Source organism: Pleurodeles waltl, chromosome 6 (genome assembly GCF_031143425.1).
Source record: "Pleurodeles waltl isolate 20211129_DDA chromosome 6, aPleWal1.hap1.20221129, whole genome shotgun sequence".
In the NCBI taxonomy this organism is placed as follows: Eukaryota; Metazoa; Chordata; class Amphibia; order Caudata; family Salamandridae; genus Pleurodeles; species Pleurodeles waltl.
The window spans coordinates 1,601,941,131-1,602,176,240 of NC_090445.1; the positions used below are offsets into that span (position 1 = coordinate 1,601,941,131).

The window sequence follows — 235,110 nt, forward strand, 5'->3', positions numbered from 1 at the left end:
TGTGTCTGTACAGACCTTAATCCATTTCACTCTGTTCTGTGATTTTTATGCACCCTTTAGGCCTTGGTTTTTACTCCCCTTGTTGAGGGAAAGGGGTTTTGTGCAGTATCGCCCAGCCTTTTTGTGGATGTGCATGGTCTCTGATGTGTTGGTGTGTCGGGGGGGGGGTAGGATCCTTTTTAAAGGGAGCCATAACCTGGTGGAATAGTGTAAATCTCTTTTAATCGTGTTTATAAGTTTTTGATCTCAACTGAAATTTTGTCTGGGAAATGATATCTTGAATGTAATTTTTAAGTTTCTAAAATTAGTTGTGTATGGTCTTTGATGTGCTAAACCTGGCGGAATAGTGTAAATCCCTTTTAATTTTATTTATAAGTTTTTATTGGGAAGAGAAGCTTATTTATTGAAATTTTGTCTGGAAAATGAAATCTTGAATGTATTTTTTACATTTTTTAAATTAGAGATTTTTTTAAATTGTTGTGATTGTTATGTGATATATATGTATCTGTTTTTTTTGGTTGAAATTTATAAACCGAATAAACCGTTTGATTGATTGATATAGATGCAGAGTTGAATGGCAAAGAGGATGAAGGTGTAGGCGGAGAATGACATAGGAAGAAAAGGATGGGTGGATGATGAATAAGTAACGAAGAGGATGAACGGAGAAAAGAATGGATGGGCACTCAGAAGGATGGAGAACAGAATAAATGGAAAGAATGTAAGAAAAGTGGATGAGAGAATGGTTTAGGGACAGACTTGTTGAAAAACAAGGAAGGGTGAACGAAGTAAGGGGAAGGAAAAAGGAAAAAGTGATGGCGTGGATGGATAAGGATAAACAAAATGGTGGACAGATGGATGATGGAAGAAAAAATGCAGAAAGAAGGATGAAGAGATTGAACAGACCGATGGGTGGAAAAAGTTTAGAGTGGTGGACATAAAGAAGTAAAGCAAAACGGAAGAGAGGAAGAGTGGAGAGAAGGAAAAGACTGAAAGAAGGATGGTGAGAATTATCGAAAGAACTTTCGGAATTCCCTCGAGGAGAGAAATATCCAAGTGACTGCAGTGCTCACTTGTTTCACGCAATGCCATTTGAGACACGACTCAAAGTGTGGGTTTTTGTTTTCTTCTGGCTACGCTCTAGTACACCGTGGTGAGTAATCACATTAGGTGGGTATATTAGCCTGATAAACGGCACACGTCAGGTTTAGCGTTAGGCCTTCTCATTTAGCATACTTGGCTGAGCGTAAGCAGATCTGCGAGTAAGTAACAGTGGTCTAAAGGTCGGGCGTATACCCTAGCCTTTACCCTTTACAATTCTCCTCAGAACTGTAATAAATATAATATTAAGGCAGCGCAGGACACGCCGAGCACCCTGAACAGATAATTTCAACGACGTTCGTACTGGCCGTGAGGTGCGGCGAGGTACCCCGGACAGGCCGCGGAGACGGGAAAGGGGCGGTGACGCGTGCCGGGGCGCGTGACCGCTTCGTGCTGCCCGACGGAGGCCAGGCCCCGCCTAGGCCCTGTTTCTGCTTCCACCTTAGTCAGCCGTTCTTTACTCTCTGTAAGAAGTATCCGTGTGCTGTCCGGCGTTTAGAGTCTGCCTTTCCTCTCAGCGGTGTCTCCCCGGTTACCGTTCGCACTCCTTCGCGCGGACCATGGCCTCTCTGGAGCAGGTCCGCCGCCGGCTGGAGGAGGCCGGGCAGCCGCAGCTGCTCCGCTTCTGGCCGGAGCTGGGTCCCGGGGAGCGAGCGGCGCTGCTCAAGGAGCTGTCCGCGCTGGATCCGCGGGAGCTGCGAGAGCACTGCCGGGGCGCAGCCGAGGCGGGGGCCCGCGGGGATGGAGGCGATCAGGGTCAGCGGAAGATGGGGCCCCTGCCTCCAGAGCTCCTGGGCAGCGTCCGCCGCAGCGACCCCGAGTCTCTGGCGAGCTGGGAGCAGGAAGGTGAGTGCGGTGCTTCCGAGAGAGGGGTACTGTGTGTGCTCTCCAAAAGTACTCTTGGCCACGATACCTGTCATGCTGCCAGACCACGCAAAGTCTGTGCCGCGCTCTACCTCTTCAGGGGCGAGTATTGCCACTCTTCCCCAGACGAATCGGAGTCCCTCGTGGAGAGTTTGTACTATGCCTTGTGTGTAAGAAGCAGTAATATTTCATTGTTTTCGTATATGAATCAGTCCACTTGTAGAGTGCGACTTGTCACTCGTGGGGGTTTCCAGGCGCTGGCAGGCTCCAGGGTCGACAGAAATGTCACTTAAAAGCGGTTTCTAGCAATTGCAATTAGCAGATGATGGTAACTAATTTCCCCAAGGAAAGACGAAAGGTTGAGTTTGAATTAAACTGCTAGATTTGCCGAGATTGGAAAACGTTCAGTACGTAAGGAGCTCTGCATTTGTCAGCAGCGAGCCTTCAGCTCATGAGGTATCCTACCCGGCATCAAACACCAAGGATCTAGTGCAGGGGTCTTCAAACTGGGGGGCGGGCCCCCAAAGGGGGGCCTCAAGTGATCCCAGGGGGGGCCCCAAGCTCTGGCCAAAAGAAACATTACACAGATAACAGTGTTATGTTTTAAGCAAAAACATGTTTAAAAAGGTGACAGTACTTAACTGCAATGTTTAAATACATCTAGACATATTTAAACATTGCCATCTTTATAAAATATTAGTGAAAAATTCTGAGGGGGGCTCAATGATTTTTATTTTTCAACTAGGGGGGTGCGGCATTAAAAAGTTTGGAGACCACTGATCTAGTGTGTTTAGAGATTACCTTGAGTTTGCGTAGGTCATTTTTGACCACATTTTTCAGGAGCTGAATTTACAATATGTTTTTTCGCGGAAAGTATAGCCACTTATATTTGGTTTGCATCCATACTTCAAAAGGTTGTAGTAGCTTTCTTTTGAGGACTGCCCTGTCCCTCTCTCCGGTGCCCTGTCACGGTAGTACTATGTGGTTTACGTTATCACTCTTGATCCGTGAATCTGAGTAGGCGGCCCAAGCTTTCACAGTACGGGATATCTCCTAGTTGAAGAAAAAAACTGTAATTTTTCAGCGTACTTTACAGTCGTGTGTGCTTCTGAAATAATTTAGTTTATAGGATGGAATACCATTTGAACTGCCCAGGATCAAAACAAGGATTTGGCAACGAGTAATTAGTGGTTGAAGTACATTAAAAAACATCAGTCAATACGTTATAATCATGGTTAAACACTTAACCATGCCTCCATGTGCTGCATGGTTAAACACTTATATAAGGTCCCAAAGGCGAGACCTATTGGTCATGGCAATGCTTATTTGTATACTTTCCCAAACAAGGCACCCAGACTCCAAAACCTCTGAGCAACAGCAAAGAATTGACTTACACGATGTATGCACACAACTGTGTACATGACTTGGGCCTTATGTATCTCTCAGCCCATATGAACAAAACACACTCAATGCTTTCTGGTCCTGCTTTTTACTCCAATTTGAAATTGAGAATTATAAGAAGAAATGGAAGAAGCACTCAGGAGACCATTATACGCCTAAGAGAGAGTGGGCGCCATCCTAGAACTGAGTGAGGGTGTGCGTTAGCAGCTAACTCATGATTGCTCCCCAATGAACAAAAACTCGTAGTTTTGTAACCTATGGCATGAGGGAGGTAAATGTAGGTGATCAAAGGTGAAGGTGTATATCATTGCACAAAATAGAAAGAATTCCTTCTTAAAATACACATAGTTGCCGTTGTCTTAGTTACAAAAAAAAAATATACAGTGAATGTCGTGGAGCAATGCTGAACTGCCGCATTCTGTTACTATATGCAGTTTAATTGATGCTGCTCAACGCCTTGCCAACTGATCAAGCATATTTGTGTTTTGATCTTTGGCACAGGCGGTGGCTCTGCAACCGCCCACTAGCCCATTCAACGATGGCTGATTTCCATCTACTGTTTATCAAGGCGTATTCATTCTTATTTTCAGATGTTAGCATTTCATGAAGCATGGCGCCCAGCCGCGAGGAGAAAGGATTATGGCTAGGATGAAAGTCAAAACCGAAACCAGACGGAAGGTGGGGCCATCACACGTTATAACAGGAGGAAGCGTGACATGCCGTGATGGCCAACAAAAATGTTCTCTTACCGAAAGCTTCCTTGGCGGGAACTTAGCACACTGAGGAGGGACATTTAGCACAATGCATCAATAAAAGTGAAGCATTTAAGACGAGCACAACAAAGTACGAATGGCAAGAGTGGGCCTCGTTAAAGCCCATATACTGAACCCCAGCATGGCTCATCCTAAAAAGTATGGGAACTGTGATACTGTGTGCGAAAGGAGTGGGGTTTGTGAGGGTAGGGGCAATGGCAAAGCTTGGCTAAAAAACCCCAAAATATTCTGTAACTTCTTTCGTTTTTCCACCTTCAGTGAACCACATATAAAATAAGAAGCCGCTTAAGTGAACAAGCATTGAGCTTTTGCCTTCATGAGATTTATTAGTTTTACTCATGTTTTTTAGCTATGTTGCAAATGGTTAAAAGTAATGCCACAGCCACTGTTATCCGCTTTTTTTATTTTCAGGCATTCTGCACTGAAGCTAACACTGCTGTATATTATGGCTAAAAACATTGACAAAGCCAATAGATCTCACATCGGCGACACCTATTGACTTTGCCAATGCTTGGTATGGAATGCCATGTGGTAAGTTATTAGTATTTATATAGTGTTTTTGTGCTGTTGAATGGAGAACACCCTTGCTTAGGTGTTACTGTTTCCCGATTTAGAACCATACAAAAACGGACAAAATGTGCCATATAAATGCACCGAATGTAACATAAATTATAGGTAGACGGAAAAGTCCATTAGGTTACACCTTTTATTACAGTAATGCTTTAGGCCACGGGTTACTTTGGGTGCAGTGATTACGAAAGAATAAAAAAACACTCCTGACTTCTTGTTTAGTAGTAAAAAATAGCAATATTTGGTGTTCAATGGGTTTCCTAGAGCTTTTGGTCCCTGTGCCACAGCACCTGCTGCATCCCTCAAATCGTGGCCGTCTAGTGCATGCCATGTAACTGCACTTGTGACTGCTTGTTTAGTGGTAACATAAAGCAATAATCTGTGGTCAGTGGGTTTCCTAAAGCTTTTGGCCCCTGTACCACTCCACCTGCTGCACCATTCAAATCGTGGCCCCTACTGCCTTCAAGGTTGTGACCGCTTGCCTAGTTGTAACACATAGCAATAATCAGTGTTCAATGGGTTTCCTTGACCTTTTGGCCCCTGTGACATAGCCTCTAATGTCTGCAAGGTAGCTGCACTTGTGACCGCTTGTTCAGTAGTAACATACAGCAATAATCAGTGCTCAGTGGGTTCCCTAGAGCTTTTGGCCCATGTGCCACTGCACCATCAAAATCATGGCCTTGGTGCCTGCAAGGTAACTGCTCTTGTGATTGCTTGTTTAGTGGTAACCTCTAGCAATAATCAGTGCTCGGTAGGTTTTCTAGAGCTTTTGGCCTGTGTGATATTGCACCTGCTGCACCATCCAAATCACGGCCTTATTTCCTGCAGGGTAACTGCACTTGTGACCACTTGCCTAATGGTAAAATATAGCAATAATCAGTGTTCAGTAGGTTTCCTAGGACTTTTGGCCCCTGTGCCACTGCACCACCCAAATCATGACCCCGGTGCCTGCTAGGTAACATGAGGAAACTGTTTATAGCTAGTCATGTATGTGTTCTGAAAAAAAAGCACAGTTGCAGACAAATACATGATTATTTTTTGGTAAACATAAACAAGTGCCTTTAAACTTATCCAAGTCTCCAAAACAAGTTGTCACAGATGGCATAAATAAAACATATGCTTTACACATCAAAGTGAAAACCAGGCATTGTTACATTGTGTCTGGATCTTTTCCTTGAAAAGATCTTATCCTGTGCTTGACAGTGAATGGGCTATAAACAGTGTAAAATGCCCAAGATCACCATGTGTCAAGCTGACGCTGAGAGTGAAATGCTGTTTTGTACTTTATTCCTAAAAAAGGCAGTTTTACAAATTAAATGGACTCTAAGAAGAATTTTACAAAAAACGTGCAAATGTTTTGTGTTGATGACAAAAAAGATACTTTTTGAGATGGCTAAGTCTAAAATTAAAAATTAAAAAAGGGGCACAAGCAGGCTCCATGAAGACAGGCTGCATTCCTCTTTCCTATAAAGGCTGTCACTTTGAAGTCAGCAGAAAGCAAAACAAATCAACCAGGCTCCCACAAAAACACAGGCTGACATTTGACCTCAGTCTTTGAATGCCTGGCAAACATGACAGATAAGAACAAGATTTAAAGGCCTGTTGACAGAAAAGGAGTTTGTGGAAGTGTTCAGTGAACATGGCTTTCTCATAGGGAGGGCCAAACTGAACCTGGAGAACAGCTAGCAAACAGGAAGGAAGAAAGTGTGTTTTACAAACCACAAAGCCAGTGGCAACTGACAGGCACAATGTATTCCTAGGACAACTTTCAAAAAGTCCTCAAGATGTCTTTAGCAAGCCAGATTCCTCTGCTGTCTAGTAGGCTGCAACCTAAAAATAAATGCAACTTAAGTTAGTCAGTGAGAAATCCACTATCTTGCATTATGAAACCTCTATTAGGTAATGCATTGCAGAGGCCTGTGTCTAACCAGAGAGCCACAGAATTGAATCCTGATTGGTGCTGTGGAGAATAGTGACTTGTTTGTGTTTAGTGGTATGAGGTCCCTGTCTGTTGCAGAAAGCACTGTGAATGTGTAAATCGTCATTTTAAACTTTCATTACACACAGTATGAGATAGGCTGCTACAAAATGAGCAAAAAGCTCAAGATAAAAAGTGCTTAAAAAATATAGATTTTTAGTAATAGCCAGACTGTACATAGTGCATTTTCTTTTTTATAAATGTGCTTTAGAAGCGCACACTTCACAGCTCAGCTGGTAACTCTCTTGCAACACCTCTCTAAAAAAATAAATCTGTGCAGGGGTGTAGCTTCGGGGGGGACGGGGTGTCAAACCCCCATACAAAATGTTTTTTTTTTTATAGTAAATAGTTTGGTACAAAGCCTTTCAGTCGGTTATGATGGAGTGTCAGATTTCTTCTGGGATTTAAACTCTCTCTCTCTCTGTCTCTATTTCCGTGTTTTGAGGGCCTTACAAAATATTGATTAGTTTGAAAAATGTTGTATTTTGAGTGCCCCGAACAAGTCACCCTCCTTTCTCTTTCCCCTACCCCACCCCCAACTCCATGGCCTGCTTTTCATGTAATGTGTTTTAACAAGAAATCCCAGCCAGATTTTTGGGAAATCTGAAGCTCTCCCCGCCCTCACCTCTTCCCCCTTCTCCAAATCTTATTGAACAAGGGACGTCTCTGAATCTATGTCATAAGGAAACTTCAAGTGATTCGATCAATTAAACACAATACTGCTTCCAAGCACTCTTCACAGTTGCTGATGAACAACGCATATATATTTATAATTCTTTCAGGCAAGTATGTACCCTGACAAAAAGTTTTTTTGGGCTGTCTGCCCCTCCCTCATATGCACAGGAGACACCGGTCATGTCCTCCTCAGCCCAGTAGCATGCACAATAACACACAGAGCTCATCATAAGAGTTTTTACTTATCAGCGTACAACATGTAACTAACTCTCAATATCCCAATAAGCGTTGAGACCACATCCTGATGCCTCCAGATCAATTACATAATTTCTTTCATAAATCTGCCCCTAGTCACATGGTCCTAACAGGTTCAGTTCTAAGACACTATGGCGGTCATTCTGACTTTGGCGGGCGGCGGAGGCCGCCCGCCAAAGTCCCGCCGTCAGAATACCGCTGCGCGGTCAAAAGACCGCCGCGGTAATTCTGAGTTTCCCGCTGGGCTGGCGGGCGACCGCCAGAAGGCCGCCCGCCAGCCCAGCGGGAAACCCCCTTCCATGAGGATGCCGGCTCCGAATGGAGCCGGCGGAGTGGAAGGGGTGCGACGGGTGCAGTTGCACCTGTCGTGATTTTCAGTGTCTGCTTGGCAGACACTGAAAATCTTGGTGGGGCCCTGTTAGGGGGCCCCTGCAGTGCCCATGCCATTGGCATGGGCACTGCAGGGGCCCCCAGGGGCCCCACGACACCCGTTACCGCCAGCCAGGTTCTGGCGGTCAAAACCGCCAGAACCAGGCTGGCGGTAAGGGGGTCGGAATCCCCATGGCGGCGCTGCCTACAGCGCCGCCATGGAGGATTCCCCAGGGCGGCGGGAAACCGGCGGGACACCGCCGGTTTCCCGTTTCTGACCGCGGCTGTACCGCCGCGGTCAGAATGCCCAAGGATGCACCGCCAGCCTGTTGGCGGTGCATCCGCGGTCCCCGGCCCTGGCGGTAGTCTACCGCCAGGGTCGGGATGACCCCCTATATGTTCCCCTTTCTCAAATAAAAAGACATAGGCCCTCATTATGACCCTGGCGGTGTTGCACCGCCAGGGCCAACGGGGGCGGGAGCACCGCCGACAGGCCGGCGGTGCTCCCTTGGGCATTCTGACCGCGGCGCTTTGGCCGCGGTCAGAAATGGAAAACCGGCGGTCTCCCGCCGGTTTTCCGTTGCCCATTTGAATCCCCCATGGCGGCGCAGCTCGCTGCGCCGCCATGGGGGATTCTGACACCCCCTACCGCCATCCTGTTCCTGGCGGTTCGCCCGCCAGGAACAGGATGGCGGTATGGGGTGTCGCGGGGCCCCTGCAGTGCCCATGCCAATGGCATGGGCACTGCAGGGGCCCCTGTAAGAGGGCCCCGCTAGTATTTCACTATCTGCATAGCAGACAGTGAAATACGCGACGGGTTCAGTAGCACCCGTCGCACCTTCCCACTCCGCCGGCTCGATTACGAGCCGGCTTCATGGTGGGAAGGTCGTTTTCCCCTGGGCTGGCGGGCGGCCTTTCGGCGGCCGCCCGTCAGCCCGGGGGAAAAGTCAAAATACCCGCTGCGGTCTTGCGACCGCGGTACGGTATTTTGACGGCGGGACTTTGGCGGGCGGCCTCCGCCGCCCGCCAAGGTCCGAATGAGGGCCATAAACACAAAAGATATGAACAAATAACAGCATCACGTTTCTTCGATCAGCCGTCTAGGTCAGTGGTTCCCAACCTTTTGACACATGAAGACCCCCACTGAATCATTAGTGGAAGCCAGGGACCCCCGAGCAATTTGTATGAAATTTAAATTTCAAACATTAAAACAGCACTTGCCAAAAATTACACAGACAAGTACACACCAAACAAATACTCCAATTACTAAAGATATGATTATTTTATATTGAAAAAATATGAAAACCGAGAACAGTTTTAAAGGGAAAGGTTGGCACTGCATTCCGGTGACTAATTTTTCAATGTTTTATTTTTATTTTAGGAAAGCTAAATCCTCAGGTCAGATTCAACATTTCCCAAGCGATGTTTGTGTTTATTTGTTAGGTACATAAGATCTGAGAAAGCTTTTTCACATAAATATGTGGTGAGACAAGGAAGTAAAACCATAAGGGCCTCTTATCTCTCCATAGCCTCTCTGTCACATGTCATTCATTTGATTTACAACACCTCTCATCCCATTGTAAGGTGTTGGGGCACTTTGCAGGGGAGTACAAGGTATAGGATTCACATGTCATCCACACTGGTAAACATTTTGTGAGAGTGCTTGGTCTGGAGAAGCACAAACTCAGGTTTCAGAACATAAAACAGGGCTTAGCGTTGACTTTAATTAGAATGTATTTCTAGCAAGCAAACCTCTTTTAGCAGCATAAGGAAAATGAAAGACTGGGGAAAAACATAACTTTCTAATTTGTGCCATGCAGTTTGCATGCACCTCTTTCATGGCAGTTCATAGCTTGACTGTGCTATAGAGTACGATTGGAGCTTATGAACTGCACAGTAACAAAAGAATCTCTGTGACAAAATCAGTAACCCACTGTGCTATGCACATAAAATACTGTTGTTTGCATGATACACATTCTTTGCAGCAGGCATATTAACCATCTGCACTACCCTGGATGAGTCAACGCTGGCACTAGACAAAACTCCCATCTCTCTCCAGCAGGTACATTAATCACCATAGTTATCCTGACGCTTTTATTTTTGCCCGAAACATGTTGGATGTATAAGAAACTAAGGAACTTTGCAGTGCTTTAACAACTGTTGCACAAAGGAAGTGATAAATATAAAAACACACACGTTTCTGTCAGAGGCCCCAGCTGGAGAAGTGCCTTCCTTCCGACTCCAGGCCTGCGACCCCCCTGGGAATGTGTCACGGACCCCTGGGGGGCAGCGGACCACAACTTGGGAACCGCTGGTCTAGGAGCCTAATGTTTGATCACAGTCTTCAGGTGAGGGGGGTTTTCTCAGAATCTAGGGACTTATGGTCGAATCAAATCAAATCAAATCAAATCATTAGCATTTATAAAGCGCGCTACTCACCCGTGCGGGTCTCAAGGCGCTAGGGACAAAGGGGGTGGTTATCGCTGCTCGAACAGCCAGGTCTTTAGGAGTCTCCGGAAAGCGGAGTGGTCCTGGGTGGTCCTGAGGCTGGTGGGGAGGGAGTTCCAGGTCTTGGCCGCCAGGAAGGAGAAAGATCTCCCACCCGCCGTGGAGCGTCGGATGCGAGGGACGGCGGCGAGTGCGAGGCCAGAGGAGCGGAGGGGGCGGGTGGGGACGTAGAAGTTGAGCCGTCTGTTGAGGTATTCCGGTCCCTTGTCGTGGAGGACTTTGTGTGCGTGGGTGAGAAGTCGGAAGGTGATCCTTTTGCTGACTGGGAGCCAATGCAGGTGTCTCAGGTGTGCGGAGATGTGGCTGTTGCGGGGTACGTCGAGGATGAGGCGGGCTGAGGCGTTTTGAATGCGTTGCAGGCGATTTTGGAGTTTGGCGGTGGTCCCAGCGTAGAGGGTGTTGCCGTAGTCCAGGCGGCTCGTGACGAGGGCGTGGGTCACGGTTTTTCTGGTGTCGGCGGGGATCCAGCGGAAGAGACAAATGCCTGAAGTGGGACGAGTCCCATGTGATGGATTTACATTGTCATATGTCCCTTTCATGTCACAACCTTTTAAAGGTTAAACATCAAATCTAGGATCTTGCTTTCACTTTTCTTTGACGAGAACCATATCACCTTCATCTAACGTGACTTATCAAGTTTGACGACGTCGATCGATATACATCTTCATCTGATGCTTCTGAGCAGAGTCAGTAGCGTGAACCACATCATCATGTACAGTTTGCTCAGGGATCCACTGTGGTAGTTTGGTTCTCATGGCTCTCCCGAACATCAGAGAGGCAAGACTCTCACCTGTACTGGAATGAGGGGTTGACCAATAAGCACAGAGGGCTTGGCATAATGCCTGATTCGGATCAAGTCCCTCTATCGATGCACTTTGAATCACTCTTTTCAGAGTTCCCATAAATTGTTCCACGACAAGGTTTGCTTGAAGCCACATAGATGTGCTTTTCTGATGTTTGACGTTAAGACGAAGAAACTCCTTTCTGTTGAATGGTGGGCCATTGTCCTACTTGAGTGTCGGATATGCCCCACGCTGCACAGATGTTATCTAGCCGCTCAATGACTCTGTCATGGGTTGTGGATGACAGCCTTCTACCAGAGAAAACTGGGAATGTTCATCAATGATCAGCATAAGGTGATGCCCTTCGATCAGAGAAATCAACAGCAGTTCTTTCTTACACATGCGTAGGGAGATCTGACATTGTCAGGGGGATGCTGGGTCACCTTGGGAGACAGTCATTTGCATAAATGACACTCTTTTAGTTCCCTCTCCACTCTCTTGTCCAAACAAGGGAACCCCACACAATCCCTCAATGCCCTCTTCGTGGCCACAGTGGCCTTCATGGGCGAGTTCAATAACCTGCTGCTCCCTCAAACTCGCAGGTGTGACAATCCTGGATGCTCTTAGCACAATCCTTTCTTTAGTGACATATATATATGTCTCCCTCTCCCTCTCGGTGCATATCCACAGAGATGCTCGCTGCACCGCCACTGTCCTCCTTCAGCACTACCACGATGGGCGACACCAATGGTGTGGAACCAGTAGACCCCTCAATAATTTCATGTGTCAGCAAAGCTTCTGGCTCCTTCTTGACTGGTTCGTGTAGGTGTTATCCTGCGCTGTTCCTGTGCAGCAGGCCTGACGTCTGCATTCATGTGAAGTTGCACCTTCATTGTTTTGAGCTTTCCTAGACAATGAAACCGTGACGGGAATTGACTCAAAATGTCCAGTTGTGTATTTAGGTTGTAGTTGATGGATATCAGCCCCATGTCTACAGCAGTTGTAAAGCTAAGGAGGCATGTACTAGATGGGGTACCTTGAAGAACGTGAATTGGGACCTGCACAAACGTCCTCCTACACCATTGGATCACTTTGAATGATCATTGACTCCGCAGTGATTTAGAAGCAGCCTTTGTACTTGACGATTTGAGGCGTGGTAAAGGCGATAGACTGTGCAACTGTTCAACTAACATGATGTTGATCCATGCACCCCTGTCGTTTTACAAAAGTTACTTGGCAATCCTTGACTTTGTTTGATTTTGGGGCAATGTCCGTATGAGTTCTTTTGCTTTCTCAGCTCACTTGATTCTGCCCTTTTTTCGTCTTCCGTGAAACCAGCAAGGCCCACTTGTGCATGTTTTATCTATAATCATCACACATTCACCCTCTTCACTGTTGCTCAACGGTGACGTCAAGGAACTCTTGCAGGATGAACTTGATGGCGATCGACTTCATTTAGATTCGACCTGTCACGGTTGAGGTTGTTTTTTGCCTTTGTGGGTTTGCTGAGACTGCTTCAGAAACATTCTGGCGTCCATCTTTTCCAACTGCTGTGATACACCTGTTTTTTTCTTTATTTTACAAGCAGTCATAAAATGGTTCTCCTTTCCGCACCCTTCCCACGTTTATTGATGGCTGGACATTTTCTTTCTTGTATGGAAATGAAAATCTACATCTGAAACAGTCTTTCTTTTTCTGTTGATGTCAACTTACAGGTATCTGCTCACCATTGGTGCCTGCTCCTCATGACTAATGCCGATTCACCTTTTTCTGTTCCTGCTTTCATATCGACAGCTTGGTGATCCGCTCATTCCTCAACTCTAACAGCCATTAATAGCTTTTCTAGACTGAGCGTCTCTTGCAGCATGTGTCTTCTGAACATGTCTGACCAACAACCATCAGTGACTCTGAGGCGCATGGCTTTCTCATCATTAAATTCACGTTTGCAATGTTTGATGAGTATATCAAGTCTTTCAATAGACTTATCCATCATTTCACCAACTCGTTGTCTTGCTTGATTGAAAATGTATCTTTCATAGTCAACATTTAACATTGGTTTGATCTTGGCTTCTAAAGCTTCTTTCAATTGACAGTAAGACATTGTGTCAGTCTGTGAGACTTTCTTTATCACTTCTTTCACTCCATCACCAGCAAGATTCTTTAAGTATTTAATCATTTTCTCATCACTGACTTCTTCCAGCGCATTTATGAAATCATTGAAAGTCTTGTTTCACAGGGTCCAACTGGCAGCAATATTCTTTTTAAAACATTTTTTTTTTGGTAGTATCGAGTGGTGGCGGAGGTTTCAGGAAAGCAGCTGCCGTGTACTTCACCTTTCTTTCTTCTGGCATTTTGAAAATGTGCTGTTCGGGCAGCGTTTAGTGTGCACCTGAATCTGTGCCTTCTGTAAGTACCGGCTCCGTACCTGAGCTTGGGTTGCTGGACAAACTCCGTGGCTGTGTTTCAGCTTCTTCACTTTTGATGCTGAGTGCATTTTCTGTTTCTTGCATCCTCTGGTCTTTGCTTTCATCTTTTTGTTTCATTCAAGCCATTTCTTCATACGATTTCAGCAGCTTTCTTTTTCGGGCCCACCTCGTGACTTTGATAACGGTGGATTGTGTGTTCGAGCCGTCTTACTGGATGTGAGATTTAGGATGTAGTGGATGCTACTTTCTACTTTGCACATATTGTTTTCTTCAGCAGGTCTCAACCGGTGTGTCTGATGCTACAGTTGTGACCTTGTCTTACTGGTGAGTGTATATTTATTTCTCGTACCTGGTTGTCGCTGCCTTCTCTGTTGCACCTGGTTGTTACTGCCTTTTAGCGTTTACTTTGTATACTTTGCATGACTGATGGCTTGGTGTTGTGGCGCAGCACCCTTTTTTTTCTTTCTTTAGCCTTGCCAGAAATGCCTTTGTGGGCTTTTTCATCAGTGCTCCCTTGTTGGGCCTCCAACATCTCCACGAGGCCTGGTAAAGGCTGGAGTGGCACTTGCACTCCACATGTGCCAGCTGCGGCAGTCTTCTTTATTTCGGGTTGGGCACATGTGGCACGCACAAGCAGTTTGCTATTTCTTTCAAACTCTCAGGGAGAACACTTCTGTTTCTTCGTGGCACGTATCCCCTACTTGTCGCCAGTTGTTGCATCCTCCTCTGCCCACTACTAGCATGCACACGACACACGGACCTCGTCTTAAGTGTCTTTACTCGTCAGAGTACAACATGTAACAAACTCTCCAAATCCTAGTAACTGTTAAGACCTCACACTGACACCTCCCAGATCGCTTATGTAATTTCCTTCATAAGTCCGTCCCTAGTGATGGGGTCCTAACACAATCAGTTCTAAGACACTACAATACCCAGTCCGACACTTCAGCTGAAGCATTTCAACTCTTGGAATTAACTGTCCTGGGACCATTGTGTTTTCACAGAAAGTGGGGGAACTGCTTTACTTAGATTAAAAAAAAAAGAAAGTATGGGTACATCTAGCCCCTCAAATCCAGCTCACTTTGACCACTGGAGCTAATAGAAATACAGCTTTCAGTGAGGAGACTTTTAGAGGAAAATAGGTTTTATTGTTGCTTGGCATACATCAGTTTCCCCCATGTAGTGAAGCAGAGTTTGGCATTTCTCCTTTATGAAAAGCCCAGTGGAAATGCACATTGAAGGTCTCTTGATTTTTTTGAATGCTAGAAGCTGTTAGTGTAGGACATGCAGATAGACTCCTGCCATACAGATTTCCCCCCCCCCCCCACCAATTTATTAGTGGTGCTGTATCGACTTTACTAAACCATTTGATCCATTTGTCTACCGGGGCTGCTCAGTGAGTTCTTTGTCATGACACTGAGCACCAGGCTGACCCACCTAATTTTTAGTTCGAGCATGAGTGTTCAACCTTGTGTATACTTTTAGTATATTTCTTATGGCTTAAAGTGATTTCATTTGTTCTTTGCAGTGTCCTTTAAAAATTATTTCTCACTAGTGGTTAGTTCTGCCTTTTTCTCCCTCTGCTTTGGTGTCGGAGCAATGACCAACTACGGTATTATTCCACTTTGGTTTCTTTATCTGTTGCTGTGTCTGACTATTTTTGTTATTTCTTTGGTGCTCCACTTTCACTGTGAGTGTTTTAGGCTGGTAGCTGCCTGCGTTTTGTTGCAGCATTCCGTTCCTCCCATCTTCTCCCATGTCGCTGACATTTTTTGGGGCTTTATTCCAGTGCTGTCCTCGTTTACGTCTGGCTCCTAAAATAAGCTTAATTTACAAAAGAAACACCCAGTCGTTTACCTCGCTGCTCACTAAAGCCACAATATGCCCTTTCTGGTAGAACATAGCTAAACCTAGAAGCAATGATGTGAAACTTACCTTGCCTCGCATCCCATCTTGAGTCTGTCTCTCTCTCTGTCTCTCTCCAGGTCCTCTTCCTGCCAGCACTCGCAGCGCATTGCTTATCTCCTTTATTAGGGCTATAAATCTTCGCAGGCTGCTCTGCTGTTTGAAATGGGAGGCAAGAATGCTTTCAAGACTTTTCATTCTGTTAAAATAAAAAGGAAATACTTTTCCAGTCTTATTTTCCAATTTCAGTTCAGACATTTACAGTGGTAGTGCAGTCATCTTCTCGTCTCTCCTCAAGGGCTTGTGATTTCTGATGGCAGTAGCCGTCAGTGACCACCAAAACATGGCAGGAAAAGACAAAATTATGAGACAGGGTTGGCCAATTTATGTGGAAAGAAAAGTCCATTTCTGAATTTACTTGTGTCCTTTTCTGAGTTTTGTGGGCAAATGATATTTTGAATGGGTCATTGGGCTCCATAGCTTAATCTTTTTCACACTGGATGCATTGGGTGTACCAGTTTCTGTGGGTGTATTCACCACCTTGAAATTTAGACCCACAGGTTATTCACAAGCTGCAAACCTAGTATATACCTTAAAGGGACCACTATGGGCGCTAGCCCATTTCCCACGCACTCTTGTTTTTATGAGTTTGACTTCACTGAAGTTTCTACAAAACTTGGGAACCAGAGATGCGCGAGTGACCTTGGGTAAACATTATGAGTCAAAACAGTGGTCCCATGACACACAAATTTAACAGTGTTGCCAACCTGATGGTTATTTATGAAATACAAGAAAATATTTTGTTGTTGTTGATAAAACAGTGTGCAGCGGTGCAGTGAGTGAGAGTGAAACAAACATGCTCGGTTCTCTCTCAACAGTGATATACAGACCTGACAGTGGTAATGAGAAAGGCATATTTAAAAAACAAGAATAGAACGTTCTCAGTCACTAAACAATGTAAAATAGGGCCCACAAGTGAAGTTGACGTTTAAATCCCTTAGAAAATAACAGGATCGTCATCAGGACTCATCTAGATAAAATTGAGCCCAAGGTTCCTGCCGAGGTGGAAAGAGAATAGGAATAGGGAGAACATAGCACACAGAAAAATATGTGGAAAATATATACCGTTTAAGGTACAAGAAGTATGCAAAATCCTCAAGTACAAAAGGGCCTTCAGAGGTGCTGTGAAAGAAAGAGAAATTGCGAAGACAATGTGAACATCTTGTGAAAGAATCCGGCATGGTAGTATGCCAACAATATTAGTGACAAGGCTTACTCCAGTTTCCATCCACGCTCTTTATGTGATTCACTCCTGTATAGGCTTTTCTTGAGAATTAGACACAATTACAACTGTAGAGCATTTCTTTAGGGAGGCAGGTATCCTTTCTTATAGATTATCTCATGGATTTCCAAAACACTTGGTGAAACGTTCTTTGAAATGCGCTTGGTACTGCCCTCAAGATACTTTACTGACACCTGAAATCTGAAATCAGACCTTCAAAAATTTAGTGTGTGTTACAACTTTGGTGCATCTAATTATGTTTCAAGCTGCATTAAGAAACAATGTAAAGTATTGGCGGCAGAGGATCTTTCGTTAAAACCTCCCATTTTTTCTCTTAATAGAGGGAAGATTCTTAAAGATCACCAGTGTTGGGAAGCCATTGCACCTGACAAAGTACCAGTTACATTAACTGAACACTGGGGAATTCCACCCTTATTTGGTCACTTCAAATGCGGCCAGTGGGGTGTATTCCCCTTCTGCATTGAATTCAAGTCTATCACATACAGAAACACCAAAGTCTCATTAAAATAATTTTCTAATTGCAATACTTGTAATGTGACATACAGTATAATCTGCCCATGCTATAAACTTTGAATAGGGCAGGTCACACAGAAGATAAGAATCTGCATATGTCGACACCACAGCAGGATCTGCTGCAAGGTCACTACCGCCCCCTCGGTGAAACATTTAATCGAGCAAGGCCATTCTGAGAATGATTTAAGGTGCCAAGTCATCAGCGTCCCCAAATCCCCTCCAAGAGGTGACAACTTGGAATATCTACTTAGTAAGGAGGGGCTAAGATGGAATCTGAAATGTACAATACAAGAATTGGTCTGAGCTGACGAGGACTGGACGATTTTGGTGTAGATATTTTGTTATATTGGAATTTGTGAAAGGAACTGAAACAACTATGGTAGCTACCCTACGCGCACTTGTTCTTGTTATAAGAAATTTTCTGCAATGGATGTATGTCCATGCTTATTTCTGTGGTTGGGTCGCCTCTGTAATCCTTAGCCCTAATTGCTGTTCTGGTTCTTACGTGCCTTCTCACTCATCTTTTGTACTCTTTACTCTTTCTCTCAACGTTAATGCCCTCAATCCTTTTTTTATCTTCATTGATGGTTCTCAACACAACTGCCTCTTTTCAAGCAAGATTATAGTGCCCAGGGACCGAGCGAGTCTCCACTTCTAGTCTCCCTTCGTTTTGGTTTTTATTATTTTTAATTTAATTTTTGTTTTAAATTTTTTCATTTTTGTTCACTTTTCTGTTTGATCCCTATATGTATTGGCTAGTGGCCATTTCAACATGGCTGCTCTGGCAAGTCTTATTTGTCCCCCACCATTGTTCATCCTCCTATACTTGCTCCTCTTGACCATCACCCTATTCCAGTCCTATTTCTTGCTCCACGCGCAGAGCGGTCTAGCACTCCTTCTGTTGCCAGGATGCCAGGACACTGCTGCCGGTGTGCCTCGCACAGTCTGTGGACTTTTTTTTATCAGTTTGATCCTCCCTTCAGCTCCACGCACAGAGCAGAAGAGCGGCTGCAAACTCATTGCATGCAAGGACGCTGCTGGTCCAAATCCTGTCAGCTGCCTGATATTGTGCAGGTGCTGGACACCAGTTTTGGAGCACTTTCCTCTTTTGCCGGGCAGCCTCTGTCCAGTCCCATATAGCAGGTGTACATTTAGAATCCATGGAATATTGTCCCGCCAGGTACCTCTTTTTTTTTGACAATAGCAGTTTCTGGCCCAAATTAGGAGCATGGTCTACTTACTAAGGTTCATCTCCCCATCTCCTGCCCCCTTTTTTTACTTCTAGGTAATATGCCCTGGGAATCATTTATTTGCCAGTCTCCCTGAGGTAAATCTCAGTCACTGCTAATGTTGGCACTCTACCGTGCTGGATACTTGCATGAGAGATTCAGGTTCTCTTTGCAGTTTTTCTTTCTCCCGCAGTGCCTCTAAAGGCACATCTGTGCTGTGAGTACTTTGCATACTTTTTGTACCTTATACTGTATATCTTTTCCACATTTTTTTCTGTGTGTTCTCTTCTCACTATTCCTATTCTGTTCCTAATGTCTTTCCATCTCTGCTGGAATCTTGGTCTCAGTTGTATCTAGGAGAGTCCTGATGAAGATCCTGCTGTTTTGTATGGGATTGAAACATCAACTTCACTCCTGGATCTTTTTCTGTATTGTTCATGAGGCCATCCTATTCTTGGTTTTTAGATGCGCACATTTGATTACCATTGTCAGATATGTTTATCACTGTTGAGAGAGCACCAAGCATGTTTGTTTCACCAACACCCGCTGGGCTGCTTCACATTGTTTTCAAAAATATATTTTCGTGTTTGTTGTATTGAATAAATAACCGTCTGGTTGGCAGCATTGTTAAATTTATATTTCAGGGGGCCACTATTTGACTCTTAATACTCAACTTCACTGAAGCAGTTTGAGCAGTAACTGGTCACTTTTTGAAATGTCTTGTGTTTCCCTGTTAGTCCCCCTAACTTGTACTTTAACTTTAGACCAGCCTAATTCAAAATTTCTCTGCATGGAAATCACTGTTCACTTCTGCGTGGCTAGGACATTTTTTGCTATGCTATATGCTTCTTAATTGCCGCCATCCACCCTTGATGTTTTGCAGTCTGACCCAGAAGAGGACGACAGTGTGAAGAACGCATAGGAAGAGGATGCGCTATCTATCGAGCCTGCTTCGTGACGTCCTTAGCAAGCCTTGGTCCTCAGGTTTAGCCTTGCAGGATGGCTACATTGGTGTGCTGACTGGAACAGACAGGGGCTGCATTGTCGAGCAGATGTGCCGCCACAGAGCCAGGTGGCGGTGAGGGCAGCAAGGACGTCGGTGGCTCTGGACACTCCTTGGCCTTCCCAGGACCCCTCCCGCCCAGGCCAAGTAGGAGCACGCCTGAGGCTGGGAGGGCAGGTGCTTGGTGCCTTGGCCCTTGCGTGCCAAGTGGGATCTACGTTCCCTGGCAGCTGACGGACCAGTGAACCTGCAGAGTGCAAGTCAGGCTAATGGGGGCTAACTGGAGGGTACCGGGGGTGCTGTACTGCGTGATTCGAGGGATTCCGGCGAGCAGCAGGCCACCTGCAAGCGCATCAGGCAATCATGCCTCAGTTCCATCCTCTGACCATGCTTTTAATTCAGCTCTTAACCTACCCCAGGCTGCACCGTTTACAAATCAGGAAGGCGAAGCCCAGTCGTCACCCGCTGCCTCCCTTTATGTGTATTTGGCTCTTGCACTTTGGCCCTCTTCTCCCTCCTTCTCATCCTTATAATACCATCCTGATAGCTTGGTTGGACTGGACTGCTGGGTCAGCCACTGGAAAACTACTGGGCAGAAGGCTACACAGGCTTTCAGGTCTTAGGCGGTGCAGAGGCTATTGGAGAACCTGACACCAGGGGAGGCAGTGGTAAGCGGCGGAAACAGCCACACTAGGTTACAGTGCGGCTTGCAGCTCCTGCAAATCTCTGGTAGACAGCCTTGCTAGCCAAAATTCAGATGCCAACGTCACCAGGCAGGAGGCTTAATAAACTGAGACGAGAAAAGAAACCTGCAGCATCATAAGAAGCATGGTGTCTGGGCACACAGGCCTCAGGAGCTGCCATTGGAGGAAACTAAAATAAAGGGAATTTTACTGCACATTCATAGAATTGTTACATGAATAAGTTGCAACTGCAACTCAATCTCAGCATCCTGCAGCAGAAGCGGCAGCAGAGAACGACATCCTCCTTCCTGTCAGAGCAACCCCTCAGGGCCTACCCAATTACAGTAAACAGGAAAAATGCAAGTAGTCCCATAATTGGTCACAATGAGGTCCGACACCGAAAGGGGACCGGTCCCCATAAGCTCTTCCAAAAAAAACATTCCCGTCATCACCTCAAAACTTCCAGTGTAGTAAAGTCCAGCTTTGGAGAAGAACCCTGGCCATTGTTGAACTAGAAACAGTGGCACAATATAATGGAGCCTCTGTATCAGCTGAGGGAGTCAAGCTAAGGGTAACAGCTCGCAGTTTCCAGCCACAAATTTACTCAAAATTGACCTTTTTGAAAGATGCTGGGTTAGCTGAGGGGATAGCAAGATTACCATCACCACTAAAACCTGAAGTTATCGATCACTCTGTGGAGGGGGACTCATGACCAGAACCCCCAGCTGTCATCCTCGCCTCCTCAGTGATCATAGAAATCATAGACTAGTGAGGTGCAAACAGAGGTTAATAGAATACGTAGCAAAGGAACAACGGAAGGAAACACAGAGGAAATGGCTAGTGAGGACCTTGAGAGTCCCCCGAGTCTAAGCTCCACTACCCATCTTGCGGATGAGGCAGGAAAAGCTCTTGCCAGGACTCACCCAGCCTCCTACCCCCACCACATCTTGTGAAGCAAAAACAGTGCCTCCTTGGAGGCAGGCAACTCATTTGTCTCCCATTGACAATCCATTGGGCATTGCAGAAAGAAAAACGTGTTAAGCAAGTGAGAGGAGGCCCACACTCCTGGACGCCAAAAGGCTCCAAGCATACCAGTCCCCTGGAAGTCAGCACTAGCCCCGAATTCTGTGACCATCAATACAAGGAAGAGCCTCGGGACAAACTACTATATCTCATACCTTGCCACTCAGGAATTTGAGGAGTTAGTAGCTTCCTATGCACAGAGCTCACCCCTAGACAGCAGCATATCAAATCCTGAAAGTGATCTTAGGCTGGAGAAAGTATAGCAGACCATAAAAGGTACACAGTCGGGTCCCTCTTGACCCTGCTTGTTTGCTTCTGACAAAGCTTTCTTGCGTCAGCTGGTGATCTGTGCCATAAAGGACAGGTGCAACCAGGATCAGGTAACTACTGTAATATCTAATAGGCCACAGACTCTCTTTTTAACCAAGCATGCGTCAATAAGGAACCCTGAGCCAAATCTGAAAACCACCTCACCACTGACAGAGACAGTGCACAAATCAGTCATAAAAAGAGAAGGAAAGACACCACCACTCACTTCAGGGCAGACTCAACAACACGAGCAGTTCAAGACCCGCAAAGCGAAATCATCCTAGAATATCAACTTATCCACAAGATATTCTAGCAATCACACCACTGGATGCTCATCAAGAGGCAGCGGAAGTGGGATGGAGGGTCTAACCGTGGCGAGGTAGTCAACAACGATGTGATGGAGCCTCTTATGGGTGCCAAGGCTATGGCAATGGGAAGCCTGACACCCCTGGCTGAACTCCCGAGCCTAGGGGCAGGGGAGGCCTTCTCATCAAAAACAGAAGACCAACAACTGGGTGGTGCCACCCGAGGAACCAATTTAGCGACAAAGGGGCAACCAACTACAGATCAGCCAGTGGATACATTGCCAGCCATGCAGATCCCTGGTCTATCAGACCTTTCAAGTAGCAAGCTAAACAACATAGAATTTCCCTCATTTAACGCCCATCAACGTTACAGATCAAAAGATGGCCTTCAAATTCTGCCCGACAATCAATCAGACAGAAACACTATATTGTTCCTACCTGGATATAAATCACAAGGGAGTTGTGATCTCCTAAACAGGGGGGAATATATTACGCCTATTAGCATCAGTCAATGGCTTGGAGAATCTAAGGTCATCTGACCTTGTCTTTAGTTGAATTTGTACAATCTGGAAGTTCACAGGAGAACGAGGCGACAAAGCCCACAGGGGCGACAACGGAGATTTATTAATTTTATTATGACATTTGTAGAGCCCATTGTGACCAGAATAATATCCTGGCGCCAAGCTTTCACCGAAAGACCTACAGGCGCAGCATTATAAGACATGACTACTTAGGAAAGAGCCAAGTCTTAAGTCCTTTTTTAAATGTCAGAAAGTCAGCAGACGATCTAAGGAAGATCAGAAGTTTATTCCAAATTCCAGCTGCCTTGACCAGAAAGGTCCGCCCGCCTTGTCTCGCTCTCTTAAATTTAGTCACCTGGACCCAATTGGCCTAGGATGAGCAACGATTTCTTCTCTGACTGTATCTGTTTAGGTCCTTTCGCAAAGAGGCATGAAACACAATGCAGGGGCATTTAAACTCAATTCTTTGTTTAAGCAGGAGCCAATGTAACTCCTTCAGTGCTGTGGAGGCTGAAGCCCTTCTTGGTCGGTTCAGTACCAATTTCGCAGCCATAACATGAACAGGCGGTGTAGAAAATAGTCTGAGTATCTAACAGTAGAGCATTGCAATAGTCCAACCGGCAGAGAATGATGGTGGGTACCACCGGTTCTCTTACCGAGGAAGGGAGCAAGGGAAGGATCTTTCTTAGACCTCTTAAAAGCGAACAGCAGGTACCTTCAGTTTTGTTTGTATGGCTCTCCAGGCTGAGCTTACTGTCAAACAAAACCCTCAGATTCTGCACTGCATCTACCGGCGCAACCTTGCCATCTGAAGGAAAAAGACAAAACTCTGGGTGAGGCCCTGCTGGTCCTTTATTGCCCACACAGCACAGCAGCTCAGTCTTATCCTCATTAAATTGAAGATAACTAGAGTTATGCCACTGCCTAACTTCTCGCATACATTCCTGAAAGGAAACCACCTCTTGGTCCCCTGCCAGTGACAGAATTAGTTGAGTGTCATCAACATAATTGACTAATTTCAAGTTCTAAGACTTGATCAAAGCAATTAGAGGGGCCATATAAATGTTAATGGCACACCTTGTTTCACATTCCTGAAATCGGAGCAAAAAGGGGGAAGTGCCACTGCCTGATAACCATCAGGAACCATTGTAGAACTAATCCTTCTATTCTCACACCTGCCAACCTGCGGGTAGTGTGGCAGACCGTGTGAAAAGCGGCTTAGAGATCTAACTTAATGATCACCACCGAATGCCTCTCATCTATCTTCATTCTGCGCTCGTCCATAGCTGTAATCAAGGCTGTCTCCATTACATGGCCCGGCTGGAACCCATATTGTTCCTCAACCAATCGTTTGCTTCTAAGTACTGAGAGAGTACTTTGCTCACAAATCTTTCCACAATTTTCGCAAGATAGGGTTGTAGAGATATTGGCCTGTAGTTGACCAGAAGGTGGTGGGAGCTAAACCCTCCTGCAACGATTGGCTGCAAATTTGCCACAGTTTTGGAAAGAGCCCCTCTGCCTGCTCCTTCCAGACTTAACGAGGCAGTGGGTCTAAAGAGGAGCCATTGAAAATGGTTAGGGCCAATGCGTGGAAAACATCTTAGCCAGCAAAATACTAAATGAACGGGCGCTGGTGGGATAACATTGACACCTTATTAAAAACCTGGTTACTCTCTACCCCTACTAGCCTCGCACTAGCTCAGGAAAGGTGCTCAACACTCCAAGACTACTTAATCAGTTCTCAAAGTTGACCAGTGCATATCTCCACCAGGAACAGCTATATTGGGGACTCAATTAGGGTGTGGTTCACAAATGGAGGAAGCACCAGGCCAGATCTGTAGGTGGCTCCCGATCACAATAAATTGTGTAAACAGCACCCTCTGACAAAGCTCACTGCGAGAGAACCGAGTTGGAGATGATAATGTGTATTTACACCTCAAAGATAGGGCAAAGCCCTCAAAACTACTGACCAGTGAAATTATAAGGCTTCTAGAAGAAGAACAAACCTCAACATTTTGTAGTATCAGGAGACCGCAATTTACATCTTGGAACCCTAACGGATAAAAACCTCGTAGTCGCCCAATCTTCACAATGGGACATTTCACGGCAGGGGAACAATAGAACGGGTAAACCAAATAAAACTGGCAAGCAAATCTTGAGAGATTTACAGCATCTCAACTTTCGGGCATTAAAGGGCCAGTTCTAGGTGGACTAGGCGCCAGGAGCAACGTTTCACTCAAAGACGGCCAGCTCGGCCCTTCACTTTTATGTTCATCATAAAATCTCTTCATATCATCTGGGTGAGAGGGATAACAGCAGTTGCCTCCCACAAGAAGTTACGTTCATCAATGAAATCATGAATTGATGAAGTATGAACTTATGGTATGCACAGCTACTCATCCGAGTGTCCCGGCGCAAATAGCCAAAGGTCAGGAGATTAGACAACCATCATACAAACCTGGTTAAAAAGCCATGTTTTCAGCTGTTTCTTAAAGGCTGACTGATTGGAGATGGCGCACAATTCTACTGGGAGCTTGTTCCAGGCATTGGCTCCTAGAAAAGCAACAGATCTACCTCCCGTTCTGGTCTTCTGCACTCTAGAGTTCAGTGCCAATAGTTTATTGGCAGATCTCAGATTTCGGGTAGGAGAATGGAAATTGAACCTGGCTCTAAGGTATAGGGTTCATGGCTGCTCCTGCATCCTTCTGTCATCTGGCTGAGACACCAAATTCAATATACATTTTGAACAACAAAAGGATCAAAGACTCTCCCTCATCTATAGACAATCTTCTTGAATCAGCAAAGGGCCTGCTACAACAGCAGCAAGAGAAATTTATGAACCCTCTAGCCGTATGGGAGGCTTTCACAAAGGAGCTCGGTGACATTTGCTATTTTAACAAACATAAGAAAAACAACTCGTGGAACTAGGCACCAGGGCTACACCCCCTCACCGTCGCCCCCCCCCCCCTCCTCCTCCAACAAGATCCCACCCACCAGGGAGAGCAACTGAAGTTGCTCAAGAAGACTATAAACAAAACCTTGCGAGATCTTTCATGGAGCCTATGTGACATAAATCTTCAAAAATCACTGAGATATAACAAAATGGTGCTCAAAGGCTAAATTAAACCATACAAAGGCAACAATAGCATGCGGTTTTGGTGCACGGTACAGGCTCCAGCGCCCCCCTACCAACGAATCGGCTCCCATTTTACAGAGGAAGCTTGGGCTAAATTTTAGTTTGAGCACTTCAACCAGTATTGGGAGGAGCAGCCCCCGTAAGTGCCATGAGAGAAAATCCACCAGATTGCATCAACACCAAGGACACAAAGGCAGGAGGTTAACCAGCTTATGTCCTAAAGCTCCTGTGGCAGGTCACCATGGGGGGGAAAAAAACAAACTCAAACTATTGAACTAGCATGTCTAGTGGCCTGGGTTACAGAAGAGTGTACATTAAATGTTTCTCCAATTGCGTGCAGGCCAAGGTGGATCATCAACATCCTGCATGTCTATTGCAGTCTCTTTGGACACCATCAAGACCTCTGAATATCATTTCACTGGACTTTATAGTTCAACTCTCACCATTGGAAGACCATAGAGTGGTATTAGTTGTTGTAGACGATACTAATCTAGAATATTTACAAAACTAGTAAATTTTGATGCTGGAGTAAATTTACCCACAGCAAATCGTTTGACATCCAGATTTCTTCAGAATATCTTCTGATTGCATGGTTTACCCAGTACTATCATCACAAACAGCGGAAAGAACTTTCCCAACTGGAAACTATTAATCATCATTCCACCACTTATCAGACAAAGCTGGATGACTATAGTGAACGACATTCTTTCTGTTGAACAGTACATGTGATGTTCCTTATGAATCACCAGGAACAGTTCCTTCCTTCCTTGGGTGGAATTTTCTTATAACAATTTCCTACACTCCTCTTCAGCCATTTTTTCTGAATGGAAAGGTACCTTCTGTCCACAACTTGCTTTAATCTATAGCCAAGGTGTGCAAGCATAGACTATTGTGCATTTGGCATGAGCTAAAGCCTTCTATGTGAAGATGTTTACCACCACAGCCCAGCTCCTATTTAAAAACCGGTAGTCTAGCGTGGTCATCTGCTCATCTCTCCAGTTCTGGCTTCAATCCTAAGTTCACCACCTAGTTTGTGGGTGAGAGCAAGGGCTGTACAGTTAGATCTACAGAGGGATAGAAGAGTTATGATTTATTCCACATATCTTGTAGCTAACCAGCTCCTGTCTTACTGCAACCTCTTGTAGTGAAATGGTCTGCTGAGTTTGAGGTGAAGGTGTCGTAGTTTGGACTCTTGCTCTGAGCAAGACTGCTGGTCTCAGGATGACAGTACTTTCGTTTGTAGGTGACTAAGTCTCTTCCTACAACTAGTTGTAACTGTTGTCCAAACCTTACCGGCTTACTAGCAGTACCTCACCATAAACACAATAGTCAAAGGTGATTTGTAGCAGTCGCTTACGCATGGACTCAAAGTACAATATCTCAGGGTTGTCGTGGTTAAACGGAAATTACCCTTTTCTCACAGATTTATTATGTCTCATACAAACAAAGGCAATAACACAGATGCAGTAAAGTTATAATAGTTTTTATTCAACATAACTGCAATTTGTGATAAGTTGCATGAACTGCAATGATTAGGATAATGAATATACCAAGCAACAGTATTGTGAAGAGGAGAGTCATTGTTATAAAGACCCCCACCATTATGCAATATATGAAAGAAGTATATGTATATGTAAAAGATGGCACAAGCCCTAATACCTCAAGGAGAGCTGGGTTCGTTAAACCTAATCTGCCAAAGCCGTGTCCATGAGAGGAGCCCCCAACCCTCGTTACCTTGGAATGAGGTCTCTATTTCAGACTCCGCAGGGACACGAAGGCTGGGTCAGTGTCAAGATGACTGCAGCATCGGTATCAGCGATGGTGGCGATGCCCTCTGGTCGGAATCCCTCTGATTATCTGTCTAGAAGTGTGTTGTATTTATACAGATCTACAAGGTCCCCCGACATAAGTGTTATTCATAACAATAGATAACAGGCATGCTTGGGACCGCAATTAATATCAACAATCCCTCGAAAGTATAGAGAGGGAAAATCCCTAAGTGTGAATGCCTACTGTATGTTTGTCTTTCGTGCTTGATCTTGACGCCTTGGCGCAGTGACACCGATAATAGAACCCATAACAAGTGGCCTAACTATAAACAAGGCCGCCATTTTAAAGGAAATAAATAATTAAATGGACTAAGACAGAGCAAGCTAAGTAGGTTAAAAGTCACTGGGTGACGGGGGCACGAGTTTACAAGCCGACGGCTAAGCTAACTCTTGTTATCCGGTTAAAACAAACTAGGATTCACTACACCCTCCCCATTGCCGTAACAGGTATGATGAAGGTAAAGAAACCCAATCGCTAAAAAGCTGCTACTGAACTAAAAGCCAAAAAAACCTTAATGACAAAAAAAATAAATGCTGTGTGTTTAAAATACGTTCAGAAAACATTCAGAGATGTTAATATCAACCATGACAAGTATAGCAAACTTTTAGTATAATCGCTACTTCTTAGAACCGGGAACTGGCAAGCAAATTCATCAAATTATGTGCTATATGCAGGATCTTGAAGAATGGCATCGAAGTCACCATTCAAGGATCTCAAAAATGAGTCAACATCGTCTGAAGTGAAATTGAGAGCTGGACGGACAAACGGATCCACAGAGCAGAAGTGAGCCATGGTCATCGGTGTATCGACACTCGCTGCAGTGTCCTCATCCATGTTAGATCGTATAACAGAAGGCTCATAGGTGGCCTCGCGGAGCAACCGCAGTCTCAAGGGGCATGACCGTGTATGAACCCTCATCGGGGACATCAGCAGTTCGTGGTCCACAGGAGATGTCGGCGCAATAGCAAGACAGACCATAGGCAGATGTTCAAAGAGACACCATATGCAGAGGAACACTGGTTGTACGCACCACAGTAGAGGCCGGAATGACAATGACCAGTCAAATTCCAGTTCCACCAGCAAAGGTGTACCGAAGATCCGAACCATGCGTTCACGGCACAGCAGTGTTGACGGGAGCGGCTCCATTGCTCTGTGTCGCTGGAAAAAAACAACCACTGCGAATCAGAAAAAATAGCAGTAGTAGTCTGCCAATTAAAGCCAAAATAATTGGAAAGCCACCAAACACACTGGAAAAGAGAGAATGGATGGCTGATGGGATGACTCCGAAGACAGTCTGGAAGATGGACACAAAACCAGACCCGACAGCCTTAAAAAAATGAACAATCCCAGTTGTGCTTGAAGCATTGAATATTCTGGACACCAACTCTCCAAAGTGTTTGGGGAAATCGGTATTTAAAAGGGATTGTATCTCGGCTGATGATCTCGCAACCTGGAGAGCATACGTCTCTTTTGCGGATGTCAAGGCGACCTGTTTTTGAAACAATAGCGCCTTCAGTCTACTCAACTTGTCATAGTTCACATTAATAGTATCAATGTGGGGCCACATTTCAAATACTTGTATCTCTCGTGTGGGGGGAAACAAAACATGGCCACAACACGTAACGACCTTCGTGACTGAGATTGCATAGGCAATTCCAGGTCGCAAGCTGTCATCGCTCAGAAAAACATAACTCCCATTAGAAAGTACTTGAAACACTGAACGAATCAAGGGGACGGGAGTACCCTTCAGAAGACAGGCCAAATTCGCGACCCCCGCATTGCAAAGACCGTGAAGAGACACTTGTTTGCATATCATCGAATGACGAACAGTAGTCTCACATTCACTTCCGCTAAGAAAGACCTCCTGTTCGCCGTTCAGACATCGATACTCAAAGGGCAACTCCCACTCTTCCTTAATAAAGCTATCTCGTCCCACTGCAAGATGTTTAAGGCAGCTTGAGAAACGAAATGTTGAAAACGGTAAATTAATAATGCTGTGTAAGAGCCAGATAGTTGAAGGACTCTCTGCTACCGTGAAGGGCAACTTATCTAATTTTTCAACTTTGAAGCAAGGTGAAACGAGCCTCCCTTTTAGCCATTGTCTCGTGTTCCCTGGAAAAATTAAAAGCAGCGAATAGTTCACTCCCATTAATGTATTTCCATGGAATGTGGCCACTTCTCAGCGTCTGCAATGCCCAACTCAGCTGCATGATGGAACGCAGCTGTGTTTGCCCATGATATAACCGAGACAAATCAGTCTGAGTGATATCAATAGCAGATGACACTATATTCGACAGGGAATAAATCCTGTTGGATAGCGTGTTCATGCCATTGTCGACAACAGCCAATGTTTTTTCCAAATTCTCTCTATCAAGTTGCCGTAAACGTGCCGCAGCCTCAATTTGAGAACGTTTCCAAATTTCATTATACATGGCATATAAAAACCGTTTCGAGCGTTGTTTTCTAGGACCTAATAGGAAATCTTGTAGGTCTATACTGTCAGAAAGAGTATTCAGGTGGTGGTTCACCGCTGTTAAGGTGTTCGTTTGTACCCATTGCTGGCACAGCTTACCCACACTGTATGTTGTAATTATACCAGTATGCTGACCTGACAAAAAGCGAGGGTCTGGCCTATGAATGGAAAAAACCCCTGAAGAGTTCAAAAAACACCTTTGACACTCATCAGTGTCGGTGGGCCATACCAACCATCCCCCGGGACGGGAAAGTGAAGAATTATAGGCACCAGCCTTAACCAATGCATCTAGCCTTTCCTCAGAAACATTTAAAAAGTGTTGCCAATCCATAAATTTTGTCCGTGTAGGAATACTGGGAGTGTTTAGATCCTTAATTTTTGCTAATCCTAGACATGATGTCTGCTCAACAGTGTCATTCAAAAAAATCATTTGCACAGGAATTAAGCAAGCTCGAAACAAAGCCTCTTTACGCTGTATCTGCCAATCCTGCGTCCCCCATACACTCTTCAAATCGATAGTGTTCTTCCAATAGTCATAACCCTCAATTGAAAGTCGGGAAACAAAGGGATCTGAATAAATCAGTTTCGTATCTGTTAGCAATATTTTTCTAATGTGTGTCGTGGGTAATTTAAAATAATAAGATTCAGCTTTCTTTGTATCATGCCCAGAAAAGTATGTGAATTTGTCACTGTAATACTTTGGACTCCCCACCCGTGGTGTTGAACAATGTTCCCATTGTGTGTAGTTAAAGAGAGGCCTATATCTAGTTGCACGGTGCAGGTAGTGATGTCCCCAATTATTATAGCAGAACATTTCACCATAATTCATTGTAAAATCATATACATCATCACTTCCAAAAGCGGAGTAGTCCTTCATTTCAGTTAGCATGGAATCAACTGTTTGGACATTCCAACCATCAGAGACAACATTAGGTGTAATACCATCAGACATAGAAATTTTGAACACGTATGGTATTTGAATTACCTCTGTAGGCCCGTATATATCGAACGGAACTTTGTCCCAAACAATACCATCAGAAATTGGAATAGCTGTAATATTGACAGGGGACAAATCACGTCGGACCTTATGTGATGAATGATGTGGTGTTAAAAGTACATCAAAAGGCTCCACTGAGAAGAGATCAGCAATATAGTGACCATTAATTAGTAAAAAGAAAACAGTCACAAAACCAATCCATAAAAACAATGCAACAAATGTCAAACAGAACCAGAGATAGTTCCATGGATATATCAAATAGTTCTTTTTAAGCCATCGATAGAACTTGCTACCTCTGTAAAGTTTGTCAGTCTCAGTTGAGGATGAATCGGAAGAAAAATCATCAATGCCCACAAAATAGCCAGAGGAAGTCTCCGCAAACACAGGACTCATCGAATTCACATCCACTGTTCGTGGAGGTTCATGATAGATGGCGTTACCAGTCGTGGGAGTGTTCGTGTAAAATACAGCCAAATCCTGTAACGGTGTGTTCTCCGAAATTGTTACTGGAACCAACAAAAGTTCATTTTCCGCCCTCCCCATGGTCGAGGAAGTCTCTGGAACAGCAGCTGACATAGTTGCATAGTCAGTAGTAGCGATGGTCATCCTACTATGTAGAGGGATGTCCTGTTGGGTAGTGAGAGGGGATCGGGAACTACCCAAGGGACCTCCTGGTCTACTGTGAAGAATCTGCCACATGGTGTAATTTGATGTCGTCAATGGAGATGAATCTGTTTGATTTAGAACCAGACAACGGCGGAAGGATGACAGTCCTGGTGCCTTTTATCCCCAAGACCGGTACAGGTGCTCTGTATGCTGGACCAAACTCTTTTTTCACAGCGATCTTCTCACGAACCAGATCCCCAACGTTAGGAATCCAGCCAGTCGAAGTTTTCGCCAAGTCCCTTATTCCCAAGGTGGCAGCACTTGCAGAAGATTTATCATCACGGAATTGTTGAAGCTCCTGTAAAACAGCGAGACATTCTTTTATGTCAAACAGTGTTTCTGCTGCCACCATACCAGGGGCATCAAGATCGGGAACATACATAGTTGTCCCAAAGAGAACCTCATATGGAGACTTTCCCCCCAAGGACCGTCTTGGCAGATTATTCAGTGCTCTCTGGACCCCATATAGGTGATGTAACCAACTGCGGCCTGAACCTAATACTCGAGCTGTTAAGGACTGCTTTAGATCACGATTCCGCCTCTCCACGACCGAATTTCCCTCGGGATGGTATGGTGAGGAGTAATGGAGTTCAACACCCATCGTCCTCATGGTGTCCCTGAAAGCCTTAGAGGCAAATGCAGGGACCTGGTCCGAATGGAATGCTGCAACCGCATATGTACCGATAAAGATTAGCAAATCTTTTATAACAGTCCGGGCGTCAGCCGACCGCTGTGGCCATACCCACAGGAATCTAGAACAGGAATCTACAGCCACTAAAATGTATTTGTATGCACCATCAGGTTGCAAAGGACCACAATGGTACAGGTACACACAATGGAGTGGTTTGTCTGACACTAAGAGAGATGTCTGCGGAGGGCGTCTGATATTCGAGCCCTTAATCTGCTGACAAATGTCACACCAAAGGACATACTGTTTAGTCCGTCTGCATAGACCAGGCCACCAGTACCGTTGTTGTAGAATGGTGATAGTGGCCTGTATACCAGCATGTGCAGAAGCGACACCCTCATGTGCAGCTGTAATTAGTTCCAATCTTTGGTCTTCATTTGGGATCACTCGATCACCAACATCAGGAATTGTTGCAAAAGCAACATTCTGTGCACTGATATGATAGGTATAGTTCGTAGGGTATCCTTTCGGAAGTGTCCTGCCTGCAGCCGAGGCTTTAACGGCAATCAGTATTTCATTATCCCACCTCGTCCGAGAACGAGTCACTGCAGCCACAGAAGCCGTAGCTACTGATGCTTTGGCTGCTTCGTCAGCCAATGTATTACCGGCAACATGTATTCCTACACGTTGGTGCCCTAATGTATGAGCTACATGGACACATGGCAGCTTATCCTTAAGATCAGCCACCCTTCCCCACAACATTTTGTGTTTAATGGTGTTCCCTTTAGAATCTCTAAACCCGTTCAGTTTCCAATGATTAAGGTATTCATTGTATGACTGGACGCAGTAATACGAATCACAGACAATCAAAGTCTGTGTTCCTGGCTCTGAATGTTCGAGCGCTAGAAGAAGAGCCTTAAGCTCGGCCAACTGGGCTGTGCAGTCCCCTAAGGTCTGAGAGTAGGTATTATGAGGATGGAAAACTCCGTCTTCCATTACCCCGCACACGGCTGCGCAAGCTGCCGAGTATTGATGTTTAGTACCCACAGCCGGTTGTGCCGATCCGTCAGTATAAATGATTGTATCATAACTGTCTATTGGCAATATGTGTAAGGGAGCGGGGTACTCCTGTTCATACTGGAGAAATTCCTGTGTCTGAAGTCTTGGGTCAAACACATAATCAACATCAGTGGCGGTCAGAGACGTTGCCCACTGAATCCAGCGTGGATGCAATGCCTTAGCGTTTGGAACGCTTGCTTTAGTGACAGCCTCTAAGGCCGGAACCGGGGAGACAACAACAATGCGTTTCCCCTGGGCAAGCGGTCTCTCCTTTATGACGGCCATCTGAACTGCCGTCAGAATTTTTTCAGTAGGAGCAAAACGTTTCTCTGCATTGGAGTACAAATGTGATTTGTATGCTATTGGCACTGTGTCATCCTCATTAAAGGTGACATAGGTAAATCCTAGGGCACCAGCTATTATTCTGATGACCAAATTCGTTTTATTGTCCCGTGTGTACAAGTGTCTAGCTTCCAGCATGTCTCGTATGTCCCTTAGGATGTGTGTGTGTTCAATTGTCCATCGTCTGCTAGAATAATTGGGCTGAATTAAGTCATATAGTGGCTTGACGCGTTCAGCATAATCAGGAATGTATGTTCTGCCAAAATTAAAGAAACCCAGTAATGACTGCAATTTCTTTAGCGTGTTCGGAGGCTGTAGCTGAGCACACTTTTCTAGGAAGTGCGGGGCCAGGCTCTTCCCCTCGTTTGATAGCTCATATCCCAGGAACAATACACTAAGAAAGGCAATTCTGCTTTTCTTAAAATTATATTTATATCCGTAGGCAGCAAATCCCAGAATTATCCGATCGACCCTTGCAAGATGAATGTCAAGGGTGTCATCAGTGAGATAGATATCATCCACATAGGATAATACCTCGGAATCAAGCTCGTGCAAGATTGATGTGACACGGGCCGAAAACAGTCCTGGGCTGTTTTATAACCTTGGGGTAAACGACAAAAGCGTTTCTGAGAACCAAAGGAAAATGCACTTAGGTCTCTACTTTCATGTGCTAAATTCTGGCAGAAAAATCCATTAGAGATATCCAATGTAGTTTTGTATTTTTTACACACTATATTATTAATCAGAGCTGTGCTGTGTGAATTTTTTATAGCAGAAGTGCGTGCATGACTATTCAATTGCCTATAATCAACCACTATTCTATATGAATGATCAGGTTTCGCAACGGGAAATAGCGGATTATTCATTGCCGATGTACAGGGCTCAATTACTCCCTGATATTCAAGTTGTGACAGTATCTCCGTCACTGGAGCTTTTGCTTCATGTTTAACAGGGTATTGTGGCTGCGGGTGTGGTGTAGACCGAACGGGAATAACATGACAAGGAGAGTCCTTGTCCCATCCTACATGATTACGGTATAATGCAGGTGCCTGCGCTAAAGCCCATTCAGCAGCATAGGCTTGTTTGTCTGCCTCCGGAACAAGATCGGAGAAAGAAGGCAAAATGACATCTTCCCCATGTGGGAGCTTGCGGACATGTTCAGGTGGCCAGTCTCTCTCGGCCAACAGGATATCACTAGTAAGTTCATCCCAGAATATTACACTAATAATGCGTTCCACGTCTCCCTCTATCTGAAGTGTTAAATCATAAACCCGATCGGGTGGGAGAACGCGGCCATCCGCCGTCTCAACTGCAATGTAATCGCTAGTTGCTGTCGCATCCAGATGATCTTTCAGACTCTGGCGACATATCGTGACCTCTGCCGCGTTGTCCAACAGAGTCACTGCCCACCTCTTGTTCCTCAACAGTGTTCTCAATACTATTGGCATTTTTAGCGGTCAGTGCTGCCACCTTCTTCTTTTTAAATTGTGGCTTTTGCTGAGTAGTCTTTTCTTCTTTTTTAATGATAGACTGCGGCGAGTCTTTTTTTTCTTTCACGTATTCCGGACGTCTATCTTGACGGCCCCCTCTCTCGCTACGTCTATCTGGTGCGTCCTGAAAGGAACGAGAAGGACGTGAATCAGTATATCTGTCTGGAGTTCTAATGTTATCCCTATTTCTGAGATTATACCTCCTTTCGGAGTACTCCGGATGTGGAGAATCAGCTCTTTTATTTCTCCTATCTTTGAAATCTTTTTGTTTGTCCCAGCGCTTTTTAGAGCCCTCTTGTGCTTGCTTTGTACCTTCCTTGTGGGTGGTACTCGGTATGTCCAATTTTTTAGGTTTGGCTCCCAGCCCATCCCGTCCTATACTAGTATAGGTATCAGATATTATTCTTGGCAGCTGTCTCTCTTGTTCCACATTTGTAGTTTCCCGGAGACGCTGGTGTATTGCCAGTGCCACTGCTTCCCCTTTAATATTACTTAGTATTATCGAGGAGACAGCATCAAAGTTACGCATCAATTTCATCCCCAGATCCAGGGCCGGTGAGGCCCCATGTTCATTTTGTATTTGTTTTAACACTTCCGGTAAATTGGCAAGTGTAGGGGTACCATGTGTGGTAGTATAAACGGCAGCGAAGACTGTACCCCAAGTGGCACATTCATCCACCGAGGGAACCATCCCAAACGGCAAGCACATAGTGAGCAATCTATGTTTGTCCTGTGGCCCCGTATGGGGGAACACAGCTTCCAGCTGATTTGTTTTCTGGGCAATCCAGAACGGTATTTTCTCCCGTTCCGTGGGCACTTTACCCATAATGGTATGCACTGTTTGTGGATTAATCCTGGGAGCCAATTGATATCCACCAGCTACTGGCAGTGCTGGAAGCGCTGGGGTAGTATTCAATGTTCGCATCACGAACTGAACCAACCGTCTATAAAATGCCACTAATTCATTATATAATATTCGTAAATCTGCGAGTGGCAGATTCTGTATGCTTGGGTGAGGTGTATATGTGGCAAACATAGGCCATGTAGGTCCCTCATTACTTAAAGGACCTAGCCTCACCCGTCTTAGTACATGTGGTAGGGCGCCTTCAAACCAGTTCTGGTGTTCTTGATATGTGAGCGATATTTCATGATACTGGTATGCTTCGTATCTTACGGGTACGTCCGCAATGTCATATGTGTGAAATGTGTGCGTCCGTTGGTCAGCCTCAGGAAAGGCAACCCAACAGTAAAATGTTTCTGTTTGGTAGGCTTCACTTGCTTCTACAATCAGAGTAACTTCCCCGCCCTCTTCCGTAAGGCCATGCGCTATTAAATGTTGTGTAAGTGCATTTCTAGCATTTGCAGGAATGTCTATGGTATTGGCCATATTTGTTGTTAGAGAAACGGAACACCAAAATAGGGGAAGTTTATTCCTTTTGTGAGTTCGAGCTCGAACAACCTACAGCCTAATCAGGTATTACCTTTTTGGCTGAGGAGGATTCTCCCAAAGACCACGGACGTCTCCGTATAATGGTACTGAGGGTACCTGTTGTCTGTGAGACAGTGATAGTCCGGGTAACCGTAAATTAGTGCCGAAACACCATCGTTGGTGGCGCCATGTCGTAGTTTGGACTCTTGCTCTGAGCAAGACTGCTGGTCTCAGGATGACAGTACTTTCGTTTGTAGGTGACTAAGTCTCTTCCTACAACTAGTTGTAACTGTTGTCCAAACCTTACCGGCTTACTAGCAGTACCTCACCATAAACACAATAGTCAAAGGTGATTTGTAGCAGTCGCTTACGCATGGACTCAAAGTACAATATCTCAGGGTTGTCGTGGTTAAACGGAAATTACCCTTTTCTCACAGATTTATTATGTCTCATACAAACAAAGGCAATAACACAGATGCAGTAAAGTTATAATAGTTTTTATTCAACATAACTGCAATTTGTGATAAGTTGCATGAACTGCAATGATTAGGATAATGAATATACCAAGCAACAGTATTGTGAAGAGGAGAGTCATTTTTATAAAGACCCCCACCATTATGCAATATATGAAAGAAGTATATGTATATGTAAAAGATGGCACAAGCCCTAATACCTCAAGGAGAGCTGGGTTCGTTAAACCTAATCTGCCAAAGCCGTGTCCATGAGAGGAGCCCCCAACCCTCGTTACCTTGGAATGAGGTCTCTATTTCAGACTCCGCAGGGACACGAAGACTGGGTCAGTGTCAAGATGACTGCAGCATCGGTATCAGCGATGGTGGCGATGCCCTCTGGTCGGAATCCCTCTGATTATCTGTCTAAAAGTGTGTTGTATTTATACAGATCTACAAGGTCCCCCGACATAAGTGTTATTCATAACAATAGATAACAGGCATGCTTGGGACCGCAATTAATATCAACAATCCCTCGAAAGTATAGAGAGGGAAAATCCCTAAGTGTGAATGCCTACTGTATGTTTGTCTTTCGTGCTTGATCTTGACGCCTTGGCGCAGTGACACCGATAATAGAACCCATAACAAGTGGCCTAACTATAAACAAGGCCGCCATTTTAAAGGAAATAAATAATTAAATGGACTAAGACAGAGCAAGCTAAGTAGGTTAAAAGTCACTGGGTGACGGGGGCACGAGTTTACAAGCCGACGGCTAAGCTAACTCCTGTTATCCCGTTAAAACAAACTAGGATTCACTACAAAGGCAATCTTAGATTCTCATGTGAAAAGGGGTCAACGACAGTTCTTGGTAGCCTGGAAAGGTTATGGTGTTTCTGGTCACTCCTAGTACCCAGCTTATGAGGTTTATTCCCCTTTCCTGTTGGTAAGTTACATCATAATAAGCCTTACGGAGTAGCGTACAAGGGTTCTGAAAGTGAGGGTTCTGTCAAGAATAACATGTAGACGCAGGGACACCCATCTGGTGGCAAGTTGATGAGGGATTCCTGGAAGGGAGAGGGCTGTTCCTTCTTGAAGCCTTATCAAACTCCCTGATATATGCACGGCTGAAGCTATGTGGCAGGTCTTGAGCTCCCAGACAAGGCCCCAAATTCTTCTTCCAAATATGACTTCCTGGAGTGCACAGTATGACAGAATGTATTGACAACCTTTTAAGCGTTTTACACAGCAATCATGACCTGGGGTCCCAGAGCAGCAGGTAGCTGTACCTTGGTTTTGCGCTTCATAGAATCTTGACCTGGCGCAACCCTGGGATATATTAGTAGAATACCAGCCCATAGATCCACTAGTATTGACATTTCTCTAAAGATGATCCTGAAGAAGGTGGACAGATGGTTTTTTCATTCGAACAAAACGTGCATTGAATGATTTTCAGTGAACGTCTAGTCCGCAACACACCAACAGTTGAAATTGGAGATCTCTTTTCCCGTTGCATTCTGTAGTGTATGTGATGAGTTGGCTGGGTTCAGGAAGTATAGTGTATGTGAAGATATGAATGCTTGAGTATAAATGCAGGTGCGAGTGGAAATGTCATATTGGAAAGGGGGTGGCAAAAGTACATATGTGTAATGTAATTATATATGTTTAGTTATAAGAAAATGTGTAAACCGTGAATTTATTTTGGTTGCTTTAAGAAAAAAGCAGGAATGTAATGTATAGAATTAATAATTGTATAAAGAAGCAAAATATTATGAAATATGTGGATTATGCTAAAGTGAAAAAATGACAAATCAATATAAATGTAAATATTGAAAGACTACTACTTCTGGCCTGACTGTTTTGAGCCGTTTTCAGGCCAGATGTGAAGAAAGCCAGGTGAAGTGGGATTTTGCATGTTTATTCATAGTTCATCTCCCCCTTATCCTAGGCCTTAAAGTACATACATGGGGGGGGGTACCTTTTTTCTGTGAAGCGAGGAACTGTTGAAATGGTAATTATGTTAGATATGACTTTTTTCCAATGTTTGATGTTCCTTCCTTTCATAGAGGTTGATTGGTAGTCTTGATGTGCATGTACTTTGAGCCTGCCTTCTTCCAGTGAACAGTGGGACAGTGAGCTCTGGTGTACTGTCTGCTTCCAGTGTAGTTTAACTTTATTGTAAAACCCTGATGGTTTAATAGGAACTTAAAGAGCACATTTATCAAATTGTGGCAGAGTACTGTTTCGAGTATAATATATTTGCCGTTTATGAACTAAAGGAATCCATCAAGAGGAGAGGGGATTATTTGCATTGCAAGATATGTACAGTGTTCTAGGAACCAAGGTTGTTTTGTAAAGCAAATTTCACTAGTGTTTAAAAAAATAACTGAAAGCTAAAAATGTATATCCTCAAAGAAAGATGTATTTTCATCCTACTTTCTCTGATCCTTCCTTGACACAAGATTTATTTCAAAACAAGTTTTCACAGTTTCTGAAGTTAGAGAAGAGGAGAACTGCAGCCATGGGAGGATATAGTTTCACTTGCCAAATTTAATCCACGTTGAAGAAGGGTCTTGTTCCCCATTTCTCGACTGGCAAAGCCCATCATTCTGTTTCTAGTGGAAAACCAACAAATGGGAATGCTCAGAACCTGTCTGCCTTGGTCTCTACCTGGGCCTCGCCATTTGGAACTGGGTGTGGTAATATCCACATGTGAAAATTGGGAATATTTTAATGTCTCCTGGACCACTTTTACTTCCATCTGCCATTTCACCCTTTTGTGCTCTAGCTTTCTATCTCCTGTTTTCTTTTTTTCATGTCTCTTCAAATCTTCACTATCAACCATGTGGCCCTTTTCGGCAGGTACCAAGCAACTGTTGCCCACCAAAGTTAGAAGTCACCATTTAGACTCTCGAAGACAACAAATTTACGAACCCACTTTAATGAGGAATGTAATTAAAATATGAAAACCTGAGGTGAATATCCCTGTTTTGTTTATAATTACACCAAAGTATAGTACGCTACTAGTAACAATGTGTGGCTCCTGCTTTTAAGCAAGGTCACCTTCACCTGTAACCTGCTTGAGTGATTCTGTGTAAGCAGAGACTGATTAGGTTATGGTCAAAAGCTTCGAACTGAGTTGCTTTAAAGCCTTGTTTTAGGTAAACCTCCATTTGCCTTCCTCTTATTTCATTGCTAATGCTAATTTGTCATCTTGATAACTTTTTTATTCAAGAGTTTGACATTCTGATGACCTTAGCACACTGTAAAATTAAAGGCATGTTTATAGTGCAAGTTTTATGTTCTTGGCTACATTTACTGCCTTTTTATTATTTTGCCCATTTGTTTTTTTAATTTAGTAGTGTTTGGGTTTCTTCTTCTGACATTAAATACATGCATTGTTTTCAGAAGGATAGCTTTATAATTTATTTAGTTCAAACTGTCGAGTTGAACTTGTTCATTTAAATATTAAATTATGGTTCTAAACAAAATTACAAATTAAACAAGTAAAAAGCAAAATGACTGACGTTAGTTTATATTTGCACTGAAGAGATTTCAAGCTTCGGTTTTCCTTCCTGGTTTTGTTGTTCTAGATTATAGACCTTGTCAGACCTTTAAATGCAGTAAAAGCCTAACATATCAACTGATTACATTTGGTATTGCCCTTGCGTGCAGTATAACACTTTAAAAACAAACATGAGACGTGTACATATAACGATCTCCAGCACAGTTTTCAAGGTATACTTCCTTGTAGGAGCTTCATCTGTCGTAGAACAATTGATACCTGCAATAACTCTAAACTCGTCGCTTGATACTGTCCTTATGCGGAGATGATCAAAGTCTTAAGCAGGGTTCTGTTAATGTGTAAGTGAATAATCACAGGATTAGGAATATGGCTGTGAACCTTGGTGTTCTGCAGTGACTTGAGCTCTGTAAAGGCTCGTTTCCTTGAACTTCCTTCCTCATGGCCCAGACTTGCTGACTCAGTGTCTTTTTTTGAGTTGACAGCCGTGTCACTCCTTTCTATAATCATACGCCATGGAATTATAGCAGACTTGTATAGTAAGATCAGGTGGAAAGTTAGACAGGAAGCAAGGGGAGCTTTTTCCATCAGAGTGAAGCTGTGAATCAAAGTACATTGTCATAAGGAAGAATATGATTTGGACAATACATCCCGATATGGTAAAGGAATAGACAGTGGAGTAGATCCCTGCAGTAAATAATTATTCATCTTTGCTAGTCTGCACTTGTGCTGTACTCTTGAACATTATTTCCCTTAACGGATATTGAATACGTCCATAGCTGATGAGTGAGTCAAACATTTTGTCCTCATAACATCTCCATGAAGTGTCTTTCCTAGTCGCCCGACGCCCGGGACATCTTGTTTGGGGTCAAGGGCAACAAGTTTTTATGTTTACTTTGTCCTTGGGACAAGTAGGCCCAACCCTCTGCAGCACTAACCCTTTGGCTGCCTGTTTATAGAGAGTGGAACTCTCTGCAGTTGAGGTAATGTGTTTCCAAAAGATAATGCTGTTCGAACTTGTATTTATGGTTCATTATTTGAAATCCTTCATTATTAGGGTGAGTGCTGTAAATAAATTTTTTAAGGTCACACTTCACTACTGACGTTGGTTCCAGTTCAAAAAAAAAAACGTGTGTACACATGTTTGAAAAGTTTAGGCTATGCGACTATGTATAATGCTCCCAGAATGCTTTCTGATTAGATGCAAATGAAGTGTCATTTAGTAAAATATGTTGGTGCATGCTAGTATTTCCCAAAAATATTTCTAATGGAAAATCAGTGTAACGATTTTCAACACGATTATGGGAAGCATGAAAATAAACAAACACTGACAAAGCCAACTGATCTGACATATTTTTATAAGTCTTTTAGTTTCATCAATGCGTGTCTTGTTTTGACATGGCTTTTGTAACACTTTATTGTTGTGGGAGCTATCAGGCCCTCAACACTGTAACAAACACTGGCAAAAAAACAAAAACATTTTTGAACTCTAAAAGCACACGTTGCCACCAGTGGCATAACAAAGGCCCCGCAGCCGCCCTCCTGGGGGCCCCTTCAGCACAGCACCTGGCCTGAGTGAGTCTGGAGAGGGGGCTCCTCCATGTTCTTTGCAAAGGGGCACCCTCCAGTTTCGTTACGTCACTGATTGCCACTGTAGTTCCTGACACTGAACAAAACTACTTTGTGTGCCAATATGCTCCTTGTGGAAGAGCAGAATGCGATCGCTCACAGTAAAGCCAGCCGAAAGAGAGAGAAATAGAAGATCAATAAAAAAAAAATGTTTTGTTAACACCAGACCTAATTAGGGACCAACACCCACATGTAGGTAGCTTTTTGCATGTCGCAAACAGCGACTTTCGCTGTTTGCGGCGTGCAAAAAGCACATTGCGATGCACAAACTCAGTTTTGCGATTCGGTAACCTGGTTACCGAATCGCAAAACAGGTTTGCGACTCGCAATTAGGAAGGGGTGTTCCCTTCCTAATTGTGACTCGCAGTGCAATGTAGGATTGTTTTGTGACCGCGGGCGCAAACCAATCGCAGTTTGCACCCATTTCAAATGGGTGCTAACACTTTCGCTAAAGGGAAGGGGTCCCCATAGGACCCCTTCCCCATTGTGAATGTCACTGTAAAAAAAAATTCAGAGCAGGCATTGGTCCTGCGGAACACTGCCTGCTCTGAAAAAATGAAACGAAAACGTTTCATTTTTCGTTTTTGTAATGCATCTCGTTTTCCTTTAAGGAAAACGGACTGCATTACAAAAAAAAACAAAAAAAACTGCTTTATTAAAAAGCAGTCACAGACATGGTGGTCTGCTGTCTCCAGCAGGCCACCATCCCTGTGAGGGCCGCCATTCGCAAGGGGGTCGCAAATTGCAACCTACCTCATGATTATTCATGAGGTGGGCATTTGCGAAGCCCTTGCGAATCACAGATGGTGTCAGGGACACCATCCTACATTCGGATTTGCGACTCGCAATTGCGAGTCTCTCTGACTCGCAATTTGCGGGTCGCAAATCTGAACCTACTGACATGTGGCCCCAAATTCTTAAAGAAAGTCACAAAAGTGCACCCATGGTATATGTCGTAACCCTATAAAATATTTGTGAACTGTATTTTAGCATGGGTAAATACGATGTGTAGATTTGCTCATGTGAAAATCTATTGAGCATTTGCAAGTTCATTTTCCCTCCAGCCACTTTCTTCCCAACCCTGGAAGAAGTTCTAATTCTGCCATTGTCAGGAGTAAATGTCCAACCTTTCTTATTATGGGAAAATATTAGAGAGAAGCTGGTGAAAATCTTTAAAACATACAGGTTAGTAGGTTTGCAGACTCAAAGGCATTCCAGCCCTGGAACTATTGCTTACTGCTTCCTCCAGCCCCAGTATGCAGATCTGCAGAAAGGTGGAAAAATAAGGAAATTGCTACAGTAGGGATTGAAACTGCAAGTATTCAAGCCATACTAAGGTAGTAGCCCTGGCATAATCAGAGACGCTATTATCAGAGCTCTTACATAATGAGATTGCTGCCATAATTTGTCGCCACACTACATGGCACCAAAGGGACAAGTAGATCTTTTAAAAGGACAAGTAGATTTGAGAAGCAACCTGTCCCCTGGACAAGTAGATATTTTAATAAATTCCACACCCCTGGGTTACAAACATGAGAATTTAAAGATCTTGTGCTGTAGGAATTTTCTCACTGTACAAGTAGTCATCGTTTGTGTTTTTTTTTGTTTTTTGTATTTTATACCCTTGGTGCCCTGGACAAACTGGTCTCAGCCACTGTTGCCATGTGCCGAGGACGAGATCAGCTCGTCCTGCACCCAGCCCACGGGGGGATAGGAGGGGTGGGATGCTAGCTTTTTTTTTTTAACAGATGGGGAGCGACCCCTTAGGCAAGGGTTGCTCCCCTGGGGAGGGCAAATTTATTTTAGGCTATTTCTGCCTCCCTTGGGGGCAGATAGGCCTATTTCTATTAGGCCAATCTGCCCCAAGGGGGGTCAGAAACCACTTAGGCACCAGGGATAGGTGTGTGTGTGTTTTTTTTTGGGGGGTGCAGTCCCTTGGTCAAGGGGGCAGAAAGCCTACTAGATGCCAGGAAACTGGAAAAAAGAATAGTGAGGTGGTGGCTACCAACCAGCATGGGCATGGTTATGCCCGCACCCCAACTGAAGGGGTTAACAGTCTTTCAGCTCTCCCCCCACACACTATAACACCCACAGCAAGCAAGGGGACATTTGATTATTTCAGGTTTTGGTTTTACATTTGGGCCATGAGAGCTTGTCTAACTCTCAATCGTCCCACTTGGAATGGTGAGGGCTGCACTTTTTGGACTTTGGTACGCTGCCATGTAGAAAAATCTATGAGACCTAGCCACATCTGATAACTAGACATCTGGGTGAGGCCAGCGTGGTGTGCTTCACATGCACCCCGCACCATGTTCCTACCCACAGTGCCCTGCAAACCTCCAACTTTGCTTGAAATCACACATTTTCCCCATATTTTTGTGATGGAACCTTCCGGTATCTGCAGGAATCCACAAAATTCCTACCACCCAGCATTGTTGCATCTATACTGATAAACATTCTGCCTCACTTGTCAGCCTAAAAACTTTTTTTTTTTTTTCTTCAAACTGCCCTTTTTGGTCCCGCTTTGGTTCCCCCCCATAATTTCGACATGTTTTTGGCTCTTCCCTGTCACAGGCACTTGGCCCACCTACTCAAGCGAGGTATCATTTTTATCAGGAGGCTGAGGGAAAGGTTGGGTGGTAGGAAATTTGTGCCGGTTCGGTGATCCCACACAGAAATGAGGGAAAAATGTGATTGATTTTTTTTTTTTTTCTTCAGCTAAATGTGAGGTTTGCTGAGGATTCTGGGTAAGAAAACACTGGAGGATCCACGCAAGTCACACCTCCCTGGACTCTCTTGGTTGTCTAGTTTTCAGAAATGTCTGGGTTTGGTAGGTTTCCCTAGATGGCTGCTGAGCCCAGGACCAAAAACGCATACCCATTTTGGAAATACAAAGGTTTCCTTGATAACTATTTTTCAGTCTTTATATTTCACCAAATGAATTGCTGTATATATACCCAGTACACAATGTAAACCCATTGCAGGGTGCAGCTCCTTTATTGCCTCTGGGTACCTAGGGTTCTTGATGAACCTAGAAGCCCTATATATCCCCACAACCAGAAGAGCCCAGCAGACGTAACGATATATTGATTTAAAAAATCTGCCATAGCTGGAAAAAGTTATAGAAGAAAACGTGTACAGAAACGGCTCTTTTTTTTACCTCAATTTCAATATTATTTTATTTTAGCTGTTACTTTCTGTAGGAAAACCTTGAAGGATCTCCACAAATGACCCCTTGCTGAATTTAGAATTTTGTCTACCTTTCAGAAATGTTTAGCTGCATTGGTTTCACACCCATTTCTGTCACTAACTCGATGGAAGCTGAAAGCACAAAAAATAGTAAAAATGGGGTATGTCCCTATAAAACGCCAAAATTAAGTTGAAAAGTGTGGTTTTCTGATTCAAGTCTGCCTGTTCCTGAAAACTGGGAAGATGGTGATTTTAGCACCGTAAACCATTTGCTAATGCCATTTTCATTGGAAAAAAACACAAGCTTTCTTCTGCAGCCCTTTTTTCCCATTTAAAAAAAAACCAAAACATTTTCACTGTATTTTGGCCCATTTCTTGGTCTCCTCCAGGGGAACCCACAAACTCTGGGTACCTCTAGAATCCCTAGGATGTTGGAAAAAAAGAACGCAAATTTGGCATGGGTAGCTTATGTGGATGAAAAGTTATGATGGCTGAAGCGCGAACTGCCCCAAATAGCCAACAAAAGGCCTGCCACCTGAGGGGGGAAAAGGCCTGGCAGCGAAGAGGTTAATATCACGGGCTTGTGACACACAGAGCTGTTTCTGCATTTTATATAGCCTAGCATGGTACAGTGGGTAGTGAATTATGGGTGGTGATGTAGGAGAGTTCAGCATAGTACTGGGGGCAAAGGATTACTGCGATGTCGCAGTAGGGCACAGATAAGTTAACACTTAATGTCAAAAGTCCAAATAATAGAGACACTGAAGCGTTCCGCAGTTCTCTTCCCTGTGCCCTCCTCTCTCATCCACAAATGACAGTGAATAATTTGACAAATTGAATCGAAATATTCTTCCATACAAAATCGTTTTATTTGAACCAGTTCTCAAGTGGTTTTTCGTATAAAATGAGCATACTTTTTATGGAAACATGCCCAGTGCCACTGTTTGCCCCAGACTAGTTTAGAGCTCAATTCCTTTAGATGGGCATTTTACAGTGAAATTTTGGACTAAATGGTGAATATTTGTCTCCGCTTGAGAGTTTAATTGTGCCTTTTATTGACAAGCGTGTTCAATTGCAACGTTAAATGTATTCCAGCCTTTATTTTAAAATGGTTATTGCTATAGCGTCTCTATTGAACCTTTGTTCACTGACCTGCTTGTGATTGATTGTGCTAATTTCCTCCTGCTTGTTTCCTATCAAGGTTTCCATAAGATCTCCCAGAGCAAGGTGGCAGTACTGCTCTTGGCTGGGGGGCAGGGCACCCGCTTGGGTGTAACTTACCCCAAGGGTATGTACAACGTCGGATTGCCGAGTGGAAAGACGCTGTATGAGATCCAGGCAGAGAGGATACGAAAAGTAGAAGAGCTGGCCGGTCAGAGATGTGGCTCAAGGGGTACAGTACCATGGTTGGTGTTATTGTTTTCCTCCCAGGAGTCTCTAAAGGATGTACTTTAATGCTGTCCCTCCTGAACCTATTATGTTATTTATTATTAACCTGCAGTTAAGGGTGAAATATAAGCAAAACAAATATTACTTGCGGATTAGCAATTTTGGTGCAGGGTGTTTGTTTTACACTGGGTACTTTTAACATAGTGTTATAAATCTGTAAAGTAGCTGAAGGATGACAGGCACGTGTTTACCCTGCCCTTAATTGTTCGACTCCTCAACTCTCATAATTTATGACTCTCTTCCTTCCAAGCAATGGTAATGCCGCAGATGCTTTTTCCTGCATTATATATGTATGTGGCCAACTACTCTTGGACTTCCGGGTCGTGCCAGTGCCCTGTATGCGGTCTTGGCTACTAACATCCTGGGACAGCTACGGCGGAAGTTTAACTCTTCCGGACTATTCTGTGTTCATTATTGTATTCTTTTATGATGGGAATCCCCCGTTTTTGTGTATACTTGCTGATTGTGTTGGAGAAAGTTTCAGCTTTATAATCCTATTTAGTTAGTCTCTTAAATCCTAATAAAATCTACATGGGTAAAATTAAAATTTCGTTTCAAATTTTGCATTACGTGACATTACCTTGACTTTATTTTATTAAAATGCAGCAATTGACTATATTAACCCATGCCAAATTTAACATGGTGGAGATCTTACAGTGCAGCTGTCCTTTTTGAAGAAAGGTGTTTGCCTTTTTTTTAAGTTTGACACTTCTCACAATAAGACCTGGATAAAACAAATGATGTCTCCTATCTTAGGGGCATGATACGTGCTTTGTCTTCAATTTAGGTTTGATGGAGGTTAAAAAGTAAAGTGAAATAATTTTGATGTGGATAATGGATCAGCGGTGATGTTTTGAGAATAATTCTTCCCTGAACAGAATCTTCCTGCCTCATCATATCTGATAATCCAGGTAGTGAGACAACAGTTGAACACTGAGAAATTGTATGAACGTAGTGCTTAGGTTAGGGAATAAACAGAAATGATCCCTTTTCTTACTGCCTTCTGTTTTTTATTGCACTGGCCACCTTCTGTCTGTTCTCTTTCATCTTACCTCTTGTCTGTGCGCATCTTTTTCTCCCTGCAATCCTTTATATTTCTCTTGGCACTATCTCTCCCACCCCCACAATGCTTTATATACCTCTACCTCTGGAACCCCCCTCTCAACCTCTCTTTTCTGTGCCTTTTGGCTCCTTTCTCAGACCTCTTTTTGGGCCTGCCTTCTCACTCTCTTCTGTGTGGCTTTTCAGTGCATCTACCCATGAATCCTCCCTTCCTGCACTGCTTCTGTCTCCTCCTAAACTCACTCTCTATCCCTTTCTTTCCTTCTGCTCTGTTCTCTCCATTTCTCTCGCAACCTGTCATACACTCCTCTCTCTTAAGCTTTTCACCATACTTTTGTTTTTCTCTCCTTCCCCTACTCTCACACTCCTCCTGCTGGACTTAAACTACCTCTGAGCTTGGATAACCTCCCCCACCGCTCCAAAAATAAACATCCTTCCTGTATTTGCTGGGATAACGAGCCACGTCAGGTCTTGGATGCATTGGAAGGGGTCTCACATCTGCAGCATTTCCATGGGGTCTGATTGGAACAACAGCACAACCGTCAAACTCTGCTTGGAAGCAATTGTAACTCTCAAACAACTCTGTGAACCGAAACTCTTTTCTAGAAGAAGAGGAGTAAGAACGTTCATAAACTCTCATTTATGTTCCAAATCTTCACAGACAGTTTCTTTAGCATTTTGGAGACGGATCGGAGAGACCGAGGGCTTGGCTATGGCACTAACATTCACCTGCCGAGGGAGCTCCAACCTGGCCCTAGATCCAGGGCCTACCTTTGCAACCAAGCATGTAAGATCCGTAGGAGGGGTGCATGAGCGAGGCAGTGCCTGGGGCTCCGATTTGAGCTCCGGTAAGATAGTGCTAGGGTGAGGAGGTGCTAGAGGGTGGCCCCTCTCCTACTAGATACAGCATTCCAAAGGGAAAAGGTGGAGAAAGGTACTGATTTGCCCTGTGTACTCCGGTAGAGAAGTGTGGCCGACTCCTGCATTCAACTTGGGGTACACTGCTTCTTGATTCCCAGGAGCGTGAGGAGTCTGCCTGTTTTGCGACACCCATGTTCGTTGTACTGCAGCGCCTCCCAAGTAAAATTACTCTCCTGCTGAACAGTGTTTAAGTTCAGTCCTTTTCCATGACTACACATGCTTACTGCATAGAGCTGTGAGGCGATCTGTGGAGAAACACATCTTGGCGGTAAGTAGTGAGAGGGCTAAGTATACACACAGGAAGAACACTGTGCCCTAGGACCTGACTTTTAAGCTACTTACAGGCAGCACACACAACTGGCAAGGGGGTCTTCCTATCTATCTTCACCATCATCTCCCAGAGACAGGATGTTGAAATTGGGACCACGATAGTGGTGTATGAGGCTCAGCCCTGTTCCTGATCTTCTTTGATGAACCTGCTATGTCAAGCTACTTTGTTTCTCATTTCTTTGTATTATTTGAGGTTTTGGTTCCTCCGTTAACAGAAGGGTAGGAAGGGTGCATAGTGTGTCGCCAATATGTGAACTCTTAAGTCTCAGCCTGTGTTGTACACTGCCACCTTGAGAACGGATACAATTTTTCATCACAAATTAGTAGAGGTGACATTAGAGCTAACCTACCTACACAATGGGATGGTAAACATAAACTCACTCAGCACAAATGCATTGAGTTTACCAAGCAAGAGACTGAAGCTGTGGTGATAATTCCTGGAGGAAAATTAATATATCTTAGCATTACAGGAAACTCGCCTAATAAAAAGGGGGAGAGGGGCATGACTTGAACATAAACTTCACCCTACAGCCTATTTTTCACCAGCACAGCCAAACAACGCAAGTGTTTCCATTTCCTACACGGATTACTGTAATTCCGTCTTTTGAAAAGCACGATAGACTGAGAGGTTACATTTGTTATGGCACGGTTACAGAGTAGAAAACTTATCCTAGCCATGGTATATGCTCCTTACGTGAGACAGGATAGGTTCCTACAAGACATCTTTCTAACCCTGTCGGGTTTCACAGCAGGAGCTATAGTAGTTACTGATTATTTCAAAACATTGTGTACCTTGGAACTAAATAGATCCAGTTCTCTTAATCCTCACACTAGTGCCTTCTCAAAAGAGTCAAAAGCTTTCATGAGAGACTTGGCCCTTCCGGGATGTCTGGAAGCGTCCAGTAATGATTACACCTTTTCCCACACCCATCAAAATTACTTAAGGATAGATTACATACTGATTAGCAACAGCCTTGTTGCAGACACACGATGAGTGAAAATATTACATTTTCAGACTATGGTCTGTTGACGCTGCACTTGCCCTGACCTCGTAAGAGCACAAACATTGGAGATTGGAACCCTTCATGCTGAGAGACTGGGTCTTGGATCATAGCAGCAGAACTTTCCGAAATAATTATTCAGAGAAGGTTGGGGTTGCATGTATGTGGGTCTCCTTCATGGCAGCAGTCAGAGGGAAATGCATTTGGATAACGGTAAACCTCAATAAAAATTAGGACTCTGGAGAGTGAGTCTTTAGAAAGGGTGCTGATAGCCACAGAGGTACACACTTGGTAACACCCTTGCTCCTCTTACACTGCAGGGTTACGGCTTTGCATCGCAAGTTCAAAGCTTTGACCACCAATATAGCAGAGACATCATTCTACTCAAAAGAGAAAATTGAGGAACAAGGGGTGGCGGGGAATAGGGAGCGGGAGTCACATAAGGATGGGCTAAGGCCTCATGTGGGAGTGACTCATTCCTGCAGCTCATTGTTCCAAAACCGAGCTGACTTTATCAGTAAATCTCACAAAGATACAAATTCGCAAGTCTGCTCCTGGACCCGCTTAGATGTGAGTAAACACAGTCTTTGTTCTATTTTTACAGCTTGCACTGTTCTTCAAAAATATCTTTCTGGAAATAACCTTTGTTAGATTGCTAAACTTCTCTTTGCTGAATGGGATTTCGTATATCTGCAGCCAGTTAGTGTTCTGAGTTCAAGCTCCCTGAAGCATTGATGAACTGCTCTGCAAACCACTATTGCTGCAAAAGAGAGAATTGCATTATTTGAGCGAAGAGTCCTTTGCCATCCGTGCCACAGACTGAGCCATGGTTCAGTGCATGTATATGTATATTTACTTAATCACAACATCGTTTAAAAAAAAAAAGAAAAGCAACACCTGTTTTAGAACTCTGGGTTGGCATTGAGCGTGTTGAACCCATTATGGGTGTTGGTATCGGATTCTAATCTAATGTATCCTGCTGCTTGAGTAGACAATCATCCTCGCTCACCATAGGTCTGGTTCCATACATGGCCACTAATTCCTTAAAATTAAATCTTGATTCCCACTAAGAATATTCAGTTTTTTGCTTAAACGCTGTACTTGGTGAAGACTGCAAATTTACTCAACTAGAACAAAGTTCATTTGTTCTGCTCCAATAGAAGGCTGTACCCCTTCCTTGTTGATGTATTACATGTGCTTTATTTGATTGTCAAGCTTCAAAACGCTGTCTAGATTGAACACAATCACTATGCGACTCAAACAAATTAAATTGGGCTACCCTGTACTCTTACTTCTTATGGCAGAAGAATAGGATAGGCTTATCTGGACTTCGGAATTCAAGCTACACACCTCCTGATATATGCTGGCTAGGTAAACATTTTATAGAATAGGAGGATTCCTCAGATAGTCCAACTAAATTCACAGGTATCCGTCTATAGATAGCGCCGATAACTTCAGCAGCAGTGCTAACTGTTGTCAGCTGTACTTAAGTTAGTAAGCGTTGAATTGTATTTGCTTTTCATTTCACTTTTTGTTATACTATTATTCAAAAAGGCCGGCTAACGGGTTAAAATGGGCACGTGGCCAGAGGAGGATGGGGGTTGATATCAATAATAAAAAAAAATGAACAGTTTAAAAAAATAAAATAAAAAAAAAAGTGTACCTGCCGCACCACTCCTCCGTCCTCCCAGCAGGCACAGGCTCCCAGCCGCCCTGCAGCCAATCCTAACACTGCATGAAAACAGTTTTAGGATTGGTTGGATCGCCCAGCCAGGGTGCTCCCAGGCAGACTCGGAGCCTGTGCCTGCTCTCTCCAGCCCAGCAACACAGTGCTGGGTTGGAGAGAGCACAGTGTGCATGTGTGTTTGGCCAGCCTGAGACGGCCGGCCAAACACACATGCGCACTGAGGGGAGTGCACAGTGCATTTCCCCGTCATCCCCCATGGCCCCGCCCCTCTAACAACAAAAAGATAATAAACATAGTTTATTATCTTTTTGTCGTTAAAGGTTTGCAGCCGCTGGCGGGGGCGTGACACTCCTCCGCCATAGCGGAGGAGCTGCCGCTGCCCGAACCCACCAGAATGCTCTGTGCGACATCATATTGTAGAACAAGTATTGGCATAGCCAATAGGAATTGTTTATTCGAGTGTTACTGACTTTGCCAATTTCTCTTAGCTGTGTAACTTAGTTTTTAAACAAAGACAACATCCTTATTTTACAATTACTTAGTGTGAATGTAGCAGTGCGGTTTTTTGGATTGTTATCGGTGATACTGAAATTATTCTAAGTGGTATTGTTTGTAGCTCGCAGCATGACTGTAATAAGCGGTTCGTTGATTTTACCCGTATTTCTTTTGACTTCAGAAGAGACATACAACAGCATATGTTGCTATCTGTAAAACTCAGGAGGAATCAGGGAGATGTGATAACCGGCACAGCTGCAGACCTTGGAATTGGGGAAGTAGGTTTGAGGCTTGGGGTCGGCTGAACATCCTATGGTTCTGAGCAGATCACTTAATCTCCCCGTGCATAAAACATGGATGTGAGTTTGTGGTAAAACAAACCAAACAGCTCTTAAAATGATCTAAATCCATCCCAACAATGTGCACATGAGAGCCGCACAAGCAACATGGTGTGTCAGGATACTGTGTTGTATGCTTGTTAGAGGCTTCCAGTGCCGAGTCAAAGGTGACGTGTGGCCACCACTTTGGTGACGCTGTACTACGGGTTAGGTGGAACAGCAATTAACATGCCGGAATGGGTGGGGTTATTTTATGCATACACCTTTACAATGTGGTGTTTACCTTTACCACACTGTGCCCACACTGCAAACATATAACATGGGAAAGTAAATGGTGGTGCACCAGGAGGCAGAGTCCCACCTGAAGGTGAAGGAGGAGGATCTCGGTTAGTGAAGGTTGGCTTCTCACCATGAGCACAACTACCCACGGCACCGCCTCACTGTAAAGGCAAACGCCAAACCACAAACTTCATCGAAAGAGGCAGATTTGACGCATGAATACCGGGACTAAAGTTTAACACATGGAATGGTTCGGAGACCTTACCAGTGATGTTCATTGCGTGTGCCTGATAACGGAGACCCCTTTCTTTTCCGCCTCTTGCTCTCTCTGCAGCCATATCATATTGTTTAGCCCTTTGAATAATCCAATAGGAAAACTCGGAAAGCTCACAGATGAGGACAGCTTCATGTGTTCATGCGCTGTATATGTTCTCAAGTGACTCTCAGCTGCCCGCTGTCACCCTTGCTGCATCAGTGTGACAAAAGAAAGAGCCGGTAAAGTCCATCTGCCATGTCGTGACCCCGAGCGGTCCTGTTTTGGCCCATGCCTTAAAGAAGAGGTTGGCCACGGAGTTCGTGACGTAAGAAGCCCAGTTCATTTTGCATATTGTGAGTAAAAAGCCACAGACTTTCAAACGTGACCCCCCCCCCCCCCTGCCCCTCATCCGCCAATGAGGTTACTCCGTTTTAAGTAAAATGCTGAAGCAAATCAAGAAAATTCCACTTTTACTTCAGAAGCCAAATGGAAGCCTTTGAACACATCTGATGGAAAACAATGCGCGTACTGTACAATGTCTAACAAAATGTGCTGCAACGGAGGATCACAATTCAAATATTAAAATGCCAGACTCCATGGTCCGATAAACTGGTGCGAGATATGTGTGTGTTTGACCCATTTGGCAACATTAGAACAGGAATGATCAATGCCGTATTTGAAACCCATTTAACACCCGGTGCAGACATTCGAACCGGTGAAATGCTGTGCTGTCCAGCTGCAAGCCTGACCACCAGCTAATAAAAAGTAAACCAAGCTAGAGAGGCCATGTTAAATGGATACAGACAGACACGCGAGGTCACAAAAAGCTAAACCACCAAGTTAATCCACCAAGACAAGAACGACATGGCAAGGTAACGCAACGCGCCCTGGGCAGCAATACCCCAGGCCTAGTAATCAACAGCACGATCTGAACAAGTATGATAAACATTCACAACAGTTTGCTGTCGGGTCTTACGGAAAAGTGAACCTCCTAACACTGTAGTTCATCGTGTAAGGTAATTTACATGATTGTGTTGCAGATTGGGAGTATTCATTAAACATTTCATCGTGTATTAATAGTTTGATCAGGTAAATGGCAAATAAGGAAATGTTCGTGTAATGTACAGTACGCACGCCCTTTTACCTTTTTAGTAATCCCTCGTCACTCGAGGCACTGGAAGTGCCCGCAGCCTTTAATTGCTTTTGCGAGGGTCGGTACGGTGGGGCCCCCCGAGGCTGCCACTTTCGAGCTTCTGTGCCAATAATAAATTCAGTACAGCATGCAAGAATGTTGCTTTTCTTCGATCACTGCTGCTCCGTGGCCGTATACATATATGTACCCTGCATGCACGTCAGCACTCCTGTGGGTGGGATGTTTCTTCTGCGGTGTGATAACAGCAGCCCACCTGTGCGCCTCTTCCCTTCACTCTCAAGTGCCCGAGGCCCTCTCTTTCCGTGTGCCCTCTTTCCGTGTAACAGAAGTGGAACTTGGGACACACCTAATATCAGTGCCCAGTTCCTTCTTTTAACTTTCAGATATGCAGAACTGGACACACTTATTGTGCTTTTGTTTGTTGTGTACACAGTGGTCTAGCCTGAACCCAGCCAGCACAGTAATTGATGTGCCCAGATAGCACAGCCACTCGGAGGCTCGAACCTGGTTCCCCAGCTCTGAAAGTAGGCAGCTCCGGCCCTAACGCCACAGCCTCTCTCCTGTAACTTTAGCACAGATGTTTCATGCTGATCAGCAAATAGACAAGATGGCTGGGACCTGCTGCTGGGACGAGTGTTGCACTGATACATATTTTCCTTGATCAACTCAATACTGTTTCTAGAGCTCGATCCAAAATAACATTGTAGCTTTAAGAAAAGAAGGCACACAGGGTTCCATATTGCGCGCACTCCCTATGGAGGCGTTTCAGAGCTTCGCAACACAACCACAGTGTTATCAGGCGAGCGCCAAACGTTACATTACAACGTTTGCTCAGCTGTTTACCACGGGGTGTCGGCGCTGTGTCTCGCATCATGAAGTATAGAGCTGAGGCCGGGGTTGTCACCTGGTGCCTGCTGCTCTCGCAGTTGTGAGGGGTCACATTGGCTGCACATCTCGGAGCTGTAACCTTTGTTGCAGTGACCGCCTGCCTTTCCAGCACAAGTGTGCGACATTACAAAGGCAAACCACAAGGAAGCTGGGAGCAAAAGTACAGATGGGGGATTAGATCCCTTGCCCAGCCGGCGCAGATGTTCCAAAACGCCAGCAGCGGGGAATGCGGCTGGTCACGTCGCGTGAAGCGCGACAATAGAGGGGACAGCACATTAGCGTGCTCCCCTGCCAGGAAGGCATATGGGCATAAGGGGCCACCATAGCGGGGAAGGGTGGTCCACCTGGGTTTATGGCCCCCGAGGTGTCGGCAGGGAGGAGTGAGGCCAAGAGGCCTCAAAAGGAGTGACCCTGGGGGGCTGGGGCCATATTGAATCCGCATTCCGCCTCCTCCCAGTCCACCCAGGTAGCTTCCACCTCCTGGGGATGAAGTGGGCTGATCAATATTTTTACGACAAGTGCATGCCTATGGGCTGTGCGGTGTCATGTTCCTTGTTTGAAACATTCGCTTGCTTCCTGGAATGGGCGCTAAAAGAACAAAAACCCCCGGGAAGTTCGCTTCACTACCTAGACGACTTCCTCTTCATAGGGAAGGCGGGGTCGGACGAGTGTAGGGCTACCCTCAATGCCTTTGAGCACCTGAGTCGGGCACTGGGGGTACCGCTGGCACCGGAAAAGACCCAGGGACCGTCGGAATGTTTGACATTTCTGGGCATTGAGATCGACTCCACGAGCGGCATTTGCCGGTTGCCGGAGGACAAGGTCACAGCTCTACAGGCCGACATTCGGCGGGTGCTGAGCAAGGACAAAGCGACATTAGCTACGATACAGAGCCTACTGGGCAGGCTAAACTTTGCAGCAAAGATTATACCGGCGGGCAGAATCTTCGCCAGGCGAGTAGCAAGGGCAACCGCGAAGGTTAACAAACCACACCACTTGGTACGCCTGAGTGCGGGCCTAAAGGAGGACCTGCGCATGTGGCAGTCATTCCTGGAGGAATTCAATGGGACACTGTTATGGTGCACTCCATGGTGCACCAGTCAACAACTCCAGCTTTTCACCGATGCTTCGGGAAGAGAGGGCTTCGGTGCCATACTGGACCGTCAATGGTGTGCGGAAAGATGGCCCAATGCATGGAGTAGGCACGGGCTCACCAAAAACATCACAGTATTAGAGATGTTCCCAATTGTCCTATCTCTCCATCTATGGCCACAGGTGCTAGCTGACAAGAGGATTACGTTCTGGTCAGACAACATGGCCGTGGTCCAGGCCATCAACTGCCAGTCAGGGAACTGCCCCGTGTTAGTAGGACTGCTAAGGGAGCTGGTGAGGGTCTGCTTGTCGAGAAACGTAGAGTTTCGTGCGCGGCATGTGCAAGGGGTGAAGAATGTGGCCGCTGACGCTCTTTCTCGTTTTCAGTGGACAAAATTCCGGGAGGCCTGCCCCCATGCGATGAAGGAGATGACGCCGTTCAAGGCAGAATGGTGGCGACTGGTTCGGTGGAACAAAGGATAAGGGCACTGGGGGAGTTATCCCTGGCACCAACAACCCGAGCCAGATACAAGTCATGCTTCAACATGTTTACATCACTAACGAGCGCCTGGGGGTCGGGGGAGAGCCACCCAACGGGCAAAAAAGTAGACCGCTTTGTGCTATGGGCAAAAGACAATGGCAAATCACACGCATGGATTTCAAGGCACCTGGCGGCTATCGCCCATTTTACCAAATTAAGAGGGGAAGGAGACCCAACGTCGGGATTCCCCTTGAGGGCAGCACTGAAAGGTTGGGCGAGGGGGGAAGAAAAACAACCTGACCAAAGGGCGCCCATCGATCTGGTCATGCTAAAGGGACTGGTGGGGGCACTCACTGTTATATGTAACTCCCAGTATGAGGAGCTATTATTCGCCGTCACCTTTTCCCTAGCTTTTTTCGGGGCATTTAGGGCTTCAGAGTTAGTGGCCAATGCGAAGAGCGACACATCCTACAGGGCACTGAAATGGGGCGACTTAAAATTGGGGGTTGACATGATTGAACTCAGAGTGCGGCATTCCAAAACCGACCAGAAAGGTATGGGTGTGTTGGTGCGTTTGAGAGGTTTTGAGGATCCCAAGTGTTGCCCTGTGGAGCTGCTCAGGAGGTACGCAGCGTGCCGCCCCACACAACCAGGTTACCTATTGCTTCACCAGGACGGCCTACCACTCACACTGTTTCAATACAGTAGGGTCCTGAAGTGGGCAATCACAGAAGCAGGGTACCAAGGGCGCAAGTGGTCAACCCATTCCTTCAGAATCGGTGCGGCTTCAACGGCCTTTCACGAGGGGCTGCAGGAGGGGGCAATTAAGCAGATTGGGAGGTGGCAGTCAGACAGATATAAACTCTACATTCGGTCCTGACCACCGCCTCCCCCACCCAACCACCCCGAGAGCTCATAGACCGTCATTTACTCAAGAAGGGAACGGGGCGCAGCTTCGGGGGAATTGCAATGTCTGTGTTGTAACAATGTTTTGCCAGAAGTGTATATATGGCTGTCGAAAACGTCAATAAAGTGTGTTGTAATAGTACCTTCTCGTTCATCTAGGGGCTAAGACGGTATGGGTGATGGGCCACTCCCTAGTGGCCAGAGCGGAACAACGGGCCAAAGAAAAAGGCTGGAACCGCGGTTTCAGTAACGTCGAACTTTCCTGGATGGGGTACCCAGGAATGAGATGGGCCATGCTGGAACATAGAGTTAGCAGCCTGGTGGGGAGGAGAGGGTGCAAGCCGGACATTCTCTTAATCCACTTGGGAGGTAATGACCTAACTACTTGTGGGAGGGGCCCACTGCTACAGGCGATAAGACAGGGCATCACCAGGCTTGCCACTCTGTTGGAGGGTGGCGAGTTAATTTGGTCAGAGATTCTCCCACGGGGAGTGTGGCAGGGAGCCAGGTCATGGGCCGCCATTGAAATGTCCAGGCGCAGAATCAACAGGTCCCTGCAAAAGTTTGCGAAGCAACGAGGTTTTGGCTTTATCAGACATACCTTGCTAAGTAGACACCTGAGTGGCAATTTGGCACCAGGCGAGGTACTATTGTCTGACGCAGGCACGGATATCTTCCTGCTGAATGTTAGGGACGCGTTAGTAGGGGCAGGGTGTACGTAGAGTAGAGGACGAGCACAGGTGGGGGGGCCTCGGTTATCGCGAGGTGCCATCCCCGAGGCTTGGCGGAGTTACTGGGCGATCCTAAAGCATTAAAATGATTAAAAGAACTCCAGAAGGTTATTCCTGGAGGCTAAAGCAATTCCTCAGGCCGCTGGGAGCCTTTACGGCGGGGCCTGGGATGACGCGACGGCGCTCCTTAATCCCGCAAGGGACAGTTGGAATCCTGAGCAACTGTGGAGACTGGCCTGGGTCTCGCTCTGACTTGTCAGGAGCATGACAAATAAATATGAGAAGAAAGTGGTAAACCACGATAAATTAAAGAGCTGTAAGATTCTATATACATGGTGCAAAGAACACCAGACAGAACAGCTCGAGCTTTCTCAGGATGGGTGTCGGCCAGCTTTAACAAACTCATCTCCGACACCGGGATCGCCCGTAAGCTAACCCAACCTGTGTAATCAATAAACTTGCGACATATTATACCCACTATTGGTGTCCCAGGTGTCTCATTATGTCGCTTGCAATGTATTGTTGTGATCTCCAGCGCGCGCGCTTCAAGGGCTAGGGGTAGCAGCGCTATGCTTAAACATGGAAATACTTCGGATTGTAGGTCCCCCTAAACCACATGAACCCTGCTCACATGATGACGGTAGAGGAGAGGTTAAAACACAGCAGGGTGGCAAGACATGCACTCGCAAGGACATTTGAAAGATTAAAAAAAAAATAGCCCCTAGAAGAAAAGAAGCGAATGAGTACAAATACTTAAGCTCTGCTCCGTGGGCAGACAAAAAAATGCGACGCCAGCAAGTGCAGACCATATAGAAGCAGGTAAAATTAGCGAAAAAGCTGCCAACCAATGGTAAGAAATGGGCGGACCATAAGCCCACTATATGTAAACACAATGTCTGGCAGAGACTGCTCATACACTGTCTAAGCGAGACCTAAAATGGCACTGTGCATCTTATGGCATGAAGTAGAACCCCTCTGACTCGAAGGAGGCACATCCTAACTAAGGGCAGATTGCATGTCTCAGTCAGACATTCCTTTGTTGTAACAGGACCAAAGCTTAACCGAGGACTCTGCTGTTGGATGCCCTCTTCTGTGTTCATGTAACTCAAGCTATCCATTAGGAGTGTCCCATTTTATATGGAGCTGTTGAACTGTTTGTTCTCTGGATGATTCCTCCTACTGTGGTCGGCTCGGCCATTAAAGTACTCTATCTTGTCTGGTATTCTTTCACCACTCTCTTGATTACCCATGACCTTATTCCCCATTCTCTTCAGGGGGAACTCCCCTTCTGCACATGATTTATATTTTTTTCACAGTTCCTGTAATGTAATATCAGACTCTGTCATCATTTCTTTCTTGTCCTTTTCCAGATTGCCACCAGCCGAACAGCCACCATTTCCTCCATTTTCTTCCACTTTGCAACCTTGCAGTTTGGGGACTGGTAGACATTATTTTTCCCCTTTCTTTGTTGTTCCCCCTTTTTCTTCGTTGTTTCCCCCTTTTTCTTCAAGAAATACAAGGACACAGTGCATTCATACCATATCCTGGCCCACTCTTCAGTTCCCTAAGTGTCTCTTTGGAATCTCCTGTTCTTGCCACAGGTGCGCTCCTCGGATTCAACCATCGTTTAGCTAGTAAATGCTTGAAGTGCTGAGCTCCCTCGTCATTGATTCATGTGCAGTGATATTTTATGAATGGACACGTTTCTTCCTGTTCTTGCTATCTACACTCTACTTGAGTGCTCCACAAGCAGTCCAATCAGCATTTTGCTGCTCTATCAAATCTTTGGGGGATGGGTGTAAGAGTTTCCTCAATGGCATCACTTAAGTTAGCGGGAGGTACAAATTCTTTTTGGAATTCTGTTGATGGGCCCCAATTCATGGTATTTCGACCACTGCAAGCATGCTGAACTTACGACCAGCGTGAGTAGTCCTGGAATAGTGCACCCATAACACTCGCCACCACTTTCATCAAGTTTTCACCTTTCATCAGCCATTAAATCTTGTTTTTGTGCACTCGTTCAGACTTTTCCCCAGATCTCAACACATGTTGAAGAAATCCTTTGTTAGGTAGAGATGAGAGTGGTCCTATGGCATTTTGTTTAGAATTAGTATGTATGAGAATATTAATATTATTCACATTTTCCCCAGGGGTTCCCTTGGCTCTGAATGTGCTCAGTCATTCCCTCCATTGACCCGTTCCATTCCCACCCATCACACACATGTCCAGTGTATCTTCAGACATGGAGTGGGCAAGTACTTTGGCTGATGTATGGCCTCACTTCCTCTTTGACCTTTCTTATGTTGCTGGAATTTCAACACCCTTACATCAACCGTTCTTTTCAGGGCTAGCTTCTTTTTCGTTGCTTAAAAATAGATTATGATAATTCAGTATTAGGCTAACCACCTAAGCAATTTAATGATGAGCATAGGGTTAACGCTTTTAACCACGCAAGCTATTCTGTTAAACTCTGCCAATTCAGGGAACTGGCCCTCTGGAAGAGGAGTGTGAATAGGAAACGGGGTAAGTGGCATATAGGTATTCAGCATTTTGGAGGGATGTAGTCTTGCATGGTGCTGACCAGTCTGGTATGATGCGTAAACTGCAAGAACTCAAAGTAAAGAAACTTTAGTTTTGAAAAAAGTGGCATATGAACTATCCTGTCCAGATGAAAGAGGCAGAGTTTCTTGCTTACTTCAGTAATTCTTCTGCCATGTACTGCAATCATGCATTTTTTAATTGATTATATGTGTTTCTGTGTTTTAGGTACATAATGACTAGCGAGTTCACTTTGGGCCCCACAGAGAGGTTCTTTGTAGAACACAACTTTTTCCACCTGGATAAGTCCAACGTTATCATGTTTGAGCAGAGAATGCTGCCAGCTGTGACTTTCGACGGGAGGGCCATCTTAGAACAGAAGGACAAGGTCGCCATGGCTCCGGGTATGCAGTTCAGCAGAACATTCTTTTTCTTAACTTGATATTCTACTTAACTGTTTTCTGACAAGCAATATGAAAGTGTGAGGGTCCTACCCTAAAAGCTTACTCCTGTTACGGGCACTAAGAATGCATTGCACACTGTTAATTTGCCCCCACCTCCACTCCCACTGCAACACAGCTCAAATGTAATTTGCTAGTTAATATCACAGACCTCTAAAATGCATAAAACATTTTGATCTAAATCAGTGTCGTCTTTTACCCATTAATTTGCCTTGGATAGTGAAAGTTCCTCTGTGTATAATGGCATTTCACCCACACAGTGATTTTCATAGAGGAGTTGGAAAGGGCACAACAACCTTGTCCGACCATGTTTAGGGGTTACAGGGAGAGCAGTGGTTGCTAGGTCATTTGCCTCAGGGCTTGTCATTTGCGCCAGGAGCTGAGGTCCTTGGCCTCGTACTAGACCAAGTTCAGGCCTTTCAGCACTTGGCGACCCACTTCCAGGCTTCTCCGCGGTAGTATGGGTTCTCAGGACTCAACTCTCACCCAGTAGCGCAATAACTGAATGTTCCACCCAGTGCTTTACTTAGATAAGATAACTACTTTGATACACATGGCTAAAATTAAATACCACTGAGAAAATAGCAGTAGATACAAACTTGTACTGGTGCTTGGGTTACTGAGCCTTGGTTACTGCCCTCCTTTTCCCCCTTCTTCCCAAGTGTTCCTCCTCTTGTACGTCAAAAGTGGCTGTGCAGCATGAATTGAGTTCTGGCACAGATTCCTCAGTTCAATAGCCAGTGCGCTCAGTTCAGTGTAGACCCCTTTTAAACATTCTAACTGCATGCATGTCTCAGATCTCTCCTTGTTCTTGCAGAAGATGAGCAAGCAGCAGATGCATCCTTTGCTTCAGACAGGCTGCAGAAAATAGAGTTGCTGCATGGAGTTCTTCATCATCTGTAGGTCCTGGATACCGGCAATGGCCTTTAGCAGCTTTTGACCCTGCCTCTGGAGCACTCTGTAATTGGTAGCTGGTGGGCCACCACAGGGTGAGGGGACAGTTGGAGTAATAGCGGCACAATGGCATCTGCTGGGCACACTTATCAGATGCAGCTGTGGCGACTCCCATGGGCACACTTCCAATTTTGGTGGTGATGACCACCCCATGCACAGTTCTTGATTCCAATGACATTGTCCATCATAGGCGCAACTCTTGCTTCTCGGTGGTAAGATCCACCACAGGCACATTGCGGGTCATCTTTTTTAAGATGGATATGCCATCCATTGACCCATAGTTCCTGCCTCGAACCGCATTACTGTAGAGACTGCACTCACTTTAGGAATGTCTGAAATGTAATTTAATTGTCTGGGAAAATAACCTCCTCTCCATCTTATGCACAGAAGCTGGCCAGGGGCTTCCAAAGTACTCCTGCTTGCACTGCATGTACCCCGGCAGAAAAAAGAATATGAAGATGGTGACTGTGTTGAAAGATTTCCAAGGCATGTGTCTGATGTCTTGTAACAAGGGACATGCCACCAAATGGTTGACCACTCGACTACGCCCACTCAGAAAACAAAAACGGAAGAGCCTTCAAACAAATAATTCTGAACGCAGCCACTAGATAGTGGAATATGTTGCAAAACTATTCCTATCTCTCAATAACCTTTTTGTTCATTTCTACATACAATGCTTCTACTTTGCAGGCCACATTCACAAACGTGAACAATAATAAGTTGGGTTGTTAGCACTAGAATCCAGGTTAGCGCATAGAAGTGGAACTTTCCACAAACAGTCCAGTAGGCCACCGCTCCAGGAACACACATAAAAGGCTCCTAGTCACAACTAAAGATTCACAAAAGTGATATGCTTCTACCATAACACTACATTCTAAATTCCTGACAGGAATGTAGTCCACTGTCAGGAAAATGGTCATGTCAAGGGACATTCTAGGATTCTGCACATCCTAGAATAGCATGGGGACCCAAAAACCTTTCAGTCTTGTGAGTCTTGTGCGATCATAAACTGGAAGCTCCCAGCTCTTGCTCATTTTTGTGGTAGCATGTTCCTGTAGAGATTATTTAAAGTACTTTGCACATCCCCGTGCTTGTGATGATTACATCTTTGTTGTCAAATGTTTAGAAGAAGCAAACGGCTTTGATTGATAGTCAATAAAGCACTCATCTTTTTTTCTTTTGGTTGGATGGTTGGTTAGCCAGAGTGCTAGAGCTGGCATCTTTTGGTGTGTTTCCCATGTCTTTTTCCCTTCTGACCTCCTGTTTTTATGGTATGCTGGACTCTGTTTTTGCTGGTTATTTGTCTCTGCACACTTTACCACTGCGGATCAGTGCTAAAGTACAAGTGCTCCCTATGTAAATTGTATTGGTGATTGGTTTATCCATGATTGGCATATTTGATTTACTGGTAAGTTCCTGGTTAAAGTGCACCAGAGGTGCCCAGGGCCTGAAAATCAAATGATACTACTGGGCTTGCAGCACTGGTTCTGCCACCCACATGAATCGCACTGTGACCTTGTCTCAGACCTGCCACTGAAGTGTCTGTGAGTGCAGTTTTAAACAGCCAATTCGACCTTGCCAGGCCCAAACCTTCCCTTTCACTACATATAAGGCACCCCTAAGGTAGGCCTCGGTAGCCCCGTGGACAGGATGCAGTGTATTTAGAAGGTAGCACGTGTACTAATGTGTGTTACATGCCCTAACAGTGAAATACTGCCAAGTTCGGTTTTCACTGTTGCAAGGCCTATCTCTCTCATAGGTTAACAGAGGGACAGCCTTTAAATAACTTTTACATCCAGTTTCCTTTTGGGAGCAGATAGAGATCTGTAGTTTGGGGTCTCTGAACTCACAATTTAAAAACACATCTTGTTGTAAAGTTAGTTTTTAAATTGTTTGTTTGAAAATGCCACTTTCAGAAAGTGGGAATTGTTCTTGCTTAAACCATTCTGTGCCCCAGACTGACAGTTGGGCTGTTATGAATTCCCTCTAGAAAGTGACACAAAAGGAGTTGAGGTGTAGCCTACATAGCCTGATTGGCCATCTGGGCTAATGTGGTGGTAGGAATGGTCACTTACACCTGAAAGAGCCATGCCTGCCCTTACACAATGCAGTCTCTGACCCCCTTGTGTGTCTGGGGCCAGGCCTGGGCAAAGCAGGATCTTGTCAACAAAAGAGACTTTCCTTTGAAGTTTGCCTACTTCAAAGGCAGAACTGGGTATAAGTAGTGGACCCAAAACCCCAGACTTTACACTTCTGGATCAAGAGGAACCTCTGCCAAGGCGAAGAGCTGGAGGAGGAGTACTCCCCCTTTGCTGTGTGTGCTTTGCTTGGTTGGCCTGGAGTTGCTGCTTCTGCTTTAAAGAGGGCTTAGACTGTACTTTGCTGTGTATCCTGCTTGTGAGGTTTCTCCAAGGGCTTGGAGTAGAGCTTGCCTCCTGTTGAAAGTCTCAGGGATATCAAAGACTTCAGCTGCCTCTGCCCACAGCGCTGGGAACTATGTTTTGTGCTGCAACAGAAGAAAAACCACAGCAATGCAATCAATGACACCGCTGACTGCACCATGACCTCAGGACACCACATGGATCCGTGCCCCACGTTGCACCAAAACCTGGTCTCACCAACAACGTCACCTGATGCCGCCACTGAGCGGCTGCTTGCACCATGACCTGTGGGCCCCACACTCTTTATCGCCTTGCTCACACCGCAGCCTTGGCATCCCCGATGACGATGCTGCTGCCTGCACTGTAGCCTAAGAACAGTGCTCATGAGGTACACCATGCACCGTCCCATCCCGCACCGTGGCTCGTCAACAGACACCTCTGTCTCCACCATGACTCGTGGGCGCTGCATGGAGCCCACCCAGAGCTGCACCGCCGTCTGGGGCCTACCGACAACAGCATTTCAACAACGACGCTGCTGTACCGTGCTCTTAATACACCACACTTCGTACTGCCCTGCTTCACACCGCAGCCCTGGTCTCACTGACACCGCCTGACACAGTCACTGAGCCGCCATCTGCACCGTGACTTGTTGGCACGCAGGTCGCATCGTCCCGCTTCGCACTGCCGCCTCAACGCCATCCATGCAGTGCTTCTGACTTCGTCATCAGCCCGGAGTTTGATCTGCAACGAGTGTGACTTCAAGGGCCTGATGACACCCCTGCAGCGACCTCCAGTACCGACACCTGTGACGCGAGCAATGCTGCACTCCGGATCTCATCACAAGGATCACAACGCCCTACATTTCCAAGTTACTGTTTGCAGATCTTCCAGACACCGTAGCTGGCCCTCGATACCGCAGCCGGTCTGAACTGTTGGATTTGTTTTTCACGCCACCATGATAGTCCCAGACAGAGCTATTGACTTCAAGGAACTGTATTTTTAACTTGATTCTTGCAAAATTCATATCTTTATTACTGTTTGTTGGATTTTTCTGGTTTTGGTCTTGTTTTACATAGATAAATATTGGCCATGTTTCTAAAATTGCTGTGGTGTCCTTTTGTAATGTTTTCACTGTGTTACTGTGTGTTATGTGCAAATGCTTTACACATTGCTTCTGAGATAAGCTTGACTGTTCGTGCCAAGCTACCAAGGGGTGAACAGGGATTAACTGAGCTGGGTATCTCCCTTATCCTGACTAGAGTGAGGGTCCCTACTTGGACAAGGTGCAAACCGACTGCAAACTAGAGACCCCATTTCTAACATAGAATATCAATATTTATAGAAGTTAAAATTGTCAATTGATAATACAAGTGTGACTGACCATGTTAGGAGCAATCTTTGCAGTGCAAAAATTGTGTAGCTCTTGTGCAACTGCCACTAGCTGCTGGCAACAAGTATTCTGTTTTGGGGTGCAGTAGCTACACCTGGGTTGCAGCTTACTAAACTCCCCTTTTACGTTAAATCCACTGTATTGGTGCAAATGGGAGCCCTTTGTGTTTCTTTATTTTATAACGGATGTGGATCTTCACAGACGTTATAAGCGTGGTTCTTTTAATAGTGATTGTGATCATCAGTAGGTGTGCACATTGGAAAAGGTTAATGATTGCCTTCAGGGCAGCTTTCTTTAGGGTTACTCTGGGCTGATCACCATCATCAGTTTGGTGAAGACCCAATGTACAAGACGAAGGATAGCAGCTGGACACAGAGAAACGGAAGATCTACACCAGTATTGACAAGTCGTGCTTGGACAGTTTTTGGCAATTTCATAGCCTGGAACTTGAGTATTTCCCTTTGCAGTTTGCTGATAGCAAGCCTGATTGGAGTGCTGCTGTTTATCTACTGGCCTACACTGAAGCCCAGCCCGGCCTAATAAGTCCAGAAATGGAGAAATTGCCTTAACCCCCAGCACTACCATAGTCCTGAAGACTTTGCGTAGTGAGGTCACACCTTTTATTCCTTGTGTTCCCCTGATAATGCCTTTCTGCACAGAGGTCCATCACACATTTGGCCTGCACATGAGCTGGATCTAGAGGGGTCTGTAAAGTTCCGGTGTGTGCCGTCTGGTCATATGGCTCAATCCTGCCTGGTTCCCATGGGTCAGGCAGCTGGCTTTCCCCCTCGTCATCACTGTTTGTCTCCATCAAACAGCATGGATGCTGACTCAGAGTCTATAGGATCCTTCAATGTTTGAGGAAAAAAATAGATGTGTTTTTAACTATATTACCAGCACTAGAGGTAATCTTCCTGGTTGCCTTTCTTCTTTTTTCTTCTGAACTTTAAGGTAGTCTTTCTTTTTTCAATTACAGAATTGCTATTTCACTCTTGCAGGATCTATCAAAGTGTTCCTCTTGTTTTTCTCATATTTGGCGTTTGTGATAATCAATATAAATGAACTAGATTTTGGCGGGATGGTTGCAGTTCTACATTTTCCATTGATTGTGTTGAACCATGTCCCTCTATTGTCAGTAACCATGTTGAAACATTCCTGTTACATTTTTAGTAATACTTTGTACATTACCGATGGTATAGGGCAGAGGTCTTCCACCTTTTCTGTAGCCAGAGCCACTTTTGATTGGTGGAAATCATTGTGAGCTATAGAGATCTAAGCAACTCATTGTTACCAGACACCTCCAGACCAGACTTCATTTACATTAATCCTAATGTCCGTAGAGCCAGATACTGTGGTTTGAACAAAAACGTTGACTAGGGTCACTATGACAGGGTTACCTTGTGTGTCACTAAGAGCGGGGTTTTTGGGGATGCAGTTACATGTGAGCTTATGAATGGGATATATGTATATGGGTGACTGAGAACCTGTGCTGTTCGAAATTGTGGCACAGGACATACTGTTTGCCAGATGCGGCACTGTCGCATGTATAGCTCATATCTATAACCATTTTTTTAAATGTGAGAAAGTTAAAGTGCAGAAAAGTGTTCTGCAAAAATGTTTATAATATGGAACGTTTCTGCATTTTAAATTTCTCCCACTTAAAATATATTTTCAGTTATAAATATGGTACCGTATCTACCAGTCACTGGGAGCAAGATACCTCCTGTGTGTAAAGGCAGATCTTTGAAATGGGAGAACATTAAACTGAAGAGGTAACTTTGTTTTTATGGATACATTTTCTCCGCTTTCCAAGTCTCACAATTACAAACACTAGGCATCTTGCTCCCACTGTGCTGTAGACACAGTGCCTTATTTGTAATAAAAAAATACAGCCATTTGTTTAAATAGGAGTAATTTAAAGTGAAGAAACTTGATTCATAAAACTTAAGACGTAATTGACTTAAATGAAAGTGGAGAAAGACATTAAGACTTAGGTCCTGATTTAGATCTTGATGTTATTACTGCCAGTCCGCAGCAGCGGTGGGCCAAGTACTCCGTCAAGCCGATGGTGGTCTACCACTGTATTTAGATGTATTGTGGCTCAGCCACCGGCTGCCTCGACAGTCATCTTCCCAGCCACCAGGCTGGCAGGTTCACGCTGCCCATGTTTAGATGTTACAGTTCTTCAGATGGTGTACTGGCAGCAGATTGCTGACAGAGATAGGACCTCATGGGACCCAATGGACATTGTACAATGGCAGTAGCTGTGGGTTCGCCATGGCAATTGTAAAGGTATTTGTTCAGAGATAACAACACCAAATGGGGATTGATCCTTTTAAGGTTCAAGTTTGAACAACCTGCAGCGTTGGATAGGTACTACCTACCTAGCTGAGGAGGAAATTCTTAATACCATGGACGTCTCCATAAATAGTATTGAGGTGCCTTTAGCACATAGTGGGGCAGAGATACTCGGGAGGATCCGAAAATTAGTGCCTGACCAAACATTGGCGGCGCCATGTCGCGTAGGCTCTCATTATCCTAATGAGGCTACTGGATTCGGGCTACTGGATTGTGGGGAACTGAGTCCAATCCCACACCATGTGACAATTGTTGGCCTAATCCGGGTTTTCCGGCTAACTAGCAGTGCCTCATCTCTGCCCAAGAGGAGGGATGATTGTGGCGACCGGGGCACATGACAGGAATGAATCCTCAGGGGAATCGTGGTCGATCAGATCTCATCCTTTTCTCTCACATATGCGAAGACAAACAGAAGCGGAGAATGGTTCAATAAGGTTTATTGAATTAACTGCATCTTAGATAAAATGGCATGAACTGCAATAACTAGGATGATAAAACACGCTAGAAGCAAAATAGTGACAAGAAAAGTGAAACACAAGAACAGTCCAACCATACTGTCACTATGCGTAATATATGTGGTTCCTACCTAAGTTATGTTAGAGCACAGCGTGCTAAACCCTTATCCGCCCTTCAGGTTTTCCCCCCTGGTAAGACATCCCCCATACCTGAGCAAGGAAGCCTGTTGTCTAGAAACAAACTATCCTCATGTAGGCCAGGGAGTCTAAGCAGGCAGCTGTAATGAAGGCAGTCAGCATGCAGTCGTGGTCATCTAGCTGTAATCTCCCTCTAATGTGAAAGGGACAGAAAAGTGTTTTATAATAAAACAGCTGATGTTCTGAGAAAATGTCCCCACGTAAAGATGTGTATGTTTCTCTGAATGTTGGAGACAAAGCGTACTATTTTGCAGGCAACTCTGTCTGGCTGCAGCCTTGAGGAAAGCACAAAGTGAAAAGAATGTCTTGCTAGGAAAATAATGCCTTCCTACGCGAAAGAACAACTAGGTAAAGAAAATAAAACAGCACTGCAAATGTGGCATATGCTAGAAAAATAAAAAAAAGCTGAATAAAATGTAACTGGGTTAAAGTGCACAGCGGTAGGCCTAGTTGCTAAAATAACATGGCTAAAATAGCTATACAACTGAGGGAAGACACACACACCCCACACCAAGGCATACATGCTGAAAACACACATTCCCATACATCAATGACACAACATACACACACTATCGAATTTACATCCACACACACCAAAACTACACCCACACACGGCACAACTACGTACTCCTCTGCACGTGCACATACACTTGCACGATATCACAGCTACACATATTACAACAACGACACCACACAACAAGCATACTCACCTGAATGTCAAACACAGCAACACAACCACCCATACACAACAACAGCAGACCCACATGCAAGTGGTACCCAGTCTGACACAACCATATCACCCACTACACCTCCCTTGACCTCACCCAGACAATCCAATCACACGCACACATACACTCACTGGCTCACATCCACAGTGGGTAGCACAACACTACAGGTACATGTCCCCTTGCAATTTGCATGTATGGGCAACACTGACAAGTGTGATTGTGAGGTTAATTGTGGTGCCAGCATTAATTTGGCAATGAATGCTGACACCATGATGACCGTTGTGTATGTATGTGTGTGTGATATATGTTGTGTACCAGTGTGTCCCCATCCGTCTGACAAAATTGTGTGCCTGACATATTGTAGGAAGCTGGCCTGGTGTGTGGTGGGTACCTACCTTATACCAGGTCCAGGTATCCACTGTTAGTGTAGTGTAGGTAGTGTCTGGAAGCCAGGCTCTCTAGGGGTAGCTGTGAATGAGCAGCCAAGGTTTATCTAGGAGACATGCAAAGCTCATGCAAAACTACTGTAGTCACACAGCACTTAAACACATGAGAGAAAACACTCCGTTGTACAAAAATAAAGGTACTTTATTTTTGGTCACACAATACCACAAGATACTAGAAGGGCAATCCTCCAATAGGAGGTAAGTAATACACTAAATATATACACTAGTAAACAGCAATAGGCATAGAAAAGGTTAGAAAACAGTGCAAATATAGACAATAATGACCCTAGGGAGAGCCCAAACCATATGCTAAAAAAAATGGAATGCGAACACAGGACCCACTCCTAGGTAAGAGGAATGTGTAGAGGGGAGCTCGGAGTACTAGAAAACCACAGCGGTAAGTAACACAGAACCCCCTCAGCGACCAGGAAAGCAGGAGTAAGTTACTGGAATTTCCCCATATCACCCAAAATGAAGGAAAAAAAGAAAAGAAGACACCAAGACAAGACTGCAAGAAACCAGCAGTGGATTCCTGGAGATGAATACCTGTGGAGAGAGGGGAGTCCCAGAGTAGTAGGAGCTACTACCCACCCAGCTTACAGGAGTTGGTCGACAGAGATGAAGAGAAGGTCAGCACTGCAGATCTGGAGCCAGAGAAGAGTTCCTGAGGGATGCAGAAGATGTCCCACGCTGGAAGGAAGATTGCAGATGCGTGTCGGTGCCGGAATTCCACCAACAAGCCTTGGCAAAGGCAAATGTCGTGGTTGGCAAAAAGTGGAGCTGCCGAGGACCAGCAAGGCCCAGGAGGACTCAACCCAGGAGGGGAAATCAGAGGTGACCCTCAGTGACACAAGGAGCCCACAGGAGCAGAGGCAACACCCACAGGAGTCCCACAGGAAGGGGACACAGGAGTTGCAAAAGGGCCTACGCAGCACGACTGAAGAAGGGTCCCAAGTTGCAGGAGAACCATGCAGAGGGCTGTGCGTCGCAGGTGCTGGGGGCTGGAGCTACACATAGCCTGAAGGATCCCTTGGAGGAGACTCAAACAAGCCTTTGCAGCTGCAAGAGGCGCGATGCACGGAGTTACTGTCCTTCATGGGAAGGCAAGGGCTTACTTCCACCAAAGTTGGACAGCTGGCAGAGAAGACCAAGAAGTCTACTCCGGACCACCAGGTGTGATGCAGGATACAGGCAGCTCAGGATGAGAGGAGATCCACGCATCCGATCGTCGTTGCAGCAGGTGCCTGCAGATGCAAAGGAGTGACTCCTTCACTCCAAGGGATATTCCTTCCTCCTTCTTATGCAGGCTGAAGACGTGCCACTTTCAGAGGATGCACCGCGGGGGAAATGTTGTAGAAGCTGGAAGGAGCCGTGGAAACAATGTTGTAAGAAGTGTCTTCTTCGTGGATGCAAATTGTCGGTTCCTGGAGGGTCCAGTCGCGGTTTTAGTGTCTAGAAGTCAAAGTGGAGATTGCAGAGGAGTCCTGCTGGAATCTTGCTAGCCGAATCTGAGCACCCACCCAAGAGAGAGACCCTAAATAGGCCTGGAGCTGGGATTGGTCACCTAGTCAGGTGACCACCTATCAGGAGGGGACTCAGACGTCACCTGCCTGGCCTGGCCACTCAGATGCTTCCAGAGGTTCCTGCCAGCCTTGGATTCAAGATGGCAAACCTGGGGACCCGCTGGAGGAGCTCTGGTCACCCACCTTTCCATTGTCCAGTTTCGCGCCAGAGCTGGGACTGGTGGTCCCTGAACAGGTGTAGACTGGTTTATGCATGGAGGGCACCAGATGTGCCCTTCAAAGCATACCAGTAGCTTGGGAGGCTACCCTCCCAAGCCATGTAACACCGGTTTCCCTAAGGGAGAAGGTGTGATCTGTCTTCCAGGGCATGAGCTATTCAAGCAGCAGGAGGGCAGAAACCTGTCTGAGGGGTGGCATCAGCTGCCGGGAAATCCCTGGAAGACTGGTAGGAGCAATGCCAGTAGTCCTCTAAGCAGCCCCCAGAGTGCATGGAATCATACTTACAATACTGGCAACAGTATTGGGGTATGATTCTGACATGTTTGATACCAAACATGCCTAGGTTCGGAGTTACCATTATGTAGCTGGACGTAGGTAGTGATCTATGTCCAGTACAATCATAAAATAACCCTGCACTCACAAAGTCCATGAAAATGGCACAGGAGTTTATGGGAGCACCTCTGCTAGTGCAGGGGTGCCCTCACACACAGGTACTTGCACCCTGCTCTCTGGGCTAGGAGGGCCTGCCATAGGGGTGACTTAAAGTGACCTGGTGCAGTGACCTAAGGTGAAAAAGGGTGCATGCACCCTTTCACGCAGGCTGCGATGGCAGGCCTTCAGGACACTTTGCATGGGCTCCCCATGGCTGGCATAATACATGCTGTAGCCCATGGGGATCCCCTGGTACCCCAGTGCCCTGGGTACCCATGTACCATGTACTAGGGACTTACATGGGGGTACCAGTATGTCAAATGTGGGGTGAAAATGGTACGTTAGCAAGTTAGAAGGGAGAGAGCATAATCACTGGGGTCCTAGTTAGCAGGATCCCAGTGAACACAGTCAAACACACTGACAACAGGCAGAATATGGGGGTTAACCATGCCAAGAAAGAGGGTACTTTCCTACACGTATGCATGTCACAATAATGTAAAACAAAAAAAATACTGAGACGTGTATGAATGCAGTGGTCCCAAGCTCATGTGCAGTGACCCCACCATGTACACCACCAATGCGAGTTCCCTACCATCAAGTCTAGTGATGGGGGGTGGTCGTGGTTTTTCTGTGGCCAGTGGCTGCAGCGACTGGAGGTCTTGTCCAGTTGTGTCCAGTCAAAAACAGAAGTGGAATTGGAAACAAAGGTAAGTTTTTAACTCATTCTCCTTCGAATCCGCCAACTCAAATGTGGAGGTTGGACCTCCACAGTTGGCTTGGCGGTAAGGCACATCCAAATCTGCTTGGCAGTATGGGTGACTGGAGGCCTACTGCTAGCTACTATTTGTAATGGCACCGTCACTGCGGCTGAGGATACCTGGAGAAAACGGCACGACTTGGGCGGTGTATTGCCTATGGGACCCCTAACATCTAAACTGGGCGGACGGACCGCCAAGCCAACTGAGGGGTTTCAGGCGAAAAAGTGACTACAGGACCATTACCGCCAAGATCTAAATCAGACCCTTAATGTTTAACAGAAATATTTTTCTTGACTTTAGATTTCTCCCATTTTAAATAAAATGTATTCTTTTCAGTTAGAAGTATAGCACAGTGTTTATCTAGTGGTCACTGGGAGCTAGAAGGCTGCTGTTAATGAATGCAACACTTTGAAATGGGAGAAAATAACAATGAAGAGTTATCTTAATCATTATGGTAACATTTCATTTTAAACCATTTATGGCATTCAGAAACATCATTTTATTTTTGCGCTCCAATGTTGAGATGACAAAGACTTCCATTTAAGAGTTAAATACCTCATTGCTCAGTTCTTCACTTCTGTGCTCTAGCCTGAGTTATATACAGTCTTATGATAACGTAAAATATACACCGCTTTCCTTTAACTTTACAATGAAAGTGTGACCCTGTGCTCATTTAAAAATGAAGTTGAGGCTGCAAGCTACCTTGAAGGTGTCTGCGAACTACTGTTAGCTCGTCATTGACTGGTTGAAGACTCCTGGTATAGAGCATATGTATCCAAGGGTTTTGGTTTATCACTCTTGTTACTTCATTGCCCCTTTTTACTGTTAAACCTTCCTTTTTACTCTGCCCACATATTTATCTAATTTTAGATATTAAAGTGTTGTCCTTTCAAAAACTCACAATTCTGGCAGGACATTCCCCTCTGCTACTGTATTGTATTGTGCCCTTTCTCATTCACTGCATCCTCGTATGAGTTTAGCTTATACTACACATCCACAGTTACATGGGGAGTCAGCCTAACTTAGGAGGTCAAGTTTTAGTTCCACACTGAGGATTTATTGTCCTAGTTGGTTAGGATGGGCATTCTTGTTCTAAATTGGTACTGGGAGGGGGGGGTGGTCTCTGAACACGCTTTGGTGACTGCTTTAGCTAGTATGCCTGTTGAGATACATGACAGTGTGGGTCAGAAAACTTTGCAGCCTGGCTGGGTGCGACCACCGATATGGTAGCCCCTATATGGGAAGTTAAGCTGAGGAGGACATCCTCTTTGGCCCCCTAGTTTTAATGAGAGACTGTGAGCTCTTAGACAGGCTCGTCACCATCAAGAGTGAGTATGGAGGAAGAAATATGAGGAGCATGAAAAAGCTTGCTCATAAGAGCAGGCTTAGGGAATATAAATTAGCCCTCAAACAGGAAACAACCTTATATTGCACCACTAAAATCGAATCTGCTGCATCCAGTAAAGAAGTTGTTAAGTTGGTGCAGCGGTTCTCTTCTCCTCCAGCTGGGGAATTAGATGGTTCAATAGATTTTTGTAATCAGTTGGCTGTTTTTTTTCCTTAGCTCTAAATCACCAATAATTATGAGGAACCTGAACTATCTAAAACAAAAAAAATTGCATGTGGCAGTCCCCACGTAGTGAGCTGCAGTTGGAACCTCTTTTTACTCCAGAGTCTATAGACCAAAAGTCTAACTTACTCACAGTTTTTTCATCTCTTACTCCTGAAATGGTGACACATCTTCTGAGTACCAGGGTCACCCCTGAAAACCATGTAGACCTGCAATTTAGCATATGGCAGCCAGTTTTGTTTAGTGTCCTCTTGCGTTCTTAATGAATAAAGCTATCTCCTCTGGCTGCAGTCTGCGGCATTGGAAGGAGGCTGTGATATGGCCTATTTAAAAAAGTTAAAAAAAGAAGCCCAATTTTGATAATAAAGATCCTAAAAACTACCATCCCATCCCAGTACTCCCACTTCTGGACAAAATTCTTGAGCAGCACCTAAACAGCCATTTGCTGAAGTTTGTGGAAGAGGGAGGACAGTTGGATATATCTCAGTTCGCCTTGCGGAAACATAATGGAATCAAAACTCCATTGGTTGCAGCCATGGACTGCTTCCGGCGGCTAGTGGCTGAAGGGCAAGGCGTGGCTCTGATTCTGTTAGTCTTGCCTTCGAAACCATATCCACTTCTCTGCTGGTTAAACATCTACATGAAATGGGCATTACATATAGGGCACTGGCATTATTGTCCTTCTTCCTTAAGGATTGCTCTCAAAGGGTGATGCTAAATCAGTATTACTTTTTTTTTGCCTTGTGGAGTACTGCAGGGCTCCTCTTTGTGTTATTTAATCCTTACTTTTCTTCACTTGCATTAATAGTTCTTATGGGCTGTATGCAATATCGTACACTGACAAAGAGATCATTGAGCCATTCCCTAAGAACTCGCCAGCTGCCACCGTAGATAACTTTTCCCGTTGTCTGTGTGCGCTCACAGAATTTTCTCATATCAATGGGGAAAAGACGTAGGTGTTGCTCTTTGCGATGCAAGCCTCGATTTAGAATGACAACTGGTGGCTGGGCACTTTAAATACGCTCCATGTTCCAGTGGAGAAGCCCAAAAATCTTGGGGTGGACAGACCATTCATACAGTAGCGACCTGTTTTGGGCTGATAAGGAAGCTAAATAAATTCTTCCCCTTTATCCCTTTTTCAGCACGGAAACAGGTTGCTCTGGAATTAGTTATGTTCAGAATGGACTACTGTGATGCCCTATATTTGAACTCAAATATTGGTACCCAGAGAGAACTGCAGGTAGCACAGAATGCTCTCTATAGGGCAGTTCTTGACATTCCAAAGCACCGTTCAGTTGCTGCAGGACTGCAAGAGTTGCACTGGCTCCCCACCAGTAAGCAGATTAAGTTTAAGGCTATCTGCTTTGTACAGAAAGCTCTCCATCAAAAGGAGTCAAGCTGGGATGAGGGAGATGTTCCACTGCTACATCCCAGGTAGAAATTGCCATTCAGCCCTATTCATAATCTGATAATCTGGTTAACCTGCCTAGAGGCCGCAAGATGAGATTTGGGGGGGATGGGTGTTGGTTGGTCTGTTGTTTTTTTTGGGGGGGGGGGTCTAAGCACCTATTTTTATGTAGGGTCTAATTGAAACTTGTCTTAATTATAGTTCATATCTTTCACTATATTCTGGTGGCCAAATAAGCAGTCACTTTTGTGAATGAGCTCACGTTTGACTTTTTTTCTTTTTCTTTTCTAACTATGTAGATGGTAATGGAGGTCTGTACCGTGCACTGGAGGATAACAAGATCCTGGAAGACATGGAGCGGCGTGGCATCCAATATATCCATGTCTATTGTGTGGACAATATTCTTGTCAAAATGGCTGACCCTGTCTTCATCGGGTTCTGTGTGTCACGAAGAGCAGACTGTGGTGCCAAGGTGAAGAGCATGTTTTTCTATTTCCACTGGTGTGAGTGATGTGTCCATGCTTCACATTGACCTTTGGCATTATTTTGCTATTGTATAAATAATTTGTATTCATCTGAGAGTATGGTGAGAAGACACATTCAAGAGAAGGGCTCTTGTTGGCATAGTTTGCTTTTATAAGGAACTTATTTTTCTTAAAAAAACATTCAAGTATAAAGTGACCTTTGTCTTGTGGTGGTCATTGAAATTTATAAACCCAAATCATCTCTACCTTGGTTAGAGACAGAAACATTTCACATCACTCATGTAACGCCAATGTTAATTCCAAAAAGTATTAAAACTGTTCTCCATAAACAACTGGACTGAAAACCACTTCAAGGACACAAAGTAGGAAATTGCATCAGACAGATGCATCTTTATTAGAAATAAATTTGACACTCATATGTTCATTGCAATAACCTAGATTGTAGTGCAACGTCAGTTGGAAGAAGTTGATTATTCTGCTCAGGTGTGAAGGTTCCTTAACATAAGCAATGCGTTTTTTGCCATTATTTTTCATCAAAACCTGCTTTTATTAGTTTTATTTTTCACTCACAAATTTAGAAATCCGTAATTTATCCAAACAATCTGTGTCTTAAGAGATAGGCTGAACGGCTGGAAAGATAACTGTAACCTGTGTTTTTGTCTTCCATGCTGTCATTGTTTTTTGAGGCATGTGTCATTTGTAATTGAATGCAGTTTAGGAGCAGAGATAGAGGGCTCGCCTGTGGACTAAGCTTGGTCTGCTTGGAAATTATGGGAAAACTACATGCTCATCTGTTTGAGGCTCCCAACTTACAAAAAGAGCCATAGAAGTAGGTGAACACCTCCTGCCTTGTTGAGGCCTCACTATAACTCCATTTGTTCTTCTGCACTAAGATGCTATTGTCTCTTATGCTAGACATAAAACCCTTCATGTTAAAAGCCTTACCACCGACTTTCTGAAAATCATGGCATCCTCACGATGGGCGTCAGTGTTGCACTCCTATGTTTTATTAAGGCCAGGGACCAAAAACAAGGTGCCATATTTACTTGTAGATATGGAGAAGACATGTGAGCCTTTAACACAGGTCCTGTCATTTATCCGGCTCCTCGTCTGACTTGTGAAACCTAGTCCTAGGTCAGAGGTGGAATATCCAAGCCTGATCTTCTCTGGTCCAAGAGCTATTGGCTTAAGGGCAGATCCATCCAAGATGTAGATACAGAAAATGGGAGTACTATCCAAGAAAGAGTTCCTACTCGAGCATCTATGTGGCCTACTTGCACCTCTGAACGTCTTCAGTTTTTTCTATAAGGGACCAGAGTTCAAGCCTACTCTTCAGGCAGGCAGGTACACTCCAAAGTCACCTGACTATCTCTGTTCCAGGATTTTGCTAGTAAGACCACATCATTTTGTTTAATGGCAGTCTAAACAGGGCTGCCTCAAAATCTTAACTCCTCAGTTCTCAGATGCAGAACTTAGTTATATTATGTTTAAAATTCCTACAGCTTCTGGTAAACTTCCAGTTCCACTGCTGCAGAGGTTTTTGGAGTGTCCCTTAGAAGCTGAAACAAGAATATAGTACAGGACTCAAGGGCCACTCTTAATCTAGGAGGTGGTGGGGTGAGATTCCACAAAAATAGCAGATGTTTTTGTTTTTCTATTCCTTATACAAAGTAAGTATATTGACCCACTGGAGAAGCAAGTTTATGCTATTTAGCCCAGAGGTCCCAGGACTGCAAACTATTCAGACCTTATAGAGATCTGTGATAGGTCTTTGTGGGAATCTGGTATTCCTGAAGTGAATCAGATGGAAGGACTATCATCTGTACAAAAAAGTGTTCTTTTCTTAGAATTGCTTGACTTCCTGCCAGAGACATCCCATTTCAGCTGAATTAAACACTTGCTTTTGTGTTGATTCTTATGCTTGGCTACACATGATATATTTTTTAAAATGGTGAGTTGATTAGTAGTACCTTAAATCAGGGAATTACAAATACATGCTGCCTTTGCACAAAAGCTATTAAGCCGATCTTTTGGTAGCAGGATAAAACATATTAAAATGAATTTGTACTAAAGTGGTATGTTGCTTGGAACCTGTGACTGATGCAAAGCCAAAGACAGGCATCAAGGAAGTCAAAGGTCTTGCCTTCTCAGGGTACAATGTCTGCAACTTTCCCCCGCCACCCTGAATACCGGTATAGTACTAGTTAAATGGAAGTTCAGGAAGGCAAGACTAGGGAGCTGGCCACAAAAAAAACAGCATTAAGGAGAAAACCTATGGAGAAAATCAGACTGCTATTAAAAAAATGTGGAAGTCAATATGAGCTTTTTTCCAACCGGTAGATTCAAACTGGGGATTCCTGAGTGAGCAACATTTTCAGGGGTCTTCTTGAAGGGTTGCATCTCTTTAAATATCAGAATTGAGCTTCTTAAATAGAAAGGGCTGACATCTAATCTGAAAGGGGAAATTCCATAATGGAGAGGAAAATAATAAGAGGCTGTCTTGGGTTGGTCGAGGGAAGATAGAAAAAAAATCTCCTTTATTCTCCTTTAAGATTAAAATAAAAGTAGAATTGAGTTAAAATTAAAGAATTGATGGGGAAACAAAATGGTTGCTGCTATCAAGAATCTATATAATGAGCAGTGAGAAAATACGATCCCCGAGGAGTAAGGATTACGTCAGTCCGGGAAGGCAATTTGGTGACTGCTAAAATAAACATGCACAAAGCCATGTGTCCTTTAAAGAAAGCTCCAGTCGTTCTGGTATTTGCTATTGCCTTTGCAGTGCTCACTGAAACCTCATGGAAGAACATGAGAACCCGTCAACATTACTGTTCTCATAGAAATCTTCAGTCAAAAGGCAATCCCTTAAATCAACCACTGCACAATATATAAAATGGTATGTCTTTAAGGGCATTCAGAACCCACCTCTATGGCAGATGCCATTTTGATCATCTGTTCAGACTCATTTATTTGTATGTTTGACGTCTGATGCTGCCCAAGCTTCCTAGTCAGAACTCAACCTTTTATCTGTTAAAGGGAGGTCTCCTTATCTCCCAGTGCACTCATCTCCCGTCCCCCACCCCCCCACCCCCAATATAAGTCTGGCCTTGCTTTGTGTCCCCAAGCTGACACCTGAAGAATGTCAAATGTAATAATAATTTGCCCAGAAGTACTGTGCTGCGATGTTGTATCTTAGTCCGTAAGGAAACTCTATTGTAGGGGATGTATTTTCACAGTTTAGAACTGAATATCCTGAATGGGGATAGAATGCACCACCACAAAAGCCCATATGGTGATGAAGACCTCCGTAGCTGAGGGAGAGGACTAATCAAACCTGTGAACCCACCTTCACTCTTGGGCCTGGGTGGGAGCCGAGGCAACAGCCATGAACGACTCGGTACCAACACGTCCAAAAGGCCACAAGGCTTCAGGGCCGAAAAGCTCCACAGACCAGGTTGGAGCAGAGATTGAAGTACTTTCATTACCGAGCTCAAAACTTTGGAGGCCCCAATTCTAGAAAGACTTGTGGAGGAGCTTGAAGCATGACAGAAATGCCTCTTTGTTCACCAGACACGGGCAGAATTTTGGCAAAGCCTCTGCACCAAACACCTTTCTCCCTGTATCCTCCCGTTCCAAAGACAAGGAAGCTTACTTTCGAAGAAGAATTCGTATACAACGCTGTACGACAGCCAGTGCACAAGAAATGCAAGAACTAAACCAACGGCACATCCTCCACCTTCGCCTACCACACCAAAGCAAGCGTCATATGCTGCTGCCACTTTACCACCACTACCTTCTTCACCATGGTCCCTTACACCACCAACACGACCTCTACCACCTAGACCAATCTTACCACTCCCACGTCTCCCACCAGTCTTTAGAGTGGTGTATTCACTCCTTCTCGTACTCAGGAAGCGAGAACCAGGCAGCAGATGATCCATGGGAAGATTACAGTGTTGATCCTTCTGAGGGTCATGACATCAAGCCTTACCTCACAAAACCATCTTCCCAACAGATAACACAACTGAATACCATGCTGTTATTCAAAAAGTGACTTGACAACATAATGTTGCAGTGAACATAGTGGAAGAGGAAGTAAAGACACTCTAAAAAACGGAGAGCAGTGTTCAGTTGTTACCCATGTCAAAGGGTATAATAAAATCTGCCCCGGACACCTTAAAAGACCCGGCCAGGGTGGTTACTTACAGCTGAATAGACAAAAGTACAAGGCTTCTCTGAAGACCCTATACATCATGGACAGTTTCCACCAGACTCTTTAGAAGTACATACAGCTATAAAGCGGGAATCTGCACAAAACACTCTGGATGCCCTACCCCTTATAAAGTAAGTAAACCCATAAATGCTCAGATAAACAGGTTGCTTTAGGTCCCACATCCCACTGGTGCATCGCCATTTCTGTAGCATTGTAGCCAAAAAATCACAGATGTCATTGGGACAAAATAGAAGCATTAATACAGCCTCTTCTTGAGGCATACAGAAAGCGTGGTGAGGAACTTGTGTCTGAAGGGAATTTCCATCCCCAATGACACTGCAGACATGCCCAAATGGGATGTAAATACCAGCATATTGGTCTGTAGGCAGGCTTGTGTCAGTGTCTCAGGTTTCCAATTGATGGTGCCAAAACACATTCTCAACATTCTCCTCGATGGGGAGCATCTTTGTGCTCTCCAGGTGGGCAAAATGTGTGGGGGAAAAAAAACACAGATATTGCCAAATCCATGGGGACACTACAAACAACCGCCTCAAAGGGCACATTTCATAAGCAATAACCAGGAGGCTCACCAAACCAAGGCCATGGTTTTGGTTCCCAGACACCAACCTATCAACGGCAACAACAGCAGACATATCAGGATCCCCAGACCACCATGGGATACTGAAGGGAAAGCTATAGCGAAAACAGCGGAAGAGGCAGGGTTAAAAGTGGGTCCTCAAAAAAGAGCCCGTGCCATTAAGCACTGACTCTCCCAGACCTCCAAATGATCACATAACACCAGTCTTGATCAAGATGAAGGATTTCCACCCAATGAGTGATTGCAATAGTTCAATACTGCCATTGCCTTGATATCCACATCACCACCAGGGCAAAGGCTATTCAGTTAACAACATCTTGCACTGCTCGAAGAAGTAGTTCAAGCCTTACTTCAAAAAGGGGCCATACAGCCAATCACCCTACATCAAGGTGTATACTCGGAGTACTTCCTCATTCCCAAAAGGACGGTACACTGCAGCTCATACTACACTTCGTACTGCTCAATTAGTTCATCTTATCTGAGCATTTTCATATGACCACCTGACAGGATGTTATTGTAATGCTCCAACAGGGAGACTTTGTGACAAATTAGTTCTCAAGGGTGTCTCCTTTCACTTGCCGATGTATGCAGCACATCACCGGAATCTGATTTGTGTTATGTGGTCAACACTACCAGTTCAAAGTAATTCTCTCCATAGTCCTAACAGCAACAAGGGTCTTCACCAAATGTCTCGCTGTCATGGAAGCTTACTTTGAGGAGGGGTTTAGGAGCATCCATATATTCCCTTATCTAGATGACTGGCTGATCAAGAACAGCAGCAGGAAAATTGCCTAGTGCACACTCAAATGCCACTCGGTATCCTATACCACCTAGGGTTTACACTTGATATAAAGCAGTCCCATCTCCAACCTCAGTAGATACAGCCTTTCTTAGGATCAGACAGAACCATGTCATGTGGTAATCTTACATCAATGAACAGAGCGATGGAATTTCAGCAGCTTCATATTTTTCAGTCTACTTTCCCAGTGCCAGAATTGAGAATTGGAACAGAATTGCTTTAGATTATGGCATCATGCATAGCAATGTTATTGGATGCCAGATTAGCCCTCTCCAGCAATGCCTTGTCAGTCAGTGGTTAGAAGCAGAAGGTCAGCTCGAATATGTTGTCCTTATATCTTTCACTATGGACGAGTTAGGAATGTTAGGAAGGTTCTTTTATGATCTATGTCACTGTGTCTTGGCCTGGCTTGGGCAATGATCTTTGTTCATCACCCAAAAAAATGTGATGACTACGTTGTAACAGATGTATTGTTGTTTAAGACCTAGAAAAATACAAAAAAGTACAAAGAGCACTTGTGTATCATAGTGACAGAACAAGAGCCTTCCTCAAGACTACTCAACTTTTTGTTGACTATACAATACTGCAGAGGGCAAAAAGTTTCAATGCAGGTATTGCAAGATACATTGTAAAATAATTTCATCCTGTCATGCTAAAGCGAAGTGGTTGCTTTCAGTACCTCTAAAAATGCAGACAACACAGAAGAAGCATTTGCAGTGCAATGGGTCTCGCGTTGCTTGAGTTATTAGCATTGTAAATTCATAACTGGACTTTTCTTGCCACATAAATTGAAAATGAAAAGTAAAACAGTTGCCATGACAGAGCCGATTGAATATGCCATGGCCAGCATGAGCGTAAAGGAGAGACACAAAAAGAAAAAAGTTTGCTTGCAGTCAAACTAATTGGCAAACATGCAGTTATCCATGTAAGAGGGTCGGCCTGCAAGACGGTAAAAAAACGCCCTAAGGCGGGACACACGTAAAGCATTTACCAATGATAAAGGATTTTTGAAAGGCAAGTCAGGAATGAGTGAAAGTGATGGGCATGACTAAAAGCCCACAATACTTACAACAGGTCAAACCACTTTCACGCTCCACCTAAAAAGGGGGCTACAATGGCTTTTTCAGTTAACCTTTCCCTAGCTAGTATATGAAACATTGCAACATTGTCAACACCACACATGTTCACTAAATCTTACTGTGTGGTTGTATTAGCCTTCCAAAAAGGCATGGTTGTCCAAACAGTATTAAGAACACTTTTTAAACATCTTCATCATCTGCTCACTAAGCACTGTGGGGAGATTACTGCTTTATAGTTAATGCAAAGCATGTGTAGCTGCAAAATGGAAAATGTTATCCTGAAAGCTTCTTTTTGTAGCATGTATAGCATGTGATGTGAATGAACCTGGCTTCTTAGGGGAGTCCAGGGAGGTTAACTCCCAAGAAAACTTATTTAAAAAAAAAAAACTATTTGTAATAAAATAGTGCATTTTAAAGGACTGATTTCACATAAATTTGCTCAGCAGCTATAGGCTTTCAAAGAGCAATTGTTCAGTATTCAAGTTTTTTCATGGTGTGCCAATGAAGCTTGATACTCTCCAGGAGTTAGCGCCATTTTTTAGAATGCTGAATCGCCAGTTGTTACCTCCAGTAAGCCAGGGCCTGCGTTTTGCCACTGGTGCCCTCCTTTGTGCCAAGAAATTACATCAACATACCAAAGGCAGCATATTGCCATGAGTGCCCTGTATGCCAGTAATTATCTTCAGGTCCTGCCTTTTGCTAAAATGCCAATACTTACTGCCAGTATGCAAGTGACAGACTGTGTAACACATATTCAAGCTGACTCAGTTTCACACTCACTCCCTCAACTCCTACAGCCTGTTTCGTTCTCACTGATTCGTTCTCACACATTCACTTTGTCCATCATGCTCAAACACACAGTCTTGAGTCACTATCTCTCACTCATTTTCACTCACAACTACTGAGTCACTTGACCTCATTGTCACTCTTCACTCACCTTTAAACACGCATGTACTAACGCTCTCTCGTGCACACTCTCCCTCACTCGTGAACATTTGAAATCTTTAGTTGTTTTTGTTTTTTTCTTACCCTCCGTTGCCTGCACAGGTCTAGTTTCAGCCCCTGGAGCTCGACTTCTCACCTAAATCACTGAATGCAGAAACGAAATACTTGGGCCTGATGCACTGCTGCATGTCAGTCCCTCTTGCTTTTCCATCCCACTGTCTTCTAACTCATCACAGCACTAGCATATCCACATCTACTGCATAAAAAAACTGTAAACCGTTTATTAGTAACATTTTTCTTCCTCATTTTTTATTTAATCATTTGAATTTTATATAGTGCAAACAAGATCCAGCGGGAGTCCCAGCGCTTTACATAGGAAGAAGTTTTCACAGCAAGCAGCGTGGTTAAATAAGAACATGATTACACAATATAATACATCCTGGTGCTAGGAAAACAATATGTGAGGGTACCTGAGCTGTCCATTAGAAGATGTAAACCTACACCCACTTGGGGCAGCTGCTTTCCAATTGGGAAACATGCATTTCACATGCGGGTTGGCTGAGTAGGTCAGCAAACAGAGCGAGTTACTGATGGTTGACAAGATCACAGTAACCTGTGTGAGTTTTCCATCCTGGTCTAAGGTATTTCTGTGAAAAGCAGAAAACAAACCATAAAATTATTTCACAACCTTTACTTGAAAAGGAAAATGCAAGGAATGAGGCATTTTTAGCAAATAGGCTGCATTCAAAACATAAGAGAAAAAACTGGCACCCTACCTTTAACACTTCACAAGACCCCCTGTGTCCCATCATGCCTCACAGGTGACAGGTCAGTTCTTTTTTCTGGCTCCTTCAGTTAGGATCCTCAAGCACTGAGGTCTGTTTTTTGACATTTTGTCAGGCAAATCTCTTCATAGATTCGAATTTCCCGCTTTTTTTTTGACATTCTCTAGTACCTAAAGAATGGGATGCTGTTTTTTGACAGAAAGAAGACATTTTTCTCTATCACGCCTTAAGTCTTAATGAAGTGCCCTGCTTTTGGTAAAAAGAAGGTGCAGACTGATCCTCATGTAATCTATATTGTGTCTTCCTGATTCCCACCTTCAAGACTCGTAGTCAGAAGCTGCCCAGGAAAACTCTGATAGACAGATAAAAGGCAAGGCTGAACAGGGTGCAGGAGAGAGGAAAGAAGAGGCCTTGGGGAGTCTAAAATTACCTTCAAAGAGCCCTCCTCTCATCATCATTCAACCCACAGAGGACGATCTCACGAGGGACATCAGAAGAGACAACCCCGATCAACATCGAGAGCTAGGACATTGAAATCAGAATAAATGCCTGACTACTTGCTGTCACGATTGGTTTCGGAACACACTCGACATCGAAGCATAAATCGCCGTTGTGAGTCCTGTTGACGTCCAAGTCCCATTATTCGATTTTGAGGCAATCGTCGTTGTTGAAGTGCTTGTCGGCAGAAAGATCGCCGTCAAGGTGCTCATCTGCTTGACCATCAATGCCCAAGAGATGCCCCGTCGATGTTGAGGAAGGTTATGACTTCAAAGGAGACAGGGTATTCATTGATGTTGAGAATGCACCGGTCAACATCGAAACAGCCAGAACAGTTTGCACAAACTGCTTTTCTAGCCCCATTGACGTCAGGAGCTTGTTCGATGTCATGAGATGCACAACTTATACCATCTGCATCATTGGAACCACAAGCTAGTTCACCAACTTACTGAATATCTCTTCACATTGGCTACAGAGTTTGCACAAATCTGTGCCTCATAGTCCAGACTTAGACTGTTCGCGGACATACTAACCTTCCAGGCTTTTCCCAGGCAACTTATCACCTAAAAGGACTCCTCCACCTGTTTTCTCACCGAGCTCATCATCCATACTTCAGGAGAGGCGTGTGACTGGGCCTAGGTCTCCTCGAAGAGCTAGGTCTCCGCTAAGACATGGATTAAAGTCAACTGCCAGAACCATATCTGCTTCAAGATCTCATAGATCTCATTGTTGCACATCAAGACTTAGACGTAGATCTCCCAGCTGGTCCACCACCTCTTGCCCCTCAGTGAGATATTATTCTCCCACATTAACACATACCCCGCCTGCAAGAGTTCCTCCTACAGATGACATTACAACATTTAATGACGGGTTGGTCAGAGCCACATCAAAACTCAATATAGATATTCCCACGCAAGCAACCTTGTTGTCAGTCATCTTCAAAACTCGCCATCACAGAGCAGTACCAAGACCACTTTTGCCTCAAATCCATGCCTTTTAGAACCAGCCATGCAGCCTTTCTTGACTCTAGTCGTGTTATGAGCAGTTCCATCGAGGATCCTTTAAAAATATAAAGCTCCGGACCAGGGCTAGTTATTCCAGAGCACTGATTCCCTCACCAGATGCAGTCATCAGAGCTGCTGCTCGCAAAACTCAGTCTATGGCCTCCTCATCAACTGTTCCCTCAGACAAGGACTGTAAACAAATAGATGACATGGGCACGAAGATGTGTGGATCATCTGCTTCAGTCATGAAAGTGGCCATTGCCTCTGCCTTAATGGAACGTTATGAAAGAGCATTATGGGACTCTGAGAAGATTTACAGAGAACCTGCCCAAGGAAGACAGACAAGACTTCCAGAAAGTCCTACAGGAAAGTAGGTTAGTGTCCAATCAAATAATAAGTGCAGCCGCCAATGCCTCATCGTGCAGCACGTGAATATTCAAATGGCATCTGCGCCAGTCCTCCTAACTTCGTTTAACAGGTGTAAAATCAGAGGCCTGATATAGTATCATGAACTTACAATTTACAGAAAACTCATTGTTTGGTTCCATGCAGACGATGAAATGTCTTAAATAAAAGCTGAACTGGACACTATTAAGGATGTAGGCATCAATAAGAAGAGAGACTTCCGGAGAAAGTCCAAACCATATGATAGACGTTTTTACCAACATTCCCCTCACTGGGCTCAACACCAGCCACATCAGACCCGGACCCACTAGCATTCTTGCAAACCAGCCAGAGGAAGAGGATCTCAATGTCAACCTACATCCTCTACAAAACCCCCTACCGAAGAGTTAGTACTCACTTCCCCCTTCTCTGTTACCCACTCCAGTGGAGCAGGGTAGTATCACAAAACCACTGGAAGAGTGGCACGCGATCACAAGAGACAAGTGGATCTTAAATAGTGTTCAAAATGGTTACTCACTGTTTGAAATCCTCTCCTCCCTCTGTCCCACCTACTAAAACATCATGTCCTCAGCAAAGCCTCTTACAAAAAGAAGTCATCAACCTACTACAAAAAGGCCATCAAGGAAGTCCCTTGCTCCCAGAGAAGATTAGGAATGTATTCTCACTATTTCCTAGTGAGGAAAAAAAAGTCCAAAACAAGAATTCAAACTCATTCTGAACTTGAGATTACTGAACAAATTCATATGCAAGGGGAAATTCAGAATGTTAGCTCTTCACCAGATCTACCCACAAATGCATTTGGGGGACTGGATTTGCTGCATATTTCCACATTTCGATAGCCACAAAACATCGGACGTTTCTATGTTTCAAAGTGGCATCAAAACATTACCAATACAAAGTACTACCATTCGGCCTCAGATCGGCTCCATGAGCAGTCTCAAAATGTTTGACGTGGTAGCAGCATCCTTACGGAGAAAGAAAATATTTGTCTACCATTACCTTGACTATTGCCTTATAAAAAGCTTCTCCCAGTCACAGACAAAAGAGCGTTGCCATATCTGTATCAACACACACTACAATATCTGAGGCTCCAGATACATTTCAAACAGTCTGTATAATGTCCAGTCCAAATCCTTAATTATTTGAGTGGTACTCTAAACTCAATAACCGCAAGAGTGTATCCTTCGGAGAAGAGACTATCCTTAATCAATCTGAAGTGTCACGATCTGATACACACTTGTCACCCATCTGACAGATTGCGTCTCTGCTAGGATCCATGGCCTCTTGCATTTTCATAGGCCCCCGTACAAGATTGTACATGAGACCCCTTCGTCAGTGTCTAAAGGAAGAGTGGAGGTGATTTTCGGCTCAGTGGGAAGACAGACTGACCATGGCACAAACTGCGATCTAGTCGCTACTGTGGTGGTCTTAGAGGAAGAACGTACTGGTAGGAGTTCCTTTTCAGAAGGGCCCTCCCACACAGACACCGATCACGGATGCCTTTCTCCAGGGATGAAGAGCTCATATGAGTTCCCTTCAAACTCTGAGTGTGTTCGGACAGTGAGCAGAATTATCTCATCAACGTGCTGGAACTCCGAGCTGTTTGCCTAGCTCTAAAATCTTTTTATCCATTAATAATAAGCTCTCTCCTTGTCTAAACCAACAATACGACCACCATACACTACCTAAACAAGCAAGGAGGAATTCATTCTCTTCCCCTGACACTGGAAGTGCAGGCCATTTGGAATTGGCTCATAACCATGACAGCATCATCCTTCACCTGCCAGGAGTCAATTCAGGTGGACTCTTAGTCACAACTCCTGTGAAAATCACGACTGAATTCTATTGAAGACGTTGTTCAAGACATCTTTAAAGAATGGGGGCATCCTCAAATCGACTTAGTTGCACACACAAACAACACAAAATGCCCTGACTACACATTCATGTTTTCCAAACCGGGGTCTACGGAGCATGCCCTTTTGATAAACTGGTCAGGAAAATTTCTTTACACATTTTTGCCAACTCTGCTGATACCAACAGTGATCAACAAACTGTACAAGTCCAGGACCAGAATGATTCTCTTAGCACCAGAATGGCCTCCGGTGGTTCACAAACTTTTTTCACCTATCAGCGAGGCTATGCAGACAGGACCACCTGTACAAGTTTGGAGGGCAGAGCTTTCATCTCAACCATCCTGAGCTTGGCAGCATGGCTTCTCAATTCCTCCAATATGGTCATTTAGGCCTTTTACAGGAATGTCTGAACATTCTCAAAGAGTCCAAAAAACCTTCCACCAGAAAATCTTGTGCCTTTAAATGAAAACATTGTATTTGTGGTGTGGCCAAAATAACCTCCTTCCAGTTTGGGGTCAAGAAGATATAATTCCACCTTGCCTGCTCTAGCGAAATCTGGCCTCCCAGTTTTCCGCTATAAAGTACATTTCACAGCTATTGCGGCTTACTGAAAGTCTCCTACACAGACCTCTTTCTTTCAAATGCCAGTCGTCAAAGATTTTTTTAGAAGGGCTAAACAAAAAGTTATTTTCTCCATTTAGATCACCTCTTCCCTGGGGGAACTTGACATAGTCCTTACAAAATTAATAGGGACTTCTTTTGAAGCCTCTTTACTACATCATCAAGTGTGGAAAGCGGCATTTTTGGTTGCCATTACCTCAGCCCATAAAGTCAGTGAGATACAGTCTCTTTGTGCTAAAGAACCTTATAAAGTTTTTCATGCTAATAGGGTGGTCATGAGAACTCATCCTAGTTTTCTCCCCAGGATGGTTTCTGACTTTCACATTAATCAAACTGTTTCACTTTCAACTTTCTTTCCTAACCCTTCTACCAGAGCAGTAGGGCCTTCATTTGCTAGATATTAAGAGTACTAAAGTTTTCTTAATTAAAACAAAAGACATCAGACAATCTGACCACCTCTTTGCTAATTATGGTCCAATGAGAACTGGCATGGTTTCCTCCAAGCAAACAATCTCTAGGTGGAGAGTTTCCTGTATAGTGTTTCCTACCAGTTAGCATCAAACACTTTCCTGCCAGACTCAAAGCCCACTCTACCAGATGTAAAGCTGCAACCGCTGCTCTACTGAGAAATGTACCCATTCCTGAAGTATGTAAAGCTGCAACATGGAGATTGCTACACACTTTTACCAGACATTACTGTCTCGATTCTTACAAATATCAAATAGGGCAGGCGTCTGAAAGGACTGTGACGGATGCTATTGAATTTTTTCATCCGAAGGAGTGTGGGATGGGCTAACTATTCAATGCTTATGACTATTGATGAGGATTCTCTTGAAGAGAAGGATAAATTGCATATCTGTAATACTAGTTCTCTAACAAGGGAATCCTCCTCATAGTCATAAGCAACCCTCTGTCATCCCCAGATAAATTTTAATGCAGCATCATTCATGGTCTTTTGATTCCAAGGCACCGTACAAAATACCTGACCTAACTGTCATCTGTGAGGCCTGATGGGATACAGGGAGAGTCCTGTGAGGTCTTAAAGGCACAGTACCAGCTTATTCTTGGTTATGTTTTGAATGCAGCCTATTGGCTAAGAATGTCTCATATTCCCTTGCATTTTCCTTTTCAAATATAGATTGTGAAATTATTTGATGGTTTGTTTTCTGCTTTTAACAAAAAAGTATTTTTATTTTAAAAAGAAAACTCAATGTAATGTAGGCATTTTTAGCCTTAGATATATACACACTGAAAAAAACCAAAGGTTATAGGGATGTTATAGTTTGGTTCTGAATTTACTTGCGTAAAACCATGGAAATTCAGCAGTTAGTTATTTCAACTAACTATAACTCGTGGCCTAAGGTAACTATAACTCATGCCCCCGCCATGCACAGTTTTTTTCTTCAATAATTTGACTTCTAATGTTTCATTTATATTTTTATTGATGTTATAAAATTTGTCATGAGTGCTTTATTATCTGGGGAAATTAGAAGTGCATGGCGAGGAAGCTAGTTATATTAGCGCCCGCCCCCTTTCATTTTTGTCAGTAACCCCAGGGAGGATGCAGTCCCAGGGGTTTGCGGGGGATATGGCCACCTAATAACCTGCCCCACAGCCCTCAGTGAGACTTGAGTCTTGGGAAGGTAGCGGTCCCCGTGCACCCCCTCCTCCTTTATTTTAACATGCCCCCAGGACCTGGCCCCCCAGGAGGCTTCATTAAAACAAGCAAGGAAGCTTTTTTTTTTTTAATTCGCCCAGGTGGTCACTCTGCGAACCCCGCAACAGAGCTAAGGGTTCAGAGTGCCCATATCCTGGCCCATTTTCTTTTTTTTCCCCAGAGTCCCAGGATGGCGGGCAACATTTGAAGGGTTGTCAGCCAATCAGAGCCCTGCTTCACCCTGCACGAGCTCGTCCTTATTCACGATGTCGTTGTGGCCACAGATATTCAAATTTGGATTTCTCAGCAACAATCTGTGGAACAAAATCTAGCTTTCTGCCAAATTTGGCGTAATTCCGTCCACGGTTCGGGCTGTAGTTGTGTTCAAAACTCCTTTGGAAATTAACATGGGGAATGCATGTGTTTTGACCCCCGTTTTTTTCTCAGCCCCCTGATTGATGGATTACCTCTGCAACTTTCTGTGCGCAACAAAAATCACTGGCACACTTTTTGGGGAAAGGTTTGTGAAGTTTCATCAACCCGTGCCAAAGATTAAGGCAAGTAAAAAAAACGCTTTTGGTCTGGAAACATGGTCCTAACTATAAATACCCACTTGTTGCGGCGAGCTCATGGCGGGCTAGTGAACCCCTTCAATCCACCAGTAGCCAGATCCCTCCTTTCGTCTCTTCCTTCCGAGCCACACGCTCCTTGATGACGTGATCAAGGAGCGTGTGACTCTGTAACACATCGGGCAGAATTTTTGCTGCTTGTGTTTTCTGAATAAACAAATATGCTGAATGGGATTGATTGAGTGTGTGTGTGTGTGTGTGTGTGTAATATAAAAAAATATATATAAAATCCAAGAAAGAAGTGACTTAAACAGATGGTCTAACCAAAGAACAAAAATGTGGTAGTGGAAATATATTTTTGTTCTTTGGTGAGACCATCTGTTTGAGTCACTTCTTCGTGGGATATTTAATTTTCTTGTGACTCATTGTATCCTTTGAGATCCTGGTTGTTGCCCTGGCTGGCTGTTGTTTTCTTGTGATCTTTCAACTTTATATATATATATATATATATATATATATATATATATATATATATATATATATTCGATGGCATGTGTAGCTGCAGATACACATGCTGTGCACATCCCGCCATCTGGTGTTGGGCTCGGAGTGTTACAAGTTGTTTTTCTTCGAAGAAGTCTTTTCGAGTCACGAGACCGAGGGACTCCTCCCATTTCGACTCCATTGCGCATGGGCGTCGACTCCATCTTAGATTGTTTTTTTTCCGCCATCGGGTTCGGACGTGTTCCTTTTCGCTCCGGGTTTCGGGTCGGAAAGTTAGTTAGAATCTCAGAAAAATCGTTGGTATTGTTTGCGTTCGGTATCGGGTTAGTTACAACAGATCGACACCGAAATAAGAAGAGCTCCGGTGGCCCTTCGGGGTTTTTTGTCGATCTCCGTCGGGGCCTGGTCGGCCCGGCCACGTGTCTCTTCAGGGCTGATGGAACGGACCCCATTCCGCTTCTGTCCAAAATGCCATAACAAGTATCCATATACAGATCAACACCTGGTCTGTAACTTGTGTTTGTCACCAGAACACAAGAAGGATACTTGTGAGGCCTGTCGAGCGTTTCGGTCCAGGAAGACACTCATGGACCGAAGAGCCAGAAAACTACAGATGGCGTCTGCGCCGACAGGACAAGGGCGTTTCGAAGAGGAGGAAGAAACATTCTCCACCCAGGAATCGGACTCGGAGGAGGTCGATCCCGAAGAAACGCCGAAAACCGTGAGTAAGACGTCGAAGCAGAGAACTCACAAGAAGACCGCTAAAGCCCAGGGGACGCCACCGCCAACAGGCCATGGCTTAACCCGAAAAATAGGTGACCGTCCATCGGCACCGAAAAAGGGCGAGCTGGTGTCGAAGTCATCCGACTCCGGTCGAGATACCGGCACACAGCACTGTCGGGTCCGAGATAGCGGGTCCGAGAAGATTCGGCATCGAGACAGCGGCACCGAAATGGCTCGGCATCGAGAAGGCACGACGCCGAAAATAAAATAGGTTTTGTCCGAGCCGAAAAAGACTGTCGAAAAGGTTTCGGTACCGAAACATCCGGCCTCGGAACCGAAAAGTAGTTCCTATTCAGAGGAACAAGGACTGTCCTCACAAATGAAGACACACCGATTTCAACAAGAATTAGAGATAATAGAGCCATATCACACACAAAGAAGGCTCTTTATTCAAAAAGATACGGGGAAGATCAGCACTCTTCCTCCGATCAAGATGAAACGTAAACTTGCCTTCCAAGACAAGGACAAACAGCCACACGCAAAGGTGGCTAAACAAGTGACACCACCACCATCCCCACATCACTCTCCACCACCATCACCTGTAGCCACTCCACCAATGATGCAATCACCAACTCATACGGGAATGAGTCAAGATGACCCTGACGCATGGGACCTTTATGACGCACCAGTGTCAGATAATAGCCCTGAATGCTATCCAGCAAGACCATCGCCACCAGAGGATAGTACAGGCTACGCTCAAGTGGTATCAAGAGCTGCAGCATTTCACAATGTCAGCCTTCATTCAGAACCCATTGAAGACGACTTTCTTTTTAATACACTGTCGTCTACACACAGTCAATATCAAAGTCTTCCGATGTTACCCGAACTGCTCAAACACTCCAAACAAGTGTTTGAAGAACCTGTCAAGGGGAGAGCCATTACTCCAAGAGTAGATAAAAAATATAAAGCGCCACCAACAGACCCAGTGTACATCACACAACAGCTAACACCAGATTCTGTTGTAGTGGGAGCAGCGCGCAAAAGAGCCAACTCACATTCTTCTGGAGATGCACCGCCTCCAGATAAAGAAAGTAGAAAATTCGATGCAGCAGGCAAAAGGGTGGCGGCACAGGCAGCAAACCAGTGGCGCATTGCAAATTCCCAAGCTTTGTTAGCCAGATATGATAGGGCCCATTGGGATGAGATGCAACACTTTATTGAGCATTTACCAAAAGAGTTCCAAAAAAGAGCGCAGCAAGTGGTAGAAGAGGGACAGAGTATCTCTAATAATCAGATACGGTCAGCAATGGATGCTGCAGACACAGCTGCTAGGACTGTCAACACAGCAGTAACAATAAGGAGACATGCATGGCTGCGTACATCAGGATTTAAACCAGAGATACAGCAAGCTGTGCTAAATATGCCATTCAACGGACAGCAGTAGTTTGGGCCGGAGGTGGACACTGCCATAGAAAAACTTAAAAAAGACACTGAGACGGCCAAAGCCATGGGCGCACTCTACTCCCCGCAGGGCAGAGGCACATTTCGAAAGACACAATTTCGAGGGGGGTTTCAAGGGCAGACCACAGAAGCCACAACCTCACAAACAAAGCCCACTTACCAGAGCCAGTATCAGCGGGGAGGTTTTCGGGGACAATATAGAGGAGGACAATTTCAAAGGAATAGGGGAAAATTCCTAAGTCCCAAAACTCCTCCAAACAAACAGTGACTCCAAGATCACAAAGCCCCAACACATAACACCTGTGGGGGGGAGACTAACCAAGTTTTACACACATTGGGAGGAAATAACAACAGACACTTGGGTCTTAGCAATTATCCAGCATGGTTATTGCATAGAATTTCTCAAATTCCCTCCAAACGTCCCACCGAAAACACACAGTATGTCAAAACAACATATAGAGCTTCTAGGACTAGAAGTTCAAGCATTGCTACAAAAAGAAGCAATAGAATTAGTACCAAAACAAGAATTAAACACAGGAGTTTACTCACTGTACTTTCTGATACCCAAAAAAGACCAAACACTCAGACCTATACTAGATCTCAGAACATTAAATACCTACATCAAATCAGACCACTTTCACATGGTTACTTTACAAGATGTAATCCCACTGCTCAAACAACAAGACTACATGACAACACTAGACTTAAAGGATGCATATTTCCATATACCAATACATCCTTCACACAGAAAGTACCTAAGGTTTGTATTTCAAGGGATACATTACCAATTCAAAGTGTTGCCATTCGGAATTACAACTGCGCCAAGAGTTTTTACAAAATGCCTGGCAGTAGTAGCTGCACATATCAGAAGGCAGCAAATACATGTGTTCCCGTACCTGGACGATTGGTTAATCAAAACCAACACGCAAAAACGGTGTTCACAACACACAAAATAGGTCATAGAAATCCTACACAAACTAGGTTTCTCAATCAACTACGCAAAATCACACCTTCTGCCGTGTCAAACACAGCAATACTTGGGAGCAACAATCAACACAGCAAAAGGGATTGCCACTCCAAGTCCACAAAGAGTTCAAACATTTCACAATGTAATACAAGCCATGTATCCAAAACAAAGGATACAAGTCAAAATAGTAATGAAACTACTAGGCATGATGTCTTCATGCATAGCCATTGTCCCAAATGTAAGGTTGCACATGCGGCCCTTACAACAGTGCCTAGCATCACAATGGTCACAAGCACAGGGTCAGCTTCTAGATCTGGTGTTGATAGACCGCCAAACATACATCTCGCTTCAATGGTGGAACAGTATAAATTTAAACCAAGGGCGGCCTTTCCATGACCCAGTGCCACAATACGTGATAACGACAGATGCTTCCATGACAGGGTGGGAAGCACACCTCAATCAGCACAGCATCCAAGGACAATGGGACATACAGCAAAGACAGTTTCACATAAATCACTTAGAACTGTTAGCTGTATTTCTAGCGCTGAAAGCATTTCAACCCATAATAACCCACAAATACATTCTTGTCAAAACAGACAACATGACAACAATGTATTACCTAAACAAACAGGGAGGGACACACTCAACACAGTTGTGTCTCCTGACACAGAAAATATGGCATTGGGCGATTCACAACCACATTCGCCTAATAGCACAATTTATTCCAGGAATTCAGAATCAGTTAGAAGACAATCTCTCTCGAGATCACCAACAGATCCACGAATGGGAAATTCACCCCCAAATACTGAACACTTACTTTCAAATGTGGGGAACACCACAAATAGATCTATTTGCAACAAAGGAAAACTCAAAATGCCAAAACTTCGCATCCAGGTACCCACAACATCAGTCTCAGGGCAATGTGCTATGGATGAACTGGTCAGGGATATTTGCGTACGCTTTTCCCCCTCTCCCACTCCTTCCATATCTAGTAAACAAGTTGAGTCAAAACAAACTAAAACTCATACTAATAGCACCAACATGGGCAAGACAACCTTGGTACACAACACTACTGGACCTCTCAGTAGTACCTCATGTCAAACTACCAAACAGACCAGATTTCTTAACACAACACCGACAACAAATCAGGCATCCAAATCCAGCATCGATGAATCTAGCAATTAGGCTCCTGAAATCCTAGAATTCGGACACTTACACCTCACACAAGAATGTATGGAGGTCATAAGACAAGCTAGGAGGCCTGCCACTAGACACTGCTATGCAAATAAGTGGAAAAGATTTGTTTATTACTGCCATAATAATCAAATTCAACCCTTACACGCATCCGCAAAAGATATAGTAGGATACTTACTACATTTGCAGAAGTCAAAACTAGCTTTCTCTTCCATAAAAATACATCTTACTGCAATTTCAGCTTACCTGCAAATTACGCACTCAACTTCATTATTTAGGATACCAGTCATAAAAGCATTTATGGAAGGCCTAAAGAGAATTATACCACCAAGAACACCACCAGTGCCTTCATGGAACCTCAACATTGTATTAACACGACTCATGGGTCCACCTTTTGAGCCCATGCACTCTTGTGAAATGCAATACTTAATGTGGAAAGTTGCATTTTTAATTGCCATCACATCTCTAAGAAGAGTGAGTGAAATTCAAGCATTTACCATACAGGAACCATTTATTAAAATACATAAAAATAAAGTAGTTCTACGGACAAATCCTAAATTTTTGCAAAAAGTAATATCACTGTTCCACTTGAATCAAACGGTAGAATTACCAGTGTTCTTCCCACAGCCAGATTCTGTAGCTGAAAGAGCACTACATACATTAGACATCAAAAGAGCACTAATGTACTACATTGACAGAACAAAACTAATTAGAAAAACAAAACAACTATTTATTGCCTTTCAAAAACCTCATACAAGAAATCCAATTTCAAAACAAGGCATTGCTAGATGGATAGTTAAGTGCATTCAAACCTGCTATCTTAAAGCTAAAAGAGAGCTGCCTATTACACCAAAGGCACGCTCAACCAGAAAGAAAGGTGCTACCTTGGCCTTTCTAGGAAATATTCCAATGAACGAAATATGTAAGGCAGCAACATGGTCTACGCCTCATACATTTACCAAGCACTACTGTGTAGATGTGTTAACTTCACAACAAGCCACAGTAGGTCAAGCGGTACTATGAACATTATTTCAAACAACTTCAACTCCTACAGGCTGAACCACCGCTTTTGGGGAGATAACTGCTTACTAGTCTATGCACAGCATGTGTATCTGCAGCTACACATGCCATCGAACGGAAAATGTCACTTACCCAGTGTACATCTGTTTGTGGCATTAGTCGCTGCAGATTCACATGCGCCCACCCGCCTCCCCGGGAGCCTGTAGCCGTTTAGAAGTTGATCTTGAACATTTGTAAATATATTACTTTAAACTTCATTATGTACATACGTATTCACTCCATTGCATGGGCACTATTACTAGCATACACAACTCCTACCTCACCCTCTGCGGGGAAAACAATCTAAGATGGAGTCGACGCCCATGCGCAATGGAGTTGAAATGGGAGGAGTCCCTCGGTCTCGTGACTCGAAAAGACTTCATCGAAGAAACACAACTTGTAACACTCCGAGCCCAACACCAGATGGCGGGATGTGCACAGCATGTGAATCTGCAGCGACTAATGCCACGAACAGATGTACACTGGGTAAGTGACATTTTCCATATATATATATATATATATATATATATATATATATATATATATATATATATATATATATATATATATTATAATGTGTGTGTGTTCGATGGCATGTGTAGCTGCAGATGCACATTCTGTGCATATTCCACCATCTAGTGTTGGGCTTGGAGTGTTACAAGTTGTTTATCTTCGAAGAAGCTTTTAAGAGTCACAACATCGAGAGACTCCTCTTCTTGGTGATAGTGGGCATGGGCATCGAGTCCTTTGTTAGATTGCTTACTTTCCACCGTCGGGTTCAGATCTGTTTCCTCTCGATCCGGTGAATCTCGATTTGGAAGTTTAAAACGTATTCTACTCTTTCTGTAATATTGTCTGTATTGTTTTCGATCGTCTTTCTAGCTATACTTGATCCGATTCAGACCATTGTGTTAGAGTTTCTTGCCCTTACAAGGGCAGCCCCCTTTAAGGGCCTACTTCAGTGTGAGTCTGATGGAACGAACTCCGTTTCGATTCTCTGTCCTCGGTGTCACGCTAAATTCCCGTACACTGATCAACATTCTGTGTGCAATCTTTGTCTATTTCCAGACCAAGAGAACAATTGTGACACCTGTAGATCTTTTTGATCCAAAAAGACTCTTCGGGACCTAGAGCTCCTAGTCTCAAGATGGTGTTGAAATAAACAGAAGACACACAGGACATCTTCGGTGAAGAACATGCCCAAAAAGAAGTTCAACAAGGGGCAGTCATTTCCATCCAAGACTCTGACTCCGAAGACCATTCAGATGACCACAGCCACTACGTGCCTGTGGCGCAGTACTGGAGTACAACTGCCCCATCACATCACACAAAAGTGACTAAAAAAGCACTAGTCATTGGTCCTCTACTGCCTTCGGGCCATGGTTAGATTCGAAAAGAAAGTCCGGATGACCAACCTTTGGGTTCGGTACCGAGATTTAAGACTAAGGTGCACTTGGCTTTGACCAAACAGACTCCTACACCAGTCTTGGAGTGGAGCCGAAAATCCGAAAGCACGTCTTCGGAGCTGAAAAGGATTACATCATCTTCGGAGCCAATACTTTTGATTCGACCAAAACATAAACTTTCGGAGTCAAAAGCCATGGGTTGTAAAGAAACTACTACCCAGGAATCGACAGACATTCAACCCATTTTAGAGGTGATGGATGCAAAACAAAGAAAGATACTTATTCAGAAGGACACAGGAAGAATAATTGTCTCCCCTCCAATGTCCTTTAAAAGGAAACTGACTTATAAAGACACTTCAAAAGACGTACCTCCTTCAAAGAAAGTCTTCAAGAAAAAACAGGGAGAGGCTTAAAAGCAAAAACATCTTTCACCACCACGTTCTCTTTTTCTTCCTTCCACACCACCTCCACCACCATCATCCACATATGAGGCACAATTAGCACCACATACATCCTCAGTCTCGCCACATAGGGATGTTCATAGTGATAACCAAAAGGAGACAGACCCATGGGATACATATTACTCGGATCCCATTTTACTGAATGACCCTCATTTATATCCTGCAAGACCTCACCACCTGAGGACGCTACAGCATATAATCAATAAGTGGCTAGAGCTGCAGCCTACTATAATGTGCAAATGCACACTGATTATATAGAGCAGGATTTTCTGGTTGACACATTGGCATCAATGCATAGGCAATACGAATGTCCTCCTATGCTCCCAGGAATGCTCGGACTATTACTCCTAGAGTGGACAAGAAATATAAACCAGCACCTTCAGACCCCGTGTTTTTAAGAGCTCAACTACCTCCTGATTCCATTGTAGTTGGTGCAGCCAGAAAAAGGGCTAACAGTCAGTCCCTAGGAGATGCCCTTCCTCTGGATAAAGAAAGCAGGAAAATTGGTGCAGCTGGAAAAAGGGTGGCCTCACAAGCTGCAAATCACCGGAGGATAGCCAGTTCACAAGCTCTTTTTAGCTAGATACGACAGAGCACACTGGGACGAAATGGAGGAGCTGTTACAATACCTCCCTCCAGAACACCAAAAAAGGGGACAGCAAATGGTTAATGAAGGGTGAGCAATATCCAACAATGCTATTAGATCTGCTATCGATGCGGCTGATACAGCAGCCAGGTCAGTTAACACCAGTGTGCTTATCAGGAGACATACCTGGTTAGGATGTTCAGGTTTCAAACCTGAGATGCAACAGGCAGTTTTAAATATTCCCTTTGATAAGCAGCATTTATTTGGCCCTGAGGTAGACACAGTAATAAACAAACTTAAAGATTCAGAAACAGCCAAGGCCAACAGGGCTTTGTATACCACACCCACCAGGGGTAATTTTCATAGACCACAATTTAGAGGGGGTTTCAAACCATCGGCTACGGAAACAACAACCACCCATCAAAAACAATCCTCACAATTCTACAGTAGAGGATCATTCAGAGGCTCCTATAGAGGATCCAACAGTAGAGGAAGAGGTAAACCCTTCACATCTAGAGGTTCCTCACAACCAAACAGTGACTTTCTCACCATCCCCACGGAGCACACATCTCCTGTGGGGGAAGACTAGTAAATTTCTATCCACAATGGCAAAGGCATCACTATAGATCAGTGGGTTGTCAATTATCCAACATGGTTACTGTTTAAAACTCACTTCCACTCCTCCAAACATTCCACCTCGTTCACACAAACTAACTCAGGAGCATCTCATTCTATTAAAACAAGAAGTACAATCACTTCTACTCAAAGGTGCAATAGAATTGGTACCTGTAGCTCAACAGGGAAAAGGAGTATATTCTCTATACTTTCTTATACCAAAAAAGGATGGTACTTTCAGATCAATCCTAGATCTCAGACCTCTCAACCAGTACATTCTCTCAGAGCAGTTCCACATGGTTACTCTTCAGGATGTCATTCCCCTACTACAAAAACAGGACTACTTGACAACACTAGACAGCATTAAATCTAAAAGATGCTTATTTCCACATACCCATACATCCAGCACATTGCAAATATCTAAGATTTGTGATAGCAGGCAAGCATTAGCAGTTCAAAGTCCTACCCTTTGGAGTAACAACAGCACCAAGGGTATTCACCAAAAGTCTCGCAGTAGTTGCAGCATACCTCAGAAAACATGTCTTTCCCTATCTGGACGACTGGCTTATAAAAGCCAGCACCATTCGATCCTGTCAACAGCACACACAACCCTCTTCACAGTCTAGGGTTCACAATCAATTACCAAAAATCTAATCTCCAACCAGCGCAAATACAACAGTATCTGGGAGAAATTCTGAACACCAAGTCAGCATTAGCGTACCCAAACCCCAAGAGAATTTAAGCTTTCCACAATCTCATATCACAGCTACAATACAATCAAACTTACACAATATGGTTTATTATGAACCTATTAGGAATGGTGGCATCGTGCATAGCAATAGTACCCAATGCATGTCTAAACATAAGACCCCTACAACAGTGTCGCTCGCAACAGTGGTCTCAGACACAGTGTCTACTTCACAATGTAGTGTTGCTGGACCTCCAGACTTACAACTCTCTGCAATGGTGGAATCACTCCAACTTATCAAAAGGGTGACCATTTCAGTACCCTGTGATTCAGACCATAATCACTACAGATGCATTAATGACAGGTTGGGGAGCCCATCTCAGCAACCTTACGATACACGGAGAATGGGACTCAGTACAGCAGACTTACCACATAAACCACTTGGAATCGCTAGCAGTGTTCTTAGGACTCAAATCATTCCAACCACAGATCACGCACAAGACAGTGTTAATAAGAACAGACAACAATGTACTATCTGCAGAAACAAAGGGGGACACTCATCTCAGTTGTCTCTTCTAGCACAGACAATTTGGAAATGGGCAATTCACAGTTACATTCAACTACTGGCAGAGTATATCCCAGGAATACACAACCAACTAGCAGACCTCTTAAGCAGGACGCAGCAACAAATACACGAATGGGAGTGTAACAGAGTCGCTTGGTTGCTGGGCACCACTACGAGAGCAGGGCCAACAACAGAGTGTCCCAGGGGCACTCTAAAGAGACATGGATTTGGAAGCACGCATGCTAACCCGGATATAGAGGGTTCGGAAGGGGCGCGGGAACCAACAAACAGGATGGACGGAGGAGACGTGCATGAGGAAGACGCAGAGGAGCGAGAGACGGAAGAGAAAGACGTGGGGTGAGGAGCCCAGAGGAGATAGACGCCTGAAGCAAAGAGCACACCGGAGAAGGGGAGGAACAAGCCCGAGAAGAAAACGAAACAGCCCGTACCTGCATTAGCCAGGCACGTACCTGGCTAATGCAGGTACGTGCCTGCATACTAAATCCCTCTACATATTTTGGAAGAGAGAGGGTGAAGGAGGGGAGGGAGGTGTGAGAAAGAAAAGAAGTGGACAGGAAGGGATACTGACCATATACGTTAAAACAAGAGACAGACTGATTGTGAGACAAAACACAAAGCAGTTTATACACAAAACTGAGTTTGAACTACTACCTTATTTCTCTGTTGGGCTGCACACTGTCGCTAGTACACTCTGCCACTATATTGAAGCCTGATAAAGACAAAACGTGTACCCAACTAGGCACTATCCTTCACTGTCCCTGGGAGTTTACTTCTTTCTCTTTCTTCTTTTGTTGTTTTTTGTTTTTCCTTTTCTTCTCTCTCTTCTAGCTTCCGTCAGAATGTATGGACATTCTAAAAGAAGCACGTAAACCTACAACTAGGCAGTGCTATGCAGCTAAATGGAAATGATTTGTATATTACTGTCAACCCAAAAACATTGATCCACTTAAAGCATCAGTACAGGATATCGTCTTTTTGCTTCACTTACAAAAAGCAAGTCTTGCATATTCATCTATTAAAATTCATTTAACAGCAATATCAGTCTATCTCCAAAACCAACAGCATACCTCTCTGTTCAGAATTCCTGTCATTAAAACTTTTATGGAAGGCCCTAAAAGAGTTATTCCACCTAGAGCTCCACCAGCTCCTTCCTGGAATCTTAACACTGTGCTCACAAGGCTTATGGGTCCACCATTTGAACCTGTGCATTCTTGCGCTCTTCAATTTCTCTCCTGGAAAGTTGCTTTTCTGGTAGCAATTACTTCCTTAAGGAGAGTAAGTGAAATTCAAGCATTCACTTTAGAAGAACCATTCTTCCAAATTCACAAACACAAAATAGTACTTAGGAAAAAGCCAATTTTTTTTACCCAAAGTAGTTTCACCATTTAACATCAGTCAGTCAGTGGAATTGCCAGTCTTCTTTCCACAGCCAGAATCAGTTTCTGAAAGAGCTCTCCACACTCTCGATCTCAAAAGAGCTCTCATGTATTATATAGAGAGAACAAAAGATTTAAAAAAATCTAAACCACTTTTTGTAGCTTTTCAACATCCTCATAAAGGTAATCCTATTTCAAAACAAGGATTGGCCAGATGCATAGTAAAGTCTATTCAAACTTTATATCAAAGCTAAAAAGCAGCTATTAGTAACTCCTAAAGCGCATTCTACTAGAAAGAAAGGAGCTTAAATGGCATTCCTAGGAAATATACCAATGGCAGATATATGCAAAGCAGCCACATGGTCTTCACCCCCACACATTTACTAAACACTACTGTGTGGATGTACTAGCTCACCAGCAAGCAAATGTTGGTGAAGCAGTGCTTAAAACACTATTTCAAAGTACTCCAACTCCTAAAGGCTAGCCACCGCTTACTTGAGAGGGAACTGCTTTTCAGTCTATGCACAGCATGTGTATCTGCAGCTACACATGCCATCAAACGGAAAATGTCACTTACCCAGGGTACATCTGTTTGTGGCATGTAGTGCTGCAGACTCACAGACGCCCTTCCTCCTCCCCGGAAGCATGTAGCCGTTGTAGTACTTTCTTATGTAAATATGTGTTCGGTGGCATGTGTAGCTGCAGATACACATGCTGTGCATAGTCCGCCGCCTGGTGTTGGGTCGGAGTGTTACAAGTTGTTTTTCTTCGAAGAAGTCTTTTCGAGTCACGAGACCGAGGGACTCCTCCCACTTTGGTTCCATTGCGCATGGGCGTCGACTCCATCTTAGATTGTTTTTTTTCCGCCATCGGGTTCGGACGTGTTCCTTTTCGCTCTGTGTTTCGGGTCGAAAAGTTAGTCAGAATCAACGGAAAATTCGTCATTATTGTTTCGTTCGGTATCGGGATAGTTAGGGCAAATTGACACCGAGCCTTAAAGAGCTCCGGTAACCCTTCGGGGTATTTTCGATCCCCCGTCGGGGCCTGGTCGGCCCGACCGCGTGCAACATCGAGGCTGATGGAACGGACCCCGTTCCGATTCTGTCCTAAATGTCACAGTAAATATCCTTATACAGACCAACATTTGGTCTGTAACTTGTGCCTGTCCCCCGAGCACAAGGAAGAGTCGTGTGAGGCCTGTCGCGCGTTTCGGTTGAGAAAAACGCTCCGGTACCGAAGAGCCAGGAGGTTACAGATGGCTTCCACGCCGACAGGACAACAAGGGTTCGAGGAGGAAGGAGAAGAAGAAACTTTCTCCATCCGTGATTCGGATTCCGAAGAATTCGATGTCGACGAGCAACCAACCGTGAGTAAGACGTCGAAAGAAAGAACACACGAAAGACCAGACAAAGCCCAGGGGACGCCACTGCCAACAGGCCATGGCTCAACCCATAAAGTAGGTGACCGTCCATCGGCACCGAAAAAGGGCGAGCTGGTGCCGAGATCGTCTGACTCGGGTCGAGACACAGGCACGCAGCAATCTCGGGACCGAGAAAGTGCCGCACAAAAGGGTCGACACCGAGACAGCGGCACCGAAGCTGCTCGGCACAGAGACAGCGGCACCGAAGCTGCTCGGCACAGAGATAGCAGCACCGAAGATGGTCGACACCGAGAGGGTACGACTCCGAAAAAGAGAAAGATCTCGTCGGAGCCGAAAACAACAAAAGACACGGTTTCGGGGCCAAAACGCCCAGCAACCGAACCTAAAGCCAGTTCCTACTCAGAGGAACAATCACTGTCCTCCCAACTACAAAGACACAGATTTGAGGAGGAATTACAAACAACGGATGTAGATCACACACAAAAGCGGATCTTTATACAAAGTGGTACAGGGAAGATCAGCACTCTTCCCCCAATCAGAAGAAAAAGGAAACTAGATTTCCAAGAACAAGAAAAGACACCACAAGCAAGAGTGGTAAAGAAGGTAACTCCACCACCGGCAACTCATATATCGCCGGCACAGACTCCGCCACAATCACCAGCACATACCACCATGAGCCAAGATGATCAGGACGCATGGGATCTCTGTGACGCTCCAGTGTCGGACAATAGCCCTGAGTCGTACCCCACTAAGCCCTCACCACCTGAGGACAGTACAGCATATGCACAGGTGGTAGCTAGGGCAGCAGAGTTTCATAATGTATCGCTACATTCAGAGCCTATCGAGGATGACTTCCTCTTTAACACCCTGTCCTCCACCCATAGCAATTATCAAAGCCTTCCTATGCTCCCAGGAATGCTAAGGCACGCTAAACAAATTTTTAAGGAGCCAGTTAAAAGCAGAGCAATAACTCCAAGGGTGGAGAAGAAATACAAGGCACCGCCCACAGACCCTGCTTTTATTACATCACAACTGACACCAGATTCAGTTGTCGTAGGAGCAGCTCGTAAAAGAGCCAACTCGCACACATCAGGCGACGCACCACCTCCTGACAAGGAGAGCCGCAAGTTTGATGCAGCGGGGAAAAGGGTTGCAGCACAAGCTGCAAATCAATGGCGCATCGCCAACTCGCAGGCACTCCTAGCGCGATATGACAGAGCCCATTGGGACGAGATGCAGCATCTCATCGAGCACCTCCCCAAAGAATTCCAGCAACGGGCAAAACAAGTGGTTGAAGAGGGACAGAATATATCTAACAACCAAATCCGTTCTTCTATGAATGCAGCAGATACAGCTGCGAGAACAATAAATACTGCTGTAACAATAAGGAGGCACGCATGGTTGCGCACATCCGGCTTCAAACCTGAGATACAACAGGCAGTGCTCAATATGCCGTTCAATGAACAGCAATTGTTTGGCCCAGAAGTGGACACTGCAATTGAAAAATTAAAAAAGGACACTGACACAGCTAAAGCCATGGGCGCACTCTATTCCCCGCAGGGCAGAGGCACATTTGGCACATTTCGCAAAACTACTTTCAGAGGAGGGTTTCGAGGTCAAGCCACAGAAGCAAGCACCTCACAATCAAGACCACCTCCCTACCAGGGACAATATCAAAGGGGTGGCTTTCGGGGCCAATACAGAGGGGGCCAATTCCCAAGAAACCGGGGAAAGTTTCAAGGTCCAAAAAACCCTCCAAATAAACAGTGACTCACAGGTCACACAACCCCTTCACACAACACCAGTGGGGGGAAGACTAAGCCAGTTCCACAAATCATGGGAAGAAATAACAACAGACACTTGGGTCTTAGCAATTATCCAACATGGTTATTGCATAGAATTTCTCCAACTCCCTCCAAATGTCCCACCGAAATCACACAATATGTCAAAACAGCATATAGACCTTCTAGGACTAGAAGTTCAAGCATTACTGCAAAAAGACGCAATAGAATTAGTACCAAAAACACAAAAGAACACAGGAGTTTACTCACTGTACTTTCTAATACCAAAAAAGGACAAAACTCTGAGACCAATATTAGATCTCAGAACACTAAACACCTAAATCAAATCAGACCACTTTCACATGGTCACGTTACAAGACGTAATACCACTACTGAAACAGCAAGACTACATGACAACGTTGGATCTAAAAGACGCGTATTTCCATATACCGATACATCCCTCGCACAGGAAATACCTGAGGTTCGTATTCAAAGGAATACATTACCAATTCAAAGTGTTGCCATTCGGAATAACAACAGCACCAAGAGTCTTTACAAAATGTCTAGCAGTAGTAGCTGCACATATCAGGAGGCAGCAAATACACGTGTTTCCATACCTAGACGATTGGTTAATCAAAACCAACTCGCTAACAAAGTGTTCACACCACACAGATTATGTTATACAAACCCTTTACAAACTAGGTTTCTCCATCAACTATGCAAAGTCACACCTTTTGCCTCGTCAAACACAGCAATACTTAGGAGCGACAATCAACACAACAAAAGGGATAGCCACTCCAAGTCCACAAAGGGTTCAAAATTTTCACAAGGTGATACAAGCTATGTATCCAACACAAAAGATACACGCAAAGATGGTATTAAAACTCCTAGGCATGATGTCCTCATGCATAGCCATTGTCCCAAACGCAAGATTGCACATGCGGCCCTTACAACAGTGCCTAGCATCACAATGGTCACATGCACAGGGTCAACTTCTAGATCTGGTGTTGATAGACCGCCAAACATACATCTCGCTTCTATGGTGGAACAGTACAAATTTAAACAAAGGGCGGCCTTTCCAAGACCTAGTGCCACAACACGTAATAACAACAGATGCTTCCATGACAGGGTGGGGAGCACACCTCAATCAACACAGCATCCAAGGACAATGGGACGTACATCAAAGAAAGTTTCATATAAATCACCTAGAATTGTTAGCAGTATTTCTAGCGTTGAAAGCATTCCAACCAATGATAACCCACAAATACATTCTTGTCAAAACAGACAACATGACGACAATGTATTATTTAAACAAACAGGGGGGAACACACTCGACACAGTTGTGTCTCCTAACACAAAAAATATGGCATTGGGCAATTCACAACCACATTCGCCTAATAGCACAGTTTATTCCAGGGATCCAGAACCAGCTAGCAGACACTCTCTCTCGTGATCACCAACAGGTCCACGAATGGGAAATTCACCCCCAAATCCTGAACACTTACTTCCAAATTTGGGGAACACCTCAAATAGATCTATTTGCAACAAAAGAAAACGCAAAATGCCAAAACTTCGCATCCAGGTACCCACACCGCGAATCTCAAGGCAATGCTCTATGGATGAATTGGTCAGGGATATTTGCGTACGCTTTTCCCCCTCTCCCTCTCCTTCCATATCTAGTAAACAGATTGAGTCAAAACAAACTCAAACTCATACTAATAGCACCAACATGGGCAAGACAACCTTGGTATACCACACTACTAGACCTGTCAGTAGTACCTCATGTCAAACTACCCAACAGGCCAGATCTGTTAACACAACACAACACAAACAACAGATCAGGCATCCAAACCCAGCATCGCTGAATCTAGCAATTTGGCTCCTGAAATCCTAGAATTTGGACACTTAAACCTCACACAGGAGTGTATGGAGGTCATAAAACAAGCTAGAAGACCATCCACTAGACACTGCTATGCAAGTAAATGGAAAAGATTTGTTTTTTACTGCCATAATAATCAAGTCCAACCATTGCATGCATCTCCAAAAGATGTAGTAGGATATTTACTACATTTACAAAAATCAAATCTAGCTTTCTCTTCCATAAAAATACATCTCGCAGCAATATCTACTTACATGCAGATTACTCATTCAACTTCCCTATTTAGAATACCTGTCATTAAAGCGTTTATGGAGGGCCTAAAGAGAATTATACCACCAAGGACACCACCTGTTCCTTCATGGAACCTCAACATTGTCTTGACAAGGCTCATGGGTCCACCTTTCGAACCCATGCATTCTTGTGAAATGCAATACTTAACGTGGAAAGTTGCATTTCTCATTGCCATCACGTCTCTAAGAAGAGTAAGTGAAATACAGGCGTTTACCATACAAGAACCATTTATTCAAATATACAAACATAAGGTCGTTCTAAGAACGAATCCAAAATTCTTACCAAAGGTTATCTCCCCATTCCACTTAAACCAAACAGTGGAATTACCAGTGTTCTTCCCACAACCAGATTCAATAGCTGAAAGAGCACTACATACATTAGACATCAAAAGAGCGCTAATGTACTACATTGACAGGACAAAGGAAATTAGGAAGACAAAACAACTGTTTATTGCCTTTCAAAAACCTCATACAGGAAATCCAATTTCAAAACAAGGTATCGCCAGATGGATAGTAAAGTGCATCCAAACCTGCTATCTTAAAGCAAAAAGAGAACTGCCTATTACACCAAAGGCAAACTCAACCAGAAAGAAAGGTGCTACTATGGCCTTTCTCGGAAATATTCCAATGACCGAAATATGTAAGGCAGCAACATGGTCTACGCCTCATACATTTACTAAACACTACTGTGTAGATGTGTTATCTGCACAACAAGCCACAGTAGGTCAAGCCGTACTAAGAACTTTATTTCAAACTACTTCCACTCCTACAGGCTGAACCACCGCTTTTGGGGAGATAACTGCTTACTAGTCTATGCACAGCCTGTGTATCTGCAGCTACACATGCCACCGAACGGAAAATGTCACTTACCCAGTGTACATCTGTTCGTGGCATTAGTCGCTGCAGATTCACATGCGCCCACCCTCCTCCCCGGGAGCCTGTAGCCGTTTAGAAGTAGATCTTGAACATTTTTACATTTGTAAATATATTACATTAAACCTTCATTTTGTACATACGTATTTATTCCATTGCATGGGCACTATTATTAGCATACACAACTCCTACCTCACCCTCTGCGGGGAAAACAATCTAAGATGGAGTCGACGCCCATGCGCAATGGAACCAAAGTGGGAGGAGTCCCTCGGTCTTGTGACTCGAAAAGACTTCTTCGAAGAAAAACAACTTGTAACACTCCGACCCAACACCAGACGGCGGACTATGCACAGCATGTGAATCTGCAGCGACTAATGCCACGAACAGATGTACACTGGGTAAGTGACATTTTCCATATACACTGCATTGACATCTATATATATATATATATACACATATACAATTTCTTCACTCCTTACTTTATCCTCCTGCTGGAAAACATTCTAACAAAGAACTCGATGCCCATGTGCACTGTTACCGAGAGGAGGAGGAGTCACTCGATCTCTTGATTCGAAAAAGCTTCTTCGAAGAAAAACAACTTGTAACACTCCGAGCCCAACACTAGATGGTGGAAAATGAACAGAATGTGAATCTGCAGCACTACATGCCACAAACTGATGTACCCTGGGTAAGTGACATATATATATCTATATATATGTTTGATGGCATGTGTAGCTGCAGATTCACATGCTATGCATATCCATTCCAACATCTAGTGTTGGGCTCGGAGTGTTACAAGTTGTTTTTCTACAAAGAAGTCTTTTCGGAGTCACGGGATCGAGTGACTCCTCCTCTCGGTTCCACTGCGCTCCGAGATTTTGATTTGGAAAACCTTAGAAAACCTTCCTTTTCGTCGGTATTGTTTCAATCGCGTTCTCCATCTAACATTGAACTGGTAGTACCATCGGAAACTTATTTTTTTCGCCCTTCTGGGCGCGTGCCCCCAACTTGGGCCTATTCAGGCCTACAGTGTGGAAAACCTGATGGATCGGACTCCATTCCGATTCTGCCCTCAGTGCCACGCGAAGTATCCCTTTACAGACCAGCACTTGGTTTGTAACTTGTGCCTTTCTCCAGACCATTGGGAGGAAAACTGTGAGGCCTGTCGATCCTTTTGTTAAAAAGACTCTCGGAGATCGCAGAGCTCGAAGACTCGAAATGTCGTTGAAAAGCAGTGAACATATCGCCGTTGCTGAAGAAGAGCAGGTGCAGACAGCAGTCTCCATCCGAGACACAGACTCCGAACAGGAATCTGAGGATGACAGACCCATCACAGCTGGCCAGCATGTGAGTACATCTGCTCCTACACCCCTGCACAAAAAACATTCTAAGGCCTTTGGTACACCACTGCCGGAAGGCCATGGTTCAGCCTGGGTTGTCAGCACCCGGGGCAAGGCAAGTAATTTGCGGCCCCTAACCCGGGGCAAGGCAAGTAATTTGCGCCCCCTAACCCGTGGATTTTAGCACTCAAGTCTCTTCCAAGATGTTGCGCCCGGTGCGGCCGGCCCCCCCCTGCACCCTCCACGCTACGCCACTGGATGAGAGACAATGTAGGATACACGTCCATTAAGACACAGGAAGGATTGTTACTGCACCTCCTTTAAAAACAAAAAGTTAGCTGGCTTTCCAAGAGGAACTCGACACTCTACAGCCACCAGCAAAGGTGCAAAAACAAAAGGAGAAGCCAATACCTCGTCATACTTCTCCTCCTCATTCTCCACAATTATCTGTCTCACCTCACACCAGCCATCCACCAATGCCTTCTCCAGCACCCTCATTTTATTCATAAGGAGATATGGCAGACCCATGGAATCTTTATGACCCTGATCCCATCCCAGATAATGACCTAGATACTTACACATCAAAACTGTAGGAAGTTGGCTCTGTATGCATGATTTCAAAGTAAGGAATAGTATGCACAGAGTCCAAGGGTTCCCCTTAGAGGTAAGATAGTGGCAAAAAGAGATAATACTAATGCTCTATTTTGTGGTAGTGTGGTCGAGCAATAGGCTTATCAAAGGAGTAGTGTTAAGCATTTCTTGTACATACACCCAGGCAATAAATGAGGAACACACACTCAGAGACAATTCCAGGCCAATAGGTTTTGTATAGAAAAATATATTTTCTTAGTTTATTTTAAGAACCACAGGTTCAAATTCTACATGTAATACTTTGCATGAAAGGTATTGCAGGTAAGTACTTTAGGAACTTTGAATAATCACAATAGCATATATACTTTTCAAATAAAACACATATAGCTATTTTAAAACTAGACACAGTGCAATTTTCACAGTTCCTAGGGGGAGTAAGAGTTTGTTAGTTCTTGCAGGTAAGTAAATCACCTACGGGGTTCAAGTTTGGGTCCAAGGTAGCCCACCGTTGGGGGGTTCAGAGCGACCCCAAAGTTACCACACCAGCAGCTCAGGGCCGGTCAGGTGCAGAGTTCAAAGTGGTGCCCAAAACGCATAGGCTTCAATGGAGAAGGGGGTGCCCCGGTTCCAGTCTGCCAGCAGGTAAGTACCCGCGTCTTCGGAGGGCAGACCAGGGGGGTTTTGTAGGGCACCGGGGGGGACACAAGTTAGCACAGGAAGTACACCCTCAGCAGCACGGGGGCGGCCGGGTGCAGTGTGCAAACACACGTCGGGTTTGTAATAGGAATCAATGGGAGACCAAGGGGTCTCTTCAGCGATGCAGGCAAGGGGGGGGCTCCTCGGGGTAGCCACCACCTGGACAAGGGAGAGGGCCTCCTGGGGGTCACTCCTGCACTGGAGTTCCGATCCTTCAGGTCCTGGGGGCTGCGGGTGCAGGGTCTTTTCCAGGCGTCGGGATCTTAAAGTCAGGCAGTCGCGGTCAGGGGGTGCCTCGGGATTCCCTCTGCAGGCGTCGCTGTGGGGGCTCAGGGGGGACAACTTTGGTTACTCACAGTCTCTGAGTCGCCGGAGAGTCCTCCCTGAAGTGTTGTTTCTCCACCAGTCGAGTCGGGGTCGCCGGGTGCAGGGTTGCAAGTCTCACGCTTCTGGCGGGAAACGCGGTTGCCTTTAAGTTGCTCCTTTAGAAACAAAGTTGCAGTCTTGGGTGAACAGGGCCGCTGTTCTCTGGAGTTTCTTGGTCCTTTTAGAGCAGGGCAGTCCTCTGAGGATTCAGAGGTCGCTGGTCCTGGGGAAAGCGTCGCTGGAGCAGTTTTCTTCCGAAGGGGGGAGACAGGCCGGTAGAGCTGGGGCCAAGGCAGTTGGTGTCTCCGTCTTCTCTGCAGGGTTTTTCAGCTCAGCAGTCCTCTTCTTCTTAGGTTGCAGGAATCTGAGTTCCTAGGTTCTGGGGAGCCCTTAAATACTAAATTTGAGGGTGTGTTTAGGTCTGGGGGGTTAGTAGACAATGGCTACTAACCCTGAGGGTGGGTACACCCTCTTTGTGCCTCCTCCTCCTTCCTATCCCTATTGGGGGAATCCTCCATCTGCAAGATGGAGGATTTCTAAAAGTTAGTCACCTCAGCTCAGGACACCTTAGGGGCTGTCCTGACTGGCCAGTGACTCCTCCTTGTTATTCTCATTATTTCCTCCGGCCTTGCCGCCAAAAGTGGGGCCGTGGCCGGAGGGGGCGGGCAAGTCCACTAGCTGGAGTGCCCTGTGGTGCTGGAACAAAGGGGGTGAGCCTTTGAGGCTCACCGCCAGGTGTTACAGCTCCTGCCTGGGGGAGGTGATAGCATCTCCACCCAGTGCAGGCTTTGTTACTAGCCACAGAGTGACAAAGGCACTCTCCCCATGTGGCCAGCAACATGTCTCGAATGTGGCAGGCTGCTAAAACCAGTCAGCCTACACAGGTAGTTGGTTAAGGTTTCAGGGGGCACCTCTAAGGTGCCCTTTTGGGTGTATTTTGCAATAAAATGGACACTGGCATCAGTGTGCATTTATTGTGCTGAGAAGTTTGATACCAAACTTCCCAGTTTTCAGTGTAGCCATTATGGTGCTGTGGAGTTCGTGCATGACAGACTCCCAGACCATATACGCTTATGGCTACCCTGCACTTACAATGTCTAAGGTTTTGCTTAGACACTGTAGGGGCACAGTGCTCATGCACTGGTGCCCTCACATATGGTATAGTGCACCCTGCCTTAGGGCTGTAAGGCCTGCTAGAGGGGTGACTTATCTATACTGCATAGGCAGTGTGAGGTTGGCATGGCACCTTGAGGGGAGTGCCATGTCGACTTACTCCTTTTGTCCTCACCAGCACACACAAGCTGGCAAGCAGTGTGTCTGTGCTGAGTGAGGGGTCCCCAGGGTGGCATAAGATATGCTGCAGCCCTTAGAGACCTTCCCTGGCATCAGGGCCCTTGGAACCAGGGGTACCAGTTACAAGGGACTTACCCGGATGCCAGGGTGTACCAATTGTGAAAACAAAAGTACAGGTTAGGGAAAGAACACTGGTGCTGGGGCCTGGTTAGCAGGCCTCAGCACACTTTCAATTCAAAACATAGCATCAGCAAAGGCAAAAAGTCAGGGGGTAACCATGCCAAGGAGGCATTTCCTTACACCCCCCCCCAAACGAAAGGGGATGAGACTAACTTTTCCCAAGAGAGTCTTCATTTTCTAAGTGGAAGAACCTGGAAAGGCCATCTGCATGGGCAGTCCCAGGTCTGTGTTCCACTATAAAGTCCATTCCCTGTAGGGAGATGGACCACCTCAAAAGTTTTGGATTTTCACCTTTCATTTGCATCAGCCATCTGATAGGTCTGTGGTCAGTTTGAACTACAAAGTGAGTACCAAAGAGGTATGGTTTCAGCTTCTTCAGGGACCAAACCACAGCAAAGGCCTCCCTCTCAATGGCACTCCAACGCTGCTCCCTGGGGAGTAACATCCTGCTAATGAAAGCAACAGGCTGGTCAAGGCCATCTTCATTTGTTTGGGACAAAACTGCCCCTATCCCATGTTCAGAGGCATCTGTCTGCACAATGAACTGCTTGGAGTAATCTGGAGCTTTTAGAACTTGTGCTGTGCACATTGCTTGTTTCAGGGTGTCAAAGGCCTGTTGGCATTCTACAGTCCAGTTTACCTTCTTGGGCATTTTCTTGGAGGTAAGTTCTGTGAGGGCTGTCACTATGGATCCGTATCCCTTCACAAACCTCCTGTAATACCCAGTCAAGCCAAGGAATGCCCTGACTTGAGTCTGGGTTTTTGGAGCTGCCCAGTCCAGAATAGTCTGGATCTTAGGCTGGAGTGGCTGAACTTGGCCTCCACCTACAAGGTGTCCCAAGTAAACAACAGTTCCCTGCCCTATCTGGCATTTGGATGCCTTGATAGAGAGGCCTGCTGATTGCAGAGCCTTCAAAACCTTCTTCAGGTGGACCAGGTGATCCTGCCAGCTGGAGCTAAAGACCGCAATATCATCAAGATAAGCTGCACTAAAGGACTCCAAACCAGCAAGGACTTGATTCACCAACTTTTGGAAGGTGGCAGGGGCATTCTTTAAACCAAAGGGCATAACAGTAAACTGATAATGCCCATCAGGTGTGGAGAATGCTGTCTTTTCTTTTGCTCCAGGTGCCATTTTGATTTGCCAGTACCCTGCTGTTAAGTCAAAGGTACTTAAGAATTTGGCAGCACCTAATTTATCAATTAGTTCATCAGCCCTAGGAATGGGATGGGCATCTGTCTTGGTGACAGAATTAAGTCCTCTGTAGTCCACACAAAACCTCATCTCTCTCTTTCCATCTTTGGTGTGAGGTTTGGGGACTAAGACCACTGGGCTAGCCCAGGGGCTGTCAGAGTGCTCAATTACTCCCAATTCCAGCATCTTGTGGACTTCCACCTTGATGCTTTCCTTAACTTGGTCAGACTGTCTGAAAATTTTGTTTTTGACAGGCATGCTGTCTCCTGTGTCCACATCATGGGTACACAGGTGTGTCTGACCAGGGGTTAGGGAAAAGAGCTCAGCAAACTGTTGCAGGACCTTCCTGCAGTCAGATTGCTGTTGGCCAGAGAGGGTGTCTGAATAGATCACTCCATCTACTGAACCATCTTTAGGGTTTGATGAGAGGAGATCAGGGAGAGGTTCACTCTCAGCTTCCTGATCCTCATCTGTTACCATCAACAGATTCACATCAGCCCTGTCGTGGAAGAGCTTAAGGCGGTTCACATGGATCACCCTCTTGGGGCTCCTGCTAGTGCCTAGGTGCACCAGGTGGGTGACCTGACTCTTCTTCTCTAGCACTGGGTAAGGGCCACTCCATCTGTCCTGAAGTGCCCTGGGAGCCACAGGCTCCAGAACCCAGACTTTCTGCCCTGGTTGAAATTCAACCAGTGCAGCCTTTTGGTCATACCAAAACTTCTGGAGCTGTTGGCTGGCCTTAAGGTTTTTACTTGCCTTTTCCATGTACTCTGCCATCCTTGAGCGAAGGCCAAGTACATAGTCCACTATGTCTTGTTTAGGCTCATGACGAGGTCTCTCCCAGCCTTCTTTCACAAGAGCTAGTGGTCCCCTTACAGGGTGGCCAAACAGAAGTTCAAAGGGTGAGAACCCTACTCCCTTCTGAGGCACCTCTCTGTAAGCGAAAAGCAGGCATGGCAAGAGGACATCCCATCTCCTTTTGAGTTTTTCTGGGAGCCCCATGATCATGCCTTTTAATGTCTTGTTGAATCTCTCAAGAAGGCCATTAGTTTGTGGATGATAGGGTGTAGTGAATTTATAAGTCACTCCACACTCATTCCACATGTGTTTCAGGTATGCTGACATGAAGTTGGTACCTCTGTCAGACACCACCTCCTTAGGGAAGCCCACTCTGGTAAAGATACCAATGAGGGCCTTGGCTACTGCAGGGGCAGTAGTTGACCTAAGGGGAATAGCTTCAGGATACCTAGTAGCATGATCCACTACTACTAGTATGTACATATTTCCTGAGGCTGTGGGAGGTTCAAGTGGACCCACTATGTCCACACCCACTCTTTCAAAGGGGACCCCCACCACTGGAAGTGGAATGAGGGGGGCCTTTGGATGCCCACCTGTCTTATCACTGGCTTGACAGGTGGTACAGGAGACACAAAACTCCTTAACTTTCTGGGACATGTTGGGCCAGTAGAAGTGGTTGACTAGTCTCTCCCACGTCTTTGTTTGTCCCAAATGCCCAGCAAGGGAAATATCATGGGCTAAGGTCAGTATGAACTCTCTGAACTCCTGAGGCACTACCACTCTCCTAGTGGCACCAGGTTTGGGATCTCTTGCCTCAGTGTACAGGAGTCCATCTTCCCAATAGACCCTATGTGTTCCAGTTTTCTTGCCATTGGACTCTTCAGCAGCTTGCTGCCTAAGGCCTTCCAGAGAGGGACAGGTTTCTTGCCCCTTACACAACTGCTCTCTTGAGGGTCCCCCTGGGCCTAAGAGCTCAACCTGATAAGGTTCTAACTCCATAGGCTCAGTTCCCTCAGAGGGCAGAACTTCTTCCTGAGAAGAGAGGTTCTCTTTTTGGTGTTGTGTTGCAGCTGGTTTCCCAGTTGTCTTTCCTTTTCTCTTGGTAGGCTGGGCCCTTTTTCCAGACTCCAGCTCTACTTTTTCACCCTGAGCCTTGCACTGTGCCCTTGTCTTGACATACACCAGTTCAGGGATACCCAGCATGGCTGCATGGGTTTTCAGTTCTACCTCAGCCCATGCTGAGGACTCCAGGTCATTTCCAAGCAAACAGTCTACTGGGATATTTGAGGAGACCACCACCTGTTTCAGGCCATTGACCCCTCTCCACACTAAAGTTACCATAGCCATGGGATGTACTTTAGTTTGATTGTCAGCATTGGTGACTGGATAAGTTTGTCCAGCCAGGTATTGACCAGGGGAAACCAGTTTCTCTGTCACCATGGTGACACTGGCTCCAGTATCCCTCATGCCTTCTACACTTGTCCCATTAATTAAGAGCTGCTGCCTGTATTTTTGCATATTAGGGGGCCAGGCAGCCAGTGTGGCTAAATCCACCCCACCCTCAGAGACTAATGTAGCTTCAGTGTGACACCTGATTTGCTCTGGGCACACTGTTGATCCCACTTGGAGACTAGCCATTCCAGTGTTAGCTGCAGTGGAGTTGGAAGTGGTACTTTTCTTGGGACAGGCCTTGTCTCCAGTTTGGTGTCCAGGCTGATTACAGCTACGACACCAGGCCTTTTTGGGATCAAAGTTTTTACCCTTGTACCCAAAATTGTTTTGTGAAGAGGCTCTGGGCCCACCCTCCTGTGCAGGTTTTTGGGGGCCTGAAGAAGACTCTTTACTATTTTTGTTTTTGGATGTCTCAACACTCTTCCCCTGGGGAGGCTTTGTGACCCCTTTCTTTTGGTCACCCCCTGTGGAAGTCTTGGTCACCCTAGTCTTGACCCAATGGTCCGCCTTCTTTCCCAATTCTTGGGGAGAAATTGGTCCTAGGTCTACCAGATGCTGATGCAGTTTATCATTTGAACAATTACTTAATAGGTGTTCCTTCACAAATAAATTGTACAGGCCATCATAATTATTAACACCACTGCCTTGAATCCAACCATCCAGTGTTTTCACTGAGTAGTCCACAAAATCAACCCAGGTCTGGCTCGAGGTTTTTTGAGCCCCCCTGAATCTAATTCTATACTCCTCAGTGGAGAATCCAAAGCCCTCAATCAGGGTTCCCTTCATGAGGTCATAGGATTCTGCATCTTTTCCAGAGAGTGTGAGGAGTCTATCCCTACACTTTCCAGTGAACATTTCCCAAAGGAGAGCACCCCAGTGAGATCTGTTAACCTTTTTGGTCACACAAGCCCTCTCAAAAGCTGTGAACCATTTGGTGATGTCATCACCATCTTCATATTTAGTTACAATCCCTTTAGGGATTTTCTACATGTCAGGGGAATCTCTGACCCTATTTATGTTGCTGCCACCATTGATGGGACCTAGGCCCATCTCTTGTCTTTCCCTTTCTATGGCTAGGATCTGTCTTTCCAAAGCCAATCTTTTGGCCATCCTGGCTAGCAGGAGGTCCTCTTCACTGAGGCTATCCTCAGTGATTCCAGAGGTGCTGGTCCCTCCTGTGAGGGAAGCAGCATCTCTGACTATCACAGTTGGAATCAGGGATTGAGGGTCCCTGGGTTCCCTAGTTAGGACTGGAAGGTGTGAATTCTCCTCCAAGTCACTAACATCATCCTCTGGGTTGTCATCCTCAGAGGGGTTGGCTTTTTCGAACTCTGCCAAAAGCTCCTGGAGCTGTAGTTTGGAGGGTCTTGAGCCAATTGTGATTTTTCTTTAGGTTGCAGAGTGACCTTAGCTCCCTCATCTTAAGATGGAGGTAAGGTGTGAGGTCGAGTTCCTCCACATTCATCTCTGCACTAGACATTATGTTTCTAAAAGTTGGAATACTTTTTAAGAATCTAAAACTAGTTCTAGAATCTAATTCAAACTTTTACAAAACTTTTTAACTCTAAAAGAAATGCTAACAGGGACTAACACAAGTCCCTAGCAGGACTTTTAAGAATTTAGAAAAATAGTTCAAATTGCAAAAATCTATTTCTAATGACAATTTTTGGAATTTGTTGTGTGATCAGGTATTGGCTGAGTAGTCCAGCAAATGCAAAGTCTTGTACCCCACCGCTGATCCACCAATGTAGGAAGTTGGCTCTGTATGCACTATTTCAAAGTAAGGAATAGTATGCACAGAGTCCAAGGGTTCCCCTTAGAGGTAAGATAGTGGCAAAAAGAGATAATACTAATACTCTATTTTGTGGTAGTGTGGTCGAGCAGTAGGCTTATCAAAGGAGTAGTGTTAAGCATTTGTTGTACATACACACAGGCAATGAATGAGGAACACACACTCAGAGACTATTCCAGGCCAATAGGTTTTGTATAGAAAAATATATTTTCTTAGTTTATTTTAAGAACCACAGGTTCAAATTCTACATGTAATACTTTATATGAAAGGTATTGCAGGTAAGTACTTTAGGAACTTTGAAAAATCACAATAGCATATATACTTTTCAAATAAAACACATATAGCTATTTTAAAACTAGACACAGTGCAATTTTCACAGTTCCTAGGGGGAGTAAGAGTTTGTTAGTTCTTGCAGGTAAATAAACGACCTACGGGGTTCAAGTTTGGGTCCAAGGTAGCCCACCGTTGGGGGTTCAGAGCAACCCCAAAGTTACCACACCAGCAGCTCAGGGCCGGTCAGGTGCAGAGTTCAAAGTGGTGCCCAAAACGCATAGGCTTCAATGGAGAAGGGGGTGCCACGGTTCCAGTCTGCCAGCAGGTAAGTACCCGCGTCTTCGGAGGGCAGACCAGGGGGGTTTTGTAGGGCACTGGGGGGGACACAAGTTAGCACAGGAAGTTCACCCTCAGCAGCACGAGGGCGGCCGGGTGCAGTGTGCAAATACACGTCGGGTTTGTAATAGGAATCAATGGGAGACCAAGGGGTCTCTTCAGCGATGCAGGCTGGCAAGGGGGGGCTCCTCGGGGTAGCCACCACCTGGGCAAGGGAGAGGGCCTCCTGGGGGTCACTCCTGCACTGGAGTTCCGATCCTTCAGGTCCTGGGGGCTGCGGGTGCAGGGTCTTTTCCAGGCGTCGGGATCTTAGAGTCAGGCAGTCGCGGTCAGGGGGTGCCTCGGGATTCCCTCTGCAGGCGTCGCTGTGGGGGCTCAGGGGGGACAACTTTGGTTACTCACAGTCTCTGAGTCGCCGGAGGGTCCTCCCTGAAGTGTTGTTTCTCCACCAGTCGAGTCGGGGTCGCTGGGTGCAGGGTTGCAAGTCTCACGCTTCTGGCGGGAAACGCTGTTGCCTTTAAGTTGCTCCTTTAGAAACAAAGTTGCAGTCTTGGGTGAACAGGGCCGCTGTTCTCAGGAGTTTCTTGGTCCTTTTAGAGCAGGGCAGTCCTCTGAGGATTCAGAGGTCGCTGGTCCTGGGGAAAGCGTCGCTGGAGCAGTTTTCTTCCGAAGGGGGGAGACAGGCCAGTAGAGCTGGGGCCAAGGCAGTTGGTGTCTCCGTCTTCTCTGCAGGGTTTTTCAGCTCAGCAGTCCTCTTCTTCTTAGGTTGCAGGAATCTGAGTTCCTAGGTTCTGGGGAGCCCTTAAATACTAAATTTGAGGGCGTGTTTAGGTCTGGGGGGTTAGTAGCCATTGGGTACACACCCTCTTTGTGCCTCCTCCCAAGGGGAGGGGGTCACATTCCTATCCCTATTGGGGGAATCCTCCATCTGCAAGATGGAGGATTTCTAAAAGTTAGTCACCTCAGCTCAGGACACCTTAGGGGCTGTCCTGACTGGCCAGTGACTCCTCCTTGTTATTCTCATTATTTCCTCCGGCCTTGCCGCCAAAAGTGGGGCCGTGGCCGGAGGGGGGCGGGCAACTCCACTAGCTGGAGTGCCCTGTGGTGCTGGAACAAAGGGGGTGAGCCTTTGAGGCTCACCGCCAGGTGTTACAGCTCCTGCCTGGGGGAGGTGATAGCATCTCCACTCAGTGCAGGCTTTGTTACTAGCCACAGAGTGACAAAGGCACTCTCCCGATGTGGCCAGCAACATGTCTCGAGTGTGGCAGGCTGCTAAAACCAGTCAGCCTACACGGGTAGTTGGTTAAGGTTTCAGGGGGCACCTCTAAGGTGCCCTCTGGGGTGTATTTTGCAATAAATGTGCAGTGTGCATTTATTGTGCTGAGAAGTTTGATACCAAACTTCCCAGTTTTCAGTTTAGTCATTATGGTGCTGTTGAGTTCGTGTTTGACAGACTCCCAGACCATATACTCTTATGGCTACCCTGCACTTACAATGTCTAAGGTTTTGCTTAGACACTGTAGGGGCACAGTGCTCATGCACTGGTGCCCTCACCTATGGTATAGTGCACCCTGCCTTAGGGCTGTAAGGCCTGCTAGAGGGTGACTTATCTATACTGCATAGGCAGTGTGAGGTTGGCATGGCACCCTGAGGGGAGTGCCATGTCGACTTACTCCTTTTGTCCTCACCAGCACACACAAGCTGGCAAGCAGTGTTTCTGTGCTGAGTGAGGGGTTCCCAGGGTGGCATAAGATATGCTGCAGCCCTTAGAGACCTTCCCTGGCATCAGGGCCCTTGGTACCAGGGGTACCAGTTACAAGGGACTTACCCGGATGCCAGGGTGTGCCAATTGTGAAAACAAAAGTACAGGTTAGGGAAAGAACACTGGTGCTGGGGCCTGGTTAGCAGGCCTCAGCACACTTTCAATTCAAAACATAGCATCAGCAAAGGCAAAAAGTCAGGGGGTAACCATGCCAAGGAGGCATTTCCTTACAAAAACCATCTCCACCAGAAGATACCACTGCATACAACCAGGTCATGTCCAGGGTATTGCAGCTTACCATGGGGGTAACAATGCATTCAGAGCCATTGGAAGAAGATTTTTTGTTTACTACACTATCTTCAACACATTCCAAGTACCAGTGTCTCCCAATGTTACCAGGCATGGTAAAACACGCAGACCAAATATTTAGCGAGCATGTATCACACCTAGAATAGAAAAAAATACAAGCCTGCATCCTCTGACCCAGATTATATTACTCATCAGGTGCCGCCAGAGTCAGTGGTAGTCAGTGCAGCACGAAAGAGGGCAAATAGCCAGTCTTAAGGAGATGCACCTCCTCCTGATTAAGAGAGCAGAAAATTTAACGCAGCGGGTAAAAGAGTTGCTTCACAGGCAGCAAATCAATGGAGAATTGCCAAAGCACTGCTAGCCCGCTATGATAGGGCCCATTGGGATGAGATGCAGGATATTATACAGCATCTCCCAAAAGAACACCAGAAGAGGGCACAGCAAGTGGTAGAGGAGGGACAAGCCATTAGTAATAATCAAATAAGACCTGCCCTTGATGCTGCTGATTCAGCTGCAAGGGGCGTAAACACAGCCATCACAATCAGAAGACATGCATGGCTGCTCTCCTCTGGTTTTAAACCAGAAATTCAACAGGCTGTACTAAACATCCCTGTTGATAAAAAGCACCTCTTTGGCCCAGAAGTGGACACCACTATTGGAAAACTGAGAAAGGACTCAGATACTGCAAAAGCAATGGGCACTTTGTATACCACACCATATAGAGGTTCATTTCGCAGACCACAGTTTCGAGGAGGTTTTAAAGCGCAATCCTCAGAGGCTTCCATCTCACAAACAAAGCAACCACATCAAACCCAGTGTCAACGAGGTGGGTTTAGAGGAACATATAGAGGTCAATACTTTAGGAATGGAGGGAAATTCCAAACCTCTAAACAAACAACAACACAACCTAAACAGTGACTTTCTTCCCTCCCTTCCACTCCACACATCTCTTGTGTGGGGGAAGACTACAGCAGTTCCACTCTCGTTGGCAAAATATCACCACAGACACCTGGGTATTATCAATTATCCGCAGTGGCTATTGCCTAGAATTGATAACCTCCCCTCCAAACACTCCACCAAGATATCACAAGTTGTCCCCAGAACATACAGTTCTGTTACAACAAGAGGATCAATCTCTACTACTCAAACAAGCAATAGAGTTAGTTCCACAGTCCCAACAAGCAACAGGAGTATACTCACTATACTTCCTAATTCCCAAAAAAGATGGCACCCTCATGCCCATATTAGACCTCTGGCCCCTCAATCTATATATCTTGTCAGAGCATTTTCACATGGTAACTCTGCAAGATGTTATTCCACTATGGAAAAACAACATTTTATGGCTGCTCTAGACCTCAAAATGCATACTTTCACATACCCATCCACCCAGCACACAACAAATACCTCAGGTTTGTCATAGCAGGAAAACTCTACCAGTTCAAAGTGTTACTATTTGGCATAACAACAGCTCCAAGGGTGTTCACAAAGTGACTAGCAGTAGTAGCAGCATACTTAAGACAACACATCCATATCTTTCCATATCTAGACGATTGGCTAATAAAATCAAGCAATCTTACACGATGCCGAAACCATACTTGTTATGTGATAGAAACTCTCCGCACACTAGGGTTTTCTATAAACTACCAAAGGTCACACCTTCAACCAGCACAACTACAACAGTATCTAGGTGCTATCCTAAATAGGGATAATGTATCCAAATATACAAAGAATACAAGCGTTCCAAAACTTAATACCACTCATACAGCCAAATCAACAATACACTGTAAGATTTATCATGACGATTCTAGGAATGATGGCATCTTGCATAGCAATAGTACCACATGCAAGATTAAACATGAGGCCCTTACAACAGTGCCTTGCACAACAATGGTCACAAGCACACGGTCAACTACAAGATCTAGTGTTGATGGACCGCCAAACACATATGTCCCTTCAATGGTGGAATCACAGCAATTTAATGAAGGGGCAGTTGTTTCAAGACTCTGTGCCTCACACCATAATTACAACAGATGAATCAATGATCGGTTGGGGAACTCACCTAAACAATCAAACTATTCAAGGTCAATTGGATGTCAAACAGAAACAGCTACACATAAACCAGTTAGAATTATTAGCTATGTTCCTTGCCCTAAAGGCATTTCAACCTCTTCTCAAACAGAAGAATGTTCTCATAAAAACAGACATGACAACCATATATTATCTCAACAAACCAGGGGGGACACATTCATCTCAGCTGTCTCTTCTAGCCCAAACAATTTGGAAATGGGCTATTCACTATCAAATTTTTCTACTAGCACAATACATTCCAGGAATAGACAATCAGTTGGCATATCTCCTGAGCAGAAATCACCAACAAACACGCGAATGGGAGATTCACTCACAAGTACTTTCGAAAATGTGGATCACCAGACATAGATCTATTGGCAAGAAGAGAAAACGCAAAATGCCAAAGCATTGCATCCAGAGACCCACATCTCCTAGCCAAGGGCAATGCTCTGTGGATCAATTGGTCAGGGATATTTGCTTACGCTTTTCCCCCTCTCCCACTCCTTCCATTTCTAGTCAACAAATTACGTCAAATGTTTCTCAACATGATACTCATTGCACCAACATGGGCACGCCAACCTTGGTACACAACACTATTAGACCTATCTGTAGTACCCCACTCCAAACTCCCAAACAGACCAGATTTGTTAACACAAAACAAAGGTCAAATAAGGCATCCAAACCCCAATGCTCTCAATCTAGCGATTTGGCTCCTGAAATGATAGAATATGGTTATTTAAATCTTCCATCAGAATGTATGGAAGTAATTAAACAAGCACAAAAACCTACTTCTAGGCAGTGCTACGGAAAACTATTTGTCTGCTATTATCAATCTAAAACCATTGATCAGTTACAGCATCTATACAAGATATTGTATGCTATTTGCTTCATTTACAAAAATCAGATTTGGCTTATTCATCCATTAAAATACACCTTACTGCAATATCTGCATACTTACAAACTATTCAACATACTTCTCTATTCAGAGTTCCAGTTATCAAAGCCTTCATGGAAGGATTAAAATGCATTATTGCACCCAGAACACCACCTGTCCTTCATGGAATTTAAATATTGTACTTACCAGAGTCATGGGACCACCTTTTGAACCCATACACTCTTGCCAAATTCAATTTTTAACATGGGAGGTCGCCTTCCTTGTATCTATTACTTCTTTAAGAAGAGTTAGTGAAATACAAGCATTCACTCTTGAGGAACCTTTTTTCCAAGTGCACAAACATAAGGTTGAATTACGAACCAATTCAAAATTTCTACCACAGACAGATTCTGTGGCAGAAAGAGCTCTTCATACCCTAGATCTCAAAAGAGCTCTTATGTACTACATAGACAGAACAAAACAGTTTAGGAAAACAAAGCAACTCTTTGTTGCTTTCCAACAACCACATACAGACAATTCTATATCAAATCAAGGATTAGCAAGAGGGATTGTTAGATGTATACAAACATGTTATATCAAAGCAGAAAGGCAGCACTTGATCACTGCTAAAGCACATTCCACTAGGAAAAAGGGTGCAACAAAGACTTTTTTAGGAAACATTCCAATGGTTGACATATGTAAAGCAGCTACATGGTCAACCCCTCATATATTTACAAAACCCTATTGTGTTGATGTGTTCTCACAGTAACAAGCCTCTGTAGGCCAGGCTGTCTTAAAAACATTATTTCAAACAACTTCAACTCCTACAGGCTAGCCACCGCTTTTTTCAGAGGACTACCTGCTTTGTAGTCTACGCATAGCATGTGTGTCTGCAGCTACACATGTTATCGAACGAAAAATGTCACTTACCTAGTGTACATCTTTTCGTGGCATGTAGTGCTGCAGATTCACATGCACCCTCCTCCCTGGAAGCCTGTAGTCGTTTAATTGTTAAATTTGTACATATGTATATACATTATATTTACATTTGCATGGACATCTCTTTATATTTCTATACTCTTATCACTCCTTTCTTCGCCCTCTGCGGGAAAACAATCTAACAATGGAGCCCATGCACAATGGAACCGAGAGGAGTCACCACTCGATTCCGTGACTCCGAAAAGACTTCTTCAAAGAAAAACAACTTGTAACACTCCGAGTCCAACACTAGATGTCGCAATGGATATGCATAGCACGTGAATCTGCAGCACTACATGCCACGAACAGATGTACACTGGGTAAGTGACATTTTCCATATTTTTATATATATATATATATATATATATATATATATATATATATATATATATGTATGTATATATATTTATTTATTTACTTTTTTAATTTCATTTATTTTAAGGTAATGCGTACATTAGGTTTCCGTGTGTGTGTGTGTATATATATAATAATAATAATATGTGCTATGGGGTCCCCACATATGGACGGGACTGTTCAATGCTTATGGCTATGATGAGGATTTCCCTGGAAGAGAACTCGGATTACAGGTAAGCAATTTAGCCTTCTCTAGCTGACTCCATCAGAATGAACTGCTGTAACTGACAATGCAGTCTGTGATATCGGAGCAGCTTGGTACCTTTAAATTACCTTCTAGGAGACTGCGACTCATCTTCTTAATCTAACTGTAATTTTAGCCTTTAGAAAGAACATTTAAAGAGGTTATCAGGCCTTTTTCTTATTTAGTATTTTTTGTTTCATTCTGCTTAGATTAATGCAAAGAAACTGAATGTTCTTAACTAGGCATTTGTTAAATGTTTATATGGAAAGAGATTTCCAAATTGAACTCGGATACTTGTGATATAAAATTAGGATTATAAGTGAGTTCTTTTTATTTTATTTTTTTATGTGGTTTTGCTGTTTCAGGTTGTAGAGAAATCTTACCCTGCAGAGCCTGTTGGTGTTGTGTGCCAAGTTGATGGGGTATATCAGGTCGTGGAATACAGTGAAATCAGCCCAGAGATAGCACAAATGCGTAACCCAGATGGAAGTTTGACGTACAGTGCTGGGAATATCTGCAATCACTTCTTTACCCTGGACTTCCTTAAGACTGTGGTGAGGTAAGTGAAGAGATCAACATTTATTTACCTTTTAGCAATGTGCTGTATCACTCTTTGCAAATGCTTTTTCTGAGTAGTGCAGCTATCTTGGAAAAGATGGCTTGGCACGACTGAAGATGAATGTTATCAAGTATATCGTCAGCATATCATTTGAATCAATAACTCATAGAAACACTCAGGGTATATAAGCCCACCCCGTTAATACTGGTTGTGGTAATTGTCTTGAACCATACATGTAGTGCAGTACTCTAATGTGTTGTTTTATTAATTGGTTGCATTCCAGGAGCAGGCTCTCACTCTTATTTGTAGTCTTGATGGAGATTCGGGAACACAACCGTGCCAAACAATAAACCAGCCTGCTCAGCCTCACCCACAGCAAAGTCACTTGCAAATAAATGACATATGTTCAAGCAACTTAAGCTAGCTTCTTGATACACCTAGTAGTCCCATCCAAGGACAGAACTCTGCACACTAATCTTCATGGCAACTGACAAACTTTTACAAACCATGGTGCCTCCATTCAGATTATCCAGACTCTAGCTGACTTAATAAATCTTGAGGCAGAGGAGCAGCTTGGTGATGAGCAGAAAGGGTCATTTTGTGTAGTAAGTTATTTAGGATGTGTGCTGTGAGCATAGAGTGCAGCATAGAGTCCCAGGAAAATGGATATGGGTTTGTCAGAGGACAGGGTCTGACGAGTCTCTCCTGATCACGTTTCTAAATCAAAGAAGAAAGAAGCAAACGTGACATAGTGTTTGATCCCTACATATCAGTCATGCAGCATTTAATTGTAGAATCTTGCCAAATACTGAATTGAAGTCTAGGATGTATGGATAATATACAGTGATGTTAGAGAACATGTTTTGTGCACTATAAAAGTACTGAAAACATAAAAAAAAAACACAACCTGGAAACTTGACAAGGAGTTTTAATAAACCATGTTAGCTCTGAAATTTGTGAAATGTATGAAGTATGATTGAATGTAACATTTAATATTTTCTCATTTCTCCTTGGCTCCGTACATGAAAAGAGAAATGGAACACCTGCTGAAGCCTCACGTGGCCCTGAAGAAAGTTCCTTTTGTCGATGAGGAAGGAAATCTGGTAAAACCTGTCAAAGCGAACGGAATAAAGATGGAGAAGTTTGTGTTTGACGTGTTCCAGTTTTCTAAGTTAGTGACCAAAAGGAAAATCTTTCCCCATTGCTTGCAAAATTATTAAATTGATCCCCAGGAAGGGTGCTTTCTGCTAAAGAAATGTATCAAATCATAGGTTTTTGTGAAGTGCTGTTCCAACAGATGGAACCATAGCGTTGAGATTGCAGAAGAGAAAGGTATTATGAAAAAGCTACTATCTAAATTGGTAAAGCAAGGTCCTTAATGGTTTCTGAGATTTCAGTAGATTATGCTCAGCTAATACACAGAGATTAAATTGAATGGCCACTGCCACCAAAACAGTCCTACCACTATTCATAGCCTATATTTGTGTACCTGAAGAAGAAGACATGGGTTTTGAAATCTTAAAAACATTTATTCACCATACTGGGAAAGGTGTGTTGTAAGCGGTGGCTAAGATCTTGCAAGCAAGATTTGATGTACTAAGCACACAAACTTGAATACAGCCTTTGCTTTAAGGGGAGACAGAGTAGTGAAGCAAGAGCAGGGTCACATAATCATGCTTTGCTAAGCCTGTGACTATACTGCCAGCTGCATTTTGCTAGTTGCAACGAACCGATAAGGAATTTGCATAAGCCAAGGTTGAGGGCATTACAGATTCCACCTGCAAGGAGATAAAGGCATTTGTTATCGGAATCCTTTGAGGGAAATTCGCTTAAAAATATCTTTCCAAACTCTTACATGGTGAAAACGCGAGCTGACTGCTGCCCTAATTTTGGGTGTGCTGGTTGGCTGCGCATCGCATTTGACTACCAAGGTTCTTAATACAAGACAGTCACCCAGTGCTTCTGGTCAAAAGGAAAATTACCAGAAAGATGATGTTGGAATGTAGAATTTATTTTCTCTGTTCACTTTCCACTATTTGTAGCTCATCCACTGTTTATCTGCAATGAAAATGAAGATTTACTGCGCTAGCTCTCATATCATTAGTAATTGTTAGAACCACCTGGATATCATCAATGTACATAAAGAAATTGTAACGAGATATAGGTAAATACTCTTCTTAGCACAATTGAAAAGTACTATATTATTATTTTCAAAATAACAACCATCAGTAAATGAGGAAGTGGAATGTATATTTTACTCCAGTATTGGATCTTTCATAGATTCACATGCTTGAATCCTTCCTCCTCGTCAAAGTGTGAGTCCCATTGTACCATTAGAAAGAAGTATAATGTTAAACACAGCCTGAGAAGGCCATAGAGCCTCCACTTCAATAAAATATCACTATCATTTAAAGGAGCCTGAACTTCAACCAGTCATGTTGAAGCACTCTTTAGAACCACTCCCCTCAGAGGCTTCTGACTCTCAAATTTTTTGCTGCAAGATCTGCTCAGTTCAACTTATTTCCAGTATTCAGAGAGAGTTCTTTCCATCTGCTGTATACTACTAGTTGCCATATGTGTCAAATCTGACAATGCCAGAGCAAGCTAAAAAAATGTTTTTAGACCAAGTGGGACCTATGGAAGAAAAGACTAAATGCGAAGATCAACACAAAGATTGTGTTTACTGCCTTTATACATTCCACAAAGTGAATTATTATAGGTATGTCTTACCTTTAATTCCAAAACCCTAAAAGACAGAGAGGGGGGCTACTACTGCAGCTCCAAAAACGTAAGCTAAATTGGACACTGTTTCTGAGGATGAATGTGAGAAGTCTTCCTCATCCTCCGGAAAGTTAAAAAAAAAAAAAAAAGAGGGAGAGGTACGAAGTTTGCTCTTCTGATGAGCCTCTTAGAAAATATACTAAAAAGACCCACCATGGGTCTTCCAATGAGAGCAGTCCTTCAGAAAAATCTCATAGGGAACAAAGTACCTCAGAAAAACATTCTCAAAAGCCTAAAGAACATGTTTTTGTCTCCAAAGAATCCTGAAATATCAAGGACTGAGCCTCCTGCGCACCTCCACTTCAAATTTCCCACAAATTCAAAAAAAAGTTGTTTTGTACCATCGACGGATAGGTCGTTGATGAGCCCACAGTCGATGAAGAAATCGACTATACCATCAACAATGAAGACTACTATGGCCACGACTACGATGCTAACCCAGACAGTGACCACTGTCATTGTAATCACATCACCGTTGACTACATCGACAACGATGCAGTCTGCGGTGCCCATCTTGTTGATTGTCCAACTGGTCTCTGCCTTGTCGACGACGACAACATCCATGGCAATACTAAGCTCAATAATAGTGCTGGTGAGACCATCGTCGCCGACCTAAACGATGACATTGTCGGCGAAATACATTTTTCAGGAAAGACCAAAAGACCCAGAACTAGCAATATACCTAATACTAGAACATACATCCCCAAGCAAAATCTCACCCTTATCACCCAGTCTGTTGTGAGGTTATTTTAGCGCTTCTCATGGGCACATCTATTCGAGCTTTGGGCTTGAGGCCTTTGCCCTTTCACCTAGTTGCATTTCATTTTATTGTATGTGGCGGTACATGATTGTTTACCGAGTATTGCCGGTCCAGGGAGTACAGTGTCTATCCTACACAGAAAAGACATTTTATCACATCAGGGCAGTTCTCAGAACAACAACACGTTTTTTAAATAAAATAGACTGCCTCTAACCAGGTTATAAAGCAACATTCCAGCCAGCCATATTATGCTCTATCCCTTCATCTCAGTCCTACTTTTCACTCCAACCACACCTAGGAGGACTGCCAGCAGACCAGTAGGCAACCGCCCTGCTTATTATCCTGGTATTTGGATGGGTTTTCTTGCAGAGTCTAAGGGGCCCATTACGAGTTTGTCGGTTCAAACGTAGGACCACTAAACTCACAGGGAGGATGCCTCCGCCAAGGCCTCCATCCTATTACAAGGTTTCTGCCGGCCTGATTTGGATGACCAGTGGAAACCTTGAAATAGAGCATTCCTGCCAGCCTGACTGGCGGGAATAGTGCTACAAACTAGGAGCCCCCTTAAAGGAATAGAGTGCTATATTGTAGCACAGAGGGGGCCGCCCAGCACCCTTGGAATGTGCACTGTCTGCAAGGCAGACAGTGCGCATTCGGCAGTACTGGGCAGGAGGGCCCCTGCACTTGTTCTACGCCAGCCTTTCACCACCATGAAAAGGCTGGTGGAGAACTAGGTTGTAATCTTCCTGGAGGAGACGATGGTCGGATGGTGGTCTGACTGCAAAACTAGTAATGTGGTGGTCAGACTGCCACAGCCGCGTTGGTCCAACCGTCACTGCGATGCTGCCAGTCTTATGACTGCCAGCCTCGCAATGAGGCCCTCAGTACAAGCAGATTAGGGCTAGCACTCTATTGATCTCATGTAGATTTTTAGTAGTGCAGATAGGGATTTTAGATCACTAGTATGACAAAATGTTGGGACTTTTTATCTGTTTCATCACAATGATAAGTGCTATGTTTTATCATCCTAATAATCGCTATCTGTGCCTCTTTACAAAGAATACAGTTGCTTCATTGAATATATATATTGAACCAAGTCCTGCTTTTGTTTGTCTTTGCATGTAAGAGATTCATGTAACAGAGAGAAAGGGGTATAATCTGTTCCATCACGACTTTCCTGAGAAGTCAGAGAGTGTCATGCGTTGGGCTGCCACAAATCACCTTTTACTCTTGGGTTTTGGTGAGGTGCCTCAAGCTAGCCGAAAGGGTTAGGCCGACAGTTACCAGACTGTGTGGGATAAGACTCCGTCCCCCACACGGGGTAGTGCTGCCACCTGAATCCAGCAGTCTTGTCCCCAAGACGAGAGTCTTACAGCAAGTTATCACCTGGATGAGAATGACTCACTGGATGATGGTCCTTGTGAGGTCGTACGGAGCCTGTCAGAACTGCACGCAAAACACCCATAGTAAGATTATGAAGTGGGAAAAGGTTACATTCCCATCCCCATCCCACCTCCCCACACACAAGGTTTTCTATTACTATCAACACTATCAAGAAGACGTGCAATGTGCACCGTGGGCATTGGTCTCAGACTTACAACTGATGATGGCAGATTATCCCAGACGCTTTCTGCCTTCAGTTATTTCACCCAGACAGGTGACTGCTCCTCTGAGCACTCCTCCTGTGTCTCCTCCACTCCACAAATCCCTCAAAATATACCCAGAGCTGCCTCCGCAAGGCATACATCGCAGTTTACAATGGTGCCTTTGCATGATACCTCGTCTTCAGATGACAACACAGAAGAGGAAGATTTTTGGCATGTCCACACTGAGTGGAATGATTACCTCATCCCAACAACGTCATCCCCAACACCACCACCCACGAGTTCACCCCATGAAGACATAGGAGGGTTCTATGATCTCCTGGAGAGAGTGGCAAAGAGGTTTGATCTTCCTATGAGGATGAAACAAACTTATTGCTTCTCGTATGACTTCAAGGAACCATTTATGGAGAGTTTCACGGCTATACCCATCATGGATTACATCTGGGAAGAAGGGATAAAGACCATTAAAGTCCCGCCCCCAGCGGCTGTAGTTTTTCCATGCTTGAGCAAAAAAAAATAAAGTCTTAGAAGATTCTCCTGTCTGCCTCATTGGGCATCCCAAACTGTACTCTGTAATCACCCAAGCGGCACAGCACCGCTCTAAGAATCCATCTGCACCAATCTCAGCACTTCCTGATAAGGAAAGTAGGCATCTGGACAACATGTGGAAACATTTTTCTTCAATGTCTGCACTTATGGTGCGAGCAGCATACTCCATGGTGATACTTGGAAGATATGACCGACAAATGTGGTCAGACATCGCACCCTATCTTGACTGTCTTCCAGATGATGTCAAAGCTGAGGCTAAGAAGACCCTACAGGAAGGAATACGTACCTCCTCCGAAATCCACTGCACCACGGACATTGTGTCCACAGGTTTTCGACATCTAGCAGGCTCAGAAGTCCTACGAAGGCAAGGTTGGTTGAAATCCACTTCCTTCAGACTGGACGTGCAAAGTACAATTCTGGACCTCCCATATGACAGTGAAGCCCTCTTTGGAAAACACATGGACAATGCCCTCCAAATCCTAAAGATGGACACTGATACCGCCAAGTGACTGGATACCCTGCAGTTTTATAAAATACATTTTTGTGACGCATGAGGTACAAGGCAGTTCTCCTATAGAGGGAATTATCAACAATACAGGTATCCAGCATAAAAGCTTTGTCCGCAGTACCAGCAGAGGCAACATCCTCAGGCAGCCTACACATGGCAAACCGATAGAGGAAACTGGGTTGTCAAAGCAAAGACACAGGACATCAACAGTGACGAATTACAGGCACCAGCTCCATCTCTGTTCCCTCAGCCAAGCCTCAGGCAAAATATTCAGTCACCTCCATGAATGGGCGAAAATGACGACAGACCAATGGGTATTGAGTCTAGTTCAGGTCGGCCACACACTAGAATTCATTAAAAAAATGACTCCAGAAGTCGCAGCCAAAACATCTGCATCTTCTCTGGTTAGAAGTAAAGACCATGCTTAACAAAGGGGCCATAGAAGAAGTCCCTGGAAACCAAAGAGGAAGAGGTTTTTATTCCTGTTTCTTCATCGTCCAGAGGCAGTCAGGGGGATGGAGACATATCTTGGATCTAAGGAAACTGAACAAATATCTTAGAAAACATCCCAATACATCCACGCCCATCTACATTTGTTTAGGTTTACGATAGCCGGCAGCCATTATCAGTTCAAGGTCTTTCCTTTCAGCTGGAAGTCCACCCCTCGCATTTTCACAAAGTGCCTGGCACCATTACAGCATTGTTAAGAAAGGAAAAACACAAAGTCTCTCTGTATCTAAACGACTGGCTGGTCAAGGCACCTTCCCACCAATCCGCACAGAGGCCAACCAACGCATGCTTACACCTTTTCAACAAATTGGGCCTTACACTGAATCTGCAAAAGTCAACCCTTCAGCCACCCAAGAGGATAATGTTCTTAGGGGCTACCCTGGACACAGTGCTGAACAAAGCATATCTAACTCCAGAAAGACAGGAAAAAATGCTGTACCTGGCCCGTCAGGTACAAGGAAAAATGTCACATCCTGTTCGCCTCTTCAAATCCCTGCTAGGGATGATGTCTTCATGCATTGCCTTGGTACCATATTGCCGCCTTTGAATGCAACAGTTGCAAGACGATCTGGACAGGCAATGGATCCAAACACAAGGCTTTTTTGACGATGTAGTGTGTGTCACCCCGGAGATGCACACAGCTCTGTCCTGGTGAATTTGAGAGGCAAATCTCTCTGCAAGCCTGACTTTCTTACCCCTAGTTTCTTCGTCGGTCTTCCCCACAAAAGCTTCCTTAGAGAGTTGGGGAGCTCGTCTGAAAGATTTACAAGTAAGCAGCAAACGGGAGCCATCTCAGTTGTCTCTTCACACCAGCTTCCTAGAACGTAAGGTGGTACATCTAGCCATACAAACCTTCCTGCCCAGAATACAAAATTCTGCAGTGCTCATCTACACAGACAACACCACAACCATTCACTGTATCAACAAGCAAAGTGACATAAGGTCTCACACGTTGTACCAAGTGGCACAAAGGATTTGTTAGTGGTCGATCCATTACCAGGTGAATCTGTAAGCTGAACATGTCAGGAAAGCAAAATGTCATAACGGACACTCTGAGCTGGATGAGAAGTACCTGTCACGAATGGGAGATCAGTCAGGAAGTACTGGAGGGAATTTTCCAACAGTGGGCAGACCAAATCTGGTCCTGTTCGCAACCTCCCAGAATCAGAAATGATAATTCTATGCAAGCAGGCATCAACAACCAGGGTAGTGGGGGAAGGTGTTTTTGATCACATGGTCTGGAATCTTTGGCTATTCTTTTCTTCCTATTCCTCTCCTTGCAAGAATTCTCATGACGATAAAGTCTGAGCCCTGCACGATTATTCTCATCGCTCTAAGGTGGCCACAACAGCAATGGTTCACAGAGCTACTTCTCCTCTCAGAGAGACAGCACATACAACTGCCGTCACTTCCCTCTCTACTAAAGATGAGGCGAGGCCAAGTACTTATTCCGGATCCCAAATCTTTACACTTGTCAGCTTGGCGCCTGAATTTATTCAATCTACACATCTGAACATCCCAGAGGAATGAAGGGATATTCTGGCCAGGGCTCCTGCAGATAGCACAAACAAGATTTACAATCTTGAATGAAAGTGGTTTTGATTCTGGTGTTAACAGTCCAACGTGTACCCAGTGTCGTCTATACCGGAAGAGATCTTTCCTTATTTACTTCAGATGGCACATTCAGGTCTCGCTCACTCTTCCAATAGCAGCCATATCCCGCTTGAGGAGATCAGCAGCATCACCATCATTGTGGTCTAGCAGACTCATCAAATAATTTTTCAAAGGTCTATTTAGGGTCTTCATGTCAGTAAGGTGTCCTCTCCTACTTTCGCAACTAAACACTGTGCTTTCTCAACTACTGAAATTTCAATTTGAACCTGTACACAAAGTGGACCTTAAATTTCTGTCTTGGAAAGTGGCTCTCCTGTTGGCACTGACATCAGCACGACGGGTTGATGAAATGCAGACTTTCACCATTCAAGACCCTTTCGTACAATTCACAAATGATAGTGATTCTGTAAATGAATCCAAATTTCTTTCCAAAGTTCCATCGGACTTCCATTTAAATGAACCAATAGTTCTAAAGGCTTTTTTCCCAGACTGCAGCAAAAAGGGTATTGCATTCCTTGGATGTCTAAAGAGGTCTATAATTTTACCACTGATGAAACCAAGCATAACATGATGGATAACTAATGCCATACAAATTTGTTATCAAAGAACCAGCACAACACTCCAATCAAAGGTGCAAGTTAATTTAACCAGAGAGATGTCTACATCAACAGTATTGTTTGTCGGTGTGTCTATCCAAGATATCTGCAGAGCGCGACCTGGAAAAATAGATACACATTTATGCAGAACTGCTGCTTAGATTTTGCAGGTCAGAGATGCTGCAGTGACCCAGGTGGTATTATGGTATCTTTCCCATGAAGGGAGAGCCATTGTAGTAGGTGGTACCCACCAAACTCTAATGTATCATGCATATTTTACTTTGTTTATATATGTTTAAATATATGGATATAAGTAAAAATGTATTCTGATGTTCATATAAAAATGTGCCATTAAAATGCTGATTAATCCATTTCAAGCATGTGAATCTGTGAAAGACCAAATACTGGAGTAAGAAAATAAGTTACTTACCTGTAACTGTAGTTCTCCAGCATTGGTATCTTTCATAGATTCAAGTGCACCCCACCCTCCTCTCCTGAGAGGCTTTCCTTTTTTTTAGTATGATAAATATTCACATTTGTGATCTGAAAATATGAGAGACAGAAGCCTCTTAGGGGGATGTTCTAGAGGGTGCTTCAGCATGATTGGTTGACGTTCAGGCTCTTTTAAATAATAGCTATATGTTTCTAAATTGAAGGCTTTATGGCCTTCTCAGACTATGTTTAATATTACACTAATAGTCTAATAGTACTGTGGAACTAACTCCCATTTTGACAACTGGGAATGATTCAAGTATGTGAATCTATGAAAGATGCCAATACCGGAGAACTACAGTTACAGGTTAAGTAACTTATTTTCATACTATTCTTTGATTGTACTAAGCTGAGTGTTTACCAATAAAATTAAAAAAGGTCTGATCCCTGGGTGTACATATTGTCAACAAGGTGAGGCACCACCAAAATAAAGGCTTTGCGTTACATTTTTAGAATTTGTGAGTTTTCTTTGGCTGATAAGCAGTTCATATGAGTCTATTCTCCAGACCGCAAAATGAATCACTTAACTTTGGTTTCTTGTATATATTAACCAAGAATATCTTATCCAAAAAAAATGGTAAAACTGTAAGAGTTTCTAACATAATACAGATGCTTCTTAAAGAGAAATTGGTAGCCAAGGCCACAATTCAAATCTGTCATTTGCTCAGCTTTTTCCAACCTCCTTTGTCTAATCTCTCAGTTGGTTGCTAACTGTCTGTTACAGACCCCACCATGGTATGTCAGTCATTGCTGGGATGATGTTCTGGCACAGAAGGTTATATCCTTTCTGTGGAACTATTGAAGCAAGAGCAGCTAAGGTTTTCTCATTTAATCATGGACAATTTTGGGTCATTTTTTTGTTTATACTACTCGCTCAAGAGCAAGTCAACATGGTGACTTTTGTGCTGATACTATTGGGATTTCCCGTTAGTTTGGCAGCTGTAGACAGCACCAGAAACAGAACAGCATGCGGAAATGCAACAGTGTTCCAGGAGGGACTACGGTGCATTTCATTCATGTCTTCAATGTTGCTGCAATTTCGTCATTCCATAAAAGGGGTGTTTTAAACTGACAGCTCAATTAAATTGTTAAACTGTGGATCGGCCAGGTCTCCCTGTATCAACTAGAAAGCTCTTGGCTGAAGAGCTTGTATCTTTTAATTGCTGTAGCTAGCAGATCAATCCCCCAACCCCATCCCTTCCTGAAACTCACCTCCTCGAGGTGTGTCCTTTAAGTGTTTCAAGCAAAGATATACATTCAAAAGAGGTTCCTAACTAAAAATGCCTACATATTTAAAGAGCTTTTTCATTTGGCTATGATGGTACATATGAAGGATCAAGCTTCTATTTGTAACATGGTTTAGGGACAGCTACTTGGATCTGTGGCAAATGGATAAGTTTAAGAACTGATAGTTGAGAATCTTGACTACTTGTGTAGTATTGTAACTGTTGAAAGGCTGGCCTTGTGTGTGGTAGACACCTGTGGTGTGTGCACCTTATACCAGGTCCAGGCCACCCTCATTAGTTAGTGAACAGTGTCTAGGAAGCCGTGGCCAAACCATGTACTAAAATAGTGTAATGTGAGTAGCTAAAAGACCTCCAATGACCAGGAGAGCAGAGGTAAGTTACCTGGTCTTCAACAGACTAACAAGGAGACTTGGAAAAGTAAGTTTGCAAGAACAGGACCAGTTTGGTGGCACCTAAAGGTGGGTTCTGGATGAAGAGGACCTGCAAGAGAAGGGGACAGAGTCCAGTCCATTCAGGAGTGTCCAGGTGAGGCAGGAGTCACTGCCCACCCTTCTGAGGGAGAAGACCTGGGTAACGGTGGGAGATGAAGGTCAGCTCTGTAGCCCAGGAGCTGCAGATGAGTCCCTGAAGTTGAGCAGAAGTTGTCCCACGTCAGTCACCGGGTCAGTGGTCAGGAGGGCCACCAACAAGTCTTGGCAAATGCAAATGTGAGCAAAAGAGGATTTGCAGAGCTGAAGAGGACATGCAAGGTCCAGGGGACTCGAGCCTTGAAGGGAAGTCCGGGCTGACCCTCAGCAGTCAGGAGAGCCAGCAGAAGCAGTCCTAACAACAACAAACAACCCACTGGCAGCAGGCACAGTATGTTGCAGTGAGGTCCAGTCAGCACACCTGTAGAGGAGTCCAACGTTCTGAAGCAGCTGAAAGGAGACTGTCCTTGCAAGGATGAAGTGCTGGAGGCCGGGGCTACTTGGAGCCTGAAGATTCTTCGGAGCAGGTGTCAACTAGCTTTGGTTGCTGCAACAGTTGCAGTGCACAGGGATTCTTTGCTGGAGGAAGAGGCAAGGGCAGACCATCTCCCAAATTGGACAGAAGGAAAAGAGGACCCAGGGCACCCCTCAGAACCACCACCTGTGTTGGAGAATCTTCACGGATCAAGAGGACAGAAGATCTCAGCTGCCGGACGTCATTGCCTTAAGTGCGGATGCAGGGGAGTGACTCCTTTAATCCATGGGAGATTCCTTCTTGCTTCTTTGGTGCAGCTGAAGTCTTGTCGACCCCAGAGGATGCACAGCCGTGGAAATGTTGCAATTGCTGGAAGGAGAAGGAGAAACAATGTTGTAAGGTGAGGTCGTCACAGGGGTTGCAGGGTTGTTTGGATCCTGAGAAAACCAGCAGCAGTTCCGGTGGCCAGGAGCAGAAGAGGTCAATGCAGAGGCGTCTTGGTGGAGTCTTGCACGCTGAATCTGGGTACCCACCCACAAAGGAGCATCTAAATAGCCCTAACTGGGCTTGGTCACTCTGCAGGGGGAACACCTATCGGAGGGGTCACTGATGTCAGCTACTTGTTCTGACCATTCATATATTCCCAGGGGCCTCTGCTCATCTTGTTTCCAAGATGGCAGAATCAAGTGGCCACCTGCAGGAGCTCTGGGTACCACCACTGGTCACTTGCCTTTCCTTTGTGCAGTTGTGCGCCAGAGCAGGAACCTGCGGTTCCTAGATTGGTGCAAACCAGAGTATGCAAGAAGGTCACCATATGTGTCCTTCAAAGCAGTCTGTTGGCATGGGAAGTCTACCCCTCCTCACCCCTGTAACACCTATTTCCAAGGGAGCGGGCATTCTATTCCCGCGCTCACAGAAAACCCTTTGTTGTGCCTTCCCCTGCTCAAGCTGGTCATGCAGCAGGAGCTCAGAAAACTCATGAATAGAGTGATAGGGAGAGATAACGGTCCAGTGTATAGTCTCCCTAATTGAATATACAATATAACATGATACACTGTTCCAGAAAGCGGAAAAGGGGAGTCCTATTTTTAGGAGCAAGAAACCCCACACACCCAACTGGGTGTCATGCTTCATCATTGGAATTGCTCCTCGTCAGACTGGCGCTGCAATGTCTGACGGGCACCCCCCCCGAGGGGGGGCTCTTTGCCGGAGATCTTTACTCAGTGATGCCAAGACCCCTAAATACGTGGGTTTGGAGGAAGAAAGAAAGAAAGAAAGGAGAGAAATATTAGCAAAAAAGGGTTAAGATTGGCTCAGGACCCGAACCGTAGGAGTAACTATTTATTCAACCATGGAGGGTGAAGGCCAAGATTAAAACAAAAGAGGAGAGTGCAGAAGATACAATGGTCAAAACACTCTCCGTAATGCAAACTGAAAACGAGGAGGTGTGGAATTACCAGACCATCCCGGGCATAAGGGTCAACATGTTTCGCGTCTAAAATGGTACAAATGGATCCAGCGACTCTTCTTCAGGACCAGGTGAAAAACTTCTCCTTTTCTTTAAAAAATAATAAAATATATATATATATATATATATATATATATATATATAATTTTAGACAAAGACTGTCAAATGTCAGTGTTAATATCACTTACACTAATGTGTGGTTGGGACGTCCTATTCCTACTTGTCACCCTGAAATCAAGGGAACAGAAGACAAACAATCATGGAATTATGTAAAAAAAATGGTAACATACCCTCATATTTGGTGAGGAACACACTGTGATGGTGCAGGTGCTGGCACACTCTTACATGCTGAGTAATAAAGTGGCTTACCTCCTCATTAGAGGAACACACTACATGGGACAGCAGAGGTCCAAGTGGCCGAGTGTGGACTATCTATTTTGATAATAGAACACAGAAACAGATATTAATACAGGATAATGAGGTATCATACCCAGCAAGTCATGTAAACAAAATATTCAGGTTTAAAACATAGTGCTGCTGTTATTAATCATTCTCAACTGTTGCAACAACAAAAAGCTCACCAAACCACAATGAATATTAGTCTGTGTGCACCTAAGTAAACGAAAACGATAAAAATAAATGAGTCTAATTGCAGTGTTAGCCTCTCTATTAAGGGGTATCATCATATAGATCCCACTGTCCCTTAATCCCTGGATCGAAAGGGGGGGACATACTCGTATCGTGCCAACAGAAATGCTGTCGCTAAACGTGTTTCTAAAACGACGGAAGCCAAAGGTAACAAGCAGATGCCTGCTATTGCGTCTGATTGAAAAAGAGCAAAAAGGGGAAAGCGAGGCTAACGTTCAGCTCCGAAAATGTAGTTAACGGTCAAGACAGACAGTAAGCACTTACTTGTGTCGCTCAGGTCCAGATTTGTGAACCTACCCCGGACCGCGCTCCCGAAAGGATGAAGCGAGCGCGGTCGGGGTGGAAGAAAACCCGGCTTTCCGGAAGTCAGTGCGTCAACATGACGCCGTGACGCAAAGGTTGCTAAGCAACCCTAAACAACCTTCCGGGTTGAGTAGAGGGGAACGGGCAGAGATAGAGAGGACTAAAGATTCAATATTGACAACGATCGTAAAAGACGATCGAGTGTGTGGTATGAAGTAGAGCAACAAGAAATCATAAACGCATTCATGTTGTGAATGTGGTGACCTCAGAAAGGGGTCCCTGCCAAATAACCAGGATGTCGTCAATATAACGACGCCATAATTTGATGTTGTCATGAAAAGGGTTAGTGTGGGGCAGTATGAACCGCTTTTCAAAATCGTACATGTAGAGGCAGGCCAAGCTGGGGGCAAAGGTACTGCCCATCGAGGTGCCACGTATTTGGTAGAAAAGGAGGTCTTCAAATTGAAAGAAATTCTCTGTCAGAGCAAGAGTGGCACAATGCATTATGAAATGGACAGGTGTGGCTGATGTCCAATTGGTGGATAAAAGGGCATGTTCGTATTTAAGGCCTCCACATCAAGGGTGATGAGGGCATGAACATAGACTGATGAGGTAATGGTGTCTATCAAATTGAGGACATCCTTAGTATCTTTCAGATAGGTGGCTGATTCTTGTACAAGAGGTTGTAAGAAATGGTCGCAAAAGGTGGATAATGGTTCAAGGACCGAACCTATCCCAGAAACTATGTGGCGACCAGGGGGAGGTATCTTCCCTTTATGGATCTTTGGGAGACAATAGAAATAAGGGGTGCGTGGGTTCTTGGTGTCCAGGAACTCCGCTTCCTTGTGAGAGATCCACAAGTTATCACACGCCTCCTCTATCATCCTACGTATCTCAATTTGTAATCTCTCAGTAGGCTCTCGTGTGATCCGAGAGTAATAAGTGGAATCTCCAAGAAGCCTTAAACACTCTTGTCTGTAGTCTACGGTATTCATAACTACTATAGCACCGCCCTTGTCTGCAGGTTTTATTACAATGCTAGTGTCTGAGGCTAATGTCTTGAGGGCATTCCGTTCAATGTTGGGTAGGTTGATAAAGCTCCGTTTGGGTTTCAAGGCCAAGAGATCATTAGTGACTGCCTTCTCAAAAGATAACACCTCACAGGGCATAGAAGCTGTGGGGGGCATGAACTTGGAAGGTTTCCTCAGGCCAGAATCATCAGGCTGGTCGTCATAAGGTCTATCCTTGAAGAAGACCTGAAGTCTGATTTTCCTGAAAAATTGGGAGAGCTCGCAATGAAGACGAAAGAAATCCTCAGAGGGAGTGGGGACAAAGCAAAGACCTCTATTCAGGACCCTGCTCTCATCCGGAGATAATGGTCTGGAGGAAAGATTAACTACTAAGTCTGATTTTGTTGGTTCTTCTCTTGACTCCGAGTCACCATCTGTGGTTCCTCTGGTGCCCAATGGACCCTTCTGCCTCTTCCTCTCCTTCTGCCTCTTCCTCTGCCCCGGCCGTGCCCTAAAAAGGAAAAAACGGTCCCACTGGGCGAGGTTGGTAGAAGGGGAACGGAGGTTGCCATGCTAATGGCTGACCATGCGGGTATTGTGGATAGTGGTAGTAAGGTTGGAGGTCTGTCATCATCAGTGCTCCATCCGAGGAGGAGCTATTGCTAAATTTTCGAGGTTTTTTAACAGAGGAGGAGGAGGAATCATCAGACGAAAGAGATTGAGTATCAGCAGTGAAGTCCTCCTAAATGTAGGGGTAGACCTTCTCTTTGCTGAACTTGGTGATATCTTTCTGTAACTTAGTAATCTTTTGTTGGGTGAGGAACTCCTTTGTTTCATTCAGTTCAGAATTGATCTCTGCCAATCGGCTTTTGAAGGCGGTCATGGAAACTGTGGTTTTAAGTGAGCTTTCCATCAGATTAATCTGGATGGTAAAGGTTTCTACTAGTCATTTAGAGGTATTAATGATGAGGACAAGCCAGTCCCTAGTGCACTTCCCGGCGATCTGGGCCCAATCCTTCCTGAAGGCCAAATCCTGTAAGAATATCCTAGGCATATTAGACACCAATAACCCATTGGGGGCTATGTTGGCTCTTAGATATTCTGTCATAATTGTCCCATGGAGGACTGTTTTTATGAGGAGCTCAGAAACCTATTTGAGGAACTGCAGCAGTGTGGGCTGCTCACAAAACCTTGAAGACTGGTAGGCATTACTGGGGGGTCCTTTCAGAAGCCCCCCCAGAGTGCATGGAATCATGCCACCAATACTGGTATTGGCATTGTGATACGATTCTGACATGTTTAATACCAAACATGCCTATGTTAGGAGTTACCATTATGTAGCTGGACCACAATGAGCTGTGGCCAGTACATGGGTAAAATGGCTTCCCTGACCTTACGAAGTCCAGGGCATTGGAACTGGAGTTCGTAGGGGCACCTCTGCTATGCAGGGGTGCCCTCACACACAGGAACCTGCATCCTGCCCTTCGGACTGAAAGGGCCTACCACGAGGGTGGCTTATAGTGACCTGGTGTAGTGACCAGTATTGAAAGGGTGCATGCACATTTTCACACAGGCTGCATTGGCAGGCACGCAGACACATTTTGCATGGGCTCCCATGGGTGGAATAATACATGCTGCAGCCCATGGGAGAACCCTGGTGTCCCAATGCCCTGGGTACCCAAGTACCATATACTAGGGGCTTATAGGGGTGCACCAGTAGGCCAATTGTGGGGTGTACAAGTTACTAAGGCAAGCACATTTTGAGGGAGAGAGCACAATCACTGGGGTCCTGGTTAACACTATCCCAGTGAAAACAGCCTAAGCACAGTGATAGCAGGCAAAGGTAGGGCTAACTATGCCAAAAAGAGGGTACTTTCCTACAGACAGCCCTAGAAATAATGTAATTCATTATAACCTTGTGTAGGTTGTACAAAGCAAGGCTGTGGTTCAGTGAACAGTTAGGGCTGTTCAGCATCCGACCCCTTGCTTATTACAAAATACAATCCCACGTTCATCAGGCAGTCCCAGCTCTAAACTGGTGTTGGGGTTTAGAGGAACATTTCTTTCAGTAAGTTCATATTTTTCATCTGTAGCAGTGTGGTTCTGCACCTTTGATGTGCACCTTGAGATACAGGAGTAACATGACAATGTACCTGTTCACCAAAAGTATGGTGGATATGAGGTAGTAATTTTCACTGAGTTTACGTGTGATACTAAAATGAAAACAATCTTTCCTCCTCCCTACTTCCAGCGCTGGACTGATTTGGGGAACCCCAGCTCTCAGACTAGATGTCATGTCTCCAGATAGATAAATCCTTCCCATATGACTATTTATTTCCCTTTTTCGTCCTGTACCCCCTAGTATCCCTTGGTGTATCCTGCACATGATCAGCATGATCAACCATCACATTTTATTTTTCTATCCATTGGCTTGGACCACTGCTACCTATTTCTTTGGACATATTTTAAATGATCTTGCTTCTTTTGTTACAGTTCACCTTGCTTTGTAAAATACTTTGTTAGGAGTCTTGACCTATTACTCAATACGTGTGTGTTTGGTTTTCGATCAGGCCCCAGTGTGCAATGTTTTTTCACTGACTGGAAGACCCACCTATGCCTAGAGATCCCATTAGTGAGGTAGTACTATGTTTAGGTTTCAGAAGGACCCTCCAATGTATTTAGCCTCTCATACAGACTGCTTAGTTGGATTGTTGATAACAACCATGGACTTTGGTGGTAAAGGCCCTTATTTAGTGTTTGGTGGACAGGATGCTGCCTCAAAGCATAGAGAATATCATGTACACCGTAATTACATGTGCTGCAGACTACAAAATACGGTGGACGAGACATCTGTCACTTTTTGTAAAAGAGTATCCTGTGTACCAAACTCTACAAGGCCGAGAGTGTTATAGTCTGCTTGTTATATTTGATTAGGAATTCATGTACCAGGCAAGACATTGGTTTAGAATCCACAATCTGCCACTGAAGTGGCATTCTAGTGACAACAGTTCTGTTTTCTAATTTAATTTCAGTGTATTGGGTTTGGCCTTTATTTTGCATGTTGGTCTTCTGTTCAGACCCACTGGCTTTCTGTTTGGAGAATTGAACATTGCTTTTGCTTTCTCAAATTTTATTTGCCATTTCTTCGTCTGGGTAAATGGATTTGGCTCGATCTGGCAAGGCTGAACATTTGTTATATTTGGTACGGTGTGACACTTTATAGACTGCTTTTACTTTTGTCTGAGTGGGATACAGTGATCCCTTTTTGGATGTTACCAAAGAACCTCTACCTTTCAATAATTTGGATTTACTGAACCTGTTATTTTTTTATTGCTTGAATTACCCGCCAACTCAATATTGGCTTTTAGCCTAGCATAGAAGGTTGTGTACTTCAAGTTGTTTTTTTCCAGTGCACCGTCTTTCCTTTCGTAAACACTTAGTGGCCAGGATAAAATAATTTATTTGAAACAGTTCTTTAACGTTTCTGTATCTTTTGTAAATTGTGGTTGGAGCCTTTCTCCATTTCCTTGCCAAAATCTCATGCAAGTAATCGGGAAAAAAGTTGCATTAATTTCTTATGAAATGAAAAGGGCTTGTGCCTTCTACTGCGGCAGTCACACGAAAATGTCATAAAGATTTTGTTTTAACATTTTCAGGAGTCCCAGAACAGTCGGGACTACTGAGCTCCGATTTTTTACATTCGGAACCTTTTGCCACTTGTATCCTAGGACTTGCGTTTATAATTGAACCCAAAACTGGACACCCAGAACACCCCTCTTCCATTTGACCCTGAAGATAGCGAGTTTGAGCAGTCCAGTGTTTACTCAGTGAGAGAGTGTGGGGTTACAGACTCGCAACTCAATAAACAGCATTACTAACTATTATTGTATTCAGTTAATACATGTTCTTTTAAAAATACGTTTTTTTTTAATACTAATACCATAATATGAAAATTAGTAATGGACATAATTCAAGAAACCACAAATTATACCAGGCAAATACTAGTACACTCTGATATGTACTGTGGAGCCAGCCTATGCTGCTCCCATTCGACAAACTCTTACACTAATTTCTGTGTTTAAGTCAGGCCTCCCTTGAAAGAATCTTATCAGACGGGTCTATGAAGAGTGTTAACCCTGTTAGGGCCAATATGTCAGAGTCTTTCCAATCTACCTACTCCCATTCCCCAAACTTTAACCACGTCACCACCCTACATTGGTAAAGCTACTGTTCAACCTCTCTTTAACCCACCCCTGACCTATCCTGGATTTCTTAGGTATGCACAGTACCTTTTCTGTTGGGAGTCAGGCTCTGCCTGTGTTGTGCTGGCAGTGAATGTTGCTTGACGTATGCATCGCACAGCACATAGAGCGGTGATCCTTGCATCGACTGGCTGACTGGTGAGCAAATTGTGTATTTGGGCTAGCATCAGTTGAACAGACTGAAGTGTAATTGCGGTGTGTTCATAGCTTTTTTGGGTCTTGCGGCTTGGGTTCTTCACCTAGCCCAAAAACGAAACCCACCACCCAAAAATGTATGTACCCACCTCTGTTCTTTGTGAGTACTCAGTTCTGTCCACAGGTCTCTGTCAATGAGGTCACCCTCTACCACTCTGTCTTCTCGTGACAGTAGTGGACTGCAGCTCAGTGGCTGCTTGGTGATTTTTGCACCTGTACTTCCCTGTTTATGAATTCCTCACTACACCCTGCCCATGGGGTATACAGTTTTGTCCAAACTGTAGTGTCACTTCAGGATCTCTGGGCCTCATCTCACCTTTGCAGAGCGATGAAGGTCATTCCCTGATGAGGCAATCTAGAGAAATCGGGTTTAGGTGTTCACGGATAACACTTCCATGTGGTATTTAAACAAATAGAGTGGGGTTGGGGTTGTGGACCCTTTGTCAAGAGGCCTTCTGCCTCTGGACATGGCTGGAACATTGGGGCATATCCTTTGTGGTTCAGCACCTGGTAGGCTCTCTGAACGCCAAGGCAGACATTGTCAGTTGTCTATGGCTAGTGATCATGAATGGTGTCTCCATCCAGAGCTGGGGCAAGGTCTATTCCAAAAATGGGAAGAGCCTTGGTTGGATCTGCTCTCCTCCTACAGAAACACGCAGTCTCAACAGTTTTACGTGCTGGTGTTTCCAAGGCAGCTCTCGCTTGGAGATGTATTTCCTCTCGAGTTGAGCTGGGCCTTCTGTATGTCTTTCTGCCAGTACCACAGGAACGACCGGGCCCAGGTAATTCTGGTGTCTCCAGTTTGGACACGAGGTGTCTGGTATCCCAAGTTGTTGAGTACGAGACTTCCGCTCAGGCTGCCTCTTTGGGAGGATCTTCTGTTGCAGCAACGGGGCTGGGTTTCGCATCCAAACTAGACAACTCTTTATTTTTGTGCGTGGAGATTGAATGGGAAGAGTTGATAGGTTTTGCCCTTCCACCCAGAGTCTGCTGTGTTATTTTGGCAGCCAGACATTGCTCCACCACGTTGGAGTAAGTTCATGGCATGCTGTACAGATACACAGGTTGACCCCCTATCTGCACCCCTTTCCCACGTTTTTTTGTTTATTCTTTGTTTAGCCCAACAGAGCTCTGCTTTGAGTACTTTTAAAGGCTATCTTTCTACCATTTCTGCAGTTGTCAGATCAGCTATCCTTATTCAAGCCCCCTATTGTAAATAGGTTTTTGAACGGTCTCCAGCATGTTTCCACCTTCACCCTTCATTATACCTCAGTGGCACCTAAATTTAGTCCTAACTTTTCTTATTTGAACTCATTTCGAGCCGTTAAACAACTGACCTATCGGGCTCCTTACTATAAAAATGGCCATTCTAGTGGCAATAACATATGACCGGAGAATCAATGAGTTACCAGCCTCCGACACTTACCATCTACCCAGTCAAGGTGATCCTTAGGACTACAGCATCGTTCCGACCAAAGGTGGTCACTCCTTTTCATGTAGGCCAGGGCATCATCCTGCTTACCTTTTATGCTCCACCTCACTGCTCTGAAGAAGAGGAGAGACTCCATCACCTGAACCCAGAAAGCCTGTTGTCATTCTACCTTGACCGTACAAATGAGTTCCGGGTGGACAATCAACTCTTTGTGGGGTATGTTGGAGCCAAAAAAGGAAAGCTGTGCACAAATGGACCAGCTAACGGTGGATAGTACTCTGCATCAAAATCTGCTACGCATTGGCAAAAAAAGCAACCACCTGAAGGTTTGTGAGCTCATTCTACCAGAGCCAAGGCTGTGACCACTGCTTTAGCTCTCCGAGTACCCATCCTGGATGTCTCAGGCAGCAACATGGGCTTCTCTGCTCACATTGGCAAAGCACAACTGTCTTGATAATCCAGTTTGTCAAGACGGGTATTTTTCACATCCGGTCCCATAGGACTTTTCTAGTATAATCTGTGTTGCAGCCCCACCTCCGGAGAGGTATTGCTTTGGTGTCTTCCAAAGTAAGGAATCTGCAGCCAGAGGTCTGTATCAGATGAACAAGTTCCTTGTCTTCGGTAATGCCTTATTTGGTAGAGACTCGATCTAGTGACAGAATCCTTACCAACCCACCCATCCTCCCCGCTCTGCGAATGGATTCTTTGTGAAAGGCTGCTCCCTTTCAAGGGCCCTAATTTGACTCGCCAGTAGTCACTTTTTCGTGGCTTTGTGCTTCTGGCGTGGAAAGTTGCAAAAACAAAAAAACTGAAGTCAGCGGGCTGGGTTGGCGCCTATATAGACCCATGCATGTTACTTCTGGTGCGGACGACGCCATGTGGAGCCATATGTCTTCACCTAGCAGCGCATAGGGGTACTGCTCACGGAAAGTTTCTGGATCCAGTCTGATGCCTGGGGATTATTCTAAGGAATCTGTGGCTATTTAAAGTGTCTCTACCAGATAAGGCGTTACTGAAGGTAAGTAACTTGTTTGTTATTTTGTGTACTGGTTGCTGGACTGATTGCTACCCAGTGCAATATTAGCAGAGTCTTAAACCATGCCGAGACTGCTGCTTTTGAAAACAATCAGGTTACTATCGCTCACCATAGTCTGGCACCTATAGGATGTAAACAACTTTTTGCACATGTGGTAGAGTCAAGGGTGACGTTGCACCCATTGATATTTGTGATGAGCACGTAAATGCTGCAACTGTAGCCTAACTAGTCTTTTCTGTCCGTATCCATTGACTATGGCAAATGTAAAGGAACATAAAGAAAAAGAAGGGATTGAAGGGAATGGCAGCTTTAGGAGTTCAAGAAAAGAACCCCCTTCTCCTGCACCCCAATAAAGAAAAAGTATGACAACTCCACCACCCTTGAAACTATTCTTAAAAAAATAAATAAGGTGCATGATATTGCTCAGAGCACGAAAACAAACACTGACTTACTATAAGTGGAGGTTTTGGAGCTCAGAAAGAACCTTAAAGATTTAACCTGAGGATGTCAAATGTTGAAGGCAGAATTTGTGTGGTGGAAGACCACTTCACACGAAATCTGAACATCTAGCTAAAATTAATAATGTAATATCCTCTCAGGCGTGAAATGTGTGAGTTGGAAGTTCGCAACAGATGTGGTAATCCTAGAGTTTTGGTCTGCCGGAAGGATCTGAAGACCAGGCTCCCTCTCTGCTTGCCTTTCTTGAATCCATCACTCCTGAGCATCTCGTTCACTAAAGATTTTGAATTTGAACACACATCAGATTCCTGCCTCTAAATAATGGTTTTTTTTAAAAGCTACATCTACACGTGTTTTGATTTCAAACCACTTTAACATAAGCATAAGGGACTCATCCTAACTTATTTGAGAAGAGTCAAATCATTCCTATGGCTTAGATCTAGGATTTACATCTCTTAAGACTTTGCCAGAGATAGCGTTATCCGGAGGAAGAGTTTCTTGGCTCTCTGAAAACACTACCAGAACGATTCAGCACCCTTTCATTGGCCCCTCCAAATGTAAGGTTATATACAAAGGTCAAATCTACATCTTCTCAGAACCGGCTGAGCTAGAGACATTTCTAGAATCACCCATGAAGGATAGCAATGGGAAGCCTGGTTGATGACAACTAGCTCTTTTGGCATCTCACAACCAACAGAGTACATCGAGTGACACTCACAATCTTGTGGCCTTAATTGTTGCTATGTCACTCTTTGGTCTGAGGAAGATATCTGCATGTCTAGACTGTTCTACATATAGAAAAGGTACTTGCCTTGCAGGTTCATGTGATCAGAGCCTGGTAGACCTCTAATTAGGGCCTGTTTTTTGTACAAAAGCTTGTTAACCTTTTGGTAGTGTTAATTGCATGTGAACGGTTTCCACATATGTTTGTACAGTGACAAGCCCTCTAGCATACCAAATGCTTACTCCTGTTGAGGAAGTACATATTTATACTCATACTGCTTTGCTCAGCTAAGGCTCTTTCTCCCTCCACTATACTTCCATGTTCAATGCCAAACAATCTCCACATTTCTGGGTGGCTTTTAGTCAGTCGCTTATGCAGACCTAATGACAGTAAAGCCCTACAACTCTTGTAACTTACTTCAGATTATGGATCGACAATGTAAATGGAAGCAGCTTGGCATGCTGAGTAGAGGATATGTGCTGTTGATGTTATAACCAGGTTCACCCTTCAAACTGCTATTCTGTTTGTTTGTCAGCCAAAGATAAAGTGTCAGTGAGCGTTCTAGGAGAATGTAGCTGCCATCTTGCATTTTTAGGATCCTAGCTTACCTATCACTGGTAGTCTAATCAGGTTATATACAAATAGCTCAAAATAGCTTAATTAGCTACTCCTCTTGCCTAGCTAGCCTGATCATGTCATTCTGTGTAACATCAGTATGTTGTGCTCTCAGGCTCATTCATTTGCTATGTCATGATCATTTCAATAGCATCTATCCATATATTTTGTTTCCAGTATTTGTCTGGCCGTCTTCTTATCTACTTCTGTTTAGGTGTGGAGAGCTCTTGCTTCCCTAGCATGGGAACCACCCTGCCCACCTCACCGACCTTCGCCTCCTTGAGGCTTGTCTCCCTGCTTTAAGAGAGAATATTTGTCATTGGTTATTCTTTGTTGTTCCCTTCCCTATCTCCCCTCTGCCCCCCAAAATCTTTTACTCTTCTTTTTCCCGGTATCATGTGGCACACAAGGGCTAGTCCCATGCTTCCACTCACCTGTTAATTCTCGACTACACCATCACCAAACAGCCCCTTGCGATTTTTCCTGGCAGTCACATATCCTCGTTAAAAGAAACTTCCCTCAGCCTGTGAAGGGTAGAAAGGTCACCAATTACTGCCACGCTCCGAGGGGACACCTTGTGTTTCTCCAAGAAACCAGCATAGGTTACAAAGAAGCTCTGTCCATGTGCAATGGTTGGGTGAATGCCTCGGCTGGTCTGTGGCAATCTCTAAGGAAAACAGAATGATCACCTTAATATCAAAGAATTCAGAGTATTGATTGTTGCCTCAGAGCATGATAACAATGGCATATGGTTGATCACTCGACTTAATTCAGACAACAGAATTGTTATGGTTAATGTCTGTGCTCCACTATTTTGGTCCATTCTGTCGGCCAAATTGGCCCTATTCCCACCAAGTACTCACATCGACTTAGGAGGGGACTTTAATTTACCAGTGGATATCATCCTGGACCGGAATTTTGCTTTTAAATACATAATCTCTAAAGCTTATTAATCAATGCATTTGCTTTGCACTTCTCATAGCCTTGATGATTTCTGGAGGCTTCATATCCCTACTGGTAATCACTTCACCTTCTTTTCACCTCCTCATAAGTCATTCGAGAATAATTGCCTTATAGTAGACAGTTCCTTGTGCATTGAACCCATCACAATTTCAAGCCATGTTGCCATCTCCATTTCTCTTCATATTCTTCCTCCTCAGTCAAATAATTGCACATGGCATATGAACACTGACATAATGCAGAATCAAACAGATGTGCATGAACTAAATAACCTTGTGTTCATACTATGTGTTGGCTGCGGATACACATGCTGTGCACAATCCTGCCATCTAGTGTTGGGCTCTGACTCCACAAGTTATTTTTCTAAAAGTTTTTAGGGTTGACCCTGTGTCGCTTGCAAGACGCTTTAGTAGTTAGAAAAGGGCGCGGAGCCCCATCCATGTCACGTCAGTGTCTTTCATTGGTTCGTGGGCTTGCCTGTTAAAATTTGCTTGCTTTGATTAGTGGAAGGCATGCATACGCCATGCCTTTTCCAGTGGTTAGCCCTCCTCAAGCGCAGCGACCAAGTACTGAAAACATGTGAGGCTCGCTGTTTTCCGTCCGGTTTGTGAACTACTTTTTATCTTTTTTCGCAGCGCGATCTTGCTTGGCAGAAGTCGAGCACTTTCCATGACATCGACTCTGTTACGTAGTTAATTGCACTTTTGCCGGTAACGTAGATAATTGCACTTTTGCCAATAGGTTTTACTACGAGTGAACTGTAGCAGCACGATCGCGCCCTTTTTTCCATTTAATGTGGCAAGAAAAGTCCGGTTGGGAGTTTACAACTGCTAATAGCTCTAACTCGGAGAAATGCGAGACCCGTTGCATTGCAAATGCTTGTTTTTACTGGTGATGTGACAGAGTTTCCACCTCCTCGAGGTAATGTGCATGTCCAATGGCTCCTGGGTTATATTGATATCCATTGGGTTTGGAGAGATTGCGCCAGAGCACCGCGCAGCTTCGACACGTTTGTGGCCTATGGACACCTAACGGCTCAGACCAGCCTCAACGAAAACAACCTCAATAAGTAATTGTCAACAAGAGGAGCCGCATCTTTCGTTCTTGTCAGCCACCGTAGTATTTACGATAGACCTCAACCCAGCTCCCTTCTGGAACCCATGAAGAATGTTTGACTTGGATAATGGAGTGTAAAAAAAGACACTTTAAAAAAAAAAAAAAAAAAAAAATGTCCTCAGTGCGGAGCAAAGTACGCCTATACGGTCACACGTAAAGTCTGCAGTCTCTGCCTGTCGCCAGAACATCCAGCACAGGATTGCGCAGCCTGCTCAAGAATAAAAATACACTTTGCACCAGGCAAGGCTCTCGGCTAGGTCATAATTTGGAGATGGAGGCGGAAGCAGAATTAAGACACTCATGGAGAATCTTAAAAGAGTAAGGGGCCATTGATCCCTACGTGGAAATGTAATGTGGAGCTTACATGCCACATGGGCCACCTTTGAGCCACCTCACTCCTGCGCAATGCAGTACCTTTCCTGCAAGGTAGCTTTTGCAATTACGATCCCTTCCCTGAGAAGATTCAGTGAATTACAGACTCCACCTGTGGAATAACCTTTCATTCAAGTTCACCAGCATAGAATCATCCCAAGGGCTATCCCCGTTTCCTTCCCAAGGGGGTTTCTCCTTTCCATATCGACCGTTGTTACCAAGCTTCTTTCCGCACCGAGTCAGCAAAATAGCCCTATGAACTTGGACATTAACAATGCTTATGTTTTACATTGACAAAACAAACTCCATCTGCAAGTCAGCTATTTGTCACATTTGCTAAACCCCACAATCTAAGATGGAGGTTTTCTCTGGTACATTGTGAAAGAAGGCATCTCGTGACTGAAAACGTAACAATCAAAAATAACTTGCAAACGTCTGTGCCCAGCACTAGATGGCAGGGTGTGCAGAGCATGTAAAGAAATGGCATACCAAGTTACAAAACAACAGTAATGGGTAAGTGATATTGTACTTCTTCGCGGAGAACTGAATGGGCCATTACGCAAATTAGGTGAACTAAGAAGATTCATGTTGTGTTTTTTTTTCTTCTTTTTTTTGTTTACATTTTGTGAAAAGGTGGTGCATCACTTTCTTTTAATTTTACGTGGGTTATCTTTTCATTTTTTCTCAGTTTACTTTTGGAGCTTGTACTGATAAGTTTCCTGGGGTAGATATTCTAAATATTTGCTTGTTTTTATTATTGTTACTGTCACAACAGGATCTCTGTAAATCAAAATTGACTGTTAAACTACATTGTTTTCCCTTTCGGTATCTGTAATGTATATTGTGACTTCTGGACGTATCCCTCACTCTGATCCAGCCCTTCGCCTTGTTTGAATATATTTTTAATTTCACAGGATTCTTTCTTGAAACTATCAATTTTTAGGATGAACATTTGCCTTCCTGTGGAGTACTATCTTTAAAAATTGAATTTTCCATAGTCTCTTTTCCTTTTTTGTTTACACAAACCATGCCACAGTTGAGTTTTTACCCCCTCATCCATAGGAGGTTCCTTTGTGGGATAAATTGTTCTCTGCAGCTCTTTCTATAACGCAAAATCTTACTGTGGACATGGTCTTGTGAAAAAGGCTTATTACATACTCACGGTCACTAAGTCTATACTTACCCCCACCAAAGCTCCAACCAAGTTGTATGTATTTATCTGCCAGTAAAATGCTCTTTTACTGCACTGAGGACTTAATTAAATTGCACGCTTTTGTTGTTTAACTCAGAGACCTTTGTCACCAGAGCAAAACTATATGGTCGGAGAGGCTCAGCATAGCTGCCCAGATGAAGCAAATAACCATTCTTTTTATAGACTGAGTTGTAGCATTGTATTGTTTCAGGATGGCGTCTTTGCCTGCACTTAATGCTGAAAGGGCTGGGAGTCAATATTTACAACAGACTAAAGAGGTCTGAAACAAAACACATTTGTGGCCAGACGTGTTGAGCTCTACAGAAATATATATTTGCAAGAATTTATATTATGTCCAGGCAAGTAGATACTTGCATATAGTAATCTTAAATAACATTTCGCTTTCCTGTCATTTCTTAAGCCATTTGCAGGAGTGATGCATCCGCACTCAAAAATTTACATTCAAATTGATGTTTAGATATACATTGACTCCTTCTGTAAATATTATTTCGATACGGGCTCTGGAGAGTGTGATATTTCTGGACAACCTGTATGTAAGTGGTCTTTGCTTTGTGCCTTCTTTAATCCATATGGTTGGCCCTTTTTTGCCCTCTGCTTTTATTTTAGGAAACTCCAATTGCTCGTGAAAAAGAATGCCCCTGTAGTAAGATTTTCTTGTACAGTGGCAGATTAAATCTTCCTCTTTCAAAATGTTGTATAATCTTTAAACCTTTATCTTCAAAGAAAAGTCGCATGGTTCCTCAAGGCAACAGAGTTGGGGGTGTCTCACTGTAATTAGTGGTAGCTGCCAAAATCAGAAAACTTTTTTATTTTTCTTGTGATCGCAAATCCTTAGATGGTATTTCAAAGTAAGCTAATGTGTAGACATTGCCAGTGGTGGAGAACTAATTGTAAGGATAGATTACATTTTTTCCATGTGAAAATGCAATTTGAACTTCTTCCCACAGGCACTTTGTTGCATTTGAAGTCTTGAGAGCAGAGGAGTTCTCCCCATTGAAGAATGCTGATACTGCAGATAAGGACACACCAACAACTGCTCGAAGGGCCTTGCTCTCGCAACACTACCGCTGGGCGGTGAGTGTTGGAGCCAGGTTCCTTGATAAAAACGGTTGCAGGATTCCTGATAAATGCAGGTAAGCACGGAATTATGGTGTTGTACTTGAGAAATAATCCACAATGGATAATTTATAGATTCACATGCCTTGTTGCCTATTCCCACTTGACATGTAAATGCTCTAATCTTAAAACCGTCACTACCTTTTAAAAGCCCACCCATTCTATTCACTGTTTTCTTATGTGATGCAACTTGGCTTTCATTTGGATGCAATGTGAAAAAGGTGAATACGCAAAGCTCGGACTGGTGGAGGAAAGCACAAGGAATCTAGACAAATTAAAGTACAAAGTAGTCTTACTCCTAGTTTCACTACCTAAGCAGTAATTTAGATAAAATCCAAATGGTCCATTGAATCATTCCAACAGCAAGCATGTTTCAAAGTGATTCACCAAGGTTGAAATTCAGGCCACATTAATGATATCACTTATGGATCAGGCAGATATATTACATAGAGGTCTAATTCAACTCTGGTGGAAAGCCTGCTAGATAGCAATGCCACATATTTAATTGACTAAATTAAACAAAAGTGTAGTAAAAAAAAAAAAATGAATATTGGTCATGCCATGAAAATTACAAACACCATCTGAAATACTATACAAGAATGAGTAGAGTCCCAGAACTGGTTGAACTCTTCATGCTAGAGATTGAGAAGGGTATTCAGCGTAGGTGGGGGAAATTAAATTCAATGAAAACATGATTGTTTTCTCCATGGAGAAATATAGATTATGCAAACTCAGAGCAGAGTTTAGCTTCCAATTTTTCTGCAAGTGAGCTTTCTCACATGACTGCAAAATGGAGCTCATTTCCCATCCAAGGAAGCACGTCTGACAACAAGCAACCAAACCCTTCACCAGTATGGAGCGATGACATAACGTAAAAGAAGGAGCAGGTCAGGTTTGTGTAGTGGAAGGCCTGGTCTTTACTTCCATCAACATATACCTTGCAAAGGCTCTCTTTACTCTTATTGCAAGCATTTTATGATCTGATTCTGATTGACCATGCATATTATGTAGTAGTTGTCTTTTCTAGGCTGGTATGGTTGATTACCTGTGAATCTTTAAAAGAGGATAATGCTGTTCTTTTTCCTCCAGCTTGCGTATTTATTTAATTAACATGCTTTGTGGGATAGACTGGGAAGAACTTGTTAACCTGGAATGAGAGTGATGTAGCCAATCCCTCTACTTGATTAGGTAGTTAAGGGGCATCAGGGTAGCGACTTCATACATTTTGGACAGTGAATGGCCAAGAATACCATTGTACAAGCTTGCTTTTTTTTTTTTTTACTGTGCCATAATTTGCCTGAAGAACAGCATTTTGCCTTCATCATAACAAAACTTATAATGTCCACTAGCCACCTGCCTACATTTTGATCCACAGAACCCTGTAATTTGTCAGAAAGCTGTGAATACCTGACTTGTGATCCTAAGGTCAATTAGTCTGCTGTCTGTGTAACCTGTGGGTTTTCTGTGCATTGAATGTTGGTGCTAGTTCCCTTAGGAGGCCCTTCATGAAATCCATGATCGGAGTTTTAATGAATGCTGACTTGACCTCATTGAGGTTACAAAGTGAAACTGATACCAGATTTAGTGCATTTAATCACTGATGGACCATCCACCAATGTTGCCACTCTACGCAGGAACCACGGCCAAACTCAAGAAGAGGCTGCAATGCATCCAGAACGCCTCCGCACTCCTCATCCTAGACATCCCCGCCACTGCCACATCACAGACCCCCTGAGAAACCTGCACTGGCTCCATCAACAAGAGAATCCCCTTCAAACTTCTCAGCCACGCTCACAAAGCACTGCACAACACTGGACCAGAATACCGCAACAGACGGCTTTCTTTCTACTCGCCGATCTCACCCTTGCAACCATCCCACGCTTCTGCAGAACTACAACCGGCAGTAGATCATTCTTGCACCTCGCCGCCAAAACGTGGAACACTCTTCCCACCCACCTGCGCCAGACCAAAGACCTCCTTACCTTCAGGAAACTTCTCAAGACCTGGCTGTTCGAGCAGTAGCAGCACCTCTCATGCAATGTATTTTAACAGTGTTTATAAAACATGTTGTTTTTTGCACTTATCATTATAAAGCACATATAAGAAGTAATGCAGGGATTTTGTGTAGTGTCTTCCCATTACCAGTGCGTATTGAAGTCACTCACACTCGCATCTCATTACCCTCCCTCACATCCCATTTCCTCTCAGTCATTCTGTTAGGACTCTGCCTGCTTTACGGGACCATTACTGGATTGATAAAGTAATAGTGCCATATTCAGATATTTTGATAAACAAATTCCTGGCTATAATTTGGGTTAATTCACCTACTCCTTACTGAATGTTAAGACACGCTAGGGGTGATTAACCCTGACAGCTGTATAATACCTTGTGAAACGTTTAAAAATGTGAATTATACCAGATTCAGTTGTAGCCCTGCTTTCTAATGTACCTGAAACATGATACTTTTCTGCATTCTTTGCCTCACTACATTAAGGTGGTACTCCTGTTGTATGGTGGACATTTATAGCTGCCTAGTGTCCCCATGGCCAATGTTTCATTTTAAGTCAGTTCATTTCACCTGTCAGTGAAAGAATTAAACACTGCTAAAAGATAAAATATAATTTTAATATTCCTAGATTGTCTACAGTGTATAAAATAATTAGATCAGACCTAAAACATGCCTCAAAGCCCTGAACGTTTAATACAAGCACACAAAACCAGAGGAAACAAAAGAAAGAAAGAAGAAAAATAGTTTGGTGACATCCCTAAACAGCAAAACCTAAGCATAATAATCTTAGACCAGCCTTTCTTGCTGCTATCTTTTATAACAGGTATGTCATGATGGCCCCTTCCGAAAGAAATAAAAAAATGACTCATTCTTTCACACTTTCCTTTCTATCAATTACATTTTTATTTGTGGCTTGGCAGGTGTTTATCATTGCTAATATGTTCATACTGATGAAAGCGGTATCTCTTTCTGTGGGTTTTTTGGTTATTATAAGTTTTAGGATAGCCTAAACATCTGCCATACGTACATGAACCAGGTCTGTCTCACCAAAGCTAGGGGGTGTTAGGATGATCATGTTATTGATACTCCCGTCTGGTATAGCACTGAAGAATGAAAGAATGAGTGGTGGTTAAAAAAAGAAAAAAAAAAAAAAAGATTTGCTGTAGCAACGTATCCAGAGTGCTTTCCTCACCATTTGTTGATGAGTGAACATGTACACAGCCTTCATCTTGTTCATCTGGTGGGTCAGCATAACGACTGCAGTAGGATATTTTCTTCTTCCTTTGAGTGACATAGTTCTTATCAGTAATTTTTACATTCCTTAAGCCGGGTAAATTCTGAACTCTAAAACCAGTCTAGTATTTGTGAGCCCAGTTAATTAATGCTTAAGTTAACCCTTTCGCCGTAGGTGGCCTGTTGTTAGAGGGTATCATACCTTATTCCCTTTGTGTGTTTTAATGTAACACATTGTTTTTGCATTGTACATAAAGAATTCTAAACAGAAAAACCTTTGCACTACATACAAATCTGTGCTCCAGCAATGATGTGCTCAGGCTTTCGTAAAAATGCACTTTCGACACCGCTGAGTCCAAGTATTAGTACCTGGAGGAGATGACCCTGATCATTTCTTTCATCCACTTGCCTGAAGCTTCGTTCATCTTTGACATCACCAGGAACCTGCCCACTTCTCATCAACTTGAATCCGTTGATCTAGAGTTTGATTATTGATTGATCTAGAGAATCCATTGATGAAGAGTTTGGATTCCCAGGAAACACTGCAGTTCCTCAAAGATACAAAAGGGTGTAATCTCCGTGTTACTTTGAGAAATGGAAAACTATTTTCTAACTTCTAGGGAATCCACTTTTAGTTAGGATGACTTAGCTCTGTCTACCATCATGTTTGTTTATACTGCCAGGTAAGTGTCGGTGGTGGATGGAGTAGTGGTGTTTACTTACTTAAATGCATTCTCCTGGATGGTGTACCTCCTAACCTTTTGCCTTAAGTCTAAGTTGAGATTTGTAGTCCCACTCTTATAAAGTGTGCTTACCAGTTGCTAATCAGTTGGTGAACACCCTTGAAGTTGATTGGCATCTTGCCAGAGGGACAGCTAATTAACAGTGCTGGGAATTTCAGAGCTTAGAGCTTAGAGTGAATGGGTGAATGGACATCCTTATTGTTGCATATTTTTCTGGTTGTAAACATTTAACCCTAGGGCACCCATTCTGAGTTTGTTCCCTTATGAATTTGTTGAGAATCTACTGCTGTGAATAAGTCTGTCACCTTTCTTCTGTGCCATCACCTGTTTCGAGAATATGTCTTTAATTTTTTTGCAGCACCTTTTATGCTTTTCTATTTTCTGAGCCACAACATGTTCAGCTAGAGGGCATATGTTATGTTCAGCTAGAGGGCATATGTTAATATTAATAATATATTTCTTTGAATCTGAATTTCTTCAACCCCAGCTTCCCACTCAGGATGCCACTCTAGCCAGAATGAGCTATATGGTAATCAATCTTGATCCTGCTCCAGTAAGAACAGTCCAGCCTAAAATTCTAGGCCATGTCTCCTATAGATGGGTATACAAACAACCCTGGGCCATTTTCACCTGCTTGGGCCAGATCACTGAGGTGCAGCTTGAGTCCTATGGCACATGGAGTATCAGACGGATCTAGGTATACAGTTTGCATTTAGGGCATCTATTGCAGCAGTCTGATAGAAGGAATACTTGAATTAAAATCAGCTACTGGTGACTTGTCTGGCCACACTCTGAATTTAAATCTGCCTCTGAATAATTACTAGTGTATGTGCGGTGTGTAGAGATTGGAAGAAACCCTGAGGAAGGTAAAGGCTGAGTAAACTAATCAGTTCTCAAACCAGCAAATATAAGATCAAAGACAGGTTCCTGTAGTGATGTATTAGTCCACTAAGCAATTAGATCCAGCTTGTAAGAAATGTCCTTGTTGGAAACACCCATCTACAATTGAGGGATGCCTTGTTGTAAGTGTATATTTGGAGAGGTGTTTCCTCCACCATTTTTGGGCCTTGAACGTTTGAGAAATTTGTGTACCAAAAGCAGTTTATTTTGTGTGTGGATGTGCTTTCTACTGCAGTGTTTTGTAAACAAAAGGTTATTGGCATCCTTTACAATTATTGTTTTTTTGTTTAAAAATAGAGGTGTGTGTATAGTATGTGTCTAGTGTTTGAGTAAGCAATGATTCTGAGAGCTGTGAGGCTGATGCTTACAATATGCATCAGTGTTCTGTGCTGCTCTCTTGAATAAAGATCATTCATACTAAAGTTTGCACTTGTCTAGAGATCACTTTATTGCACATTGTTTTCTTTCAGATGCTTCCAGGACAGAAGTGTACTTTGTAGGTGCCTCGGTGGCAGATGATAAGTGTACAGCACATGGTGATTGGTAGGGGGACACGATTTGGGCAAATACGCAAGTAGACAAGAATTGTCAACAGGATTCAGAATCACTTATTGAAAACCTGATTTCACCCCTTGTGAAACTGGCTTTGCCTTTTCATGCAAGTCCAATTGCCTGTGAAATTTATAATTTAGAAAAGAAACCATACAATCAATTTAAATTGGGTTGTGTTATTGTAAAGACTATCAAAAAATATAATGTTAATGTTATGCTCTCCTCTGATGCAGGAATATCCGGTATTTAACTGTTTCAGTTCTTTCCTCTAGTTTATCTGAAAACGAAGATCCTCCAGCCGTTTGTGAGATTTCACCACTGGTGTCCTACTTCGGAGAGGTGAGCACAATATGTAGTCTGTTTAGACATATGGAATAATTTTGTGTTTCATGGATTCTCAGCAGTGGCGGCGGCTCCTCCGCAATGGCAGAGGAGCGTCGCCCCACTGGCTAAGAGCCAGCAGCAGAAAAAGAAAACAATATTTGAATATTGTTTTATTTTTCTGCTGCTGGCTCAGCCAGTAGATGCAGAGAGGGGCGGGGCTTGGCCTCGGGAGGGGGATGAGGACTTGTGTGCACCAAGTGTGCATGTGTGTTTGGACAGCCTAAGGCAGCCGTCCAAACACACGTGCACTTAAGTTTCTCGAGCCCGGCTCTTTAGCATGTAAGCAGCACTTGGATTGCTGGGGAGCCCAGCAAATGGCTCCACTCTGTGGCTCAGTGTGAGTCCTTTATTGTTGAATAAGGTTAGCAGGTCTCCCTTTTTAGGGTTGAGTGCGCAAAGCGCTCTGTCCCTGTTGTAATCTCTTTGTGGACTGTTAACCACGCCCATCAGTTTGGTTGGTTCGTGGGCTTGCCTTTTAAACTTCGCTTGATTTCATTAGCGAAAGGCATGTATACGTCATGCCTTTTCCGGTGCTTAGCCCGCCTTAAGCGCAGCGGTCAACTACTGAAAACGTACGAGGCTCGTTGTTTTCCATATGGTTTCTGGACAACTTTTTCTTTTTATTTCGTAGGCAGCGCGATCTCGCTGGGCTGTAGTCGTGCGCTTTGCATGACATCGACCCTGTTATGTGGATAATCACACTTTTGCTGGTTACATGGATACTTGCACTTATGCCGATAAGTTTGACTGCGAGCGAACTTCTGTTTCCTTTTGTGTGTTTGCTGCGCTTGGCTTGCTTATGTCAAACTGTTTTACTGTTCATCTTCAGTTTATGTGGCAAGAAAAGACCGGTTAGCATTTTACAACGCTAATAGCTCTAACTCAAGCAAACGTGAGACCTATTGCATTGCAAATACTTGTTATAATTTGACCCTCCATCTCATCCTCCATTTTTTATTCTTTTAAGCAAGGATGTTTAGACTTTGTGCTAATCTCTCCTTTGACTAGACGGGTACAAAAGCCTTTATTTCACTAGTTTCCTTTTATTTCTGGCTCTGTACCTTTTTGTGTTCCTGTGCATGCATTAAAATCCTGTCTTTGTGCAATTTAGAGATGCTAACTCAACCATTGTCCCTTCAAATATCTACATCTTGCATTTTGTTTGTGCAATGATGAGCATGCCTGTCAGCTTGGTTGCATAATAGGTACCAACTGTTAAGCATGGCAAGCTACACTGATGCAGTTGGAGAAGTCATATTGTCTGCGATGTCTTGTATTGTCAGGCACTCTCTGGACCCAACAGTGGATTGGTTCCAGGTGCATAACGGAACTCAACCAAAGGCAAATGCTACTATTTAAATAGTTGTCTTCCAAGTATTTGCTTAGATGATGAAATATTGGTGAAGTGTCTTTTGCCCTTGCAGTTTTGCATTACCTCTCCACTGACAATGAACATCATAATTTGTGGTTCCCAGAACCAGGAATGTAGGTGCTTTAATAAAAAAGACAGTTACTAAGGTTAGCAGGTTCCCTTTCTAGCAAACGTACTAGGGTTTTCCCCCAGATCGCTTGCGGTTATTTGATACCAGTAGATCTACCGGTATCCTCAACAGGTCATGGTTTGCTCTTTCTTCATGGCTACAGGCTGCTTCAGGGCGACCGCCCTTTAACTTTACCGCTGCCCTTTTCTGACACACAGATGTTTGTGACAGGGCACCCAGGGTTGTGGCCTCTTCAGGCTACAGAGGTACACTGGGTAAAGGCCACCAATCTGTGCTGCTGCCCCCACCTGGCATACAGGGGTTGTGAGCAACACATACAGAGTAAAGGCCCTCATGTTACAGTGCAGCACAGAGCAACTGTGCTTCTCACACAGCGGTACCCCAGGCGACAACGCTTAATCCTTGCTGCGGCTCCCACTTGGCAAATAAGCATCACAATCAACACAAACATCGCAACAGTGCCCCTCAGGTCACGGGGCTGAATAGGGTGAGAGCCCTTCTCTTCTTCAGCATGGCACCAAGGGGGATGACGCATACTCTAAACAACAGCCTCATCTGACTTACAAGGGTTGTGGACTATGCAGACAGTGGGAGGGGGAACACAGCCAGATCAGTGTGTAGTCCAAAGGGGCGAGAATTTCAAATACCACTGCTGGAATCTATTCAGCTCGACCTCACTCCCTCCAGCAGGAGCCCCACTGGACCGCACTCTCTCACCTCTGGGCTTGGGTCAGGCAGAAGCTGGTGCTCCAGGCGAGTGTTCTTGACTCTTCTGGGTGATGTCTTGTCACCCACCATGGGAGACTGGCACACTCTTAGTCCCCAGTCCTGGTCACAACAAACAGAATTCTTGCTGAGCTTCGCCGTGCTAACGTACAGCCTCAGTTTGACGATTTAGGAGTCTCAAGCTCTCTTGCTTATAATCCATTTTCAGACACCAATATGGTTTTGGCCCTCCACTCTCCTCCAAAGTCCTGCGTCAGGAGGACCATATTGCGGCCGTCCCTCTGCGGTACCTATTACGAGTTTCCTGCTGGGTGGAAACAGCATTTCCGCCCGACCCAGTGGGAAACACACCACAACATTGACGCCGGCTCGTAATAGAGCCAGCAGCAGTGTTGCGGTGCGTCGGGTGCAACAGCCCATAATTCGGGCAGTGAAAAGCACAACGGTGCTGTCCATGGGGGCCCCTGCACTGCCCTTGCCATAGGGCCCCTGGCACCCCCTTTCTGCCAGTGTTTGTGGGACCACCATGCGAAGGCTGGCGGAAACGCGAGTTGTAATCCTTTACGGATTGAGACCGCCGGCACGACCATGCTGTCGGCTGACGGCAACCTGGCGGTGCCGGGAGTTGGACCGCGGCAGCTCTGCCACAGTCATAAAATGGTAGTCGGATCCCCCTGTAGACGGCGGCAGTCTGAGTGCCACATCGAGTCTTGCAGTCCAAGGACCGCCAGACTCGTAATGAGGCCCTTAGTGTCTCTTTTTTTTTTTTTTTAAAGTTTGTGTTATGTAGGTTGCCGCCTTTGAAGTGCCCTTTCCTCTGTCTTGCTCTTCCTCCAGATAGCAGTCTGTCACAGCAGGAAAGTGTCCAAATGTAATAGCCCAAAACACAGGCAATGAGAGTTAGGAGAGGATTACACATGGTTGCTGCCTCAGTGATATGTGCATCAAAAGATTACAGATAAATATGCTCTTTATGATTCTCTTATCAGCCCCATCTCCTCCCTGAGATGTGTCCTGGCCCCTTTGCCCAGTGACATCTCTCAGAATCAAAGAGCCCTTTTGAAGAGTACCAAAAAGCCTGACTGTTCCTTATTTTAGTGTGTCCCACCCAGCTCTCAGCAATACAGCAATCCACAAATCTGTCTGGGGGGATCTCTGCCTTCTCATGTTACTCCAGTAAGCTTGGGGTTCCCAGTATGGGACATTCAGGCCCTCATGCACTGCGCTACTGACAGGCACTCTGCTTGTGAATTTGCTTGTAGGCCTCTAAGTACTGTACCACGTCCTGGGTACACATGCACACAACCGCTATGCACTTAAACATGATGGGTTGCCTGCATGTACCGTAGCACACACTGGCTTATGTTCATACAAAACCGGAGCACTCCCACATGCATGCGCATTATCCATGTACTGTTGCATACACTAGCATGTGTGCATAACAGTGAGTTGCACCACAACATGCACAGCCAACATGCTTCCTACATCTGCCCTGATGTTGGCCAAGGTTTAGCTGAGCATGCAGCCGCAGAACGTCAGATTAGTAGGTCACTAGGCCCCACTCCTATAACACAGGCCAGGTGGCCTGGCTATATTACTTGATTACTTAACTATATAAATAAATAACATGCTGCCAACATTGCGCTCATACTTGTTATCCACCAGTAAGGGTGATAGCCGTCCACCACTATGAAGGTAGTGCATGATGTACCTCTTCTGGTCTAACCCTATCGCAATCAGTGAGGTAGTCTTAGGTGATGGCACAAACACACGATCCATGTTTGCTCATGACCAAAAAATTGTACCAAGGATCTAGATATCACCACTGCCATGGCACTTAGGGCAGGGGCTCACGTCTGGTCCCATGCAAATGTTCCTTTTCTGTCACACCAACACTCAAAGGAGTTTTGAGGCTCAAGACCAAATATCCAAACTACTAACAAAATACACCTTTTGATCTGCAAATCCAGTCTCCATTCCTTCTTCATCTTAATGGACTGCCTGAGGTTCCCTTGGGATGTGCTCTGTGTCTGTCTTGAAAGACACTTAAACTATCCATCATTGACTCCTAGTATAAAGATCACAACAATACTACTTCCTGGTGTGCAACCTGAAATCCTGGGTTGTAGATGAAATCTAAACAATGAACAGAGAAGGTGCCTTTGCGATGTTGTGAGTCCTCAGACACCCAGTAGGTGGCTTTCATCTAATAACTACATAGGTCATTTTCCCTTAAAGTTGTTTTTCAGTTTTTTTTTGTTGTTTTTGTTTTTTAAGTTTTATGGCTATTTCTGTAACTATTGTAACCTTCAAAATCTGTAGAGAGAGCCTTATGTGGAGCTCTATTATTTAAATTAGCAAACTTTTCTTTGTCTTATTTTGACATGTAGAATGTACACATTTGACTGCTTATGCTACCACATTTTGAGCCTGTGAAAATGTTTAAGGACTAAATACCCACTACTATAGCGTACTATCCTTTTTTGTTTTATTTTCTTTACAAATAACCTCTTCCTTCAGATTTATTCCTTTGGCCTTAAATATAATTATAACTGATATTTACAATACTTTATCACATAACTTTCTGACACACTTTACGCTGAAGTGTATGAGCATACTGTTTAAATGAAAGGGGATCCTTTTGAAAGAGGAAAAAGGAGGGAATAACCATTTCATGTATGAATGAGTTATAACCACACAAAAAGCACTATTTTAAAAATTCCCATGATGGGGACTAAAGAAAAGATTAACAGATGAGGAACCTTGTAGTATTTCTTTTAATTGACTTGTTGCTGGTATTGTTAAAAGCAAACATAGCATTGTTAACCATTGATCGTATTTTCTTGTTTTTTGCTGTTAAGCTATATGTGCAGAGTTTCACACAAGGTACTGCAAATTGTATCAAATGTTGAAATGTAAATACCACATTGTAGCTATGCAATGGCAATTGTAAACTCTCGCAGAGCTGCTGTTTTATTTTAAATTTTGCAAAGTTGACTTCTGAAAATTTGGAAGTAATTGCACTGTATGAATTAATTCACCAAGAGCTAATATGGTAAGCCATATTTATCATTAACTAATTATTCTGCAGAGTAGACCGAAGATATGGTGTGTTGGGTGTTTAAACAGGCTCTTCTGCCAAGGGATTCCAATACTATTGTCTTTTTCCTTCTATTTTTTTCAGTTGTCATTGAAAATTATTGTTCAGGTTTTAAGTCCTAAAGGGACACCTAATTCATTTGAATGCCAGGTTTCTTTATCTGAAAAGTGTTTCCATATTGCAAACTAATCCGCCCATACTGTTTTTTGATTTTCAGGGTTTGGACCTATACATGAAGGCCAAAGATTTTACCTCTCCGTTTATAGTCAATAAAACCAAGCACAACTGATGGGAAATGCTTGACAACAGTGTCCAGATTTTCTTGTGGCATCTTCATATGGGGGCCTATCCCTGCTCGTGAAGAAGAACTCGTTGCGAACTTAGAAAATGCATATCATCTCAGACTGCCAAATTATATTCTTGGGATCTCAGAATTTGTTTCCCAATGAGTGTACACTTCTTTTCAGCTGTTTTTACCAAAGGCTTTTATATTTCTGCATTTCTGGGCCAGGAAAGTAACAACACTGACTTTTTCCTTCATTTGAAACAGAGACTGAATATCACATGACCCTTAGAAGTATCCTCTGACAATGAAATAACAGTCATGCCATCCATAAGGATTCACTTCTTGTTTTTACATGCCTTTTTTCTAGATTTTCAAGTGCTTCTCAGTACATGATTAAGGATGGTCAAGGTATTAAATATTTGTGACAAACTTTCCAGGCAGGGGCGGTGTTTTACATTGTGAATTAATGCCTTGCTGTCATACAACTTAGAATACTGTAATAAAGTGCCTCAACTGCTTCTTTCAAGAGAATAAGTGTTATGACCTGTTGTAAAGCATTTATATGGTGGGTATAGAGTAGTTGAAAGGCACAATAAAGGGAGATAGAGTGTGTAAGAGCAGTGGGATAGTGGTGTTACATTACTGCAAAGGCAGAATGTGCAGGGGGAGGGACAAGGGAAATTATTGGAGCAGCACAAGGGGAGTGGAACCTTAATTGGAGGTATGGCTCAGGAAAGAAGACTTTATAGCTATATGTTCAATGGCATGTGTAGCTGCAGATCTCATCACATCACACACACCAGGTCCCTCCAGATTCAGTGGTAGTGAGTGCAGCTAGAAAGAGGGCTAATAGCCAATCCTAAGGGGATGCTCCTCCCCCTGATAAGGAGAGTAGGAAATTTGATGCTGCTGGCAGGAGAGTGGCCACAGAGGCGGCCAGGCAATGCGGAATTGCAAATTCGCGAGCACTTCTAGCCAGATACGTTAGAGCAAGAACTCCAACAGCACCTCCCAAAGGATCATCAGAAAAGGGCACAGCAGAATGTAGATGAGGGTCAGGCCATAAGCAATAATCAGATAAGGTCTGCCCTTGATGCTGCGGACACAGCAGCCAGAAGTGTCAATACTGCCATTACTATAAGAAGGCATGCATGGCTACGTTCTTCTGGTTTGAAACCAGAAATCCAACAGGCCAGACTTAACATGCCTTTTGACAAAAAACATTTGTTTGATCCTGAGGTCGATATGACCATAGAAAAACTGAGGAAAGACTCAGACACTGCCAAAGCAATGGGAGCATTATACACAGCACCATATAGAGGCTCCTTTCGCAGGCAACAATTTAGGGGAAGGTTTTAAACCACAATCCTCTGAAGCCTCTACCTCCCAGGCAAAGCAGGGACAACAGCAGCAACAAGATCAGAGAGGGGTTTTTAGAGGGTCTTACAGAGGCCAATATTTTAGAAACAGAGGCAAGTTCCAAACCTCAAAACAAGCCACTACACCATCCAAACTGTGACTTATTTACCATCCCTCTACCCCACACATCTCCTGTGGGGGGAGGACTACAGCAATTCCACTCTCATTGGCAAAGCATCACCACAGACCATTGGGTATTGTCAATTATCCGTAATGGCTATTGCCTAGAACTGATTTCTACCCCTCCAAACATTCCCCCACATTACCACAGATTGTCCCCAGAGCACAATGTTCTATTACAACAAGAGGTACAATTGCTGCCACTAAAACTAGCAATCGAATTGGTCCCACATTCTCAACAAGGAACAGGAGTATACTCACTATACTTCCTTATCCCCAAAAAGGATGGCACTCTCAGGCCCATCCTAGACCTCAGATCTCTGAATCTATACATCCTGTCAGAACACTTTCACATGGTAACCCTGCAGGACGTCATTCCCCTACTACAAAAACAAAATTACATGACTGCTTTAGACCTTAAAGATGCGTATTTCCATATACCCATCCATCTAGCTCACCAAAAATACCTCAGATTCGTCATAGCAGGACAACATTATCAGTTCAGAGTTCTGCCATTCGGCATAACAACAGCTCCAAGAGTGTTCACAAAATGTCTAGCAGTAGTGGCAGCCTACATAAGAAGGCAACACAGTCATGTACAATTGGCTAATACAATCAAGCAATTTTATACAATGCCAACAACATACTCAGTACGTAATAGAGACCCTACACACACTAGGGTTTACTCTCAATTACCAGAAATCTCTCCTTCAACCAGCACAAGTACAACCTTATCTAGGTGCTATTTTAAATACGCAAAAAGCCCTAGTATATCCAAATACACAAAGGATACAGGCTTTCTAAAATCTCATACCACAAATACAGCCACATCAACAATACACTGTAAGATTTATCATGAGAATTCTAGGAATGATGGCATCTTGCATAGCAATAGTACCGCATGCAAGACTCAATATGAGGCCTTTACAACAATGCCTCTCACAACAATGGTCTCAGGCACAGAGTCAACTGCAAGATCTAGTGTTGTTGGACTGCCAAACGCACACGTCCCTTCAGTGGTGGAATCTCAGCAATTTAATGGCGGAGCGGTCATTTCAAGACCCTGTGCCTCAGACCACAATAGCAACAGATGCATCAATGATAGGTTGGGGAGCTCATATCAACAACCTTACCATTCAAGGGGAATGGGATTCGAAACAGAGAAATTTTCACATCAACCATTTAGAATGATTAGCTGTGTTCCTTGCCCTAAAAGCATTTCAACCCCTTCTCAAACACAAAATTGTTCTGATAAAAACAGACAATATGATGACCATGTATTACCTGAAGAAACAAGGTGGGACACATTCATCTCAACTGTCCCTTTTAGCCCAGACAATATAGAAATGGGCAGTGCACAATCACATTATTAATCTATTGGCAGAATACATTCCAGGAATACACAATCAGCTGGCGGATCTCCTGAGCAGGAACCACCGACAGACACACAAATGGGAGATTCACTTTCAGGTACTTCAAAAGTACTTTCAAAAGTGGGGAACACCAGAAATAGACTTATTTGCAATAAGCGAATATGCAAAATGCCAAAACTTCGCATCCAGACACCCACATCCCCTATCGAAGGGCAATGCTCTATGGATCAATTGGCCAGGGATATTTGCTTACGCTTTTCCCTCTCTCCCACTCCTTCCCTTTCTGGTCAACAAACTACATCAGACATCTCTGACCATGATACTCATAGCCCCAACGTGGGCACGACAACATTGGTACACCACACTCCTAGACCTGTCAGTAGTACCTCACTCAAACTTCCAAACAGACCAGATTTGTTAACACAAAATAAAAGTCAAATCAGACATCCAAACCCCAGTGTTCTCAACTTAGCGATTTGGCTCCTGAAGTCATAGTTTGGATACCTAAAACATTCATTAGAATGTATGGAAGTGCTCAGGCAGGCACGTAAACCTACCACTAGACAATGTTATGCTAACAAATGGAAAAGATGTGTTTACTACTGTCAATCTAAAAATACTGATCCACTTACAGCATCAATACAAGATATTGTATGCTATCTACTTCATTTGCAGAAATCAAATTTAGCTTTCTCATCCATTAAAATTAATCTTACTGCAATATCAGCATACTTGCAGACTATTCAACACACCTCTCTATTCAGAGTTCCAGTTATAAGAGCCTTCATGGAAGGATTAAAACATATTATTCCACCTAGAACGCCACCTGTTCCTACTTGGAATCTAAATATCATTCTTACCAGACTCATGGTCCCACTTTTTGAACCCATGCATTCTTGTCAGATTCAATGTTTGACATGGAAGGTTGCCCTCCTAGTAGCTATTACTTCATTGCGAAGAGTTAGTGAAATATAAGCGTTCACTTTTGAAGAACCTTTTTTCTAAGTGCACAAACATAAAGTTGTACTTAGGACAAATCCCAAATTTCTACCAAAAGTGGTATCACATTTTCACATAAACCAAACAGTGAAATTAGCTAGTCTTCTTTCCACAGCCAGACTCAGTTGCAGAAAGAGCCCTTCAGAAAAGTGTGCCTATGGCATTCTTGGGAAACATACCAATGGCTGATATATGTAAAGCTGCCACATGTTCTACTCCTCATACATTTACAAAGCATTATTGTGTAGATGTATTTTCAAAGCAACAAGCTAATGTTGGCCAAGCTGCCTTAAGAACATTATTTCAAACAACTTCAACTCCTACAGGCTAGCCACCGCCATCTATTGCTAGGGGCAGACATTTGGAACGTCTGTTTCGTCGATGGAGTCGATAGTTGCAACGCCTATTCCTTTGGTCCGCACTAGTACAACAGCTCCGCCTCTGATTGTTTTCTTAAGCCATTGGGCTCAGACATTCGAGTGCCAGCTCTAGAGTCTGGTGGGTTCCTCACTGGATTGGGGCCAATCTTTCAAACTCTCGGACTTTGAGAGCAACACCTGCCCGCGCCTGCAAGAGTTTTTCTCCACAACCCCACGACTCTTCTGTGAAGGCACCACGATTGACGAATGTCGGTGCACTATAACTAGGCACTCCTGTTCGCAGATGACAATGGACATCTCTGGTCTTATCTCACAGTATGACTTAAAAGGGTATGGAACTCAAGCCCTTCCGTTTTGCCCAACCTGCAGTGCCAAGAACCCCTGATCTGACCCACACGGAGCATGTAATCTCTGTCTTTCGCCCAACCACAAGACCTCCTGCAAAGCCTGCTGTGCTTTCCATTGCAAGGAACCAGCACTATAACATAAAAATGCACGTGGTGCAAGACTCGGATGATTTCATCATGTTAACACTGTCCAAAACGGAGAGGAAGATGCAATACCCCCCTCTGTTGCAGGGTCTGTTAAGAACACCTGTGGACATTTTGAAAGCGCTGGTAAAAGTGAAAGTTGTTACCCCCAGGGTAGAAAAGAAGGTTATGCTGTCCTCTGACAACTCAGTCTTCTTCCTGGGTCAGGTCCCATCCGTATGCTTGTGCATACTGGACACAAATGAGCTTCAGTGCAGAGAACATGGGATGCACCTCAACTTGAAAAGGAGAGCCAGTGCCTTGACACTACTGACTAGCGATGGGTACCGCCACCCAGTACAGCATTACCAGTTCCATAGGCCTCCTCTTGAACTACAACAGGTACCATTGGGAGGAGATGGAGGAGCTTATCATGCACCTTCCAAGGCCCACAGGAAGAGGAGTCAGGTGCATATGACAAGATTATTAGAAATGCTAGCAGGTGTGCTCTAGATACAGCAGAAACAGCACCCCAAGACATCAGTAACAGCATCCCGTTATGCTGGCATGCTTGGCTTAAGATTCCTGCTGGATCTGCAACAGCACCTCCTGAATGTGCCTTTGGATAGCAAGCATCTCTTTGTCCCAGAAGTGGTAGGTGGGATGCTAAAAAAAAAGATACAGATTGCAAAGTGCATTGATGCCATCCAGTTCTCTACCCCTGTATCCACTTTTCCAAGGCATCAGTCCAGAGGGTGAGCCAAAAGCTGCAGCCTCAGGCCAATGGAAATCCTACCAGCATCAGCAGCTCTCCTTTGAGGAGACCCAATGCGCCAAGCCTTCACAAAGGATGGTTACAGGGATTAAGGGTTTGACAAACGTGGCTGTAGTCGGGACCCTTAACCCCAAGGCAGTCAATTCCCTTCTTACCCCACGTTCCTTGGTCATCTGTTGCAAGAAGATTGATGGTCTTCCTAAAAATAACCTCAGAACTGTGGGTATTTTCACTTGTTCACAGGGATTACAGCCTCAAATTCCACACCTTGCTACCACATAGCTTACCCAGACCATGCCTAGCACACATTCAAACATTGATGTCCTTACTAGTCTGACCTCACCATCATTGTGGAAAAAAATAAATTTCTAGCCCCAACTGATCCAATCCTTTGTAGGGTCCATGCTCAACACTTACAAGGAAAACATACCCCAACCCCGGGAGGGTGATAGCATTCCAAAGAAGACGTCCCCTTACTATAAGGAAGATAATATAGTGGCTGGGGATAACGGCATCCTGCATTGCCATAAGTTGCATATGCATCCACTCTTAAAAGTGATGGCAGGCAAAGGTTACAAGGGGAGGGCGATTGGGAGAATCTAGTATTTTTGAAAGCAAAGACTTGCTTACTATCCGATGGTGGAATAATACCAATCTGTTGCTCAGCATGTCTTTCCTTGATCCTCTTCTGCAGGTGATCATTACCACGGATGTCTCACTTACCGAACTGGAGTGCCCAACTCAGGCACATGACTGCTGCAGGCATCTAGACCCCATAACTCCAGTCCAAGAGCATCAGTCAAATCAACTTGTTGTAATTACTAACTCTTCTCAGCCCTCAAAGCCTTCTTCAAGCTCTGGGGGAGCACAGTCCCAAAGACGAACAACATGACTGCCATATGCCGCATCCAAAAGCAGGGGGGTTGCTGTCCTCCTTGTATTGCCACTGGAGATTTAGCATTAGGTGATTCTTAGGCAGCCCTGTTTTCAGTGTTTGTTTTTTGTGAATGTCAGTGTTTGCCAATTCTTTTGAAATCAGTGCTGTAAGGAAATGCCTCCTTGGCATGGTTGCCCCCTGACTTTTTGCCTTTGCTGATGCTATGTTTACAATTGAAAGTGTGCTGAGGCCTGCTAACCAGGCCCCAGCACCAGTGTTCTTTCCCTAACCTGTACTTTTGTATCCACAATTGGCAGACCCTGGTATCCAGATAAGTCCCTTGTAACTGGTACTTCTAGTACCAAGGGCCCTGATGCCAAGGAAGGTCTCTAAGGGCTGCAGCATGTCTTATGCCACCCTGGAGACCTCTCACTCAGCACAGACACACTGCTTGCCAGCTTGTGTGTGCTAGTGAGGACAAAACGAGTAAGTCGACATGGCACTCCCCTCAGGGTGCCATGCCAGCCTCTCACTGCCTATGCAGTATAGGTAAGACACCCCTCTAGCAGGCCTTACAGCCCTAAGGCAGGGTGCACTATACCATAGGTGAGGGTACCAGTGCATGAGCATGGTACCCCTAGAGTGTCTAAACAAAACCTTAGACATTGTAAGTGCAGGGTAGCCATAAGAGTATATGGTCTGGGAGTCTGTCAAACACGAACTCCACAGCACCATAATGGCTACACTGAAAACTGGGAAGTTTGGTATCAAACTTCTCAGCACAATAAATGCACACTGATGCCAGTGTACATTTTATTGTAAAATACACCACAGAGGGCACCTTAGAGGTGCCCCCTGAAACTTAACCGACTGTCTGTGTAGGCTGACTAGTTCCAGCAGCCTGCCACACCAGAGACATGTTGCTGGCCCCATGGGGGGAGTGCCTTTGTCACTCTGAGGCCAGTAACAAAGCCTGCACTGGGTGGAGATGCTAACACCTCCCCCAGGCAGGAGCTGTGACACCTGGCGGTGAGCCTCAAAGGCTCACCCCTTTGTCACAGCCCAGCAGGGCACTCCAGCTTAGTGGAGTTGCCCACCCCCTCCGGCCACGGCCCCCACTTTTGGCGGCAAGGCTGGAGGGAACAAAGAAAGCAACAAGGAGGAGTCACTGGCCAGTCAGGACAGCCCCTAAGGTGTCCTGAGCTGAAGTGCCTCTAACTTTTAGAAATCCTCCATCTTGCAGATGGAGGATTCCCCCAATAGGGTTAGGATTGTGACCCCCTCCCCTTGGGAGGAGGCACAAAGAGGGTGTACCCACCCTCAGGGCTAGTAGCCATTGGCTACTAACCCCCCAGACCTAAACACGCCCTTAAATTTAGTATTTAAGGGCTACCCTGAACCCTAGAAAATTAGATTCCTGCAACTACAAGAAGAAGGACTGCCTAGCTGAAAACCCCTGCAGAGGAAGACCAGAAGACGACAACTGCCTTGGCTCCAGAAACTCACCGGCCTGTCTCCTGCCTTCCAAAGATCCTGCTCCAGCGACGCCTTCCAAAGGGACCAGCGACCTCGACATCCTCTGAGGACTGCCCCTGCTTCGAAAAGACAAGAAACTCCCGAGGACAGCGGACCTGCTCCAAGAAAAGCTGCTACTTTGTTTCCAGCAGCTTTAAAGAACCCTGCAAGCTCCCCGCAAGAAGCGTGAGACTTGCAACACTGCACCCGGCGACCCCGACTCGGCTGGTGGCGATCCAACACCTCAGGAGGGACCCCAGGACTACTCTAAGACTGTGAGTACAAAAACCTGTCCCCCCTGAGCCCCCACAGCGCCGCCTGCAGAGGGAATCCCGAGGCTTCCCCTGACCGCGACTCTTTGAATCCTAAGTCCCGACACCTGGGAGAGACCCTGCACCCGCAGCCCCCAGGACCTGAAGGACCGGGCTTTCACCGGAGGAGTGACCCCCAGGAGTCCCTCTCCCTTGATCAAGTGGAGGTTTCCCCGAGGAACCCCCCCCTTGCCTGCCTGCAGCGCTGAAGAGATCCCGAGATCTCTCATAGACTAACATTGCGAACCCGACGCTTGTTTCTACACTGCACCCGGCCGCCCCCGCGCCGCTGAGGGTGAAATTTCTGTGTGGGCTTGTGTCCCCCCCGGTGCCCTACAAAACCCCCCTGGTCTGCCCTCCGAAGACGCGGGTACTTACCTGCAAGCAGACCGGAACCGGGGCACCCCCTTCTCTCCATTCTAGCCTATGTGTTTTGGGCACCACTTTGAACTCTGCACCTGACCGGCCCTGAGCTGCTGGTGTGGTGACTTTGGGGTTGCTCTGAACCCCCAACGGTGGGCTACCTTGGACCAAGAACTAAGCCCTGTAAGTGTCTTACTTACCTGGTTAACCTAACAAATACTTACCTCCCCTAGGAACTGTGAAAATTGCACTAAGTGTCCACTTTTACAACAGCTATTTGTGAATAACTTGAAAAGTATACATGCAATTTTGATGATTTGAAGTTCCTAAAGTACTTACCTGCAATACCTTTCGAATGAGATATTACATGTAGAATTTGAACCTGTGGTTCTTAAAATAAACTAAGAAAAGATATTTTTCTATATAAAAACCTATTGGCTGGATTTGTCTCTGAGTGTGTGTACCTCATTTATTGTCTATGTGTATGTACAACAAATGCTTAACACTACTCCTTGGGTAAGCCTACTGCTCGACCACACTACCACAAAATAGAGCATTAGTATTATCTATTTTTACCACTATTTTACCTCTAAGGGGAACCCTTGGACTCTGTGCATGCTATTCCTTACTTTGAAATAGCACATACAGAGCCAACTTCCTACATTGGTGGATCAGCGGTGGGGTACAAGACTTTGCATTTGCTGGACTACTCAGCCAATACCTGATCACACGACAAATTCCAAAATTGTCATTAGAAATTCATTTTTGCAATTTGAAATTTTTCTAAATTCTTAAAAGTCCTGCTAGGGCCTTGTGTGTTAAGTCCCTGTTTAGCATTGTCTTTTAGAGTTTAAAAGTTTGTTAAAAGTTTGAAATTAGATTCTAGAAACAGTTTTAGATTCTTTAAAAAGACTTCCAACTCTTAGCAAAATAATGTCTGATACAGAGATGAATGTGGTGGAACTCGACACCACACCTTACCTCCATCTTAAGATGAGGGAGCTAAGGTCTCTCTGTAATATCAAAAAAATAACCATTGGCTCCAGACCTACCAAAATTCAGCTCCAGGAGCTGTTGGCAGAGTTTGAAAAAGCCAACCCCTCTGATGATGACCTCACAGAGGAAGAAATTAGTGACTTGGAGGCCAATGTCCCTCCTCCAGTCCTAAATAGGGAGAACAGGACCCCTCAAGTCCTGTCTCCAACTGTGTTAGTCAGAAATAGTGAGTCCCTCACAGGAGGGTCCCACATTTCTGAAATCACGGAGGATGCTCTCAGTGAAGATGACCTCCTGTTAGCCAGGATGGCCAAAAGATTGGCTTTAGAGAGACAGCTCCTAGCCATAGAAAGGGAAAGACAAGAGATGGGCCTAGGACCCATCAATGGTGGCAGCAATATAAATAGGGTCAGAGATTCTCCTGACATGTTAAAAATCCCCAAAGGGATTGTGACAAAATTTGAAGATGGTGATGACATCACCAAGTGGTTCACAGCTTTTGAGAGGGCTTGTGTAACCAGAAAAGTGAACAGATCTCACTGGGGTGCTCTCCTTTGGGAAATGTTCACTGGAAAGTGTAGGGATAGACTCCTCACACTCTCTGGAAAAGATGCAGAATCTTATGACCTCATGAAGGGTACCCTGATTGAGGGCTTTGGATTCTCCACTGAGGAGTACAGGATTAGGTTCAGGGGGGCTCAAAAATCCTCGAGCCAGACCTGGGTTGACTTTGTTGACTACTCAGTGAAAACACTAGATGGTTGGATTCAAGGCAGTGGTGTAAGTAATTATGATGGGCTGTACAATTTATTTGTGAAAGAACACCTGTTAAGTAATTGTTTCAATGATAAACTGCATCAGCATCTGGTAGACCTAGGACCAATTTCTCCCCAAGAATTGGGAAAGAAGGCGGACCATTGGGTCAAGACAAGGGTGTCCAAGACTTCAACAGGGGGTGACCAAAAGAAAGGGGTCACAAAGACTCCCCAGGGGAAGGGTGATGAGACAACCAAAACTAAAAATAGTAAAGAGTCTTCTACAGGCCCCCAAAAACCTGCACAGGAGGGTGGGCCCAGAGCCTCTTCACAAAACAATGGGTACAAGGGTAAAAACTTTGATCCCAAAAAGGCCTGGTGTCATAGCTGTAAACAGCATGGACACCAAACTGGAGACAAGGCCTGTCCCAAGAAAGGTTCCACTCCAAACTCCCATCCAGGTAACACTGGTATGGCTAGTCTCCAAGTGGGATCAACAGTGTGCCCAGAGCAAATCAGGGTCCACACTGAAGCTACTCTAGTTTCTGAGGGTGGGGTGGATTTAGCCACACTAGCTGTCTGGCCGCCTAACATGCAAAAATACAGACAGCAACTCTTAATTAATGGGACTAGAATAGAGGGCCTGAGGGATACAGGTGCCAGTGTCACCATGGTGACAGAGAAACTGGTTTCCCCTGGCCAATACCTGACTGGAAAAACTTACACAGTCACCAACGCTGACAATCAGAGAAAAGTACATCCCATGGCAATGGTTACTTTAGAATGGGGAGGGGTCAATGGCCTGAAACAGGTGGTGGTCTCCTCAAATATCCCAGTGGACTGTCTGCTTGGAAATGACCTGGAGTCCTCAGCATGGGCTGAGGTAGAACTAAAAACCCATGCAGCAATGCTGGGTATCCCTGAACTGGTGTGTGTGAAAACAAGAGCACAGTGCAAGGCACAGGGTGAAAAAGTAGAGCTGGAGTCTGGAAAAATGGCCCAGCCTACCAAGAGAACAGGAAAGTCAGTTGGGAAACCAACTGCAACACAGCAAAAGAAAGGGAACCTCTCTTCTCAGGAAGAAGTTCTGCCCTCTGAGGGAACTGAGCCTTTGGAGCTTGAACCTTATCAGGTTGAGCTCTTAGGCCCAGGGGGACCCTCAAGGGAGGAGCTGTGTAAGGGACAAGAAACCTGTCCCTCTCTTGAAGGCCTTAGGCAGCAAGCTGCTGAAGAGTCCAAAGGCAAGAAAAATGGAACGCATAGGGTCTATTGGGAAGATGGACTCCTGTACACTGAGGCCAGAGACCCCAAACCTGGTGCCACTAGGAGAGTGGTAGTGCCTCAGCTGTTCAGGAAGTTCATCCTAACATTGGCCCATGACATTCCCCTTGCTGGACATTTGGGACAAACCAAGACGTGGGAGAGGTTAGTCAACCACTTCTACTGGCCCAATATGTCCAACATGGTTAAGGAGTTTTGCCTCTCCTGCCCCACCTGTCAAGCCAGTGGTAAGACAGGTGGGCATCCAAAGGCCCCCCTCATTCCACTTCCAGTGGTGGGGGTTCCCTTTGAAAGAGTGGGTGTGGACATAGTTGGTCCACTAGAACCTCCCACAGCCTCAGGAAATATGTATATCCTGGTAGTAGTGGATCATGCTACCAGGTATCCTGAAGCTATTCCCCTTAGGTCGACTACTGCCCCTGCAGTAGCCAAGGCCCTCATTGGTATCTTTACCAGAGTGGGTTTCCCTAAGGAGGTGGTGTCTGACAGAGGTACCAACTTCATGTCAGCATACCTAAAGCACATGTGGAATGAGTGTGGAGTGACTTATAAATTCACTACACCATACCATCCACAAACTAATGGCTTGGTTGAGAGATTCAACAAGACATTAAAAGGCATGATCATGGGGCTCCCAGAAAAACTCAAAAGGAGATGGGATGTCCTCTTGCCATGTCTGCTTTTCGCTTACAGAGAGGTGCCACAGAAGGGAGTAGGATTCTCACCCTTTGAACTTCTGTTTGGTCATCCTGTAAGAGGACCACTTGCTCTTGTTAAAGAAGGCTGGGAGAGACCTCTCCATGAGCCTAAGCAAGACATAGTGGACTATGTACTTGGCCTTCGCTCTAGAATGGCAGAGTACATGGAAAAGGCAACCAAAAACCTTGAGGCCAGCCAACAACTCCAGAAGTTTTGGTATGACCAAAAGGCGGCACTGGTTGAGTTCCAACCAGGGCAGAAAGTCTGGGTTCTGGAGCCTGTGCCTCCCAGGGCACTCCAGGACAAATGGAGTGGCCCTTACCCAGTGCTAGAAAGGAAGAGTCAGGTCACCTACCTGGTGGACCTGGGCACAAGCAGGAGCCCCAAGAGGGTGATCCATGTGAACCGCCTTAAACTCTTCCATGACAGGGCTGATGTGAATCTGTTGATGGTAACAGATGAGGATCAGGAGGCAGAGAGTGAACCTCTCCCTGATCTTCTGTCATCAGACCCAAAAGATGGCACAGTAGATGGAGTGATCTACTCAGACACCCTCTCTGGCCAACAGCAAGCTGATTGTAGGAGAGTCCTACAACAGTTTCCTGAACTCTTCTCCTTAACCCCTGGTCAGACACACCTGTGTACCCATGATGTGGACACAGGAGACCGCATGCCTGTCAAAAACAAAATCTTTAGACAGTCTGACCATGTTAAGGAAAGCATCAAGGTGGAAGTCCACAAGATGCTGGAATTGGGAGTAATTGAGCGCTCTGACAGCCCCTGGGCCAGCCCAGTGGTCTTAGTCCCCAAACCTCACACCAAAGATGGAAAGAAAGAGATGAGGTTTTGTGTGGACTACAGAGGGCTCAATTCTGTCACCAAGACAGATGCTCATCCAATTCCAAGAGCTGATGAGCTCATAGATAAATTAGGTGCTGCCAAATTCTTAAGTACCTTTGACTTGACAGCAGGGTACTGGCAAATAAAAATGGCACCTGGAGCAAAAGAGAAAACCGCATTCTCCACACCTGATGGGCATTATCAGTTTACTGTTATGCACTTTGGTTTAAAGAATGCCCCTGCCACCTTCCAAAGGTTGGTGAATCAAGTCCTTGCTGGCTTGGAGTCCTTTAGCACAGCTTATCTTGATGATATTGCTGTCTTTAGCTCCACCTGGCAGGATCACCTGGTCCACCTGAAGAAGGTTTTGAAGGCTCTGCAATCTGCAGGCCTCTCTATCAAGGCATCCAAATGCCAGATAGGGCAGGGAACTGTGGTTTACTTGGGCCACCTTGTAGGTGGAGGCCAAGTTCAGCCACTCCAACCCAAGATCCAGACTATTCTGGACTGGGTAGCTCCAAAAACCCAGACTCAAGTCAGGGCATTCCTTGGCTTGACTGGGTATTACAGGAGGTTTGTGAAGGGATATGGATCCATTGTGACAGCCCTCACTGAACTCACCTCCAAGAAAATGCCCAAGAAAGTGAACTGGACTGTGGAATGCCAACAGGCCTTTGACACCCTGAAACAAGCAATGTGCTCAGCACCAGTTCTAAAAGCTCCAGATTATTCTAAGCAGTTCATTGTGCAGACTGATGCCTCTGAACATGGGATAGGGGCAGTTTTGTCCCAAACAAATGATGATGGCCTTGACCAGCCTGTTGCTTTCATTAGCAGGAGGTTACTCCCCAGGGAGCAGCGTTGGAGTGCCATTGAGAGGGAGGCCTTTGCTGTGGTTTGGTCCCTGAAGAAGCTGAGACCATACCTCTTTGGGACTCACTTCCTAGTTCAAACTGACCACTGACCTCTCAAATGGCTGATGCAAATGAAAGGTGAAAATCCTAAACTGTTGAGGTGGTCCATCTCCCTACAGGGAATGGACTTTATAGTGGAACACAGACCTGGGACTGCCCATGCCAATGCAGATGGCCTTTCCAGGTTCTTCCACTTAGAAAATGAAGACTCTCTTGGGAAAGGTTAGTCTCATCCTCTTTCGTTTGGGGGGGGGTTGTGTAAGGAAATGCCTCCTTGGCATGGTTGCCCCCTGACTTTTTGCCTTTGCTGATGCTATGTTTACAATTGAAAGTGTGCTGAGGCCTGCTAACCAGGCCCCAGCACCAGTGTTCTTTCCCTAACCTGTACTTTTGTATCCACAATTGGCAGACCCTGGCATCCAGATAAGTCCCTTGTAACTGGTACTTCTAGTACCAAGGGCCCTGATGCCAAGGAAGGTCTCTAAGGGCTGCAGCATGTCTTATGCCACCCTGGAGACCTCTCACTCAGCACAGACACACTGCTTGCCAGCTTGTGTGTGCTAGTGAGGACAAAACGAGTAAGTCGACATGGCACTCCCCTCAGGGTGCCATGCCAGCCTCTCACTGCCTATGCAGTATAGGTAAGACACCCCTCTAGCAGGCCTTACAGCCCTAAGGCAGGGTGCACTATACCATAGGTGAGGGTACCAGTGCATGAGCATGGTACCCCTACAGTGTCTAAACAAAACCTTAGACATTGTAAGTGCAGGGTAGCCATAAGAGTATATGGTCTGGGAGTCTGTCAAACACGAACTCCACAGCACCATAATGGCTACACTGAAAACTGGGAAGTTTGGTATCAAACTTCTCAGCACAATAAATGCACACTGATGCCAGTGTACATTTTATTGTAAAATACACCACAGAGGGCACCTTAGAGGTGCCCCCTGAAACTTAACCGACTGTCTGTGTAGGCTGACTAGTTCCAGCAGCCTGCCACACCAGAGACATGTTGCTGGCCCCATGGGGGGAGTGCCTTTGTCACTCTGAGGCCAGTAACAAAGCCTGCACTGGGTGGAGATGCTAACACCTCCCCCAGGCAGGAGCTGTGACACCTGGCGGTGAGCCTCAAAGGCTCACCCCTTTGTCACAGCCCAGCAGGGCACTCCAGCTTAGTGGAGTTGCCCGCCCCCTCCGGCCACGGCCCCCACTTTTGGCGGCAAGGCTGGAGGGAACAAAGAAAGCAACAAGGAGGAGTCACTGGCCAGTCAGGACAGCCCCTAAGGTGTCCTGAGCTGAAGTGCCTCTAACTTTTAGAAATCCTCCATCTTGCAGATGGAGGATTCCCCCAATAGGGTTAGGATTGTGACCCCCTCCCCTTGGGAGGAGGCACAAAGAGGGTGTACCCACCCTCAGGGCTAGTAGCCATTGGCTACTAACCCCCCAGACCTAAACACGCCCTTAAATTTAGTATTTAAGGGCTACCCTGAACCCTAGAAAATTAGATTCCTGCAACTACAAGAAGAAGGACTGCCTAGCTGAAAACCCCTGCAGAGGAAGACCAGAAGACGACAACTGCCTTGGCTCCAGAAACTCACCGGCCTGTCTCCTGCCTTCCAAAGATCCTGCTCCAGCGACGCCTTCCAAAGGGACCAGCGACCTCGACATCCTCTGAGGACTGCCCCTGCTTCGAAAAGACAAGAAACTCCCGAGGACAGCGGACCTGCTCCAAGAAAAGCTGCAACTTTGTTTCCAGCAGCTTTAAAGAACCCTGCAAGCTCCCCGCAAGAAGCGTGAGACTTGCAACACTGCACCCGGCGACCCCGACTCGGCTGGTGGCGATCCAACACCTCAGGAGGGACCCCAGGACTACTCTAAGACTGTGAGTACAAAAACCTGAGCCCCCACAGCGCCGCCTGCAGAGGGAATCCCGAGGCTTCCCCTGACCGCGACTCTTTGAATCCTAAGTCCCGACACCTGGGAGAGACCCTGCACCCGCAGCCCCCAGGACCTGAAGGACCGGGCTTTCACCGGAGGAGTGACCCCCAGGAGTCCCTCTCCCTTGATCAAGTGGAGGTTTCCCCGAGGAACCCCCCCCTTGCCTGCCTGCAGCGCTGAAGAGATCCCGAGATCTCTCATAGACTAACATTGCGAACCCGACGCTTGTTTCTACACTGCACCCGGCCGCCCCCGCGCCGCTGAGGGTGAAATTTCTGTGTGGGCTTGTGTCCCCCCCGGTGCCCTACAAAACCCCCCTGGTCTGCCCTCCGAAGACGCGGGTACTTACCTGCAAGCAGACCGGAACCGGGGCACCCCCTTCTCTCCATTCTAGCCTATGTGTTTTGGGCACCACTTTGAACTCTGCACCTGACCGGCCCTGAGCTGCTGGTGTGGTGACTTTGGGGTTGCTCTGAACCCCCAACGGTGGGCTACCTTGGACCAAGAACTAAGCCCTGTAAGTGTCTTACTTACCTGGTTAACCTAACAAATACTTACCTCCCCTAGGAACTGTGAAAATTGCACTAAGTGTCCACTTTTACAACAGCTATTTGTGAATAACTTGAAAAGTATACATGCAATTTTGATGATTTGAAGTTCCTAAAGTACTTACCTGCAATACCTTTCGAATGAGATATTACATGTAGAATTTGAACCTGTGGTTCTTAAAATAAACTAAGAAAAGATATTTTTCTATATAAAAACCTATTGGCTGGATTTGTCTCTGAGTGTGTGTACCTCATTTATTGTCTATGTGTATGTACAACAAATGCTTAACACTACTCCTTGGGTAAGCCTACTGCTCGACCACACTACCACAAAATAGAGCATTAGTATTATCTATTTTTACCACTATTTTACCTCTAAGGGGAACCCTTGGACTCTGTGCATGCTATTCCTTACTTTGAAATAGCACATACAGAGCCAACTTCCTACAAGTGCTTATCTGTATTTATTCAGCTGTGTAATCCCCAAAACAGACCAAAAATGCGTTTTTCAGTGTTTACAAAACATGTTATTTTTTGCAGTGACTTGAAATCTCATATCTAATTTGAAGGAGTAGTAGAGCAGGGTATGTAGTGCCTTTTTGGCAGTGTGTTCTATGTGCTATGTTAGACTGATTTAAGCATAGAAAGCCTGTTTATTGCACTCACATCTCTTTACCCTCTCCCACATCTCGTTGGCTTTCACACTCGGGGCTCTGTCTATTTTACAAAACTATTTATGAATTTAAAAAGGAGTGCTATGTTCAACTGCATTAATAAACTCCTGAGCACCGCTGGGGGTAATTCATCTACTCCTTACTGAATATTTTGATACTGTAGGGGTAGTCGAGCCTGGCAATACTCTTGTATCTTGTGAAACATTCAATTTTGAAATACACTAGATCAACATTGATGCTTTAAGCAGGGTGGCCACTGCTTTTCTGCACTCATAATTAGCTGCCAAGTGTCCCCATGGTAAATTGCTCATTGTAAATCAGTCTTCACCCTTTAACAGACATCAGTTTGTATTCTGGGACTTGAAATTTTGCTGTTAAGATTGTAATTATGGACTCAAACCCCAACAGTAAAAAGCAGCGGGGTGTAAAGCCAGGATTAGCTGAAGGTAACACATTAAACAATTGGACACCTTGCAACTATTCATTTTGTAGGTATATGAAAAAACCTTTCATGTTTTCACCACTTTCCCACTTATATGACAGCACTCTTTTCACAGGTGCTAGTCACTGCGCCTTGCACTGAATGTTTGAAAGCTAGTGTGTTGAACTGCTATCACTACTGACTTGTTACCAAATATATCTGATGTATCAAAGGGTTTTACCAATTTTGTGTCAGCGGGTAAATGTTATAGTGCAGATCGGCCAAGCATCTTCTGAACCAACCATTTCATAGGACAGTTAAATAATGATGCGTGTCCAAAAGTTCCAATATGGTTTTAATATCCCCAGATTCTCTGCTGTGTATAAAGTAATTAGATAGAACATCATTCTAAACCCTGAATCTTGAATAAAAGCAAAAAAACGGGAGTACCCAAAAGGAAGCAGAAACAATATTTTGGTGACCTGTCTAAACCACGAAACTCAAACAAAACAATATTTAGATTAGCCTTTCTTGCTGTTACCTTGTATAACTAAGGTACATTGTGTTGGCCCCTTCAGGAAGAAAGAAATGTCTCATTCCATTCTTTAAATGGCATTTTAGTCTGTGGCGGCTTCTTCAATGTTTATATGTTTACACTCATGAGGGCTATTTCCCTTTCAGTATGGCTTTAGCTATAATTATACATTTAAAACTAAACTAGGATAGCCTAGTGATTCTCCACAACATACACCTGTTAGCAGAATAGTTGCTGGGGTGGACATTTATTTTGCTGACCACCTAAACAGTATACAGCCCATAAATGGGAACTGAACCCAAACGTCCTCATGTCATATATGCTACAAACATAAAATGTTACCTACCTGTAACTTTCCGTTTGTAGCATGGAGTACTGTGGTATCACATGCACCCTCTCCAGAAGCCAGTGATGACCACAGACTTTTTGCTGTCACCTCATCCTTACAAAATACACAGTATAGTTGTCTTTGATATTACACTCCACTTACACTGCTAACCCTCTGGATAGAAAAGCAATCTGGGGTGTCGCTGTTGTTCTGGCTCTTTGTGGACCAAAGGAAGAGTCACAACAGGTCTTGCAACTAAAAACTTCTTTGAAGATAGAGATTTTGCAAACATCTGAGCCCAACACTAGATGGCACGAGTAGGCAGAGCATGTGAATCTACAGCACTAGATAATAGTTTCACCATATTGAAACAGAATATTCCCTCAGTCATCTAATGTCCATCAGCTCTAAGACAAAGAAGCCCTCCTGCTGATCAACAGTCCCTTGTAATTTCTGTTTATTGAGCCTAATGTCAGGCCATTGTAGCAGGCAGGCCCAAGATGCTTGCCTTCTCTACCTGTGCACACAATTAGTAAGTTGAAAGTGAAGTTTAGAGCAAGCAGTGATGTGAAAGTATGTGTTGTGCTTGCCAGTTTACTGCGTTTGCAACTGCAGATGCTGGCACCTCACTGCTGTCTAATAAAAACATGGTATTATCTCAACAAAACTTGTTGTTACCAGCCTCCAGAGACTAGAAGGCCGGCTAGTCATTTTCAGGACTGGCTGCTGAGGTATGTGGAGGCCGATGCAGCAAAGCACTCAAAACAACAAGAATACTGTGGGTCCCTAGCATCCCGTTTCCTGAAAGCCAAATGTACAGTGGCTCACACTAAACTTTGACTCTGCTTAGATGTGAATTAGTAGCCAAGGCCTTACTCTCAATGGAGGTCGTGTGAACCAAGTGTAGGTACAATTCAAAATGTCAGACCCAATTTGCAGGGAATGGGGGGGCGGAGGGAAGGAATGGGGAGCACAGAGCTACTGGACCCAAACAATGGTGATTTAGGGTGTTTACCTCTGGGGTCTTTCGTACTTGGGTCTGCAAGCTGGGCCAAGTACACCTTTTCCACACTTGACTCTCAGTTGTACCTATGCAAGCAGTCAAAAGCTTTTCAGTTAGTGTGGGAGACAGCTCAGAACTGAGCAGTCCACCATCAGACACAGTGATGTTGTTAAGGCCAGTGCTTATCTTTTGAAGTAAAAGAAGGCACTTTAATCCTACACCATAGCTTTCTCTGATTATTGCTCATGCCAGTCTCTCCTACTTCAGGACCACAAACACTCCTCTCTTAGCAGACAGGGAAGCTACTTCCAGGCAGCAGAAAGTTGAGGGTGATGTCCCCTCAACTCTGAGAGACTGGTTGTAGAAGACACCAGCCCTAGTCTCACAGCCTTGCACTGCTTAGCAATCCCTTCTATGAACGTAAAGAAATTGGAACGGAAACAAAGTGGGTAGTCTGGATTTCACTTTTAAACACATTTTCCACACAGTGGAAGTTAATCCCCTGTCAAGGGTTTCAGAACCAGTTTGTGGGTAGTTCTTTTTTTTAAGTGTTACTTCCTTGCTCTTTCCCAGACACAAACTTTATGTGAGGTGATGGATTTAATAACAGATAGCAGTGATAGCTCCAATCGGGAGTGTCAAGAACAAGGGCACAGTGCAGTGAGAACTCTGACTCAGCATTCCTAGAGCAATAATTGGGGACAGACCAAGGACAGGGGGTGCATAGGAACTCCCTTACCTTCAGCTGCAGAAACTACATTTCCACCCCTACCAGCCACCAAACAGCAGTGCTGAAGAAAAACTAACAAGAAGCCCTTTGCTTGCACAGTTCCTATTGAGTTTCTAAGAAGAGCTCTATATCCATCCACCTTCACTTAAGTGTCTGGGTCTGCACCCTACAGTCAAAACTATGCAGTCAATGCTCTTTCATTGTCTGGGGAAGCTGTATCCACCATTTGTCTTGTGCTGTGCTAAACCAGGAGCCATCAAATATGGACCCCACTGATCTGAATGCTCAGTTTTGCCGCTCACAAAGTAGTACCTTCATAAATATGCTACACACTCACTGCACATACACACATTCAGCACGCACACATAATGTCAGTGCAAGAGTCTGGGTTTCATAAAACAACAAAACTTTACATGAGACTGATGAGTAGACCATCTTTTACTTGACAAGAAGTCAAGCTACAGACCCATAAAAACTTGTGTGCTGCCCCCACCACTTTGTGACTTACCCACGTAATGGACCATAGTCCTGTGCCCTCTGACGTCATTCTATGGGCCACAGAACCAGTCCTGGACCTTGCATTATCGGTGACAGGCCTATACCGCGGGTGTGTGAAAAAACTTATGTTGTGGTCCTGAATGTCGTATAAATTCCCTTGATACAGGCATCCTATATTTACATGTTATTATCCATTAATCCTTAATCACAGATTTATTTTTGGAAAGGACTGCAGAGATGTAAAGATTATAAAGAGAATTGTGCCCATGACTTCCACATAATCCTGTTTCTTACAGGAATCAGAGGATCAATTACAAGATTTCAAATATTTACTTATGATTAAGTCACCAGTGAACAGCCTTGATAAAGCCCCAGGCTTGTATGACACTTAAAAGGGGCAAAACACGTGTAAGCTGCATAAGGTTGTATAATGGACAGTAACATGTAAATATGTGATACCTGTATCAAGGGAATTTAAGATATTCAGGACCACAACTTCAGTTTCTTTATGCACCCGTTGGGGTGGGTGGATTTATCTTATCTAAGGGACACTTATTAAAGTAACATTTAAAACAATATTGAGCACAATTCTCCCTTGACTCTTGGATAACATTAATCTGGGGATTTATGCACTCCTTAAAGTACATAGACTGATTTCTAAGAGGTATTGTTGGCCACACCATTACATTAGTGTCAAAAACCCATCCCAGTCGAATTCTCCAGATACACAATAAGGGTAATATTCAGGAGGTGTTGAGTGTGTCAGGCCTGTAGTGAAGACTATGCTATACCTCTGAGCATCTGCATGATTAAGAGTGCTGTTGTGCTCAAACAAAGTCATGATACCAGTTTCATAAGCAGGCTGCCACTCAGTGTAGAGGTACAGCTTGCAGTGGACATTCTTGTCTCAACACAGTACAGTTATGGCTGTGTCTTACACAACATTTTTTAAAATCTTGCTAATGAAATATATTTACATAAAAAGTCCTAAAATATAGTGAAAGCGATATAACAAAGTAATCATAAAATGAAACCTATAACTCATGAAAATGATCTGTCAGAAACATGAATATTTACACTAAATTTAGTAAGGGGTTTTAGAAACTTCGATATCAACCAATTCTATTGAGGGCCAGGAAATCGGATTTATATGCAGAGATAGACAGCCGATCTCATGTAGAGAAATTTTCTATGCAAAGTCCCCAGAAGTTGTATTTAAATCAAGAAATTAGAAATCAGTCAGACTTTCTTTAACTAAACTTTGTGCTTCAGTAGAATTCTATTGCAATATCAAACGCCAGACTTTCCCCTTCCTTTATGATTAAGAGCCTACTTGGAGACCGATTGCTTGTTACCTAAACTATTATAATGAGGATGTCAAACAACCTGGCTTTTCTTTCAATAAGAATTTTGTCAAAATCTGTGCCTCACAGATACCCGGCTCGAATGGCTAACCATGGAACTTATTGTGTCCTTTGTGATTCAAAAAAAGGAGTGGTAAAGAGAGAAGATTCAAAGGCTTCCTCAGTCTCTCCACACTAAAAAATAATAACCTTGTCTCTAACGAGACCTACTACCCCCTTAAACAGCAGGGCAGTGCTAAAAGGAGACTTGCTGTCTCCACTCTCTCTACAGCACAAGAACAAGTTGGCATGCAAAATCAGGTGCTGAGTCAAAGCACTTCCGATCACAGAACACTCAGTTTTATAATTCAAATTTATTTATTGGTATTTAAGAAAGACATTTGCGATAACTTCTACCAAACAAACAGACTCCCTCCATCCCCCCTTGTCCCTCGCCCCCACCAACTGGACCTGCTTAAGCCAAAATGTAAACATGGCCTATTCACCTCAAGTCAACCCGCCTGAGTTTCCGGAACACTGCAGAGAGTAGCGTAATAAAGAGGTGCCATAGGTGACTGTACGTGTCTCTGAGCCGTGAACGTCGAAAGTTAGTTTCTCCATCCCCAAAATGTGCCGTAAGCGGTGATGCCAGCCCTGGTGCTGGGTGTCCCACTAGAGCCCCAATGCGTTAAGATGTTCTGCAGTACTGCTCCAAGAGCCTACCCTATCTGTTGGCCTCTGTGCAATTTAAGGGGTAACGTAAGCATGTTAGTGAGTCCCCGAATGATACAGGGTGGGAAGCGGAGTAGCTGGGTCTCTAAGTAGGTGTCTGTGTCTTCTAAGGGTTTTTTTGCCCAGTAAGAGGTAAGTTTCGGGCACTCCCATAGGAGGTGCGATGGGTCCCCGTGGATCCACATTCGCGCCAACATTTAGAGCTACGTGCTGGGTTGCCTCTGGAGGCGTGCAGGTGCAAGATGCCAGTAGGTAGCTTTTTTAGTAGCAGTTTTGATAATAGCTGGGTTACCAGTCGTTATGCCTCACCCGGGCAGTATGTCTCCCCACTCGCTGAGTTCTCGCGCAAGCTCCAGTTCCCACCGCCACTGACTGGCTGATTTGAGTTGTGGGGCAGGCTGGCGTAGAAGCCTGTAAAATTCAATTATTAGGCGTTTGCCGGACTTTTCCGTCACCAGCCATTTTTCAAATGGGGTGAGAAAGCATTGTACTTCCTTTTTTTTTTTTTTTTTTTTTTTTTTTTTTTAAATTTTTATTGGTGGAAGAAAACATATTACATAAACATCTTTAAATCATTATAAACTGAAAACTTACAGTAAGATAATCTATGGGGGTAAAGAGAAAAGATAAACGAAAAAGGGGGGATAAAAGATAAGGTACAGAATAATAAAGAAAAAAATAATAATAATAATAATAAATAAAAACAAAAAAGGGGGGGGAAAAACCATCACCAAATTAAATCATTCATATCAAATACAGAGCCTAACCACCCCACAAATACTAGCTTGGGCATGGTACCCCTTAATTCGAAGATGGGTGACCCCGGCCGGTATGGGCCTGTACCCAGGCCTGAAACAGACCCCATATTGTCTTCCCCTTCCTCCTGGCCTGTTTCCCCTTCCGTTCATACAATGATTTTTCCAAGTAGTAAGAGGAAAGCAACCTAGCCAACCATTGTTGCCAGGACTGGGGTCGTGGATCCAGCCATGCCGATGCTATACAAATTCGAGCCACCGCCATGGCTATGAATATAAATGCCCTACAAGGTCCAGCGATTTCGCCATCTGTCCCAAAGACCATAATTTCAGGTGTAAGGTCTATATCATAGCCCACTACTTCCTTCAAAACAGATTGGATCCCTTCCCTTAAAGCTTTTAATTCCCCACAGGTAGCCATCATATGGATAATATCTGTTCCGTACATCCCACATCTCGGACAGCTTGTTCCTGTCGTACATCCCCATTTGACAAGATGGGCTGGTGAATAATACAGATCAAATATAGTCTTATAATGCTGCGCTTGTAGGGAAGATGATAATAAAGTAGTGCATCCCAACTCCAATGAACTCAGGAAATTGCTACTACCCTCTGCCATTTTCTTACTCCACCTCTCCTTATGTTTTTCTAGATCGTCAGCTTGTTCTACTAAAAAGATAGGGTAGGTTGACCTAATGGCTAAGCTGGGTTTTGCCAACATATCGTCCAGCAATTGGATACTTTTGAATCCCTGAGCCCCCCCTGTTTTTTTCCCTAAAAAATCCCTTATCTGTAAGTATTTGAAAAAATCCCTTTTCTGTAGCCCATACTGTTCCTGTAGGTCTCGAAATGTCTTGACCCCCGAGTTATCAAAAAGATTTCCTAACCGAGTTACACCTAATGTACACCACTTCGCCATATATTTATCGTGAAATATTTCTGGGAGTAATGGATTCTTCTTGATCATAGTATAATAATTATATCTACCTAGTCCTTTTTTTTTTACACCAAAATCGCCACCACTTGTGAGCGGCTTCTAACACTTTATACCTAGTTTTTTTGTAGTATCCAGGCTCATGGTATGTTACTAGACACCCATTGGCAGCTTCTCCTATCTGCAGCTCATATATGTTGGGGCTGTCAACAATTGTAGTACCTTCCATATCAAATCCGAATAGTGGGCGCATGTATTGAAAGGCTGCTGCCAATTGATACAATTTTATATTCGGTAAGGACCATCCACCCCTTTCCCGTGGAAGAGACATATATTTACTCGCTCTCCTGCACTTTCCATATGCCCATATAAACCTCATGATCATTCTGTCAATCTCTTTAAATTTTAGATTGGAGAAATACAATGGGATAGTGCGAAATAAATACAACAGCTTCGGAAGGAAAATCATCTTTATCATATTGCATCGTCCTACTATAGTTAAATGTAGATTATCCCATCTACGTGCATCTTCTCTAAATTTAGCAAGTATAGGATCTATATTTAAATTTACTACTTTATCTATATTCGGTGTGATATTAATACCTAGGTATACTGCATGATCCACCCTCCGTGTATCTTTAATATTTGTATATTGATTAGCCAACAGTTGTGTCTTGGCTCCATTTAACGAATATCCAGAAAACCGACCAAATTTTTTCGCCACCACTTCTATTTCTTTTAGTGCTGAATCAGGGGATGGGGTTAGTATGGCTATATCATCTGCGTATGCTAGAACTTTGGTATCCCATCCCTGCCTGTGAATTGGTGGTATCTTATTATTCGCTTCCAATTGTCTCAGCAAAGGGTCTATATACAGAGCAAAGAGAAGAGGAGAGCAGGGGCACCCCTGCCTGGTTCCTCTCCTAATCAATATAGTCTCAGATTGTCCTCCCATTAGTTGTATTTTCGCCGCTGGGGATCTGTATAAGGCCCTAATTGCTGTAATGAATTGCCTCCCTAGCCCAAGCTGTTCCATTACAAACCACAAGTACTTCCACTTTACCTGATCAAAAGCTTTCTCTGCATCCAGAAAGATAGCCGCCATAGGCTCTTTAACAGCTTCCGTGGAGTCAAAGAGTGCTAAGACTCTCTGAATATGATTAGTCGTGTCTCTCCCTGGAATAAACCCGTGCTGCCATGGAGAAACCAGCTTTTTGATCACCAATGACAATCGGGCGGCCAAGATCTTTGAATATATCTTGGCATCACTATTTATTAATGTGATCGGGCGATATGAGGCAGGATTTAATGGGGATTTGCCCTTCTTCTGGAATATGACTATGTTAGCTAGGTCCCAAGACGGGGGGATTTTCCCTCCTTTTTGTACCTGAACATACAGCTCCAACATTACCGGAAGCAAAGGTGACTTAAAAACTTTATAAAATTCTAAGGGGATAGCATCAGGGCCAGTAGCCTTCCCTGTGAGCAGATTGTTGATTGCCATTTCTATTGCTGTAATGTCTATCTGTTCTCCAAGGAATAGCTGGTCGCTCTTATCTAGTTTTCCTGTCGTGATAGGATACAAAAACTCTAAGGCTTCTTCATCCGAATAAGCCACTGTATCATCATATAGTTCCTGATAGTACCCATGAAACACCTTTCTTATTTTATCCACCTCTGATATTAGCTGTCCTTGTCGATCTAGGATCTCCCTGATTACCCCAACTGCTGTTTTCTGTACTGCCCGAGCCGCTAATAGCCGCCCGGCTTTTTCCCCAAACTCAAGCCTTTGTGCCCGCTGCGCTAAATATTTCTCCGCTATTTTTTGAGCTGTAGTCTCATTTGCTGCTGCTTTGATTATGGCAACCTCTTCCTGTACTTTCGTTATATCTGCTCCAGCTTCTATAGCCATGGCTAGCTGTCTCTCTGCACACTGCAACTTTAATTGAAACTCTATTATTCTCCCTTGAACCTCCTTTTGCCTATTAATACTAAAGCTTAATGTTTCTCCACGTATACCAGCTTTCAGAGTATCCCAAACCATTTCTACTGAAGCGGATCCCCTATTGAACCCCAAAAATTTGGTTATCCATTTGGTCATATGTTCACGGTATTCTGGATTTTTTAAAAGACCCCTTTCAAAGGTCCATCTACTACTCTTTAATTCTAGCCCCTCCGACTCCAAATCTAGCACTATAGGGTTATGATCTGAAACCATCCGGGGATATAATTCGATCCTAGCCTGCTTTAAGAAAACCGGGGAGATTAAAAAATAGTCAAGACGTGCTAATTTCTTATGCGGAGCCGAGTAATAGGTATAACCGGGATCAGGTTTGCGCAGCTTCACCCAAGCATCCACTAGCCCTAATTCTTGTTGCAGAGCACCCATGGCCTTATACACCCGAGGTTTGCGCCCTTGATACTTTTTAGTTGCGAGTGCTAACACATCCTGTAATCCCTCCCACGAGCCATTAAAGTTAAAATCACCACATATGATATAGGGAGGTACCCATCCTGTGAGCTCAATGGCTAAGGTATCAATTACTATCGGATCGTCCGTGACCGCCCCATATATGGAACATAAAGTGAAGCTGCTATGGCCATATCTACATTCTAAGATTGCCCATCTTCCACCAGCATCAGCCTTTTGCCGAGTAAATTGCAATTTGTTGGTCCGGTCTAAAATCGCCACTCCTTTAGTTTTAGCTTCTTGTTTGGACCAAACAATTGCCTTTAGGCCCAGTGAGCCGAAAATCCCGGAGTTTTTATATTCTATGTGCGTTTCTTGCAGGCAGTAAATATCTGCCTTGAAGATTTTCAATTCTTCAACAACTCTCCTTCTTTTATGAGGATCGTTCAGACCACATATATTAATTGATGCAATTCTGAATCTAGCCATACCCCCTTTTTTTTTTTTTAATACTTTCGGATCTCTTTTTTTGGGGGTCACTCAAATTTCCATATCTAGCTACACCATCCCTTAGGTTTCCTTTCCTTCCTTTTCCATTTCTTTCCCCGATATCTCTCGTCTCCATTGACTGTTCCCTTTCCACATTTTTCCCCAGTTTTACCATTATGGATCCTCCCTCCACCCTTCTTACTTTCCCTTTCCCCATCCCCTTCCCTTTCCCCTCTCCTTTGCCCTCCCCCCAGGCCAGTCGCCCCCTACCCCACCCCTGCCACCCCCCCCCCCCCCACTGACACTGGCCCCCCATTCTGTAGAGCAATCAGACCCCTAATGGCCTGAATGTTGATGTCGTGCGTATGTCAGCCTGTCCCAGCCCACCGGTACCCCAAGCGCCTATGTCTTCCCTATTTCCCTCCCCCTTTATACTCTATACACTTACCCCCGTCAGATATTCTTTTGCTTTGATTTCTGACGTAAAAACTCTTATTTTCCCATTCATTATGGTTTTTAGCCTAGCGGGGGCCAGCAGATAGGCCTCACCTCCTTTCTCAAAAAATGGCTTGATAAGCTGCCGTAGCCGCCATCTCCGCTCAACTGTAGCATGGCAGAAGTCTGGGCGGGTAAAAAATGTAACCCCATTATAAGTACGCGGATTTCTGGGAGGGGTTTTATCAGCAATTTCTTGACGTACCAGATAGCTCCCTAGATATACCAGGACCGCTCTTGGGTATTTAGCGTCTGCCCGTTGACTACTCTCCCGTGTATTTAGCGGGAACCTGTGAGCCCTCTGTACCTCATTGTCCCAGTCCCGATTCCCTAATTCTGGAAAAGACCCGCGCAGAAGAGTAACCATGTATGTCTGCATATTGTCCCCTTCCAGTCCTTCTGGTATACCCAGAAAGCGAAGATTGTTCCTTCTTTGTCTGTTTTCCAGATCTTCTAGCTTCCACATCACATCCGTTAGCTGTCCATCTCGGGTGGCATTCTGTTCTTTAAGAGTGTCCATATCATCCTCGACTGCCACTATCCGATCTTCCATGGAGCATAGCTTCGCTTCGATTTCCTTGCAAGATTTAGCTACCTTGCGGACTGATCCTTGCAGTCTCTTTGTGGCAACCCTTGCTCGATGGCTATCGATCCGCGTCTCCGTTTGAAGCTCTTTGATTGAGCTATAAATTGACTGCAGGATCCCCACATCGGTGCCACTTTCATAGTTTCTACCAGTGGTACCTATCTCTCCGGCTGCAGGTCCCGGATCGCTTCCATTTTTATCTTTAGCGGAGCTTTGGTTGCCACCTGTAGAAGTGTCAGCCAAGTTAATCCCTGTATAGTCCCACCTTAAGGACCTACCATTCCTAGATGCCATACTTTCAGAGCCCTCTTGTAAACCAGAGCGTGATTTAACAGATTTCCTTTGGCGAGCCTTACGTACTGTGCACTCCCCACTTGCAGATTTGTTGCCTGTTTCAGATATCTCGCTCTCGTCAGTTTCACTAAAACTACAATCAGCGCTACCAAGGTCGGACTCCTCTGTCAAGGAATAAAACTTATCACTACTTTCTCTGCCCCAATCGTTTAGTTGGAGATTTTTCCCCCCCCCCATAATTTGGTCCCTTATTTTAGGACTGCCGGGAGGATTGGCAGGTTCATTCTCCTCTGCTGTGTGTCCTAATAGGCCGCCAGGTTTCCCCTTATTTTGGAGGTCCACCTGTTCACATTGCTCCACCTGTTGGGTTTGTGACTGCCCATTTTCGCAAAGACTGAGCACTTTTATAGTTGCTTCCCGACTGATATCTTGATTTTCTGACATGTTTGCTGTAGGATTATCACCGTAGTCTGGGTTTCTAGTACTTGAGTCTAATGAAGAGGATCCTTTTACTAAACAGTCAGTTTCAGAGAAAGAAGTTGCCATAACAACAGAGGTTCTTTGCATCCCTCCAGCCAGAAAGGCAGTTATAGTAGATTGATTTTTACCTTTCACTTTGTCCTCCAGCAGGGGAGTAGTACTATCACTTGCCTTAGTACTCATCTTTGCGTCTATCATCTGTCCTAGGATAGAGGCATTCTCCCCAGCCGCTTTTCCGGTTGTAGACGCTAGGCGTTTATTAGAGCCCAGTGGTTCTCCTTTTCCTCTGCCAGAGCGCACAGTCTTGACACCTTCGTTTTTATCTCCCAGCTGCCGATTAGCTTTAGGTGCCATATTTGTTATAATGGCCTGAGATAATGATCTAATGGCTCTCGTTATGCCCACTGCTGCCACAAATACCTCTATTATTGTTTGCTTAATCACGCTCCTTAATGACCGTGCAGGAGTAGGCGTATGCCATAGTGCATTTCTGTATGTGGCTATGAGCATTTGACGCTTCCTAGGATACTACACCTTCCTTCCTAGGAAGCTAGAATCTTTTTCTATCCCCTGTTCCGAATTGTTTCTCCTCTCTCTTCCTACCGCACCTTCTATTTTTATGTTAACAAAAAATGACAGCCCAAACTCATGTAAGATGCGCGGAGAATTATCAGGAAATATTGATATCCTAAGGGGAATCCTCTTTATGATTACATCCGTTTTGCGCAGTTATTACTGCGGAACATAGTGTGTAAAGCGTCAATCCATGCGGCTGTAGCTAGCTAGCTTTATAGTTACTGCGGCTTAACGCGGACTTCTAAGGTATCCAGACGCAGTACAAAAGTCATGTATAGACACACTGCAAAAAACGGTCTGTGCTTTCCCCCATTAGCAGTAAGCAAGTCATATCATGTTGCTACTTCACTTTAGTCATTATTGGTCCTGGCCGGCTATAGAGTTCAACGATACTCGCCCTTCATCTGGATTAAACCACTTCAAATAATGCGGCCACCATCTGCTAAACGCCTCTGCTGCTACTGCCAATCTCGCCTTTTCAAAAAGCCATTGAGACCCTCTTTTTATTTCGAGGGGTTTTAATCTGGATATGATGCCTGCATTTTAGCCCCAGGTCCCTCAACTTCTTAATTCCCGGATAAGAAGTCAGTGTAAATCTTATTTCGTTGCTTCCTATACAACCACAAGGGTTAAATCAGGATAGCGTCCTTGTGCCAAGCAAACAAAGTTTTTCCTTTCCTTTGCAGTTATTTCTAGTTGATTACGAAGCCTCCTCCTCCCCCTTACCCCAAAGTTACCACTCTTTTGCTGCGAGGGGAAGGGGATCCTTGTTGTGGTTGGGCCGCTGTCCTCCAGCCGCGGTGGCTGCCGTGCCTCGCGGTCCTGCGATCCCGCAAAATCCGCTTCTGAATCCCAAAGCCTAGTGAGGCAGCTGCCGGCCGTGCGGGAAAGGGCGGTAGCGGCTCAATACGAGCGCGGCCAAGAACGGCCGGTGCTGTGACCGTGCGGCGTCTCCGCGGTCAATTTCCTCTTCGCGCTGACTGCCGTCGCCGTGGCGCTTGGTTTCCGGTGGGTGTGGCTAATGGGCCTCACTACGCCGACACCATATTGCCCCCTACTGGAAAGCATTGTTCTTCCAAACTGACCAACAGCTGAGTCACCCAGTGTCTGACTTGGAAGTATTGCAGGGAGCTTGTAATCAGCACGTTTTTTTCCAAAGGTCAGGGGGCTCGACGACTCAAACGTGTCCAGCAAAACGACACCCCACACTCTGCCAACGTTGAAATGCAGCACGATTGAGGCCCAGGGTGAAGTCTGCATTGCCGAAATGTCCTGCTCACCCGGCCCTAGACTTCCATCATCGATCCTGTATAAGAAGGGGAAATTCAACAAAGACGTCTGTGACAGGGTGCGAGGATCGGCGCCGGACCTGAAATACCGCGGGGGCACTGATCGGGGTGCCGGAGTAGAGGTCAAACCCCTACGTCAAGACAGCTCCGCGACGCAGGGAGTGGGGCCTATAATACCAGGAAGATGCTAGGAGGTAGAAAGGAGAAAAAGACCAGGAGACGAAGAGGAGGACGAGTTCGGCGAAAGCACCACAACGGAGAAAGAGGCGGGAGACAAAGATGAGGAAGAATTTGGCGAGAGGACCACATCGGAAGAAGAGACAGGACTCGGAAACAGACAGCACCAACGAGGACATCGCCTCAAGAAGACTGAGGGGGAGACCAACATGAAGAAGCCAGCCACGTTCCAGGAGGAGCATGGCCCTGCCAGGTACGTGCAATGAGACGGGGGGGACGAAGAAAGCCACGGAAGTGGGAGCACTGTTTTTTTTTTTTTTCCATATATCCAAATACCTACTAAAACACAAAAAAATATAAAAAGAGAATAGGAAAAGGCACTGGGTGAAGGGAAAAGCGGGGTACTGCACGAAGGAAACAGCGACAAGACTAACTTACGCGACAGGATACTATAAAAGAAGGAAACTAAGAGACCAGAACAAAATAGAGTGATAGGACTACAGTAAAAGAAAGTACTAGATATTAACCAAGAGACTAAATCACTGAATAACAAAGGGGCACCGAAACGCACAAAAGTAACAAGTCAGAAATAGAAAAAGGATAGCCAGAGAGGAAAGAAAGAGCAATATCTGCTATATATTCAAACGTACATTTTAAAACGGGCTTCTTATTTTTCTCTCCCTCTCATGGTGTGGATGATCTTCTGGACCCCTGAGACGTCAACCTGAAACAGAAAAAGAAGATAAGGAACAGGGAAGAACAAAAGGAAGGATACATCCTACAGACATACAACCAAGTAGAAACAGATAAAGGATGAGACATTCATTGGAAAAGACAAATAAAAAGAGAAAAACCGTAAACATAGTGTACCTACTTACGTATCCATTTGTACTTACCTGTCACAACGTCCCTGCAACCTCATGGTCCATAAAGAGCCAGTATTTCTCTAACTCTTCCCTGGACCACTCAACCAGAAATCAGAGCTGTGTCGCTTTGAAGTATTTTTGTAAATTCGGCATACCCAGGCCTCCCTTCCCCAGGTGTCAGTATGTCATGTCTTTGGGCATCAGAGGCTGTAGCCCGGCCCATGCGAACCAGTTAATCTCTCGTTGAACAGTGGGGGGGGGGGTGGGGGGGGGTTCCAACAGTAGGGTCTGCAAGAGATACTCCGATACAGTGATACTGACATCTTCAAGGCAGCTCTGCACCCAAGTCAGAAAAGGCAAATTGGGCGGCAGCGACGCATCTCTTCCAGTATTTGTATTTGCAGGGCCTTGTAGTTAAGGAGAGCTGTCTCCCTGACTGTGGTGGCCAGCTGAACCTCCTTAAAAGGGAGGGAAGCCCCCGGAAGCTAATCCAAAAGCCTCTAACTCCGTCAGGAAGTCTGACAAAGACGTAATTGTCTTCCATGGACACTATAACATCATCTGCGTAGAGGCTAATGGTGTGTCCTTTGCCCCCAAAACAAACCCCTTTGATGGCTGTGTTGTTCTGGACACGCTGAGCTGTGGGCTCCACATAAAGAGCAAAGAGCAGGGGCGAGAGGGGGCATCCCTGCGTTTTACCCTTGAGGATTGGGAATGAGCTGGAGGCGTGGCCGTTTACATGGACTGATGCAGAGGGAGAGAGGTATTTGCTAAGAAACCAGGAGTGGAATCGTTCGCCAAAGCCAAAATGATGGCGCGTGGGTTCCAAATAGGGCCTTTGGACTAGGTTGCTTGCTTTCTCCGCATCCACCGCAAGGAGTATAGCTCCTGGTGTGACTGCTGGGATTTGTTAAATAAATGAAGGATGCACTTCGTATTGTTGCTGCACTGGTGGCCAGGGATAAACCTCGCTTGATCTGGGAAGACCAGACGTGGCATGAGCGAGGTTGAGTCGGGCAGCCAGAATGGGGGTAAATAGTTTTATATCCACATTTAAGAGAGATATGGGGCGATACGAGGAGCACTGCCTCAGGTTTTTGCCAGGTTTTGGGATAATCAGTATGTCTGCCTTCAGCATGGAGGGGGGCATTGTTTCAGGGCCCTGGATGGTGTTGAAGAGACGAGTCCGCACAGGAGCTATCTGTGTGCAGAACGTTTTGTAGAACAGTGCGGGATACCAGTCCATCCCTGGAGATTTAAGGGTCTTCAACCGGGCTATTGCCGAAATGACTTCCTCTATCATAATCGGGTGATCAAGAGTTTCCGCCTGGTCTTGCATGAGATCCAAGACCTGGGCTCCCGAAGATAGAGGTCTGGGGCATCCTGGGGTAAGGACTGTGCTGTGTAGGGTTCTTGGAAGAAACCCTGGAACACCTCCTATCTTCCGAGAGATCGGAGCTGCCTGCGTTTGTCACCGTCCTTGCCTGTTGTTGTACCCTCAGTCGATTCACAGAATGTGTCTGTATCTGTCACACACACCCTCCCACCCCCCAATAGGAGTGACGAAGTCTGAGGGCCACATATTCTGCCTCTCTGTCGAGACCTGCCAGTCACTTACGCTCAGCCTCTAGTTGGCACCAGACTCTTGGTGCTCCCGTGTTCTGGTGAATGTGTTTTTGTTCCCTCACCCTTTGACTCAGATGCTCCCGCTTCTCATGACGGAGTATGTCTGCCACGGACATGGCAATCAGCTGCTTTCAAGACATACCAGAGGGCCGAGACTGAGATGCCCGAGGTATCATTGAGTGCCAGAAAAGTGTTCAGTGCATTAAGAATTTGGGTGACCATCTTGGGGTGCTGCAGTAGTGCATCCCGTAGCAGCCATGGACAAAAAGGCAGACACGTAGAGGAAAGAGTCGATGTGAGAGATTTTGCTGCATGGTCGGGTAGGGAACGGGGTTTAATCTTCAATGTCTCGACCAGGGATTGAAGGTCTCTGGAGCCTAGGAGATAATCTATGCAAGCATGCAATTTGTGCGTGTCAGAGTAGAATGTATAGTCCCTAGTGAGGGGATGAAGTTGTGCCAGATGTTCTCCAGCTCCAGGTCCTGTCGCCAAAGTGAGCCCTCCCGAAAGAGCGCCCTTAGTTGCCTATATCGCTGTGTGGATCTATCCAAGCTATTGTTGATGACCAGGTTGAGGTCCCCACCAGCATTATGCAGTCCTGGGTGGACATGACCTCTGTCAGGGCGCGTCATGTGAATCTTTCTTGGCCTTCAATGGGGGCGTAAATAGTCGCTACGGTGAAGGTACATGTACCCACACCGTGAGCCAGCAGTCTACCCTTACTTTTATCTAATTTAGAGCCAACCTGTCCACTGAAGGAACGAGTTACCAGTATGGCCACCACCGCAGTCTTAGTGGAAATGGAAGAAAAGTATTTGAACTGGAAGGCCTTGGATCGTAATCTCTGCCAGTCGCCAGAGGCTAAGTGGGTCTCTTGAAGAAAGCACAGGTCAGCCTGAGACCGCTTTAGGTAAAAAAGTATAGTCCTGTGCTTGGTTGGGTGATTCAGACCCTTCACCTTCAGGGTAAGGGTTTTGAATGTGCTCTGCATGTCGGGGATATCCTGAATGGGTCATCGAATCACTACTCTTGGCCCCCCTCCCTCCGGGTTGGAATGATTGATGCTGGGATAGGTCAAATCGAGTTCCAGGCCTGTACCTGTGTTCAAACAGCGCTACAAACTGCGGGACCCCATTCAAACTAACAAACATAACTAAACTGTAAAAGCCAAATGCCCAGTAGGGATCCAAAGGGGTCACAGTACTGGAGGAATCAGGTGTGTGTGGTGGCACAAGCAAACTGATCTATGCTACCCCCACCACCCCACCTGTCTGCAATGGGGCCGTCGACCATGCTTTCATGTGCCTTCGGATCTCATGGTGTTGCTTGAGAGACTCTCCCCAATGCTCGTTGTTCCTGTGCTGTGGTCTCCGAATCAGGACGAATATCTGCTGGAGAAGCTCCCCTGCTCCCCTGCCACCCCCCTGTCATTGTCACCTGCGGGGTTTCCTGTTGTGTGGTTCAGCTCTCATCTCTGAAACTGAGGATTTGTCAACATCAAGCAGGCTGCAGGCTTCTTTGAAGGAATGGAGCTGATGAAGCCTCCCATCCAGGTGGAAGATGATTCGGAACGGATGGCCCCAAGCGTATGATATGCCTTTGTCCTGCAGAGATGCCATGATCGGGTTAAACGTCTGCCGTTACGGAAATGTGGAAGATGCCAGCGCTTGGTATAACATCAGCTTGTGACCCCGGAAGAGCACTCGGTGACGATCCCTGGCAGCCCGGAGAATGGGTTCCTTGTATTGAAAGTCATGGACACACAAAGATACCTGCTGGGGGTGCTGGTTAAGATCTTGGCAGGCCCGCTCTATGTGCTCTGTCCAGTTGAATTTTTGTTTCATGTGGAGCGTCCAAGATTGTCCTGAACAGATCCTTGGCATAGGCCTCAATGCTGCTACTTCCGTTCTAGTGGGAACACCCTTGATGTGAGTGAATGTTATTGTGCCTTAAGCGCTTTTCCAAGTCCTCTGCCTGCAATTCAGTCTGTTGGTCTCAGAGCATGAGAATCGCCTGTTGGTGCTGCTCTCATTCCTCGTCACTGCTCGTACCCTGATCCTTCAGAATATCAGCTCTGTCCCCTATAGCGTCTAGGTCGCAGTAAACCTCCCGGAGGTCCGAGGATAGTGCTTTCTTGACCGAATGGAGGTCCTCCCGCCGGGGGTAAAGATCCTCTAGGAAGGAGCCAGTCACTGGGGCTTTCTTCTTACCGCCATCAGGGACGGAATCAGTGGCCACCTCTGCCCGGCTGTCCCCAACCAGGGTCTTGGATGGCTTAGTAAGCATGTCCTTCAGGCTGCAGTCTTTCCTTCCCCGGGACACAGCCATGGTCCCCTGCATCAAAGCTCCGGCCCCAGATCCTTCTCCCATACCGTCACAGGTAGACCCTTTTCTACTGGGCTGCCCCCCCCCCCTCCATTAGACTGCGCCCCAAGTGCGGTCAGTGAAAAGTCACCTACTCAAGCGCCTGCTGTACGTGTCACTGCAGAACAGGAGGCAGCACCCAGAGTCACAGTTGCAGTAAGGCCCTTAACGGCAGCGACATCCGCTCTTAAACACTAGAAGCACTCCGCACAGGGATCTCCAGCACGCAGGTTGGCACCCCCGGATCCTCACCTCAGGGTATCCCCCAGCTCAATCAGTATGCGTCTCCCTGAGGATTCCCAGTGTAAGTCACTTCCAACTATGGGTCCTCGAGCTCCTATCCGATGGGGTCACTGCCAACTTGCCTGTGATATCCGGGGCCCCGGCCAGCTCATCCACAGCAGTGTCTGGGTTGTGAGGCCTAAGCGCTCTCTGCACACCCCACCCCCCACAGGGAAAGAAAGGGCACGGAATCCCGTCAGGTCTCCATTTGTTTAGGCACCAGTTTTCTCGATGCGAGAAGGCAGGGCGCACCACACACCGGGTAGCTGTCAGCTGGGGGCAAGGATCGTAGCATTGTCAAGGGCCACCAACAGTTCATTTCTGCCCCTGGCTTTTGCTGATCTCTATTGCAGGCCTCCAGGCCTAATTGCTAGTCCTCCCCGTCCACCTCTCGTTGCCAGCCTTCTCTTTCCTGTTGGGGTATCCAGGCTGGAGTTATATTGAGTATAAAAAGCAAAAGGGAAAAGGGACTCACTCACCATGAACAAGACTCCTTGGGGAGTTGAAACGCGTTGGTGGTTGTTACTATAATAAAATACACGTTATTGGTACCTCGTGGAGTGCGGTGAAAATTCTTGCCATTTTATATATTTCGAGATTGGTCCCCTCTGTCACTGGGCACCGGCAGTGGAGTGTGCCGCCCAGCAACTCTTAGACCATTTTGTTCTACAATAAATATATATATATATATATATATTTTATTTTTTTAATCTCTCAATAACAACAGTTCATAAATATGATTTGCAATAGCCGAGTGCATATGTGCGTCTGAAGTTAACTCTCATAAGGATAAGAGCGACCGTGGGCCTGCTACCTGAGAACTTGTCATTATATGTTGAACGATTTCAATAGCCACTGACTGTGAATTAGGACAATACACCCCTCCTAGAATCCTTCCAATTGCTTTTCGTTTGTAAGGTAATTGCTGATTAAACTTTTGTACCAATCAAGCTGCATGAATATAATTCACTGGCTCCCACGACCTGTCTTCAGGACTAGAGCTTTTTCCGACTACAACAGCTTACCCGTAACTCTCTTTGAATCTATATTTCGAATTTCAAATTCAGGGAGTCCTTTTATGATCACAGGTGAAGGAGTCTAGGTAAAATATGACCTTCTTCCACTGTTTTTGCATACTTTAACGCCCACAGGATTAATGGTTTTCCGTATCGTAAATGGATCTATAAATTTAGGTTTAAATTTGTCACTGCCATTTAGATGAATAAAATGTGTGGCAACCCATACTAAATCACTTCTTTGTGTTGTGGCAAATCTTGCTTGAGTTCTGTGTTTTTCTTTCACCATCTCTAGGTTCCTTTGAATCTTTTCTTTACATCCTGAATATGTTCTCCATAATCTTGATTAACTGGAACACTGTTGTTAATCTTTCTTTTAAACTTCATCACAAAAGGATCACCGCCATAGTTTCAAAAGAATGGCAGGTGTTACATAGAATTAGTATACACAGATTCCACCATCCATAGTTGTGTATCCCAATCAGTGGAATTCTGTAACAAATGGAAACTTAGATATTGGTCTAAACTTGTTTTACTCATTCCATTTGTCCGTCTATTTGAGAACGATAAGTTGACAATCTGACTTCAAATAACATTAATTTACTTAAATGTTGCAAGACTTTCGATACAAAGTGAGCTCCTGGATCACAGTTGCTGGTATTCCTTGTTATTGAACTACATGCTGCATAAAAAAATGTATCTGAAGTAGAAGCAATTGGTAAATTCCTTATTGGAATAAAATGGGTCATTTTAGTGAAATGATCCACTACAACTAGAGTAATTTGAGCTTCTTCAGAATTTGGCAACTACAATAGAATCCATTGAAATCCTATGTGATGGACAAGGAAATACAGGAATGAGTAGCAGCAACCCAGATGGTGAGGTCATTGAAACTTTAATGTGAGCACAAACTGTCTACGTGGAAACAGCCCCTGAGCATCCATGTTTATATTAGGTCACCAAAAATACCTGTCTAGAAGACTTTAAGTCTTAGTCTCACAAGGATGCCCACCTAATTGGCTTGTATGACACCAGTACATCACTTGCTCCTCTAATTCATTTGTTGATAGATCTCTTTTATCTTCCTCATACATCAGTCCTTCTCTCACATTTCTTTTTGGTCTTTCCCAGTCATTTACATTAATCTGTGAATATGTCTTTTATAGTACTTGAAGAAAATATTTTATTGTGCTCATAATGAAATAATCTACTGGAATGATATTCAGTGGCTTTAGAGCCTTCACTTCCATAAAATCAAAAGATGATAAGCTGTCAGATTCTCCATTTTATGACAAGGATGGCATTGACCCCATGAAATCCTTGTTTGAGAAAAATTGTCCTGCAGACAAAGCTTTGACTGATTTCAGAAAATGAAGATTTGACATATGTCATCCCAGCCTGGATTCCCCTATGTGCCTGGTTTTCCTAGATTTCCTTGGGTGCTGGCTGAACTAAGGTCCAGAATCCACAGCTACCAACTTTGCAATAAACGGGTCAGTTTTGGGTGGAAAAATGTGATGTATCCATGTTGAGTTGTGGGCCGTTTCCCGACACAGACACTAGGCCTAACCGCACAAATGAGGTATCATTTTTATCGGAAGACATATGGGAGCATAGAATAGTAGCATATTTATTATTACCAATTGGATTTTGCTGCATTTGTGCCTTCCAAATGTAAGCCACCATCTAAAGAATTAGACATTTTTTTAAAATTCAGAGATGTGCAAAAAACCACTGCTCATAAACTCCGTATCTTGTGCCCATTGCAGAAGTGTATAGGTTACTTTAATAATCACTTTTTTTTAAATTTATCAGTCTACATAATTCACCAATTGAACTTGTCTGTTCTCAGTACACAATGAAAAACCATTGTACACTGCAGGTCAGTTATTGGCTCTGGAACCCTCTGTTTTTTTTTGTTTTTTTTTAGAATCCGCAAACCCTATGCATCCCCACAACCAAAAGGGTCTATTGAATGTAATGTTACATTGCTTTTGTAAATCGGCCATCATGATAAGAATTTGCAGATGAAAACATTGTCACAAATGGCAGGTTTTTTTTTCCTACTCGCTTTCAGTATTTCTTCATTTCAACAGTTAGTTTCTTTGAGAAAACTGTGAGGGATATGCACATATGCCCCCTTGCTGAATTTTGTCTGCTTTTAGACATCTGTAGTTTGCTTTGATCACCCATGGGATTCACACTGGTTTGCATCACAAACTGGAAATAGTAAAAAAGTGGCAAAACTGTGGTAAAGATTCGTTTTTTGATTCAGCTCTGCACGTTCCTGAAAGCTGGGAAGATGGTGTGATGTTAGCACATCGGTTCATTCATGCCATTTTTATGAAAAAATACAGGCACTTTTATCCAGAGCCGTTTTTTTCCCAAATAACTCAAAATACAGCTACATTTTGTCTATTTTCTTGGTCCCCTCCAGGGGAATCCACAAACCCTCTGTACCTTTAGAATCCCCAGGATGTTCGGTGGGGGGGGGGGGGGGGGGGGGGAACGCATATTTGCCATGGGTAACTCCAAATAGCCAAAAAAGGCTTGGCATTGGGCAGGGATGCCTTGCAGTGAAAGGGTTAAGGTTGGTGATTAGCCACAGATATCCAGAGGCATTCAACACCAGAAAAACTGGAATTGTAGTTTGCTTTTAAACTAAACCTGAAATTTCTTGTATGAGAGTCCTTGTTAAGAAGGATACCTGAGCCGAGCAGTTACAAATATTCAGAAATCTTAAAGGGATTTTCAAAAAGTCCAGTTGATAGCCCTGACAATTCATGTTCAGCACCCAGCCGTTGGTGATGGAATTTGTCCATGTTTGTTGGAAGAGAGAGATGTCATACTCTTAGGATTTGAGAGGGGAGCCACATAGTAAGGACTGCTGCATGGGTTTAGTTGTGGATGGATTAGAACCCTTAATACCCACGGAACAAAAAGAGCTGGTTGGAACTTTCCCCGCCTTGATGGAACTTTAGAATGTTTTGTCGATAGGAAAGGAACAACAAAATCACCCTGCTAGTTTAGATTGAGGTTTGAAGGCTTGAGCATGCTTCTGGTGCTTCAGCGCACGCTGTAGAAGTTCTTCCAACTAGTTTACAAAAAGTTGGGATCCATGAACAAGTAAATAAAGTAGACCTGCCTTTTGAACCCCTTCAGCCTTCAAGTGAAGAAGAAACATCTGATAGCCCGCTGTGATATTGGATGCCATCGCAAATTACATCACATAAACATTTTGCTTCGAATTCCATACTTGCTGGTAGACTAGATCAGTCTGCTTGCTTGAGCAGCAGCATCTGCTTGGAAATCCTTGACTGCAGAATGAGAAGGATGAAGTGTTGATCTCACGTCTTGTACCATTCAAAACAAGTGCAATTCTTATGGGTCTGCCACTGAAAAGTCATCTGACATCAAAGAAGGGCGACCAGCCACATTGACTAATTTCTGATTCATTTTAACAGTAGCAGGAAGGTCCTGTTCACCCTTGGCTAAATAATACATTTATTTTAAGTAATCTGGGTAAATATGCCTTCCCAAGATCCTTCCACTCCCTCAAGAGAAGATCCTAGATGTCAGAGTTTATTGAAAGAGTAGGATAGCCTTTGAGCGTCTGAAAATATTGTTGGGATGTTCTCCCTGAAAGTTCAGCTGAAGATTATCAGACAAATGCTTGTAAATCTGAGGTAGAGTAGATTGCCAGACATAGTTACAACTGGAGAAAGGTTCAGGGTCTTTAGAGTCCTCCTCATACTTTTGTGACAGACAAGATGAAGAAGGTGAAAACACAGAGAATGGATGTGGAATCCTGAACATCCTGCGGCAGGTGCTTTCAGGAACATTCCAAGATCATTTGAGAATCTCAGTGAGGGAGGAAGTGAATACCTGTAACCCATATAGCTAAATCAGTTTGGGATGTTGGTTAGAGGAAACCTCCTTGGTATGGCACCTTTTGGATGAATGTTTTCTATGTTCCATCTTTACCTACTGAGGGCAAATAAAGCAATGAGACCCTGGCAGATGCTGCTTATATTCATAACTTTATAGGACTTTTTATCATAAACTATATCATATATAGTTGTCGTCAAAGAAGAGAAACGTGGGCCTAGATTATTTTTGCTGTGGCATATTAGGCAACAATGCAGATCAGCTTTAGATAATATGAAAATTAGACAGGGAGTCTTCTTGCCTTACAAAATGTTCCTCCTGCCAATGGTTCATCTTCTTCAACTCAATTGGGCACTGAGTGGGATATGACGTGATTGCCCTAGTGCGTCTCCTAGCCCAACTCTTCCAGCCCCCAAACTCCCCCCCCCCTCCCCAGATCGCAGTGCGTCGGACATGGATGAGGTGGTAAGTGGCTTCTCATCTGAGGCCCTGTGAAACTCTCTTGATTGTTTAGCTGTTTCCTGGAGCTGTACAGAGGTTCCTGAAGGCCCAAACTGGCCCCTCCATAAGCTGTCTGGGCATACGTGGTCCACCCAGAATGTTGGAGAATGGAAGGCTCTCCTGCTCCTCTCCCCCTCACAACGCTGGCTTGAAGGTTGGTGGTGCTTCATGTATTGGAATGCCACTGAAGGTAGAATGAATGATTGGGGCTAATTAAGTTAAATGACAACCTATTTGAACTGCTGGCTTGAACCACTTTCAACAGCTGCTTCTCCCCTGGTTTATTCGCTTATTTTCTGGCGGTCTAACCTGTTATGCCTCTGTATATGGTCATTTGTTACGCTTGCCGCTCTGGGGGACATCTTGCTTCTGACAGGAAAGGGGTTTGACTCTGCCCCTTTGTTAGCAGAGAACTTTGCACTGTTTGGCTGCTTGAGCACTCATGCCCTCCCCCCCCCCCCCCCACACCACTGCCCTGCTTTTTTGCTCAAGCTTGTTTGGTGACGGGGGTGGGCACTGGCTCTTGATTAAGGAGTGGCAAAGTGTGCCCTAAGGAAATGCTGGCCAAAATAGCCAAGACATTAAAATCCACTAAGCACTCCGGCAAGAGGAATAAAATGTTGCCGTCCAAATTAGGAGCACTCAGAAAAGAGCACAGGGATTTACTAGGGCACTGGCAACTCTAAAGCCCCTCTAATTTAAATGGAAGCAGGAAAAGGCTTGCCCGCTAGTTCACCAGATAACACCCCTGCCAGTTCACCAACCACCCACTGTCCACAGCCTTGGAGGCCAGAGGTATGTTGGAGAAAGAACTGGAGGCCGAATCCCAGGGAGCAGGTGGGTTGCAAGGTGAGCTTGGCGTATGTGGCAGCAAAAGCGAGAGTCCACTAGTTCTAACATTCCAGCGAGACCAGTTGGCACAGGCCAGCGAGGGGGCAAGAAAATTGTTGCAATATCTCCCAGGATGGGTGCAGAAAAGGGGGGTTATCCATGGAGAGCATTGAAGATGGTGTATTGTACCGCTTATTCCAGACTAGCCACTGTATCACTAAGAGTGGAAATACCATCTGGCGAAGGAGCCAGGATGAACACCCCCACCCCCCAAAAGCCGGGCTTGATTGTGGAGCCCCATAAGAGTGCTGTGCCACCAGAAGCGACCGGGCCACTCCGAGCATGAGTCGCGAGGGTTCAGAGGAGCAGCCAGACTCTGTTCTAGGTGGAGGTGGCTTTATGGCCCAACAGCCAAAGGCTGATGAAGCTCCCCAGGGCTTTACCAGTATGCTTCACGAGGCTCTAAAAGCGGTGAAAGCTATTAACGCCACACAAACAAAGATGGCGGAGGATTTGAGCTAACGGTTGGACTCGGTCTGTGCACATTTGCAGAGCCTCTCTACTCGGCTAAATGAGGTGGAAAAAGAGTATCAGACTGCAAGGACAAGATACATCACTTGGAAAAAACAAATAAACAGCTGGAGAAGGTGACATTATGCCCCAAAGAGAGGCAGGACCAGATAGGGAAGCTAAACAAGAAGATCTAACCTTCGGATTACGGGAATGCCAGGGCATAGTGAGGACGCCATATGGCGCACACGATTTGTGAAAAGTCTGATACAGTCTGGTTATTCCGGATTATAAGCAAGATTTAACAAATACACCAGCCTATTGGCTACCATGTTTCGTTGTGGGTCATGCCAGGTTCCCCATAATATGCTGGTGATCATCACCAAGTATAGAGATAAAGAGAGATTGCTGGCTAAAGCGAGAAGGGAGAAGGCCTTTAAGTCAGCGGATAACTTTGAATTCCACATTTTCTCGGACATGACAGTAGTATCCACCCGGAGGCATAAGGAGCTTAGAACTCTGATTCCAAAGTTTCGATCTGCTGGGGTGTAGGCCTCTATAATTCAGTTTTCTAAACGTAGAGTTGTATAAAGGCTCTTTCTGAATATTTGGCAATGTTGCTGAGAGTTCCTAAAGACAATACTTTAATTTGAGCATGCAGTGTGCCTGATGTTTATTTGAGGGTGAGGGCTGAAGGGGGAAGGGGAAGTGAAAGGAGAGGCTGGTAGTGAGGCATGGCAGTGAGGCATGGCAGTCTTGTACGGACAGTGAGGGGGTGGGGGAGGATCCCGGATTGTGTCAAGTATCAGTAAGGTTAAAGAATTTTAAATAATTACGGGGCTGTAATGACCCTATTGTCCATGCTCAGATGAGAAAGGTGGTGGTTGTGTATTTGGTCGAGGGCGGGACTGGAGGGGGAGAATAAGGGGTACTCTGCACTCTGTCATGGTGCCAGTAACCTTGCAGAAGGGGTGGTGTGCAAGGAGTGGGTGGATTGGCTGGACTTCCACTGAGGCATGGGGAAGGGAGGGAGAGGATGGGGGAGGCTGAGGGGTGCAGTATAAAATGAGATCCAGTATGGTGAATATAGTGGAACTATACCAGTGCTGGGTTAGTCAATGCTCAAGCATCTGTGTGGATTTAAATTGATGAAGGGGTGGTGGGGGTCCCATTTAAGATCCTTGCAGTTTTTTTGTGTACAGGTGTACTTTAGTCAGGGTTTCAAAGCACTATCTGTGGAGATAGGGATTTTGTGTGCCTCTAGTAGTAGCATAGGAAGCACCTTAGCGATTGGACGCACTTTGAGCTTTTTGCTGGCACTTTGTTCACTTGGACTAATCATGTTCAGCCCTAGAGCGTGGAGGTAGAGTGAGGATCTTGAGCATGTCCTGAAGGTGGTTTCATTTAATGTTAATGGACTTAACAATAAAAAGAAGCTGTGGGCTATAAAAGCTTGGGTGGGGGCGGCAGTCAGTCTGTGGTGCTGCTACAGGAGACCTGTATGCCAGCAGGAAAGTTTGTAAAGTTCTCCATGTTTAAGAAATGGGCAGGATATAGAGGTTTCTTCTCTGTCCAGGTGACCCACCGTGGTACGGCAGTTTTCTTCGCCCATAGACTGATCACAGAAGTGATTGACTGGGCCTGTGACACCCATGGCCACTAGTGCTGTTTTTTTTGTTGTTGTTTTTTTTTCCCTCTGGGCGGCTTACTTTTGTTACATTTTAGGCCCCGTTTTAAGATATTACTAGTTCGTATGAGCAGTTATTTCAGTTATTTCATCACTGTTGCTAGACCGGGGGGGGGGGCTTTTTTACAAAGTCCCAGAACATTATACACAGATATCAAAACACTTTTCTAGTTTTCACCCTAGTGGATCATCGGACCATACAATCCTTTAGTTGAAGATTTTTGTGTAATGGGCAGTCGGCGAGCAAGGTGGTGGGTTTTTAATAGGCAATATTTACCGGAGAAGGGATGGTTCAGGGTATTCAAAGAAGAGATTAAAGAATTTTGGGCAAACAACCATAAGCAGGCCTCGCCAAATATAGTGTGGGATGCATTGAAAACATATATTAGAGGATAGGTGATAACGGATTGTGTGGCCAGAAATAACATGGCCAGAGAGCAGAAGCAGGCCTTGGAGAATAGGGTCCAGGAAGTGCATGATACATTTTTGAGGCAAAAATATAATGGGAAGTAGAGAGATTACAAAACGGCTCTCTTTGCTCACCTGGGGTGACCTAATGGCGGAATAGTGGTAGGTGGAGGTAATGAAGCAACAGCAGTACTCATAGTCCACAATCCATAACGAGAGAAACGTACTTGAGCAACATGGCACTCAGTGGACATCTTTACAGAACTTTGTTTTACTTGACACAGTCGAGATGACAATTACTAAGAAACATGTTTAATTCCCCATTGGAACGTGCTGAATGTGTCTAGTATGCGGAAATACGTTCAGCAGCGCCCGCATTTTGTGTGCTTTGGGTTCAGAGTAGCAGCATAGTAGTGGTTGAGTGAGGCCATTTATTTTCCGTTTCTTTCGACCCATTGCAAATGCCACACTTACAGGGCCTTCAGCACCTGTTCTGTTCAAGTCTAATCCTATCTGGAAAATAACACTGTGCTGTGCCAGTGAGGAAACCAAGACACTTAACTTGTCACTTGATAAGTGCTTAAAAAAGAAACTGTGATTTGGAGCCAAGTGTCCTACTTTTCCAGCCTGTGCATAAAAGTGATATGCATGCATGGAAGAACGTGCAAACAACTGTCTATATGACTGAATATACTAACAACCATGAATGTAGCACTTACAATAAATGTTTTCCAGTAACAGTAAGGTTGTAAACATATGCCTTGCAGTTTGTCTGCAGCACCATGGTGCCGGTTCATAACTCACTAAGCTATATTAAAGAGAATTGTGAGAGTTGTAACTTGAGCTCTGCAGCTGCAACAAAAGCAATAACCTACTAAATTATCTATATAAAATATAAATGTGTCACCTGCATGCTATTGGCTTTCCTTTAAAACAGACACATTAATGATTAATACCACCTTTGTCATAGTTGCCAATATAATTTTTAACACATTTTCGAGATATTCTGTGTCCAACCACTAGATGGCAGTAGAGTACAAACTACGCCGATATGCAGCACTTGTCAAATTACAGCGTCGTCCTGCCCAGTTTCTTTCAAGGTGTACTAGTATTAACGATTTTCTTTGGTGACGTTTATTTCACGCTTATAGAGTAAACTAAAATTAATATGGATGAACTATTTTTCAAGTAATAAACCTGAATATTGTAGGATCAGAGCCTCCTGCTGAGAACTGTTATTGCTCAGGTCACGTACAGTGGATGGGATGTTAGTTCACTTCCTAGTGGACAATGGGGGATCTCCTGGCTCTTGGATTAAACAAGGGGAACTGATACATTTGTGATGAATTAATTTCAGCCATATCTTTTCTCAAATAGCGTAGCTCAGACCAAAGGGTCCTCAACTGTGATTTTAGCACAATTGTACTCCTTTGTTTGCGAGCTGCTCAGTTGTATTTTTGTATCCTTAACTATGTTTATTTTATGTGTCGGAGTCTTTCGCTGCACGCGCACGGTGCAAGGTGTCTAGGGCCGGCACCTTCTTGCTATTTTGCCTACAGTCAGTGTTTTTATGTCCAGGCTGGTAACACAATTGGTAAATCATTAAAACCTCTGAAATTAACTTTTAGAACGGGATACAAAAATGTAAATCACTTCAATCCAGTAATTTCTAAAGTAACCGAAGTTGCAAATAGGGTTCGAGTCTGTGAATTTTCCCAAGGATCATCTTGCTTCTGTCTTTTATTCATCATCTACGTGCGCCATCTTGCAAAAGAACTTTAACTGCACCAGGAATACTTCTAAATATAAGGTATCACACATGCTAACAAGGTATGATCTCAAAGAGAGATGATTTTTTAAAATTTTACAACCACTAATTAGCATAATGATTACATCAAAGGAAATCAATTTTTTTTGCATAGAGATCACGCGTAGAGAAAAAGGAACATTTGGCTTCTGGCCCAGAGGTTACCATAAGAAGTAAATTTCGTAACGTGATGTCTGTGTGATTATTGTGCATTGTGGCCACTTTTTAGCTCGGTAACGCATCTCTGTCAATGAGTGTTTCGGATTGTGGCTGCATACAGGGTATGGCTGTGGTGCCATATTAGAAAATAAGCTCTCGGTTTGATTATGCTGGCATGCCCTTCACGAGCATCAATTAGTCCTCCTGGCTGATTGCACTGCGGTAGTTTGGAGGGGCAGGATTTGCAGCTAACCGCAATAGAGTTGGGTGGGCTGCTGATGATAAAGTGTTTTCTGGTTGCACGCTGATGCGCTGTGGTTGGAATCAACTGGATGGGAGTCGACAAGGGGGCAGGAGAGACCTCTGATACAACTCACACCCTGCTAGGAGGGGTTGGGTAAGGAGAAAAGCTGCCAAGATGAAAGGAGGCAACCAATTAAAACAAGCTTTATTCTGTCAGAAAACCATCAAAGCATACAGCCGTAGTACTCCACATAAATTACAAAAATAGATAAAACAATTAAAATCATCATACAATACTGACAGTAAAAATTAATCAATTCTCAATTCTCCAAGCCCTAGAGCATACATAATTAGCACCATTGGTCAAACATACATACATAAAATAAATATATATATCTGGTATTTTAAAAGGCGAGTATTTGTGTGCCATGCAACCACAAGGAACTTGCTAACTGCATAAACCAAGCCAATTGAATTGTTGCTTTTTAAGATCCTAAGGGCAAACACATGTTGTCTAATGCTCAAGTTCTGGCAAATTGGACGAATCCACTTGTATCATGCAGAAACATAAGCAGTGCAAAAAAAAAAAATCAGAAAGTGTTCAACCAATTTGGAGGCACCGCCACAAACCGGGCATAGGTTAGATACAGACAGTGCCCTCCAACTACTGGTAAAAGACATTAACGGCAGACACCCATAGCTAAAACGTGCATACAGGCTCTTGCCTAAGGAGTCAGGGATGGCATCTAAAAAGGATTCATACTGAGGGTACCATTTGAAATCAAGAAACTGATTGGTCAGCCGCCCATGAGTTGTACCAAGGAGATAATTATTCCTAATGTAGAACCATTAGGCTAATTTCAAAGAATGCTTCTGGGCCTTATTTAGGTCCTGAGGATTCTCCCAACAGCTCTAGAGACCCAAAATACGAAACCAATTTGACACATGCTTAAACCAAGGTATGGAGCCTACATTAGGTCTTTTTAAAAGATCAAGAAGTGAGTCCCTATAAGTAGTGAGCTCCGGAGGAGACCAAATCCTTACCCAAAAAAGAAGCAGTCTTAGGGCTACCACATCTGAGATACGATTAAAACCAAGATCCAGAGAGATGGCAACCAGGGGGGTACTGCCTAGACACGCGAGTAGTGTTCTGGCAAAGCAATTTTAACTCACAGTTAGTTTGTGGGTTTCGCAAAAGCCCCACACCTCAGCATCACCATAGACAGCAGCATTTTGTACTTTTGCCAGGTACATTGTTAGAGCCAGAGAGACAGCTTTCATGTCAGTACTTTTATATAAGCGCATGATGGCACCTGATCTGTGTTGGAGAAGAGACACGCTTTTACTAATCTGATCTTCGCAGTGAAATTTATTGGAGATCCTAACGCCCAAATAATCTATCAAACTAACTTTATCCAAGGGAACCCTGTCTACTGTGTTGCTGACATTCAGTTCCAACTCATGGCCTGCGCAAAACGCTGTAAGCTTATCAACAAGGGTCTGGAGTCCCACCGGAGTCTTAGAGATAAGGAGGGAGTCCTCCGCAAAAAGTAGTATAGGGATTCTTTGGGCATTTAAAGAAGGAGCATCATTCTGGCAAAGAGACACAGCTTGAACCACCTCATTTATGTATGGAGTAAATAATGTTGGGGCCAGGACACAGCCTTGGCGAACCCCCCGCTGGATAGGGATATGATCTGTTAATTGTCCCTGATTGCCCCATCTCTCTTGAGCATATGTGCCCTCATGTAACAACTGTAAAAGATGGATTAAATTCCCTGCAGTACCTATTTTATGTAGAACCTTCCGCAGTTTCTCTCTAGGGACCAAATTGATGTGGACTGAAGGTCCACAAAAACAACATACAGGTTTTGTTTGGAAAGGGTTACGTATTTCCAATAAAGGTTTGCCAACCGAAAGACTTGATCCACCGTACTTGTTTTGGAACGGACGCCTGCCTGTAGGGGGGACATCACATGATTGACATCAGCCCAGTCCAACAGCCTAGCCAATAGCTGTTTAGCAAACATTTTTGGAAGGTTATCAATAAGGCTGATGGGTCTGTAGTTGGCGGGAGAGCTGACTTCGCCCTTCTTATAAATATGTATTATTTCTGCCCCTTTCCAGGTACTGGGCATTGGATGGTTTTAAGGAGTCAATTGCGCTAATGGTTTACCCCAGAGTAAAGAAAATGTGGTAGTCGAGATTGCAGATACCCACCCCTGGCCTACCTGGCAGTGAGTACATGTTAACCAACAGCAGAGGGGAGGAGTTGTGAATGAATGTATCGCAAGGCGGAGCATAAAGATTGGAAAAATTATCCACCCAGCTCTCTGGTTGAATATGAGTGCAATTAGGGCTCCTATCCTCATTGTGTCTATTAGAAAGTAACTTCCAGAAGGTTACAATATAATTTTGGCTGGTTGCATCAAGCAAGTTCTGCCAAATTGAGTCTTCCCAGCTTTTCTTTGCCTGTACTATAGCCATATTATAAGAAGTTCTGGCTGTTCTAATTGCCCCCTGTGAACAAGACACAATAGCGAATGTTGATTTAGCCTTAGAGCAATCGTTATTAAACTACTCCTTTGTTTTGTATGTAACAGCAGTTTGCTTAGTAGTAATCTTCCTGTAGAAAATATTCTGTAATTCAGGCATCAGCATCTCATGGATGCTGAGGATTGGAATATTTCTGACCTCATACTCTTCATAGTTAGCCATCGCATCAACAAACAATTTGTAGATCTCCTTAATCAAATACAGATTAGACATCACTTTAGGCCAGCTAACACATTTGTGGTTATTTGCGACTAGTAGATTGGGGACCATGGTGGAGTGGGTGTTCTGAGATCTCCTAAATATAACACTGTGTAGAGTGAGAAGCAAAGGATTATGATCACTGTTATGACGGAAGTCAGCCGTCATATCGTCCAGCATCGGCCACATCCTGGCATCCACTAAAAAATAGTCAATGACACTTGTAGACTGGCCGCGCTTAAAGGTGGGAGCGTTGCTTGGATCTGAGCGCTTACGACGCTACAAGCCCTGAGCCCTCGCCTAAAACACAGTAAAGTCATCTCTAGGGCAGCACGAGAACAAATACACAATTGTTTGCCCATCAATTGTGGAATGCCCCAATATTCATCCTCATCCACTGTCAGATTACAGTTAGTAAGGGAGGGTTCAAATGTGCAATTCACATCCCGTGCAACCACTAATTTAATGGAATAGTGCAATGCATGTATAAATTTGCTGGGCCAAAGTCTGGGACTCCATTCCCCGCGACACTGACCTAGCATATACATTGATTACTATTACCTTAAAACCTCGGTTGAATTCAAGTTGCAAACCTAAAATATCAGGGGAATCTATTTTTAGTCCTGAGTGATTACGCTACAGATTATTATTTAGCAGTATCAATAGACCCCCCTTGGCCCGACCGCTGCCTCATCTACAGTTTGGGCCTCCACGTAATAGGATAAAAAAACATCCAGGAAGACTGGGCCCACTGCCCAAGTCTCCTGGAATATGCAAATGTACTGCTTATTTATATAGGTGGCCCACTCAGGATCCACTAGTTTGTTAGCCAGCCCAGCCAGATTCCAGGACATAATGGATAGTTCAGCACTATCTTCCAAGATGCTAGACCCGTGTCGCTGCGTTTCCCTACAATTGACAGACCCAACTGACACCCTACGCCTGCCCTCAGAAGCCGCTATTGGAATTGTTGGATAGAATTCAGTGGATAGTCAGTCGACAGCTGTTGGAGTAGGCAGGTTGTTTGCTGCCAAGGCAGGGGCATGTTTGTGGCTAACATCACACTTCCTACCTGCTAATCCCCTGCAGATTGTGGGTATACTGATGGTGGCGTGGAGAGTTTTAGCCTAATGCCAACCCCTCTAGGATTCCTAAGATAACAAGTACGCAATTCGAAGTCAATAAGGTTATTCACTAACAGCTTGTCAATAGGAAGAATACAAATAAAATTGAAGTTTGATTTTGGCTGGCTATGTCTTTCAACCTCTACAATATCTGCTCGAACAACAGAAAGTTACGCTGAACTCTCAACCAATAAATAACCTTGTTTATCAGGGAATCCTGTGTTTCTATGAACCCTAATGGCAAATTTGGTACCTGAATCATAAAGATAGTGCCTCCTAATCTCCCCATGCTTTGGGTCTGTTTCATAGATTTTAACGATCGTACTTCAGACTGTTGTAGAATACAAACTAATGACCTTGTTTGGTATTCTCTAGGAGTGGCTTCTCCAGCAGGCACCTGAATACTAGCCACCCCACTAGAGCCCCCTGTACGCTCAGCAGGTTGACCTTCATCAGGACAACCTGATTCTTCATGATTCCTCCCCAGAACATTGAAAATACGCTTACGCCTGCTGGCCTCAAAAGGGGACTGTATTCCCTCAACATGAGGAGCAGATGGGTTAATAAAAGGGAGATTAATGGCAGACCCTAAGTGTTGATTGCTTGTTGGTAACCTAGGTTCAGGCACAACAGTGCCAATGGACATTCCCCCTGAAACAAGCAGAGTCCCACCCGTACTTCGCCTAGGGCACCTGCACCCACAAATCTGACCAGGTTCCCCTGTTATTTTGTTCAACAGCACCAGGCTCTTAACTTCATCCAGTTTCTCGTGAAGGGATACCAGTTCCAACTTGATACTCAGCGGTGGCAGCCTTTCCGTGCCCAAGGATGTGTTGGCTAAGGCATTGGCACCAGCAGATGCTCCAGTGTGTGCAAGGGTGGCAGGATCACAAAGCTCCCCATTCTCCACCAGAGGCCCATACCGATTGGAACACAGAATGTTCAGGACCACAATGACCTCAGGACTTAGGGGAGGGCGGGGGGCCTCTTCTCCCGCAGCAGGGCCACCTATAGCATGCAGCGATGCAGCCGAGCCATTGCACTGGATGGTAGTCAGCACAGGGGATAGATCGAGTCTTGTAGTTTGTGTTGCTTCCTTCGGTCCAGACTCCCTTGGGATTTTGGACGGCTGCAGCTTTTTTTATAAACATATCAGGGATTTTATTGGCAAGACTGCCACGGTTCCCAGGGGATATATTTGTTTTACTTCTCAGAATGGCCTCCACTTCTTGAATTAAAATATCAGTGTCCTCTAGGATATTGCTTTCCTTATTGCCCAAAGAGCTGGTTTTATTATTTGGACATTTTTGTTTTTAACCACTCATATGTGCAGGTTCTTAAATAGCAGATGGGGCTTGGTCCTCGGAGCAAGGCAGTCTGGGAGATGACATCCCACGCCAGCCGGTAGCGTGGCCCCAAGGGATTCCTCAACCACAGAGCATCCCGCGTTGCAAAGTCAAGAGGCACTTAAGTAGCTGTGGCACAGGGGGCTTGGTCCTCGGAGCAAGGCAGTCTGGGGGATGAAGTCCCACCCCAACCGGTAGCGTGGCCCAAAGGGATTCCTCAGCAACAATTTGTCCCACGCTGCGAAGTCAAGAGGCGCTTAAATAGCGCGTAGCACAGGGGGCTTGGTCCTCGGAGCAAGGCAGTCTGAGGGATGGAGTCCTACCCCAACCGGTAGCGTGACCCCAAGGGATTCCTCAGCAACAGCGTGTCCCAGTATAAAAACCCGTTCCTTCCGCAATGATGGGTCTGGGCTGATGAAAGGAGGTTTATCTGTTTGTTATGGTGCATGGATGGTTGGTCAGCTAGAAGGCATACTGCGAGGAGTGTTTTTTTGCCTTAAAGTGAGGAAAGTACTCAGAGTAATGGAATTACAGGTCAATAATTGAAGCATTACCCTTTGACTGACCCTCTGGGCCTTGGATACCTTTATAGAAAGTAAGAAACTTGGGGATACTTTTCTACTCTGATTTATTGTTGACTTCCGAAGTCAGCATTGTGGCTGTGTCAATCAGCAGTGCATCTTACTCTGAAAAATCTTCCCAGCATCTTCTCGCCACTAGGTGACGACTACAGCACCAAGCTGTCAGAATGTGTTTAAAACATTAAAGGTCGCTCCCCCTGCCGCTGCAGCTCCTCCAGCTCCTCCAGCCCAGGTTCCTGAGACCTCCCAGCAAGCCCAGCTACCTCGCAGTAAGTACCCCCCCTCCTCCCAGCCCCTCGCCCTTCCCCGCGCTACTCACCCTCTCTCCTGCTTCTTTTCTTCTTCTCTGTTCTTCCTCTGCGCTCTCCTTCTGTAGTCTTCTTCTGTACTCTTCTTCCCCTCCTGCTCCCCGTCTTCTCTCTTCATCTGTGTGCTTCTCTCCCTCTCCTCTGCACCGCGACATACATGTGCCTCCTCTTCTCTGTCCCTCTTCTTGGCTCCTTCCTCTGCTGCTCACCGCCCCTCTTCTTCTTCACCTTCATCTGTATTCTTCTGTCTTCTGTGCTCCTCTTCTTCACCTTCATCTGTATTCTTCTGTCTTCTGCGCTCCTCTTCTTCACCTTCATCTGTATTCTTCTGTCTTCTGCGCTCCTCTTCTTCTGTAGCTGCTTCTGTGGCCTTCTGTCTTCTGTTCTTCTGTCTTCTGTTCCTCTGGTTCTCTTCTTTCCCTCCTGCTCCCCGCTCCTCTTCCTCTCTTAGCTCTGTTTCCCAACAGAGCTAACTGCTACCTACTCCCTGGTTCTTCCCGCTCCTGACTCGTCTCTCCCCCTCTCTATCACCCCTATCTACCCCCATCTCTATCTACCTATCTCTCTATCTCTCTCTCTGTCTCCCTCACTCACCACCTCCTCCTATCTACCTATCTCTCTATCTTTCCCCCCACTCGCCACCCCCTCTGTTACCACCCCTATCTTCCTATCCTTTCACTCTACCTCTCACCCTCACCCACCTCTACAACCCCCCCTCCCCTATCTTCCCAACCTTACTCCTATCTCTCTCCCTAGACTCCTAAACTTCCTAAAACTCACCCCCCACCACCCTTAACCCCCCTCCCCCAGCTCTTCTCCCCTCTACCTGTCCCCCCTCCCTCCGCTTTCCCGCCGCTACCTCCTGCACGCCCCGCCCCCCAGCTCCCATTCGCCCCCAGCTGACCCCTCCCCCCCCTCCTCCCTCTTATGGTGGCCGCTGCGCGACTGCGCAGCGGGTGCGCCGCTGGCGCGCCAGAGGCAAGCCCGTCTGCGCCCGGCCCGCGCCCAGCGCCACGACCCCTGGTCCTCAGCACTCCCAAACCCCACTGCTCCGCTACGACCCCACCACCCTCCACGCCCTCAACCCAGGACGCTCCAACACCTGCTTCCAAGCTAACCCAAAACGCACCCATGGACCTTTCGCCTGCCACTCCTGCAAACGTATCTTCCACCACGCAACTACCATGACCACCAGCCCACGCGCCATCAACCACCTCAAATGCATCCTGGTCAACGCCCGTTCCGTCCACAAGCACGCCGTTGAACTCTGGGACCTCCTGGACTCCACAGCACCGGAGACCTGGATGAACGCCTCTTCGGCCCCAGACATCGCCATAGCCATCCCCGAAGGCTACAAGATTTCCAGGAAAGACCGCACCAACCAAGTAGGAGGAGGAATCGCCATAGTCTTCAAAGACTCCATCAGCGTCACCACCTCCACCGAAGACACCCCCCTCGCCGCAGAACACCTGCATTTCCAGATTCGCACCGACCCCAGGACCACCCTCAGAGGATCCCTCATCTACCGTCCGCCCGGACCGCGCGCCCCTTTCAGCGACTCCATCACCGACTTCGTCTCCCGGACTACATCCTCCTAGGCGACCTCAACTTCCATCTGGAACAGAACAACGACCCCAACACCACCGCCCTGCTCGACAACCTCGCCAACCTCGGCCTCAAGCAACTGGTGAACACCCCCACCCACATCGCCGGACACACGCTTGACCCCATCTTCTCCGCCAGCAAACACGTCTCCTTCAGCCACGCCTCTGCTCTGCACTGGACCGACCACAGCTGTGTCCACTTCACATTCCGACGCGAGACCCGCCACCTCCGCACTCAACCCATCCCTCGTCGACAGTGGAACAAAATCCCCGAAGAACAGCTCTTCTCCGCGCTCACCGTCAACCAACCTACCCTCACCACCGACCCCAACGACGCAGCCCTCAGCCTCACGAGCTGGATCACCAACTGCGCAGACAACCTTGCTCCCCTCAGACGCACGCATCGACAGGCCAACACCAAAAAACCTCTCTGGTTCTCTGACACCCTTAAGGAATCGAAGAAAACCTGTCGCGCCCTCGAGAAAGCCTGGCTAAAGGACCACACCGCTGACAACATGACCGCCCTCAAGAACGCGACCCGCGAACACCACCACCTGATCCGCGCAGCCAAAAGGAATTTCTTCACCGACAGACTGGACAAAAACAGCCACAACAGCAGAGAACTCTTCAGCATCGTTAAAGAGTTCTCCAACGCCAACGCCATCACGCCCTCACAAGACCTGTGCAACTCCCTAGCCACCTTCTTCCATCGCAAGATCACCGACCTCCACGACAGCATCGGACACCAGACCCAGCCAAGCAACACCGAACCCACACCCCCTGCCATCACCCTCAACGCCTGGACCCACATCAACACTGAAGAAACCAAAACCACCATGAACTCTATCCACTCCGGCGCCCCCTCGGACCCCTGCCCTCACTTCATCTTCAATAAAGCTGACGACATCATTGCCCCGCACCTCCAGACCATCATCAACTCCTCCTTTTCGTCTGCTACCTTCCCCGAAAGCTGGAAACACGCCGAAGTCAACGCTCTACTAAAGAAACCTACGGCTGACCCAAGCGACCTGAAGAACTTCCGCCCCATCTCGCTCCTCCCCTTCCCTGCCAAGGTAATAGAGAAGACCGTCAACAAACAGCTTACCAACTTCCTGGAAGACAACAACCTTCTTGACCCTTCACAATCCGGATTCCGAACCAACCACAGCACTGAAACCGCCCTCATCTCAGTCACAGACGACATCAGAACCCTGATGGACAACGGTGAAACAGTCGCCCTCATCCTCCTCGACCTCTCGGCTGCCTTCGACACCGTCTGTCACCGCACCCTAATAACCCGCCTCCGCTCCACCGGGATCCAAGGCCAGGCCCTGGACTGGATCGCCTCCTTCCTCTCCAACTACTCTCAAAGGGTCTACCTCCCACCTTTTCGCTCAGACCCCACCGAGATCATCTGAGGTGTCCCTCAAGGCTCCTTGCTCAGCCCGACACTCTCCAATGTCTACATGAGCCCCCTCGCCGACATCGTACGCAAGCACAACATCATCATCACCTCCTACGCCGACGACACTCAACTTATACTTTCCCTCACCAAGGACCCCGCCAGCGCTAAGACCAACCTACAAGATGGCATGAAGGACGTCGCAGATTGGATGAGGCTCAGCCGTCTAAAACTGAACTCTGACAAAACGGAAGTCCTCATCCTCGGCAACACCCCGACCGCATGGGGCGACTCCTGGTGGCCCACGGCCCTTGGCACCGCACCGACCCCCTCAGACCACGCCCGCAACCTCAGCTTCATCTTGGACCCTCTTCTCACCATGACCAAACAAGTCAACGCCGTGTCCTCCTCCTGCTTCCTCACCCTCCGCATGCTCCGCAAGATCTTCCGCTGGATCCCCACCGACACCAGAAAAACTGTGACCCACGCCCTAGTCACTAGCCGCCTGGACTACGGCAACACCCTTTATGCTGGGACCACCGCAAAACTCCAAAAACGTCTGCAACATATTTAAAAACGCCTCCGCCCGCCTCATCCTCGACGTACCCCGCAACAGCCACATCTCCGCACACCTGAGACACCTGCATTGGCTCCCAGTCAGCAAAAGGATCACCTTCCGACTTCTCACCCACGCACACAAAGCCCTCCACGACAAGGGATCTGAATACCTCAACCAACGCCTCAGCTTCTACGCCCCCACCCGTCTCCTCCGTTCCACCGGCCTCGCGCTCGCTGCGGTCCCTCGCATCCGCCGCTCCACGGCGGGTGGGAGGTCTTTCTCCTACCTGGCAGCCAAGACCTGGAACTCCCTCCCCACCAGCCTCAGGACCACTCCACTTTCCGGAGACTCCTCAAGACCTGGCTCTTCGAGCAGCAGTAACCCCCTTCCCCCTAGCGCGTTGAGACCCGCACGGGTGAGTAGCGCGCTTTATAAATGTTAATGATTTGATTTGATTTGAAAGACGGCACAGCTGCCCTAATAGCTAAGGTGACCAAATATCCTGGATAAGCCCGGACAGTCCCGGTTTTTAAAGGACTGCCCTGTTATCCCGAAAGTCTTTTGTAATGATCACTACTTGTCAGCTTTTTGAGAGAGGGTCGGATTAGATATTAATCACAGTGCTCCACCGGTCCTTTCATCCATTACACAAGGTGTAGAGTTTACCTGTTTAAAGAGTGTCCTTCTGTGCTGTGTGACCCAATTCAAAGAGCACAACAGCATGTATCGAGGGGTGACTCAGGTTATGCAGAGCCAGTCCCCCATACAAATGTATATATTTTCACCATCCATGAGCGAGGGCAATTAGAGTCCCTTTTCAATGTTGATAGTCGTCGCAGTTTTTATTATTGTTCTAAAAATCGGTGCATCTTAGTTCTAGAACTTCACAGCCTTTCGATAAATTAAAAAATCACATTCAAGGTACAGGTACCACTCACAGAGTTTTCTGAGGCAGTGGTCCAAAATATTTGCAGATCCACCTAGAGAGGGTGAAATACGGTGCCAGAACGCTGAGAGCACAACGTCCCAAAAAGTGGAACACCAAAATCCCACATTTTAGAGCTGATTCTAATCTTAAACGGTTTACAAAACTTCTGGTAATTGGGCTAGTTACTCTTGCTTTCAAGTGAACGCTGCACAAAACAGCTGTCACAACTGAAAATATCTTATACAGCTTTCGCCCCATCTGACTAGATTTTAGATTTCTCATTTTCTGCACTAAGTTGGCAATGTCTTCGGCACTCGGAAGTAAGTCAAAGGGGAAGCGCAGCGCTGCATGAAACTTCAAAATCTACAAATAAGGTCTACCTAAACTACTACGAAAGCTGTACAAAAGCAAACAGTGTCTGAATGGTCATGCTAAAAGCATTACAACAACAAGTTACAACTATTCTTGTTCAAGAGCCTTCACCTCGGCCCTTGCAGAACCTCAAAACATAAGAGTGGTGGGCGCTAGTCTCTAAAACATGTGACAGTGTAGGTTTGTGCATTCGGCTCTTCTCAAGTCTCCAATGACACCTGTTTCTTTCAGCCTTCTATTTGTTCAGTTTTTTACACTTCGACAGAATTGGTTCTGCCTCGGAGCACAACTTGGAGCACTGTACCAAGTCCTTTGCTGTAGAAAGCAATTGGATGCCCTCTCATGGATCTCAAGCCATTGAAGTCACATATTTCAAACAGGTTTTTGGTGGTTGCTGTGGAGCTGATCTTGCCTCTCGCCAGAATACCTACTTTCACATAACAGTCTGAAAACCCCATTGGAACTCTGTTGCTGAGGTAGAAAACTATTCCTCCAACTAAGGGACTGGACATTTGCCATTCTGGCATTTCCCATGATTGTCTGCAAACTAGGCACTTCTTTCAGAGCTGGATAGGTTACCATGCTCAGCCATGAAATTCCCCATGGCACTGTTCTAGTCATGGCCATCTGCGATGTGGGGCTAGATTGAAACAAATTTTTTGCCAGGGCAAGTCCCAATGTCTCGTCTGTCCTGGATCAGAGAACAGCATTGCACCACCGGTGTTTGTTGGACATACTGAAATGGCAAAACCTCCTCATCTGTCCTCTCTTTAGATTATTGACTGATCCGTAACTTCCTCATCCCTCACAGCAGTAGGAGGACCACTGGACTGTACTTTCTGGTGACAGGTTTTGTCTTCATACCACCATTCGCTTTGAACAGTGGGTGGTATTTTGCAGCGCGTGTCTTCCTTTTCTAAGTAACTAACACAATTGCCCGCTGTAATCAATTTTTTTCAATCAACTCTTAGAATATTGGTTGATGTGTAGTGCGATGTGTGTAGGTATTTTATTGTGAATTTATTATTTTTATAAGTGAATAGTAATAACTGTTGTTTGTATATTTATGAGGTTGTGAATCTTTTATGCCTTATTTAAGCCGAATTAGAATTGAATTGAATCAAATTTAGTAGCCTTCCTGATGTATCTTGCAGGGCAATTAAAGGTACTAGATTTCAGCAACTGCCTGGTATAATCATTGGACTTCCGGGCCAACCTGCCAATTTGCATAACGTTGCCAAACTTTATCCATGCTGTTAAGATCACATTTCATATAATTTCAGCTTATATATTTGATTGACTTAAGCCATTCTGAATTGGGGGGTTATGAGGGTTACCCGTTGTTTGCAGATTTCCCTTCTGGCTAACAGAATTGAATAAAATATTAGTCTCTTCTGAGAGGTGTCCAGAGGAATATTATTTCCTGGATCATATCCAAGTATAATTCAACTTTAGCCTAACTTCATTTCATGCCCAAGTATACCCAATAAGATTTTGCTTAGTTATTTCCAAACAAATAATAAATGCCGACAACATATAAGTCTTTTAGTTCCTGGGTTGACAAGTGTCCTTCCCACACCATGTAGGGTTGCATTAGCTTTGACTTTCTGTATTGTCCAGTTCCCTATACCAAATTGAGATTTTGTGTTTTGATACAAGTTCATTATGAAGCACATCCTTATATTCCGAGTTGTCTTTTTCAGTCCATATATGGATCAGGCCACTGTGTCCTCCACTGAAGATATTTAACATGCATAAGTACTACTTTTGTTGCCTCTGATACAGCCTCACGGCTTATGAGACTTAGTCCAGCTGTTAAGTCTATTCAACTAATACTTCCTGCATCCCTTGGTGGGAGATTGAGCCTATCATCTAGGCATGCAGGGTCCCAGTGAATTGCAAAGCGGTGCTAAGTGTGTATAATCGTGGACCCCCAAGGCTTTCCTCAAATAATACCATACTTTTAACTTGGCTTTTAGAACTTTCATGTAAACGTTTATAAAGAATTTCAGGTACCCTAATAGAATTTATAAAGAAAATGATCATGCTGTAAATATCTCAACATTACTGAATACATATTCCCTTTGCATGTTTTGTCCAGCCGTGTCAGGCAGAGTCATACTACCCTTATGTAGCTTCCTCCCAGTATTGTAAGACTGATCCTCGTAATGATAGGGATTGGACAGGGGGTTTGTGCTTATGGCAGATTTTATGGCTCAAATTGTGACAATCTTACATATTTGAATCACTTAGAGTTACATTTAATCAATGCCCCTTCCCTCAACTTGGTGTCAGGAGACTTTAATGCTATTCTTGATATAGAAGTAGATGGATCATCTAAATACAAAAGCATTCCTACCACAAACATTTTCTGTAAATGAAAAGACATGATGCAAGATTTAGCTCTATTTGACATCTGGCACATCAATATGGGTAACCAGAAAGGCTATACCTTTTATAGTAAACAATATGGACATCATTCTAGGCTAGATATTTTATTTCTCCCGCTACCTTTGACAAGCATAGCCAACAGGGTGACCCACCATCTGCGGACATCTCCGATCATTCTGTGGTCATCCTAAGTTTAGAATTCCTAGCAACAACTACACAGTCTAGGTGAACACTGACTAGAACATTGCTGCTATATATGAAGATTACACAAGAAATAGCAGAAACGAACGAGGAGTATTTCGGTCATGACATGAGTATGGTTTCTTGCAATATGACCTGGGATATGTACAAGACCTTAATCAGTGGGATTTTAGTACAATAACATATTATCACAACATGAAGACCCGTAAGGAGTGTAAGAACCAAGATCACATGATCATAGTACAAGAAAGAGATCCAAAAACAAAGCATTTCTGTGCCTAGTGACGTTGCAGAATTCTGTATAGATCTAGAAAAAAACCCAAAATGAGCACTCAGAAAAGAAAACACAATACTGTTGGAGAGCTAGAACTTTGAATATGGTGAAATCTGTGGGGCACTGATGGGTTGGAAAACCAAAACTGATGAGAACAGGAACTTTATAAAATTGCTAACGGAAAATGTAGCTGGTAGAAATATACCCATGTGCAACTAGAAAGTGGATGGCAGACAGGAAACTTCCCATACTATCAGACACTCAATGATCAGCCTTAACAAGTGAAATAAAGAAAGCGGAAACAAATAGACAAGCAAACAAAAGAAGGGAAAGTAATGGGTCCATATGGAATCCCTGGGGAGCTATATAAGAAAATATATATAGAGAGCTGGTTCCAGTATGGAAAATAATATTTAACTTAATTCTTGCTCAATGAATATGTCCCTCCATAATGAAACAAAGCTGTTATTAAGCCATTTGTAAAATCAAAGACCCTAGGATACCTGACTCCTTCAGATGTCACCACTAAATAATGATTATTTCGCCTTTATAAGCATGATAGACAAATAAATTAAGAACATAATTTCAATAATTATACACCATAACCAAAAGAGATATACAGAAGGTAGACGACTTAACGGGTTGACACCATTTGAGAGGCTCCATAGAAACTTACAGCACTCCACTATCAAAAGTCCCCCCAGGATGCAGCCAAAGCATTTGATAGGGTGAACCTGGTGTACCTTTAGGAAGTTCTGTAAGTGGACCGACTAAACGATAAAGTAATACATACCATTAAAGCCCTTTACGAAACTCCCTGGACATAAATCTTTATAAACGGTGCATTAGCAAGTATATTCCCTATTACATGAGTGACTAGGTAGTGGGGCCACTCTCACGACTACTATTTAATCTTAATATTAAGCCATTTGCCCAGCTTATTTGATCTGATCAGAGCGTTATTACATTTAAGGTTTTAGAGCTGTATATCAAGGTAGCACTATATGCAGTTGACATAATATTCCATACAGCTAACCTTGATCGCTTGATAAGAAAAGTCGAGAAGCTTGTAGAAAAATTCAGAGAACGTTCTGGATTTTGGATTAACAAAAAGAAAACTGAAATAATGAAGTGGAGCTCCAGAGAGGCGATGCTAAATATTAAACCTCAGATCAAGTATCTGAGAGTTCTAATCATACATAACCATAACTGAGCTACCAGAGAAACCCTTAGTTAGGATTAAAAGAGAAACTGATGTTCTGCTGAGAATTTGGGAAAGCCTGCTATTAAAAATTTGTGTCAGGGTTAACATGATCAAAATTATGATTCTTCCTAAATTATCCTTCCTATTTAATACCACCCACTTTCTTTTTCGAGAGGCAGCATTACCAAGAATCACGGTAAAATCAGTAGGTTTATGTGGCCTTCTAAAGAAGGAACTCTTGCGGGAGGAACATAAGAGGACCACTGGAGCATAGTGAGATCATCGTTGGTCAACAAAGTTTACAAATACACCAGGCCAATTAATCCCTGATACCATATCTCTGATAGATAAATTTTTGGTTAAGCCCTTAACTTGTTTAAAGTACAAGCACTAATATAGACTTTTGCAGCTACCTGTGTACCTGAGTGTGCTTGTCAGGCATGATGCTCCGTTATAGGCACTGAGGCTTTCGGTGGCACCACATACTACTAGATTAAGAGATTACAATAAATCCAGGTTGCTAGAGTAAAGGTAACACCCAAATCCTGAAATATCATTTTTCCTGGGGCTCAGTTAATTATTGCATCAGAGATGCAATACCTACGGCTAATACCTTCTACTTGAGTATCTTTCCTATGACCAGGAAGTGTATAAGAGAGGTAACGCCATCCTTCCAAGCAGGAGACTGGGAGTGTGACACAGTCTTTGCCGGGTTCCAAAATATCATCTGATAAGGAGGAATCTCAGATAGTGATCAGAGTCCTTCCTAATGGTCATGATTTCCTTCCAGGCGCTGTGCCTGAAAGGGTCTTGGTATGAGTCCTGATAATATGGCTGTCACTGGGACTTACAGGCTATTTTCTCTGTAGAGAACTTTGACCTCCATGTCAGCGTACTGGTTTTCAATGGATTTTTTTGCTGTAAGGCCTTCCTCCCCATTATGAGAGAATAGAGGGGCCTGATAATTAACCTGAAACCCCACTGTTAAAGTGAAGTTATGGCGGTTTTTGGTGAATTGCAAAGCACTGAAATTTCCCCATTACATTTAGCAGTGTAACAAAAGCGTTCTCTGGTGCACTACTCATGATCTCTCATGTCACAGGTGATGTCATTGATGGCATAATTTGTGATTTCATGCATCCTCTCACCATTGACATCATTAATGATATGAATGGTCTAAACAGTGTAACTTTGTAATAAAAAATAGCCTCTCTAGGCACAACATTAAAAAAAAAAAAAAATTTGAATTCACCAGGTTGTACATTAAAGGTGAGAATTTTAGAAAACAGGAAACCACTGTTGCTTTATTGGACTAAGCATCTTTTAACTTGCTGCTGAACTATGATGGTACAATTGCAGAACTATGAGGTATGGGAAATATTTAATGATTCCCTGTGAAACATGAATTTCTCTCTTAGGGGATCTCCATTGATAGTCATAAGCAATGAATAGTCCCAACCAAATGCGGGGATCCCAAAGCACTTTTTCATGACACATCTTCTTAAGGTCAGCTATTCGCCTTTCTTTGGGTAGGCCTGCAGAGTCACCTAAGAGAAAAAACATGCAGCCTGAAGAAACAGGCTACAGTGACCCAATTCTTCATCTTGAACTTTAAAAAAAGGGGCAGGGGGCAGGAAATCATATATGTGTATAATTTAACAATGATGTTTTTTGTAAAACAGCTTGCTTAAATCTCTCTCACAAACCCTTTATTGAGTATAGAGATGAAGGCCAGCAGGAGAGTGTAGCCCACAGGCTGTCATTATGTGAGTTAAAAAAAGAAACTGTGCCTTTACGAACCTAGGGCCACATGTACGTATATTTGAAATTGCGATTCCCTAATTGCGATTCCATGCGAATCACAATTAGGGAATCGCAATTCCAAATGTAAGAAACTACATTGAGTTTCTTTTGCGATTCCCAGTGGGTCGCAAATAGACCTGCCTCATTAATATTAATGAGGTAGGTCACAATTTACGACCCCCCGATAATCACAAAATCACTGGGATGGTGGCCTGCTGGTGTCAGCAGACCACCATGTCTGTGATTGCATTTAAATAAAGCAATTTGGTTTTTTTTTTAATGCAGCCTGTTTTCCTTAAAGGAAAACAGGCTGCATTTAAAAAGAAAACAAACTGAACGTTTCAGTTTAATTTTTGAAGAGTAGGCAGTGGTCCCTGGGACCACTGCCTGCTCTTCAAAAACGTTTTTGCATGCATTCACAAAGGGGAAGGGGTCCCTTGGGGACCCCTTCCCCTTTGCAAATGAGTTGGCACCAATTTGAAATCGGTGCTAACTATGATTGTTTTGCGACCGCATTCACGGTCACAAAACAATCATACATACCATTTAGATTCGGTATTAGGAAGGGACGCCCTGAACAGGCCCTTTCCTAATACCGAATCGCAAAACCCAAATTGTGGTTCGTTAACAGGTTAACGAATCGCAATTCGAGCTTTGTACATCCCAAAAAGCAGTTTTCTTGTCTCAAACGTGCCGATTCGTAGAAATGCTTTGTACATGTGGCCCCTAGGGACTACCAGTATCCAGTCATGCTCAGCAGGTGATAGTTGCTTTAGTATTTTTTTCTGCTCCTGCTGACAGGTTCTTGGAGCACTGAACTTGGCCTTTTAGGACTTTTCTGTTCAAACTTCACCAGTGGAATTTTGCAACAACTTCTTCATTCACCATATTTTGTCTCTCTTACATTTTCTGACAGAAATTAGTGGTGTTTTTATCAGAAAAAAGTAATCCGTATTTGGTAAGTGTCCTGCCTGTGGGAAAAAGAAGGCCAAATCAGACCCTTGCAATGTCTGCATCACTTGCCTTCCAGCAAGCCATGTTCCTGAAGAGTGTCATCACTGCAGGAAGTTTTCAAATCGTATCCTGAGGGAAAGGAAGAAGATTCGCTTCCATGGCACAGAAGAAAGACACAGGCAGCAGACTCTGTCTGAAGTTGAGGCTTCAGAGCGAGGAGAAGGTAAGTCCTGTATCAGGGCTCTGCCGTCTACCTCTGGAGTACACGGAAGGTCCAGAAAGAGGATTCCAACCCAGAAAATACATTGTTCCCCATCAACATCAAGAGGGTCTACGTCGAGACTAAGTACCACACTGATTCTCTTGCCATCAAGGGCTGGGTCGGCGTTGAGAAAGGGATGTAGGTTGACATCGAGGCAGGGTAGATTGACGTTGAAGACTCATATGCCGTTGACACACAGAAGGAGATCGATGTGAAGTAGTAGGTGGACGTCGAGAATTATTGACATCAACAAGTGTCTCACTGTAGAGACACCGAAGGAGGTCAACATCAAGGGAGGTCAACGTCTAGGTCATGCTGGAGGAAGAGGAAACACATTTCTTCATCACCAGGATCAGATTACTCAAGAATATTTTCCCATCTTTTCCAGTGGTCTTACCAGACTCTCCTTCACTGCCACCTTCTCCACCTTGTCTGCCACCACACCTCCTCCTCTGCCTTCATTACCACTTCCACCAGCACCAATACTTCCACCTGTGGAACTGCTTTTCCCAAGGCCAAAGTCACATTCCAGAACCCCCCATCGCTCACATCACAGGCGCCACAGATCAAGGCATTCATGGTCCCATCCATCCACACAATGCTCTCGCCATCGTAGTCGCTCATATAAATCAAGTTCAAGATCACGATAATGGTCCATGCATCATTCTAGGTATACGTCCTTGACTTCTACAGCACACTACCCATCAACATTGTCCGACTCTCCACCACCTTGTGTCTGTCCATTAAATAACATCACTACCTTCCAGGAGGTCTTGGGGAGAGAAGCAGCAAACCTAAATATACAGATTTCAGTACCTACGCCTTCTACATCAGTGATATTTGAGATGCTTCACCAATGCTCAGCATCCAGACCACTCCTTCCTTCAGTGCCAGGCCTCCTAGAGCCAGCAATGGAACTGTTTCAGACTCTAGCCTCAACTATGTCTGCTCCGTCAAGGCTGCAAATGAAATACAGACCTCTAGAGCAAGATCCACTCTTCCTCCATTCTGGCCCACCTCCAGACTCGGTGGTCATACAGGTGGCCAAGAAGCACCATGCCACTACTCCTGCCTCTTCTGTACCTCTGGATAAAGAGAGCAAAAAGTTGGACTGTGTAGACCAAAAAGTATGCAGCACGGCTGCAACACCATTTAAGCGGCCAGCTCTACTGACCTTCTCGGCAGATACAAAAGGGCATTGTGGGAGTCTATTAAAATATTTGCCGAAGATCTGAGCATGGTAGGATACTGGTGGTCCCTAGCTTCTTAAAGGCACAGTCTATATTCTTAACTCACATAATGACAGCCTATGGGCTACACTGTCGTTCTCTCCTTCAACCCTATATTATAACAAAAAAAAAAGAGTTTGGAAAAGAGATTTGAGCTGTATTACATAAACATCATGGTGAGATTATACACATATATGATTCTCCAGGCACACGTTTTTTTAAGTACAAGATGAAGAACCGGGCCACTACAGCCTGTTCCCATAGACTGCATAATGTTTTTTCTTTTAAGTAACTCTGCAGGCCCACCCGGAGAAAAGGCGAACATCTACACTTAAGTAGATATATTATGAAAAAAGTTCTCCAGGACCCCGCATGTGGGTGGGACTATTCAGTGCTTATGTCTTTAATGGAGATTACCCTAAGAGAGAACTGGCATTACAGGTGAGAAACCATTCCTTCCTCATTATATTGACAGCCCCCAAACCACTCTTCTGAGCTTTACATTTGTCAAGCCTACTGGGATTATGCAGTATGGAGGGCCAAATTATCCTGCAAGCTTATCTAAATTATGCATCAGAAACTCAAATTATGCTGCACATTCGCTGGCTGTATTATTTCTATCCATTTGAACTAGAATTATTTTTGTGAAATATGCTAATTGTGCGGCAGCTACAGATTAGCATAAATCCACGACCCTCACTTTTGGTCATTGTTTTATGAACAATTTATTAATTAAACATAAACAAAACCTAAACATTTATTATTCCAGTTAGAGCTCAATTTTTTGCTGCATTCTGAACAGGTAAGTACCCAAACTAAACTTGTAATATAAAAAAGAAATCATTAGATAACATAAGTAGTGTGGTCTAACGTTGGCATCTCGTGGTTCGGGTGACACTTATAAACCACTCAGCCTTCATGATTTATGAGGTCACCAGCACCCCTTCTTGGAAATAGTGGACCATAATACACTGTTATACATTATATGTCCTCTCTTGCTTGTATGTTAATTGTATCATGCAATCGATGAGGCAGTAAGCTGTTTTTCTCAAGTGAATTTCACTCTAAAGTGGTGATTAAAAAAAGACTGTAATTGGTTGCTTGCACATTTCTCACCAAAATGTATTGTGTGTTTATTAGTACTGTTCTAAATTACACATTTCATTGGGTCGCATTTATTTTCTGATTGAGACTTCTAACTGCAGGCTCCTCACCTTTTAAATATTCTCCTGGAGTCAGACTGAATTTGTAAACTTTTCAACAGTGCTTCTGCATGCTGGAAGGTGGTACTTGTGATTCCACTGCTCCACACTGATGCTG

General features: G+C 44.7%; 1 protein-coding gene across 1 annotated transcript; it reads left to right on the forward strand.

The window, feature by feature from the left end:
* The first annotated feature begins 1,519 nt into the window (after window positions 1–1,519).
* UAP1L1 (UDP-N-acetylglucosamine pyrophosphorylase 1 like 1) lies at window positions 1,520–167,518 on the forward strand. Its single transcript, XM_069241458.1, has 9 exons — window positions 1,520–1,944; window positions 46,532–46,736; window positions 61,166–61,341; window positions 76,518–76,690; window positions 126,825–127,018; window positions 128,049–128,189; window positions 155,382–155,567; window positions 161,259–161,325; window positions 166,916–167,518. The coding sequence occupies exons 1-9, from the start codon at window positions 1,659–1,661 to the stop codon at window positions 166,985–166,987; spliced, it is 1,500 nt and encodes a 499-aa protein (XP_069097559.1). The 5' UTR covers window positions 1,520–1,658; the 3' UTR covers window positions 166,988–167,518.
* The last annotated feature ends 67,592 nt before the right edge of the window (window positions 167,519–235,110 follow it).

Coding starts and splice junctions, on each gene's coding strand:
- UAP1L1 (XM_069241458.1), top strand. CDS start 1,659: ATGGCCTCTCTGGAGCAGGTCCGCCGCCGGCTGGAGGAGGCCGGGCAG. Junction 1,945..46,531: donor GGCGAGCTGGGAGCAGGAAG/GTGAGTGCGGTG, acceptor TTTCCTATCAAG/GTTTCCATAAGATCTCCCAG. Junction 127,019..128,048: donor TTCCTTAAGACTGTGGTGAG/GTAAGTGAAGAG, acceptor GTACATGAAAAG/AGAAATGGAACACCTGCTGA.